This window comes from Pseudophryne corroboree, chromosome 4 (assembly GCF_028390025.1).
Source record: "Pseudophryne corroboree isolate aPseCor3 chromosome 4, aPseCor3.hap2, whole genome shotgun sequence".
Lineage (NCBI taxonomy): Eukaryota > Metazoa > Chordata > Amphibia > Anura > Myobatrachidae > Pseudophryne > Pseudophryne corroboree.
In genome coordinates this window covers 360572724-360810458 of record NC_086447.1, presented here as the reverse complement: position 1 = coordinate 360810458, position 237735 = coordinate 360572724, and the positions used below count along the sequence as shown (strand labels likewise).

The 237735-nt window shown below is 45.4% G+C and overlaps 1 protein-coding gene across 1 annotated transcript; it reads right to left on the bottom strand.

Annotated features, from left to right (window-relative positions):
- Nucleotides 1–24882: 24882 nt before the first annotated feature.
- ECEL1 (endothelin converting enzyme like 1) lies at nt 24883–217420 on the bottom strand. Its single transcript, XM_063916541.1, has 18 exons — nt 217184–217420; nt 199065–199989; nt 136833–136901; nt 133631–133741; nt 133376–133468; nt 122547–122671; nt 83305–83527; nt 79985–80083; nt 73146–73220; nt 59694–59797; nt 55012–55070; nt 52408–52459; nt 50321–50388; nt 43888–44012; nt 38716–38781; nt 37634–37729; nt 35802–35878; nt 24883–27762 (listed from the first exon to the last, which is right to left on the bottom strand). The coding sequence occupies exons 2-18, from the start codon at nt 199812–199814 to the stop codon at nt 27663–27665; spliced, it is 2292 nt and encodes a 763-aa protein (XP_063772611.1). The 5' UTR covers nt 199815–199989; nt 217184–217420; the 3' UTR covers nt 24883–27662.
- Nucleotides 217421–237735: the final 20315 nt, after the last annotated feature.

The window sequence follows — 237735 nt, the reverse complement described above, 5'->3', positions numbered from 1 at the left end:
GTTACCAACGGGTGTGGCAGTAAACTCCTTGGTCAGAGATGGAATGATAGACACAAGGAGAGTCTCCACAATCCTAATTCTCACTTGCAGTGCACAGGTTCAGCTTACTGCCACTAAACTGACCCCTGACACCTAGCACAGTGAGACAGGATTAGACAGGCAAGTCTTAGAATACAGCCGCAAACTTGCTAAGTTCACAGAGTAGTAACAGAACCCCAGCAAGCTAAACGACTGACTCCAGTCTTACTGCTAGGTCTGGATTGGCAGAGTGTAATACCAAATCCCCAGGCCTATTTGCAGTAAGCAACAAACAAATACAAAGCTACACAGTACTGGTTAACTTTCAGGAACTGACTAACCAACAAAGATTCAGCAGCATCTGCTTACCCTGAGAAGAGGCCTTATAAAGCAGGTGCTGTCCACGCCCCACTCAGACCTCACAGACTGTGAGCACAAAAACCAGCACCGGATCCCCTGCCGTGCACAGCAAAAGACCCGAACCGGAGTATCAGCTGCGCTCAGGTTACTCCGCTAGCACTTGTCTCCCGGTTGCCATGACGACGTGGCAGCACAGGGCAGGAGACCCTAACAGTACCCCCCCTCTGACGAGGGGTCAAAGAACCCCTACCACCGGGTTTATCGGGGAACTGCGAGAAGAAAGAGCGTATCAGTCTGGGGGCATGAAGATCACAACTGCGCACCCACAACCGCTCCTCCGGGCCATACCCCTTCCAGTGCACCAAAAATGACAGCCGACCCCGAACCACCTTGGAGTCAAGAATCCTTGCAACAACAAACTCCCTCTGGCCACGTATCAGAAGAGGGGAAGGTCTTCCACTGGAAGAAGGATTACTAATCGCCCGTTTTAAAAGGGAACAATGAAATGTTTTATTGATACCCAAAGAACGGGGCAGATCTAACTGAAATGCCACCGGATTGATAACCCTGGTGATCTTATAAGGGCCGATGAACCGGGGGCCTAACTTATGAGATGGCTGTCTCAACTTCAAATTCTTGGTAGACAACCAGACGAAGTCTCCTAATTTGAAGCTGCAGGGTCTTTTCCGCTTATCAAAAACCCTTTTGGTCACTAATGACACAGACACAAGGGCTTTCTTCACTTTCCGCCAAATACCTCTAAGGACCGAAACCACAGAGGAACCACCAGGCGTGGAGTCCAGGGGGTCAAAAGAATTGGCCTTAGGATGATGCCCATACACACAAAGGAAGGGAGAGATCCCTGTAGCAGAGTGAGCCGCGTTGTTATAGGCAAACTCCGCCATGGACAGATGAGCAACCCAGTCAGTCTGACACTTGGAGACATAACACCTGAGGAACTGCTCCAAGGACTGGTTCACCCTTTCAGTCTGCCCATTAGACTGCGGATGGTAGCCTGACGACAAGCTGACAGAAATCTGGAGATCGGAACAAAATGCCCTCCAGAATTTGGCCACAAACTGGGATCCGCGGTCAGAGACCACATCAAGTGGCAACCCGTGGAGACGCACAACATGCAGCATAAATAATTCAGACAGGCGTCTGGCCGATGGCAGCCCAACCAGTGGAACGAAGTGCGCCATCTTCGAAAACCTGTCAACGACAACCCAGATGGCTGTCATCCCCGAGGATTTGGGCAAGTCCACCACAAAATCCATTGAAATGTGGGTCCATGGCTTAGATGGGATAGAGAGTGGATGTAATGGGCCAACAGGAGTCTTATTTCGGGCACAGATGTCACATGCCCGAACCCACTGATCCACATCCTTAGCCACCGAGGGCCACCACACCGCCCTAGATAGCAACTCCCGAGTTCTGGCAATACCCGGGTGACCTGCCGACTTCTTGGCATGGAATTCCAGGAACACTCGCTGTCTTAACCTAGGAGGCACAAACAAAAGACCTACCGGAAGGTCTGGAGGAGCCTGCTCCTGTGCTCTAAGGACTAATGATAAGAGGTCCTGGGTAATGCCCACTTTAATACATGATGGGGAAACAATGGGCAACGGCTCCTCGGTGGTCTCCTGGATTGGAGCAAAACTCAGCGAGAGCGCATCAGCCTTGATGTTTTTTGACCCAGGGCGATATGTTATCAAAAAATTAAAGCGAGCAAAAAACAAAGCCCATCGTGCCTGCCTGGCATTGAGACGCTTTGCTGACTCTAAATATGCCAGATTCTTATGGTCAGTGAGAATTGAGACCACAAACTTAGCCCCCTCAAGCCAGTGTCTCCACTCCTCGAGTGCATCCTTAATAGCCAACAATTCCCGGTTACCCACGTCATAATTCATCTCGGCAGGCGAAAATTTACAGGAAAAGTAAGCACAGGGATGAAGGCGATTATCAGACACTCCCATCTGAGAAAGCACTGCCCCAATACCCATCTCAGAGGCATCCACCTCCACCACAAAAGGACGCTCTGGATCTGGGTGTCGCAGCACCTTGGCCGAAACAAATGCCCTTTTGAGACGGGCAAAAGCCGCTTTAGCCTCACAAGACCAGTGAGCAACATCCGCCCCTTTCTTAGTGAGTGCCACCAAGGGCGCCACTATAGACGAAAATCCAGCGATAAATCGTCTATAAAAATTCGCAAAGCCCAGGAAACGCTGAAGCGCCTTCAAACTAGTGGGCTGCACCCAATCCAGGACTGCCTGTACCTTGGAACCCTCCATTTGGAAACCTTCTGGGGAGATAATATATCCTAGAAATGCGATTTGCTGAACTTCAAATTCGCACTTCTCCAGCTTCGCCCCAAGCCGTTGGTCTCTGAGTTTCTGGAGGACTAAGCGTACATGCTTCCGATATTCCTATAGGGAATGGGAGAAGATTAGGATGTCATCTAAGTATACAACTAAGAATCTATCCAAATATTCCCTGAGCACATCATTCATGAAATCCTGGAAGACTGCCGGGGCATTACAGAGCCCAAAAGGCATCACCAAATATTCATAATGCCCTGAGTGGGTATTAAAGGCAGTCTTCCATTCATCCCCCTCTCTTATTCGGATTAGATTGTACGCACCGCGTAGGTCAATCTTAGAAAAAATGGTGGCAGTACGAAGCTGGTCAAACAAGACCGAAATGAGAGGCAGTGGGTATGAGTTTTTAATCGTGATACGGTTCAATTCCCTGAAGTCGATGCAGGGTCGCAACGAACCGTCCTTTTTACCCACGAAGAAGAACCCCGACCCAACTGGAGACTGTGAAGGTCTGATAAATCCCTTAGCCAAGTTCTCCTGAATGTACTCTGCCATAGCCTGAGTCTCAGGACGTGACAGGGAGTACAACCTGCTCTTGGGAAGCTTAGCATTTGGCAACAAATCAATGGCACAGTCATAGGGGCGATGGGGAGGTAGTACCTCTGCAACTTTTTTGGAGAACACGTCCGCAAAATCTGCATAACACCCTGGCAATCCTGGCAAACTTAGCTGCGAGAGCCTGACTGGAAGGCTCAAGCAACTCCTGAAACAATCAGTACCCCAACTAAGAATCTCCCCAGAGACCCAGTCAAATTGAGGATTGTGGGCCCTTAACCAGGGTAACCCCAACACCAATGGGGCAAAAGTACAGACAGTCACATAAAAGGACAATTTTTCAGAGTGTGTGGCTCCAATAAACAAAGAAATCTGGCTAGTGCAAGAGGTAATTTTACCTTGGGATAATGGTTTCCCGTTTAACCCACAAATCTCAATTTCCGATGCCAAGGGTACTAAGGGAACAGAGTGTTTCAGGGCGAATTGGCGGTCCATAAAAACCCCGTCGGCCCCACTGTCCACAAAGGCCTCAGTCTTGACAGTTTGACCGAGGATCTTCAAGGTCACCGGAATGATAAAAGTCTTCTTGGGAAATTCTGACTTCTGGCCTGACAGGATATTTCCCATCACCCTCAGGCCCTGAAGTTTTCCGGCTTTTCTGGGCATGATACTACCACATGACCTTTATTCCCACAGTACAAACACAACCCCTGCTGTCTCCTCCGCGTCTTCTCACGCGAGGAGAGGCGGGTAGCCCCAATCTGCATAGGCTCCTCGGAAAATTCCTCAGAGTCTGAGGTTCCCTTGGGAAGGAAGGAAATCTCAGTCTCCCTTTCAAGCCTACGCTCTCTCAGCCGTCTATCCACCCGGATGGATAACTGCATGAGCTGATCCAAGCTATCAGGCAAGGGATATTGTACCAGTTGGTCCTTTATCTGGTTAGAAAGACCTCTTCGGTACTGGTGTCTCAGGGCTGGGTCATTCCACTGGGTATCATGGGCCAACCTCCGAAACTCCGTACAGTAAACCTCAACTGGCCTTCGCCCTTGCTTAAGGATCGAAATCTGAGCCTCGGCTGAGGCCGTCTTGTCAGGGTCATCATACAACATGCCCAGTGCCGAAAAAAAAGCATCAACACTTTTAAGCGACGGACAGTCAGGCTGCAACCCATATGCCCAGACCTGTGGGTCTCCTTGTAGCAAGGAAATCACTATGCCCACCCGCTGAATCTCCGACCCAGAAGACTGAGGCCTAAGCCAGAAGTATAGCTTGCAGCTCTCCTTGAAACAAAAGAACTGCGAGCGATCTCCAGAAAAACGATCCGGGAGATTTACTTTCGGCTCCTTAACCCCTGCAGGTGCTGCTGCTGCGGGAGCTCCGCCAGCAGCCTGGGAGGTGTGCATTTTAATGGACAAATCATTAAATTGTCGAGTCAGGACCTGCACCTGATCGACCACCTGTTGCAACGTATTTTGAGGGGTATGCTCCATATTCCCACAAAATTTCAACAGGAGTATTAGGCTGCTGAATATGTTATGCACACCAGTGCCTGCAGGAAAGTACTGGTGTCAGAACTGTTATGCACTCCAGTGCCTGCAGGAATGCACTGGTGTCTGAACTGTTATGCAAAACAAATGGACTCACAGACAGACTGGGGAATATGACACAACGCACACAGAAGGTGATAGGTTAACAAAATACACACAAGGTGAACAGAGAAGCCCAGAGGCTAAGGAACTGGGTATCTCCCTTGTATTAGAACTGCTCAGATGGGAAAAGCAAGATGTTGTGTTTTAATACGTAGAGAACCCGAAATGCTGTTGCTAAGGGCAACAGCAAAACCCTAAAGGGTTACCAACGGGTGTGGCAGTAAACTCCTTGGTCAGAGATGGAATGATAGACACAAGGAGAGTCTCCACAATCCTAATTCTCACTTGCAGTGCACAGGTTCAGCTTACTGCCACTAAACTGACCCCTGACACCTAGCACAGTGAGACAGGATCAGACAGGCAAGTCTTAGAATACAGCCGCAAACTTGCTAAGTTCACAGAGTAGTAACAGAAACCCCAGCAAGCTAAACGACTGACTCCAGTCTTACTGCTAGGTCTGGATTGGCAGAGTGTAATACCAAATCCCCAGGCCTATTTGCAGTAAGCAACAAACAAATACAAAGCTACACAGTACTGGTTAACTTTCAGGAACTGACTAACCAACAAAGATTCAGCAGCATCTGCTTACCCTGAGAAGAGGCCTTATAAAGCAGGTGCTGTCCACGCCCCACTCAGACCTCACAGACTGTGAGCACAAAAACCAGCACCAGATCCCCTGCCGTGCACAGAGCCTATAACCACTGCACAGCAAAAGACCCGAACCGGAGTATCAGCTGCGCTCAGGTTACTCCGCTAGCACTTGTCTCCCGGTTGCCATGACGACGTGGCAGCACAGGGCAGGAGACCCTAACAGCAGCACAGTGATGGGCATTACTGGGCCGTGGCTAAGAAGTAGCCTGGAGTCATACTTGCCTACTTTTGAAAAAAGCATTTCAGGGACATTGTGACAGTAACTCCTATCAGTGCTGAGGTATACTTCTACATCTGAGAGGCGTGTCATAAAAATGACTTACATCCAAATGTAAATAAGCTCCAAAGTTAGTAAGATCTACTTGAAGAAACAGAGACGCCAGTGAGGCCACACACCCTTTTGTTAGGCCACATCCCCTTTTCATATGGCCACCCCTTCGGCTCGGGAAGATAGTGCAGAGTGCGCACACCTGGTGATGCCTCTGCTTCCAGGGACTGTTCATTAACAATGGAGACAGATTTTTTTTTTTTGAGAAATTGCAGAGGCTCCTCAAGTCCAAACGCAAATAGTTACATATGTATGCATACATAACTATATAGATATATACAGTATCTTGGGATCAATTTCACAGGAAAATCTGACTATATATTAATCACTAATAAGGCAGTTTATCTTGACTCATGAAGTTGCAGTATACATGTCAATCCAGTAGATGGTGCACCAAGCATCTTTTTGTGCTAATCCCTGTAGGAAAAACTGCAAATATTGTTTACAAACATATTTTGTGATCAATGTCTACAAAATAAAATATACATCACAATATTAGATGCCACTACTGTTTTTGTAAAATTAGTTCCATTGAGCAATAACACACATCCACGCGAGCAAAGTCACGGGGCAAGCGCTAGTATCTGATATCTGTATACATTAAAATAGTAGACAGAAAATAAGAGTTATTGTAAAACTCTACCTTTGTTAACTCTCTTTCTTTGAGGTCCATGGGATCCACAGGGTTAATGATGGGTATGAATGGTGGAGGCCAGGATTGGCACCGAACAGCATAGCTTTCAGATCCTCCCATAATGCAGTGGGGTACGTCTTCCCTCATACCCCTCCCCGGCACTTCAGTTAGGTAACAAGCCCAAAGCAGGAGCTGGAGAAAGAAAGATGGTACACACAGGAAACACACTCTCACTAGTAGGAGAAGGGAACTGGTGACCGAGAAGAGTAACACCTTGAAGCTATGTGAGTCAGGGAGGGTACCCTGTGGATCAGTGACGAGTGGTGGGGTGAGGTAGGTGAGGCATGGCCTTTCATGTCATACTTACGTTTGTATAAAGTATATGAAAAATACAAAGAACATGTTTGAAATATCTTCTTTGCATTATTCTAATCATTTTTATAGCCAAAACTCTGGAGTAAAAAGTCTATGGCAGGTGAGGCTTATCTTTTCCGCACATCTCTGATCAAAACTCACCAAATTCCCAGGCGTTTATACTGCTGCACCTGTGTATAATGCCCAGATGTACCCTTTGGCTCATATTTTGTGTGTAAATCTGGCTTTGGTGCTAGCTAGTGCCTCCTTAGCCTCTTAGCTCACCGCACGTCCCTGCTGTGGATCCCATGGAACTTGAAGAAAAAGAGTTAACAAAGGTAAGATTTTACCACAACTCATATTTTCTTCTTCAGGGTCCATGGTCTCCACAAGGTTGATGATGGGATGTCCCAAAGCAGTTGTAATAGGGAGGGAACGCTCCTAAGCTGAAAGGAGGACATTGCAGCAAAAGGATGCATCCTCAGAGGCAAATGTATCAAAGGCGTAGAACCTAAGAAATGCATGAGCAGAAGACCATGTAGCAGCCTTGTATAGTTGTTCAGCAGATGCACCACTGCGGGCTGCCCACGAAGGACCCACAGAGTGAGTAGAATGAGCAGAGACTGCACTAGGAACTGGAAGATCAGCCGGCGTGTAAGCCTGTGTGATGGTCATGAGGAGCCAACATGCCAATATTTGTTTATTGGCTTCCCACCTCCACTTGTGGAAACCATAGACAATGAATAAGGAATCCGTCTTTCTAATGGAACAAGTACGTGCAACGGATATTTTCAGAACACGGACCACATCCAGTGAAATTTCCTCTTGTGACAGATCTGGTCCTTGTAAGGCCGGTACCACAATTGGCTCATTTATATAAAACTTGGAGACCGCCTTAGGTAGGTATCCCTGTTTGGTCTGAAGGACTGCTCTGTCCTGATGGAAAATCAAAAAGGAGAAGATACAGGAGAGTGCCCCCAGGTCAGAAACTCTATGGACTGAAGCAATAGCCTAACTCTATGGGCAGAAGCAATAGAGGAAGAGTATTTGCCGTCAACCATTTGAGGTCAACTGTATCTAACGGTTCAAAGGGAGGATGAGGCCCGAAGAACCAAGTCTAGATCCCAAGGAACTGGAGGACAGAGGGAGATTGGAATCAAAGTACTCCCTGCATGAATGCACGGAAATCTAGTAGTGGAGCCAGTTTTCTCTGAAACCAAACTGACAGGGCAGAAATCTGCACCTTCAGAGAAGCCAGGTGTATAGGCCCATAGCGAGGCCTGCCTGCAGAAAGGCTAGGAGTCTAGTAACCTTAAAAATCAAAGGATTATAGTGATGATGAGCACACCACTGAAAGTAAGAGTGCTAGATATGGTAATAAATAAGAGCTAATGCCATTTTACAAGCACTCAGAAGGGTTTGAATGACCACCTCAGGAAACCATTTATACCTTAGGAGGGATAACTCAAGAGCCATGCCGTCAAAGACAGGCGAGCCAGGTCCGGTTGAAGACAGGGCCCTTGCAATAAAAGATCTGGTTGAAGAGGAAGTGGGGCTCGTCTATGGAGAGAGACTGGAGATCTGTGAACCAATGTTGCCTAGGCCATGCCGGAGCCACTAGGATGATCTTTCTACCTTCCCCGTTGAATTTGCATAGTACTCTGGGAAGAAGAGATACTGGAGGGAAGAGATAGGCCAGATGAAAGTTCCATAGAACTGTGAGAGCATCCATGAAGGTTGTGTCTGGATCTCATATTCTGGCCCCATACATGGGAACTTTGTGATGGTGTCTGGAGGCCATGAGGTCTATGTCCAGAAGACCCCAGTATTCCACTAGAATCTGGAAGATGTCTGGGTCTAGAGACCATTCTCCTGAGTGCATGTCCTGGCAACTGAGGAAGTCTGCTCCCCAGTTGAGGACTCTGAAATGAAGATCTCCGAGATTGCAGGAAAATGAATCTCTGCCCAGGCAAGAATCTGGGTTACTTCCTGCATGGCCACGGCACTGCAAGTGCCCCTTTCCGATTTACATAAGCCACAAATGTGGCATTGTCTGACTGTATTTTTCACAGGAGAACCCTGAAGAATGTCCTGAGCCTTGTGAAGGGTCCGGTAAACTGCTCTGAGTTCTAGTACGTTGATTGGAAGAATCAACTCCCCATCCGCAGAGAATGACATCCATTGTGAGAAGAACCCAGTGAGGAATCCAAAATGGGCAACCCTTGTCCAGATTGGTGGTGTGTAACCACCAGGCGAGGGACACTCTGACTTCCTGAGACAGAACCATTGTTTGAGACTTAATATGCTGGTAGATTCCCTTCCATCTTGCCAGCATGAAACGCTGGAGAGGACTGAAGTGGAATTGTCCATATTCCACTATGTCAAAGGTGGATACCAAGGAGCCTATATTCTGCATCACTGAGTGAATAGACACCCTACGACTTTGAAGCAGGTTGCAGATGCGTAATTGTAGTTCTGCAATCTAAGATGCCTCAGGTGAGCATCCAGCAAAGCTCCTAGATGGGGCATTCTCTAAGATGGAAAGAGAGAGGACTTGGCCCAGTTGATAAGCCAGCCATGACTCTGCAGAAAATTAGATTGTCACCTGATGATGATGGTGGTAGACCTATGGAGAGTGTGCTAGGAGCAGGCAGTATGGTAAACACCCTGTGTGCTGTGAAAAGGCCAAATGGTAGAGCCTGGAATTGGAAACGATGATAGAGATCAGCAAATCGGAGATACTGTTGATGACAGGGTGCTATCAGCACATGCAGGTATGCATACTGTATATCCAGGGAAACCATAAAATCCCAAGGACGCATAGCCAGGGTTATGAAACAAAGTGTTTCTATTCAAAATTTAGGTAATCTGAGGTACTTGTTTAGGAATTTCAGACTGAGTATGGGACGGTAACCTCCGAACCCGAAAGAGAGTAGAATAGAATCCCTGGTCCTGCTGACACAAGGAAACAGGAATAATTACTCTTGATTGCAGTAAGGATTGAATTACTGACTTAATTGCCTTCACCTTTGTACCGGTGAGTAAGTATTGTCTGGTGGGACACTTCAGGTAGGGGAGAACGTAACCTTGAGAGACCACTTCTTGAACTCAGGCATCTTTTGTTATCTGACGCCATGCGTGGGCGAACTGAAGAACTCGGCCTCACACCCTGGGGTCCCCCGGGGTGAACCTGCCCCGTCAGTCAAAGGGTTTGTTCTTGGATTTTGTAGTTGGATGTCTAGTCGCCCAGGTCTGTTTAGGCTTAGACTTTGAGCCCTTTGTGGCGTTAGACTGTGTAGGGAAATATTTATTTTTTTACATGTTCTGGATGCGGAAGGACCGAGAGGACTAAGCCTGAGGCCACGTAGAGGAAGCTGAAGACAGGCATACTGTTTTGGAATTTGCCAGATTATTGATAATTTTGTCCAATTCTAGCCCAAAAATAAATTCGCCTGTGTGCAGGAGTGCTTCTAAGGCTTTCTTAGCATCAAAATCAGCTTCCCAGGAACGCAGCCAAAGAAAGCGATGTCCTCCCACAGAAGCAGTTGAAGCTTTAGAGGATAGGAGAGCAGTATCTAAAGAAGCCTCTCCAATGTAATATGCAGCATCTCTGATGTTAGCTAACAGTGCCACTGTTCCGTGGTAGCACCAGATTGAAAACTGTTTTCAAGTGCCTCAGCCCAGTTTTTAATCGCTTTAGCTACCCAGGCCATAGCTGTTGCAGGTCTGGCTATGGCACCTGTTAGAGAATATACAGATTTAAGACGCACATCCATTTGTCTATCCAGCAGGTCCTTAAGGGAGGATGCAGTACAGCACCTTTTAGAGAATATACAGATTTAAGACACACATCCAATTGTCTATCCTGCAGGTCCTTAAGGAAGGATACAGCACAGTAGGTATTGGCATAGAACTTCTAATTAAATGTGTCACATGTGCATCCACTGTAGGTGGATTTTCCCATTTGGCAACAGATAAAAGGAGCTCAGTCTTTTAGGAACCATACATTTCTTTATAGGAGTTTTCCATTCCTCATCCATAGATTCAGAGAAATGATCAGAGTGTGGAAACTCAGCTACTACTACCTTCTGTCATTTATACAGAGGATCTTAAGTTTTAGGGGCCGGATCAGTATCTTCTAGTTGTTGTTTTGCCTACACTTCATCCTCCTCTGAGGGAGAGTCTGCGTCAGAACCCTCAGCCTGATCTACTGCCGTAGAAGACTCTTCTGAGTCAGAAAGTGGTGTGGACTAGGAGGATCAAAAATCACAAATCGGTACAGGAGGTTACCAATTGTGATAATCGGCGCTTAATTAGAATACTATTTATTTAAAAAGGAAATTGATTCAGCAGCTGAGTAAAACAACTTGCCAGGTTGCAACAATTGGAAACTAAAAGAGAAGGAAAGATACTCTGCGCTTGAAACAATATATCTAAAAATATATATATGTGCAGTCTGACATAGGAGAAAGATTGACTCAGTGAGACTTAGATATATTTTAAAACAATTTATATAGTGTCTCTTAGACTAAACATTTATAACATATAAGTCAACAAACAATTGATACATTCTCTCACACATATTAGACTGAATGAGAATTTACGATTGCGTACAACATGCAATAAAATTAATTGCTATCCCTTTCAAATGGTGATTATAGCAGTCCAAATACTGGCGTCCCAGTATGTTATTCTAATAAATTTTTAGCTCCCGCAATGAACTTTTCACAGTCTCAATTTATTTTTATATTTATGTATAACTGGAGAAAAGGTGCAGCCTTTACTCAATGCTCCCGTGCTGGCTCCTGTATGTATAAGCAGTCAGGGTCCTTTATAAGTATGGGATACACATGGAGCGGAGGTATACCATTCAGTCACTGTTTAAATAACGGCAGATGACTGTCACCTTTCCCAAAGTAACATTCGTTGGTTTAAACTGTAATTAGCGCTTGTTCATAGACGGTAAGTCTAGCCGCCGCCAGAGTGGCTCCTGGTAACAGGTGTTAGGCCCCACAGCGGGGGTCAGATGGAACTCACCCGACCAATAATGTAGAGGCGTGCGGCAAAGATGGATCCAACGTGCGGCAGGTAGTTGCGGCTAAGGCTGTCACGGCTGTACTAAGCCGGCTGTGCTGAGCCGTGGACTGTGTTCATGCGGCGGGTATCACCAAATGGAGAGCGTAACAGAGAGTGGGCGTCAACGCGTTTCGTCTCCTAGCAACCGGAGACTTCCTCAAGACGAGGAGGAAGTCTCCGGTTGCTAGGTGACGAAATTGTTGAATTATATGTTATAAATGTTTAGTCTAAGAGACACTAAATAAATTGTTTTAAAATATATCTAAGTCTCACTGAGTCAATCTTTCTCCTATGTCAGACTGCACATATATATATTTTTAAATATATTGTTTCCTTCTCTTTTGGACTGTGAGGATGGCACAGTGCATTTAATGGCCGTAAGTGTTGGTGTAGGCATTGCTACCTTGCCCTGTAACATATTCTAAAATGCAGTAGATGAAGCAGCCAGACTCAGCACTGAGTATGAAAATATATCCAACCATGAAGGATGGACAGATGAGGCTGCTTTAGGCTGATAAACAGGCTGTAATGTCTGTGGTAAGCCCTGTTATGGCTTTAATGTTTTGGCCTCTGCTAGTGAAGGTATGTGGCGGGACCCCCGCCAAAATCACCTAGCCAGAGCTGCTGTCACAGTGGAGCAGCAGCACTGGCATCTCATGGACTGCTTAGTGATGTCTGCTCATAGAAGTAGTGAAGGGCGCATGGCCTGGCTGGCTTATGGTGCGGATCCAGGATCCCTGACCTCCTGCTGTGGGGACCCTGATTTATATATTCCCCATCACTACTATTTGTCCTGCTCACCGCCATTGCTGCTGGGGCCCTCTCTGCTGTTGAGAGTGCCATTTGCGGGGTGGTGGGACCCGGTTTTCAGATCCCGGTAGTCGGGGCCTACCTCTCCTGGCGAAGCCGCAGCCTCAAGTGACAGGCTGCTCCTGGCCGGGCTGCGTAGATGGCGCAGTGCTCTGGATCCTCGGCCACATCCGGCCACGGCAGTGAGGACGGAGCTCCCGCCACCCCCATACCCTTGCCTGGTGCCTACCTGCCTGGTCTCACCTCCGGCCCCAGGCACACCACTAGCCACAGCCTCCCAGCTCCCAGGGGCCGGGGCCTGTACCTGGAATCGGATCCAGGCCGAACTTCCGATTTCGGTGTGGATGCCCTGAAATACCCCCAGCTGACCCTCAAGTCCCAATTACGCTGTCTGGCAGGCTTGGGGAACCCTCCAGGTAACCAGCTCTCCACCTACGCTCCCTGGGTTGTTTTACATGAAGAGATAGAGTCCTTGTACTGTGGCTGAAGGGGATATAGGCACAGGCAGCGGCCATCTTAGATACTGGCAAAGCTGAGCTCCTGCTGTCCAGTGGAAGTGTCTCACCTGCGGTCAGGATCTGAAGGGTGTGCTCCCTCCCTATAGCTCCAGATACCCCTTGCTTGGCACCTCTATTGTTCTGTGAGTATCCTGCTCTTATTTGATATGAGACTTATCATTATGTGTATGGAGGATGGGAAACAGTTCTGGTTATAACTCTGCTCTGCGATAACTTCATAAAGGCAGCTGCTCTCTGTGTATCCTCTCTACTGGACATCCCCAGCTGGGTATCTTGGTGTGGGGGATCATACCCTGGATCCTCACTTCTTGACACGATATTACTTCAGCTCAAATATAAAGGAAATGAGTGTATATAGTGAAGTACAGTTTTTAATAACACATATACAAACTCAAGATTAAAATGTTAAGGCATTTCCATAATATAAAATTTGAGCTGGGACAGTGGACACTTAAACAGACGCTACTTGAACTGTTGTTTGTACACGGTTCACATCACCTCCGGAAACTGTGACCATTTCTGATCCCCTGTGGATATATGCTTTATAAGAAATTTTTATATCATTATGGAAATGCCCTAATATTTTAATCTTGAGTTTGTATATGTGTTATTAAAACTGTACTTCACTATGGTGGTCATTCTGAGTTGTTCGCTAGCTGCTTTCGTTCACAGAGCAGTGATCAGGTAAAAAAAACCGTCATTTCTGCATATGCGTCGCAATGCGCACGCGCGACGTACTTTCACAATGGCCGATGCAGTTTTACACGAGGTCTAGCGAAGCATTTCAGTCGCACTGCTGGCCACAGAGTGATTGACAGGAAGAGGGCGTTTCTGGGTGTGTACTGACCGTTTTCAGGGGAAAAACGCAGGCGTGGCTGGGAGTACGCAGGGCATGTTCGTGACGTCAAAACAGTAACTGAACAGTCTGAAGTGATTGCAAGCTGAAGCTACTCTAAAACTGCACACATATTTTTGTAGCTGCTGTGCGATCCTTTCGTTTGCACTTCTGCTAAGCTAACATACAATCCCAGAGGGTCGGTGGCTTAGCGTTTGCATGGCTGCTAAAAACTGCCAGCGAGCGATCAACTTGGAATGAGGGCCAATATACACTCTTTTCCTTTATATTTGAGCTGAAGTAATATCGTGTCAAGAAGTGAGGATTTCTCCAGTATTAACATAAGCGCTGACAAGGTTCTCTTTCACTATTTTTCTATGCACTGTGGTTGGTGAAGGTGTGAGGGAACCTTCGTGTGGAACATAGAGCCAGGGTTGGCAGCTGTTTTGTGCACACTCGAAATTACCTACCTTGTTTACATACCCTGGATCCGTATCCGGTGATTTTGCTCTATACTTCGGGGACTTGGCTGGCCCAGTCCCGGGGTCTCTACAAAGTACAAATCCACTTTCTACCACACAGAACCCTTAGAGTTTGATCCTGACATCTTGCAGTTGCTCATCATTTTCTTATATAGTGTGATTATGATATAGCCAGCTTTTAGTGCTCTCCTAATGGGTCTCATGGAATAAGATCTTTCTTTCTTCCCTTATGGGTTGATGACTTTGTTATTCATGCAGTAATATAGAGCCACTGACCATCATATGGATACTCCTTTCCTCCCACTCAGCGCATCCCTTCATTACATAGGATTCCAGAGATTTTTTGATATGCCGACAAGACGTGGGGGTGAAACCCCCCGCCTACCGGTTTCTGTGCATTTCCCAAAGTCCTTCAATTCGAATTTGAAATCCTCAGCCTCAACTTCAGCAAACTCCCTGACTCCCTCGGCTTCCTCCAAAACTTCTGACCCGTCAACTCCAATTGATTTGGGGATGGATCTAAATCCACAGGCCCCCCTCACCACCCATTCTATGTTTAACATGTTTATTGCCTTCAGCACTGATATCCTTTCTGGGCTGGACTCCTCAATCCAGTCACTCAGGACTGACCTGGTTGGTATTGCGGGAAGCACGGAACATATGGAGAATAAGATGCAAGAACTAGTGACGTCCCACAATGACCTGCTCACCTCTCACTCTGAGTTGGAATCTGAGGTATCTTGGATGCTTGAAAAACTAGTAGATCTTGAAGACAGGTCTAGGAGAAACAACCTCAAGATCAGGGGCATTCCTGATTCTGTTTCGCCGGGGAAGTTGAGGAATTATGTAAATATTCTCTTCAAGAAACTTCTTCTGCAAGCTACAATCCAAGACCTCATTGTGGACCGCATTCACCGTTTACCAAAACCACGAGGAGGATTTGCTTCTAATTATCAGAGGGATACCTTGCTGAGGGTTAATTTCTTTCACATTAAGGAGGACATTCTCAAGGCCACCAGACAGGCAGAGGGATCCGGCTTGTTGGGAGGATTACAAATATACCCCGGTCTATCTCAATTCACCATGGCTAAGAATAGTTCCTTCCACCCGATTACAGTAGCTTTCCGGGACAATGATTACCAGTACCAATGGGGATTCCCAGTCAAACTTATCATCAGTTATGACTCATCGTCCTACGTAATATCTTCCCTCGATGCTGGTGTGAAACTACTAGTGGACTGTGACATAGTGGTCTCCTTACCGAAATCAGCTGTCTCCATCCCGACACTGGTAGAGTGAGGAACCACTGTCACTATGTTTTCTAGATGTATATTGTTATGTGTTGTCTTTGGGTTCCAGATCCGTTCCAGATTTCCCCTGCCAACTTCATATATTATGTGTTTTTCTTTTGAATGATGTTCTTTAATGAGTGCTCAGTTCTAGTTGTGATTGTTCGCTCAGTGTGCTCACTTTATGTTTTATGCTAGTATAATTACATATTACTGCATGAGTGACACCCGTCAGTGGCCACTCCCCCAACTTCTCCCTTTTTCTCTTTTCATTTTTTTTGTCCTTTCCCGGTCCCCCCCCCCTCCCTTATGGAGTCCACATGTATGTTTAAGCTGATACTGTCCAAAGTGTTCTGTCTTATTTTCCTCAATGGTTAAGTTTTATTCATTTAATTTTAATGGTCTTAATTCGCCTAATAAGAGGTGACTTGCTTTGAAGTCCTTTTATAAGGCACAGGCTAAAGTAGTTGGCCTTCAGGAGACACATTTCTCAGCCAAGGCGCCCCCCACCTTTTATAATGAGTGCTATCCCTCTAGTTACTTTGCTAATGGCCCTCATAAATGACACGGAGTAGCTATTCTATTTCACAACTCAGTCCACTTTGACCTTATTTCCCAAATTTCAGATAAAGATGGACACTATTTAATCTAAGTGGGGAAATTAGAAGATAAAGTCACGACCCTTGTCTCCTTATATGTTCCCAATACCAATCAGATTCACTTTTTACGGAAACTCTTTGAATCTCTCCAAAAGGTTCAAAAAGGCCATGTAATGATTATGGGAGACTTCAACCTGGTACTGGACAAAAGTTAGATAAATCATTCTCTCTTGCAAAGCCCCTTAGAGGACTATGTCCCCAGGCCAGTTTGAGCCGACTATTAAGTGAATTTGATTTATGGGATGTCTGGCGTATACAGTCTCCAATGGTTAAAGACTATACCTTCTTATCCCACGTGCATAATTCCTATTCCCACATAGACTTGATATTATTAGATAAGTGGTCAGTACAACACACGTCCAGATCTACCATTAGCCCCGTAGTATGGTCCGATCATGCAGCAGTGACTTGGATTTGGAATCTTAATTACTCTTCTACGTCTCCTAGACCTCGGAGACTCCCAGACTATATATTGACTTCCCCTGAGGCATCATCCGCCATGGGCACTGCTTTGGAGACCTATTTAGCCCCTAACTCTCCCCTTGACACATCTATCCCTACACACTGGTATGCCTTAAAAGCATTTCTCCATGGTGTAGCAATTCAAACAGATGCCCGACTTAAGAAACAGTACTTAACCCAGCAGGAGGATTTGGAATGACGCCTCCTCCAAGTGGAGTCCTTAAATAGAGCACAGCCTTCCTGTCTTTTGAAGCGTGAACTAGTATCCATTAGAAACCAACTCCACGCGTTGTTTTTGCAACGTATGAAACATGCTTACTCTAAACTACAACAAAAGTTTTACACACTGAGCAATAAATCAGGTAAATTTTTAGCTCGCAAGTTGATACTATGGCAGGTTAGGAACAAAATCAAATACATCGATACATCGGTAGGCCAGAAGCTTCTAAACCTGTCTGATATTGCGGAGGCATTTGCTCAATATTACGCACAACGATGCAATCTAAAATCTGACCCTGACACTGTGCAACGTATTCCCCCTCTTATAGCTTCCTTCCTGTCAGACCTTTCCCTCCCCAAGTTGTCTGCAGACACTTTAAACTCCCTTAACGTGCAATGGTCGGAGGAGGAAATAGTACTGGATATTAAATCCCTACCATCAGGGAAGGCCCCTGGTCCAGATGGATTCATTAATGCCTTTTATAAAAAAAAATTCCCCCGATCTTCTCTCGACCCTCACCTCTTTATACAACTATGCCACAGATTGTGGTTCTTTACCTGAAGAAATGCTGCAGGCACGAATCATCACAATTCCTAAGCAAGGTAAAGATCCCTCCCTATTCCAAAACTACAGACCCATTGCATTGCTCAACGACGGACCTACATTTTTTTCCAAGCTTATAGCGAATAGGCTATCACCTCTCATCCCTCATATTATCCATCCAGATCAGGAGGGATTCGTCAGAGGAAGGCAATCAACGGACAATACAAGAAGGGTTTTTGACCTTGCTGAACATATAACAAACAAGGGGGAGGAAGCTATTTTCCTTTCCTTAGATGCTGAAAAAGCATTTGACAGGCTGCACTGGGGGTTCCTCCGTGATAGTTTATTGAAAATTGGTATCACCGGTGCAATCTTGTCCTCTATATTGGCATGATATAGCTCCCCAACGGCTGTAGTATTCAGTAATGGTTTTCTATCTTCCCCCTTTAAAATTTCAAATGGCACTAGACAGAGATGCTCACTGTCACCCCTCATGTATGCCCTCGCCATAGAACCGCTTGCCCTGGCAATATACTCCAATCCTCATCTTTCCCAGGCATACAGGTTGGGTAATCTCTGCATAAGCTTGGCTTGTTTGCAGATGATGTGCTTTTGTTCATTACACACCCTGACACTGCGTTGCCGGCCCTACATGACATTATCAACCACTACAGCGCAGCATCCTTCTATAAACTCAACACGTCTAAAACAGAAGCTCTGCCATTTAATTTATCGCCAGAGAGGTTGTCTCTGTTTAAGAGACTTTAGAAATATAATTGGAAGAAGGACTATATTTTATATTTAGGTATTAATATCCCAAACTCCTTATCGCAAATTGCAGTCATTAATTACACCCCACTACTCTCACACATAGAAGCGCTTTTACAAAGGTGGTTAGGGTTGGAGGTGTCATGGTTAGGTAGACTAGCAATATTTAAAATGTCAGTGTTACCCAAATTGATGTATCTTTTTCGCTCGATACCTTATTTAGTCCCTCAGAAAGTCATTAGTCAAATACACTCTGTGATACTTAAGTATGTTTGGAACAAGAAGCCTCCCCGAATGGCGTACAGCCGATTAACTAGAGCACAGAAATTTGGAGGGCTTGAGGTGCCAGCCTTAAAGAAATACCAACTTGCTTTCCCTTGTAGCACAAATAAGTGACTGGTTGTTACACGCAGGCAGGAAGCAATGGGTAGATCTAGAGAAACAACTAGGTGCACATGCCCCGCTGACTGATCTTTTGTGGATTCCGGTCTCACACTGTAGATTCCTATAAGGCGTGGGATACAGTTGTGGTTTCTTCTAAAAATGTCTCTCTCCCTTCTCGTAAACTTTCAATATCTGCTCTCTTGGGCCTTATTCCAGATTTGAATCTTTCTAAGTGGATATCATGTGGTATTCAAACTGTTTCAGAATTGGTAGATGGTACAACAATTACTTTATTTTGTACTCTACAAGATCAGTATGGCCTCCTGGCTAGAGAAATGTTTTCCTACTATCGTATTGCCCATTGGATAACCAGCTCATTACGATCTTCAGGTCCAATGCTCTTGCCAACCCCCGCCATCTTAGCGAGAATCACTTCTAGCAATGCCAAGGGCTCTATACGATTCTGGTATGCTCTGGAGTGCGACTCCGGGAGGGGGACTAAAACACCTGCTCAGCTCCAATGGGAATTGGATCTTAATTGTTAATTTACCCAACAACAATGGGAGTTGATTTACCTTTCGTCACATACTATGTCCAAATGTACTAACCATATCGAAATGCACTTTGAACTGCTACATGGCCTTTATTTTACCCCCCGCTATACTGCATAGGATTTGGCCTACAGTGTCCAAATTATGTTGGAGAAACTGTACGGAGGTGGGCAACCTCTTTCATATTTTCTGGGCATGTTTTATGCTCTGCCAGCTCTGGCAGGATGTATTTATGCTTGCCTCCAAGGTTATCCACAACCCCCTTTCAGAGTCGCCTTCACTGGCCTTATTACATATTTACCCAAAGGCAGTGGCGGAACTAGCGAGCGGTGGGCCCATGTGCGACAAAATGCTTTGCCCCCCCCCCTTCCTCATCCACTCCAAGTCCACCCCATCACCCCTGGAGAGGAACTGGTGAGGGGGACCTGCTCAGAGCCAGAGAAATGAATACCTAGCAACAGTGCCGTAAGTAGACATTTTAGCACTGTGTGCAAAAAACGTAATCGGAGCCCCACCCCTACATGCAAAACAGGGGCGTGGCTTTGTGGGGAAGGGGTGTGGCCACAAAATAATACCAATTCATATAACTGTGCACAGTAGTCTCCATTATTCAAATTATGCCGCACAGTAGCGCCACTACACCAAGTAGAGCCCCTTTTACACCTTATGGCGGACAGATTCCCCTTTTTACACATCACGGCAGAGCGTCCCCTTTTTACACATTAAGGCAGACAGTGTCCCCTTTTTTACACATTAAGGCAGACAGCGTGCCCTTTTTACACATTACGGCAGACAGCGTCCCCCTTTTTACACATTACGGCAGACAGAGTCCCCTTTTTACACATTACGGCAGACAGCATGCCCATTTTACACATTACGGCAGATAGCGTGCCCTTTTTACACATTACAGCAGACAGCATACCCTTTTTTACACATTACGGCAGACAGCATGCCATTTTTTACACATACGGCAGACAGTGTGTCCTTTTTTACACATTACGACAGACAGTCCCCCTTTTTACACATTATGGCAGACAGCGTGCCCTTTTTTTCACAGTAAGGCAGACAGCGTGCCCTTTTTTGACATTAAGGCAGACAGCGTCCCCTTTTTACACATTACGGCAGACAGCATCCCCCTTTTTACACATTACGGCAGACAGCATCCCCTTTTTACACATTAAGGCAGACAGCGTCCCCTTTTTCACACATTATGGCAGACAGCGTCCCCCTTTTTACACATTACGGCAGACAGCGCACCCCTTTTTACACATTACGGCAGACAGCATCCCCTTTTTACACATTAAGGCAGACAGGAAAGAAAGAAAGAAAGAAAGAAAGAAAGAAAGAAAGAAAGAAAGAAAGAAAGAATTATACTTACTTTCTCCGCTGGCTCAGGCTCCTCGGTGCAGCTTCTGCAGAGATCCCGGGCAGGAAAGAAGGGGAAGGAGGGAGGTGGAGGAGGGAGCCGCAGCAGCGCTGTGTAATTGGTAGAGGTGCTGCTGCTGCTGTCCCTCTGCTTCACCATAGGCTGTTCTCCGCCGCTGTGAATGTTGGGATGCACTTCCCAGCATTCACAGCGGTGGAGGGCAGCCTATGCTGAAGCAGAGGGACAGCAGCAGCAGCGCCTCTACCAATTACACAGCGCTGCTGCGGCTCCCTCCCTCCTCCTCCCCCGTGCCGCTGCTCTCTTCTCCTCGGCGGGCGGCAGTGTGCTGCTGGTGGCGGTTGCCCGCAGCACACAGCGGCATGTAATGAGTCAGTTTGACTCATTACATGCTTTGGACCCCTGGACAGTGGCGGGCCCCAGTGCAAGGCACTGCCTCCACTGGCGGTAGTTCCGCCACTGCCCAAAGGACCTATCTAATATAGATCGATATGTTTTGGGCCACATTTTATTGCTACGAGGACGGCAATAGCACATGATTGGAAGAGTTCCTCTCCTCCTACGATCCTAAAAATTGTCCGGAAGGTCCACCATGCTTTTCAAATAGAAACCTTTGGCTTACCCTACTCCTTTACAGCTAATTCCCCATTAGTAAGCACGAGTATTAAGCTATCTACAATGTTATTTATACAGTGTTTAATATTTATATTTATTTTTGTAAACAGACATTCTTAAAATCCCGGGCAACTAGGGGTGCTAATGGTGTGTTACCCCCACAGTGTTTGTTCCCAGAGTGTAAGTCATATGTGTAGCAAGTTTGGTGTAACTTGTTCCAGGCATTCCAGAGTTATGCTGTCTGCTGAAAAACTCTTTGCTGCTGCCTCACCCCTAGGGGTGATAGGGATGTCTTACCCCAACAGTGTTTGTTCTCAGCTTGTAAGTCATATGTGTACCAAGTTTGTTGTAAATTGGTCCAGGCATTCGGGAGTTATGCTGTCTCCTGAAATACTCTGTGCATCTGTCTTACCCCTAGGGGTGCTAGGGGTGTCTAATCCCCACAGAGTTTGTTCCCAGATCGTAAGTCAGATGTGTACCAAGTCTGGTATAAATTGCTCCACACCTTCCACAGTTTTGCTGTCTGCTGACATACTCTGTGCTGCTGTCCCATACCTAGGGGTGCTAGTGGTGTCTTCCCCCCACAGTGTTTGTTCCCAGATTGTAAGGCATATGTGTACCAATTTTTGAGTGCATTGCTCCAGCAATTCCGGAGTTATGCTGTCTAATGATATACTCTGTGATGCTGTCTCCCCCCTAGGGCTGCTAGGGATTTCAAATTGTTTTAGTTGCCTCCGACATGTTTTAATATGCTCATATGTAAAATGTCATGATCTTCGCTTGTAAACTGTGGATTTATATAGAAAGACAGAAGGACAAATTTTTGCTTTTATAAAGTAGATTAAGATACAGTGTGGTAATTTTTTTAATAGCATATTACTTTGGAAGCATTATTTGTCCCAGGCTCACTTAGACTTCACAGCCATGGATACCTGAACTTATTGTTTTACAACTTAATAGCAGTCAAGGCTTGATGGGACCAGCAGTACCACATATTAAAGTACTAGTTTTTCTTATTTTTACATTGTTCCCCTAGCACTCACCACAGGGGTATTGAGATAAGGGGCAAATTTATTTTCCAGGCTCAATTCAATAGAGGATTCAGTCCCCTACACAACAGACTGGAGCTTTGTCCCCAGTGCCGTTTCTTGTGGCGGGCGACGCGTGTGGTTGTGTGGCGTTTAATATGGTGGAATTTATTTTTCCCCCCTGTGGTGGCCACAGGGGCTCCAGAATGATTTCACGCTGGGGGGGACCAAGTTAGAATTTTATTCTGGCGCCCCTGCTGCGGTGCCGGTCTCTCTCCTTCTACCCTCCCCTCCCCCCTGTCAGTGCGGGGGAGCGCTTATTTCTGCACCCCGTTGGCGGCGTCTACTTAAAAAGTAGTTTACTGTAGCAGGCAGGGTGCAGTGTCCCTTCTTTACTAGCTGGCTTTCTCTTCACTGATGTATTATTGGGAGGAAGCGTGGCATTCCGGGGCTACAGCCACACCTCCTCCCAGTAATACATCAGTGTGAAGAGACAGCCGGCCAGTAGAGAATGGACACCGCACCCTGCCTGCTACAGTAAGCTACTTTTGAAGTAGAAGCTGCTCATGGGGATGCGCAAGTAAGCGCTCCCCCGCGCCTCCTTCATGTTTGGGGGGGTCAAGCTGCCCCCTTACCCCCACTGTTCCGACGCCTCCGGGTGGCCGTGAACTGTTGGTGCAGAATGCAGGGTCAAAAATTGAGGTGTAAGGTAGCTTTTCAGGTGAGACCACGCCCATTTTTAACGAGATCATGCCCATTTTAGCAAGGCCACGCCCTCTTGCTGGGGGCATATTTTTCTTTTTTATATCTATAGGGGGGGTATTTTTTTTTATGTCAATGGGGGGGAGGGCACATTTTTAAATTTCGCACTGGGAGCCAAATTGACTAGAAACAGCCCTGTTAGTCCCATTATGACAGGGGAATTCCATGCTACAGTATTGCCTTTTATTAGGGCCATTGGGACACCCATGGGCCTCGGTACTGAGAGGGTGTGGCCAAATATGGATAGTGTGGCCACAACCCCTCCACAAAACAAACACAAAAGAACAAAGCAAAACGAGTGTTTGCCACACCAGTTTGTCAACTGTATATTGATAGAGTTGGGAGCCACGTTTAACTACATGACTTCATTTTGTGTTGTTCAATTGATGGAAAGAGACAAAGGCATATGAGAAGTTTTGCTACAAAGAAAGTTAGATTTCATTTAGGAATGTGCCTATGCAGCATGGTTTACTTAGACTAGATAAGAAATATGTAGAAGTGTGTAGACCAATTATAGTAAGCATGATTTACTTACGCTAAATAAGAAATATATATATCAGAATGTAGACCAATTATGTCCTGCAGGTGTTCAAGGCCACAGTGTATAGCTCTGTGAACAATAGACAATGATTCCTTGTTAATTACTTGTATATGCTGTCTGAAAATCTCTAGTTATTAATAATCTAGGCAATATTGCTTCCTACTGTCGTGAGATTCTAATGTATATGTAATGTTTGGAAACTATTGATGAATGTGTAGTATTAAATCAGATAACCAAATGAGAACCAATATAACCCTTACACACAAAATATAGAGTCAGAGTAGGGATGGCCATCAGTGTGTTCGCTCTCGACGGTTGCAATCGATGTTGAAGCTGTGCGTGGCCATCAATGGTAACCAACTATGGTATGGGAGACCATCGATGGTGTCACCCACCGATGGTCATCCCTGTTCTTTCAGTGACTGGCCTGTGGGCCAATAACAGTCTGCGGACGGGGCATAGCGGGTGTCCCGGCAACTTGTAAAAAAACAAATATTCGATTATGCATGGAGGGAATCCATCTGGTTCTCTCCCATCAATGGCAAAAGTATTCGACATCAACCACAAAGCCACATCTAAGAACAGGAACACAGGGCTACAATAGCATTCACAGACCAGCCCAATCACCAGAGAGATGAGCTCAGGACCTGGGCTGGGCACTGCATGAGACACAGCAGCCATTCTATTGGCTCCATTGCCTGCTATAATGGGACCAGACCAGTCTGGTGCTGATTTTTTTTATGCTGAAATACAGTACATCTAATTATTTGTCTCCTCGTATTAGATGTAACCAGCCCAGTCTATAGGAGAGAGCTATACTGGGCTTATTTTATTTATTTATTGTCAATTTTTGTAAACACAGCTTTCCAGTGTTTGGCATTAAAGTAGCAGTGTAGCCATAACTAGGATATTTGGTTAAGAAGCCTATAACTACGGTCTCAGTCCCTATGTAGCACTGGGTTGTATTACTTGGAGCTGATAAAGTTTTATACTTGCTGTAGTCTATAGAATTCCATTAGATGATGAGGTCAGGATGTGGAAAATATTCAAAAAGTACCAAGTTAAAAAAATAATAACTTTATTCATAATTCCAATGGACACAAAATGCGGGATTATACAATCATGCACCCTGGGCTGCAGATGCCATTGAGTCCCCTATAACTTTAAATTTTCAATTGTAATTACGCAGTACCTACCAATCACTTTATTGTACACAGCGTGACACCAACAGTACAGGATTCACAGATTGCTAGTTTTAGCTGCAGATATACAGTACACATGCATTCCAGTTTGGCCGTTTAAATAGGGAAGAGGACTTAGCCATGAAATCTTTCTTTCAGGTTCTTTTGTAATATAATGTCGTTAAACAATTTCCCATTCTGGTTTTATGTGCTCGCTCTAATATTTTCACACTGTTTTGCATAAGTAAATGAATAAGATTTACAGCAATGTCTCACAATATACTAAAAGGGATCTTGGTCTTATGGCTCACAAGTATAAAATTACCTTTATCGAGCACTGAATGAATGACTTTTGATCACTGTAACTGTTGGGAAAGTAATCTATATGCTCATACATGGACTACAATCACTTTGCTTCTCCTTCTGAACAGTAAATAATTTATAAATAATCTTAAATCTAATAATGTGAGGAGTTTATGAGAATTCCATGACAAATACAATGGAGTGCAAATAATCTTTGGTGATGATGATGATGATAAAGTAGCTTTCTGAGCACATCTGTACTGAAGACAAAGCAATCAGATATTTTGTACACATTGTGTACCCTGCACATTACAGATAAAAGCTAATTGCTTATTGGTTCCTACTGTATGATTTTGGTACAAATTTAGAATGTTGAGCAATCTCAACCCTCATATAGCCTAGAGTAGTTAATGGAAATATAAATGTTTTATTACAACTTAAGAAAAATAAAACATTTAACATTTTAACTTGTTTTTATTAGGTAAACAATGTAATGGGCTCTTTATACAGAAAATGAGATGTAATGGTGTAATGGAAAAATAATGATGTAGTGTAGAGGGAGTAAAGGGATGTAAATGATCTAAAGAAAGAGCCAGTGTACACAAGATGTGGCGGTTGGATGAGGAGACAATAGTTGGACACTGTAGGGCATGATTCAGGGATGGACTCAGTTCATATAGCAGCTGTAGGGCTGGTGTTTTCACGCTGCCGGGGCGGGGCCAGCCACTAGCCTCGGCATGCCCAGACAACAGTTCCGACATGCCCCTATTTTCTAAAACGCTAGCCATGCCCATCCCTTCCCCTCCCTCAAATGGCCGCAGCATGTTAATAAAAGGCACTGCAACCTTAGTTGCAGACACAGATCTGCACATGTGCATTACAGATCCTGCTCATATGCAGATCTACAACCATCAGAGATGTAAGCAAATCATAGGGTTGCCTACATCTCTGATTTTGGCCCATAGGCTGACATTTTACCCTAAAACGCAGGCAGGATTTGTGAGTAGTAAATATTTATATATCTGTTTGAGTCGCCACCTCCCACAAACTATCTGTCACACTCTGCGTCCTCATCCACACTATGAGCGCCATTGCAAGACCATAATGGCACATGTGCAGTGCGACTCGGACACAAAAACATTGCCTGACTGCACAATCATCGGCTATGAGTCCACCTCTCAATCAGGCCCATTGTCTCAATATAGTCTACACAAAAGTAATGGAATGAAACCAGTGATACTGATTACATAGTTATGTGCTGGAATGCGATGATTAATAACTCAAGTATATCATCATTAAATTCACCTAGTTTTAATTAAAAACGAATACTATTCTGGAGCATTTTCTCAGTGCTGTCCCGCCTCTGCCATGCAGAAATCACCGGAGGACATGACGACATGTATTTGGCACAAGTCACTTTCATCAAAGTAAAATGAAGGAAGATCGAAACAAAATAATCTGTTCTAGATTTGCCCATTAGCCAGATGATTCAAGGATGAGTGGCTTGCAGCCCAGATCATCCCAGTAGCTATTTTTTATTTAGAAATAGAAGACGTTACCCATATTTTGTGGCTATGAACAACACAATATTCTCTGTGTATATTTAAACTCAGTTACCCATTATCTGTGGGTGGGAAGAGCTCTGTTATCTCATCTTTGTCTATATGAAAAGGTTTGTTACCCTGAAGTCTCTGGGTGTAAATAACTCTAGTAACCATCTTTTGAGAATGCAAAAGGTGCTGTTGTCCATTCTCCGTGGGTATAAGGTGCTCAAAAACATCTCCTCTATAAATATGAAGGCTTCAGCAACCCATCCAACATGGATGAACAAGGGCTCAGTAATCTTTTGTGTGTCTAAAGGTCTTAATAAACACCTATTTCTTATCAATCAACTGATACAGTCAAGGGCCCATAAATCCATCTTATATTGCTGACAGTGGGCTTAATCACTCTACTGTGGAAGTAAGAGGCTCATGTAATCTGCTCAATAACCTACAATATCTTCTGTTGGTGTTAAAGACCCAATAACTCATTATTTGATTATTTTGAAGTCTGTGGCCCATTTTATGTGGTCCTTTGTCCCGATAAATCCTTTTCTGGATGATCAGCAGCCTCTGTAACGTGTCCATGGTGTGAGCGACTCTGGATCTTATTCATGAGGGTTGTAAAGATCTTTACAAGCCATATCCTGGGTGGGTGTCAAGAGCTCAGGAAACAACATTCTATTCAAGGACCCAGTAACCCATGCAACGTGGGTGTAAAAGGTCAGTTACCCAAGGTCCGTGGGTGTAGAAGGCACACGCAGACATTCTTCTCCTGATGTAGACGTACAGAGTATTTGTGCTGTGGTGTGGATGGAGCTAGCTCCAGCAATGCTCCCTATATCACCACACAGAACACTTCTGAGCTGGGTTCATAGGGGAATTCCTGGGGCAGTGAAATACTCTCCCAAACTCTTCAAACTGAGAGACACTACCCATAACCCTAAGAGAGGGGCAGAAACAAATATAAGAAAACAGGAAATATAATAGATAAAGCACAAGAAAAAGGAAATATAATAGTGTACAAGAAAACAGGAAATATAATAGATAGTGTACAAGAAAACAGAAAATATAATAGTATACAAGAAAACAGGAACTATAATAGATGGTGTACACGAAAACAGGAAATATAATAGTGTACAAGAAGACAGAAAATATAATAGTATACAAGAAAACAGGAAATATAATAGATAGTGTACAAGAAAACAGGAAATATAATAGTGTACAAGGCAAAACCAGGTAAATATTTGCCACTTTAAAAATACGGCCATTCCCGGATAAAATACCAGACCTCCGGCAACTCAGACCCTATTACATTTACCTCATGATGTGTAAATAATCTGAATTCAAAAATCACAGTGGAAGTAGAGGGGGAAGATAGTAATAAATTAGGTCTGATTTGTCCCCTACAACTGATATTTACTAAATTCACAACATGTGGAAATGTATCTAGTTCCTTAACCACTTAACTGACGATTATTTTCCCCAAAAACTGCTCAGAAAATAAGATTTTACTTACCGATAAATCTATTTCTCGGAGTCCGTAGTGGATGCTGGGGTTCCTGAAAGGACCATGGGGAATAGCGGCTCCGCAGGAGACAGGGCACAAAAAGTAAAGCTTTTCCAGATCAGGTGGTGTGCACTGGCTCCTTCCCCTATGACCCTCCTCCAGACTCCAGTTAGGTACTGTGCCCGGACGAGCGTACACAATAAGGGAGGATTTTGAATCCCGGGTAAGACTCATACCAGCCACACCAATCACACCGTACAACTTGTGATCTAAACCCAGTTAACAGTATGATAACAGCGGAGCCTCTGAAAGATGGCTTCCTTCAACAATAACCCGAATTAGTTAACAATAACTATGTACAATTATTGCAGATAATCCGCACTTGGGATGGGCGCCCAGCATCCACTACGGACTCCGAGAAATAGATTTATCGGTAAGTAAAATCTTATTTTCTCTATCGTCCTAGTGGATGCTGGGGTTCCTGAAAGGACCATGGGGATTATACCAAAGCTCCCAAACGGGCGGGAGAGTGCGGATGACTCTGCAGCACCGAATGAGAGAACTCCAGGTCCTCCTTAGCCAGAGTATCAAATTTGTAAAATTTTACAAACGTGTTCTCCCCTGACCACGTAGCTGCTCGGCAAAGTTGTAATGCCGAGACCCCTCGGTCAGCCGCCCAAGATGAGCCCACCTTCCTTGTGGAGTGGGCCTTTACAGATTTAGGCTGTGGCAGGCCTGCCACAGAATGTGCAAGTTGGATTGTGCTACAGATCCAACGAGCAATCGTCTGCTTAGACGCAGGAGCACCCATCTTGTTGGGTGCATACAATATAAACAACGAGTCAGATTTTCTGACTCCAGCTGTCCTTGCAATATATATTTTTAATGCTCTGACAACGTCCAGTAACTTGGAGTCCTCCAAGTCACTTGTTGCCGCAGGCACTACAATAGGCTGGTTCAGATGAAATGCTGACACCACCTTAGGGAGAAAATGCGGACGAGTCCGCAGTTCTGCCCTGTCCGAATGGAAAATCAGATATGGGCTTTTGTAAGATAAAGCTGCCAGTTCTGACACTCTCCTGGCCGAAGCCAGGGCTAGAAGCATGGTCACTTTCCATGTGAGATATTTCAAATCCACCTTCTTTAGTGGTTCAAACCAATGAGATTTTAGAAAGTCCAAAACCACATTGAGATCCCACGGTGCCACTGGAGGCACCACAGGAGGCTGTATATGTAGCACTCCCTTAACAAAGGTCTGGACTTCAGGGACTGAAGCCAATTCTTTTTGAAAGAAAATCGACAGGGCCGAAATTTGAACCTTAATAGATCCCAATTTGAGACCCATAGACAATCCTGATTGCAGGAAATGTAGGAATCGACCCAGTTGAAATTCCTCCGTCGGAGCACTCCGATCTTCGCACCACGCAACATATTTTCGCCAAATTCGGTGATAATGTTGCACGGTTACTTCCTTCCTTGCTTTAATCAAAGTAGGAATGACTTCTTCCGGCATGCCTTTTTCCTTTAGGATCCGGCGTTCAACCGCCATGCCGTCAAACGCAGCCGCGGTAAGTCTTGAAACAGACAGGGACCCTGCTGAAGCAAGTCCCTCCTTAGAGGTAGAGGCCACGGATCTTCCGTGATCATCTCTTGAAGTTCCGGGTACCAAGTCCTTCTTGGCCAATCCGGAACCACTAGTATCGTCCTTACGCCTCTTTGCCGTATAATTCTCAATACTTTTGGTATGAGAGGCAGAGGAGGAAACACATACACCGACTGGTACACCCAAGGCGTTACCAGCGCGTCCACAGCTATTGCCTGCGGATCTCTTGACCTGGCGCAATACCTGTCCAGTTTTTTGTTGAGGCGAGACGCCATCATGTCCACCATTGGTCTTTCCCAACGGGTTACCAGCAAGTGGAAGACTTCTGGATGAAGTCCCCACTCTCCCGGGTGAAGATCGTGTCTGCTGAGGAAGTCTGCTTCCCAGTTGTCCACTCCCGGGATGAACACTGCTGACAGTGCTATCACATGACTCTCTGCCCAGCGAAGAATCCTTGCAGCTTCTGCCATTGCACTCCTGCTTCTTGTGCCGCCCTGTCTGTTCACATGGGCGACTGCCGTGATGTTGTCCGACTGGATCAACACCGGTTTTCCCTGAAGCAGAGGTTCTGCCTGGCTTAGAGCATTGTATATTGCTCTTAGTTCCAGAATGTTTATGTGAAGAGACGTTTCCAGGCTCGTCCATACTCCCTGGAAGTTTCTTCCTTGTGTGACTGCTCCCCAGCCTCTCAGGCTGGCGTCCGTGGTCACCAGGATCCAATCCTGTATGCCGAATCTGCGGCCCTCCAATAGATGAGCACTCTGCAACCACCACAGAAGAGACACCCTTGTCCTTGGAGACAGGGTTATCCGCAGGTGCATCTGAAGATGCGACCCTGACCATTTGTCCAACAGATCCCTTTGGAAAATTCTTGCGTGGAATCTGCCGAATGGAATTGCTTCGTAAGAAGCCACCATTTTTCCCAGGACTCTTGTGCATTGATGTACAGACACCTTTCCTGGTTTTAGGAGGTTCCTGACAAGCTCGGATAACTCCTTGGCTTTTTCCTCCGGGAGAAAAACCTTTTTCTGAACCGTGTCCAGAATCATCCCTAGGAACAGCAGACGAGTTGTCGGCATTAACTGGGATTTTGGAATATTCAGAATCCACCCGTGCTGTTTTAGCACTTCTTGCGACAGTGCTAATCCCATCTCTAGCTGTTCTCTGGACCTTGCCCTTATTAGGAGATCGTCCAAGTATGGGATAATTAATATGCCTTTTCTTCGAAGAAGAATCATCATCTCGGCCATTACCTTTGTAAAGACCCGAGGTGCCGTGGACAATCCGAACGGCAGCGTCTGAAACTGATAGTGACAGTTTTGTACAACGAACCTGAGGTACCCCTGGTGTGAGGGGTAAATTGGAACGTGGAGATACGCATCCTTGATGTCCAAGGATACCATAAAGTCCCCCTCTTCCAGGTTCGCTATCACTGCTCTGAGTGACTCCATCTTGAACTTGAACTTCTTTATGTACAGGTTCAAGGACTTCAGATTTAGAATAGGCCTTACCGAGCCATCCGGCTTCGGTACCACAAAAAGAGTGGAATAATACCCCTTCCCTTGTTGTAGAAGAGGTACCTTGACTATCACCTGCTGAGAGTACAGCTTGTGAATGGCTTCCAAAACCGTCTCCCTTTCGGAGGGGGACGTTGGTAAAGCAGACTTCAGGAAACGGCGAGGTGGATCTGTCTCTAATTCCAACCTGTACCCCTGAGATATTATCTGCAGGATCCAGGGATCTACCTGCGAGTGAGCCCACTGCGCGCTGTAATTTTTGAGACGACCACCCACCGTCCCCGAGTCCGCTTGAGAAGCCCCAGCGTCATGCTGAGGCTTTTGTAGAAGCCGGGGAAGGCTTCTGTTCCTGGGAAGGAGCTGCCTGTTGCTGTCTCTTCCCTCGACCTCTGCCTCGTGGCAGATATGAATAGCCCTTTGCTCTCTTATTTTTAAAGGAACGAAAGGGCTGCGGTTGAAAAGTCGGTGCCTTTTTCTGTTGGGGAGTGACTTGAGGTAGAAAGGTGGATTTCCCGGCTGTAGCCGTGGCCACCAAATCTGATAGACCGACTCCAAATAACTCCTCCCCTTTATACGGCAAAACTTCCATATGTCGTTTTGAATCCGCATCGCCTGTCCACTGTCGCGTCCATAAAGCTCTTCTGGCCGAAATGGACATAGCACTTACCCGTGATGCCAGTGTGCAGATATCCCTCTGTGCATCACGCATATAAAGAAATGCATCCTTTATTTGTTCTAACGACAGTAAAATATTGTCCCTGTCCAGGGTATCAATATTTTCAATCAGGGACTCTGACCAAACTACCCCAGCACTGCACATCCAGGCAGTCGCTATAGCTGGTCGTAGTATAACACCTGTATGTGTGTATATACTTTTTTGGATATTTTCCATCCTCCTATCTGATGGATCTTTAAGTGCGGCCGTCTCAGGAGAGGGTAACGCCACTTGTTTAGATAAGCGTGTTAGCGCCTTGTCCACCCTAGGAGGTGTTTCCCAGCGCTCCCTAACCTCTGGCGGGAAAGGGTATAATGCCAATAATTTCTTTGAAATTATCAGCTTTTTATCAGGGGCAACCCACGCTTCATTACACACGTCATTTAATTCTTCTGATTCAGGAAAAACTATAGGTAGTTTTTTCACACCCCACATAATACCCTGTTTAGTGGTACCTGTAGTATCAGCTAAATGTAACGCCTCCTTCATTGCCAAAATCATATAACGTGTGGCCCTACTGGAAAATACGGTTGATTCGTCACCGTCACCACTGGAGTCAGTGCCTGTGTCTGGGTCTGTGTCGACCGACTGAGGCAAAGGGCGTTTCACAGCCCCTGACGGTGTTTGAGTCGCCTGGACAGGCACTAATTGATTGTCCGGCCGTCTCATGTCGTCAAACGACTGCTTTAGCGTGTTGACACTATCCCGTAGTTCCATAAATAAAGGCATCCATTCTGGTGTCGACTCCCTAGGGGGTGACATCCTCATATTTGGCAATTGCTCCGCCTCCACACCAATATCGCCCTCATACATGTCGACACACACGTACCGACACACAGCAGACACACAGGGAATGCTCCTAACGAAGACAGGACCCACTAGCCCTTTGGGGAGACAGAGGGAGAGTTTGCCAGCACACACCAAAAGCGCTATATATATAACAGGGATAGCCTTATAATAAGTGCTCCCTTATAGCTGCTTTATATATATCTAAATATCGCCATAATTTTGCCCCCCCTCTCTGTTTTACCCTGTTTCTGTAGTGCAGTGCAGGGGAGAGACCTGGGAGCCGTCCTGACCAGCGGAGCTGTGAGAGGAAATGGCGCCGTGTGCTGAGGAGATAGGCCCCGCCCCTTTTCCGGCGGGCTCGTCTCCCGCTATTTAGTGAATCCAGGCAGGGGTTAAATATCTCCATATAGCCTCTGGGGGCTATATGTGAGGTATTTTTAGCCTTTATATAGGTTACATTTGCCTCCCAGGGCGCCCCCCCCCAGCGCCCTGCACCCTCAGTGACTGCGTGTGAAGTGTGCTGAGAGGAAAATGGCGCACAGCTGCAGTGCTGTGCGCTACCTTTAGAAGACTGCAGGAGTCTTCAGCCGCCGATTCTGGACCTCTTCTGACTTCAGCATCTGCAAGGGGGCCGGCGGCGCGGCTCCGGTGACCATCCAGGCTGTACCTGTGATCGTCCCTCTGGAGCTGATGTCCAGTAGCCAAGAAGCCAATCCATCCTGCACGCAGGTGAGTTCACTTCTTCTCCCCTCAGTCCCTCGTTGCAGTGATCCTGTTGCCAGCAGGACTCACTGTAAAATAAAAAACCTAAGCTAAACTTTTTCTAAGCAGCTCTTTAGGAGAGCCACCTAGATTGCACCCTTCTCGGCCGGGCACAAAAATCTAACTGGAGTCTGGAGGAGGGTCATAGGGGGAGGAGCCAGTGCACACCACCTGATCTGGAAAAGCTTTACTTTTTGTGCCCTGTCTCCTGCGGAGCCGCTATTCCCCATGGTCCTTTCAGGAACCCCAGCATCCACTAGGACGATAGAGAAATTGACGTTTTTTTTATGAGTGAATTAGGTAAAGAACATGAATTTAACCCTATCCAAAAAGATTTTAGTTAAAAAAAGAAGAAAAACATTTTCTTTTTTAATAAAAAAAAAAAATCGGAACATCGATCGGGAACATCACGACCATCGGAATATTGTGACCATCACAACTTTAGTTTTTAGAGCCCAGACAGCTGCCAGGTACACATGACGGGGGACTTGGGAGCGATGATTTACACTTACAAGAGGATGCTTTTGTCTGCATCCGCTGGGGGTGGGTGGTCCTGCCGTGCTGACCGATCAGCAAAGATCGGCAGCACGGCAACACTGAGGACTGGGTGCTGGAAGGCAGAGGGACCTTACGGCCCCTCTGAGAGCAGCAGCGGAGGAAAGTTTCCATTCCCTGCTGCTGCTAACACAGTTTATCTGACTGGTCGCATCCTGTGCGACCAGGTCAGATAAAACACTTCCTGGCATGGTCGCATCTGATGCGACCATGCCAGGCAAGTGGTTAAATATAAATCAGCAATACATGGTTTGTGTCCTGATGAGCCATAGCTATATTGCTATGTGATAAATATGCAGCATTAACATTTCTGTGTCAACGTAAGGCTTCAATCACAGCAACTTTCTACAACTAAAGCTTGGCACACAATTTTACGATCATGCTGCTGATTGGGTTAACGCTCCCGCTCAGCAGAGCAGTGTGTACCCAGCTTGACCTCCTGTCAGCCTCTTGGCAGCCCCCAGCCCCGTACACACTGTGTTAAAATAGCCCAGTGTGTAAAATCTTCTATGGGATGGGGAGGTCTGCCCAACAAATATTAAGCAGTACATAAGATGCAACCTACCGTTCCTTGCTGTTGCAGGAGCGTTATAAGACTGTTATTGGCTAACACTTTTGCAACGGTGCAGCATACATAGAAGCATTAACCAAACTACACCAATGTACATCTCTTCGCTTATCTCAAAGATATACGTCTCTCATCCACACTCATTACTTGCTCCCAGATTGCAGGACTTTCTTTGGGCTGCACCCACTCTGGAATGCCCTACCACGCACAATAAGACCCTCCCCTAGTCTCCAAACCTTTAAGCGTTCCCTGAAAACTCACCTCTTCAGGCTAGCTTATCACATTCCAGAACTGCCCACATAACCTTCATAAGCTTTCCTACCCAAAGATATCCCCACTGAACTATAGTTGTCCACACACATCCACCACATATTTTCTCTTTCTTCACTTTCCCTTCCTTCTGACCCTGGTTCATCATTGCTGTGATGTGATATCAGGCAGCCCACCTTGAACCTTTGCAATCTGGTGGACAACTATACAATAAATAGCACCTTTCCTTGTGTATCAATATCAATTTCCCTACAGATTGTAAGCTTGCGAGCAGAACCCTCTTACCTCTGATTGTTATTACCCAGTTTTGTTTTATCATTGCGTCCAATTGTAAAGTGCAACAGAATTTGCTGCGCTATATAAGAAACTGTTAATAAATAAACAAATAATAAGCATAGAAAGTAGAAACATAGAATTTAATGGCAGATAAGAACCACGTGGCCCATCTTGCCTGCCCCTTTTTTATCCTCAACACTCTTTGAACCTTAATTCTTTGTAAGGATATTCAGATGTCTAAATAGAACATAAATAATTGATTTTGGTTTTTATAGGTGTGTACCCAGCTTAAGTGAAATGTTTACTACAATCAGTTAAATGATATGAAGCTTAAGATGACACACACAGTGGGATACCATAAGATGGAAGAAGTCAAATCAATCTTTACTGTAATTAGCATTTTTTTATTACGCATACCGGTAATGTTCAGGAGCATGTTTGTCAGTCAGGACCTGCAGGTATATAGACTGGGACCTTCTCTTTATACACCAGTTCTAAATAATGAGGGGAAAGAAACAGATTGGCATTTAAGTTGCTCAGTGATGTGTTTTGCATAATGGATTTTAAGAATGTGCTAACTTACTGTACATCAAATTTCAAATAAATATAAAGTTTCACCTCACAAATGGCAACAGTGATAGCACACCCCTGCTTTCCCACAGCCACAGTGATCTCATGACCAGCTTTCTTACAGCCACAGTGATGTCACGATCTGCTTTCCCACAGCCACAGTGATGTCACAACCTGCTTTCCCACAGCCACAGTGATGTCATGACCAGCTTTCTCACAGCCACAGTGATGTCACAACCTGCTTTCCCACAGCCACAGTGATGTCATCACCTGTTTTCTCACAGCCACAGTGATGTCACAACCTGCTTTCCTACAGCCACAGTGATGCCACGACCTGCTTTCCCACAGCCACAGTGATGTCACATCCCACTTTCTCACAGCTAAAGTGATGTCATGCCCCACTTCTCACAGCCACAATGATGTCACAGCCCACTTTCTCACAGCCACAGTTATGTTACGCCCCACTTTCTCACAACCACAGTGATGTCACGCCCCCTGCTTTCTCACAGCCGCAGTGATGTCTTGACCTGCTTTCCCACAGCCACAGTGATGTCACGACCTGCTTTCCCACAGCCACAGTGATGTCACGACCTGCTTTCCCACAGCCACAGTGATGTCACGCCCTGCTTTCCCACAGCCACAGTGATGTCACGCCCCGCTTTCTCGCAGCCAAAGTGATGTCATGCCCTGCTTTCCAACAGCGACAGTGATGTCACGATCTGCTTTCCCACAGCCACAGTAATGTCATGACCCACTTTTTCACAGCCACATTGATGTCACGACCTGCTTTCCCACAGCCACAGTAATGTTATGACCCGCTTTCTCACAGCCACAGTGATGTCTCGACCTGCTTTCCCACAGCCACAGTGATGTCATGACCCGCTTTCTTACAGCCACAGTGATGTCACGATCTGCTTTCCCACAGCCACAGTGATGTCACGACCTGCTTTCCCACAGCCACAGTGATGTCACACCCCACTTTCTCACAGCCAAAGTGATGCCACGACCTGCTTTCTCACAGCCACAGTGATGTCTCACCCCACTCTCTCACAGCCACAATGACGCCATGCCGTTTTCTCACAGCCACAGTGATATTGCACCCCGCTCTCTCACAGCCACAATGATGTCACACCCTTTTCCACCGCTACAGAGATTCATGACCTGCTTTCCCACAGCCACAGTGATGTCACGACCTGCTGTCCCACAGCCACAGTGATGTCACAACCTGCTTTTCCACAGCCACAGTGATGTCACGCCCCGCTTTCCCACAGCCACAGTGATGTCACAGCCTGCTTTCCCACAGCCACAGTGATGTCACGCCCCGCTTTCCCACAGCCAAAGTGATGTCACACCCTTCTTTCTCACAGATACAGTGATTTATGACCTGCTTTCCCACAGCCAAAGTGATATCATGCCCCACTTCTCACAACCACAGAGATGTCACAACCTGCTTTCTCACAGTCACAGAGATGTCACACCCCACTCTCTCACAGGCACAATGATGTCACATCCCGCCTTCTCACAGCCACAGTGATGTCACACCCCACTCTCTCACAGCCACAATGATGTCACGCCCTGCTTTCTCACAACCATAATGATATTACGTTACACTTTCTCGCAGGACAGTGATATCAAAAGGTTCTGTCTTCTGACAGGACAGAGCTGTTATTGTTTCTGACCTGTGCAAATGCAATGAAGAATAGCTGATCATGTGTGTATTTCAGACGAGGTAGTGGGCGTTCGGGGCCGTTTTCTCTCACCCACTTCTGGTATGCCTGGAAAGATACAGCACATGTCAGAACAAATCATATACACGGTTGAGTCACATTATTATGACCACCAGCTAATAGCCAGAGTAACCGCCGTGTGCAGCACGGACAGCAGGTAGACAGACTGAACTGTCATTGTAGACACTGGTAGCTCCCAGGTTCATTTTGATTGTGAGCTGCTCCACTGAAGCATGTCAGTCGGCCGTCACGCATCTTCGTAGCTGATGTTCACCTCTCACATCAGTGGAATGTGTTGCTCCGCAGTTTCTACGTCGGTTATTCGCAATTATGCCATTTGTCCAGTCAAATTACACCTTCACCACAGTAACACGCACCAGTTCAGAAACTGCTCTGTTTCAGAAATACTGCCACCCTTGGCACGAAAGCCAATAATCATCCCTTTCTTCAACTGAGATTATTCGATCCTTTTACCCATGACAGCAGCGAGTGATATGTGTGCAGACGGCCTATTGCACACCTTGTATACCCACCAAGCCAGCGCACGACATCCTTCCTAGGCTCATCCTTCCTAGGCTGTGGAGGGTGCAGGGTGCTGCGGGTCTAGCATGTATATAACCCAGTGTGTGAGGACCGGGTTAAAGCCTGCAGATGGCTGCAGCTGTACCCCGCCCCTGTAGCTGCTGATGGTGGCCCTATCTGAGTTCCATCTCTGGTTACTACATGCCGGCTGCTCCCATGCTGTTGCTGCCTGCAGCGGTGCCTCTCTTGCAGTGAAGGGCTGGTGCAGCATTATTAGGTGCTGCGGCCCCAGTTCTTTGTGCCAGATTCTCTGGGACACTCTGAACATCGGGGTCCGGTACAGCTGTCCCCTTTGACTTCCCCTGTTGCTGGGCCTGAATGTAGGAGGTATAATGGGACTCGACCGTGTCGTGTATGTATACAGCAATATCACAGGAGAATACACTTAGTGAGAAAGCAAGATCATGTAGGTAGATAAAACTGAAAAATAATTACACTGTGTGGTTACTTACATAATAAGCCAGCTTTAGGCCACCCATGTCTGCAATATTTTCTCCCAAAGTTAATCTTCCATTTACCTAAAACGAGAGTAGACAATGAGCTCTCCACAATAAGACTCTCCACTAGTCTCCAAACCTTTAAACGTTCCCTGAAAACTCATCTCTTCAGACAAGCCTACCAAATTCCTGACCCACACACATAACCTTCAATGCTTCCCTATCCAGTTACATTCCCTCTGCACAGTCCCCATAATCTCACATTTTGTCTTCCAACATTGCTGGGTGATCATATCATACAACCCACTAAGAAGCTAACAATCTGGGGAAACATTATGTAACAGGTAGCATCTATCCTTGTGTATCAATACCTATTTCCCTCTAGATTGTAAGCTTGCGAGCAGGGCTTTCCTACCGCTATGTCTGTCTTTGCCCTGTTTTGTTCTATAACTGTTGTTCTAATTGTAAAGCGCAACGGAATATGCTGCGCTATATAAGAAACTGCTAATAAATAAATAAATTAGATATATATCTATGTTTCTCCATCTAAATCTCAGAACCAGTTAGTGTAATGTATCTTGCATGAATTTGCTCTGCATTTGCTCAGAAAACGAGCGCACACAAATGAGCACACACAAACGAGCACACACAAATGAACACACACAAACACGAGAATGCAAAGTCAAATGCAAGTGTATCTACACTTACTGTACAACACTTACTGTACAACACTTACTGTACAACCAAATTGGCAAAATGGTGGTTTGACAGGACTTTCTCACTTAGGCAAGGATTAGTAACTGCACATTGAACAAATGGGGACCATGATTGACACACTGCTGGCATTTAGGGGAGGTGACAGGAAGCATTCTAAAAAACCTTTGGGTGGAGGGGGGTGAACAGACCCTAGTATCTGGGTGTGCTATAGCCAGTAGCTGCGTTCTGCCACACATTATTCCGCTGACTGAAACTACCCTGCCAGCTCATGCCGATGTGTTCATAAGTGCTCATATTAAAAATCATAAGGAGGAATTGTTAAAAGAATAATATTGGGTTCAGCCACCATAGATATGCCTAATATAGTCAGACTGCCTAATATTTCCCAATATTATGTGTTTAAACTGTATTGTACACTACTGCTCATCACATTATAAAAACATTATACAAGTATGCCTTCACATCCTCCACCAGGTCTCACATTCCATTCACTGCTAATGATGCCTACTGTTACTGAGTACTATATAACACAACACACTTATCTATTTGCTGGATAATATGCACTGTCTTACAAACAAGGCATGAATGTAAATGGAATAAGACTCACATAGAAAGCATTATTATTGTGTTTAGCCATTTAATGGAAAAGAAGCAAGTATGCTGGCATTATGAAACTTGCCTTGAATTAGATATAAAATGATACTTTCTTTTTGTGTCATCCTCTTATATTAGTAGTCTTTGTATCAATGCCTTTGCCATCACATTGTAAAATAATCATTTCTCTGCTACTGTATGCTACTTTACATTTCTATACAGCGCTATTCTACATTTTTATCAACTAAATGACTATTCATACAATTCCTGGAATATTGGTTTCTGCAGTTCCCATGCTTTGGCAGACACACCAATAATCTTTCTCTCTTTTTGACCAAGCATCACAAGCACACACAGGGCCTGCTTCTGAGTCAGACACATCTGCAGCCATGTCAGGATACGGCTGCGACAGCCTGCTCACTACCCTATGCTAATGTGAGTATGCGCCTGATTATGCAGATTATCCGCCCAATGTTTTCCTTCCACAGCTAGCATCATTAGTATTAGGACTTACACTCACCACATGCTTGCTGTAAAAGAACAGTCTGAAATGGTTTCTGTCCTCACGCCACAAACCAACATGGAAGTCTGCCTACATGCCCACGAGATGGGACTTGTCCTTTCGTCCATGTGGTAACCACCGTGTTATGCCCATTTAATACAAAGAACCCTGTCAATGGATGGATCAATCCATCTGCACTTTTAATTTCCGCCTGTGTGTATGCATGGTACATCACATGCACAGTCTGCGATTGCTTTCTCTGGTGCAGGCATATTGCAGATATCCACCATGGGTCCCTCCACATTTGGACTTGCATCTATCTCTGAACTAGGCCCACAGTCTGCAATTCAGGCTGCCAATTAAACAATTTCAGACCTAATCAATTTGAATCAGAACATTTCAGATGTTCATGAGGTATAATAAAATGTAGACAAGCAACGACCCTGATCTTAACATGAATTTGGTAATACCACAATTTTTCTAGCTGTGCCTCACATAAGCATCTACATTTTACATTGTATAATACAATGTAAAATATGTATAAAATCTATCTTACGGAATATGTAAAAGATAATAAATTATACAAATGTATAAAATAAAATGTAAAAAAAATGATGAAAATAAAAAAGTAATCTCCTTTGTTTCGGCGTACTCCACTGAAATCATTTATTTGACCTTATCATCTAGGCAGGTGACAAGTAATTTCAGACACTGTAGCTCAAACTGTACTGTATCATGGCATGGCAACTTTTATGTTACAGTGTGTTTTTTTTATATACAATCAATTTATCATCTAGCGACACTTGAAAAAAATAAGGTCCTTCTGTGAAGCCTGAATGCTTTAATGAATTCAAATAATTTTAAATCTACACATTAACATGGAAACACTACAGAATAATTATTAAGGCTATCTAGTTAAAACGAGATTTATGGTAAGAACTTACCGTTGTTAAATCTCTTTCTGCGAGGTACACTGGGCTCCACAGGGAATGACATTGGGGTATAGAGTAGGATCTTGATCCGAGGTACCAACAGGCTCAAAGCTTTGACCTTCTTCCCAAGATGCATAGCGCCGCCTCCTCTATAACCCCGCCTCCGTGCACAGGAGCTCAGTTATGTTAACCAGTCCAATGCAGAAGCAGGCAAAAGAGACGACAACTGTTAGTAGCCACATACACCACATTCTCACGACAGGAGAAGGTGTCAGCGGCTAATGCCATACCAGCCCAAAGAAGCTAAGTTCGTCAGGGTGGGTGCCCTGTGGAGCCCAGTGTACCTCGCAGAAAGAGATTCAACAGTGGTAAGTTCTTACCATAAATCTCGTTTTCTGCTGCGAGGTACACCGGGCGCCACAGGGAATGACATTGGGGATGTCCTAAAGCAGTTCCTTATGGGAGGGGAAGAATTGTACCGGGCACAAGAACCCGGCGTCCAAAGGAAGCATCTTGGGAGGTGGATGTATCGAAGGCATAGAACCTTATGAAAGTGTTCACTGAGGACCATGTAGCCGCCTTGCACAACTGTTCAAGGGTCGCACCACGGCGGGCCGCCCAAGAAGGTCCAACCGACCGAGTAGAATGGGCCTTTATGGTAGCAGGAGCTGGAAGGCCAGCCTATACATAAGCATGTGCAATCACCATTCTAATCCATCTGGCCAGGGTCTGCTTGTGAGCAGGCCAGCCACGTTTGTGAAAACCAAACAGAACAAAGAGAGAATCCGACTTCCTGATGGAGGCAGTTCTCTTCACATAGATACGGAGAGCCCGTACCACATCAAAAGACCGCTCTTTCTAAGACAATTCAGGAGAGGCCAAGGCTGGAACCACAATCTCCTGATTAAGGTGGAAAGAAGACACCACCTTAGGTAAATTCCCGGGACATGTTCTAAGAACCGCCCGGTCACGGTGACAAATCAGATATGGTGACCTACAAGACAAGGCACCCAAATCCGACACCCTTCTAGCAGAGGCAATATCCAGCAGAAACAATACCTTAAGAGAAAGCCACTTAAGGTCTACAGACTCAAGAGGCTCAAACGGAGATCCTTGCAACGCCTCCAACACCACCTCCTTCTTGCTTGAACTTCCTTATTACTCTGGGCAGGAGTGACACCGGGGGGAACACGTATTGCAGCTGAAAGTTCCATGGAATTGTCAGTGTGTCCACGAACTCTGCTTGAGGATCCCTTGTCCTTGCTCTGAAGACCGGAACCTTGTGACTGTCCACGAGGAGTTGAAACACTTCTGGATGGAGGCTCCACTCTCCAGCATGTACGTCCTGACGACTGAGAAAGTCCGCTTCCCAGTTTAGGACCCCCGGAATGAACACTGGCGATATGGCTGGCAGATGACGTTCCGCCCACTGAAGAAACCGTGATACTTCCCTTATTGCCATGCGGCTTTGAGTGCCGCCTTGATGATTGATGTACGCCACCATGGTGGCATTGTCCGATTGTACCTGAACAGGTCTGTTCTGTATTAAATGCTGGGCCAGGTTCAATGAGTTGAATACCGCCCGCAATTCCAGAATGTTTATCGGGAGGAGGGACTCCTCCTTGGTCCACCGACCCTGAAGGAAGTGTTGCTCCAACACCGCGCCCCAACCCCTCAGACTGGCATCCGTCGTCAGAAGGACCCAGTTGGAGATCCAGAAGGGACGACCCCTGCTCAATCGTTGGTCCTGAAGCCATCAGCTCAGTGACAGACGGACCTCCGGAGGCAAGGAGATCATTTGAGACCTGATCCGGTGAGGTAGGCCGTCTCACTTGGCAAGAATCAGTTTCTGTAGAGGGCAGGAATGGAATTGAGCGTAGCCCACCATGTCGAAAGCCGACACCATGAGACCTAGCACTTGCATTGCCGAATGTATCGACACTTGCGGACGAGATAGGAAGCATCGAATCCTGTCCTGAAGCTTCAGGACTTTCTCCAGAGACAAGAACAACCGCTGGTTATGAGTGTCCAACAACGTCCCCAGGTGCACCATGCTCTGAGCAGGGACCAGGGAAGATTTCTTCCAGTTGATAAGCCACTCGTGGGCTTGCAGAAACTAGATAGTTCTCAGGGCTGCTGGAGCAGCCCCTCCTGTTGTATGCCTGCTTACTGCATGGCACCAACTACAAAACTGATCTCCTGTGCACGGAGGTGGGGGTTATAGAGGAGGCGGCGCTATGCATCTTGGGAAGAAGGTCAAAGCTTTGAGCCTGTTGGTGCCTCGGATCAAGATCCTACTCTATACCCCACTGTAATTCCCTGTGGAGCCCAGTGTACCCCGCAGCAGAAATATATGTTATGCTTTGTATTAGCAGTGTTGAAATGGGATTGCCTTATTTTGTAGAAATGTAAAAAAATTATTGATGCAATTGTTCTTCTCACCCGTTGGTTGTACACAGTAAAGTTTTCGTATAGGTCAACAATGCATTCTGCTTTCTTTAGGAATTTGCTGTATGAGTCCTCAGTCCACCAGTGAATAAGATTCCCAAATGAGTCATACTGACCACCTGCATCATTCAATAAAATACAACAATAATGATTATCAAAAGTACAGACAAGGACATATGAAAGATGACAAATAGCTACATCTTTATGTGGACAATTTATCTTATGCTACTGTACAGTATAGCACTATATACTTCTTTGTTAACATTCATATAGTACCAGGATAAATTGTAGCACTTAAAATAAGAAAAAGTTTTTTCCACGAATGGAAAAAGATAGAGGCGCTGATATAGAAATATTGTTAATAAACACACAGTATAACAATGTATATAATTTTTCATTTATTTAAGCAATAAAAATGATTATTAAAGGCAGAGAAACGCGTAAACCTTTTTAAACCTTTTATTACAAGCCGGCAATTCATTTATTTCATCATACGAGGAGATGAATATGGTTTACATGTCCTGAAAGTAAACCGATATCCGAGGAGAGAGCGGCACTGGGAACAGCATTTGCCGTGCGGCTCACGTGCAGTGCGGAGCCCGACATTACAGCACAGAGGGAATGAGTTACGAGACGGCTGCAGGAGAGACGAGCGCTTGAAGCAGCGCCGGCAGCTAAGTCCGGGAGCGAGCGGCACTGGGAGCAACACTTGCCATGCGGCTCACGTGCAGCGTGGAGCCTGACACCATAGCACAGAGGGAGCGAGCTACGAGACGGCTGCAGGAGAGACGAGCGCTTGAAGCAGCGCCGGCAGCTTAGTCCGGGAGCGGTGCACAGCCCAACATAGAAAACGAGGTGAGCACTGCATTATACACCTCGCTCCAATGGAAATACTGCTGACAAGCTCCCTCATTATCAACTAAATAACTATCTTTTTAAGAAAAAGAAAAACTGTGCCCCTCCTATGTTACAGTGATTAAGAAATTGTCATACAGTAAATTTCACTGGGCAAGCCAATATTAATTCTGGGCATCTTAAAAAACAGCTTTGAATTAAATATACCCACTTGATTTCCAGATATGTCCGCACATAAAGGAACTGCTACCAGCGGACGGGAAGAGTGATTACAATTACAAAATTGGGCACACGCATTGGTGTAATAAATCATTAGCACCTGGATACGTGTTTATTCTAAAGGACACTCTGTACCGTAGCTCTGTTATAGATTTTTAGATACAGTAATTTATCTGTTTTTAAAGTGTTTATTTTCAGGATTGTACAAATAATGAAATATTTTTGATTATACTTACCGGCCGGTATCAATATAAATAATCATTTTTATTGCTTAAATAAATTAAAAAATTATATACATTGTTATACTGTGTGTTTATTAACAATATTTCTATATCAGCGCCTCTATCTTTTTTCCATTCGTGGAAAAAACTTTTTCAGTATTTTTTGCTATATTGTGGGAGGAGCATACCCACTATAGAGGCTGCAGATATTTAAATATTATTAGCTAGCGCTGGGTGATTTTCTTTAATACTTAAAATAAGAAACATGGTAATAAAACAAGACTGGATAATTTCAAAGCACAAAGATTTAAGAGGGTCTTGCTCACAAACAATTTACAGGCAAGTAGTACTTTAACACATGAGGTTAAAAGCCACAGATGCTTATTGGTCCAACCAGACTGCACTGAGACATACAGTAATAGTGGGGCTATAGGATCCAGTCACACAGTAATGGTGGCTTGGGGGTCAGTGATTGTTTCATTGTAGAAAGAGAACACATTTTAGCTTTACATTAATTATACGGATAAAGGGGTTTAGACTAAGTATTATTGAAATTCGATTGTCCAAACAGTTGAGTTTTAGGGAAAGCTTAAAACAGTGGTTGCAGCCTAAAAAAAGTCATGTATCCATATTGGGTGCAAATAACAAGTTTGGAGGAGAGTTAGAGATCTTGTGCAGAGTGAAGAAGACAATTACAAGTGAAGAGTTGTTTGTTACAGTAAGCTGTCCTATTTTGTAAATGGCCTTAACTCTAAGTACAGTAGCAATTTATATATCATTCTCTACAAAAAACCAATGTAAGAGGTGTCACAGTGGAGCATACTGTATGTGGAATAAGATCTCCTGCGGACAAAAAGTCTACCTGCTGAATTAAAGTAGACTGTAGCAGTGAACTTTTGGTTGGAAGGCCAGTAAAAAGGTTCTGCAAGAATCAATGCAGCAGATCATAAGTGCAAGGATTAAAGTTTTGCGGTGTCTTGTGTGAGAGATGCATGTTACAAGATGGTTTATAGACCAGGACAGTTCTGATTCAAATATGGCTTCAAGGCAGAAAGTTTGAGGAGTTAGGCGTGTTGTCATCAGTAATAATGTGAGCTTTATAGGTTCTGTGGCGTGGTGGGAAAACCATTAGCCAGGTTTTTGGAATGCAGTTTAGGGTTATATCGCAATGAGGGTCAACACAGATGCTGACATATCTGGAATGGATAGACACAGTATATTATGGTATCAAATGAGCTTATTAGTTTTCCAATAGAAGTGGTATAGACAGAAAAGTTCAGGGGCCAAAGACCAAACCTTGTGGTTCTCCAATTCACAGAAGAACTAGAAAAAAAACCATACACTAAAGAAGCCGTTTTATAAGTAAAATAAAAACCAGCATAAAATAATGACCTGAGCACCAAGCAAATGTAATGTATTTATATGAGAAGGGAGCCATTGATCTTGTTAAATATTGCAGAAAGGACCATGACAATAAGAAGCAGGTAGTTACATTTAGATTATACAGTGATCCAGTCACTGACCAACTTAGTCAGTGCAGACTCTGTGAACCAAATCCTGATAGAAAAGTGTCCAATGAGTAGTTTAAGGAAATTAAGCAAAAAAGGAAAGATAGTCAAACCTCTCAAGAAGCTGAGAGGGTCAAATGGCTTTAGAGATAGGATGTAATCTGAGAGAATTTCGGAAAGATTGTTTTCGAGAGTAGGAGTAAAACCAACAAAAACTGCTGAAAGCGCCTCGTAATAAATTGTTCTATATAAAAAAATTCCCCAATTGCAATGCGCTGCTGTGTAGGTACTGTGAATTTGCCTAATTGAAGGAAACTAGATTGAAAAAAGAACTCAGCTGCGCAATGAAATTGGAAACATGAACAAAAACTGACGTATGCTGAGATAAATTATAAAGAAAATTTAATATGACAATAAAAGAAATTTCATACAATAAAACATATGGTCTGGACTTAAACCTTATAAGGAAAATAGTAAAATACCCTGTACTGGATATCAGATAAAACAAGCACTTGTGGTGTGAGCAGTAACAATATGCAACATTTGTATCCAACAAGTAGAAACAGTATCGTATCCTGGATATGAATGGATTGTTAGAATGTGGAGTAATTCATAAGTTTTAAACTGGTTACTGCAGTCCCATGAATGTATTAATGGAGCTCCTTTATGTAGAAATGCTCCGATGTCAGATAAAGTCAAAATTACCTCTCCCGTGGGCTGGTTTCTAACCGAGTGTCCTCGGTTAGATTATCCTGCGTTGCCCACCACGTAGCTGTCACTGGGAGGGAGAGTGCAAAGCTTGCACCAGGCGGAGACCTACACGGAGACGCTGCTGGAGGTATAAAGGAGCCACTATGAAGACTGAGTTGCCAATGCTGCTCGGCAGGCCTCAATGTCAGCTGCGGCGTGCAGAGAATAATATGCCACTGTAGGGGCTGCATATCGGTCTCTCAGTATAGATGAAAGTGCTTGTCATGCAAAATGCTTGTTAGGCAGAGTGTAGATGTCCAGTAGCTAAAAAAGAATTGAGGAGTCCTCAATCTAGAAGTAAAACCAGCATGTTTATAACAGAAGGGTGATTGTACAGTTAGGGGAAAGTACAAATCTTAGTTAAGGTTAGGAGCCAGCAAATGTCAGCTTTGTGAAGGGATCGTGTGATAAGGTTGAATGGATAGGTGCCAAAGTAAGAGGAGAAGCGTTTGGGTGCCATCATCATTGGTGAGATCAAATGATGAGAAGATACCAAATGGAGCAGGTTACTGTTTGGGGAAGAGCATACCATTTCATAACTATTAAGAATCGGCACTGAATTTACAGTAGTTGTTCTGAGCCATCAGCTTCAAGAATGTTTGACAATTAGTATAGATATGTTGTGTGAACTTAGGTTAGTAGGCAGGAGGCTGGATAGTTTTAACTAGTTGACCAAACATAAACCAATCCAGTCACTTGGTCTGACTGGTGAACCACCACATATACTGTATGGCAAATGTAGTCATAGCTGCTACTGTACAGAGACTCACTGATTATTCTAGCTCCTGGTCTATAATGGCCACAAGGAACTACCTTGCCCTTGATGCCACCCTATGCAGATATGGATCAGCAGCTGACTGGTTTTCCCACCCAAACAGATCTTTCAATTTGAGAAAAGATATTGATTGGATAGAACTGCCGTCTTACTGTTACTGGCAAACGTGTATTATCTGCTTATATAACTTTAGACACCAACTGTCAACGTCATTATTTTAGTAATCCAGTTTAGACACAGTGATGAAAAATACATAATACTATAGTCTATACCATATGGGGCGCAAAATGGCTATACTGCACAACATACTCTATAGCTTCTCCAGGCACTTGATCTCCATGGACCACACACTTCGAGGCCAAACATCCAGCTGAAAGCACCCAAACTATGCCTAGGAGCAGGGCAACACCCCTCCCTAATAATAACATCCCACAATCCTTCTTCTCTTCTACTAGAATCTTTATTTCTAGCCTACAGTATCTCACTATGCTACTGCCAATTACGTTACGTCACACATTTCCTTTTCTCCTTCTCCAACATTTTGATATTTTAGAAGCCACTTTATACAAATATCTCTATCACCTAGAAATAATATAATGGTTTTAATGGTTTGGGTAAAAATTTAATTATTGTCATCTGTCTTTTGGTAATTATTGCTATAGTAGATGCCTTCATAATTGTACCAAGCTATCTGTACTACTTCCCGATCCCCCATTTCATCACCTTCCCATCTTTTCTATACTCCCATTCATGGCCTCCTCCGTAATATTACCCGCCCCCCCAAAATAAATAAATAAATAAATAATATATATCTATATCTATATCTATATCTATATATATATCACCAATACAATACCCCTTTCCGTGCTAATTATAAGAAATAGTAATAGTAATAGGCAGCCTAATACCCCTTGGACTCCCTGTTGGTGGGAATCATAGAGTGAAGTATGAGCAATCACTGTACCTTCGAAATTTTAAGAAGAACATTTTAATAAATTATGTTGAACTTTTAATTTTCTCTGTGTAATATCATACGAAGACCAAGGAGAGGGCTACTGATGCTGTGACCTTGATTGGAGTGCCCTACCACTATTGTATATATGTATATATATATATATATATATATATATGGTATCCGGATTCCAGGTCGACAACAAAAAGGTCGACACACCTTAGGTCAATGTCAATTGGTCGTCACACCTTAGGTCGACATGAACAAAAGGTCGACATGGACAAAAGGTCGACAGGAACAAGGTCGACATGGAAAAGGGTCGACATGAGTTTTTAATGTTTTTTTGGTGCCGTTTTCTTCGTAGAGTGACCCGGAACCCCAATTAGTGCACCGCGTCCCCTCGCATGGCTCGCTTCACTCTCCATGCTTCGGGCATGGTGCCTTCGCTCCACTCCAAAGGTTGACATGAGTTTTTCACAATTTTTTTATTTTTTGGAACCTTTTCATACTTAACGATCCACGTGGACTACGATTGGAACGGTAATCTGTACCGAGCGAAGCGAAGGCACCATGCCCGAAGCATGGCGAGCGAAGCGAGCCATGCGAGGGGACGCGGTGCACTAATTGGGGTTCCCGGTCACTCTACGAAGAAAACCTAAGGTGTGTCGACCTTTTTGATGTCAACCTGGAGTCCCAGACCCATATATATATATACATACATACGGTATATATACATAGTGGCCACGGTAAAACATTGGGTGTGAAAAGCACAATGTTTCAACAATTTTTTTCCTAATGAAACCTGTCTGTTTTCATGAGAAACAGCCCAGTTTCACTTGAAATTGTGTCGGTTTCCGGGGATTTGGTTTAGTCTGCCTGAGGCAGGTGAAACAAAATCTCTGATAAGCCGCGGCTTGAGCCAGTTTATTGGGGCTAATAGGATAGCCCCGGCGAGACCTTTACCGCGGCTAATAGGACACTGCCCAAATTGTGTATTCAAATCGAAAAAAGACTATACATATCTATTTAATTATATCTGTTTTTAATCTATGGTTATAATAGTCAAGTAAGTTTCATGCAGCAGTATTGACAAAGCAGCAGATTAACTCTATTATTTATCAAAACCCAACTGCAATAAAATAATTACCCCAATCATCATATCCATGTGTGAGTTCGTGTCCGATGATGGTCCCTATTCCTCCATAGTTTAAAGACCTGTAGATACATGAGTCTATTATGTAAAGAAAAGACATGCAGCATCAAATGTTCCCATATTGCTACACAACAGTACCTACCTTATGTCCTTAAAAAAAATAGTCACTGAAGTTTAACCAGTCATTCTCCATGTAGATAATGTCAGGATGAGCTGATCACAACCAGTTACACCGACTGCATGTTATGGAACACCCTCTCAAACTGGCGAGCAGGGTGTAAAAATATAGCCATAGACTCTTGCCTCTAGAACCAATGTCTTGATCATATTTCTCATATATTTATTTACTAGTAACTGGTAGTTGCCCTTTTGTGCCTTAAGCTGTTACATAACACATACTGTGGAAGGGGGTGTTCATTAGGCCATGACCCCTGGCATATGACATTTGGCGACATGGCCACATATCAAGTTCCGGTTTACCATCAACCCCACCCTTCCCAGCACTGTGGTATATCAGGCTCAGTGCATGCTCTGCAAAGCAGCAGTTGAAAAATCCCCCCCCCCCCCCACCCCCCAACATCTCCCTGCCCATAGAAGACCGCTGCCTGCATGCATGTTGTGGAGCGGTGGGACAGTACTAAAAAAGCGTGATTGTCCTGCTGCAATAGGGACGATTGGGGAGTATGCATAAAATGCAACTTTTATACAGTATATATTACCTCAACTTTGACCCGGGATTCAGTCCATCCCGAACCTCCAGTTTTACTTAACAAAAGTGGTCACATTCCATATATATGGTTTGGGTACAAGATCGCGGCAGTTGGGATGCTGGCGGTCATAATATCGACCCCCTGTATCCCGACTGTTTTAAATGCAGACAGGGGTGCAGAAGGCAGCTAAACCTAATCCAATGTGTGTGTCCTCACCTCCCCCTGGCTGTGGTATATCATATGAAGCAGAATAGTTGGCACTCTGGGTGAACAGAAGAAAGCAATACCAAAGAGGTTCAAGCCAACGTTGTCTTGATAAAAGGGAGGAAGGTCCCTGAAACATCGGCTTGAACCTCTTTGGTATTGCTGTCTTCTGTTCACCCGGAGTTCTGATACATATGTGTGTATATATATATATATATATACACACACACACACACACACACACACACACACACACACACACACACACACACAAGCAAGTACACAACCATTTGTTCAGTAATAGGGTTTGCAAATTTTCCACAAGGGTCTTGCAATCTGTTCATCTGTTCAGTATACACTGCTTCAGTAATAAAAGAGCGCTTGAGTATGTATATATATAAATGCAATTTGTCAGCGCTAGTACCTGTAAATATAAAAATGGTTAAGAGTAATGTATAGGCCGGGTCACTCTGCTCCGTCAAGCCTGCTCGCATGTATCTTCAGCACGGGCCAGAAACGGGTTGGCATGTGCTGAAGCATTCTGACGGAGGCCAGAGAGAAACATTGATGTCATCTGGACCGCGCCGAAAATACACGCGAGCAGGCTTGACGGAGCAGAGTTACCCAGCCGGAGGAAGACTCGGGAGAGACGTGCATCTATCCAGCAGTAGTAGGCAAAGCTAGTAAGTGCCTTACCACCGCATGTGCGATGCGGCTTCCATGGACGGCAGCATCGGGAATCCGGTAAATCCTGAACTCCTCCAGCAAAACCCTTCTGAAAACGGGGCTGTACTCGTACATTACTCTTAACCATTTTTATTTTTACAGGTACTAGTGCTGACACATTGCATTTATATATACATAGTCACGCGCTCTTTTATTTTAGATATATTTAGCCATTTTAAAAACTGAATTGCTACCATACCTATAGCGCAGTGTTTATTCTATACACTGCTTCAGTGTAACTGTACATTATGGGGGAGAGAGATAAAGTACCAGCCAATCAGCTCCTAACTGCCATGTTACATGCTGTGTTTTAAAACTGACAGGAACTGATTTGTTGTCTAGTTTATCACTCTCCAAGGCTTAGTACATCTTCCCCTACAGTACATCCCTTATTCAGTTGAACTATGCCGATTATAAAGCTTGAGGTTCCACAAGACTTACTGGGGAAAATCTGGATCATAGAGTGTGGGTTGCAGGATCCCAGCAGGAAACACTGTGGGTGAAAGAGTGTTAGAATCATTTACTATGACCATAATATTAAGTAGTCTGTATTAAAGTGCAAGGGCTGATACAGAGTGAGACCTTTGCCAGATTGTGGGTCTGATTTAGAGATGGACGTAGAACACATATACGGTAGCTGCTGTATCTTTGGAGGAAGCAGCAGTGTACAAATGCTAATGCTGCTTGAGATATCTGTAGGAAAAAGACGCCTCCTGCCAGCATATGCAATTCCAATTGCTGTGTCTGAAGAAACAGCATTGGATCACCATTGTGAGCATTGGTCACAATGTTGGCAGCAATGGTCATCTGAGTAAGCCGAAACTTACTCAGAATGACTGCTGGAACTGCTCAGCTGGGGCCTGAAAATATGCATTGAAAGAGGCAGACCCTGGCCTCGGCACTCCGGAAAACGGGGTTACACTCCCTTGTTTATGGGGATGCTGGCCAGCTCTGCCCACCCCCGACCCAAACGCTAACAGCTTGTCAATGACGGGTACTGCAGGCTTAAATGCATTGATCAATACATGAACTAAAACTCCACTGGTTATTGTTATGCAAAGAGCCGCATATTGCAATTTGTATTATTATTATTATTATTCAGTAATTTTTGTATAATGCACCGGCACTCGTTCTCTCTCCATATGTAGCACTACAGGTCTCAGCTGGTAGCAAGGGCGTAGCTACCATAGGTGCAGGCAGTGCAGCTGCTATGGGGTCCAGAGCTGAGAGGGGCCCTCATTCCCTGTCAAAGTTAAATGTGTTATATGCATTTTTCAGCATTGGGTGATACATAGGGGCCCTTACACACTTTAGCATTGGTGCTTATATTATATATAGTTATGCCCTGGACCTGCTTATTGTAATGTGGTATAAAATTAAATGGAAAACATTATAATGTTACATAATATGAAGCGGGGCATTGTAATGTGGCATAATATGAACTGGGGACACTGCATGTCATAATGTGAATTGGGGTACTGTGCTGCATAATGTGTACTGGTAGCCCTACAATATTACATCATATGATCTAGGGGCACTGTGATGGTTTGTAAAATAAAGTAGGGCACTACTATTGGGCATAACATTAACTAAGGCACTACTATGGTTCAGAAAATGAACTAGCGCACTATTTTGGGACACAAATTAACAAATCCTGCGCAGAGGTGTTTCTTTAGAAGCATTGATACAGGGCCCCCTTCAAAATGTTGCTATGGGGCCCACAAAGTTCTGGCTACGCTCCTGGCTGGCAGCACCTTCATTACTGGCAGTTAGGGTGCGCAGTCTAGGGCCCCCTTTTCCTAGATACTCTGTGTTGTGTATTTTTATACACTTGAAGGTTTGCAGACTACCTTCAGCCTAGATGAGCACCCATCCCCCACCTGTCACCAATTGATTTTAAATAGGGAACCTAGCATGTTATGACTGCACATTCAGAACCAGGCACCATGAAGGTAAGACCTATACATTTATATGTCAGTTGTGGGGTAAGTAATTGGGGCGCGGGTCCTCCTGAATGGCTTTGGCTACTCCAGGGCATCACCATTATACCTACCTTAGCACTCTCCAACACTTGTATTGTTTGTTTTTATATATGTAACAATTTCAACACACTTATTTTACACGAATACATGCAATATCTGCTCTTCCCTTTTTTCTCTAGTGTGATGCCTTGGAGTAGCTTTGGCTGGAGGTTTTTTTGGGGTGTCCCGCGCCCTAGACTTGAACCCCCGAGATTGTTAGGGACCTGCAGTATAGCGGGGTCCCGTGACAGGGGCTGCAGGCTTAAATGCATTTATCAATCCATGAACTAAAACTCCACTGGTTATTGCAAATTGTATTATTATTCAGTAATGTTTGTATAGTGCACCAGCACTCGTTCTCTCTCCGTGTGTAGCCTGTCAATCATGCTGTGGCTGAGGGGCTGAGGCCTTGTAATATGTACTGAAGCCTGGCAGTCAATGCCTGTTTCTTAAGCAAAACAACAGCACAGGAAGAGGAGGGGGCTTGTGTGCAGACTCCATGGCACCCACTCCTCACTGTGGAGCAGTAGCCTGTGGCATTTTGCCAGCCATGTTCTCAGTGACCAATCTCTACTGTGCATGTACAAATCACTGGGAAAATGGCTGTTGCGACAATTTCTAGGTGATTTCAGCTGCAGCTCCCACATGGGACTTAGAAGGGGGAAGTAATTAAACATTGGTGTCAGGGTATGCAGTATGGGCCCTCCTGAACCCAGGTGGGCCTGTATGCACCGCACACACAGCACTCAATACAGATATACCAGTGGCGCAAGAGTATGTTATGTATGCCAGGGGTACTGGGTGCATGTGCTACTGGTTCAGAACTGCATGTTTCTTGTAACAGTTTCCACTTTGCATATGAACACAATTTTCGCTTTCTTGTGACTGCATTTTACTTCTACAATTTGGGGCGCAATTATGTCCAACTCAGCTCAGCATCATCCCCATACGTATAAAGTATGCTGAAATATCTATTTTTTTAATTCTCAGTAAAGGCCAGCAGAGGGTGTCCTTTACTACTCACCCATTTGGTTCTTGTTAGGAAGGTAGTAGGCATTCAGTGCCTGAGGAGGAAGCAGCCACCTGTAAAGTACAATAGGTTTAACTTGGTACATGAAATTATATTTATTTATTTATTTATCTTTTTGGACTTCAAGTACAAATTAAATATTGAAAAAGGATATCTAGTTATAGTTAGTTCCCATGTCAATCAAGAAACCAAGAAGAGTAAAGAGTAGTTGTTATTGCAAAGCTATACCTGCTTAAATTTTTTGGAATCCAAGTAAAGAAAACCAAAAAAATAATAAAACACTCGGGGAAATACATTGCTATCAGGAAGTGAAGGTAATCCCTGCCCATGGGCCCTCATTCCGAGTTGTTCGCTCGCAAGGCGATTTTAGCAGAGTTACACACGCTAAGCCGCCGCCTACTGGGAGTGAATCTTAGCTTCTTAAAATTGCGAACGATGTATTCGCAATATTGCGATTACAAACTACTTAGCAGTTTCTGAGTAGCTTCAACCTTACTCGGCATCTGCGATCAGTTCAGTGCTTGTCGTTCCTGGTTTGACGTCACAAACACACCCAGCGTTCGCCCAGACACTCCTCCGTTTCTCCAGCCACTCCCGCGTTTTTTCCGGAAACGGTAGCGTTTTTATCCACACGCCCATAAAACGCCGTGTTTCCGCCCAGTAACACCCATTTCCTGTCAATCACACTACGATCGCCGGAGCGAAGAAAAAGCCGTGAGTAAAAATACTATCTTCATAGCAAAATTACTTGGCGCAGTCGCAGTGCGAACATTGCGCATGCGTACTAAGCAGAAAAACGCTGCGATGCGAAGAAAAATACCGAGCGAACGACTCGGAATGAGGGCCATGGTGTACACCTGCTCTAACACCAGAACATTGGGGCAGATGTATTAAGCCTGTATACGGCATAAGTAAGTGATAAACCAGTGATAAGTGCAAGGTGATATACGCACCAGCCAATCAGCTCCTAACTGTTAATTTACATATTGGAGCTGATTGGCTGGTGCGTTTATCACCTTGCACTTATGACTGGATTATCACTTCCTTATACCTTCTCCAGGTTAATACATCTGCCCCATTGTATCACATACTGTAGGCGGTAGGTATCTAGTGCTTGTAGTATGAAGGGAACTAAAATGACAGGTGAAATTGATACAGATTGGAAACTGTGAATGCAAAAACAGCTACTGTAGCTACAGGTCCCCCGTCACTGACAGACGAGGCGTTAGGAGAGAGCTGTCAGCACACACAGATTCTCTCTCTGTCAGTGGTTCAGATCTTTCCTACAATCTAATATAGTGGAGACATACTGTAAATGAGGGGCTGTAAACTGCACTGGAAGCAAGGAATATTATTACTCTTATCTTGTAGTATCATTATATATAGATAATATATTCTGCAGTGCTTTAACCACTTAACTGGTATAGTCACATGTGATGTGACCAGAGCCAGTTTGCGCTACTTGGTTCTGTCGCATCACATGCAATGTGCTGCCCCACAATGTGCTCTGCCCCCCACCCCCCCATCTCCATAGCCCCTGGCATCTGCTGCCCCCATTGTGCCCCTGACCCGACATCTCTGCCATGTGGTCGGCATTCTGAAGCGCATGCTCCTGAGAAGCACAGTGCAGGGAGGAGAACTTTGTTTCTCTCCCTGCACATTTTAGCTGATCTCTGCGTGTGCAGAGATTAGCTGCAGCAGAGGGGACTGATCATCTGTTGTGCTCTGCATAAGGAAGGGGGGTGGAGTATATGCAAATGGGGGTGGGGGTAAAACCCCCATGGGGACAAAAATAACCAGTTGGGGATGGAGGAGATGAAAAGTAGTATTTAAATTATGCTGGAGGGGGTTTAAATTAATAATAGAAAAAAATTACCCTGGTCACAGGGTATTGGGGGGAGGGGCTTTAAAGGGGGAGAGAGGGTATAAAATATGTTTTTGTTTATTATTGCTACTAAGGGGCTGAGGGGTCTACTTTTATTAGGATTTCAGACCAGCTGGGTGGGTTGGATTTCAGGCCAATGGGGGGGTTGGAATTTGTTTTATAAAGGGGGCCTATGGAAGTGGGGAGGATGGGTGGATGCAAAACACCCCCTAGATGGGTTTAAAAAAACAAACATTTTAATATATTAATAAAATACGTTTTAAACTTTAATAGTAATAAAAAGTAATTCATTTCTTGACAATTTCTGAGTGGTTTTGCAAGGAAAAAATGTGTGTTAAGTGGATATTAAATTACATTATTCCCTCCTTCAATGGTGCTTTTGCAGTCCTGTCTCTTAGAAATTACTCCAGCCAATTTTGGTAATTAGTATATTTAATTTACCACACATTATGATGTGTGGCGAACTCAGACAGATCCAAATCAAGTCTAGCTAAATCAGACTTGTCAACTCTCCCTGAAATAGCAGCAATCTCCTTGCCTCCTTGAAAAGTCTAGCAATCTCCCTGATTGCACCGTACCCCCATTATGTAACTATTATATGCTTGGGGGGAAAAACAGAAGCCAAAGATCTATACATTCAAATTGGGTCATTAGTGCCACATCCTTGCTTTGATTAGAAGGCACAATGATCCCTATGGTTACATGCATTTGCAAATATATGGCCAATAGTGATGCTGTCGAAATACCGGCAGTTGGGTCAGAATCTTATCACATCCCAGAGGTAAGTAAGGTGGTTGAGTTTAGTATTAGGCACTAGGGGGAGAATTAGGGTTAGGCTGCAGATGATGGGGTGGGGTGTTAGAGTTGGGTTGTGGGAGGGGAACATAAGGGTTAGGCTGCAGGAGGGGTGAGTTAGGGGTAGGGGTAAGATTAGGGGTAGGGAAAAAGTACTTACCGGGATGGGTTGGGATTCTGACCATTGGGATCCCGATGTCGGACTACTGACTGCCGGGATTCCGTACCCAATCGGGCCAATATACTGTATGCACCAAACTAGATAACTGCTTTAGGTATAAGTCAAGTTTATAACACACCTCTAGGATGCAGCAATACACGCTCACAACAGTTTTGCATTCACAATCTCCCTGAAATGCTTTTCCAAAAGTAGGCAAATATAAACTGGATTGCCATAGTTTTAATTAGGAAAGCAATTGATGTGACTATAAGGGGTCTATCCATGCAACAGTGAAAAGCTGAGCTTCATGAGGCACTTCAGAAAACAGGGCTTTTTATTTGCTTCCTAGTATTCCAGAGAGGGCATACCAAGGAGTCTAAGATTTTCCCAGTGGAGCCACTGATTAGTGTAAATATGGCTTCCTCATACACTAGTAAGGGGAAAACGATTCTGAGAAGAACAGAAACGCTATGTTTCCATTTTGCTTCTCGATTTTATTTTACCATCTGGAGATGGCGAAATGAGCAGAATCACACCTTGCTGGGTGGAGTGGAGCAGTGAAGTTCACCCCGCCCCTTATGTCTAACGTCAGACCTGTGATGTAGTAGGAGGCTGGAGTGCAAGGCACTGACGATGCATGTCTGTTGTGAAGAAGACTTACCAGTCTCCCGATACGACTTTACTGCACTACTCCCCGGAATCACAAGGGGGCTACTTATCAGAGGACATCGCCAGACAGGTACGTTTTTATGAATGGCTACAAAACATCGATATGATGCATTATATAGGGATATTTTCCTGTAGCCAGTTTCTGTTTTCCATGAATAGAGGCCTAATAATTTTATCAGCATCTGTGTCTCAGGCTGAAGGTGAGTACACATTTAGCAATAAATTAAACGCTGCAGCTCATTTTGACTTTTCCTGAGTGACGTTGTTTAATTTATCAATAAGTGTGTATGCCGCCGTCGAGCGATGCACGGCCCCGTGGGTCGTTAACGACCCTTGCTGTCGGCTGTGCATGCAGCTCAATTTGGACTGTTGTCCAAAAACTGGAACGGCCGTGGAGTGACGTTACTGAGCGATATCATTGTCATATAGCTCAGTGTGTATGCACTGCCGCTGACCGCCCCGACAGGGAAGGGAAACACACTAATGGGCCCTACAGACATGCCGATCCGCCACCGAGGTGCCCGACGGCCGATACGGCCGACGGGCGACCCGGCGGCGCGGGGGGGGGGCAGTGACGGGGGGAGTGAAGTTTCTTAACTCCCCCCGTCACGCGGCTCCATTGAAGTGCAGGCAAATATGAACGAGATCGTCCATATTGGCCTGCATGCACAGCCAACGGGGGACCAGCGATGAACGAGCGTTCATCGCTGGAGCCTCCACACTGAAAGATATGAACGAGATCATTCATATCTTTCAAACAAATCGGCATGTGTGTAGGGCCTATTAGCGATGTCGCTCATAGAGCACATCGCCTAGTGTGTACCCACCCCTGAATGACTGAAGCAGTTGCATGCTGTTTTGTCACTGCATTCACTAATGCACAGACCTATATGAGTATGGCCTTCTTGTTACATGTTTTAAAAACACATAGGGGCAGATGTATTAACCTGGAGAAGGCATAAGGAAGTGATAAACCAGTGATATGTGCAAGGTGATAAATGCACCAGCCAATCAGATCCTAACTGTTAATTTACATCTTGGAGCTGATTGGCTAGTGCCTTTATCACCTTGCACATATCACTGGTTTATCACTTCCTTGTGCCTTCTCCAGGTTAATACATCTGCCCCATAGTTCCTACTGTAACAAAGAATGATGTTTATACGTACGCTGATTTATCCACTTCTTGACGGATCTTCTTCACTGACTGTTTGATGCTGTATCTAATGCTGTTCAGAATATTCTTGAAATATGTCTTTTCATGAACCTCAAACTACAGGAAAAAGCCAAAGTGATAGGCATAGGAACAGAGAAGGGGGAAATAATCATGGAAAAAGCAGTGACAATAAGGGACATGGAGCTAATTAGATCAGAGAGAGAGACGAGAATGAAAAGCAGAAGAAATTGAAGAAATGAAACAATATGTCAACATAATTATACACAGGTGGGCTGTAAAATCGAAGTCCTTGGCGGCCTTTGACCGCTTTTTTCATCATTAATAGACAAGAAACATTTTAATCCTATAGAAAAATGTATATAGAATAATGTATATAAATGTAAATGATGTACTGCCCTTTACATCACTGTTTACTGACAATTTCATAGTGCAATTAGTTACTGGTTTTGTATGCAGTGATTCATAAGGTCACCATATGAATACAGTGATCATAAGGTTTATGTTCTGATTAATTAACAACATTTGTCATTAGCCACAAACAAAAACACTCATTAATGTAATATTAAGAAAGTTTTGTTTGAGCTCAGATATAAGGCACAAAACTGAAAAATAATTTACGTATCCACCGCAGATGATGACTGTATGGACTGAAACAAAGGACTACTGTATATACATCTTGCCAAATCTAACCAACGGCTTCAAAAAGTTTAAACATAATCGCCCTTTGAGCTAAAAATACTAACTTTATAAGGAGTAAAGGGAAGTTTACTTCTTATAAAGTGTTTTAAATGAATGTCTAATGCCAACATGACCTCACTCAAAGGTGAGCATATTTCCTCCAAGCAACGAGTTTGACCAAAGCCGAGAACACTATTGTTGCCTTTTTTGTTTTTTTATCACTGTAAACCTTTTATATCCGGGCGCAAAAGATTGTTCAATTCTATAATAACAATTCAAGCTTAATTATTGTTTTATACCACATTATGGATGACAGCGTGGGCAGCTAGGGAGAAATCAAAAGGATCAACTGTGTACAGACAAGCGATATTACACCTGAAACATGGTGAGTTTGATATCATGAAATTTACACTTAAATAGGTTAGGTTATTATAGTACACTACTCTCCTATCATGCTAATTATTACACTACTCTCCTGTAATGCTCTTTATTACACTACTCTCCTGTCATGCACTATGCGCATTATTACACTACTCTCCTGTCATGCGCATTATTACACTACTCTCCTGTCATGCTCATTATTATTACACTACTCTCCTGTCATGCTCATTATTACACTACTCTCCTGTCATGCTCATTATTACACTACTCTCCTGTCATGCACTATGCACATTATTACACTACTCTCCTGTCATGTGCATTATTACACTACTCTCCTGTCATGCGCATTATTATTACACTACTCTCCTGTCATGCGCATTATTATTACACTACTCTCCTGTCATGTGCATTATTACACTACTCTCCTGTCATGCGCATTATTATTACACTACTCTCCTGTCATGCGCATTATTATTACACTACTCTCCTGTCATGCTCATTATTACACTACTCTCCTGTCATGCGCATTATTACACTACTCTCCTGTCATGCGCATTATTATTACACTACTCTCCTGTCATGCTCATTATTACACTACTCTACTGTCATGCTTATTATTACACTACTCTCCTGTCATGCTCATTATTACACTACTCTCCTGTCATGCGCATTATTACACTACTCTCCTGTCATGCTCATTATTACACTACTCTCCTGTCATGCTCATTATTACACTACTCTCCTGTCATGCGCATTATTACACTACTCTCCTGTCATGCTCATTATTACACTACTCTCCTGTCATGCACTATGCACATTATTACACTACTCTCCTGTCATGTGCATTATTACACTACTCTCCTGTCATGCGCATTATTACACTACTCTCCTGTCATGCTCATTATTACACTACTCTCCTGTCATGCGCATTATTACACTACTCTCCTGTCATGCGCATTATTACACTACTCTCCTGTCATGCAGTGGCGTAAGTTCATCCCAGTCGCCCGGAGGCATGATAAATGTTGGTGCCCCCCTACATATACACACACACACACACACACACACATACCATATGTAGCTATCCGGCACTAAGGGTGAACAGTAGCAGCGTGCTCAGGTACCTTTCCCAATAGTAATATAGATATACATAGAAAGTGGACGCACTCCAAGTCAGTCATTACAATAAAACAGACACCAGCATACCATTATAGTACACCTACAGTGCTCCCTCACCCGCCAGCGGGTCTCGATGGAGATGCTTTGGCGCAGCGGTGTGCCGATATATATAAAAAAACACACAAACACCTCATTCACTTAAAAACACACACACACCTATTTCACTTAAACACACACACGCCGCTTTCACTTAAACACACACATGCCTCTCACTTACACACACACACATGCCTCTCACTTACACACAAATGCCTCTCACACACACATTCAGAAACTGACACCCCTCCATATATTTGTAAGGTAGCGTGTACCCAGACCAGGTGTGTGCTCTGTACATAGTCCTGTAGAAATGCTGAAATGCCCCTTTAATCCTTGCCTCTCACACACATGCCTCTCACTTACACACACACACACACACACACACACACACACACACACACACACATGCCGCACACACACATGCCTCTCACTTACACACACACACACACACACACACACACACACACACACACACACACACACACACACCTCTCACTTACACACCTCTCACTTACACACACACATACACATGCCTCTTTTACTTGAACACACAACTTTCTTTAAACACACACACACACACACACACACACACACACACACACACACACACACACACACACACACCTCACTTAAAAACATGCACACACAAAACACAGTGCTTCCAACATTTATTAAAGCTTGAGGCAAGTGCTGCCAGTGTCTACTTTTGGCTATCATCAGCCTGACAGAGGAGCAGAGAGCTTCCCTCGGCTGGCTTGCTTAACTGAAAGGGCCCAGGAGGAGCCGCGCTCTGGAGCTCCCCCTAGCTGCAGCCAGTGCCAGCTCTCTGTATATACAGGAGGCAGCTTCCGTGTCACTGACACAGCTCCTCCGTCTGTAAGAATCATTAAAAAAATTTTTTAGCAACGGCAGTGGCGGAACTAGAGAATGGTGGGCCCAGGTGCCACAATATGCATTGGGCCCCCCTCCCATATAATAAATAGGTGAAGCGCATCACCCAGAAAATTGAGTTTTGTCTCACTGAGAAGGGTGTCGCCATACAATAGTACTCTAAAGTCACGTTGCGCCACACAGTAGAGATCCTTATACATGGTACATCACATAGTAGTGATCCTTGTACACGGTACATCACACAATAGAAGCCTTATACATGTTATGTCACACAGTAGAGAGCCTTATACACGTTACGCCACACAGTAGAGAGCATTATACACGTTACGTCACACAGTAGAGATCCTTATACATGGTACATCACATAGTAGTGATCCTTGTACACGGTACATCACACAGTAGAAGCCTTATACATGTTATGTCACACAGTAGAGAGCATTATGCACGTTACGCCACACAGTAGAGAGCATTATACACGTTACGTCACACAGTAGAGAGGCTTATACACGGTACGTCACACAGTAGAGAGGCTTATACATGTTACGCCACACAGTAGAGATCCTTATACACGTTACGTCACACAGTAGAGAAGCTTATACACGTTACGCCACACAGTAGAGAGCATTATACACGTTACGTCACACAGTAGAGAGGCTTATACATGGTACGTCACACAGTAGAGAGCCTTATACATGTTACGCCACACAGTAGAGAGGCTTATACACGTTACGTCACACAGTAGAGAAGCTTATACACGTTACGCCACACAGTAGAGAGCATTATACACGTTACGTCACACAGTAGAGAGGCTTATACATGGTACGTCACACAGTAGAGAGCCTTATACATGTTACGCCACACAGTTGAGAGGCTTATACACGTTACGTCACACAGTAGAGAGGCTTATACACGGTACGTCAGACAGTAGAGAGCCTTATATATGTTACGCCACACAGTAGAGATCCTTATACACGTTACGTCACACAGTAGAGAAGCTTATACACGTTACGCCACACAGTAGAGAGCATTATACACGTTACGTCACACAGTAGAGAGGCTTATACATGGTATGTCCCACAGTAGAGCGCCTTATACATGTTACGCCACACAGTAGAGATCCTTATACACGTTACGTCACACAGTAGAGAAGCTTATACACGTTACGCCACACAGTAGAGAGCATTATACACGTTACGCCACACAGTAGAGATCCTTATACACGTTATGTCACACAGTAGAGATCCTTATACACGTTACGTCACACAGCAGAGAGCCTTATACACGTTACGCCACACAGTAGAGATCCTCATACACGTTATGTCACACAGTAGAGATCCTTATACACGTTACGTCACACAGCAGAGAGCCTTATACACGTTACGCCACACAGTAGAGATCCTCATACACGTTATGTCACACAGTAGAGATCCTTATACACGTTACGTCACACAGCAGAGAGCCTTATACACGTTACGCCACACAGTAGAGATCCTTATACACGTTACGTCACACAGTAGAGAGCCTTATACACATTACGTCACACAGTTGAGAGCCTTATACACGTTACGCCAGTGTCTACCTGATGTGCACACCAACATTAACTACGAGGAATGTGAGCTAGATAGAAACAGATGTAGCCAGCCTAATTTTTGCCGTGATGCGTTGGTATGGGCGTATGCATTGCGACAAGCTTCATTGAACGCTGTGCTGCGCTAAGTTGCAGCCGACGTTCTCTCTATAGCACATGCACATTTCATAGACATGGGAACACTAGTCGTGAGTGTGGCTACATCTGTAGATATGGATATACAGTATACTGTATATACACACATAGTAAACACACACACAGCAGAATACATATACACACACACATCCATAGCAAACACGTACAAACACACACACACACACTACTAAACACACATAGCAAAACACATATATACATACACAAACAAACACACACCCATAGCAAAAAAATACAGTATACATACACCAATAGCAAAATACATACACACCCCCATAGCAAAACCACACACATACACCCATAGCAAACACATACACCCATAGCAAAACACACAGCTAAATACATACACACAGCCAGCATTTGCATGTGTGTACAACATACTTTGCACCTCCTGGCTCCTGTAAGGCTCCTCACTGCGGCTGAGCCGATGTCTCCCAGTCCTCACTCTCCACACACACTGCTGCCGTGACTGTCCCTCCTCCCTCCCCCTTCTCCCAGCATTCAGCGGTGGCAGAGACCAGGAGTATAGAGTAAGAAGCAGCAGCGCGGTGCCGAGATGAAGGGTGATGAGCTCACCCTTCTCACTTGCTGGCGCTGTGCGCTCACGTCCGGCGGCTTCCTGCAGCGCAGCGACGGCAGCGTGTAATGAGTCAGTGTGACTCATTACACTGCTGCCGGCTGTGGGCCCCGCAAGTTCCGCCGCTGAGCAGCGGCGATCAGGCAGCGGGAGACAGTGGAGGAAATGTGCCCCCTGCAGGCCAGGAGCCCGGCGGCAGCCGACTCCACTGCCTCCCACAGTTCCGCCCCTGCTGTCATGCTCATTATTATTACACTACTCTCCTGTCATGCTCATTATTACACTACTCTCCTGTCATGCTCATTATTACACTACTCTCCTGTCATGTGCATTATTACACTACTCTCCTGTCATGCTCATTATTATTACACTACTCTCCTGTCATGCTCATTATTACACTACTCTCCTGTCATGCTCATTATTACACTACTCTCCTGTCATGCACTATGCACATTATTACACTACTCTCCTGTCATGTGCATTATTACACTACTCTCCTGTCATGCGCATTATTATTACACTACTCTCCTGTCATGCGCATTATTATTACACTACTCTCCTGTCATGTGCATTATTACACTACTCTCCTGTCATGCGCATTATTATTACACTACTCTCCTGTCATGCGCATTATTATTACACTACTCTCCTGTCATGCTCATTATTACACTACTCTCCTGTCATGCGCATTATTACACTACTCTCCTGTCATGCGCATTATTATTACACTACTCTCCTGTCATGCTCATTATTACACTACTCTACTGTCATGCTTATTATTACACTACTCTCCTGTCATGCTCATTATTACACTACTCTCCTGTCATGCGCATTATTACACTACTCTCCTGTCATGCTCATTATTACACTACTCTCCTGTCATGCTCATTATTACACTACTCTCCTGTCATGCGCATTATTACACTACTCTCCTGTCATGCTCATTATTACACTACTCTCCTGTCATGCACATTATTACACCACTCTCCTGTCATGCGCATTATTACACTACTCTCCTGTCATGCACATTATTACTCTACTCTCCTGTCATGCACATTATTACACTGCTCTCCTATCATGCTCATTATTACACTACTCTCCTGTCATGCGCATTATTACACTACTCTCCTGTCATGCGCATTATTGTTACACTACTCTCCTGTCATGCACCTTATTACACTACTCTCCTGTCATGCACATTATTACTCTACTCTCCTGTCATGCACATTATTACACTACTCTCCTGTCATGCACATTATTACACTACTCTTCTGTCATGTTCAGGATTACACTACTCTCCTATCATGCTAATTATTACTCTACTCTCCTGTCATGCTCAGGAGTACATTACTCTCCTGTCATGCTCAGGAGTACACTACTGTCCTGTCATGCTCATTATTACACTGCTCTCCTGTCATGCGCATTATTACACTACTCTCCTGTCATGCTCATTATTACACACCTGTCCTGTCATGCTCAGGAGTACACTACTCTCCTGTCCTGCTCAGGATTACAGTGCTCTCCTGTCATGCTCATTATTACACTACTCTCCTGTAATGCTCAGGAGTACACTACTGTCCTGTCATGCTCATTATTACACTACTCTCCTGTCATGCTCAGTATTACATAACTCTCCTGTAATGCTCAGGAGTACACTACTGTCCTGTCATGCGCATTATTATTACACTACTCTCCTGTCATGCTCAGGATTACAGTGCTCTCCTGTCATGCTCATTATTACACTACTCTCCTGTAATGCTCAGGAGTACACTACTCTCCTATCATGCTCATTATTACACTACTCTCCTGTCATGCTCATTATTACACTACTCTCCTGTCATGCGCATTATTACACTACTCTCCTGTCATGCTCATTATTACACTGCTCTCCTATCATGCTCAGGATTACACTACTCTTCTGTCATGCGCATTATCACTACTCTCCTGTCATGCTCAGGATTATACTGCTCTCCTGTCATGCTCATTATTACACTGCTCTCCTAGCATGCTCATACCTCCCAACATGACCCTCTCCAGGAGGGACAGAATGCTCTGCTTCTGGACTTCCCTCTTAATTTATGATTGCCATCACCTGTGCTGAAACACCTTTCTTATCCACTAACCTGTTCAAAACAGGTGCCGGCAATCATACATGAAGAGAAAAATCCAGAAGCAGAGCATTGTGTCCCTCCTGGAGAGGGTCATGTTGGGAGGTATGAATGCTCATTATTACACTACTCTCCTGGCATGCTCATTATTATACTGCTCTCCTGTCATGCACATTATTACACTACTCTCCTGGCATGCTCATTATTATACTGCTCTCCTGTCATGCACATTATTACACTACTCTCCAGTCATGCTCATTATTACACTGCTCTCCTGGCATGCTCAGGATTGCACTATTCTTCTGTCATGCTCATTATTACACTACTCTTCTCGCATGCTCATTACTACACTGCTCTCCTGTCATGCTCATTATTATACTACTCTCCTGGCATGCTCATTATTACACTACTCTCCTGTCATGCTCAGGATTACACTATTCTCCTGTCATGCTCATTATTACACTACTGTCCTGTCATGCTCAGGAGTATACTACTCTCCTCTCATACCAAGAAGTACAATATACTACTACCATGTCCAGGAATACAGTACTCTCCTGTTATAACTCAAATACATTACTGTTCAGTCCTGGACAAGACTATGTTACTCTTCTGTTCAATCTAGGTGCACAAAGCTCCCATTTTAAAATAGTCATATTTGTGAAAAAAGGGACATACTGGGCGAGATGCAGCAAGCTGAAAGATGTGGCTAAATCTCTGAAAATGCAGTTTCCAGAGATTTTGCCATGTACAGCATATGCACCAAGCCCCAGAAAGCAATACATTCTTGTGCTTGGATGTGGTGGGCAATTCCATCTTCAGATGGTGTTATCCTTTAGAAGCCTATGGGTTTCTTTCGGACTAGCCCTTCTGAGAAGGATCCAAATGGATCTCTCCCAGCACCCCCCGCTGCACTAGACGCATACAGAGACAGAATCACGGGTCATAACCCTGGAAGTCCACATATTGCAAAGGACAGCTTTTACCATAAGAGCTGCCCTTCATGATTTTCTTCATGCATACGGTGTTAGTAAATGCTGCCATGCATGCGGTGAGTGGGGATGTAGTTATCATCCCGGAGGTCTGGATCCCGGTGGTCAGCATACCGACGCCAGGATCCCGGCCGCCAGAATGCCGGCAGGGGACCCAGGACTATTCCAACTCATGGGAGTCCATGACACCAAAAGAGTGGGAATAGATCCTGTTTCGAGCACAGCAAGCCATCACGCCCGCAGCATGGCGAGCGCAGTGAGCTCGCAAGGGGTTTCATTTCGCTTGCCCCCTTGCTGACATTCTGGCGGCCTGGATCCTGGCGTCAGTATGCTGACCACCGGGATCCTGGCCGCTGGTCACGCAAACCCAACACGGTGAGTTGTGCAATGATTGCTGCATCCCGCAAATTATGTTGCATAAAGCATCTATACCAGGCGTAGCCAACCCTGGTCCTCGAGAGCTACCAACAGTTAACGTTTTACAGGTCTCCTCACAGAATCACAAGTGAATTAATTAGCTCCACCTGTGGATTTTTAAAATGTTTCAGTAAGTAATAAATACACCTGTGCAATTGGTAGGTGAGCTGGAAAATATGAACTGTTATAGGCACTAAACACTGGCCGATTTGTTTGAAAGATATGAACGATCTCGTTCATAAATGAACGAGAACTCGTACATATCTTTCAGGATGCAAAATTACCATGCTTAGCATCTCTGTACAGTATTTTGTATTTGAGTACTAAATAGCACGAACAGCTTGTAGTGTACTCTGCTGTAATGGCTAAAAGTGTGCACACTTCTATTGAATGTGAAGGTATATTAAAATAGATTTAAAAAAATAATAATAAAGTGAGTGTCAGAAAAAAAAATACACTCGCACATTGGGAATCAAACCCAGGACTCTCAGCATGGGAGGCTGAAGACTTCACTGCTTGCCCACGCCACTTCACGGAAGATACACAAACTCATGTATAAAAGTACTGTAAGCGATTCCTACCCATTAGTGTTTGTTTATGCCGTTAAAGGACTTGATGGTCATATTGTACAAAACATACAGTATACTGTACATACTTTAACGTCAATGAACTACATTATTCCTTTCACACATTAGTTGCGTCTGCATACACTATATTCATTTTTACTCTATTGCTTTGTCTACGGGACTTGGGTGCTCACATGCAGTAACACGTCAATTGACAATTGTTTTAATACATTCGTTTGCGTCTGTGTAAACTATATATTTATTTATTTTTAATTGACCCTCTCCATCTGACCATTGGTCTGTGTGTACATTAACATTACAGTCGTCACTGACCATTTGCCAGAGCTTGTACTGTAGATCATTCCGTTATTCGCTCTAAAGTACTGGATTAGTGGAGCATTAAGCAGCCAGTGGTGGTGTGCATTGCATGCTGAGTATGTAGTCGTACCTCAATGCGCCTTTCTGTGATTAAACTCAGCAACCTAAGCTATCGCCTAGGTGCGACTAAACCTCCGTTCAGACGGAGAAACAGCCAAGATAGCGGAGGCTCCATCTGTAGTTCTTTCTACAAACAACATTTTGTTAGTATCTTACACTGAGGCATCCCTCTTTGATGGCAGTGACTGAGAAGAAATGCACATAGACATGCACATCCCTGTATAGCAGAGAAGAGAGATTATTATATGGTTCACAACTGTCTCTTATTTCCAGGTAAAGTCCCAGCATTGATTGATTTTTCTCCAGAAAATCACCCCTGTTTATTCAACTGCACTCCAAATTTCCTACTATTCTACATACTGGATGGAATTACCATTACATATTACCTACTGTAGTTCCTGTAACTTAGATTGTACTGAATGGGATCCAGCCACGATACAGGCATTTGGAATCCCGGCAGTCGGAATCCCGATGCCAGAATCCCAACATGGATCACAATACTGGCGCCCAGATCCTGAAAATGAAGGACTGCTGGTACCGCACAAAAGTAAGCTATGGGAGGTTAGGTTTAGACTAGGGGGTTTACATTAAACTGCAGGAAAAAGATGGTTAGGGTTAGGGTGCGAAGAAGGAGGCTTAGGCACCACTGGGGAAGGTTAGTAGGGTTTGACTGTGGGGGAGGGAGGGTTAAGTTTAGGCTGTGGGGAGGGGGGGGTGGCTTAGGGTTAGGCACCACCGGGTAGAGTTACCTGGTAGTGTCAGGATCCTGACGGTCGGGGTGCCGCTGTCGGTATTTTGACTGCTGGCATCCACAGCACCGGGATCCCGATACCATTCCTACTGAACACAAGTATTTAAATAAAAAAAACAACAACTAATGTTAAAAAGATACTATGATGACTACAGGCGTGTATCAAATAGGCAGCAACATAGGCAGCATAGATGAACCTATCTTCTAATGCAGGGGTTCTCAAACTATATTGCTCTTGGACCCCAACACATGATAAAATTTATTACAGGATCCCAGCAAGTTACCACAGAATGGGCCCCACACATGCACAGTAACACTGTGGAGGCACAGAAGTGAAGTTGCCGCTAAGGCGATCACTTCATTTAATTACACAGTCGAGTGGCAGGGAATAAGTGAGAGGCAGTGGGTGACTGGGGATGTTAGTGGAGGCAGTGGGTGACAGGAAGAGGCAGTGGATGGCAGAGGCAAGGCAAAGGGTGGCAGGGAGGGCAGTGGGAGACTGGGGAGGTAGTGAATGACAGGGAGAGGCAGTGGCTGGGTGGGAGAGGCACAGGGTGGCAGTGGGAGAGCTTGAGGCAATGGCTGGCAGGGAGATGCAGAGGGTGACTAGGGAGAGGCAGTGGGTGATAGGGAGGCAGATGATGAAAGAGAGATGGCAGAGTTAGACAGAGGATAACAAGGGAAAGGCAGTTGGTGACTAGAGAGAGGTATTGGGTAAGAGGGAGAGGCAGAGGGTGATGGGGTGGCAGGGGGTGGGTGACAGGGTGAATGGCAGCGGGTGACTATGGAGAGGAAGTAGGTGACAAAGGGCAGTAGGGAGGTTGGCAGAGCGAGGCAGTGGGTGAGAGGGAGAGACAGAGTGTTTGGCAGAGGTTGGCAGGGAGAGGCATTGGTAGACTGTGGAGGCAGTGGATGATAGGGAGAGGCATACAGTGATAGGGGGTGGCAGAGGTTGACTAGGGAGAGTCAAAGGGTGACAGGGATGGCAGTGAGACAGAGGGTGGCAGAGGATGACTTGGTAGAGACCGTGGGTGACTAGGGAGAGGCAGAGGAAAGCACAGGATGGCAGGAGTAGGTAGAGGGTGACAGGGGGTGACAGAGAGATGCAGTAGATGGAAGAGGCAGTGGGTGACTAGGGAGAGGGTCACTAGAGAGATACAGAGGGTGAATAGGGAGAGGCAGAGTGTGACTAGGGAGAGGCAATGAGTGACAGAGGGTGGCAGAGGGTGACAGGGTGGCTTCCATAGGGTGACTAGGGAGAAGCAGTGGGTGACTAGGGAGAGGCAGAAGGAGGCATAGGGTAACAGGGTGGCAGGGGGATGCAGTGGGTTATGTGGATGGCAGCGGGGGGGGGGGGCAGGGAATTGGCATAGTGAGACAGAGAGTGACTTGGAAGAGGCAGAAGATGACTAAGGAGAGGTAGTAGCTGACTAGGGAGAGGCAAATGGTGACTAGTGAGAGGCAGTGGGTGGCAGTTGGTGACTAGGGATAGGCAGAGGAAGGCATAGGATTAATGTGATTCAGTGGTGGACAAGAGAATGGCACAGGGTGACAGGGGGAAGGCACAGGGTAATGGGGATGGCAGAGGGTGACTGGGGGTGTCAGAGGGTGACTGGGGGGAGGCAGTGGGTGTTTAATTACTGGGAAACCCCGGTAACCCCCCCCCCCCCCCATCCACAGACATATCTCATAAAGTCTGTGCTCAGTGCTTTCCTCCTTCCCCCTCATGCTTTCCTGCTGCTGCTTCACATAACTCCCCCTTGGTGCTGAGAGCTGGCTCCTCTGAGTCTGACTGCGGTTTGCTGCCGGCTACCTGTTTCATTGGTAAGTTTCTTACACCTCAGATGCCCCAGGATCCAGGTGCACACTCACTGACAGACATTTGCCCCTGTGGATATGCATGCACATGAGGAAGCCAGGACTGCAGCCTGCTGCAACAACAGCAGCAGAAGCTGCTGTGGGCGGGGTGGGCGAGGCAGAGCACTGGGGTGGGGCAGAGCTGCTTGATGACTCCTCAGATCTCTAAGCCAGTGATCTGTGGATTGTGAAGTAACAGACAATTCAACTGATTTTTCAGACTCCTCGGATCACTGGTTGAGAGATCAAAGGAGTCATCAGCATGACAGTCAGCAACATGGAGTCGCGAACCCATGCTGAGATGGTCGGGACCCACTTTGGGGTCATGACCCATCATTTGAGAACCGCTGTGCTAATGTGTTCACATCACACCACTGCTTTCCATGGAGCTGCTACACTAGTGTACTGTGGTGTTTGAATCCTTTTTGCTAAATGATCCTACTGTACTTACCAGTGACGTGCAGAGGGGAGAGGTATGTGAGGAAGAGCCTTTCTGTCATACTAACGTTTTTCTCTGATCAAACCTCATCCAATTTCCAGGAGTAAATACTGCTGCACCTGTGTATAATGCCCACATGAAGCCCGTGGCTCATATATTGTGTGTAAATCTGGCTCTGGTACTAGTTAGTGCCTCCTCAGCCATTTACCTCACCACACGTCCCTGGTACAGCAGGCAGATATCTCTCTTTGTGTAATATGAGGTTTCTATTATGGCAGGACAATATTATTGTTTCATTACGCCGTACAGTTTACATTGGATATATTAGCTTTTGCACTTCCTATCATTAGATCTCCAAACATGCCAACTGTATTATTATACAAGCAGTCTTACTTCATATTCTTTGTCCATGGATTCCGGCTTGAGCAGGAAGTCAGGATATCCAATCATAACCATCATGTGTTTCAGCTGTAGAGAGAAACCAACAAGATGTTGAAATATGGGGTTATGTCAAGTATGTTATATTCTATCTGCTGAGCCTCAGACATTAAGGACAATTGGCAAAAGCAATAATTTTGGTTTCCAAATTTTTGTTTGTTTTCTGTTCACATTTATTGTATGAAAATCCTACATTTTGCTTAGACATGCCTTGTTTGCCTGCACTATTCTTAATTGTCTTCAACGTGCATACACCACTGTCAGTAACATCCCTTTCACACTGACAATAGCCGCGTCGCACCCGGGAATGTGTACACGGGTGCTACCCAGGTGCGACCCGGCTTGAGACCCCTTCAGACTTGCGGCCCGACCCGGCATATTGCCGAGTTGGTGACGTCACTGCCGACGCTACCTGAGGTGGTGCTTGGAGATAATCATCTCCAAGCACCGCCTCCTCCTGTGCAGAGAACGGGTGCCAGGTCGCCTTGACCCGGCATACCCGTTCACACTGCACCGCATCCCGGGACGATTCTGGCTTCAATCCAGGTCGAGACCTGGGATGAAATTGTAGGACGCTCAACCCGGGATATTCTTTCAGGACCCTTTCACACTGAGCAAATTCCCGGGTTGACGCGCGTTCATGTGCAATAACCCGGGAAAGATTTGTCAGTGTGAAAGGGGCATGAGCTGTTCATTTCTCTTATACATCAGAGAGTTACAGTATAATGGTTCTGCTGAAGGTGAGCTTCTGACCTTAACTCAGGAGGTAATTGAGAGTTGATCGCAGCAGCAAATTTGTTAGCAGTTGTCCAAAACTATGTGCACTGCAGGGGGGCAGATATAACATGTGCAGAGAGAGTTAGATTTGGGTGGGGTGTGTTCAAACCGAAATCTAAATTGCAGTGTAAAAATAAAGCAGCCAGTATTTACCCTGCACAGAAACAAAATACCCCACCCAAATTGAACTCTCTCTGCAAATGTTATCTCCGCCCCAGTGCAGTGCACATGGGGGGTAATTCTGAGTTGATCGCAGCAGGAACTTTGTTAGCCGTTGGGCATAACCATGTGCACTGCAGGGGAGGCAGATATAACATGTGCAGAGAGAGTTAGATTTGGGTGGGTTATTTTGTTTCTGTGCAGGGTAAATACTGTCTGTTTTATTTTTACACTGTAATTTAGATTGCAGATTGAACACACCGCACCCAAATCTAACTCTCTCTGCACATGTTATATCTGCCACACCTGCAGTGCACATGGTTTTGCCCAACTGCTAACTAAGATCCTGCTGCGATCAACTCTGAATTACCCCTCAGACTTTAATCATTATCCCCAGTGTGACCCATTTATTAGCTATCATCCAACTTTTTTAAGGATGACAATTAATCCAACCAAATGAAAAGCTTTTATGCATTACCGTTCCAGTAGAGACTTGTCAGCAGTTACAAGAGGGTTGTACTCATAAATAGCAAGAATAATCAGGAATAAAAATTGCAAAATCCTGCAAGTTCTAGATGAACATAATTATCTAAACTATAAATCGGCATAAAGAGCTACTAACAAATATAACCCAATGAGAACAAGCTGCGATGGTACTGTGCACAGGGGGGAGTCGGGGAGGTATAATTGCTATTATAGTGCCCTTGCTGTCAAAGTTAACCTACTTCCAGTAGGTAAAGGGTAGTTTCTAAACATACATGAGCAAGGAGCAGGGTGGTTTTGGGTACCACAATTAATCAGTCTGACTTTAATATGTACAGCTGTATGCATTTTAAGATGTTTAAGATGCATAGGGGGTCATTCCGACCCGATCGCTCGCTGCAGTTTGTCGCAGCGATCGGGTCGGAACTGCGCATGCCCTGGCGCCGCAGTGCGCCGGCGCATGGCAGTCATTGTTGCCCAGCGATCGCCTCTGAGACAGAGGCAGTCGCTGGGCGGGAGGGGGCTGAACGGCGGCATTAAACCGCCGTTAAGGGGGAGCGGTCCGGCCAATGCAGGCGTGGCGGGACCATTGGGGGGGCGGGCCGCGGCGGCTGCATGACGTGCGGGAGCGACGACTAACTCCCAGCCAGCCGCAGGAGCTGCGCTGGCGGGGAGTTACTCCTCAAATACAAAGGCATCGCCGCTGTGCGATGCTTTTGTATTTGTGCAGGGGGGCCGGCACAGACATGCGGTGTGGGCTAGCCCTGTGCTGGGCGTCCCCCCGCATGTCTGAGTTTACGATCGTAGCTGTGCTAAATTTAGCACAACTACGATCAACTCGGAATGACCCCCTTAGTAAGCAAAATAATTTCCATGATTTCTGCAGGTTGCTCAAGGTACACAATTTACATCAGCTACTTTAATAACATACAACACACTGTACTGTATATGTTATACATTAATGGCGTACTACAGCCGGGATTCCCCATAGTCTGACTCAGACTGTGGGATAACCCCACTGCACAGATATAAGGGGGTCATTCATACCCGATTGCACGCTACCTTTTTTTTGCAACGCTGCGATCAGGTCAAAACTGCGCATGCGTATGCTCCTCAGTGTGCAGGCGCATCGCCCCCCGGCGACAGGGATCGCCAGACAGTGTCAGGTTTAACAAAGAAAGCGATTGCACTGGTGATCGCTAGAAGATTGACAGGAAGAGGGCATTTGTGGGTTTCTAGGTAGTGTCCGAAAAAACGCAGGCGTGCCCAGCCGTTGGGAGGGAGGATTCCTGATGTCAGCTCCTGGCCGGATCATCGCAGTGGCTGAGTACGTCCTGAGCTGTGCAGAGACTGCACAAACTTTTGTTTGTGCAGCTCTCTGCACAAGTGATCGCACCCCTGCACATCAACTACCCCCTCCCCCTGTAGGCAGCAACTACCTGATTGCAGCACTGCAAAAAAACACCTGCGTGCCGTGCGATCAGGTCTGAATCACCCCCTAAGTCCTTCCAATCATTTGTATCTTACCCAATGCAGCCTATTAAGTTTCATCCTGAGTGTGGCCAGTAGTAGATATTATATTAGTATGGCTAGCCTGGGGGTGATTGTGTGCAGCCAATGGCGGATACGTACAATAAAAAGAGTTGGAGTAAAGTTAATAATGATGGTAACTACTGTTGTTGTTGTTGTTGTTGTTATTATTATTTATTGCCCTTTGCTTACCTCATGGTTCGGGACTGTTTGTGCTTTGAAAATATGGTCTCTCAAACATTTCTTCAGGACAAGAAATGTAATCCTTGAAGTGTAAAAAGCACGTACAGTATATGCTGTGCATAACATGTTCTTTGTATTTCTGTCCGTCATGTATGTTGAAATACGTGTGCACTGTTGGTGGTGGTGTGGCAGAGTAATAGTACATACCAGTGGTTTTTCCAATTCACAAGGTAGCCCAGTAGTTAACCAGGGAGTGGTTTATTTAGCAGTATTCTGTATGTACACTCAGCCATACTCACAGTTATGTATGTGACCAGGGCCGCCATCAGGGGGTACTGCGAATACTGGCATCCCAGGCCCGAGCAGAAGGGGGGCCAGAGAGCAGACTGTGGACCAGCAGCCTGCCAAGCATTAAGACAGTGCTGCTGTGGCATTTTTCGAATTTCCCACTGTCAGCGAGCCAATGCGTTCACTTCTGATTGGCTGCCAGTCCGCAAATTGTGATTGGCTCGTGGACAGTAAGAATTTTGAAATGCCGCAGCGCTGGCTGCATTCTTGGCAAGCTCCCGAACCACAATTTGCTGCCAGGACCCCCTGTCTGCGGGGGGAAGGAAGTCCTAGGAGGCAGCGGGAGCATCAGCCTCCCACCATCATACGGACTGTCTTCATATCCAAGGTACGTGCATCAGGCCAGCATTCTGTGCCCTGTGCCTTCCCCACTAAAGTCCAGCCTTCTATTTAATGTGTGTGTCCCCACTCTCCAAGTCCAGCCTGCTCTGCCCTGTGTCCCTCCTCATTAAGAGCCAGTTTTCTCTGCCCTGTTCCCTCATCCAAGGTCCAGCCTCTCCTGCCCTGTGCCCCCCATTAAGAGTCAGCCTTCTCTGCGCTGTACCTTCATCCAAGGTCCACCCTCCCCTGCCCTGTGCCCTTCCATTAAGGTCCAGCCATCCTTGTTCTGTGTCCCCCACTAAGATCCAGCCTTCTCATTCCTGTGCCCCCCAACCAAGGTTCAGCCTCCCCTGCCCGGCACACCCTCTTAAGGACCAGCCTTCCCTGCCCTGTGCATCCCCCACCATGTCTACCATCACTGTGCCCCCAATAGGTTCAGACCTCCCAACCCTGCATCCCCTTTTGGTCCTGTCTTCCCTGTCCCATGACCTTCCAGTTTAGGTCTTCCCATATCTAGACATCACTCATATATTGCCCCCACCACTCACCTTTCCCCTGTGCCCTTCATAAACCACTTTTTATCTTGCCTTGCCCCTCATCCTGCCTCATCACTATATGTTTATTATGGATTCCCAACTCCCATATCCCAAACTTTAAAAAATGTTGATTAAAAAAAAAAAGTTTTACACACTAATTGATGCCCTATGCCCGCTGTAGCTCCACCCACCATTTTTTATTGGGGGTTGCCTATTTTGTCAGTCCTGCGCCCCACAGTTCGTGATGGCAGCCTTGCATGTGACAGACTCTCAGCATGAAGCAGAGATTGAGTAGAATATACAGACATCAGCCGGTGACCGTGGTGGCTGGTATGACATCAATGGGCAGCATAGTGCAGGCGCACAGACCCTGCATTAGCCTATAAGCTAGTAAATCAGGCTTCCGCGGCTGTCTGGAACTATAGCCACTTTGCTTGCGACTCAGAATGAGGCCCTAAACGTGTAGTCTTCACCACTCCTTGTAGGCCATAAGAATACTCTGTTACAGTGCATCCGGAAAGTATTTACAGTGCTTCACTTTTCCACATTTTGTTATGTTACAGCCTTATTCCAAAATGGAATAAATTATTTTTTCCCCTCAAAATTTTACACACAATGCCCCATAATGACAACATGAAAAAAGTTTTGAGATTTTTGCAAATTTATTAAAAATAAAAAACTAAGAAATCACATGTACATAAGTATTCACAGCTTTTGCCATGAAGCTCAAAATTGAGCTCAGGTGCATCCTGTTTCCACTGATCATCCTTGAGATGTTCCTACAGCTTGATTGGAGTCCACCTGTGGTAAATTCAGTTGATTGGCCATGATTTGGAAAGGCACACACCTGTCTATATAAGGTGCCACACTTGACAGTGCATGTCTGAGCACAAAACAAGCATGAAGTCAAAGGAATTGTCGGTAGACCGTCGAGACAGGCTTGTCTTGAGGCACAAATCTAGGGAAGGGTACAGAAAAATATCTGCTACTTTGAAGGTCCCAATGAGCACACTGGTCTCCATCATCTGTAAATAGAAGATCGGAACCACAGGACTCTCCTAGAGCTGGCCGGCTGTCTAAACTGAGCGATCGGGGGAGAAGGGCCCTAGTCAGGGAGGTGACCAAGAACCCGATGGTCACTCTGTCGGAGCTACATCATTCCTCTGTGGAGAGAGGAGAACCTTCCAGAAGGACAACCATCGCTGCAGCAATCCACCAATCAGGCCTGTATGGTAGGAGTGGCCAGACGGAAGCCACTCTTTAGTACAAAGCACATGGGAGCACACCTGGAGTTTGCCAAAATGCACCTGAAGGACTCTCAGACCATGAGATACAAAATTCTCTGGTCTGATGAGACAAAGATTGAACTATTTGGCGTGAATGCCAGGCGTCATGTTTCGAGGAAACCAGGCACCGCTCATCACCATGCCAATACCATCCCTACAGTGAAGCATGGTGGTGGCAGCATCATGCTGTGGGGATGTTTTTCAGCGGCAGGAACTGGGAGACTAGTCAGTATAGAGGGAAAGATGAATGCAACAATGTACAGAGACATCCTGGATGAAAACCTGCTTTAGAGCGCTCTTGACCTCAGACTTGGGCAATGGTTAATCTTTCAGCAGGACAACGACTCTAAGCGCACAGCCAAGATATCAATGAGTGGCTTCAGGACAACTCTGTGAATGTCCTTGAGTGGCCCAGCCAGAGCATACGACTGAACATCTCTGGAGAGATCTGAAAATGGCTGTGCACCGAGGCTTCCCATCCAACCTGATGTAGCTTGAGAGGTGCTTCAAAGAGGAATGGGTGAAACTGCCCAAATATAGGTGTGCCAAGCTTGTAGCATCATATTCAAAAAGACTTGAGGCTGTAATTGCTGCCTAAGGTGCATCAACAAAGTACCGAGCAAAGGCTGTGAATTCTTATGTACATGTGATTTCTTAGTGTTTTATTTTTAATACATTTGCAAAAATCTAAAAAAAAACTTTTTTCATGTTATCATTCTGTGGTATTGTGTGTAGAATTTTGAGGGGGGAAATTTATTTATTCCATTTTAGAATAAGGCTGTAACATAACAAAATATGGAAAAAGTGAAGTGCTGTGAATTCTTTCTGGATGCACTGTATACATAATCACTTATTATTGCATTTGGGAGCAGGATGAGATGTTTTGCTAAAGCTACTCAGCGTTCAGCAATTAATATCCCAATATGCACAATCCCAGTAATAAAAAAGAGCAGAATTTGGCTCCCCAGTCCCCAATGCCATTATGTTGCTGTAAGCAAAATACATCTAAAACATGCATAAGTGCGCAACAATAGGTCCATGATATTACAAAATGAAAACTAAGTATTGGCTGGACAACATTTCTCAAGTCTGTAAATGATGCAAATGAATTTTGACTGCAATCAATACACTATTTCCCAAACAAAAGTTGTTCTAATTGAGATCAGGTCACCTTTGCTCTTGCAGCTTCCTTGGTCTCTAAATCCATCCAGTCTAATTCATCCAACCTGTTGTTTAGTATGTGTTTAATGTCTTCAACAAGCTGCTGCACCTGCATAGCGAACACAGATACAGCCACTATTGAGAGAAGCCTGTTATTGTTACATATGCACCAGCTGTGCTGTACAGGAAAGGAATATCTACATGTCATAGTGTGATTTATTGCAGAGAACTGGTCGGGAGAATCTAGCCACCATGTCTGGGATCAAGAACATCCTTCTGTGCATTTAAGAAAAGGCAGGTTATTCGGGATCCGGTCTTTAGGTCCACTGTACTTAGGTCGACACTCATTAGGTCGACCACGATTGGTCGACATGGTCTATAGGTCGACATAGTCACTTGGTCGACATGTGCAAGGTGAACATGGAAAAAGGTCGACACGAGTTTTTCAATTTTTTAATTTTTTTGAACTTTTTTCATACTTTACGATCCACATGGACTACTACTGGGAATAGTAACCTGTGGCGGGTGCAGCGAGGCACCTTGCCCGAAGCATGGCTAGTGAAGCGTCACTTTACCCCGTCACTTTACAAAGAAAATGACACCAACATTTTTTTAAAACTCATGTCGACCTTTCCCCATGTCGACCTTGTTCATGTCGACCTAATGACCTTGTCGATCTATTTTAGGTACAACAATCACCTGTGCCTGGCGCTAAATCATAAAATATATACACTGCTCAAAAAAATAAAGGGAACACTAAAATAACACATCCTAGATCTGAATGAATGAAATATTCTTATTAAGTACTGTGTTCTTTACATAGTTGAATGTGCCGACAACAAAATCACACAAAAATTATCAATGGAAATCAAATTTATTAACCCATGGAGGTCTGGATTTGGAGTCACCCTCAAAATTAAAGTGGAAAAACACACTACAGGCTGATCCAACCTTGATGTAATGTCCTTAAAAACAAGTCAAAATGTGGCTCAGTAGTGTGTGTGGCCTCCACGTGCCTGTATGACCTCCCTACAACGTCTGGGCATGCTCCAAATGAGGTGGCGGATGGTCTCCTGAGGGATCTCCTCCCAGACCTGGACTAAAGAATCTGTCAACTCCTGGACAGTCTGTGGTGCAACGTATCGTTGGTGGATGGAACGAGACATGATGTCCCAGATGTGCTCAATTGGATTCAGGTCTGGGGATCGGGCGGGCCAGTCCATAGCATCAATGCCTTCGTCTTGCAGGAACTGCTGACACACTCCTGCCATATGAGGTCTAGCATTGTCTTGCATTAGGAGGAACCCAGGGCCAACCGCACCAGCATATGGTCTCACAAGGGGTCTGAGGAACTCCTCTCGGTACCTAATGGCAGTCAGGCTACCTCTGAAGAGCACATGGAGGGCTGTGCGGCCCCTCAAAGAAATGCCACCCCACACCATTACTGACCCACTGCCAAACCGGTCATGCTGGAGGATGTTGCAGGCAGCAGAACGTTCTCCTTGGCGTCTCCAGACTCTGTCACGTCTGTCACATGTGCTCAGTGAGAACCTGTTTCATCTGTGAAGAGCACAGGGCGCCAGTGGCGAATTTGCCAATCTTGGTGTTCTCTGGCAAATGCCAAATGTCCTGCACAGTGTTGGGCTGTAAGCACAACCCCCACCTGTGGATGTCGGGCCCTCATACCACCCTCATGGAGTCTGTTTCTGATCGTTTGAGTAGACACATGCACATTTGTGGCTTGCTGGAGGTCATTTTGCAGGGCTCTGGCAGTGCTCCTCCTGTTCCTCCTTGCACAAAGGCGGAGGTAGCGGTCCTGCTGCTGGGTTGTTGCCCTCCTACGGCCTCCTCCACGTCTCCTGATGTACTGGCTGTCTCCTGGTAGCGCCTCCATGCTCTGGACACTACGCTGACAGACACAGCAAACCTTCTTGCCACAGCTCGCATTGATCTGCCATCCTGGATGAGCTGCACTACCTGAGCCACTTGTGTGGGTTGTAGGGAGGTCATACAGGCACGTGGAGGCCACACACACTACTGAGCCTCATTATGACTTGTTTTAAGGACATTACATCAAAGTTGGATCAGCCTGTAGTGTGTTTTTCCACTTTAATTATAAGGGTGACTCCAAATCCAGACCTCCATGGGTTAATAAATTTGATTTTTATTGATAATTTTTGTGTGATTTTGTTGTCAGCACATTCAACTATGTAAAGAACAAAGTATTTAATAAGAACATTTCATTCATTCAGATCTAGGATGTGTTATTTTAGTGTTCCCTTTATTTTTTTGAGCAGTGTATATATAACAATAACAATACCTCTAATACTTCAGACACCAATTAGTCAAATATTTGTATATAGCAGCAGAGGAATAATTGGCTTGTGGATAAAGCCAATAAATCCACCTGAAGAAATCAAGTGTAAAACAAATAGAATAACTTTTTCTCCCTGCGCTATTTATTTAGAATGAAGCAATAGGACATGAATAAACTTGATACAGAAATCTATAATATGATGAGTTTTAATCTCTAATAACTAGTCTCATATATAAAAAACAGTAAAATGTATTCAAGACTACAAACACAATATACATTAAATGCAAAAGAGGTGGATCATATAATTAAAAACTATGTAACGTTATCCACAGTGGATTTCACTGTCTGCTGTGTTACAGAAACAATGTCCGAGTTCCTATAAAGAGCAATCCCGTATGCTTTTGTAGGTAATGTCCCGTAAACGAAACAAGCAATATTGTGCAATGGGAAAAAGATATTTTTTGATCTTTACCAATACAGGTATTTACGTGTGCTCCCAGCAAGGTAGTCAGTTCTGCAGATATGGGGGAGGTGTCCTTCGACCTCGGAGAATTGAATCTGGCACCGGGGCCCAGTACACCGCAGGTGCCTTTAGCCAAGCGAGCTCCCGTCTTACAGCCGCCGCATGTAGCGTCCTCCGCCTCCCTGGAATCAACCTCTCAATAAAGGTGCACATGCTCTCGCAATAGTTTACAGCAACAGGTAAAGGTCCACCGGGTCCTCAAAGGGCAACTTCCCTGACGCGTTTCGCTCCTAACTGGAACTTCCTCATAGCTCGCTTGACTAAAGGCACCTGCGGTGTGCCGAGCCGCGGTGCCAGATTCAATCCTCCGAGGTCAAAGGACACCTCTCCCATATCTGCAGAACGCAAAATGGCCAGGTACTGTACATTATTGTGAATCAGCATATAAACAAAACATTACAGGTTCTGTACTGATCTATACACCATTCTTTGCTTTACTGTATACAGTACGAAAATATGATATAATTAATTTATTCTGTGCTTCTCTTACCTTGGCTTTGCTGGATGATGAGAAATACTCTTCTACAAACAAAGCTCCCAGTGCCATCCCAAAGTGTTTATTGACTTGACTAAGGCACACTTTCCCCAGCTCCATCTGTTTTTCTGAGCCCTCCATCTCCTTAGACAATTCATGAAGGGCATCCCGGAAGGGTGTGGAGAGATGCTCACTCAGGACTACTGTTAGTCGCCATAGCATGTAATTGTGAAGGACACTGTGAGAAGCATTTGATATAATCATATTGGTATAATCACATTGCTCATACTGGCATAATAACATTGTATGATGTTCCATATAGACCATCTGAATTTAAGTGGCATAATAATAATAATAATAATAATAATAATAATAATTTTATTTATATAGCGCTCTTTCTCCAATAGGACTCAAGGCGCTTAACAGATACACAGCATAATATAGTACAGAAAAATAATGAAGTACATTTTTCATAAAATACAGAAGCATGAAGATACTAAAAGAGACACTATGGAAATGCTTGAGTAAACAGGAAAGTCTTGAGTCTACTTTTGAAGGATTCTATAGTTGGGGCCTCTCGCACTGTGCTGGGAAGTGAGTTCCATAGAGTCGGAGCCGCATGACTAAAAGCTCGACCCCCAGATGAATTACGGTAGATTCTAGGTACTGCTAAAAGTCCTTCATCTACAGATCGCAGTAATCGAGTGGGGCAGTATGGGATCAGAAGCTGTTTCAGGTACCTTGGGCCTTGGTCATGTAATGCTTTGAAACTCAGTAAGCCAATCTTGAAGAGGATTCGCCATCTTACAGGCAGCCAGTGAAGGGAGTAGAGGATGGGTGTTATGTGGCTGGAACGGGGCTTGCATACATACAACATTTTCATTATTATATAAAAACTATAAATTTCCCACCAAATATGAGGTGAAATAATTTCATAGACATAAACAATCCCAGAGAGAAAGGGGTAGTCACCATGTCATCCCCTGGCGGTATCCGGACTCTAGGTCGACACACATTAGGTCGACACCTGTTGGTCGACATTGAGTAGGTCGACACAGGAAATAGGTCCACACGACCATTAGGTACACATGAACAAGGTCGACATGGAAAAAGGTCGACATGAGTTTTTTAAAAATGTTTTCATTTTTTTTTTTACTTTTTCATACTTTACGATCCATTTGGACTACAATTGGGAACAGTAACCTTGCCTGAAGCGCGAGCCATGCGAGGAGATGCGGTACACAAATTGGGGTTCCCCGTCACTTTACGTAGAAAACGACACCAAAAAATATATAAAAAACTCAGGCTGACCTTTTTCCATGTCCACCTAATGGCTATGTCGACTCATTCTCTGTGTCGACCTAGTCACTGTCGACCAATAAGTGTTGACCTAATGTGTGTCAACCTAGACACTGTCGACCCTGAGTCCCATAGTCCCCCCCCCCCCACACACACCCCATCCTGGCTGCTACAGGGTTATAAGTACACAGATGAGATGTCAGGAACTGAGGAATTGCTGCTTACAGAGTTAAGCTGAGGAGTTTTGGACATATATTAAGTCAAGATTCTGTTTGCACAGCCCCTTAGAGATAGTCATTCAACAGATTTAATCCATAAATTGTTCTGAACAATGTACATCAGTAATCCTAGTAATTGAAATGGAACATGCATAATCTTCAGGTTCTTAATGAACTCATCCTCCAGGAGTCTCCTTTGTTCAGTGATACAGACAGTTCTGTATACAGTAGAGGAAGGTAGAAAGCAGGAGGTCTATGCACAGCGACAGTTTTGTTATAAGCATATCCTGAGTCATCATTTCCTATAATATCTTACAAAGAAAGCCTGCATTATATTATTTGCCTGTAGTGGGAATGATATATTCCTAATACATTATTGCACAGTGGAAAAAAACCTACTGTTTTATTTTCAGTTCTGTAAAATATACAGCAACCCCCTGCTTTTCATACATAAAGTAATGTCATATTCTAATATTGTTTTATACAGCTGAATTCTAAATGCATTTGCAGTGAGTAAAACCACATTGTGATGCATCTATGCGCGGGCAATAACTACGGAAACATAACGCATTGACATTCAGAACACTCCAAACTCTCACCAGATCAATGACCATTAGCTTAATGTCCCAACCATACAGTCCAGTCTGGGGGAGGCTGTGGTATGTCAGCTGTGAGTCAGCCCAAGGCTGTGTATGACATTAAAAGGAAGGAAGAAGAAATAGAAGAATAATGAATGAGAGGGCCTAGACGACAAAGCAAGAGATGCAGGTTACCAAAGAGAAGGCGAATGTAGAGTGAGAGAAAAATAAAAGATTGATGGCTGAGAATAAGAAACTGAAATAAAAAAAAAGGGAAATTATGGCTAGTAAAAATGTCACAATATGGTGTAATAAGGAAAACAAACAACAAATGTAAATTAAAAACACACAAAAAAAGAAGGACGGTAAATAAGAAAGTAACAAACTATAATGGGGGAAAAAGAAAACTAATAAAATACAGAATGAAAAGAGAGCACTTGGGTCTGTTTTCTAATTGACCTTCCTTTCACCTCTATAGAAACAATAACATTGTTCAGCTTGACCCTGCTGCATTCTTTCTTACCAAATGACCTAATGACTCCCTAAGGACAGATGCCAATAACGGCCCCATTTTTATATCAATGAATGTGTCAGGTGTCACCTCACTGACCGTTATATAAATGAATAGTGTTTTATTGATTTTGCCCAGTGACACCGCTGCACATTGCAGATCTCAAACCTTCAATATCACTTTCAATAACACAGAACTGTCCATCACATGAGCGTATCTCTCATGGGACACTAATCTTTCATATGAAGCTGGCAAAGCTCCCATCCCACCAGTGGCGGATCCAGGGGGGGGGGGGGGGCACTCGGGCCCGTGCCCCCCCTGTCATTTCTGGCCTCCGTCCCCGTTCTCCCCCTGCGCTCCCCCGGCGCCGCGCAGGGAGATGACGGGCGCCCGCTGAGATTGTGTTACCAGCGGGCGCTCGTCTCCCTGCACAGCGGCAGCCGGAGGCAGGAGCTCAGTACTGAGCTCCGGCTTCCGGCGCTGTCACTGTGCGCCGTGCGCTATGGGAGAGACGTCAGTCATGACGTCTCTCTCATAGTGCTGACTGAGGAGCGGACGCCCAGGGAGGAGGAGGAGTCGGACTGCAGCGGCGCTGGAACGGGGCTCGGTAAGTATGTTTTTTTCTTCCTTAATGCAGCGGGGGCATCTCCTGGGGGCAAACTACGGGGGACATTACTACTGGGGGGGCATTAACAAGGGGCATTACTACTGGGGGGGCAAACTACTGGGGGCATTATAACTGGGGGGCATCTACTGGGGGCATCACTACTGAGGGGTCATCTATTGGGGGCAGCTACTGGGGGACATTTTTACTGGGGGCCATCTACTGGGGGCATTACTACAGGGGGGTCATCTATTGGGGCAAACTCGTAGGGGGCATTATTACTGGGGGGTCATCTATTGGGGGCAGCTACTGGGGCATTATTACGGGGGGCATCTACTGGGGGCATTACTACTGGGGGGTCATCTATTGGGGGCAGCTACTGGGGGATATTTTTACTGGGGGGCATCTACTGGGGGCATTATTTCTGGGGGGCATCTACTGGGGGCATCTACTGGGGGCACTACTACTGGGAGGTCATCTATTGGGGGCAAACTCATAAGGGGCATTACTACTGGGGGCAAACTACTGGAGGACATTATTACTGGGGGGCATCTACTGGGGGCAAACTGCTGGGGGACATTATTACTGGGGGGCATCTACTGGGGGCAAACTACTGGGAGACATTATTACTGGGGGGTATCTACTGGGGGCAAACTGCTGGGGGACATTATTACTGGGTGGCATCTACTGGGGGCAAACTACTGGGGGACTATTACTGGGGGCCAACTACAAAGGTACCAACTACTGGCGGCGTAACTACAGGGGCATTACTACTGGCGGCTTAACTACAGGGGCATTACTACTTGGGGGCTAAACTACAGGGGGGGGCAAACTACTGGGGCTTAACTACAGGGGCCAAACTACTGGGGGATAACTACAGGGGCTAAACTACAACGGGGCAAACTACAGGGGGGCATTACTACTGGTGGCTAAACTACTGGGGGCATTACCACTGGGAGGCTAAACTAAAGGGGGGGGGGGGTAAACTACTGGGGTCATGACTGCAGGGGAATTACCACTGGGGGCATAATGACTGGGGGCATTACTACAGGCAACATTACTACTGGGGGCAATACGGGCATTGCAAAAGGGGCACCACTACTTGGGGGTCTATATAAGGGGCACTACCAGTACAGTGGACATTGCATAATGAGCGCTACAACTGTGGGCATTGTATAAGAAGCGCCACCTCACATGCACCGAAGCCGCACGCAAATGTACTTGCCCCTTCCATGGTGCCCCCCCTATCATTTTCTTCTGGATCTGCCCCTGCATCCCACCTTTTACCTGCAATAGGCTTTCCTTTTACATGTTCTTTAAATAATAATAGTAAAGAAACTTTACTTCTTATAAGTATTACAATTTGTTAGATAAGTGAATATTTGGCAAATCACTAGTGAATAGAACAATAAGAATCTGATTTCAAAAAATCAAAACTACAATGTTTTCACATTGCCAGCTCAGAACAACCATTTCCACATACAGATGTAACATAAGTCTGCAAACATATAAGCTCTTGTATCTGCAGACTGAGAAGGCTGAAATGTAGGCATTGACAATCAATTTTTAGAAACCATTGATGGTTGCCAGCTGATGGTAACTAGTTTTACCATAGATGGTAGGGACAGAGATGGTTTCCCATTATCAATGGTTGCCGTGGACCAGATATATATATATATATATATATATATATATATATATACAAAGCAGTCAGCGGCACTCACGGCTCCCAAGCAGCTTTGCTTTGTATATTTATGGACATCCACCTTGTGGTTGTCACCTGGAAGGCACCGGCCTAATTAACATTTATTCAATGGAATGGAGTGCTGCTGATTTATACAGTGTATATATATATATATATATATATATATATATATATATATATTTTTTTTTTTTAAATATCTGATGCTGCAGCTGGTGCACAGAGCTACAAGGCTGTCAGCCAGCCCAGAGGGCCTGCACCGCCCCTGGCTTACACATGCATACAGTACAACACAGTCATCCATCCCAGCTGGAAGACTCGCTGCTTCATGTGAGCCTGGTGTGGGCTGGCCTACTGACTGACAAATAAGTTCAGCCTGTCAAGTCAGGAAGGTGATACCACCATTATAATAAAAATATATAGTGATACCTCCAGTATAATAGAAAGATATATATTAGTAATGCCCCCAATTTAATAACAATAATAAGATTTTAAACCTACCGGTAAATCTATTTCTCCTAGTCCGTAGAGGATGCTGGGGACTCCGTAAGGACCATGGGGTATAGACGGGCTCCGCAGGAGGAGATAGGGCACCTAAAAAGAACTTTGACTATGGGTGTGCACTGGCTCCTCCCTCTATGCCCCTCCTCCAGACCTCAGTTAGAGAACTGTGCCCAGAGGAGATGGACAATACAAGGCAGGATTTAGCAATCCAAGGGCAAGATTCATACCAGCCCACACCAATCATAACCTGGAACATACATAACCAGTTAACAGTATGAACAAACGACAGTAATGGTCCAAGACCGATGTCAACTGTAACATAACCCTTATGTAAGCAACAACTATATACAAGTCTTGCAGAGTTTCCGAACTGGGACAGGCGCCCAGCATCCTCTACGGACTAGGAGAAATAGATTTACCGGTAGGTTTAAAATCTTATTTTCTCTTACGTCCTAGAGGATGCTGGGGACTCCATAAGGACCATGGGGTTTATACCAAAGCATCCAATCGGGCGGGAGAGTGCGTATGACTCTGCAACACCGACTGAGCAAACGCTAGGTCCTCATCAGCCAGAGTATCAAACTTGTAGAACTTAGCAAAAGTGTTTGACCCCGACCAAGTCGCCGCTCGGCAAAGCTGTAATGCCGAGACGCCTCGGGCAGCCGCCCAAGAAGAGCCCACCTTCCTAGTGGAATGGGCCTCAACCGAATTTGGTACCGGCAATCCAGCCGTAGAATGAGCCTACTGAATCGTATTACAGATCCAGCGAGCAATAGTCTGCTTTGAAGCAGGAGTGCCAATCTTATTGGCCGCATACAGGACAAACAAAGCCTCTGTTTTCCTAATTCTAGCCATCCTGGCTACATAAATCTTTAAGGCCCTGACTACGTCCAGGGATCTGGAATCCTCCAGGTCACCGGTAGCCACAGGCACCACAATAGGTTGATTCATATGGAACGAAGAAACCACTTTAGGCAAAAATTGCGGACGTGTCCTCAATTCAGCTCGATCCACATGAAAAATCAAGTAGGGGCTCTTGTGTGAGAGAGCCGCCAATTCTGACACTCGCCTTGCTGATGCTAAGGCCAACAACATGACCACCTTCCAAGTAAGAAATTTCAACTCAACCTTGTTAAGCGGTTCAAACCAGTGTGATTTTAGGAACTGCAACACCACGTTCAGGTCCCATGGTGCCACTGGAGGCACAAAAGGGGGCTGGATGTGCAGCACTCCCTTTACAAACGTCTGGACTTCTGGAAGAGAAGCCAATCCCCTCTGAAAGAAAATCGAGAGGGCCGAAATCTGTACCTTAACCGAGCCTAATTTCAGGCCCATATCCACTCCTGTCTGTAGGAAGTGGAGAAAATGACCCAGATGAAAATCTTCCGTAGGTGCATTCTTGGTCTCACACCAAGACACATACTTTCGCCAGATACGGTGATAATGTTTTATCGTCACCTCCTTCCTAGCCTTTATTAAAGTAGGGATGACCTCTTCCGGAATCCCCTTTTTTGCTAGGATTCAGCGTTCAACCGCCATGCCGTCAAACGTAACCGCGGTAAGTCTTGAAATACACAGGGCCCCTGCTGCAACAGGTCTTCCCTCAGAGGAAGAGGCCAGGGGTCTCCTGTGAGCATCTCTTGTAGATCCGAGTACCAGGCCCTTCGAGGCCAGTCTGGGACAACGAGTATCGTCTGTACTCTTCTTCGTCTTATGATCCTCAACACTTTCGTGATGAGAGGAAGAGGAGGAAACACGTAGACCGATTCGAACACCCACGGTGTTACCAGTGCGTCTACTGCTACTGCCTGAGGGTCCCGAGACCTTGCGCAATACCTCCGAAGTTTTTTGTTGAGGCGTGACGCCATCATGTCTATTTGAGGGGTTCCCCAAAGACGTGTTACGTCTGCAAAGACTTCTTGATGAAGTCCCCACTCTCCTGGATGGAGATCGTGTCTGCTGAGGAAGTCTGCTTCCCAGTTGTCCACTCCCGGAATGTAGACAGCCGACAGAGCGCTTACATGATTTTCTGCCCAGCGAAGAATCTTTGTGGCTTCCGCCATCGCGACTCTGCTTCTTGTCCCGCCTTGGCGGTTCACATGAGCCACTGCTGTGACATTGTCTGATTGAATCAGAACCGGTAGGTTTCGAAGAAAACTCTCCGCTTGTCGAAGGCCATTGTAAATGGCCCTGAGTTCCAATACATTGATGTGTAGACAGGACTCCTGGTCTGACCAAAGACCCTGAAAAGTCTTTCCCAGTGTGACCGCTCCCCATCCTCGGAGGCTCGCGTCCGTGGTAACCAGGATCCAGTCCTGAATCCCGAACCGGCGACCCTCCAGCAGGTGAGCACTTTGCAACCACCACAGGAGGGACCCTCTGGTTCCTGGGGACAGAGTTATTTTCCGATGTAAGTGCAGATGGGACCCTGACCACTTGTCCAGAAGGTCTCATTGAAAAGTCCTTGCATGGAACCTTCCGAAGGTAATGGCCTCGTAGGCCGCCACCATTTTCCCCAGAACTCGAGTGCATTGGTGAACTGACACCCTTTTCGGTTTTAGCAGGTCTCTGACCATGTTCTGGATGTCTTGGGCCTTCTCTATTGGGAGAAAGACCTTCATTTGTTCCGTATCCAGTATCATACCTAGGAACGGTAGTCGAGTTGTCGGAATCAACTGTGACTTTGGTAGATTTAGAATCCAATCGTGTTGGTGGAGCACTCTCAGAGAGAGCGCCACACTGTTCAGCAATTTCTCCCTTGATCTCGCTTTTATCAGGAGATCGTCCAAGTATGGGATAATTGTGACTCCATGCTTGCGCAGGACCACCATCATTTCCGCCATTATTTTGGTGAAAATCCTCGGGGCCGTGGAAAGTCCAAACGGCAACGTCTGAAATTGGTAATGACAATCCTGTACAGCGAATCTCAGGTATTCCTGATGGGGGGCATATATGGGGACATGAAGGTACGCATCCTTTATGTCCAGAGACACCATAAACTCCCCCTCCTCCATGTTGGCTATTATCGCTCTGAGTGATTCCATTTTGAATTTGAATCTTTTTATGTACAGGTTTAGGGATTTCAGATTTAAAATCGGTCTGACCGTACCGTCCGGTTTCGGGACCACAAATAGGGTTGAATAGTAACCTCTTCCCTGCTGGTGCAGGGGAACCTTGATTATCACTTGCTGTATACACAGCGTTTGAATTGCAGCTAACACTACATCCCTTTCCGATGTGGAAGCTGGTAGGGCCGATTTGAAAAATCGGCGCGGGGGCACATCCTCGAATTCCAATTTGTAACCCTGGGAAACTATTTCCAACACCCAGGGATTCAGGTCCGAACTGACCCAGGCCTGACTGAAAAGTCGAAGACGTGCCCCCACCGGTGCGGACTCCCTCAGGGGAGCCACAGCGTCATGCTGTGGGTTTTGGAGCAGCTGGGGAGGACTTTTGTTCCTGGGCACCTGCCGAAGCAGGTGCTCTCTTGCCTCTGCCCTTACCTCTGGCGAGGAAAGAGGATCCCCGACCTCTTTTGGACTTGTGCGACCGAAAGGACTGCATCTGATAGGGTGTTGCTTTCTTTTGCTGTTGGGGAATATATGGTAAAAAATTAGATTTACCTGCTGTAGCTGTGGAAACCAGGTCCGTCAGCCCATCCCCAAACAATACATCACCCTTATAGGGTAGTATTTCCATATGTTTTTTGGAATCCGCATCACCCGTCCATTGGCGAGTCCATAAGGATCTTCTCGCTGAGATAGACATGGCATTAGCCCTGGAAGCTAGCAATCCAATGTCCCTTTGAGCATCCCTCATAAATAAGACTGCGTCTTTTATATGGGCTAGAGTTAGGAATATAGTATCCTTATCCATAGTACCAAATTGATCTGTCAGCTCATCTGTCCAAGCTGCAATTGCGCTACACACCCATGCCGACGCAATCGTCGGTCTTAACACAGCACCCGTATGAGAATAAATACCCTTTAAATAAGAATTTACTTACCGATAATTCTATTTCTCATAGTCCGTAGTGGATGCTGGGGACTCCGAAAGGACCATGGGGAATAGCGGCTCCGCAGGAGACTGGGCACAAAAGTAAAAGCTTTAGGACTACCTGGTGTGCACTGGCTCCTCCCCCCATGACCCTCCTCCAAGCCTCAGTTAGGATACTGTGCCCGGACGAGCGTACACAATAAGGAAGGATTTTGAATCCCGGGTAAGACTCATACCAGCCACACCAATCACACCGTACAACTTGTGATCTGAACCCAGTTAACAGCATGATAACAGAGGAGCCTCTGAGAGATGGCTCACAACAATAATAACCCGATTTTTGTAACAATAACTATGTACAAGTATTGCAGACAATCCGCACTTGGGATGGGCGCCCAGCATCCACTACGGACTATGAGAAATAGAATTATCGGTAAGTAAATTCTTATTTTCTCTAACGTCCTAAGTGGATGCTGGGGACTCCGAAAGGACCATGGGGATTATACCAAAGCTCCCAAACGGGTGGGAGAGTGCGGATGACTCTGCAGCACCGAATGAGAGAACTCCAGGTCCTCCTCATCCAGGGTATCAAATTTGTAGAATTTAGCAAACGTGTTTGCCCCTGAGCAAGTAGCTGCTCGGCAAAGTTGTAAAGCCGAGACCCCTCGGGCAGCCGCCCAAGATGAGCCCACCTTACTTGTGGAATGGGCTTTTACAGATTTTGGCTGTGGCAAGCCTGCCACAGAATGTGCAAGCTGAATTGTACTACAAATCCAACGAGCAATAGTCTGCTTAGAAGCAGGAGCACCCAGCTTGTTGGGTGCATACAGGATAAACAGCGAGTCAGATTTTCTGACTCCAGCCGTCCTGGAAACATATATTTTCAGGGCCCTGACTACGTCCAGTAACTTGGAATCCTCCAAGTCCATAGTAGCCGCAGGTACCACAATAGGCTGGTTTAAGTGAAACGCTGAAACCACCTTAGGGAGAAATTGAGGACAAGTCCTCAATTCTGCCCTGTCCGTATGAAAAATTAGGTAAGGGCTTTTATAGGATAAAGCCGCCAATTCTGAGACACGCCTGGCTGAAGCCAGGGCTAACAGCATTACCACTTTCCATGTGAGATATTTTAAGTCCACAGTGGTGAGTGGTTCAAACCAATGTGATTTTAGGAACCCCAAAACTACATTGAGATCCCAAGGTGCCACTGGAGGCACAAAAGGAGGCTGTATATGCAGTACCCCCTTGACAAACGTCTGAACTTCAGGAACTGAAGCTAGTTCTTTCTGGAAGAATATCGACAGGGCCGAAATTTGAACCTTAATGGACCCTAATTTTAGGCCCATAGAAAGTCCTGTTTGCAGGAAATGCAGGAAACGACCCCGTTGAAATTCCTCTGTAGGGGCCTTCCTGGCCTCACACCACGCAACATATTTACGCCAAATACGGTGATAATGTTGCACAGTTACATCCTTCCTGGCTTTGATCAGGGTAGGGATGACTTCATCCGGAATGCCTTTTTCCTTCAGGATCCGGCGTTCAACCGCCATGCCGTCAAACGCAGCCGCGGTAAGTCTTGGTACAGACAGGGTCCCTGCTGGAGCAGGTCCTTTCTTAGAGGTAGAGGCCACGGGTCCTCCGTGAGCATCTCTTGAAGTTCCGGGTACCAAGTCCTTCTTGGCCAATCCGGAGCTACGAGTATAGTCCTTACTCCTCTCCTTCTTATGATTCTCAGTACCTTGGGTATGAGAGGCAGAGGGGGGAACACATAAACTGACTGGTACACCCACGGTGTTACCAGAGCGTCCACAGCTATTGCCTGAGGGTCCCTTGACCTGGCGCAATATCTGTCCAGTTTTTTGTTGAGGCGGGACGCCATCATGTCCACCTTTTGGTTTTTCCCAACGGTTCACAATCATGTGGAAGACTTCTGGGTGAAGTCCCCACTCCCCCGGGTGGAGGTCGTGTCTGCTGAGGAAGTCTGCTTCCCAGTTGTCCACTCCCGGAATGAACACTGCTGACAGTGCTATCACATGATTTTCCGCCCAGCGAAGAATCCTTGCAACTTCCGTCATTGCCCTCCTGCTTCTTGTGCCGCCCTGTCTGTTTACGTGGGCGACTGCCGTGATGTTGTCCGACTGGATCAACACCGGCTGACCCTGAAGCAGAGGCCTTGCCTGACTTAGGGCATTGTAAATGGCCCTTAGTTCCAGGATATTTATGTGAAGTGACGTTTCCATGCTTGACCACAAGCCCTGGAAATTTCTTCCCTGTGTGACTGCTCCCCAGCCTCTCAGGCTGGCATCCGTGGTCACCAGGACCCAGTCCTGAATGCCGAATCTGCGGCCCTCTAGAAGATGAGCACTCTGCAACCACCACAGGAGAGACACCCTTGTCCTTGGAGACAGGGTTATCCGCTGATGCATTTGAAGATGCGATCCGGACCATTTGTCCAGCAGATCCCACTGAAAAGTTCTTGCGTGGAATCTGCCGAATGGAATCGCTTCGTAAGAAGCCACCATTTTTCCCAGGACCCTTGTGCATTGATGCACTGACACTTGGCCTGGTTTTAGGAGGTTCCTGACTAGGTCGGATAACTCCCTGGCTTTCTCCTCCGGGAGAAACACCTTTTTCTGGACTGTGTCCAGAATCATCCCTAGGAACAGCAGACGTGTCGTCGGAATCAGCTGCGATTTTGGAATATTTAGAATCCACCCGTGCTGTTGTAGTACTACTTGAGATAGTGCTACTCCGACCTCTAACTGTTCTCTGGACCTTGCCCTTATCAGGAGATCGTCCAAGTAAGGGATAATTAAGACGCCTTTTCTTCGAAGAAGAATCATCATTTCGGCCATTACCTTGGTAAAGACCCGGGGTGCCGTGGACAATCCAAACGGCAGCGTCTGAAACTGATAGTGACAGTTCTGTACCACAAACCTGAGGTACCCTTGGTGAGAAGGGCAAATTGGGACATGGAGGTAAGCATCCTTGATGTCCAGAGACACCATATAGTCCCCTTCTTCCAGGTTCGCTATCACTGCTCTGAGTGACTCCATCTTGAATTTGAACCTTTGTATGTAAGTGTTCAAGGATTTCAGATTTAAAATAGGTCTCACCGAGCCGTCCGGCTTCGGTACCACAAACAGCGTGGAATAATACCCCTTTCCCTGTTGTAGGAGGGGTACCTTGAGTATCACCTGCTGGGAATACAGCTTGTGAATGGCTTCCAATACCGCCTCCCTGTCGGAGGGAGACGTTGGTAAGGCAGACTTCAGGAACCGGCGAGGGGGAGACGTCTCGAATTCCAATTTGTACCCCTGAGATACTACCTGCAGGATCCAGGGGTCCACTTGCGAGTGAGCCCACTGCGCGCTGAAATTCTTGAGACGGGCCCCCACCGTGCCTGAGTCCGCTTGTAAGGCCCCAGCGTCATGCTGAGGACTTGGCAGAAGCGGGGGAGGGCTTCTGTTCCTGGGAAGAGGCTGCCTGCTGCAGTCTTTTTCCCCTTCCTCTGCCCCGGGGCAGATATGAGTGGCCTTTTGCCCGCTTGCCCTTATGGGGACGAAAGGACTGAGCCTGAAAAGACGGTGTCTTTTTCTGCTGAGAGGCGACCTGGGGTAAAAAGGTGGATTTCCCAGCTGTTGCCAAGGCCACAAGGTCCGATAGACCGACCCCAAATAACTCCTCCCCTTTATACGGCAATACTTCCATATGCCGTTTGGAATCCGCATCACCTGACCACTGTCGCGTCCATAACCCTCTTCTGGCAGAAATGGACAGCGCACTTACTCTTGATGCCAGAGTGCAAATATCCCTCTGTGCATCTCGCATATATAGAAATGCATCCTTTAAATGCTCTATAGTCAATAATATATTGTCCCTGTCCAGGGTATCAATATTTTCAGTCAGGGAATCCGACCAAGCCACCCCAGCACTGCACATCCAGGCTGAGGCGATTGCTGGTCGCAGTATAATACCAGTATGTGTGTATATACTTTTTAGGATATTTTCCAGCTTCCTATCAGCTGGTTCCTTGAGGGCGGCCGTATCAGGAGACGGTAACGCCACTTGTTTTGATAAGCGTGTGAGCGCCTTATCTACCCTAGGGGGTGTTTCCCAACGCGCCCTAACCTCTGGCGGGAAAGGGTATAATGCCAATAATTTTTTAGAAATTAGCAGTTTTTTATCGGGGGAAACCCACGCTTCATCACAGACCTCATTTAATTCATCTAATTCAGGAAAAACTACAGGTAGTTTTTTCACACACCACATAATACCCTTTTTTGTGGTACTTGTAGTATCAGAAATGTTCAAAACCTCCTTCATTGCCGTGATCATGTAACGTGTGGCCCTACTGGAAAATACGTTTGTTCCTCACCGTCGACACTGGAGTCAGTGTCCGTGTCTGGGTCTGTGTCGACCATCTGAGGTAACGGGCGCTTTAGAGCCCCTGACGGTGTTTGAGACGCCTGTACAGGTAATAACTGATTTGCCGGCTGTCTCATGTCGTCAACAGTCTTTTGTAAAGTGCTGACACTATCACGTAATTCCTTCCATAAGACCATCCAGTCAGGTGTCGACTCCCTAGGGGGTGACATCACTATTACAGGCAATTGCTCCGCCTCCATACCATTTTCCTCCTCATACATGTCGACACAACGTACCGACACACAGCACACACACAGGGAATGCTCTGATAGAGGACAGGACCCCACTAGTCCTTTGGGGAGACAGAGGGAGAGTTTGCCAGCACACACCAGAGCGCTATATATATAAAGGGATAACCTTATATAAGTGTTTTTCCCTTATATAGCTGCTGTATAGATTTATCTGCCAATTTAGTGCCCCCCCTCTCTTGTTTTACCCTGTTTCTGTAGTGCAGGACTGCAGGGGAGAGTCAGGAAGCTTCCCTCCAACGGAGCTGTGAGGGAAAATGGCGCCAGTGTGCTGAGGAGATAGGCTCCGCCCCCTTCTCGGCGGCCTTTCTCCCGCTTTTTTAAGGAAAAATTGGCAGGGGTTAAATGCATCCATATAGCCCAGGAGCTATATGTGATGTATTTTTTGCCATCTAAGGTGTTTTTATTGCGTCTCAGGGCGCCCCCCCCCCCAGCGCCCTGCACCCTCAGTGACCGGAGTGTGAAGTGTGCTGAGAGCAATGGCGCACAGCTGCGGTGCTGTGCGCTACCTTATTGAAGACAGGACGTCTTCTGCCGACGATTTTCCGGACCTCTTCAGTCTTCTGGCTCTGTAAGGGGGCCGGCGGCGCGGCTCTGGGACCCATCCATGGCTGGGCCTGTGATCGTCCCTCTGGAGCTAATGTCCAGTAGCCTAAGAAGCCCAATCCACTCTGCACGCAGGTGAGTTCGCTTCTTCTCCCCTTAGTCCCTCGGTGCAGTGAACCTGTTGCCAGCAGGATTCACTGAAAATAAAAAACCTAAAACTAAACTTTTTCTTAGAAACTCAGGAGAGTCCTAGAATGCACCCTTCTCGGCCGGGCACAAAAATCTAACTGAGGCTTGGAGGAGGGTCATGGGGGGAGGAGCCAGTGCACACCAGGTAGTCCTAAAGCTTTTACTTTTGTGCCCAATCTCCTGCGGAGCCGCTATTCCCCATGGTCCTTTCGGAGTCCCCAGCATCCACTTAGGACGTTAGAGAAATGTAGTTTCTTGCCTGCGATCTGCAGGGTCCTTAAGGGCCGCTGTGTTAGGAGACGGTAGCACCCCTTTCTTGGACAAGCACGTCAGGGCCTTGTCCACAGTGGGGGGTGATTCACAAATCTCCCTGTCCTGCTTAGGGAAAGGGTATGCCATAAAAATTCTTTTGGGGATCTGCGGTCTCTTATCCGGAGTCTCCCAAGCTTTTCCAAAGAACTCATTTAATTCATGAGATGTGGGAAAATTAATAATCTGTTTCTTTTCCTTAAACATGTGTACCCTTGTGTCGGGGACCGAGGGTTCATTCACAATATGCAACACATCCCTTATTGCCACAAACATGCACTGAATGGTTTTAGTCACCCTAGGGTGCAATTTTACTTCGTCATAGTCGACACTGGAATCAGAATCCATGTCTGTAGTAGTGTCTTGTGTCAAGGGACGCTTTTGAGACCCCGACGGGCCCTGTGAGTCGGTCCAATCTGAGGATTGACCGCCTGATGTCCCCCCTAAACCAGCCTTATCAAGCCTTTTATGTAAAGATGTCACACTTGCATGCAACGTATGCCACATATCCATCCAATCTGGAGTCGGCACAACCAACGGGGACACACCACTCATTTGCTCCACCTCCTCCTTGGAGAAGCCTTCCGCCTCAGACATGTTGACACACACGTACCGACACCCCACACACAGGGAGTTACCTATAAGGGGACAAAACCCCAACCAGGCCATTAGGAGAGACAGAGAGATAGAGTATGCCAGCACACACCCAGCGCTTAAAAACACTGGAATATATGACCAGATAGCGCTGTTATATGTATATAGGCCCTCATTCCGAGTTGATCGGTCGCAAGGCGATTTTAGCAGAGTTACACACGCTAAGCCGCCGCCTACTGGGAGTGAATCTTAGCTTCTTAAAATTGCGAACGATGTATTCGCAATATTGCGATAACAAACTTCTTAGCAGTTTCAGAGTAGCTTCAGACTTACTCGGCATCTGCGATCAGTTCAGTGCTTGTCGTTCCTGGTTTGACGTCACAAACACACCCAGCGTTCGCCCAGACACTCCCCCGTTTCTCTGGCCACTCCTGCATTTTTTCCGGAAACGGTAGCGTTTTCATCCACACGCCCCTAAAACGCCGTGTTTCCGCCCAGTAACACCCATTTCCTGTCAATCACACTACGATCGCCGGAGCGATGAAAAAGCCGTGAGTAAAAATACTATCTTCATTGTAAAATTACTTGGCGCAGTCGCAGTGCGAATATTGCGCATGCGTACTAAGCGAATTTTCACTGCGATGCGATGAAAAATATCGAGCGAACGACTCGGAATGAGGGCCATAATTGTAATCTCCACTCACTGCGTCGCCAAAGTGCCCCCCTCCTCTTTTTTCCAGCCTGTGAAGCTTAGCAGGGGAGAGAACAGGGAGCCAGCGTTTCCTCATGCAGTCTCTGTGGAGAAAATGGCGCTGGTTAGTGCTGAGGATCAAGCCCCGCCCACCCGACGGCGGGCTTCGGTCCCATCAACTTTGTATAGAAAACTGGCGGGGGTTACCAGATTTACTGTGCCACAGCCTAATCCATGTTTATCCATTCCAAATATGAGGAATATTGCTGCCCAGGGCGCCACCCCCTGCGCCCTGCACCCTTCAGTGCCTGCTTGTGTGTGTGTGATTGGGAGCAATGGCGCGCAGCTTACCGCTGCGCGCTTACCTCATGAAGATCTGATGTCTTCTGCCGCCTGAAGTCTTCTTTGCCTTCTCATACTCACCCGGCTTCTATCTTCGGCATCTGTGAGGAGGACGGCGGCGCGGCTCCGGGACGAACCCCAGGTGAGACCTGTGTTCCGACTCCCTCTGAAGCTAATGGTGTCCAGTAGCCTTAGAAGCAGTGCCCAACTTGACAAGCCAGCTCTGCTTCTCTCTCCTCGGTCCCACGATGCAGGGAGTCTGTTGCCAACAGGACCCTGAAAATAAAAAAACCTAACAAAATTCTTTTTCCACAGAAAACTCTGGAGAGCTCTCTGCAGTGCACCCATTCTCCTCTGGGCACAAGATCTAACTGAGGTCTGGAGGAGGGGCATAGAGGGAGGAGCCAGTGCACACCCATAGTCAAAGTTCTTTTTAGGTGCCCTATCTCCTCCTGCAGAGCCCGTCTATACCCCATGGTCCTTACGGAGTCCCCAGCATCCTCTAGGACGTAAGAGAAATATAGTAATTCCTCCATTATAACAGGAAAATGCAGTCACTGTCGCATTCCCAGTAACCCTGACAAAGAGGAGCCGTCATGCTGCCAAGCACAATGGTCTTGTTGCTTTGTGGTACATTATAATTGTGGTAATGGCAAAGTGTGTGGCAGGTGGTACTGCATACCTGCTGCCAAATTCTTAAGGGTACTCCGTACCCAAGCGTACCCGCATACTTGCACCGCTGCCTCCAGCTCTGACTGCTACAATGTGTCTCGATCGATGCACATTTCTACTGAGCATGTGAGAACCATCGATGGGTAGAATCATTGATGGTGCACCATAGGATAGTATACTACCATCGATAGAGACCATGGCGATGGCCATCCTTAACAGTGAATATCACATATGTGACTGCCAGCTTTAGTCATGCCTTGGGAAAGAGGAATCACCTGTTTATGGCATGTGAGTAGTCACTATTGGGAGCTGGAGGCCCGGTGATGTGTGTCTAAAGACTGCTCTAGAGGTTGAAACTTGTACTGGCCCAGTGCATTCTCAGACGGGCAGATGAGGCACCTTCAGAGCAGGTGACATACGTTGCTGGGCCCTACTTGCCACCGAGTCCCATTAACAGGTTAAGCGGTTTTAATTATTAAGGGTTTCTTTTCCAAGACACGCTCAGCCTGATTAAGGTATTCGGCTACCTTGGACTAATTCTCTCATAGCACTCCCATCATAAATTACCATATTACAGTGGCTCCTCCCCTACCCACATTATAATATCTCTTCCTGTACCTCTAGTATCCTCCAACACACTGCTGCAAATGAGCTCTAGAAGTCACAACACGTGTGACAACAATTATGCAATTTAGCAGTCACCAAACTTCTCTTCAGTAGGGATATGCACCCAAAGTGGAGCTATTATGTAGTGTAGTGCCACTGGAGCAGAAGGCTTCATGAAGCTGGTGGCTTATACTGTACAGAATGTATGAAAAAATGTGTGTAACTGAGTCCTCTGCATTTTATTATTATGTAGGATGCATGCATGTCTCTTTATTACGTAGGATGCATGCATGTCTCTTTCGCTGGCCCATTGCAGCGTGCTGGGGAAATATGTGTCTTATTTTCTTGTCTAGATTAATTCCCCCTTACATACACATGTGATTGAGAGATTTAACTATTTGAAGCTTACCTTGTACTTTAGGGGTGTAGTATGGTATGCCGGCGGCCGGGCTCCCGGCGACGAGCATACCGGCGCCGGGAGCCCGACCGCCGTCATACCGACAGCGTGGTGAGCGCAAATGAGCCCCTTGTCGGCTCACTGTGCTCGCCATGCTGCGCTCGCCACGCTGCGGGCACGGTGGCGCGCTACGCGTGCCACGCTATTTTATTCTCCCTACAGGGGGGCCGTGGACCCCCACGAGGGAGAAAAAGTGTCGGTATGCCGGCTGTCGGGATTCCGGCGCCGGTATACTGTGCGCCGGGATGCAGACAGTCGGCATACTGAAGACCACCCGTACTTTAGGAAGTGGCATTGCGGCTGGGCAGATCTATGTAGTGTGTGGCTGCAAGGTATTGGATGTGTGGCTGCACACCAGGGCCAGACTGTTATCTGGCAAATGCCTAAAGGGCCGATGGGCTGGTCCTGTTACACAGTGAGCCAGGAACACCGCATGCAGTCTCCATGGAAATGGAGGCATGCCGTGAGTCCAGTCCACGCCCCCCTGACTCACGGCATGCCCCCGTGTGCCGTGCCACGCGTCCCCGTCCCTATCTCCATGGAAATAGAGGTGTGCCATGAGTCCACTCCCCCTGACTCATGGCACACCCTCTTGGGTAGTGTCTGCGTGCCCCTTTCGTGTGTGGGCACCAATTCTCTTTCTGGCACAGGGCACCAAAAAGCCTAGTTACGGCTCTGCCCTCCACTTTATCTCTCTCAGAGATTTGATACAAGAGGATAAATATCCCAGCATACCAACAACTTCCTCACTGGATGTTGACAATCACACATGCCCTGGATGTGGATCTTGAACAGTACAATAGGGCATAGTGACAAAGCAGGCATTACAAAAAAAATAAAAATAAAACTAAAATAACATAGCCAAAACAGGTTATCATTATCCTGAATCATAAGAACATGAATCATCTGATAAGTCTGGTGACCATTCAGGGGCGTAGCCAGAACTCTGTGGTCCCCATAGCAACATTTTGTAGGGGCCCCTGTCCCAATGCTTCTACAGAGACACCTGTCTGCAACATTATAATGCCCTCCAGTTCATTTTATATTATGTTACAATGAACAGATCCAGGGGCATAACTAGATATATTGTTGGTCCCAAGGCAAAAGTTTGTAAGGGTCCCTATTTACTACTCAGTGGTGAAAAATGTATATAACACATGTAACTGTGACAGGGAATGAGGGCCCCTGTCAGCACTGGGCCCCATAGCAGCTGCACTTCCTGCACCTATGGTATCTACGCCCTTGTGACCATTGCTCATCAGTTCTGCAGCTGGAGACCTATTTGACAGTGTAATGTCACAGTATACTGTAGGGGGAGATTTATCAAAGCTTGGTGAGAGATAAACTGGAGAGAGATACAAAAGTGCTAACCAATCAGCTTCTGTCAGTTTACAGGCAGCGTTTGACAGATAGGAGTTGGTTGGCTGGTACGTTATTCCAAATTACAGGAAACCTAGGCAGTACTTTATGTATAACCCAATCCGTGATGGGATATTTAGTAATATGTTATACTCAATACCAAAGCGCAATCATGGCTGTGCTAGCCGCATGTTGCCACATAAAATGTAAGGTACTATACTTTGCGGCCCAACACTATATGAAGTGACTTCAGAGATACTAGTTTTTGTTTCTCTTCCTCTAAGGTGAGATGGTAATTTGGATATGGGCTGCAGTCAATAATCATCTGTACAGAACAATACTAACAGAGAGCCAGCAGTATAGTACATACTGTATGTATGTTAGGATTTATACTTTGATGGGTACTCAGGGCATATGTTATTATGTTGTGTGGAGAATGGTTATTTGTGCAAAACGGCAGTGTGAGCCAACCCCACTATTTTATATTATCTTGCCTACCTATAATTCCGCATATGCTTTATCTCTAAGAGTATCATCTTTTCCACACCAAAATATGGTGTCTGTGCAGTGCAGAAATTAAAGGGAATTCAAAAAGCAACTGTAAAGTGCATTGGGGGGTATCCGCAAGTAATTGTATAATCGTAGGCTATCCTATTAGCCCTGATGCGGCAAACTCCTCCTCCCGACGCCAACACTTATCAAGGATTATGCTTCGGGTATCTCAGGCACATGAAGGATAATCCGCGATAAGTGACTGCCGGAGACACAAAAACACATGGAAACAAGTTGTGTCAGTATTGTCAATATTTATTTTTCACAAGAATATACAACTAAATTGTTTAAAAATCATACAATGTGATTTCCTGTTCTTTTTTTTTTTTTTTTTCAGATTCTGTCTCTCACAGTTGAAGTGTACCTATGATGGAAATTACAGACCTCTCTCATCTTTTTAAGTGGGTCAACTTGCACAATCGGTGGCTGTCCAAATACTTTTTTGCCCCACTGTATATTATATATTATATATATATATAATATATCTACATATGTTTATACATATAATATAAATAATAATATATATGTCATTATCTCAGTATGGGACCCAAAAATGTGGGATTTAGAATTTTGGATAAGGGATACTCAATCTGTATTATTATTAATATTATTATTAGCCATAGTTAATGTTCCTTGTTATTAGATTGCGTTTTGGCTTCTGTTGAGTAAAGTTCAGATATTGTAACCTTTGTAATGGGATTCCTGGGAGAAATGCTAATAAGTGTAAGCAACCTAGAATAAGGTTCATTTTAGAGCAAAGGAAAATATACATCTAACAGATGGATTAATGGATGGCTCAGGATTAATATCAGACAATATTATTTTACTAAAACAGCTGCAGGTGCCCGGAACAAACTTCCAAAAGGAAAACAACAGTGATGGAATTTAAACATGCATGGAATAATCAGACCTCTCCTGAGGAGGAATCATGAATAAATGAAATGAGCAGACTAGATGGCTTTATACGCCGTTGGCAATCTGTTTGTATGTTAGAAGGCTAACTTCAAATTAAATGCATTGAAGGCTATTGCCTCTCTTCCAGCACACCATAACTTATTTTGATACTGCGTCTGAGGATTTTGCAAGTCTTACTGTGAAAAAGCCAGAATCCATGTGTTGAAGCAATAAGAACTACAACAGCTGTCTATAGACAGAAATTATGGCCTTCCATCTTTGCCTGCATCTTTACTTCTGTAACGGCTATAAATCAGCCCGAATACAGGTAACACCAAATGGCAGAAATGTGTTACTGCTCTATAATACAGTTTCACCTGCAGGTGTAATCTTGTTGTATTAGCTGTGTTTTCCAATGTTGGATCTGAGCATGTATAGGTGGGGGGCACTGGACTGCACATCCTAATTCTGAACATAAGAGGTGCTACCATGCTGAGGCTTGTAGTGCCACACTGTGTGTTTTTAATTAGTATAGGACCCTTGCATTTGCAGACTACATATTGGAATAGGCACTATGAATGGTAAGTTCTGGATAGATTTATATACTAAGTAAGTATTAGGAATAGGTTCAGAGCGTGGGGCCCACTGGGTTGGTGTGATCAAGCTGATTTGGGGCATCATTACTGTAATACTTAATCTAACACTTTTTAGCACCTAAATTGGTTGTCACTAATGTAAAAAAAAATTCTAACACCCTAATTACTACTTCTCACCTAAGTAACACTTTTTTACATGTTTGCAGGGCAGTTGGGGGCAGTGATGCGGCATTGCGTGGGCATGGCGGTAAAAACGGGAGCGGGTGATGACACACGTGGCCAATGCAACATGGAAAATGGTGGCCAACTGACTGCTTTCACAGCCAGGCTGTGGAGGCAGGAAGTCTTCCCTTATTCAGTGATGCAATCACAATTAAATTGTGATTGCATCACTGGCCGCCACTAGCATGTTGGGCGGCCTTGCCCGGTGCTGCGCGCCCCCAGCTTGCGAGTGATAGCAGTTGCAGTTTTGCTATTTTAGTAAAATTGCGACTGAAGCTGAATGAGAGCCATAGTACTGAGGCGCTACTTCTTATTAATGTATCACCTTGTAACACTTAAAATGCTACTTCTTACTGGTGTGATGCATTGGGGTGGTTGGGTTGTGCTGGCCTAGGGGGTTTCCATGCTCTGGACTTGAACTTTAGGAATGTTAGGGACCAACCTGATGAGGTCACCTGGCTGTGGTAGGTGGGGCCATATTTTTGGGCCTCAGTTTGCATGTTACATTGTACAATACTTGAATAAAAAAGGTAGTCTGATTTTACAGGATTATTATGTTTTTCCTGAGAAAGATTACATTGACATCATCAGCACAGATTAAGTGCTATGTACATTGTATAAATTGTGTGGCAAATATTATTTCTCTGATTTGCCATCTAATATTGAGTTTCGTTAAATGCTTATTGTTATATTGCACAGAGTATAATGAATATTCTTTGTGCAAGTTATTTTAAGTGATGTTAGTTATAAAAACATATACCTATTTTGATAAATATTAAGCATAAACATAACTGGAAATTTATGGTACATCATTAAACTATTTATACAAACATAATCTTATGTAGGTCTATTTCTATTGTAAAGGGAAAAGTCGCAATTTACCTACTTTAACAAATTTTATGTAAAAAAAAAGGTTTAATACTGAGGTTTTTTAATTATTCATGGCATGTATTACTTTTAAAAAATATGTGCGAAACATTACTTCTCTGATTTACCAAGTAGAATTGAGTTTATTCTTATTATACTACAAAGAACTATTTTTCCTGTATTATATTTTCTCTATGTAATGTTAGTTACATGTGTGTACTTTTAGTTACAAGAATATCTTTTTAATAAATATTAAACACTGTTGAAACTCATATTTCATTTAAATAAATATACCAACATAATCATATTTAGTACTGTACTAAAGAAATATTATGCCATTTACAGAAACTATATAGAGAAGCAGAAAATTAAGTTATAACAAAGGCTCTTACTTTTAAACACTCATGACATGTAACGTTAGTTACAGCAAGTTGGACCAGAATTTTCTCTGACGTCCTAGTGGATGCTGGGTACTCCGTAAGGACCATGGGGTATAGACGGGCTCCGCAGGAGATTGGGCACTCTTAAAAGAAAGATTAGGTACTATATCTGGTGTGCACTGGCTCCTCCCTCTATGCCCCTCCTCCAGACCTCAGTTAGTATCTGTGCCAGGCCAGAGCTGGATGCACCCTAGGGGCTCTCCTGAGCTTCCTAGAAAAGAAAGTATTTGTTAGGTTTTTTATTTTCAGTGAGATCTGCTGGCAACAGACTCACTGCTACGTGGGACTGAGGGGAGAGAAGCGAACCTACCTGCTTGCAGCTAGCTTGGGCTTCTAAGGCTACTGGACACCATTAGCTCCAGAGGGATCGAACACAGGCCCAGTCCTCGGTCGTCCGGTCCCGGAGCCGCGCCGCCGTCACCCTTGCAGAGCCAGAAGAACGAAGAGAAGTTGAAAATCGGCGGCTGAAGACTCCGGTCTTCATTAAGGTAGCGCACAGCACTGCAGCTGTGCGCCATTGCTCCCTTAGCACACCACACACTCCGGTCACTGATGGGTGCAGGGCGCTGGGCGCTGGGGGGGCGCCCTGGGCAGCAATTAGATTACCTTACTTGGCGAAAAGCACATAATACAGTCTGATAAACTGTATATGTGCATTAACCCCGCCATTAAAGTACATAAAAGGACAGAAGCCCGCCGCTGAGGGGGCCGGGCCTTCTTCCTCGGCACACTGGCGCCATTTTCTCTTCACAGCTCAGCTGGAAGGAAGCTCCCCAGGCTCTCCCCTGCAGTATCCTGGTACACAAAGGGTAAAAAAGAGAGGGGGGGCACAAAAATTTAGGCGCAAAACTGTGTATATAAGCTGCTATAGGGGAAAAATCACTCAGTATAGTGTACATCCCTGTATTATATAGCGCTGTGGTGTGTGCTGGCATACTCTCTCTCTGTCTCTCCAAAGGGCCTGGTGGGGGAACTGTCTTCAAATAGAGCACCCCCTGTGTGTGTGGTGTGTCGGTACGCGTGTGTCGACATGTCTGAGGTAAAAGGCTCCTCCTAAGGAGGTGATAGAGCGGATATGTGTGTGGGAGGGTGTCTCCGTCGACAACGCCGACACCTGTTTGGATATGTGTAAGTGCTGAGGTAAAATTATTGCACAAAAGGTTAGGGAACAGAAAGGAAATCTACCCTGGTCTGTCCCTATGTCACAGAGTCCTTCAGAGTCTCTCTATGTTCACTATCCAAAATAACAAAGTATCGACACGGAATTTAACTCCACTGTCGACTACGATAATGCAAAGTTACAGCCAAGAGGGCTAAAAGATATTCAATATATGATTATTGGAATAAAAGATGATTTGCATATCACTGATGACTCATCTGTCCCTGACACGAGAGTACACATGTTAAGGGGAAGAATGCTGAGGTAAATTTCCCTCCTCTCATGAGGAAAAAGAGCGGGAATCTCCAGACAAGAGACGGCAGCTTCCCACAAGAGAATTCTCAGGCTGTATCCTTTCCCCACTAGGGCCAGGATGTGTTGAGAATCTTCCCCTTGGGTGTCCTGTTTGCACTAGCTATTCTCAGGGATCCTGCAGATAGTGTGCACATTCTAGTATACTACCCAGACCGGCGATTGTGTCGGCATGGGTTTATAGCGCTGTGGCAGCGTGGACAGGTACCTTATCAGCAGAGATTGAGACCCTAGTATGCATATAAATATTTTAAGATGCTGTCTTAAGTGATAGATATATAATTATAAAGCATGCCCAAAGGGACATGAGTATACTGGGTCCTAGAGACAAAAGCTATGTCGATTTCTGCTTGACGTGTCCTGTAGAATATACATTGGACAGATGATGCCGACTTAAGAGGCATATGGAAGGCTGAGTCTCCACAGCTATAGCTGGTAATTCTGATATTTTGCCTTATATTCCTGCATAGCCTAGGAAAGCACGACATTATTAAATGCAGCTTTTCGAATAAAGAAACAAGAAAGTCTGAGGTGCGTCCTTTCTTGTCAGAGCCGGGGGCAGAGGAAAGAAGCTGTACAACACAGCTAGTCCCCAGGAACAGAAGTCCTCCCCGGCCTCTACAAAAATCCACCGCATGTCGCTGGGGCTCCACAGGCGGAGCTAGGCCCGGTGGGGACACGCCTTCGTAAGTTCAGCCACAAGTGGGTTCACTCCCTGTTAGATCCCTGGGCAATAGAAATTGTATCGCAGGGATACAGGCTGGACTGTGAGAAGATGCCCCCTCACCGAGAACCCGGCGGGCTTCCCCCCAAGAGAGGGAGCCAGTGTTAACTGCAATTCGTAAATTGTATCTTCAACAGGTGGTGGTCAAGGGTCCCCTCCTTCAACAAGAGGGTGTTATTATTCGACCATGTTATAATCCCGAAACCAGACGGTTCGGTTAGACCCATATTGTATTAAAATTAGAGATGAGCGCCTGAAATTTTTCGGGTTTTGTGTTTTGGTTTTGGGTTCGGTTCCGCGGCCGTGTTTTGGGTTCGAACGCGTTTTGGCAAAACCTCACCGAATTTTTTTTGTCGGATTCGGGTGTGTTTTGGATTCGGGTGTTTTTTTCAAAAAACACTAAAAAACAGCTTAAATCATAGAATTTGGGGGTCATTTTGATCCCAAAGTATTATTAACCTCAAAAACCATAATTTACACTCATTTTCAGTCTATTCTGAATACCTCACACCTCACAATATTATTTTTAGTCCTAAAATTTGCACCGAGGTCGCTGTGTGAGTAAGATAAGCGACCCTAGTGGCCGACACAAACACCGGGCCCATCTAGGAGTGGCACTGCAGTGTCACGCAGGATGTCCCTTCCAAAAAACCCTCCCCAAACAGCACATGACGCAAAGAAAAAAAGAGGCGCAATGAGGTAGCTGTGTGAGTAAGATTAGCGACCCTAGTGGCCGACACAAACACCGGGCCCATCTAGGAGTGGCACTGCAGTGTCACGCAGGATGGCCCTTCCAAAAAACCCTCCCCAAACAGCACATGACGCAAAGAAAAAAAGAGGCGCAATGAGGTAGCTGTGTGAGTAAGATTAGCGACCCTAGTGGCCGACACAAACACCGGGCCCATCTAGGAGTGGCACTGCAGTGTCACGCAGGATGTCCCTTCCAAAAAACCCTCCCCAAACAGCACATGACGCAAAGAAAAAAAGAGGCGCAATGAGGTAGCTGTGTGAGTAAGATTAGCGACCCTAGTGGCCGACACAAACACCGGGCCCATCTAGGAGTGGCACTGCAGTGTCACGCAGGATGTCCCTTCCAAAAAACCCTCCCCAAACAGCACATGACGCAAAGAAAAAAAGAGGCGCAATGAGGTAGCTGACTGTGTGAGTAAGATTAGCGACCCTAGTGGCCGACACAAACACCGGGCCCATCTAGGAGTGGCACTGCAGTGTCACGCAGGATGTCCCTTCCAAAAAACCCTCCCCAATCAGCACATGATGCAAAGAAAAAGAAAAGAAAAAAGAGGTGCAAGATGGAATTGTCCTTGGGCCCTCCCACCCACCCTTATGTTGTATAAACAAAACAGGACATGCACACTTTAACCAACCCATCATTTCAGTGACAGGGTCTGCCACACGACTGTGACTGATATGACGGGTTGGTTTGGACCCCCCCCAAAAAAGAAGCAATTAATCTCTCCTTGCACAAACTGGCTCTACAGAGGCAAGATGTCCACCTCATCTTCACCCTCCGATATATCACCGTGTACATCCCCCTCCTCACAGATTATCAATTCGTCCCCACTGGAATCCACCATCTCAGCTCCCTGTGTACTTTGTGGAGGCAATTGCTGCTGGTCAATGTCTCCGCGGAGGAATTGATTATAATTCATTTTAATGAACATCATCTTCTCCACATTTTCTGGATGTAACCTCGTACGCCGATTGCTGACAAGGTGAGCGGCGGCACTAAACACTCTTTCGGAGTACACACTTGTGGGAGGGCAACTTAGGTAGAATAAAGCCAGTTTGTGCAAGGGCCTCCAAATTGCCTCTTTTTCCTGCCAGTATAAGTACGGACTGTGTGACGTGCCTACTTGGATGCGGTCACTCATATAATCCTCCACCATTCTATCAATGTTGAGAGAATCATATGCAGTGACAGTAGACGACATGTCCGTAATCGTTGTCAGGTCCTTCAGTCCGGACCAGATGTCAGCATCAGCAGTCGCTCCAGACTGCCCTGCATCACCGCCAGCGGGTGGGCTCGGAATTCTGAGCCTTTTCCTCGCACCCCCAGTTGCGGGAGAATGTGAAGGAGGAGATGTTGACAGGTCGCGTTCCGCTTGACTTGACAATTTTGTCACCAGCAGGTCTTTCAACCCCAGCAGACCTGTGTCTGCCGGAAAGAGAGATCCAAGGTAGGCTTTAAATCTAGGATCGAGCACGGTGGCCAAAATGTAGTGCTCTGATTTCAACAGATTGACCACCCGTGAATCCTTGTTAAGCGAATTAAGGGCTGCATCCACAAGTCCCACATGCCTAGCGGAATCGCTCCCTTTTAGCTCCTTCTTCAATGCCTCCAGCTTCTTCTGCAAAAGCCTGATGAGGGGAATGACCTGACTCAGGCTGGCAGTGTCTGAACTGACTTCACGTGTGGCAAGTTCAAAGGGCATCAGAACCTTGCACAACGTTGAAATCATTCTCCACTGCACTTGAGACAGGTGCATTCCACCTACTATATCGTGCTCAATTGTATAGGCTTGAATGGCCTTTTGCTGCTCCTCCAACCTCTGAAGCATATAGAGGGTTGAATTCCACCTCGTTACCACTTCTTGCTTCAGATGATGGCAGGGCAGGTTCAGTAGTTTTTGGTGGTGCTCCAGTCTTCTGTACGTGGTGCCTGTACGCCGAAAGTGTCCCGCAATTTTTCTGGCCACCGACAGCATCTCTTGCACGCCCCTGTCGTTTTTAAAAAAATTCTGCACCACCAAATTCAAGGTATGTGCAAAACATGGGACGTGCTGGAATTTGCCCATATTTAATGCACACACAATATTGCTGGCGTTGTCCGATGCCACAAATCCACAGGAGAGTCCAATTGGGGTAAGCCATTCCGCGATGATCTTCCTCAGTTGCCGTAAGAGGTTTTCAGCTGTGTGCGTATTCTGGAAAGCGGTGATACAAAGCGTAGCCTGCCTAGGAAAGAGTTGGCGTTTGCGAGATGCTGCTACTGGTGCCGCCGCTGCTGTTCTTGCGGCGGGAGTCCATACATCTACCCAGTGGGCTGTCACAGTCATATAGTCCTGACCCTGCCCTGCTCCACTTGTCCACATGTCCGTGGTTAAGTGGACATTGGGTACAACTGCATTTTTTAGGACACTGGTGAGTCTTTTTCTGACGTCCGTGTACATTCTCGGTATCGCCTGCCTAGAGAAGTGGAACCTAGATGGTATTTGGTAACGGGGGCACACTGCCTCAATAAATTGTCTAGTTCCCTGTGAACTAACGGCGGATACCGGACGCACGTCTAACACCAACATAGTTGTCAAGGACTCAGTTATCCGCTTTGCAGTAGGATGACTGCTGTGATATTTCATCTTCCTCGCAAAGGACTGTTGAACAGTCAATTGCTTACTGGAAGTAGTACAAGTGGGCTTACGACTTCCCCTCTGGGATGACCATCGACTCCCAGCGGCAACAACAGCAGCGCCAGCAGCAGTAGGCGTTACACGCAAGGATGCATCGGAGGAATCCCAGGCAGGAGAGGACTCGTCAGAATTGCCAGTGACATGGCCTGCAGGACTATTGGCATTCCTGGGGAAGGAGGAAATTGACACTGAGGGAGTTGGTGGGGTGGTTTGCGTGAGCTTGGTTACAAGAGGAAGGGATTTACTGGTCAGTGGACTGCTTCCGCTGTCACCCAAAGTTTTTGAACTTGTCACTGACTTATTATGAATGCGCTGCAGGTGATGTATAAGGGAGGATGTTCCGAGGTGGTTAACGTCCTTACCCCTACTTATTACAGCTTGACAAAGGGAACACACGGCTTGACACCTGTTGTCCGCATTTCTGGTGAAATACCTCCACACCGAAGAGCTGATTTTTTTGGTATTTTCACCTGGCATGTCAACGGCCATATTCCTCCCACGGACAACAGGTGTCTCCCCGGGTGCCTGACTTAAACAAACCACCTCACCATCAGAATCCTCCTGGTCAATTTCCTCCCCAGCGCCAGCAACACCCATATCCTCCTCATCCTGGTGTACTTCAACACTGACATCTTCAATCTGACTATCAGGAACTGGACTGCGGGTGCTCCTTCCAGCACTTGCAGGGGGCGTGCAAATGGTGGAAGGCGCATGCTCTTCACGTCCAGTGTTGGGAAGGTCAGGCATCGCAACCGACACAATTGGACTCTCCTTGTGGATTTGGGATTTCGAAGAATGCACAGTTCTTTGCTGTGCTGCTTTTGCCAGCTTGAGTCTTTTCATTTTTCTAGCGAGAGGCTGAGTGCTTCCATCCTCATGTGAAGCTGAACCACTAGCCATGAACATAGGCCAGGGCCTCAGCCGTTCCTTGCCACTCCGTGTGGTAAATGGCATATTGGCAAGTTTACGCTTCTCCTCCGACAATTTTATTTTAGGTTTTGGAGTCCTTTTTTTACTGATATTTGGTGTTTTGGATTTGACATGCTCTCTACTATGACATTGGGCATCGGCCTTGGCAGACGACGTTGCTGGCATTTCATCGTCTCGGCCATGACTAGTGGCAGCAGCTTCAGCACGAGGTGGAAGTGGATCTTGATCTTTCCCTAATTTTGGAACCTCAACATTTTTGTTCTCCATATTTTAATAGGCACAACTAAAAGGCACCTCAGGTAAACAATGGAGATGGATGGATTGGATACTAGTATACAATTATGGACGGGCTGCCGAGTGCCGACACAGAGGTAGCCACAGCCGTGAACTACCGCACTGTACTGTGTCTGCTGCTAATATATAGACTGGTTGATAAAGAGATAGTATACTCGTAACTAGTATGTATGTATAAAGAAAGAAAAAAAAACCACGGTTAGGTGGTATATACAATTATGGACGGGCTGCCGAGTGCCGACACAGAGGTAGCCACAGCCGTGAACTACCGCACTGTACTGTGTCTGCTGCTAATATATAGACTGGTTGATAAAGAGATAGTATACTCGTAACTAGTATGTATGTATAAAGAAAGAAAAAAAAACCACGGTTAGGTGGTATATACAATTAAGGACGGGCTGCCGAGTGCCGACACAGAGGTAGCCACAGCCGTGAACTACCGCACTGTACTGTGTCTGCTGCTAATATAGACTGGTTGATAAAGAGATAGTATACTCGTAACTAGTATGTATGTATAAAGAAAGAAAAAAAAACCACGGTTAGGTGGTATATACAATTATGGACGGGCTGCCGAGTGCCGACACAGAGGTAGCCACAGCCGTGAACTACCGCACTGTACTGTGTCTGCTGCTAATATATAGACTGGTTGATAAAGAGATAGTATACTCGTAACTAGTATGTATGTATAAAGAAAGAAAAAAAAACCACGGTTAGGTGGTATATACAATTATGGACGGGCTGCCGAGTGCCGACACAGAGGTAGCCACAGCCGTGAACTACCGCACTGTACTGTGTCTGCTGCTAATATATAGACTGGTTGATAAAGAGATAGTATACTCGTAACTAGTATGTATGTATAAAGAAAGAAAAAAAAACCACGGTTAGGTGGTATATACAATTATGGACGGGCTGCCGAGTGCCGACACAGAGGTAGCCACAGCCGTGAACTACCGCACTGTACTGTGTCTGCTGCTAATATATAGACTGGTTGATAAAGAGATAGTATACTCGTAACTAGTATGTATGTATAAAGAAAGAAAAAAAAACCACGGTTAGGTGGTATATACAATTATGGACGGGCTGCCGAGTGCCGACACAGAGGTAGCCACAGCCGTGAACTACCGCACTGTACTGTGTCTGCTGCTAATATATAGACTGGTTGATAAAGAGATAGTATACTCGTAACTAGTATGTATGTATAAAGAAAGAAAAAAAAAACACGGTTAGGTGGTATATACAATTATGGACGGGCTGCCGAGTGCCGACACAGAGGTAGCCACAGCCGTGAACTACCGCACTGTACTGTGTCTGCTGCTAATATATAGACTGGTTGATAAAGAGATAGTATACTCGTAACTAGTATGTATGTATAAAGAAAGAAAAAAAACCACGGTTAGGTGGTATATACAATTATGGACGGGCTGCCGAGTGCCGACACAGAGGTAGCCACAGCCGTGAACTACCGCACTGTACTGTGTCTGCTGCTAATATATAGACTGGTTGATAAAGAGATAGTATACTCGTAACTAGTATGTATGTATAAAGAAAGAAAAAAAAACCACGGTTAGGTGGTATATACAATTATGGACGGGCTGCCGAGTGCCGACACAGAGGTAGCCACAGCCGTGAACTACCGCACTGTACTGTGTCTGCTGCTAATATATAGACTGGTTGATAAAGAGATAGTATACTCGTAACTAGTATGTATGTATAAAGAAAGAAAAAAAAACCACGGTTAGGTGGTATATACAATTATGGACGGGCTGCCGAGTGCCGACACAGAGGTAGCCACAGCCGTGAACTACCGCACTGTACTGTGTCTGCTGCTAATATATAGACTGGTTGATAAAGAGATAGTATACTCGTAACTAGTATGTATGTATAAAGAAAGAAAAAAAAACCACGGTTAGGTGGTATATACAATTATGGACGGGCTGCCGAGTGCCGACACAGAGGTAGCCACAGCCGTGAACTACCGCACTGTACTGTGTCTGCTGCTAATATATACTGCTGCTAATATATAGACTGGTTGATAAAGAGATAGTATACTCGTAACTAGTATGTATGTATAAAGAAAGAAAAAAAAAACCACGGTTAGGTGGTATATACAATTATGGACGGGCTGCCGAGTGCCGACACAGAGGTAGCCACAGCCGTGAACTACCGCACTGTACTGTGTCTGCTGCTAATATATAGACTGGTTGATAAAGAGATAGTATACTCGTAACTAGTATGTATGTATAAAGAAAGAAAAAAAAACCACGGTTAGGTGGTATATACAATTATGGACGGGCTGCCGAGTGCCGACACAGAGGTAGCCACAGCCGTGAACTACCGCACTGTACTGTGTCTGCTGCTAATATAGACTGGTTGATAAAGAGATAGTATACTACTAATATTATATATACTGGTGGTCAGGTCACTGGTCACTAGTCACACTGGCAGTGGCACTCCTGCAGCAAAAGTGTGCACTGTTTAATTTTAATATAATATTATGTACTACTGGCTCCTGCTATAACCTATAACTGGCACTGCAGTAGTGCTCCCCAGTCTCCCCCACAATTATAAGCTGTGTGAGCTGAGCAGTCAGACAGATATATAATATATATATAGATGATGCAGCACACTGGCCTGAGCCTGAGCAGTGCACACAGATATGGTATGTGACTGACTGAGTCACTGTGTGTATCGCTTTTTTCAGGCAGAGAACGGATATATTAAATAAACTGCACTGTGTGTCTGGTGGTCACTCACTATATAATATATTATGTACTCCTGGCTCCTGCTATAACCTATAACTGGCACTGCAGTAGTGCTCCCCAGTCTCCCCCACAATTATAAGCTGTGTGAGCTGAGCAGTCAGACAGATATATATAATATTATTTATATATAGATAATAGATGATGCAGCACACTGGCCTGAGCCTGAGCAGTGCACACAGATATGGTATGTGACTGAGTCACTGTGTGCTGTGTATCGCTTTTTTCAGGCAGAGAACGGATTATAAATAAAACTGGTGGTCACTGGTCACTATCAGCAAAACTCTGCACTGTACTGAGTACTCCTAATGCTCCCCAAAATTAGTAAATCAAGTGTCTCTCTAATCTATTCTAAACGGAGAGGACGCCAGCCACGTCCTCTCCCTATCAATCTCAATGCACGTGTGAAAATGGCGGCGACGCGCGGCTCCTTATATAGAATCCGAGTCTCGCGATAGAATCCGAGCCTCGCGAGAATCCGACAGCGTCATGATGACGTTCGGGCGCGCTCGGGTTAACCGAGCAAGGCGGGAAGATCCGAGTCGCTCGGACCCGTGAAAAAAAACATGAAGTTCTGGCGGGTTCGGATTCAGAGAAACCGAACCCGCTCATCTCTAATTAAAATCCCTGAACATATACCTGAAAAGGTTCAGGTTCAAGATGGAATCGCTAAGAGCGGTCATTGCAAGCCTGAAATGAATCGGGACATAAGGAATGCATACCTTCGTGTCCCCATTTATCCACCTCATCAGGCGTACCTCAGAATTGCGGTACGAGATTGTCATTACCAATTTCACCAAGGTAATGGCGGATATGATGGTGCTCCTGCGGAAGCAAGGTGACACTATTATCACATACTTGGATGATCTCATAAAAGCGAGATCAAGAGAGCAGTTGCTGGACAGCGTATCACCTTCTCTGGAAGTGAAACGGCAACACGACTGGATTCTATATATTCCGAAGTCGCAGTTGGTTCCTACAGCTCATCTGCCTCGCCTAGGCATGATCCTAGACACAGACCAGAAGAGGGTTTATCTCCCGATAGAGAGAGCTCAGGAGCTCATGACACTGGTCAGGAATCCATTGAAAACCAAAACAGGTGTCAGTGCATCACTGCACTCGAGTCCTGGGAAGGATGATGGCATCATACGAGGCCATCCCCTTCGGCTGGTTCCATGCAAGGACAATGGAACTTACTGGACAAGTGGTCCGGATCACATCTTCAGATGCATCGGTTAATCACCCTATCCCCCAGGGCCAGGGTGTCTCTCCTGTGGTGGCTGCGGAGTGCTCACCTTCTCGAGGGCCGCAGATTCGGCATTCAGGACTGGGTCCTGGTAACCACGGATGCAAGCCTCCGAGGGTGGGGGGCAGTTACACAGGGAAGAAAATTCCAAGGTTTGTGGTCAAGCTAACAGACTTGCCTTCACATCAATATCCTGGAACTAAGGGCCATATACAACGCCCTAAGTCAAGCGGAGTTCCTGCTTCGCGACCAACCGGTTCTGATCCAGTCAGACCGCAGGGGCTCATGTTAACCGCCAGGGCGGCACAAGGAGCAGGGTGGCGAGGGTAGAAGCCACCAGAATTCTTCGCTGGGCGGAGAATCAAGTAAGCGCACTGTCAGCAGTGTTCATTCCGGGAGTGGACACGACCTCCACCCGGGAAAGTGGTGACTTCATCAGGAAGTCTTCACGCAGTTTTGCAAATTGATGGAAACTGCCTCAGGTGGACTACATGGCGTCCCACCTCAATAAAAAGATAAAAAAGGTTTTACGCTGGGTCAAGGGACTCTCAGGCGATAGCTGTGGTCGCACTAGTAACACCGTGGGTGTTCCAGTCGGTCTATATATTCCCTCCTCTTCCTCTCAGACCCAAGGGCTGAGAATTGTAATAAACGGAGGAGTGTGAACAATGTTCTTTGCTCCGGATTGGCCAAGAAGGACTCGGTACCCGGAACTGCAAGAAATGCTCTTAGAGGACCCATGGCCTCTGCCTCTCAGTCAGGACATGTTGCAACAGGGACCCTGCCTGATCCAAGACTTACCGCGGCTGCGTTGGACGGCATGGCGGTTGAACGCCGGATCCTAGCGGAAAAGGGCATTCCGGATGCAGTTATTCCTACGCTGATAAAGGCTAGCAAGACTTTTTCACTGTATATGGCGAAAATAGGTTGCTTGGTGTGTGGCGGGAAGGCCCTACAGAGGAATTCCAGGGGGGTCGATTCCTGCACTTCCTACAGTCAGGAGTGACTATGGGCCTAAAATTAGGATCCATAAAGGCCAAGATTTCGGCCCTATCCCTTTTTCTCTCAAAAAGAACTGGCTTCACTGCCTGAAGTTCGGACGTTGTTACAGGGGTGCTGCATATTCAGCCCCTTTTGTGCCTCCAGTGGCACCTTGGGATCTTAACGTGTGTTGGATTCCTAAAATCCCACTGGTTTGAGCCACTTAACACCGTGGAGCTAAAATATCTCACGTGGAAAGTGGTCATGCTTTTGGCCTTAGCTTGGACTAGGCGTGTGTCCGAATTGGCGGCTTTGTCATGTAAAAGCCCATATCTGATCTTCCATATGGAAAGGGCAGAATGGAGGACTCGTCCCCAATTTCTCCCTAAGGTGGTATCATCGTTTCATTTGAACCAACCTATTGTGGTGCCTGCGGCTACTAGGGACTTGGAGGATTCCAAGTTGCTGGACGTAGTCCGGGCCCTGAAACTTTTTGTTTCCAGGACGGCTAGAGTCAGAAAAACTGACTCGCTATTTATCCTGCATGCACCCAACAAGCTGGGTGCTCCTGCTTCAAAGCAGACTATTGCTCGCTGGATCTGTAGCACGATTCAGCTTGCACATTCTGCGGCTGGACTGCCGCATCCTAAATTAGTAAAAGCCCATTCCACGAGGAAGGTGGGCTCTTCTTGGGCGGCTGCCCGAGGGGTCTCGGCTTTACAACTTTGCCGAGCTGCTACTTGGTCGGGTTCAAACACTTTTGCAAAATTCTACAAGTTTAATACCCTGGCTGAGGAGGACCTTGAGTTTGCTCATTCGGTGCTGCAGAGTCATCCGCACTCTCCCGCCCGTTTGGGAGCTTTGGTATAATCCCCATGGTCCTTACGGAGTACCCAGCATCCACTAGGACGTCAGAGAAAATAAGAATTTACTCACCGGTAATTCTATTTCTCGTAGTCCGTAGTGGATGCTGGGAGCCCGTCCCAAGTGCGGACTCTCTGCAATACATGTATATAGTTATTGCTTAACTAAAGGGTTATTGTATGAGCCATCTGTTGAGAGAGGCTCAGTTATTGTTCATACTGTTAACTGGGTATAGTTATCACGAGTTGTACGGTGTGATTGGTGTGGCTGGTATGAGTCTTACCCTTGATTCCAAATCCTTTCCTAGTAATGTCAGCTCTTCCGGGCACAGTTTCCCTAACTGAGGTCTGGAGGAGGGGCATAGAGGGAGGAGCCAGTGCACACCAGATATAGTACCTAATCTTTCTTTTAGAGTGCCCAGTCTCCTGCGGAGCCCGTCTATACCCCATGGTCCTTACGGAGTACCCAGCATCCACTACGGACTACGAGAAATAGAATTACCGGTGAGTAAATTCTTATTTTTAATTCAATGTTTTTCAGCAATGAAAGTAAATGACACTTATAAAAGCACATTCAATTTCTCTTATCTTGTAATAGTATATTTTATCTATCTATTTGGAAATTATGCAGTATTGTTCACACAATAAACAGTAGATATGTAACATTAGCTACTTTGAAATGGCCCTATCTTAATACTAACATCCCCCTCCTGCAACTTAACCCTACCCCCCCCCCCCCCCCTCCCTGCCCAACCCCCTCCACCCCCAGCCTCACACTGTTGGTAGCATAGCAGGCCATACGCTATGCATATACAAGCACCTGCCTCCCATTGAGTGTACTGGGAGCCAGCAACAATGCGTACAGATGTGGCATGCCGCACTGTGTTCGCACTGCGGTCTCGCTACAGCGCGTTGCAAGGCTGTAGCGGGACACATTTGTACCTCCAGGATGTGGCGGCATTCTGACTGTCAGGATCCCGACTGACAGTATTTTGACTGCATCCCCTTAAAATGGATAATAATGAAACATACTAGTAAAATACAAAATTGTGTCATTTAAGTTTATTTTATGTTAATTATATGTCATGGATGAGGTGTAAGCCAGGAACAGTCAATCAGTGCTGTATAATTAGTATTTTTTTCAATTTAGTGTGACTTACTGTACTGTAACATTGTTGTATCTACAGCACACCATAGGTTTTTGGTGAGTGGCATAAATACTGATAAAAAATTGCAAAACATTTGGGCAGGATTCAGTAAACGAAACAGTGTATTGAGTGAAGCAAAGAGGAGAAAAGTTAGATCCCTATGTGTGTGAGGATCCAGTCCCAGTCCCGGTGGTTGGGCAGAGTTAGGCTGCATGGAGGGGTGGTTTTGTTCAGGGAGGAGAAAGGTTAGGTTTAGGCGGCGGGGCTGGGGGGTTTGGTTGAGGCACCACCGGGAGGCTTAGGGTTAGGCTGCTTTGGGGTTAGGATTAGGGGGCCATTCCCCTGTCGGGATTCTAATCATCGGTATGCCGTATTCTGACCGCCAGCATTTCAATCCTAACCCTATGTGTGTGTGTGTGTGTGTGTGTGTGTGTGTGTGTGTGTGTCTGTGTGTGTGTGTGTGTTAATGTGTGTAAAATAGTTTTCACCATGTTTATGTGGGCATCCTCATTATTTATTCTACTACCTGCACACCTCTCCACATTTCAGACTTGCCTGCAGTTGGATAATACTGCCACTGGTGTATGCATCAGAATAATACAGGCAACAGCATTAAAGATCCTGATGAGTGAGCTACAGTATTTGCTGAGCAGTTAGATCACGCTGTATTTGTCCAATGCAATATAAACAAATTCTGGCTCTGAAAGAGCCCATCCTGACAAAGGTGCTGGGTTCGGATCCAGTTAGGTACCGTACATGTAAGGCAGTGGTTCTCAAACTCGGTCCTCAGGACCCCACACAGTGCATGTTTTGCAGGTAACCCAGCAGGTGCACAGGTGTTAATTACTCACTGACACATTTTAAAAGGTCCACAGGTGGAGCTAATTATTTCACTTGCAATTCTGTGAGGAGACCTGCAAAACATGCACCGTGTGGGGTCCTGAGGACCGAGTTTGAGAACCTGTGATGTAAGGCCATGGGTGAATACCATAGAGCACAGGTTCTCAAACTCGCTCCTCAGGACCCCACACAGTGCATGTTTTGCAGGTAACCCAGCAGGTGCACAGGCGTATTAATTACTCACTGACACATTTTAAAAGGTCCACAGGTGGAGCTAATTATTTATTTCACTTGCGATTCTGTGAGGAGACCTGCAAATCATGCACTGTGTGGGGTCCTAAGGACCGAGTTTGAGAACCTGTGCCATAGAGGGATCCTTAGGATCTCTCTCTGAGAACACTGCAAACAGGTAGCCCATAAGATAGTCATCATAGTCATCATAGTCATCTATCTGCTGCAGTACACCTTATTAAATACATTTAACCAATTGCCTGGCATGGTTGCATCAGATGCGACCATGCCTGCAAGTGCTTTGATGCGACCAATCAGATAAACTGTGTTAGCAGTGGCAGGTAAGGTCCCTCTGCCTTTCAGCACCCAGTCCCCATTGCTGATCGGTCAGCACGACAGGATCCCCCAGCGGCTGCAGACAATAGCAGCCGCTGGTAAGTGTAAATCATCACCCCCAAGCCACCCCCAGACACTCCTGTGTATCTGGCAGCTGTCCGGGCTCTAAAAACGAAAGTCGAAATGGTTGCGATGTTACCAATGTTCCGATGGTCACGATGTTCCCGACCGATGTTTGAAAAAAAGAACTATTTAAAATAAAAATAAAATTCTTTTTTTTTAACTAAAATCATTTTGGATAGGGTTAAATTCATTTTCTTCACCTAATTCATTCATAAAAAAACCCTGACAATTTCTGAGTGGTTTTTGGGGAAAAAGAATCGTCAGTTAAGTGGTTAAAGCAAGTTAGTTTGCTATGTAGATCCCTAGGTTATTAAGTATAAAGATATACGTCAAGTAATTATAGAAATATTTGCAGTCTTAATGTATTACATTGCACTATTGCCCATTTTAGACTAGAACACGCTGATTTTAGAGTTGAAGTGCAAGTATGGTGCTGTCTATAAGGATGGATAACCTTACCTCGCTGGTGTAGTCCGTATCATATCAGATACTTTCTGCATATAATCTGTGGCCAACACTACAACTTCTTCATCTTCTGAAAAGTTTTCATGGAATATCCGGTCTAGTAGGCGTTTCCATTTCAACTAGTGTGAAGAATAAAAGAACAGATGTTCAAATCATTTTCTAAAGTTGCTAATCTTGACTGTAAATTCTGCATACATTTCCCATAATCTGTGAAAAGTTATATTAAAAATACAATGTTTAGAGACTGCTAAATAGTGACACTAAGTTTTTTATTTTTTAGTTAATTCAACCATATGGTATTTTACTTATAGCCTTATCATAGACCAAAATAGTTTATGTACTAACAGAGTGCAAAAGTATAAAGGTGAGTAATGTAAAGCTATTAATCAGTAATTAGCACTATTTCCTCTAGTAAAACATAGGCTATGAATGTATGTGGTTGCTGTGGGTTACTGTAAATTTACATACTGTAAGTAATTAACCCCCATGCAATATTAGTTGTACTTGATGTAAGTAACCTAGCTGTATAGTTTGACAATAAGAAGCTGATTGGTAGGTCCTTTATCGCTCTCCACTTTATCTCTCTCCAAGAAATGATAAATTTCCCCCCTAATATGAGAAACATCAATGGGATATACTGTATCCTACTGTAGTTATTTTAATTAACTGGAGTGGAGAAACTTCTTGTCAACATTAAATACAGGCTATATGTCTTCAGGGCAGCAGAGACCGTTGTTGCATTACAACAGTGAGCGCGCTCTATTAGCTTCTGGTCTACAGTACCTCACTCAGCTGTCAAATAATGGAAAGTGCAAATGAATGAATAACAATATGAAGTGCATTACTCCCAACTGTCCCTATTTAGGCTGGAGCTGACTGAGTTAAGGGTTCTGTCCCTTTGTCCATTCAGGCTGGAATGTTATGCACCAGGTGGGCATTGTCATAAATCACATGGGTACGACTGGCACTTCTGATGTGCTGTACCGCCCTCCATCCCCAGTGCACTGTGCATAGCTATAAAGGTCATAACAAAGTCAAAGCTCTCACCACATTAGTACCGCCCTTTTAAGTGAAACACTTTTCAGTTATGCACCTGAAATACTGCTTGGTTTCCCATAAGATGTGGCTTAATCACAAGAGTGCGGCATCGGGACTGACTTTAGTGCATGTAGCAACCCTGTGTGTGTTAATCATTTTATTACTATGAGTAAGCATGGGAAGTTCAAAAAGTCGACTGTCAACAGGTCGATATCAAATTATTGACATGCATTTAGTCGACACATTAAAAGGTCGACATTGGGTTTTTTTTATTCAACTTTTTCATACTTTACTATCCACATGGACTACAACTGGGAATAGTAACCTGTGTTCCAAGCGCTGTGGTAGCGAAGCAAGCCAACTTGGCCGTTCGCTAGCCATGCAAGGGGATGCAGTACACCAGTTGGGGTTCCATGTGCTGAAGAGGTCAAATTTGACACCAAAAAACTATCAAAAACTCATGTCGACCTTTTCACATGTCGACCATTACCATGTCGACCTTTTGATCCTGTCAACCTTTTTACCATGTTAACCTTGTGCATATTGACCATTTGGTGTCGACCTTTTGACTATCGACCCACTGGCCCATAACCACATGGAAATGCCCATTTCCACTGAAGTTCAACATACAGGTACAAACCAGAGCCTTGTAGACAGCCAGTTCTGAGCTGGTACAAAACTGAGGTCCTTTTATGGAGTGAAAATGATGTAGCTCCAAGCATCACTCTATTTTGTTAACAATCTAATTCCTACACTACAAAGGGCTCTAATCAGGACAACAAGTGTTTCCACATTTTTAACGTAACCCTGCTATTAAGCAAAGGGTTAACGGAGAAGATAACGCAATTATCTTCTCCGCTCATGCCCATCCCGCTGAATGTCGCACAGTAGGGATCAATCTATTGATATCTATAGTGGTTTAACGTTTTATTCCATTCAGTAAGCATCAACATGTTAAACTTCCCTATTAAATTTGACTTTATATAAATCCATTTCAAAATGGCGTCATATAAAGAAAGTCCATAAATCTGACAAAAAATGCAGGGATAGAGAAAAATGTTCCCACAGTCCCTGCAGGATCCAGAAACGAGTGGCAAATGTAACCCCAGCTCCAACCTCCCAAAAGCTTCTAAATTGGTTAAAATGTGTACAGTACATGCAGTAGGCTTTATATTGGTCTGTATACATTTATATTTTTGTGGTTTATATAAAACATTTATATATAAACTGTATATAGAAAGTTAGAAACCATATACATTTATACAGACTAACAAAACCTACAGTATATACACATTTTAATCAATTTAATCAATTTATCAATGTAAATAGGAGACTATTGTCGAGTGCATGACTGAGTATGCTCAGAACCAAAAATAGAAGGTTTTGTTTTAGGACTTCCGAAAACAAAGCCTTCTAGAACTTCTTAGGAAGAGCGTGTTACTGCAACCGCTGTACCTTTTGAAGTTTTTTGCTGAATAGCGGTGTTAAAAAAAAAAAAAAAGTGAAAAAAAAAATGGTGTCGATATTGCACGATAATAATCAAGGCAATATCAATATTTTTGCTGAATACGGACCAAATTAAAGAAGCATCTGATAGCCTGCTCCATACTTTACTAGGATCCCTTTCTCTTCTCCCCTATGCTGTGCACATTTAAGCGCAACACCCGGAGCACAGGTGGTGTAAAGATGCTTTGCAGTTTATATAAGTGAAATCCTCTGCAATATATAGTATTTTACTAAATAGCAAAAATGCTACAAATCGGATAAGTTCTTGTATAATGGGCTGTGAGTCAGCTTCAAGCCTCCAACTGTAGGGCACGCTACACATGAGTTAGGATCTTGATAAGCTAATTTGTGATTTTGTTTGGGTTAGAATGGTATTGTTTGGTGCAATTACTGACATTTGACAGTTATTGTATTTGACAATTGGTGGAATTACTGGCAGTTGACAGTTATTGTATATGACAGTTTTGCCAATTACATAGCTTGTTGTTTGTTTCAATGATTATGCATTGATTGAGCTTCTGTACTTGAAGAAGAATCTGTGCGATTATTGGGTATCATTCCACAATTAGCATTCATAGCAGGATATGTTTCAAATTGTACACCCTCTCTTCAGGTAGCCAATAATAGGATTTTAATTACCTACCGGTAAATCCTTTACTCGTAGTCCGTAGAGGATACTGGGGTCCATTTATTACCATGGGGTATAGACGGGTCCACTAGGCGCCATGGACACTTTAAGAATTTGATAGTGTGGGCTGGCTCCTCCCTCTATGCCCCTCCTACCAGACTCAGTGTAGAAACTGTGCCCGAGGAGACGGACATACTTCGAGAGAAGGAAATACACAGATAGTCGTGAGATTCACACCAGCTCACACATAACAAAAGGAAAGCCAAGCTAACCAACAAGAAACGATTCAGCAACGGCTGAACCAACAATACTTGGTATAGGAAACTGTGCCCGAGGAGATGGACATACTTCGAGAGAAGGATAGATAAGGAGAGTGGTGAGATTCCGAACCAGCACACACAACACAAGGAAAGCCAAGCTAACCAAACTTGAAACAGGAACAGCAACGGCTGAACCAACATTACTTAACCAAGTAACATTGCAGGAAGAATAAAGCACTGGGCGGGCGCCCAGTATCCTCTACAGACTACGAGAAAAGGATAGGTAATTAAAATCCTATTTCCTCTTACGTCCTAGAGGACACTGGGGTCCATTTAGTACCATGGGGATCTACCAAAACTCCCAAACTGGGTAGGAGAGTTCTGAGGTTCCTATGGAACTGATTGACCCAACTGAAGGTCCTCAGAGGCCAAAGTATCGAACTTGTAGAACTTAGTAAACGTGTTTGAACCAGACCAAGTAACTGCTCGGCAGAGCTGTAAAGCCGAGACACCCATGGCAGCCGCCCAGGAAGAACCCACCAACCTAGTAGAGTGGGCCTGTACAGATCTTGGACATGCCAAATCTGCCGTGGAATAAGCATGCTGGATAGTAAGCCTGATCCAGCTTGCAATAGACTGCTTTGAAGCAGGACACCCAATCTAATTGGGATCATAAAGAACAAACAGCGAGTCCGATTTTCTGTGACGAGCTGTTCTCTTCACATACACCTTCAAAGCCCTCACAACATCCAAAGACTTTGAAGTAGCAGAAGTGTCGGTGACAACCGGAACCACAATAGGTTGGTTGATGTGAAACGCAGACACCACTTTAGCAAGAAATTGCTGACGAGTTCCGAGTTCAGCTCTGTGCTTATAGAAAATTAAATAGGGACTTTTATGAGACAAAGCCCCCAATTCCGACACACTTCTTGCTGAAGCCAAGACCAACAGTGTAATGATCTTCCACGTAAGATAAGTAACGTCCACCTCCTGTAACGGTTCAAACTAGTCCGATTAGAGGAACTGCAGCATCACGTTCAGATCCCAAGGTGCCGTGGGAGGCACAAAGGGAGGGTGGATGTGCAGAACACCTTTCAAGAACGTCTAGACCTCAGGGAGAGAAGCCAATAGTTTCTGAAAGAAAATGGACAAGGCCGAATCTGGATTTTTAAGGAGCCCAGACGCAGGCCCACATCCACACCTGCCTGCAGAAAAAGCAGAAAACGTCCCAGATGAAATTCCACCGCAGAACAATTTCTGCTCTCACACCAAGAGATGTATTTCTTCCAAATACGATGGTAATGCTTAGACGCTACCCCCTTCCCAGTTCGGATCATAGTCAGGATTGATCTTCCTGTTGAGCCGGGAGGCCATCATGTCTACTCCCGTAATGAAGACCACTGACAATGCCACAGCATTTATTTCTGCCCAGAGGAGAATTCTTGACACCTCTGACATTGCTGCTCTGCTCTTCATTCCGGCCTGTCAGTTTATGTACGTCACTGCTGTTACATTGTCCGACTGGACCTGAATGGCCCGATCTTGAAGAAGATGTGAGGCCTGCAGAAGGGCGTTGTATACGGCCCTGAGTTCCAGAATGTTGATTGGAAGGACAACTTCCTGACTTGACCATCTTCCTTGAAACTGCACCCCCTGAGTGACTGCCCCCCAACCTCTGATGCTTGCATCTGTGGTTAACAGAATCCAGTTCTGAATTCCAAACCTCTGACCTTCGACGAGGCGAGAAGACTGTAGGCGCCACTGAAAGGAGATCCTGGCATTGGCGACAGACGGAACCTCTGGTGCATGTGAAGATGCGATCCAGACCATTTGTCCAACAGATCTATCTGGAAGGGTCTTGCGTGAAACCTTCCATATTGAAGAGCCTCGTAAGAGGCCACCATGTTTCCCAGAAGGCGAATGCACAGATGCACGACACCTGGGCTGGCTTCAGGATGTCCCGAACCATCGACTGGATCACCAATGCCTTTTCCAATGAAAGGAACAATGTCTGCGACTCCGTGTCCAGTACCATTCCCAGGAATGGGAGCCTCCTTGTTGCTCTAGGTGAGATTTCGGAAGGTTCGGAATCCACCCATGATCCTGGAGGAGTTTGGTTGAGAGACCAATGCTGTCCGGCAACCTTTACCTGGACAATGCTTTTGTCAGGAAATCGTCCAGGTACGGAATTATGTTCACTCCGTTTGCGGAGTAGAAACATCATCTCTGCCATCACTTGGTGAACACCCTCGGCGCCGTGGAGAGACCAAAGGGCAGGGTCTGGAACTGGTAGTAACAGCCCTGCGGTGCAAACCGTAGATAAGCCTGATGAGGCGGCCAGATCGGAATGTGAATTTACGCATCCCTGATATCCAGAGACACTAGGAATTCCCTCTCCTCCAGACCTGAGAATCCCGCTCTCAGAGACTCCAGCTTGTTGAGCTGATGAGGTGGAACTGGAACAATGACCAAAGTCTATACCAGTTTTTGGATGGCATACTATAAAGTTATACTTGCCTTTTGTGAAACTGGCAAGCCTGAATTGAAGAATATGTGAGGTGGGAGCTTTTGGAACTCCAGTCTGTAGCCCTGGGAAATAGGAACTATGACCTGTCATGAACTTTACCAGATCTGACTGAATAATTGTAGTCAGGCTCCCACCTGATAGCCTTCCAGGCATTGCGGTCCACCGTCATGCTGAAGCCTTTGAGGAATCAGAGCCTGGGCTCTGTTCCTGAGCACCTGCAGTTGCTGGCTTGCGTGTTTTACCTCTTGCGTCGTTGGAGGATGTAGAAGCATCTCTGGATTTGCACTTGAACTTGGGCGTCTGAAAGGACTGTAACTGAGAAGTTGAATAAGTCTTCTTGGTTGGGGGAGCTGCAGAAGGAAGATACGTAGACTTACCTGCAGTAGGTGTGGAGATCCTTTTGTCTAGTTCATCTCCAAAAAAGGACTCTCCTGTGAATGGTAGGCCTTCCACACCTTTCCTGGAGTCTGTGTCAGCAGTCCACTGGCATAGCCACAAGCCCCTGCATGCCGACACTGCCATAGCGGTGGTGCGTGTGTTAAGCACGCCTATTTCCTTTATTGCTTCCACCATAAAGTTCGCAGAGTCCTGTATATGCTGCAGGAGTAAGACAACATCCCCCCTAGATAAGGAATCTAACCCCTCAATTAGGTTACCTTACCATTTAGCAATGGCTTTAGTGATCCACACACATGCAATAGTGGGTCTTTGGGCCACCCCAGTAGCTGTGTACAATGATTTGAGTGCAGTCTCAATTTTACGATCAGCCATGTCTTTCAGGGAGGTGGTACCAGAAACAGGCAGTACAATTGTACGTGACATCCTAGAGACTGATGCGTCCACTTTCGGTGGATTTTCCCATTCTTTCCTATCCTCCAGAGGAAAAGGAAAAGATGAGAGCAACCTTTTAGGGATCTGAAACTTCTTATCAGGATTTACCCATGATTCTTCAAACAGGGTATTCAATTCCTTTGACACAGGAAAGGTAACTGAGGACTTCTTATTTACATTAAAATAAGATTTCCCACACTCCTCTGACACCTTATCAGGAATATGCAGAACATCTCTGATAGCTTCTTTAAGAGCCTCTATTCCCTGTGACAGAGCTGCATCTCCCCCCCCCCCCCCCTTCTGAGTCCACCTCTCCCTCCTCCATGTCTGACCTGTCAGCGTCAGAGTCAGACTGCAGGATGTGGGCCAGAGATCACTTTTGCAGACAAATGGGAGGGGACTGAGACGCTGTTTTCGGGACTGAGTCTCTATTCATAAACTCATCCACAGTCTGTTTTAAGTATTGCGTCTCTTTCTCATTGCAGGACATTTTTGTAGAAAGAGTTGAGATCATTCCCTTAAGTGAATTAACCCATTCCGGTGCAGCCCCCCTAGCCTGTGAACCCTGAGTACCCAGTAGTGAGCCCCCTGGTGAAGAGGAACACTCCACTGTACAAGAAACACATTCTTTGCCTGACATAATGTAATGTGACAACACACACACACACACACACACACACACACACACACACACACACACACACACACACACACACACACACAGGAAAAGGTTAAGCATAATTAACCCACAAAGAACACTTCAGGGAGACACAGAGTTGTTTGGGGCCAGCCCCCACCGCACCCTTATTGCTAATGCAAAGCGGGTCGCTGACTAAGTACCCTGATGCGGGACCTACAGTAGCGGATCTTGCTACGGGCACGCAGGATTTTTGGCCGTGGCACCGCCGCCATCCAAAGGGCACCGCTACTGGTGCCCCCGGTCCTCGTTAGATGCGGTGCGCGATGAAGTCATCACGCACACCACGGCATTGTGGGAGTGGCACATAGACACTAGGGGTCATGATTGACCTCTAGTGTCTATGCAGTGCTATGGGAGAGACGTCACGAAGCAGGCAGGCTGGTGCCAACCAGCCCTGCCAGAAAATAACAAACAGAAAATAAATGCAGAAAACTCTTCAGGAGCTTCCTTCAGCGTGACCGGCTCCTCCGGGCACATTTTCTAAACTGAGTCTGGTAGGAGGGGCATAGAGGGAGGAGCCAGCCCACACTATCAAATTCTTAGAGTGCCCATGGCTCCTAGTGGACCCGTCTATATCCCATGGTAGCAAATGGACCCCAGTATCCTCTAGGAATCTAATTATGGAACATGGTAACAGTAGTAGCATAGTGTCTAATGAATATAAACCGGTATGGCTCATGAAAATAAAGTGTATTGGAATATAAAAAAATAATAATAATTTATAACTCAGAGGTGTACATTGGAGAAACTACTTTCCTTAAAAAGATTGCAACTGCACCCAAAAGGCAAGGTGTCCCCATGCTGTTCTATTACTGAGCACCTACTGTCAGTTGTAGTCTGTAGCATGCAGTGGTGTAAGTTCGTAACAGGAGCCCAGAGGTGAGATAGTTGTTGGTGTGTCATCATCCCTGTTCGCGCTGACTCTGAACCAGTGCTCGAAGTGGGAATTTAGAGGTGGTGGTATGAAAATGGGAATATAATGGGGGGTTTTGGGTCTTGGGGCTGATCCAGGTTCCTAGAAGCTTTACTGTAGGTATTTTACAAATACAAGATTAATTTTAGATGCTGTTTAGCATAATGTAGTATACAGTATATAAAACATATATATTGTAAGCCTATTCGTCATGTTTTCATCTTTACTCAATGTCTAAAATGTTCGTACAGTAAATATCTCTAATATCTACCCTGTGTTTGTTTACCTCTCTGTTTTCCATGTGTCCTCTCTTCTTTCCCTTACCTGTTTCTTTTGTATGTCACTCTCCTCATGTGCCAATATCTTCATCCCAGGTAACTCCCCACAGGCTCTCTTTTGTGTCTCATCACATGGTTTCTTGTTCCTTTATTGATCCCCTGCACCTCTCACTCAATCCATCCATCCATGTCTGAAGCCCTTCTACACTCTCATGGCCTGCTTCCCTATCACCCACTGCATTACTTTGTCCCTGCTTCCCTCACTCAGCCCCTGTGCCTCTCACTTCTTCCATCCCTATCTCACCCCCTGATCCTCTCACTCACTGTTACTCTCTCATGGCCTGCTAACCTCTCACCCACTGTATATCTCACTCTGTGCTTCCATCACTCATCCCCTGCACCTCTCACTCTTTCCATCTCTATCTCACCCCCTGGTCTTCTCACCACCTACGTTAGTCACTCTGTGCTTCCATCACTCATCCCCTGCACCTCTCACTCTCTCCATCCCTCTCTCACTTCCCGGTCCTCTTACCACCTATATTCCTCACTCCCTGCTTCCATCACTCATCCCCTGCACCTCTCACTCTCTCCATCCTTCTCTCACCCCCTGGTCCTCTCACCACCTACATTACTCTCTGCTGCCATCACTCATCCCCTGCACCTCTCACTCTCTCCATCCTTCTCTCACCCCCTGGTCCTCTCACCACCTACATTACTCACTCTCTGCTGCCATCACTCATCCCCTGCACCTCTCACTCTCTCCATCCCTTTCTCACCCTCTGCTACTGTACACTCTGAACGGCTGGTTCCCTTTCACCCACTGCACCTCTTCTTATTCTCTCCATCCCTCTCTCACTCCATGTTCTGGAGACACGCTCTCTCTTTCTCTCCCTCCCTCTCTCTCTCCCCCATAGATGCAGCACAGCCGTCATCCTATCTGCCAACTATGAAGGTCCCCTGAATACAGAGGAGGGAACACAGATCAGGCTGGGGCAGAAGAGAGGTCCGGAGGCCAGAGCTGCACTCTGAGGCTGGAATGTAACTGTAAGCTGCTGACAGCCATCAGTCCTCGGCTCTGGTGCCCCACTTGTGTATTCTCCTACAGGCTACAGCACACTCTCATTGGTCTCCTCCCCTTCCTCTGCCTCTGGAATATGATTGAAAGCGACAGAGGGACCATATACCATATCAAAGTTGCGGTACGCCATACCGCCACATGCTGCCCCACTTCAATCACTGCTACGAACACCCCAATCTCAGCAGCACTCACACACACTTCCCCCAAACCACATTCACTACCAACACGCCAGCAGTACCCAGTGCACAGGTATGTCAAACAAAGTCACCCCACATCCCAGTACATAGATACATTGCACAAACAATGCTCCTGTATCCTAGTACACGGGTCCTGTATAGCACAAAGACAATGCCCCTCCAGGTATATCACAAAGCCAACTGCTGTGCTATGCAGTGCTTATGTGATGTATTTCTATGTGACACATACTGTTTACTCTTTTTTCTATGAAACAAAGTGTTGATGAAATAAAATAAAAAATATCATTAATAATTTCTACTGCTGGATTTGGGACAAAATAGTGACACAATTCAAAAAATGTTCTTTGTGTGTATATAGATCTATGTACATTTTTTTTCATGCACAGGCAATACAAAGGGGTGCGGGCTGCTCCCGGGTGCCACCCTCGGAGTGAAAGGATCCAGGCGCTGCAGTGTGACATTATCCTGCAACAATCTGCTCCTATCACTGAGAAGAAGCCGGCATTGCAGGCACAAATCTCTGGGGGCAGCCCTGTATCTCCGGGGATGCTGAACACGCCCTTGAAGTGATGTAACTGGAGGCAAGCTTTCCATTAGGCCATGCCTACTCCATGTTGGCAGCAGGGGACTTCCATGAGGTCATGCCCCTTTACCTGGCCACAAGAGCACACGTGCCATGACAAGGCTTAGTAAGCCAAGCTGCGGCTTAGTACGCCAGCCATATATTCCTTTAGTCGCGAGCACACTTGCCACACCTGGACTGCCGCAAATACGGCAAGCTGCAGGCTAGATGAGCGTGGCTACATCTGTATGTTCCACAAAAGAGAACTACACCATACGGTACACATCTACAAACACCATACTCACGTGTGGGGCAATTTGCTGCAGCTGTGCTATGGTGACCTTGTTGTATAGAGTGCTGATGTCACGTCTGATGTCATCAAATTCTGAGATAGTGATCTAAAAATGTTAGAAGGAAATGTATTTCTGAATTACAGGGAAGTCCATGGATTTCTCTAGGACAGCATTAAAAGCCAACAGGTAGAAAAATAAAACTGTACATTGCTTTGCAGTGGTTTGCGATTAATAGGGAAGCATACGGATTCTGTTACTGACACTTACATTGGCCAGGTCCTGCTCCAGGTGCAGAATTTCTTGAGCCTTTTTCTGCACATTTTCAACTCCAAGAAGGCCGAGGGTCTTCTGCATGAAGACTTCATAAGCAGCCAGTATCTATAGAGTGTAAAGAACAAGGTGTCAAAGTTTTTGTATTTCCATTGTTCCACTAGTACAAGTACTGTAGTATGGATATGTGACTGATATATACAGGGCCGGCTCTACCATTAGGCAGCTTTAGGTGGCTGCCTAGGGGCGCCGGCGACTGAAGGGCACCACTAAATTCATCTACCAAAAAAATGAAGGATGTCTCTGTATGCGGGTCAGTAATGAACTTTCAGATGAAGGTATGGAACACAATAAGGAGCATACAAATATGACGCCAGAATCCCGACAGCCAAGATCCAGAATGCATGCCAGGGAGGGTTAGGGTTAGGCTGCGGGGAGGGTTAGGATAAGTTAATTAATTTCAATCAGAATGTCCGTATTATGATGGTCGGGAAGCCGCTGTGGTATTCTGACTGGTGGCATCCCATACCCAACCCCAATTAAATATGCCTACCAGACCCCATATACAGTATTATACAGTATATAAAGAATAGACGGCACTCTAGGGCTTTTACAGTGAAAGTATATTGTGAACAAAGTCACAAAATTTTGTGACTGTTTACAATATATTTATCACTTTAAAAGTCCTTGAGTGCTGTCCCTTTTCTCTGTCTATGTATAATGATGCAATGCACCCCACTCCACTTAGTGGCCACCTGCATCTCTCCTCTGAGAGGTGGTGGTGGTGGGGTTTGTAGGTTAGGGGGTGTTAGGCTGAACCGTTGCATAGGGTGTAGAGAGGCCATGCACCGGCCCTGGATGTATACACAATGACAAATCTACACTGTAGCTGTATAAGTTGACTTTCATCATTTTATACAGATTTTTGTGGTTGTCGTTATCGTTTATGTATTAATATAAACTGAATTGGATTTATAATCTACTTTCACTTAAGTAGTATGCTACTACTGGCAACACAAGCTATTTATAAAGCACACAGGGGGCCAGATGTAGCCTTGAAAGGTGATCAATTGCACGGTGATAAATTACCAACCAATCAGCTTGTAACTGTCATTTTTCAAACCCAGCCTGTAACATGGCAGTTTGGAGCTGATTGGCTGGTACTTTATCACCGTGAAATGTATCACTTTTGAAGGCTTAGTTAGTACATCTCCGCCCTGGATGTACATCCAAATCATTTTGGCTTTGTCCCAGTTTGCTTGTTTAAGGGGCCCAGGCCAGCTGTGTGCACACACATAATAGCTTTAGGTACTTTTTTGGGGGCAAATGCGGCCACACCCCCATGATTTGGTAACTCCTCCTGCTGCATGCTGGGCATCATTACTTCTGTAACTCCTCTGGAGGAGATGCCTTTAAAGAAACCTATGTTTGCCAGCACAGCTTTCCAACCTGGCAGCTCTTCTGTTGTTGGCTAGGACAGAACTGAGATTCTCTCAGTTCCGACCTTCGTGTGCCAATAGCCGATAATGGCAAGTGTAGTCGTGTCCATCCAAAGTTCCCCCTCCTGTTATCAACAGGAGCAAACTTTGTGCTGGAACAGGAGTTGAAGTTAGTGGCTTCCTCTCATTTCATGCAGAACACGAGGAGAATGACTATTCATCTGCTGGTATGTGAAAGAAAATGGGCAGTACTACAGCATACTACTGTCAATTGCATAAATTTAAGTATATAAAAATTAAGAAAACATAATATCGAACCGTAAATAAGGTATCGTAAAAAATCCATGTTACATAGATAATGTAAATAATATACATATATTATGTATTTGCTAATACAATCTCTATATTACAGTATATGTTATTTTGTATTTGCAGTATAAAACATATTGCTACATTAGTGGGATTTTCATACTGTGTTATGTTTGGGCTACTCCAGGGCCTCACACCTTAACACTTATACTCACATTTTATATCACTATCTTTGTTTGTTTTTTATCTATGTATTTTTTTACATACTCTTTATTCTTATAACACTCTCTACTCTGAGTAACTACTTTTACATACCTGATATTCTGTAACACTTCACTAGTGTGATGCCCTGGGAGGCAGGCTTGGACTGGCCCACAGGGGTACAGGGGGAACCACCAGGTTTCAGACTATGCACTTGAATTATACATTATACATATGTTACCTTATACTGGACGGGTGTAGTATGGTATGCCGGCAGTCGGGCTCCCGGCGACCAGCATACCGGCGCCGGGAGCCCGACCGCCGGCATACCGACAGTGTGGCGAGCGCAAATGAACCCCTTGCGGGCTCGCTGCACTCGCCACGCTGCGGGCACGGTGGTGCGCTACGCGCACCATGCTATTTTATTCTCCCTCCAGGGGGGTCGTGGACCGCCACGAGGGAGAATAAGTGTCGGTATGCCGGCTGTCGGGATTCTGGCGCCGGTAAACTGTGCGCAGGGATCCCGACAGCCGGCATACTGAAGACCACCCTACTGGACTATGGTGTATTTTCTACAGTGCATTGCTGTTATTAATCTGTTATTAGTCTGGTACATTATCATGCATGCAGCAGCTGAATTTACTGTATATATTTATGAAGGGGCCTAGATATTGCACTCTCTAATGGTTAGTCAAACCAATGAGGTAGCAGGCCACACCCCCTCTTCAGACTGGCCACACCCCTAAACATGGGCCCCTACCACTACATACCCCCGGTGGGCCCTACATGCCCCAGTCCGATACTGCTGGGAGGGTCTTTGGCTGGGCTGGTTTGGGGGTGCCCTGTGCCCCAGGTGTGAACCCCAGAGTGTCAGGGACTTGCCCGACAGATGTGGCCTGGATGTGGTGGGCATTCCCACATCTTTGGCCAAATATATGCAAACCACCTCTTATGATAATTAATTGTAATAGATATTTAAATTTATTGTAGTGATTGCATAGTGCATCTGCACCCATTTCCTCTTTCTATAGTACTGTTAATCTCAGCAGACAGCACCTCACATTGCAAGCAACTGGTTTCGCACTGATCATAAAGCAACGAAACACAAAAATGTACCAATGTGATTATACATATAACAATAGCAGGTGTCATGGCATAAATGTAATGCCATATCCATTGCAGCAGTAATTACTTTCATTTACCTAACTATAGAAGAAAGTTAATGTGGAAGTTCCATATGTGTTTTCTACCTTTTCACTGTCTTCATCCTGCCCTAGGTACAGCGTTCTCTCTGGCAGAGTCAGGCCATCCTGATCGATCTGTAAAAGAAAAAGGCAAGGTGTGAGGTTGGAATGAGTTCTAAATAAATGAAAGATGTCCTTGCAGTATCGCGTCAAAAATACAGGTTTCAGTTTTGTAGCAAGTATTGATAGTCATCAAAATGTTAACATAACTATTTCAGAAGGTACAGCAGATGGGACAAAGCAATTTTCTTCAATTCTGTAGGAGATCAGTAAACGGAAATGGATGTTTTTGGTCAGTTCAGTATGTTATATGGAAAATGTATCTGTTCTATTGTTCTCCACATTTCTCTGATGTATTGTGTGTCATGGTCTTTTTTTATTACTAGATAAAGCATGCCAATTTTTGGTTATGATGTAACGATATACACTATTGTAAATGTAAACCCCAATCTGCAAAATCTTAATAAACTAGTAAATACGTTTGAATTGTCACAAATTCTCTTATAAATTTTATCTGTATAAATACTTTGTGGCTGAATTTTGTGCTGCTCATTTCCTTCTCCTGCTGCTATGTCTCATATTTCCCTGCTGGTGCCTAATTGACCCAGAATGCTTTGCTAGCAGCAGGGAGCCAGAAACAGCGGCAGTTTGAAAAAGAAATTACTGGCAGCAATAATAAAAAAAAAAAACCTTAAAAGGAAGCTAAAATATGAAAGTTAGTGTCCAGACAGAAAGTTTTATAGAAAAACCACAGGAAGGGAAAACTCTTGTTCAGAAAATGTTTGAGACAGCTATTATTTTCTGGGTTACATTTTAAGAGGCATGTAAAGCAATCTACATTACCATACTATAATGTCTTGAATACAGAACATATCGATTGTGCTTTTCAGGTAAAAAAAATCTAGAAATGAATGCTGTTATGGCAATACTATAATCCATATAACTAGCGTGTATTTATATTTTACTAAGATTTTGTTTACTTTGCATCCCTTTATCTCCTCTGCATTCTAAGTTCTTGTCCTTATGTTCTGCTTATTAGAAGTGCTGCAGTGCTTATTCCATTAACCCTATGCTAAATCTCATTCTAGCACTCTCTGCAAGGTTAGATGCAGAATTTCTATCAGGCCTTTCTAAATACTATATAGGAACAAAGCAATGAAAACCTGGCACAATGATCATAAAACAGACACTTTTTTGTAATGAAATTTAAAGACAACGAGACTAAAAGGGTTGGGTGCAATATGTCAGCACTCATAATGTCTACATTCATCATGTAGACAGTGAATAAATATCGACATGTTAGAATGTCTACATTTTGTCCTGGTGGACCAACGGTGAATTACCTTCTTCTGGTGGCTTCAGCGGCTCTAGCCTTGCTTCAGGTCACTTAAGGTTCAAGCCTTGGATCCGCTAGTGCTCTCTGCTATTCCTAACCCTAATCTCTACCCCTAACCCTCATCCAACAGCCTAACCCTAACCTCCCCCATCCCGCAGCCTTACCCTAACCTCCCCATCCGACAACCTAACCCTAACCTCCACCAGCAGCCTAACCCTAACCTACCCCATCCCACAGCCTAACCTTAACCTCCACCAGCAGCCTAACGCTAACCTCCCCCATCCCACAGCCTAACCTTAACCTCCACCAGCAGCTTAACCCTGGCTTCTTCATTGTATGTATGGCCGCTACGTGCACTTAAACATTTATGTTTTATACTATCAGCAGCCCATTTGGAGTTACAAAATAGCACTATACTGTACTTAATTATCCTATATTTGGAGCTCCAGGACAGTCATTTTGTGGACTCATTCACTGGTGGGCATATGGACTAAATTCAAGCAGTGGTAGCTATTGGTGCCATATATGGTTTATTAATTATGTTGTTTTTAGACAAATTTAATTAAACAATTTTTTAACAAGTACTATTGTATAGCGCTCTCTTATGATACTACGTATCTACATTTTTTCTTCTCTTGTTTGTGTAACAGCGAGTATTACAGAATACTCGTATGAGGGCAGCTTTAAAGGTATTATACTAATCATTTATCATATTGGTTAAACAGCTTTTTAAATCAGTTTAGTTAAACTTTTTATTTATTTATTTTTTATCGTGCGCCGAGAAATAACGTAATAATATTTTTTATTGGTTATTTATATTAACCCTAACCTCTACCAGCAGCCTAGCCCTAACCCTCAGCCATCCTGCAGCCTAACCCTAACCTCTGACATCATGCAGCCTAGCCCTAACCTCCACCAGCATCCCAACCCTTACCTCCCCCATCCTGCAGCCTTATCCTAACCTCCCCCATCCCCCATCCCACAACCTAACCCTAACCTCCACCAGCAGCCTAACCCTAACCTACCCCATCCCACAGCCTAACCCTAACCTACACCAGCAGCCTAACCTCCCCCATCCCACAGCCTAACCCTAGTGTCACGATCCGGGTATCTGGACGCCATTTCTTACCCATCAGATGCCTCCTAAGGCTGGCTCAGCGCTCCAGGACCGGATCCCATCTGTTATCCTGATGTGTACATTCCTGTATCCTCTCCTGTCACTCTGGGACGCTGTCACAGTAAACGCCATATTACACCTGGCATGGCGTCTCCCGCGGCCTCCGCCGCCGTCCCTGAACTTCTGCATGCAGAGTGTCTGAGTGGCGATTACGTCAGCCGCGGCCTCCGCTGTGTCCGCGTGGTTGGATGTGCATCTGTCAGCCTGGCGCCTCCTGTCTCCGGTGGCCGGCGCCGCCATTACTGTTTTCATTACCACATGGATTACAAACCAAACTTCCCTCCAAGTGTCTGCATGGGCGCAGCCATCTTGGATTCTGTCAGCTGATCATTTCCACCAATCTGTTGTCAGTATTGATAATCTGCATAATTGCCTAGCCAATCCCTTCCTTGCTGCAGGTATAAATACACTGTGCCTGAGCAAGGAAGGCGTCAGTGCTTTGGTTGTCAAACCTAGTTCCTGTTTGTCTCTCTCCTGTGATTGTCTTCCAGGTTCCAGCTCCTGTCTCAAGACTTCCACCATAGAGACCCGCACCAGCATTCCACCTGCGGTGTAGCCTGACTCTCCAATCCATTGTGGATTCATCTGTTTCCAGCTACAACATTACCTGCTTCCAGCTCAGCTTCCAGCAGAGTACAGCTTCCCTTAAAGGGCCGGTGTCCTTTCTACACTTTACCACTCTCCACCGGTATTATTATTTCTCCGCTCTCAAGTTCTACATTTCAGTTCATATTTCATCGCTCCCAAGTTCATTTATTATTTAACTGGTTCCAGCCAGTATCCACTCCGTGCTAACAACAGTCTGGTTCCAGCCAGTATCCACAGCAGCTGTTTTATCTTCAGCAACCCAGCTTTTCCTGGAACACCAGCTGGCACAATCCTGGGTTATCTCCATTGCTACAGTCGGGCCTGGTAAGGACTTTCCATCTAGAAGATCATAAGAACTATCTCACACTACCAGTGCCCTGTGGCTCCTGCCATCCTGTAGTACCCAGGAACTGTATTTATTCTTTGCTGACTTTTACGTTTTCTTTTACTGCTGCTGTGTTGCGGAGTTGTCATAATAAACATCATTGACTTTTATCCAAGTTGTCGTGGTCACGCCTTCGGGCAGTTATTATTCATGTCCAGGGGTCTGATACAACCTCCCAGGTTCCGGTACATCTCAGCCCCTACAACTGAGGCTGCCTCCCGTCAGCTCAGGCCCTCAGTTGTGACAGTAAGCACTGACCTAATGAATCCAGCCGGAGACCAGGATCAAGCGGCCAGGCCGATGCAAGAACTGGCAGCCCGACTAGAACATCAGGAGGCTGCACAGGGCCACATCATCCGCTGTCTCCAGGATCTCTCTACTCGGCTGGATGGGATTCAGACAACTCTCCGTGGATCAGGCGCGTCTGGTGCGTCAACCACAGTGACTCCAGCTATAACCCCACCCACCTTACCCATTTCTGCTCCACGTCTTCATCTTCCAACGCCAGCAAAATTTGACGGATCTCCAAGATTCTGCAGGGGATTTCTCAACCAGTGTGAGATTCAGTTTGAGCTACAACCTGGCAATTTTCCCAGTGACCGTACAAAAATTGCCTACATTATTTCTCTTCTCAGTGGCTCAGCCCTTGATTGGGCATCACCGTTATGGGAGAGGTCCGACACCCTGCTATCTTCCTACACTGCCTTCGTGTCAACATTCAGGCGCATCTTCGACGAGCCAGGCCGGGTAACCTCAGCTTCATCCGAGATTCTCCGTTTACGCCGGGGGTCACGTACTGTAGGACAATATCTGATACAGTTCCAGATCCTGGCATCCGAACTGGCATGGAACGACGAGGCCCTGTATGCTGCATTCTGGCATGGCTTATCTGAGCGTATTAAAGATGAGTTAGCTACCAGAGACTTACCTTCTAAGTTAGATGAGCTAATCTCACTCTGCACGAAAGTTGATTTACGTTTCAGAGAGAGAGCAACTGAGCGTGGAAGATCATTTGCTCCAAAATCTTCTGCTCCTCCTCCTCGTCAACTGTCACCATCTAAAGATGAGCCCATGCAACTTGGCCGTTCCCGTTTAACTCCTGCTGAGCGCCGAAGACGTCTCTCCGAGTCTCTCTGTCTCTATTGTGCAGCTCCGTCTCACACCATTAATGCCTGTCCCAAACGTCCGGGAAACTCCAGATCCTAGCTCGCCAAGGAGAGGGCCGGCTAGGAGTAATGATCTCCTCTCCATCTCCTCAAGATTGTAATCTCCCAGTCTCGCTTCAAGTTGCTCAACGTTATCGGAATGTCATTGCCCTCCTTGATTCCGGAGCGGCTGGGAACTTTATTACCGAAGCCTATGTTAAACGGTGGTCCCTACCCACCGAGAGACTTCCTTCGTCCATTTCTTTAACTGCCGTGGATGGCAGCAAAATTTTTGATGCAGTTATTTCTTTAAGGACTCTACCAATCCGTCTGAGAGTGGGAGTTCTTCATTCCGAACTTATTTCTTTTTTAGTGATTCCAAGAGCCACACATCCTGTGGTCCTGGGCCTTCCATGGCTCCGTCTTCACAATCCTACAATTGATTGGACGACTACGCAAATCCTGGCATGGGGTTCCTCCTGTGCTGAGACATGTTTGTTTAAAGTATTGCCTGTCTGTTCTTCCTCCCCCAGGTCGTCTGATGTTCCACCTCCTCCATATCAAGATTTCACGGATGTGTTCAGTAAAGCTTCTGCTGATATCCTTCCTCCTCATAGAGAATGGGACTGCCCGATTGATCTCGTTCCAGGGAAGGTTCCACCTCGAGGCCGAACTTATCCGTTGTCTCTGCCTGAGACGCATTCTATGGAGGAATATATTAAAGAGAACCTAGCAAAGGGGTTCATTCGACCTTCTTCTTCTCCAGCCGGCGCAGGCTTCTTTTTTGTAAAAAAGAAAGATGGTGGTCTGCGGCCGTGCATCGACTACAGAGGTTTGAACGACATTACCATCAAGAACCGTTATCCTTTACCCCTGATTACTGAGCTCTTTGACAGAGTTAGCGGAGCTACCATCTTTACAAAGCTGGACTTGAGAGGTGCATACAATCTCATCCGGATCCGTGAGGGTGACGAGTGGAAGACCGCCTTTAACACCCGTGACGGACATTATGAGTACCTCGTCATGCCCTTCGGATTGAGCAATGCTCCAGCTGTCTTCCAGCATTTTGTCAATGAGATCTTCAGAGACATTCTATACCGTCATGTCGTGGTCTATCTAGACGATATCCTCATTTTTGCCAACGATTTAGAGGAACATCGTTTTTGGGTTAAAGAGGTTCTGTCCCGTCTCCGTGTCAATCATCTCTATTGCAAATTAGAAAAATGCGTCTTTGAAGTCAAGTCCATTCCGTTTCTAGGGTACATTGTGTCCGGTTCCGGACTAGAGATGGATCCTGAGAAACTACAAGCAATCCAAAATTGACCGGTACCCTTAACCCTCAAAGGGGTCCAGAGGTTCTTAGGGTTCGCCAACTATTACCGAAAGTTTATACGAGACTTTTCCACCATTGTGGCGCCTATTACTGCTTTCACTAAGAAGGGTGCTAACCCGTCCAAGTGGTCTGAAGAAGCCATGCAAGCATTTCATCTTTTAAAACAAAGGTTCATCTCTGCGCCTGTTCTGAAACAGCCTGACATCGACTCTCCTTTCATCTTAGAGGTGGATGCCTCCTCCGTTGGAGTAGGAGCGGTGTTATCTCAGAGGGCTAAAGATGGCCATTTACACCCTTGCAGTTTCTTCTCCCGGAAGTTCTCCCCAGCTGAGCGCAACTATGCCATTGGCGACCAGGAGTTGCTAGCCATCAAGCTCGCTCTAGAAGAGTGGAGGTATCTGTTGGAGGGAGCTTCTCATTCAATCACCATACTTACAGACCACAAGAACCTTTTATATCTGAAAGGCGCACAATGTCTCAACCCTCGTCAGGCCAGATGGGCACTTTTCTTTTCCAGGTTCGACTTTAAACTCCAGTTCTGTCCGGGCTCTCAGAATCGCAAGGCCGATGCCCTTTCCCGCTCATGGGAGCAAGAAAATGAGTCAGAGTCTTCAGACAAGCATCCTATTATAAATCCGTTGGCATTCTCCATGGTAGGGATGGACTCTACGCCCCCATCAGGGAAAAGTTTTGTGAAACCGATGCTAAGGAAGAAGCTCATGCATTGGGCCCATGCTTCCCGTTTTGCCGGACATACAGGTATCCAAAAAACCCTGGAGTTTATCTCTAGGTCCTATTGGTGGCCAACTCTGAAAAAGGACGTCTTGGAGTTTATTGCATCTTGCCCAAAGTGTGCTCAACATAAGGTATCCCGCCAGTCGCCTGCGGGGCAACTGGTTCCACTATCTGTTCCCCGTCGACCTTGGACCCATTTGTCGATGGATTTTATTACAGATTTACCCATGTGCAACAAGTTCAATACCATCTGGGTGGTAGTTGACCGGTTCACCAAGATGGCACACTTCATTCCTCTCACAGGTCTTCCGTCAGCTTCCAAGTTGGCTCAAGTATTCATACAAGAGATCTTCCGACTCCACGGTCTTCCTGAAGAAATTATCTCAGATCGAGGAGTTCAATTCACAGCCAAATTCTGGCGAAGTTTATGTCAAGTCCTCCAAGTCAAGCTAAAGTTTTCCACGGCTTACCATCCTCAGACCAATGGTCAAACCGAGAGGGTGAATCAGGACTTGGAGGCCTTCCTCCGCATCTATGTGTCCTCCTCTCAAGATGACTGGGTTCAATTACTTCCCTGGGCCGAGTTCTGTCATAACAACCAGTATCATTCTTCATCTGCTTCAACACCATTCTTCACTAACTTTGGATTCCACCCTAAAGTCCCTGAGTTCCAACCGCTTCCAGCAACTTCTGTTCCCGCAGTGGATATCACCTTGCATCAGTTTGCCAATATCTGGAAGAGCGTACGATCAGCTCTGCTCAAGGCATCGTTCAGGTACAAGAAGTTTGCGGATAAGAAGTGTCGAGCAGTTCCTGCTCTCAAGGTGGGTGATCGGGTATGGTTATCCACGAAGAATTTGAGGTTAAGAGTTCCCAGTATGAAGTTTGCACCTCGCTATATCGGTCCTTTCAAGATTGAACAAGTCATCAATCCTGTTGCTTACAGACTCCAGTTGCCTCCCTTCTTAAAAATACCCAGGACATTCCATGTTTCCCTGTTGAAACCGCTGATCTTGAATCGGTTTCATTCCTCACTTCCTCCAACTCCGAAAGTCCAAACTCAACGAGGCGTTGAGTATGAAGTGGCCAAGATCCTGGACTCACGTCACCGTTACGGTCAACTACAATATCTTATTGACTGGAAGGGTTATGGTCCTGAGGAACGTTCGTGGACCAATGCTTCTGATGTCCATGCTCCTGCCTGGGTCCGGAGATTCCATTCCAAGTTTCCTCAAAAGCCAAAGAAGTGTCCTGGGGCCACTCCTAAAGGGGGGGTGCTGTCACGATCCGGGTATCTGGACGCCATTTCTTACCCATCAGATGCCTCCTAAGGCTGGCTCAGCGCTCCAGGACCGGATCCCATCTGTTATCCTGATGTGTACATTCCTGTATCCTCTCCTGTCACTCTGGGACGCTGTCACAGTAAACGCCATATTACACCTGGCATGGCGTCTCCCGCGGCCTCCGCCGCCGTCCCTGAACTTCTGCATGCAGAGTGTCTGAGTGGCGATTACGTCAGCCGCGGCCTCCGCTGTGTCCGCGTGGTTGGATGTGCATCTGTCAGCCTGGCGCCTCCTGTCTCCGGTGGCCGGCGCCGCCATTACTGTTTTCATTACCACATGGATTACAAACCAAACTTCCCTCCAAGTGTCTGCATGGGCGCAGCCATCTTGGATTCTGTCAGCTGATCATTTCCACCAATCTGTTGTCAGTATTGATAATCTGCATAATTGCCTAGCCAATCCCTTCCTTGCTGCAGGTATAAATACACTGTGCCTGAGCAAGGAAGGCGTCAGTGCTTTGGTTGTCAAACCTAGTTCCTGTTTGTCTCTCTCCTGTGATTGTCTTCCAGGTTCCAGCTCCTGTCTCAAGACTTCCACCATAGAGACCCGCACCAGCATTCCACCTGCGGTGTAGCCTGACTCTCCAATCCATTGTGGATTCATCTGTTTCCAGCTACAACATTACCTGCTTCCAGCTCAGCTTCCAGCAGAGTACAGCTTCCCTTAAAGGGCCGGTGTCCTTTCTACACTTTACCACTCTCCACCGGTATTATTATTTCTCCGCTCTCAAGTTCTACATTTCAGTTCATATTTCATCGCTCCCAAGTTCATTTATTATTTAACTGGTTCCAGCCAGTATCCACTCCGTGCTAACAACAGTCTGGTTCCAGACAGTATCCACAGCAGCTGTTTTATCTTCAGCAACCCAGCTTTTCCTGGAACACCAGCTGGCACAATCCTGGGTTATCTCCATTGCTACAGTCGGGCCTGGTAAGGACTTTCCATCTAGAAGATCATAAGAACTATCTCACACTACCAGTGCCCTGTGGCTCCTGCCATCCTGTAGTACCCAGGAACTGTATTTATTCTTTGCTGACTTTTACGTTTTCTTTTACTGCTGCTGTGTTGCGGAGTTGTCATAATGAACATCATTGACTTTTATCCAAGTTGTCGTGGTCACGCCTTCGGGCAGTTATTATTCATGTTACTTACATGTCCAGGGGTCTGATACAACCTCCCAGGTTCCGGTACATCTCAGCCCCTACAACTGAGGCTGCCTCCCGTCAGCTCAGGCCCTCAGTTGTGACACCTAGCCTCTACCAGCAGCCTAACCCTAACCCTCAGCCATCCTGCAGCCTAACCTCTGCCATCATGCAGCCTAGCCCTAACCTCCACCAGCAGCCTAACCCTAACCTCCCCCATCCTGCAGCCTAACCATAACCTCCACCAGCAGCCTAACCATAGCCTCCTCCATTCCACAGTCTAACCCTAACCTCTACCAACAGGCTAACCATAACCCTCAGCCATCCTGCAGCCTAACCCTAACCTCTCCAATCCCTCATCCTAACCCTAACCTCTACCAGAAGCCTAACCCTAAACCTCTCACCCGCTGTCTAATCCTAAAGTAAAAATTCTGAGAATGTCAACATTTGTGGAGAGTTTTCGGGGCGGCCACGTGATGTCACTGGTGGCCGATGCGATGCAAAACATGGCGTCAGGGTGTCTGCCTTTGCTGCTAGGCTGTGCAGTCTGGGGGCTACCCTTATTTTGCAGGGTCAGCAATGCGATCACAATTGAATTTCGATCGCATCGCTGGGCAGTCATTTGCATGCTTGGCAGCCCCCTTCATACAATCGTCAGCAGTTGCAGTTTTTCAAAATTAGCAAATCTACAACTGATGCTGAATAGGGTTCTATAAACGTCAAGTTTACAAGCACAAGCAACACTAATTACTAAATAAAATGTTGACATTCATAATGCTGACATAATGTCAACAGTCGACTTATTGGCATATTATTTTTAGCACATTTGAGCCCTAAACCTAATCCTACCCTAACCTTAATTCTAGACCTAACTCTAACCCCAGTGGGGAATTTCCCATCAGGAATGTGAGACACGTTACTAGGGGCAGTGGCGTAAGTTCGTCACAGTTGCCCAGAGGCAAGATAAATATTGGTGCCCCCCTATTTCCCATATTAAGATAAATATATGTATGTATGTATGTATATGTGTGTGTGTGTGTGTGTGTGTGTGTGTGTGTGTGTGTGTGTGTGTGTGTGTGTGTGTGTGTATATTAGTGATGTGCACCGGAAATTTTTCGGGTTTTGTGTTTTGGTTTTGGATTCGGTTCCGCGGCCGTATTTTGGATTCGGACGCGTTTTGGCAAAACCTCCCTGAATTTTTTTTGTCGGATTCTTGTATGTTTTGGATTTGGGTTTTTTTTTTTACAAAAAACCCTCAAAAACAGCTTAAATCATAGCATTAGGGGGTCATTTTGATCCCATAGTATTATTAACCTCAATAACCATAATTTCCACTCATTTCCAGTCTATTCTGAACACCTCACACCTCACAATATTATTTTTAGTCCTAAAATTTGCACCGAGGTCGCTGGATGACTAAGCTAAGCGACCCAAGTGGCCGACACAAACACCTGGCCCATCTAGGAGTGGCACTGCAGTGTCAGGCAGGATGGCCGATTTAAAAAATAGTCCCCAAACAGCACATGATGCAAAGAAAAAAAGAGGTGCACCAAGGTCGCTGGATGGCTAAGCTAAGCGACCCAAGTGGCCGACACAAAAACCTGGCCCACCTAGGAGTGGCACTGCAGTTTTCTAGCGAGAGGATGAGTGCTTCCATTCTCATGTGAATCTGAACCACTAGCCATGAACATAGACCAGGGCCTCAGCCGTTCCTTGCCACTTCGTGTCGTAAATGGCATATTGACAAGTTTACGCTTCTCATCAGATGCTTTTAATTTTGATTTTTGGGTCATATTACTGAACTTTTGTAGTATACTTGACGACACAGAGGTAGAGCAATGGACTACTGTACCGTACTGCAATATATATACTGTTGGTCAGCAAAATTCTGCACTGTCCTCCTACTATATAATACTGCGCACAACTAAAATGCAGCACAGGTATGGATGGATAGTATACTTGACGACACAGAGGTAGGTAGAGCAGTGGACTACTGTACTGTACTGCTATATATATACCGGTGGTCAGCAAAATTCTGCACTGTCCTACTATATAATACTGCGCACAACTAAAATGCAGCACAGGTATGGATGGATAGTATACTTGACGACACAGAGGTAGGTAGAGCAGTGGACTACTGTACCGTATTGCTATATATATACTGGTGGTCAGCAAAATTCTGCACTGTCCTCCTACTATATATACTGCGCACAACTAAAATGCAGCACAGGTATGGATGGATAGTATACTTGACGACACAGAGGTAGGTAGAGCAGTGGACTACTGTACCGTACTGCTATATAATACTGGTGGTCAGTAAAATTCTGCACTGTCCTCCTACTATATACTACAATGCAGCACAGATATGGAGTGCTTTTCAGGCAGAGAATGTAGATATTTTCAGCACACTGAGCACAGATATTTGCAAGCACACTGAGCACAGATATTTGCAGCACACTGAGCACAGATATTTGCAGCACACTGAACACAGAAACTGAGAGAACGCTGCACGTCCTCTCCCTATCATCTCCAATGCACGAGTGAAAATGGCGGCTACGCGCGGCTCCTTATATAGAATATGAATCTCGCGAGAATCCAACAGCGGGATGATGACGTTCGGGCGCACTCGGGTTAACCGAGCAAGGCGGGAAGATCCAAGTCTGCCTCGGAACCGTGTAAAATGGGTGAAGTTTGTGGGGGTTCGGATTCCGAGGAGCCGAACCCGCTCATCACTAATTGCCCTCTCAACTCAACTACTTCAGGATCACGGGTGGATCCTGAACCTTTCAAAGTCACATTTGGAGCCGACAAGGAGATTGACCTTCCTGGGGATGATTCCCGTCACGGAAGTGCAGAGGGTGTTTCTACCAATAGAGAAAGCGTTGGTGATCCAATCAATGGTCCGGGATGTCCTGAGCAGTGTCGGACTGGGGCATGTAGGACCCACCGGGGGAATGCCGTGGTAGGGACCCTTGTTTAGGGGTGTGGTCAGTCTGCAGAGGGGGTGTAGCCTACCACCTCATTGGTTTGACTAACCATTAGAGAGTGCAATGTCTGGGCCCCTTCATAAACATATACAGTAAATTCAGCAGCTGCATGCATGATAATGTACCATATTAATAACAGATTAATAACAGCAATGCACTGTCAAAAAAAGACCATAGTCCAGTATTAGATAACATATGTATAATGTATATGCACAGTCTGGAACCTGATCCTTAGAGTAGGAGGTGGGGCCCCAGGCAGTGGGGCCCACCGGTGGTTTCCCCTGTACCCCTGTGGGCCAGTCCAAGCCTGGTCTTGAGGCCAGCCCGGGTATTGGTTAATCAGTGCATTCGCCTTCTGGGAAAGATGGTAGCCTCCTACGAGGCTCTAAAGTATGAAAGATTCCATGCACAGTTCTTCCAGCTGGATCTCCTGGACAAGTGGTCGGGATCGCATCTCCACATGCACCAGTGGATATGCCTGTCATAAAAAGGCAGAATTTCACTCCTCTGGTGGCTCCAAACTTCTCACCTACTCTAGGGACGCAGGTTCGGGATTCAGAATTGAATTCTTCTAACCACGGATGCAAGTCTCAGAGGTTGGGGAGCAGTCACCTGGGGGGAAAACTTCCAAGGAAGGTGGTCAAGTCAGGAGTCTCTCCTTCCAATAAACGTTCTGGAACTGAGGACCATATACAACGGCCTTCTACAAGCGGCACATATTCTGAAATATCAAGCCATTCAAGTTCAATTGGACAACGTCACAGCGGTGTCCTACATAAACAGGCAGGGCGGAACAAAGAGCAGAGCTGCAATGTCAGAGGTAACAAGAATCCTCCTCTGGGCAGAAAGACACGCGGTGGCGTTGTCAGCGATTTTCATTCCGGGAGTGGACAACTGGGAAGTGGACTTCCTCAGCAGACACGATCTCCATCCAGGAGAATGGGGCCTCCACCCGGAGGTATTTGCAGAGGGAACAAGCCGATGGGGCATACCTCAGACAGACATGATGGCCTCTCGCCTCAACAAGAAGCTTCGGAGGTACTGTTCCAGGTCATGGGACCCGCAAGCAGTGGCGGTGGATGCTCTGGTAACTCTGTGGGTGTTCCAGTCCGTGTATGTGTTCCCTCCTTTTCCACTCATCCCATGGATTCTAAAACTAATAAAAAGAACGAGAGTTCAGGCGATCCTCATTGCTCCGGACTGGCCAAGACAGGCTTGGTACGCGGATCTTCTGGAATTACTGATGGAGGATCTGCGGCCTCTTCCTCTTCGCGAGGACCTTATACTACAGGGGCCATTCACCTATCAAGACTTACCGCGGCTACATTTGACGGCATGGATGTTGAACGCCAGATCTTAACTCGGAAGGGCATTCCAAACAAGGTAATTCCTACCCTGATCCAAGCTAGGAAGGGAGTAACATCTAAGCATTACCATTGGATTTTGAAGAAGTAAGTGTCTTGGTGTGAATCCAAGAAGTTTCCAACGGTGGAGTTTCAATTGGGACGTTTTCTCCTCTGTCTGCAAGCGGGTGTGGATGTGGGCCTATGCTTGTCTCAATTAAGGTCCAGATTTTGGCCTTGTCCATTTTCTTCCAGAAACAATTGGCTGCTCTCCCTGATGTTCAGACATACTTGAAAGGAGTTCTGCACATCCAGCCCCCCTTTGTGCCTCCTACGGCACCTTGGGATCTTAATGTGGTGCTGCAGTTCCTGCAATCGGATTGGTTCGGACCTTTACAGGGGGTAGAGGTAAAGTTTCTTACTTGGAAGGCGGTCACACTGTTGGCATTGGCATCTGCAAGACGTGTGTTGTAATTGGGGGCATTGTCGCACAAGAGCCCCTACTTGATTTTCCATGAGGATAGAGCTGAGCTCAGGACGCGTTAGCAATTTCTTCCAAAGGTTGTATCGGCTTTCCATATCAACCAACCTATTGTGGTGCCAGTGGCTACTGACACCTCTATTACCTCAAAGTCCTTGGATGTTGTGCGGGCTTTGAAGATATATGTGAAGAGAACGGCTCATCACAGGAAGTCGAATGCACTATTTGTCCTTTATGATCCCAACAAGATTGGGTGTCCTGCTTCTAAGCAGACAATTTTTCGCTGGATCAGGCTGCCCAGGTGTCTCGGCTCTTCAGCTTTGCCGAAAAGCTACTTGGTCAGGGTCGAACACGTTTGCTAAGTCCTACAAGTTCGATACTTTGGCCTCTGCAGACCTAAAGTTTGGTCAATCTGTTCTGCAGGAACCTCAGCACTCTCCATCCCGTACTGGGAGCTTTGGTAAATCCCCATGGTACTTTTTTGGACCCCAGCATCCTCTAGGATGTAAGAGAAAATAGGATTTTATATACCTACCGGTAAATCCTTTTCTCGTAGTCCGTAGAGGATGCTGTGCGCCCGCCCAGTGCTTCGTATTCCAGCATTGTTACTTGGTTAAGTATTGTTGGTTCAGCCATTGCTGAATCGTTTCTTGTTGGTTAGCTTGGCTTTCCTTTTGTTATGTGTGTGTTTTTCCTTCTCTCGAAGTATGTCCGTCAACTCGGGCACAGTTTCTAGACTGAGTCTGGTAGGAGGGGCATAGAGGGAGGGGCCAGCCCACACTATTAAACTCTTAAAGTGCCAGTGGCTCCTAGTGGACCCGTCTATACCCTATGGTACTAAATTGGACCCCAGCATCCTCTACGGACTACGAGAAAAGGATTTACCGGTAGGTATATAAAATCCTATATCATGTTACTGAAAGAACAGTCTCAGAATCCTGATGAATGTGATGAAGGGACAGTGATATCTGTAGAAGAATTAAATCATTTTTGTGGTTTGGTAGAAGAATGCTCCATAATAGTAAAAAAGCTCAGAATGGATACATAAGGACAGTATATGGTGCACCAAGGAATAGCTGTACACGAATGCAGGCATAGTGTATATTACTGGTGGTAAGTAAGGAACAGTTTGCTGTTCTTAGCTGGCAGGTGTTCATCTGGTAGAAATTAGAACTTCCTCCAGTTTGGGTTCTGAATGCCAGCACCGGGATTGTGTCCCCTGTCGGGGTGCCGACACCGCTGACATTATAATCAGTGTCAGGATTCTGGTGTCGTATTTAGACTGCTGAGATCCCAACTATCGGGATCCTCACCGGATCCCCTTCCGTATAACGGTGTCAGTTATAATGCTAGGTTGTCATTATTTATTTATTTTTATTTAAAAGGAGTACCCAGCATTTACTTTAAGGACACCACACACATGAACAATTTCTAAGTCAGCTGTAGTCATCAAATGGTCACCAGATGAATGGAACTGTTAGATATGTGCTACTAAGAATTATGTACTCGAGAATGTATACAATGTTCAAACCAAACCTTACTAAACTAATAATACACCAGAATTTAAGGCTCAGGCACAAAGACTGGCATTCTAAGGTCACAGCTTTTATTAATTCCAATAATATCAAATGGGTGGCCAAGAAAGCATTATGCTTCTAGCTAATAATAGAATTACTAAATGGAGACAGATATAAGCCCACAACACAAACCAAGTTGCAGAAGACCCATCCCCTTTTAAAAGGGATAATGCTAGTGGGCTCAACCAATGTTCCCATGTCTCCCCTCTGGGCAGAGACAGCTCACTCTGCAAAAGGGACAGTGCACCCATCTAACTCCTCTTCGCCTGTTACTGCTGGGGAGCAATGCTTTTCCCCGAGCTGCGCCACTTTCATGCATTTAATACTGTGTTGAAGGCAAAACAACATACTGTGTAACAGTGACAACTGCAGTCACACAAACAAATATTCAGGGCAGGGAGGGAGGGAACTCTCCAGATTGAAAGAGGCTGGATTTATTTACAGAGACACTACTTATACTAAACATCTAGGCCCTACTCAGATAGGACAAGGACCTATCCCCGGCCAGTGACGAATTTCCCATTAGGCATGTGAGGCACTTTTTTGAAGGCTGCAGATGGATGCTTGTGTTGGTACTGTCAGCCCAAAAAGTACCAGTAACTGCAAAATATATCCACTGTACTTTTATATGCCATCTTGAATGGACTGTAAATGTGTAAGACAAACACATACTGTCCCTGTAAGCTGTCCTACTTAGTAAATATGTATACATCATTAAAATGTCTTAGTTAATGGCTTTTTTTATTATTCAATAAATTGGCTATCATCAAGTGAGGGCTTATAACCAATCAATACAAGTAATACAATTAGGCAGGTGCAGGGCGGCCATTACTGTTGTGCCCAGGGGAGCCATCACCCCTAAATCCACCCGTGTCCCCATCCCTCGCCTGCTAATCACTTGTAAACAACAAACGCTAACTATCCCTAACAAAACTAAAGTTCTACCCAAACAGCTTGTCTTGTCAGTTCTTGCCCCTCCCGCTTTCTTTGTATGGTTCCAGCAGGGCAGACAGTGTATTTATAACCATTGCATTAGACCAACCAACATGACCCTTTCCACCAGGTACAAAATGCTTTGCTTCATTTATGATTGCTGTCATGTGTATTGAATTGACTGCAATCATAAATTAGGAAGGGGACATGTTGGAGGGTCTGTAGCAGAAGAAGCAGGTGTGTTTCCTACCTCAGTATGTTTCTGATTAGTTAGCTTGCAGAAACAGACATTATCAGGTGCATAGGCCATATGTTAGGTCTACTGTATGTACTATTTTGTATAGTAGGTCATTTGGGACTGCTGTGATTATAGAAACATAGAATTTGTTGGCAAATAACAACCCCTTGGCCCATCTAGTCTGCCCATGTACACGCACACACTTACACATTTGGGTTAATTTTGTCAGAAGCCAAAAAACTTTACAGTATATTTTTGTATTACTGGGTGGAATTCCACACAAGTATGGGTAGACTATACAAACGCCACACATTTAGGGCCGTTGTGGGAATCAAACCCATGACCTCAATGGAGTGAGGTAGTAATGCTAACCATTACACCATCCATACTGCCTGAATTATGTTAGTGTCACTTGTACTTATATGCATTTGTTACACATGTGTTAAGAACATTAGGGTGGAAGAAATATATACTACAGTATGTGTAATATTGACGCATAGGACTTTGTGGCACAGTGGCAGAGCCGGCCTTAGGTATAGGCAAACTAGGCAAATGCCTAGGGCATTTGGTATGCTTAGGGGCACCAGCAGTTTCTGCTGATTAAAATGATATGCGGCATGCCTATATTCTGTGTGTGACTGCGGCTGTATCTGCATACGTGCTACGTTGCAGTGTATTCCTGGAAATCACTGTAATGTAGCATTTCGTATGCAAATAGAGCCGCAGTCGCACACAGAATACAGGCATGCTGCATATCATTTTAATCAGAAGAAGCTGCTTGTGCATCCTAGCTACATAGTAATGCAAATAAGATGCATTGTCATAAAAAAGGCGCCCGACGTTAGCAGAGCTGCCAGCTGACTCATGCCAGGCATCTCCTTCAGAACTAGCGGCGGTGCTAGGGGGCACCAGCCAAAATCTTGCCTAGGGCATCATATTGGTTAGGGCCGGCTCTGCACAGTGGTAAATGTGTAGGGTTTTGTTACACAGTGGTACATGCATAGCCTCTCTCTCTCATCATTTCTCTCACGACTCTGGATCTCTTTCTTCTCTTCTATTTCTATTTCTCTGCCACTTGGCCTATGCGTATGAGGGAAGCCAGCCAAGACATTAGAACAAATTATACAGTATGAAAAAAGATAATCTATAAAGTGATTCTGAAGGTCGTTGTGACCTTTGGGGATGTTGCCAGAACCCCCCTCTGAATTGGCTCTTTTAGAATTTCCCCCTCCTTCCTTCTTCCTGTATCTTCAACAGCAACTCCTTCCTCTCTCAGTAGTTACATGCAGTGTCTCAAACCTGGCTTGCGTGCGCCTTTGTTTGACAACCACAAACTGACATTACAGTCCACTTTAATTTGAAGATACATTAGGAGACGTATAAGAACAGTTTCTATGCTATGAAACATCAAATGTGGGGAGGGGTCATCATGGTGCAGATGATGATATATGAAAGATGAAGCTGTTGGTCCCATTTACAGATATTATTTTAGATGGCTAAAGTTTGGTCATATAATAACCTATTGCAACATTTAAATGGTGCTCCTCAACACACATCACATTGATTTCTATGATCTCTAAATCTTCGTATTGCATTGAGAATGTTTCAACAAAGAATTCAATTATATAATCTACAGTATATAAACATGTAGAGATGAAATATAACATTTAGAATGGAATAGCTTGTAAAAGCTCCCTGACTTTTAGATATGACAGCTAGATTGTGAGTCACAGAACCCTTTTTACAAATGAGAGCATGTTTTAGCAGAAGATGCATGTATTTCTTGTCACTGCTAAATGTAAATGCTCCTGGTTTTACATACTGAATGTCTCTGCGTTTCATACAAAGCAGCTCCCAGCTGGGAAGTACTTCCCTTCTGCAAATTCCAGTAAGTCCTATACGTGACACTTACCATGATTGGGAGGGACAGAATCCTTAATCTCTTTCTGAGGACAGGGAGCCGACCTCACAAATTATATCGGCAATAGTTTAATACATCACAACCATGACTGTTATATTTGTCTAGGAATGAACTCTGCAATGTCTGTATTTTTATTAGAATTAACCCTTTTGCTGCTGATGATTTTCTCACCCATGAGCACTCGTCACATTGCAACAGTAATATTAATCTTTTCATTTTTAGATAGATAGATAGATAGATAGATAAAAAATGTATACTAGAGGTCTAGAGATTTCCACCATCAATGGAGATGGAGGACTGCCCATTTTCTGCTCTTATTCTGAGAAGGGTCTAGTGAATTGTAGACACTATGACAAAGTGTGAATTGAGCAGTGAGCAGCAGTAGTGTGTGAAGCTGCGGCTGCAGCTGTCCTCCTGTATTGACCTATATGCTACTATTTATCTTTATGTGCACTGGATGCTCCAGGCAGTGCCTGGTTCATCCCTGGACACTGCTGGCGGGCTGTTGTAGTCTTCTTCCTGTGCCGCAGTCGATATTGGTTTTTGGGGCACCTTACTGGCCAGAGTCAGAGAATGGGGGAATAGAGAACAGGGAGAAGGTAGGGAGACTCCTCATGCCATCCTGAGATGGCAATTTGAGAAGTGAAAATTTCTGTGCTTCTCTGAATGACTCTCCCCATACTAATGTATGGAGAAGCGATATCTAAACTTATCAGGTGCACCACTGGCGAAATAAGAGATTTCTCCACGGTAACCCCTACTCTGAATAGTACAAAGCAGTGAAAGCCCTGTTATCATTGATAAAGGGCTTTTCACTGCTACTTGATTAGACCTCTTTGATGATAGAGGAGCATTGCTGATAGACATATAAATAGATGGATAGATAGGGCATAAGGCCACAGGACATCGAAGGACCCCAATTATCTCTTTTTATGTATGTTTTTTTTTTAACAAAAGTAGAGGACGGGGTCACAAGCAGGAACTTGTCTATGCCCCATATGATCTTAATTAGCTCTGTTCATAGGCTCCAAAAATGCTATGTGTTTATCTAACAATAGAGAATTAGGGCCCTCATTTAGCTTCAGCTATCACTCGCATGCTGGGTTCGCCCCGCACAGGCAAGTCCGCCCAGCATGCTAATGGCAGTCAGTGATGCGATCGCAATTCAGTTGCGATTGCATCGCTGAATAAGGGAAGCAGCCCTGCCTGTGCAGTCTTGCTGTGAAGGCAGTTGGGCCACCGCCATTTTCCCTGTAGCAGTGGCCGCACGTGACGTCACAGACCCGCCCCCATTTCCGATGCCACGCCCCTGAAACACCGCATCGCCGCCCCCGACCACCCCACTAACGTCTCTGCCTGTCAGTCAGGTAGAGGCATACTCATTACTGAGATGCGATCACATCTCCTTGCATGCTGCTGATAGGCAGATTATGTTTTCCCTGACCCTATGTGGAGATAAGATTTGCTTTGCAATAGACACCTCTACAGTCACATCAGAATAATCGAAAAGATAGCTGATATTGTTACATATAATAATGTTCAACCTCCAAACCGTCTTTATTTGTATCTCTATAACATGACTATATAATGTATAATGGCCCTCATTCCGAGTTGATCGGTCGCAAGGCGAATTTAGCAGAGTTACACACGCTTAGTCTACGCCTACTGGGAGTGTATCTTAGCATCTTAAAAGTGCGAACGAAGTTTACGCAATATTGCGAACAAAAAAAACTTAGCAGTTTTAGAGTAGCTCCAGACTTACTCTGCCTGTGCGATCAGTTCAGTGCTTGTCGTTCCTGGTTTGACGTCACAAACACTCCCAGCGTTCGCCCAGACACTCCCCCGTTTCACCGGCCACTCCTGCGTTTTTTCCGGAAACGGTAGCGTTTTCAGCCACACGCCCATAAAACGCAGTGTTTCCGCCCAGTAACACCCATTTCCTGTCAATCACATTACGTTCGCCGGTGCGAACAAAAAGCCGTGAGTAAAAATCCTTTCTTCATAGCAGAATTACTTAGCGCAGTCGCAGTGCGAACATTGCGCATGCGCTCTAAGCTGATTTTCACTGCGATGCGAAAAAAAAGAACGAGCGAACGACTCGGAATGAGGGCCCATAAGTACAACCTCTACAAATGTCTGTGATATCAGATAACTTATTTGAGAACACCCTGTTCAGTATTGCTATACCAAATCATGGCACCTGATGATGTGTCATTAATTAGATTTGTGTTTAATAGATACCGCCCAAGATCTGCAGTATTATTATCTTAGTTAATCACTTGTTTGCAATCATTTCATTTGGAAACCATAGAATGTGAGATGCCAAATTGCCATTCAGCTCCAGCCAAGCAGATAACCTTGTTCCCCTGGCAGTCCTTGCTGCTGCTATACATTATTTTGGGGCAGAAGGCCAAGCCAGTGGCATTTTAATGCCGGTTTAATTGATAGGCAGAGGATCGCTTGTCCATATGGCACATCATCCCCGGCATGCTGTGCTAACCACCAGGAAAGCAGCCTCCTCTCAGATTTATGTCATTGCAGGATATAAGAGCCTGCTAACCCTAATACTTAGAGGGGGTACATCTTCACTATGTTGTGCATACATCTGCATATACTGTAACACCAATGTGATTGGCACATGTAGGCTATTTAATCACACTCTCATTGACTCTCTAAAAAAATATTTCTGCACCATATGTATAATGAAGGTATAAGAACTGGTTAATCCATTTAGAGGCATACAAGAGCAGTGATTAAATATCCAGTAATATCTATGTGCCTATGAAGTTATGAAATTGGTCAATGCTCAGTGCACATCTCAGCCTGAAGAAAGGTGTCCAGGGATTGTGGGTGGCCACATGTCCTCTGCATCTTTATGTTCCACTTATGCATCTCTGAACAGCTGTGAGTCTTCAATGTTCAGTTAATTTAGTGTACAGCTCATTTACTCCTAATTATCTTCAACCAGTGGCAAAAATGTCTTCTAGGGGCTATTGAGAGCAGATTATGCCAGAACTGGGCACCGGTATTGCTCCGGGGAATTTTAAAGTTTGTCTTTTTAATTTCTTTACAAAATATACATAAAGTGAAAGTAGCCGATGGAACGCACAGTATCAGGACTATAGAAAATAAACTTTACTCTTTTACGGACCTCACTAAAATACACAAAAAAAGTTCCCTTAATCGTGAATGAGTTCACTTGATCTTTTTATCCTTTGAAGATAAAATATATTCAGTATTCCCAAATGGACCCCTGAACAATAGATGAGAAAGTCAAAGTCCTTCAAAGCTGCACTAACATTTAGGTAAAATATTTTATTCATACCTCCCAACATGACCCTCTCCAGGAGGGACAAAATGTTCTGTTCCTGGACTTTCCTGTTAAATTTATGATTGTTCTCACCTGTGCTGAAACACCTTTCTTATCCAGTAACCTGTTCCACGCAGGTGATTGCTATCATACATTAATAGGAAAGTCCAGAAGAAGAGCATTTTGTCCCTCCTGGAGAGGGTCATGTTGGGAGGTATGTTTTACTAAGGGGCCCTCCTAATTTCCAGAGTCCATTAGAGTGCTACATGCAGCTATTTTCAGTGTTGCACTTCTAGTTCTCTATTGCAGAACGAATCAGCTAAGTTCACCACTTTTTTTTAATGGCAGTGGGGGAATATGCATAGGCAAATGCGCGTGGGTGGGGGTTTGGGGCTGGGGGGGGTTATGTTCATATACTACACTTTGTTTGGGGCAGACTACAGCTTGTTACATGCTCACTATGCATCCAACACAAGCCACAATCTCCAGGTTTAGCCATTGCTAAGAGAAAAGAACAGGAGTTTCAAGAAAAGCTGTTTAACTAATATGCAAAACTGTTGAACAGAGGGGAAACAGTCACTCCAGATACAGGGAGCCAAGGGAGGGGCACTACAATAAAATCCCTTACTAGGTTTTAGTTCAGTTTTAAGTTCACAGCTTCTTCATTTGTATTTTTTTTTTAAACTGCACTATTCTCTTCTCTTAAAAAACCCACACCCTTTGTCACGAGCCGCCACGGCCCGTGACTCCCACAGCCTCCGGTTGTTTCTGAGCGACCGGATGCCTGTGAACTTCTGCTAGGCACGGGGACGCCGGAAGTCTCCTGTATAAATTCAGGAGGCTGGTGTACGTGCAGCAGCGCGGCTGCAGTAAGTTTTAATTAAGGGGAGTATTGGCTGTTCTGTGCTTATGATTGGCTCTTTCTCCCTTTATATGTTTTGTTTGTCTCTGACTCCTTGCTGGTCATAGGTTCTGGTCGCAGCGGGAGCCTTTGGGGTATATGCAATTCCGGGCGAATTGCAGCAATTTTTTCGCCTGTTTTTAAATTCGACACAATTCGACCGTCGAATTCCGGCCGGCAGGTGCCGGAATTCGACATATTCAATAAAAAACGGATTCGACAGTCCCGCTGTCTAAAAAAAACGGACCAATTGACGGATTTTGAATCGACTTTTCAGATGGTACAAAAAACGGTAAAAAACCCGAAAAAAAATTGCGTGGGGTCCCCCCTCCTAAGCATATCCAGCCTCGGGCTCTTTGAGCCGGTCCTGGTTGCAAAAATACGGGAAAAAAATTACAGGGGATCCCCCGTATTTTAACAACCAGCACCGGGCTCTGCGCCTGGTCCTGGTGCAAAAAATACGGGGGACAAAAAGAGTAGGGGTCCCCCGTATTTTTTGTACCAGCACTGGGCTCCACTAGCTGGACAGATAATGCCACAGCCGGAAGACACTTTTATACCGCTCCCTGCGGTCGTGGCATTAAATACCCAACTAGTCACCCCTGGCCGGGGTACCCTGGAGGAGTGGGGACCCCTTCAATCAAGGGGTCCCCCCCCCAGCCACCCAAGGGCCAGGGGTGAAGCCCGAGGCTGTCCCCCCCATCCAAGGGCTGCGGATGGGGGGGCTGATAGCCATGTGTAAAAATGAACGAATATTGGTTTTTACAGAAGAACTACAAGTCCCAGCAAGCCTCCCCCGCAAGCTGGTACTTGGAGAACCACAAGTACCAGCATGCGCGGGGGGGGGGAAACGGGCCCACTGGTACCTGTAGTTCTTCTGCAAAAAAAATACTCGAATAACAACAGGACACGCACACCGTGAAAATACAACTTTATTTCACACATGCCGACACATACATACTTACCTATGTTGACACGCCGACTGCCACGTCTCCAAGGTCGAAGAATCCGGGGTACCTGAAAATAAAATTATATACTCACCTATATCCAGTGTCCTGTGATATTTGTAATCCACGTACTTGGCAAAACAAAAAAACGCATACCCGATCCACACGGACTGAAAGGGGTCCCATGTTTACACATGTGACCCCTTTCCCCGAATGCAGAGACCCCCCGTGACTGCTGTCACAGAAGGTCCCTTCATGCAATCAGGGAGCGCCACGTCGTGGCACTCTCCTGATTGGCTGTATGCGCGTCTGAGCTGTCAGACGCGCATCGCACAGCCCCCTCCATTATCTTCAATGGTGGGAACTTTGCGGTCAGCGGTGAGGTCACCCGCGGTCAGCGGCTGACCGCGGGTAACCCCACCGCTGACCGCAAAGTTCCCACCATTGAAACTAATGGAGGTGCTGTGCGATGTGCTGTCTGCCAGCTCAGACTCGCATAGGGAATCAGGAGAGTGCCACGACGTGGCGCTCCCTGATTGCCTGAAGGGACCTTCTGTGACAGCAGTCATGGGGGGGTCTCTGCATTCGGGGAAAGGGGTCCCATGTGTAAACATGGGACCCCTTTCAGTCCGTGTGGATCGGGTAAATGCGTTTTTTTTATTTTGCCAAGTACGTGGATTACAAATATCACTGGACACTGGATTTAGGTGAGTATAATTTTACTTTCAGGTACACCCCGTGGATTCTACTTGGACAAGTGGACCGAACGTCGTGTCAACATAGGTAAGTATGTGTGTGTGCCGACATGTATGTAATAAAGTTGTACTTTCAAGGTGTGCGTGTCCTGTTTTTATTTGGGTATTTTTTTTGCAGTAGAACTACGCGTACCAGTGGGCCCGTCCCCCCCCGCATGCTGGTACTTGTGGTTCTTTAAGTACCAGCTTGCGGGGAGGCTTGCTGGGACTTGTAGTTCTTCTGCAAAAAACAATATTCTTTCATTTTACTCAAGGCTATCAGCCCCCCATCCGCAGCCCTTGGATGGGGGGGACAGCCTCGGGCTTCACCCCTGGCCCTTGGGTGGCTGGGGGGGGACCCCTTGATTGAAGGGGTCCCCACTCCTCCAGGGTACCCCGGCCAGGGGTGACTAGTTGGGTATTTAATGCCACGGCCGCAGGGAGCGGTATAAAAGTGTCCCCCGGCTGTGGCATTATCTGTCCAGCTAGTGGAGCCCGATGCTGGTACAAAAAATACGGGGGACCCCTACTCTTTTTGTCCCCCGTATTTTTTGCACCAGGACCAGGTGCAGAGCCCGGTGCTGGTTGTTAAAATACGGGGGATCCCCAGTCATTTCCCCCCCCGTATTTTGGCAACCAGGACCGGCTCAAAGAGCCCGAGGCTGGTTATGCTTAGGAGGGGGGACCCCACGCAATTTTTTTTTCGGGTTTTTAACCCATTCCATAAAAAAAAAATATATATATTTTCAAAAATATATAAATAATACTTGTGCCTCCTAAATAGACAAATTTCAAAAGTCGAATTTGAAAAGTCCGTTTTTTTGACGAAAAGTACTGTATTGCATTGTCGATTTTTTTGGGGGGGCGAAAAAGTCCAGTTTTTCGACATTTTCGGGAATTCGACCGCAATTGCATATACCCCTTGGTCTCTCAATTCTAGTCACAGCTTTTGCAGGTATTGCATGCCTCGATTGGTACTTGTACTGATCCCTTGGTTGTTTTGTCTGATTCCTTTCATTAGTGTATTGTTTGCAGGAGCAAACGCAGGATTTATTCAGGGGGGTCTCCGTGGGTGTGTAGGTGTGTATCTATCTGTGAATGGGTATATATGTGTGTGTGTATATATATATATATATATATATATGTGTGTGTATATATATATATATATATATATACGGTGAAATACAGACGAATGGAATCCCGATATCCGCAGGTATTCCCACTCGGTTAGTTGCTCCACGCCACCAACCGAGTGGGAATCTAACCTGTGGCGAGCGAAGTGAGCAACCGTGCCCGCAGCGAGCCCACGAGGGTTCTCGCCACCTCGCTTCCGACAGACGAGATGCCACTGAGAACTGGCATCCCGTGTGCTGGTAAAACATACTGATATTTTATATATATATATATATATATATATATAAAATATACATAGATGTGTATATATATATATATATATACACACACACATAGACATATATATATATATATATATATACACCATACCCTCCAACATGACCCGCCTAGGTACAAAATGCTCTGTTTCTGGACTTCCCTCTTAATTTATGATTGCCATCACCTGTGAAGAAACAGCTTTCCTATCATTTAACTAGTTCAACACAGGTGATGGAAATCATAAATTAAGAGGGAAGTCCAGAAACAGAGCATTTTGTACCTAGTGGGGCGGGTCATGTTGGAGGGTCTGATATACACACACACACACACACGCCACACACATTCATACATAAACAAACGCACATGCATACATACACAAATACATACACATCCCTGTAAATACACACTCACACACGCACTTCATATACAGCACTGGTGGTATACATACCACCAGGGGCTCGGAGCAGTGGGAGGCACAAGCAGCCTATTCTGTGAGGTGGGAGAGAGCTGCTGCTGCTGAGCATGCGCAGCCAGCAGCTCTCCCTGAACTTTCTCTGCAGAGAGCTATGTAGCTCTCTGCTCCTGCAGTAGCTCCGTGGTCGCGGTCGCGTTTGCGATCGCGGCTTTTGCTGAGACGGAGACATTGCTGTCTCCTTCTCACAAATAAACATTTGGCTCATCAGGGGGGGTTTCCAGGTACTCGGAACCCCCCCCCCCCCCTCCTGCGTGCGCTACTGGTTTGTCTGTGTAATTTATGTACTCCCCTCACCTGAAAACTTTCCACAGTTTTGGAGAGTTATGTATTTAAGTGCCTATTGTTTGTCCTTCTTCTCTGCAGTATATCCTCACCCTGATTCATACTCAAAACTCACCAGGCATACTTCTCATACTTTTCTGATCTCCTCTCTTCCCGAAGTGTTGTCTTTTCTCTTGACTTGTTTTTCCTAGTCTTCATCTCTTAGTTTAGTTTTGTGTATTTCTCTCTGCTGGCATTGATTCGGGTCACTCAAAGTTAAGCTCGTACTACCACCAGTGCCTTAAGTCCTGGTGGCATCCCAGTACCACCGAGTCCCCGTCTGTTATGGAGGAAATCTGTTCTGAACAAGTGAACAGATTTCCCCCTCATGTTGCGGCTCCCCGGGAGTGATGTTGCAGTGTGACACTCTACGGCTCATACACCGGAACTAAAAGTGCTAGGAGGGGAACATCCTTCTCCTCCCCAAGCACAACCATGTGCAGAGATCAGCTGCAGCAGGGGGAACTGATGGTCAGTCCCCCTGACCCACGCTCTGTTGTACTATGCAATTATGTGAGTGGCTATAACAGGGGGTGCAGTAATGGAAAGGGGGGGGGGGGGTGTCAGCTTTTGCCAATGTGGCTGGGTAGGGGGGATATATTTAAAAATATATATTTAATAGAGGATATATTTAAAATAAAGACGTACATATATATTGACACATGGGGAGGTGGCACTAAAAGTGGGGGCCCAGTGACACTGGGGTTTAGGGTGAAAGCTCTGCTACAGGCATCTAGGGTGGAGGTTGATAATGCTGGGGACCTTTTGCAACTGGGGGAGCTATTTCTGAAGGGGGTGGGAATTCATCTTACATTGGGGGCCTATGAACATGGGGGGTGTAAGGGATGTAGTTATGTGACCGGCGGGTGTAAACGCCCCCCCCCACCCCCCCTTCCCGGTATATTTTTTTTAAAGTAAAATATTTACATATATTATTAAAAATACTTTTGACATTTCATTAAATAAAAATAAAACACAACAATTTCTGAGCGGTTTTGTGTAATCAAAATCATCAGTTAAGTGGTTAAACTATTACTGAGGAGGTGATGTGCTAAAGGCACACTGCAAGTTGCTGGGAGCTTTGCTGATTTGCACACATAGCTAACTGATGTATGAGGCACCTTGGGGTATATTTACTTACCAGTGGGTTGTCAATCATCAACAGCTTTGAGCAATAGATTTAAAACGACAATGGAAATAAATGTTAAATCACTCTTGCCTAGCACTTGTTTATATTGCAATATTAAGTCTATTGGTCAAAGTGTAGCTATGAAAACACCCTGGTTAGTAAAGTTAACCCATTGTGTCTCATAGTGTACCTTAGTGGTCACTATTTTGATAGCCTGAATATTGATTCAGCACACCAAATTAGGGATGGCCATCGCTACATCCCCATCGATGGTTTCCATAGATGGAGCAATTATCTGGAACCATCAATGGTTATAAAAATGCTATCATCTGCCATCGATGGTTCCTGGTAATCAATAGCCACGCATGCGCAGAAGAGGATTTGCTAGAGTGTCTCTGCGAGCAATGGTTACCTCTGCGCATGCGTGGCATAGCTTCCCGGTGGCTGGCTGCACACAGTCTCACACTCAGTGATAGACACAGTGGTCTGGGAGAGGGAGGACGGGGGCAGGGCTGGTGGGTGCTGACTGATAGCTAAGTATGAGTGACTATGCAGCCGCTCTGCCTTCCCTTCCCCGTCGTTACTGTATCCCGGCAGCACTAGACAGTAACAAGTGCTGTGGGCAGGAGCCAGGAGGTGAGGTCCATCTGGGCAAGGCAGCATGTATCTACTCCTGACTCCAGGGACAGTGCAGTGCACAGTAAAAATCCATCGCCATCGGCCCCACACACCACCATCAATGGAGGAACACTATCTGATGATCCACCATCGATGGTGAAAGTATTAGATACTAGTCAAAAACCATCAATGATTTTGAATCATCGATGGTCGATGGCCATCCCTGTACCGAATGGAAACCTCATGTATGTGCGACAGGCACACAGAAACATATGTGTTCACAGTTACTATGCATTTCCCAATAAGGCAATGATAGTAAACTATCAGATTGTAATGAGTTCCCTCACCATGTAGCCCACCTTACCTGATTCCTGTCTGTCTCCAAATGGTAATAATTCACTCAGTTTTCTGTGCTAAAATTGCACAAATACACAAATCTAAACAGGTTTTTCTAACTTCCACTAAGTATCAGTCATGTAAATTTGCACATTAGGAGTCATTTCTAGGTCCCTGATGGGTCTATCATTTGCTATGGAAATAAACTGCAATCGGCTGTAATGTCACTTCAGCTTGAAGAGGCAATTAGTGCTAAATATTCAGACAAACACATGCAACTATACAGTTCTTTCCAGAAGAGGAAGATATACAACACAGTCTTTGGAGGAAAGAGGGTTAATGTACTCCTTTTACACATGCCATACAGTCTTTATCCTCATTCACCCTATGGCTGTTTAACCTCTGCTTTGCCATTTTCTCATTCTATCAACATATCTGCAGTACTTGCCTATATATGAACTTTTTATTACAATTGCCATCAGCTTTGGGAATAATAAATTCTCAGTGACTCAGTCCTGACCTCCCTGGACATTTATGAGCAATGGAAATGTCACGAGTGGCTCTTACAGTAACATTTCAAATCCGATATTTAGTACATTTAAAGTTTTAGAGTTGGGCTGGGCAAAGCAGTTTTTCATCAGACGCTGACAGGTTCATTTTTAAAGAACTTTTATAGCTATAATGAATGTGAACCAGGACTGCATAGAAATTCCATTGTTAAAAGTTCCATACAGTACCCCCTCCTCTTTTCTGGAGTTCTCTACACCAACAGTCTCTCTAGACTCTATAACAAGGTTTCCAGGTGACTACAGGTTCTATTAATCTATTTCTTCTTATACCATGTTTTATTTACAGGACCTTCTTTAGATAAAAAAAATTCTTTACATAGGCCCTCATTCCGAGTTGTTTGCTCGCTAGCTGCTTTTAGCAGCAGTGCAAACGCTATGCCGCCGCCCTCTGGGAGTGTATTTTAGTTTAGCAAAAGTGCGAACGAAAGGATCGCAGAGCGGCTACAAAATAACTTTGGGGGTCATTCCGAGTTGTTCGCTCTGTAAAAATCTTCGCATTGCAGCGATTTTCCGCTTAATGCGCATGCGCAATGTCCGCACTGCGACTGCGCCAAGTAAATTTGCTATGCACTTAGGAATTTTACTCACGGCATTTTCATCGTTCTGGCGATCGTAATGTGATTGACAGGAAATGGGTGTTACTGGGCGGAAACAGGCCGTTTTATGGGCGTGTGGGAAAAAACGCTACCGTTTCCGGAAAAAACGCAGGAGTGGCCGGAGAAACGGGGGAGTGTCTGGGCGAACGCTGGGTGTGTTTGTGACGTCAAACCAGGAACGACAAGCAGTGAAATGATCGCAGATGCCGAGTAAGTCTGGAGCTACTCAGAAACTGCTACGAGGTGTGTAATCGCAATATTGCGAATACATCGTTCGCAATTTTAAGATGCTAAGATTCACTCCCAGTAGGCGGCGGCTTAGCATGAGCAAATCTGCTAAAATCCGCTTGCGAGCGAACAACTCGGAATGACCCCCTTTGTGCAGTGTCAGAGTAGCTTCAGACCTACTCAGCGTTAGCGATCACTTCAGACTTTTCAGTTCCTGTTTTGACGTCACGAACACGCCCTGCGTTCGGCCAGCCACGCCTGCGTTTCCCCAACCACACCTGCGTTTTTCCACACACTCCCTGAAAACGGTCAGTTGACACCCAGGAGCGCCCACTTCCAGTCAATCACTCTGCGGCCAGCAGTGCGACTGAAATGCTTCGCTAGACCTTGTATGAAACGAAATCGTTGATTGTAAAAGTACGACGCGCGTGCAAATTGCGGCGCATACGCATGCGCAGAAGTGCCTTTTTTTGCCTGATCGCTGCACTGCGACCGAAATCTGCTAGCGAACAACTTGGAAGGACCCCCATAGTTCCTTCCTCTCAAATGGAATTAAAGCTGTTTACATTTTTCTTCAGAGGGTGAACACAGTCAGTTGCTATTCTTAGTAATCATTCACATCAGTCTCTGTCCCATTGGGGCATATACTCAAGGGTCCAATTAACCTACAGTACCAGAATGTGTTTGGTCATAACTGCCTGACTGAGTAGCTCTGCTTGGCCGTACAGCAGATATATTATCACAATATTAGCTTTTAATAATGCATTTTTGGAGCTATACAATACCTATCTATACACATCCTATTGCACATCCTATACCAGCAATAGGATGTGTATAAATGGGTTCACTACGATATGCCGGCGGTCGGGCTCCCGGCGACCAGCATACCGGCGCCGGGAGCCCGACTGCCGGCTTACCGACAGTGTGGCGAGCGCAAATGAGCCCATTGCGGGCTCGCTGCGCTCGCCACGCTACGGGCACGGTGGCGCGCTACGCGCGCCACACTATTTTATTCTCCCTCCTGGGGGGTCGTTGACCCCCACGAGGGAGAATAAGTGTCGGTATGCCGGCTGTCGGGATCCCGGCGCCGGTATACTGTGCGCCGGGATCCCGTCAGTCGGCATACAGAAGACCACCCGTATAAATAGGTATTGTATAGATCCAAAAATGCATTATTAAAAAAGCTAATATTGTGATAATTATTATCACACTGCCTAAATCAGTGGCCTGATTTTGGAGCTACCATACTAACCATATCAACCTATACTCTCAGCGTAATATTTAGGAGCATTCCTACTTGGTGAAAGTTAAACCAGTGAGTAGGAGGTTCACATGGTATATATGAATTATCATGAAATGATTTATAGGATGTGTATTGAGATACCCAGTAGAATATTTTAAAGGCACCAAGGCACACAGGTCCTTTTAGCTGGGGTCTTATACTACAGTTACACCAATCCATACTCGTAGCCTCACATTAGAAGGAGCTTTCTTCTGAGGCATATACTAAGGAGAAGTGGGAGTAGTCACACTATAAAATATATACCACTATATTACACACACCCAGGGCTTCTACAGTAGGATGTGCTAATACAGATTAAATAAATATCTATAATATATTACCATACACGAAGACCGAGTGACAGTGCACTTAACCTTGTATATCAGTTCATTACTAACGACACGTGGACACGCTTTTTAAATATCTTTTCACAATCTTTATTTTTCTTCATTCACATACATGTTAGTCTTTGTCATTTTAACCTCTATGTTTCACTGAAGTCTGGGATCATACCTTGAATCAGGTTATATTTTAATTAAGAAATCAATAAAAGTTAACTTTTAATGTGATACATTTCTCTATCCCGCAGTGCGTCAACAACACAGATTCCTTCTCTTTTCTCCCAAAACGTAGTAGTCCCCTCATTTCTCCACAGCTCTTCTATGCCTCCTCTCTTAGAAAGGGCTATGTATTATGGGTATTGTAGTTTTTACTACATAAAAAATGGGAACGGAAGTTATGTGTAAAACTACAGTTCCCAACAGCACTCAGCAAGCATTGAACCTGCTGAGCAGCCTATTAGCAGCTGGCCAGTGTACGATGTAACCAATGTGAGGGTGAGACCCCAGGATCTGCTCACACTAATGAGGTGACTGAGCACTACCCGTTTCAGGGCCAGATTAGCAATGGGGCGGATGGAGCTGCAGCTTCAGGCTCCCATTGAAAATAGGCCCACAGGATCCCCTGCAATCCATTCTCTGTGGCCAAAGCTCCGCCCCAGTTGCGATTAGCTCTGACCCCTGGGTCTGTCTGCAGCTGTGCCCCCCTGATGGCCCAAAGTTCCTCTCCCCATGCATGGGAGGAGGGAGGAGGGATGAGTGCTCAGCATGGATGCACTGGAGCAGGTGCTGTGAGGAGCCTTACCATTGCTGTGTGAGGATTGAGTAGCTTTGCCACAAGAGCCAGCCTGCCCATTATCAAGGAGTGTTGTGACAACATAAGTTTCATGCTCTTTTGAGATATGGGGATCACTAAGGCTCTCTGTGGTATAAGATAAGGGGGTCACTGATGATCTCTGTAGTATATGGGGGTCACTGATGGTCTCTGTGGTATACGGGGGTCACTGATGCTTTTCGTGGTATACGGGGAGTCACTGATGGTCTCTGTGGTATATGGGGAGGGGTCACTGATGCTCTCTGTGGTATACGGGGGTCACTGATGCTTTCTGTGGTATACGGGGGGTCACTGATGCTCTCTGTGGTATACGCTGGTCACTCATCCTCTCTGTGGTATACAGGGGCCAATCATGCTCTCTGTGGAATACGGGGGGGGGAGGTAAATCATGCTCACTATGGTATATGGGTAACACTGATGCTCTCTGTGGTATAAGGGGATCACTGATGCTGTTTGCGGTATACGGGGGGTCACAGATGCTGTCTGCAGTACAGTGCATCTGGAAAGTATTCACAGCACTTCACATTTTCCACATTTTGTTATGTAACAGCCTTATTCCAAAATGGAATAAATTCATTTTTTCCCCTCAAAATTCTGCACACAATACCACATATTGACAACATGAAGAGAAGTTTTTTTGGAGCTTCTTGCAAAATTTATAAAAATAAAAAACTAAGAAATGTATTTTTTTTATTACCAGTTATTTATGTAGCGCACACATATCCCACAGTGCTTTACAGAGAATATTTGCCCATTCACATCAGTCCCTGCCCCAGTGGAGCTTACAATCTATATTCCCTATCACATGAACATGCACACACATTCACAATAGGGTTAATTTTTGTTGGGAACCAATTAACCTACCAGTATATTTTGGGATTGTGGGAGGAAACCGGAGTACCCGGAGGAAACCCACGCAAGTACGGGGAGAAAATACAAACTCCACACAGTTAGGGCCATGGTGGAAACTGAACCCATGACCTCAGTGTTGTGAGGCAGTTAATGCTAACCATTACACCATCGTACTTCCCAATCACATGTACATAAGTATTCAGTTCACAGCCTTTGCTCAATACTTTGTTGATGCACCTTTGGCAGCAATTACAGCCTCAAGTCTTTTTGAATATGATGCCACAAGCTTGGCACACCTATCTTTGGGCAGTTTCACCCATTCCTCTTTTCAGAACCACTCATGCTTCATCAGGTTGGATGTAAAGCGCACAGCCATTTTCAGATCTTTCCAGAAATGTTCAATCGGATTCAAGTCTGGGCTCTGGCTGGGTCAGAATCGGATTCAAGTTGTTCTGAAACCACTCCTTTGATATCTTGGCTGTGTGCTTAGGGTCGTTGTCCTGCTGAAAGATGAAACGTCGCCCCAGTCTGAGGTCAAGAGCGCTCTAAAGCAGGTTTTCATCCAGGATGTCTCTGTACATTGCTGCATTCAGCTTTCCCTCTATCCTGACTAGTCTCCCAGTTCCTGCCACTGAAAAATATCCCCACAGCATGATGCTGCCACCACCACGCTTCACTGGAGGGATGGTATTGGCCTGGTGATGAGCTGTGCCTGGTTTTCTCCAAACATGATGTCCGGCATTCACGCCAAAGAGTTCAATCTTTGTCTCATCAGACCAGAGAATTTTGTTTCTCATGGTCTGAAAGTCCTTCAGGTGCATTTTGGCAAACTCCAGGCGGGCTGCCATGTGCTTTTTACTAAGGAGTGGCTTCTGTCTACCATACAGGCCTGATTGGTGGATTGCTGCAGAGATGGTTGTCCTTCTGGAAGGTTCTCCTCTCTCAACAGAGGAATGCTGTAGCTCTGACAGAGTGACCATCGGGTTCTTGGTCACCTCCCTGACTAACGCCCGTCTCTCCTAATTGCTCAGTTTAGATGGCCGGCCAGCTCTAGGAAGAGTCCTGTTGGTTCCGAACTTCTTCCATTTACGGATGATTGAGGCCACTGTGCTCATTGGGACCTTCAAAGCAGCAAATATTTTTCTGTACCCTTCCCCAGATTTGTGCCTAGAGACAATACTGTCTCGGAGGTCTACAGACAATTCCTTTGACTTCATGCTTGGTTTGTGCTCAGGCATGCACTGTCAAGTGTGGGCAGAGCCGGCCTTAGGCATAGGCAAACTAGGCAAATGCCTAGGGCATTTGTTATGCTTAGGGGCACCAGCAGTTTCTGCTGATTAAAATGATATGGGGCAAGCCTATATTCTGTGTGTGACTGCGGCTGTATCTGCATACAAAATACTACATTGCAGTGTATTTACTGGAAATCACTGTAATTTAGCATTCTGTATGCAGATACAGCCGCAGTCGCACACAGAATATAGGCATGCTGCATATTATTTTAATCAGCAGAGGCTGCTTGTGCATCCTAGCCACATAGTAATGCAAATAAGATGCATTTTTTACAAACAAAAGGCGCCAGACGTTAGCAGAGCTGCCAGATGACTCATGCCATGCATCTCCTCCAGAACAAGTGGCGGTGCTAGGGGGCACCAGCCAAAATCTTGCCTAGGGCATCATATTGGTTAGGGCCGGCTCTGAGTGTGGGATCTTATATAGACTGGTGTGTGCCTTTCCAAGTCATATCTAATCAACTGAATTTACCATAGGTGGACTCCAATTAAGCTGTAGGAACATTTCAAGGATACTCAGTGGAAACAGGATGCACCTGAGCTCAATTTTAAGCTTTATGGTAAGGCTGTACCTTATGTACATGGGATTACTTTAGTTTTTTTTTTTAAATAAATTTGCAAAAATCACATGAAAACTTTTTTTACGTTGTCATTATGGAGTATTGTGTGTAGCATTTTGAGGGAAAAAATGAATGTATTCCATTTTGGAATAAGGCTGTAACATAACAAAATGTGGAAAAAGTGAAGCGCTGTGAATACTTTCCGGAAGCACTGTATATGGAGGTCACTGATGCTGTCTGAAGTATATGGGGGTCACTGATGCTTTCTGCGGTATACGAGGGTCACTGATGCTCTCTGCGGTATGCGGGGGGGTGTGTGACAGATGCTGTCTATAATACACAGGGTCACTGACAATATCTAGTTTATAAAGGTGAGTTCTTGCCCCTTGTTTTGACACACGCCTTAAGACCGCACAGAGACTCTGTTTTAGGGCTGGGGGCCCAAACTATATTGTCGCACCTGAGCCCATCAGTCACTAGTTCCGCCATTGACTAGACGGTATTGTTCCATATCTATGCATGATGCTTCATTTTATCTTGATGACAGGGATAGGATATAGCTGTAAAAATGCATATTGGTAAATAGAGACATGCAGAGAAATAAAATGATACATGCAGGGGATCAGTACGTAATCCCGCTGGACGGGATCCCGGCGGTCGAAATACAGACACTGGATTCCCGACCAGCACAATCCCGACAGGGGTGGCGAGCGGATCGCAGCCCCTTGCGGGCTCGGTGCCTCGCTACGTTCAGCACACTAATATGTTCTCCCTCTATGGGTGTCGTGGACACCCACGGAGGGAGAATATGTCGGGATTATGCCGGCCGGGATTCCGGTGTCGGTATTTCGACCGCCGGGATTCCGTCCGGGGGGATGTTGACACATCCCACATGCAGAATAGCTACAGTATACTTTTGTACTATACAGGCATGTCTGGCAAACTCACAAAATTTGCATACTTCTTTAGGACACTTGGGAGAGTAGACCAACCTCGCGATTACCCAGTGAAGTGAGCGATCCAGGGATTTGATAATGAATATATATTAAACATATATACAACTGTATAAATACTGTTGGATAGATTTTCTACTTTGTATGCCAATGATCCATGTTTTCCTCCTCTACACTTTGATAGTAGTGATGGGGGAGAGCAGGTGATGTTTTTTCTTTGTCATTACTTAAAACTACTTTTTTTTATTTGCTCCAAAAGAAAGCACTTCTGAATAAAGGGCCAAATTCAAGGTTGATTGCAAAAGCAAAATCGTCCTCTAATGGGCAAAGCCATATGCACTGCAGGGGGGGCAAATATAACATGTGCAGAGAGAGTTAGAATTGGGTGGGTTATATTGTTTCTGTGCAGGGTAAAATCTGTCGGGATACGGTCATTAGGTTGACAACACTTAGGTCGACAGTCATTAGGTCGACCACTATTGGTCGACATGCATTAGGTCAACATGGTCACTAGGTCGACATAAGTGTAGTCGACCTAATGACCCATACCCATACTGACTGCTTAATTTTTACACTGCAGTTTAGAATTTATTTTGAACACACCCCACCCAAATCTAACTCTCTCTGCACATGTTATATCTGCTCCCCCCTGCAGTGCACATGGTTTTGCCCATTAGAGGAAGATTTTGTTTTTGTGATCAACCTTGAATTAGGTGATAAAAAGAAAAGGTGCCAGTGCCCTAAAAATGGTAGTTCTAGCGTTGGTCTCTGGTATACCCTTCATTAGAGGTAATACCATAAAGAACTACAAATGAAAACAATTTCATAATTTGTTGGCGTGCTTTTTACACCTGATACAAATAAGCTTAAACATGTGGAGTGTGAAATCTTATTGGTCTAAAATGCAAATACAGTAGAATCTTCCTTTTACGGACAAGGAGCATGGCGCTGGATAATTGAAAAACACAGCGGGATTTTATAGACCAAAAAAACTGTCTGTGAAATGAAAGAGACTGTGGGGGTGATTCAGAGTTGATTGCAGCAGCAAATTTGTTTGCAATTGGTCAAAACCATGTGCACTTCAGGGCGGGGGGGGGGGGGGGGGGGGCAGATATAACATTTGCAGAGAGAGTTAGATTTGCTGTGGGTTATATTGTGTCTGTGCAGGGTAAATACTGGCTGCTTTATTTTTACACTGCAAGTTAGATTTCAGTTTGAACACACCCCACCCAAATCTATCTCTCTCCTGCACATGTTATATCTGCCCCCCCTGCAGTGCACATGGGGCTAATTCATTCCTGTTCGCTCGCTAGGGTTTTTTGCATAGTCGCCGCCCATAGGGGAGTGTATTTTCGCTTTGCAAGTGTACAAACGCATGTGTAGCAGAGCTGTACAAACAGATTGTCTGCAATCTCTGAGTAGCCCAGGACTTACTCAGCCGCTGCAAACACTTCAGCCTGTCCGGGACCGCCGGGATCGGAATTGATGTCAGGAACCCTCCCTGAAAACACTTGGATACGCCTGCGTTTTTCCTAACACTCGCAGAAAATGGTGAGTTGACACCCACAAATGCCTTCGTCCCGTTAATCTCCTTGCGAACGCCCATGCGAACGGATCCTTTGCACAAACCCATCGCTGACCGACGATCCGCTTTGTACCTGTGCAACGCACCTGCGCATTGCGGTGCATACGCATGCGCAGTTTAGACCTGAGCGCCCGCTGTATTAAAACACAGCCTAGCGATCAGGTCTGAATTAGGCCCGTGGTTTTGCCCAACTGCTAACAAATTTGCTGCTGCGATCAATTCTGAATTACCCCCTCCCCCCCGTGTACTGTAGTTTGCCACAAAATACTTGTACACTATTACTCGACTGGCACTGCTATTCCAAATATAGATAATATTGGTTAAGTGAAATGTTAGTATGAAACATACAGTACACTTACTGTGAATTACTATTTATTACATTTAAACTGTCTTCAAAAACCCTGACTGTAGTAAAACTTTGTATTTATTGAAATATTGCATTACTGCTTTAGGCCACAAGATGGCCATACTTTTCTTTTTCGGATTATACTCACCTGTCCGTGGTGAAGTCAGAGTTAAATATTTTGGCTTTGAATACTGAAATGGGACAGGGTATTTACTTTAGTACTGCACATGTACAGTATTTAACAAGAAGATAGAGAGGTGTAATCTATGAGTTTATCCTCAACATGATCAAAAACAGATCCAGAAAAGAGGATTTTGAAAGAGAAAAAGAACAGGGGAATTAGAGTGGAAATCGGGTCTATGCTCCCGGGGAATGGAATGCCAGAGGTTATATGACCGGCACCACCTTCCTGAAACAGAGACTCTCGACAGGGGTCAGGTAAGGATGTTACACTAACCCCATACCCTCTCTTCCCCGCAGCCTAACCCTCCCCAAACAGTCTAAATCTAACCACCCCCTACAGCTTACCAATGAGGGTTCGTGGTGCAGGTAATTGGGATTCCGGCATTTGGGATCCCGGCGCGGTATTCCAACTGCCGGGATGCCGAACGCCGGTATCCTGAACAGATCCCACTGGAAGCTATGATTTACTAATATTACACAGCAGTTTTTTTAATATGCATTAGTCTCTGCACCAGTTGAGCTTACAATCTAATGAACCCAAGTACCTAGTGCAATGATTACCACTGATCAAATGGCATATTTATGATGTCTTAGGGGTATAAATATGTCGATTATCGGTTGCAATTTGCTGCAATAAGATATTTTAGATCGCTAGGATGTATTAAAATACACCCGCAGGGACACGAGTTCCTGCGGAATGTTAGATTCCTTCTCTTCTTCTTTGGGAACCATTCTGAGCATGCATGGTCTATTGACTACGCATGGGTGAGTGGTGAGTGCAGAGGAGGTATCCTAGGGATCCCTCTTGGGTACTTTTCAGAATGTAGCCCATAGGAAATGGCATTAGCTACTGTGACTAAGCTCCGGAATGCTTGCATTCCAGTGTTTGGTAAGTTCAGAAAATCGGAGAGTGATAAATAGCACAGTGATAAAGAACCAACCAACCAGCTCCTAACTGCCATGTTACAGGCTGTGTTTGAAAAATGACAGTTAGGAATTGATTGGCTGGTACTTTATCACCATGCTATTTATCACTCTCCAAGGTCTCCAGGTCCTGCAGCTGCTGCTTGAGAGTGGTAGGAACCATACAGTATGACTACAGTACAATAAAATTACAGTTGTAAGGTGCACCTCTTAATGACAAGTTATGTATATTATACGAGTGCAGCAGTGACGTGCGGTGGCGGGAGGCAGGTGAGGCAGCGCCATTTCTGTCATACTAACGTTTGTCATACCAGAGTTTTGGCTGTAAAAAAGTATATGACAAATACAAACAATATGTTACAAATATCTTCTTTGTATTATTCTAATCATTTTTATAGTCAAAACTCTGAAGTAAAAAGTCCATGACAGGTGAGGTAGTGCCTCATCTGCCTACCTTTTGATCAGTACTCACCAAAGGAGGCTGGAGTGACATGGGGCAGAAGGCTAAAGTGACATGAGGCAGGAGGCTGGAGTGACATGGGGCAGGAGGCTAAAGTGACATGAGGCAGGATGCAGGAGAGACATGGGGCAGGAGGCTGCAGTGACATGAGGCAGAAGGAGGGAGAGACAGGGAGCAGGAAAGATTGGTCAGGATACTGGAAAAAAAGGAGACTGGAGTGACAGGGGTAGGAGGCTGAAGTGACAGAGAACAGGAGGCTGGAGTGACAGGTGTCTGATGAGAGGAGGCTGGAGTGACATGTGGCAGGATACTGAAGAGACTTGGGGCAGGAGGCTGCAGTGACATGAGGCACAAGGCTGGAGAGACAGAAAGCTGGAAAGTTGGGTCAGGATACTGGAAAGAAAGCAGACTGGAATGACAGGGGTAGGAGGCTGGAGTAACAGGCGTCTGGTGGGACGAGACAGGAGGCTGAAGAGACATGTGGCAGAGACTAGAGAGACACAGGAGGCTGGAAGGGACATGGGGCAGGAGGTGACCTGGACCACAAGTCTGTTTGAACCTCTGTTGTATGATGATTGATAACATTGGTTATATTCCTTCCTAACCAACAGGTGTCTTCTGGACCATGGATTCCCTACATGAATTGTGAATATGGACTTAAGACACTGTCTGTCTAGGGAGGATCAATTTCTTCAGAGGTTCCCCATTCCAGAGAATTTACCATATAGTTAAGGCATACTTACCGACTTTATGGCTGTCCTCTTCGGGAGAGAGCAGCCAGGTATGCTCAGCAGGGGGCGGGGCAGCGTAGTGATGAGCAGAGGGGGCGTGGTAGAGGCAGAACAGGGGCGGGGCAGAGGTGGGGGCTTGGCTGGTGTATCGCGTCATTTAAGCTACGCCCACCGCAGTGTAATGCCACTATTACCGGCACTGTACTGCAGGGGGCATGGCTATGATGATGCGATTCAACAAGAATTGCGTCATCGACTGCCCGAACCGCCCACTTTACTCGCTAAGTGCGCGGCCGGACAGGGGGGACCCCAGAAATCGGGAGACTTGCCTGCTCTTCCAGGGGGCTGGGAGGGTCACCCGATTTTCGGGAGCCTCCCGGCCATCCCGGGAGAGCAGTGGCGTCATGACGGGGGTGCGGGGGGTGCGGCGCGCACCCAGGTGTCACCCTTCAATGGGGTGACACCAAAAAGAGCTGCACCTCAATCCCATCCACGTCCGCACCCACACTCACTCCCAGGCACCAAGTAATTCACACACCCGCCTGGCCTGCTTGTGTTCACCGCGTGCGGCGCCGCCGGGTCCGTACTGCCGCAATCTCTATACGCCGGCACCGCAGGCCATTCTGGGAGGGAGAATGTGAGGAGACTTGAGTCGAGTGCACGGGGCCCACGTGGGGTGCGCCCGGCTCTCGTCTTTGCAGCTGGCGGCACTCTCATCCCTGCCTGCCACCGCCGGAGCGCACCGCCGGGCGCACACAGAAGATGAGCCAGGCGCTTGGTTCCTGTACCTGCCACCACTGGAGCTGGTAGGCTCTAAAATTAAATGAAAATCCCCAGTGTCTCCCCCTTCCACCCTGCGTCCTCTCCCACCCAGCATCTTTCAATTCCCACCCTGCATCCTCTCCCACCCTGCATCCTCTCCCACCCTGCGTCCTCTCCCACCCAGCATGTCTCTCTCCCACCCTGCATCCTCTCCCACCCTGCGTCCTCTCGCACCCAGAATCTCTCAATACCCAGCATGTCCCTCTCCCACCCTGCGTCCTCTCCCACCCAGCATCTCTCAATTCCCAGCATATCCCTCTCCCACCCTGCATCTCTCAATTCCCAGCATGTCCCTCTCCCGCCCTGCGTCCTCTCCCACCCTGCGTCCTCTCCCACCCAGAATCTCTCAATTCCCAGCATGTCCCTCTCCCACCCTGCGTCCTCTCCCACCCTGCATCTCTCAATTCCCAGCATGTCCCTCTTCCACCCTGCGTCCTTTCCCACCCTGCGTCCTCTCCCACCCTGCATCCTCTCCCGCCCTGCGTCCTCTCCCACCCTGCATCTCTCAATTCCCAGCATGTCCCTCTCCCACCCTGCGTCCTCTCCCGCCCTGTGTCCTCTCCCGCCCTGCGTCCTCTCTTATCCAGCATCTCTCAATTCCCAGCATGTCCCTCTTCCACCCTGCGTCCTCTCCCACCCAGCATCTCTCAATCCCCAGCATGTCCATCTCCTGCCCTGCGTCCTCTCCCGCCCTGCGTCCTATCCCACCTTGCATCCTCTCCCACCCTGCGTCCCAATCCCCACCCTGCGTCCTCTCCCACCCTGTGTCCTCTCCCACCCAGCATCTCTCAATTCCCAGCATGTCCCTCTCCCACCCTGCATCCTCTCCCACCCTGCATCCTCTCCCGCCCTGCGTCCTCTCCCACCCAGCATCTCTCAATTTCCAGCATATCCCTCTCCCACCCTGCGTCCTCTCCCACCCTGCATCTCTCAATTCCCAGCATGTCCCTCTCCCACCCTGCATCCTCTCCCACCCTGCGTCCTCTCCAACCCTGCGTCCTCTCCCACCCTGCATCTCTCAATTCCCAGCATGTCCCTCTTCCACCCTGCGTCCTCTCCCACCATGCGTCCTCTCCCACCCTGCGTCCCAATCCCCACCCTGCGTCCCAATCCCCACCCTGCGTCCCAATCTCCAGTATGTCCCTCTCCCACCCAGCGTCCTTTCCCACCCAGTGTCCCAATCTCCAGTATGTCCCTCTCCCACCCAGCGTCCCAATCTCCAGTATGTCCCTCTCCCACTCAGCGTCCCAATCCCCAGTATGTCCCTCTCCCACCCAGCGTCCCAATCTCCAGTATGTCCCTCTCCCACTCAGCGTCCCAATCTCCAGTATGTCCCTCTCCCACCCTGCGTCCTCTTCCACCCAGCATCTCTCAATTCCCAGCATGTCCCTCTTCCACCCTGCGTCCTCTCCCACCCTGCATCCTCTCCCGCCCTGCGTCCTCTCCCACCCAGCATCTCTCAATTCCCAGCATGTCCCTCTCCCACCCTGCGTCCTATCCCGCCCTGCGTCCTCTCCCGCCCTGCGTCCTCTCCCGCCCTGCGTCCTCTCCCACCGTGCATCCTCTCCCGCCCTGCGTCCCAATCCCCACCCAGCATCTCTCAATTCCCAGCATGTCCCTCTCCCACCCTGCGTCCTCTCCCCTCCTGCGTCCTCTCCCGTCCTGCATCCTCTCCCGCCCTGCGTCCTCTCCTGCACTGTGTCCTCTCCTGCCCTGCGTCCTCTCCCACCCAGCATCTCTCAATTCCCAGCATGTCCCTCTCCCACCCTGCGTCCTCTCCCGCCCTGCATCCTCTCCCACCCAGCATCTCTCAATCCCCAGCATGTTCCCCTCCCACCCTGCGTCCTCTCCCGCCTTGCATCCTCTCCCACCATGCATCCCAATCCCCACCATGCGTCCCAATCCCCACCCTGCGTCCCAATCCCCACCCTGCGTCCTCTCCCACCCTGCATCCTCTCCCACCCTGCGTCCTCTCCCACCCTGCGTCCCAATCCCCACCCTGCGTCCCAATCCCCACCCTGCGTCCCAATCCCCACCCTGCGTTCCAATCTCCAGTATGTCCCTCTCCCACCCAGCGTCCTTTCCCACCCAGTGTCCCAATCTCCAGTATGTCCCTCTCCCACCCAGCGTCCCAATCTCCAGTATGTCCCTCTCCCACCCAGCGTCCCAATCTCCAGTATGTCCCTCTCCCACCCAGCGTCCTTTCCCACCCAGTGTCCCAATCTCCAGTATGTCCCTCTCCCACCCAGCGTCCCAATCTCCAGTATGTCCCTCTCCCACCCAGCGTCCTTTCCCACCCAGTGTCCCAATCTCCAGTATGTCCCTCTCCCACCCAGCGTCCCAATCTCCAGTATGTCCCCTCCCACCCTGCGTCCTCTTCCACCCAGCATCTCCCCCGTCCTCCTCAGTCCTTCCTCCACCATGTGTCCTCTCTCTCATCCAGTGCCTTTTAAGGACATGCCCCTTCTGATTTCCTATACCCATTTTATCGGCGTGTGCCACAGTACACCCTCGAGTGGACACTGCCCCACTTTGACCACTGTGATATAATATATAAATAGACAGACGGAGCAATAATAACGGAGGCTCCATCTGTATAATGTTCATTTTGTTAGTAGTTTATGTCACTACTATTGCCACTACATTCAGTGATTTATGATTTACAAGTAAAACTAGTGCAAAAACATAACTAAGGATTCCGTGTGGTGTGATACAGTAGGAGGTCCATGGGGGGGTGACACCATGAGTTACCACACCGGGTGACACCAACCCTAGTGACGCCTCTGCGGGAGAGTAGGCAAGTATGAGTTACGGTGTATTTTTTTTAGTAAACACAAAAAACTGTACAGATTTTTTATTTAAGTGGGACAGCAAAGGGACTTTTTACCCTTGGCCTAGAACCAGCCCTGGCGACCGAGCATGTCACAGTACTCAGCTACATAACAGCTCCTCCTTTTCTTGCCTGGATGCAACACTGATGTCACACTGTAATATCATGCTGCCTGCCCTGGTGCATAGAGGAATGTATGGGGACAGTAGGCCAGATTGGGACTGAAAGGTACTGTAGTCTATGGATGCTGTGTGCATTCATTCACCATGTGTTGAAAGGCTGACTTCCCAAACTTGCCACCCCCACGCGGGACAATGCAACCGACAGGACAACAGTGCCCAAGAAGCAGGACTGTCCCACCAAAATCAAGACAGTTAGCAGGACTGTGAAGCAACTCATTTTTGAACACTTTTAACAGAAATGTATAGTTTTGTCATTTATCTATGTTGCTGTCACCAACCAGTGACCAGTATTATTGTTATATTCATAAAACAAAAACCAAAGGAAAGCTTACTGTAATCTCCTCCAGCCTGACTTAGAGCAGAAGCTGCACCATGTAAGCATATGATTTCCCCATGCAGCACCACAGGTACTAAACAGTGTGCTAAGATTTACCAGGAGCAGTTTTGGGCTCATCTGTCCTCCTATCATCTGCTGTCACTACAGACAGGAAGATGCCAGACTCTTTCCACCTCCCAGTGTGGCCCCCACATATTCCTCAGCCTGAGAGCCCCCCTCCATAGTATTGCCACATGATACCTTCATTTACATATGCTATATCTGCAAATTATTGTAGAACTGTCATGCACCAACAATGCGATAGTTACTCTTTTAATTTTAAACAACATTACACATTTCCTACATCAGAGGTGGCCAAAAGGTAGATCCTGATCTACCGGTAGCTCGGAGAGCATCCGCCAGTAGATCACGACAGACTTAACAGAAAATAACTGTAAGGAGCCTGCCACCGCTGTTTCTCTTCATAGTTCCCAGGGATGCAGTGTGCAGGTGCCTGGGCGCTAGTTGGATCCAGTTTGATCCAGCCGGCGGTGACGACGACTAGAGAAGCAGCCAGCGGGAAGCCATGCAGCGTGAAAGCGGAAGCCGTGACTGCGGGGAGAGGGAGGACTGAAGCTAGGAAGCGTGACAACTTGTCAGGTAAGTTATGCAAAGGGATGTTTTGTCACAAGGGGAGGGACGATCTGCAAAGGGGGGGGGGGGGATCTGCACAGAGCGTGGTATCTTCACAAAGGTTTTTTTTTTTTACACAAGGGGGGATCAGTGGCGGATCTAGACTTAACTTTTAGGGGGGGCGGTTTAAGAATTATGACTCCTCCCCTTAATCATAGCCCCTCCCACTTAGTAATGCCCTTCCCGTTCGCTTCTAAATTTCCTATTGTTGCCATTACTAATAAAATGTTGCCAGTTAGTGGAGAGAACCCTGCGCACCGGTGATACAGACTGGCGAATCGCCATTCCTTCCATCAGGGGTGGTAGAGGCTAAGACAGTAGGGCAATTTAAACATGCATGGGATAGACATAAGGATCTCCTTACAAAGAAATAAGGATCAGATAAGGTTAGAGATAAAAAAAATAATGTAAAAAAAAAAAAAAAAGGGGCAGACTAGATGGGCCAAGTGGTTCTTATCTGCCGACAAATTCTGTTTCTACAGCACACAGAAAGAGCCGAAATTCACATTATAGCACACTGTATGAGCTGAAATTCACATTGTAGCACACAGTATGATCCGAAATTCACATTATAGCACGCAGAATGAGCCAAAATTCACGTTATAGCACACAGTATGATCCAAAATTCACATTATAGCACACTGTATGAGCCGAAATTCACGTTATAGCACGCAGAATGAGCCAAAATTCACATTATAGCACGCAGAATGAGCCAAAATTCACGTTATAGCACGCAGAATGAGACGAAATTCACATCATAGCACACTGAATGAGCCGAAATGCACATCATAGCACACTGAATGAGCCGAAATGCACATCATAGCACACTGAATGAGCCAAAATTCACGTTATAGCACACTGAATGAGCCGAAATTCACATTATAGCACGCAGAATGAGCCAAAATTCACGTTATAGCACACTGAATGAGCCGAAATTTACATTATAGCACGCAGAATGAGCCAAAATTCACGTTATAGCACACTGAATGAGACGAAATTCACATTATAGCACGCAGAATGAGCCAAAATGCACATCATAGCACACTGAATGAGCCGAAATGCACATCATAGCACGCAGAATGAGCCGAAATGCACATTATAGCACACTGAATGAGCCAAAATTCACGTTATTGCACGCAGAATGAGCCAAAATTCACGTTATAGCACACTGAATGAGCCGAAATTCACATTATAGCATGCAGATTGAGCCAAAATTCACATTATAGCACAATGTATGAGCCGAAATTCACATTACAGTACACTGAATGAGCCAAAATAATGCAGGGACACATACACTTTAGTTAGGAGAAGAGGGGGGAGACATGGAACACAGGCACTTTAGCTAGGAGCGGAGGGGGGAGACATGGAACACAGAGGGGGCACACACACACACACACACACACACACACACACACACACACACACACACACACACACACTTACTTAAAGTTTGGAGGGTAGGAGACATGGCTGGCAGACAGTGACACCTGCTGCAGCCAGCAGCATGAGGAGTCAGATGGAGGCCGGGTGCCGCCGCGGCATTGGGAACGAGGTGGAGAGCGGGCAGCGCGGCGGGGGACGGGGAGAGAGAGAGAGCGTCCTGACGCGCGTACATGAAGGAGGGGGCGTGGTCAGAACAGAGGCCGCTCAGCCGCTGTATGCGCGTGAGGACGCTCTCTCTCTCTCCCCTTCCCCCGCCGTGCTGCACCGCTCTCCACCTCGTTCCCAACACCGCGGCGGGACCCGGCCTCCATCTCGGTGCCGGTATGTGTAGGGGGGGCGTTCGCCCTAATCGCCCCCCGCTAAATCCGCCACTGGGGGGGATCTGCAATGGGTGGAAGATCTGCACAGAGGGGATTATTGTACAGGGGGCTATTATGCAAGGGACTGGAAGGAGGGTATTTGCACAGAGGGGATTATTATACAGGGGGCTATTATGCAGGGGACTGGAAGGGGGGTATCTGCACAAAGGGGGATCTGCAAAAGGGGGGGATTAGCACAGAGGGGGGTTATTTGATGTTGTCATTCTTAATGCTATTTTTAAATATGTGCATTATTATTGGTGCTGTGATTTGGTGGCATCATTATTAATGCTATTTTTAAATGTGAGCGTTACTATTGGTGTTATTTGACACCGGTAGATCACCGGTAAGTAAGTGAACAAAAAGTACATCCCAGGTCCCAAAAGTCCGGCCACCCCTGTCCTACATCAACTGTTAATTTTGGGAACATAGAAAATAAATTAAAACTGTGATTAGAGACAAATGGACCTGATTCGGACACATCTCCGTATATACAGCCGGGAAGCGGTCACCATACCACTAGTCAGGATCTCAGACAACACAATGCCGACGCCAGAATCCCGACTAGCGGGGAAATACCAACACCGGAATCCCAGCGCCGCAGGCTTTCCTCCCTCTATGGGTGTCCACGACATCCATAGAGGGAAAATAGATCCTGTGGTGAGCGCAGTGAGCCACCGCGCCTGCTGCGTGGCGAGCGCAGCGAACCCACATGGGTCTTGCTAGCACTCACCCTGCTGCTGGTTCCCTCTGTCGGTAAACTGACGGTCAGTATCCCGGCCGCCGGTTTTACGTACTGATCCCATACAGCCATAATAGTGAGCTTTAGCAAACTGTGCATGCACAGAAGGGAATTTAAACATTTTTGGAAATATCTGTACAATTCTGAGTTGTATGAATTTGGTCCAGATCTCTGTTTTCTGAAATGGTAGGCAACTGGGTGGCAATGTTGCGGCTGCACGCAAAACAACTGTCTAGTGGGAGTATAGCTATACCTAATCTCATGTGCAGCAATATGAGCTGTGGTGGATCTTTTGCAGCCAGCATAGGGAAGATGTAATTGACCATACTACTGAAAAAAGGTGAGTTATGGTAGACTTACCATTGTTAACTCTCTTTCTGCGAGGTACATTGGGTTCCACAGGGAAACATCGGGGTGTAGAGTGGATCTTGATCCAGAAGCACCAACAGGCTAAAACTTTAGGATGTCCCAGGATGCATTAGGGCCTCTTCTTTAACCCCACCTCCAGGCACTGTGAGCTCAGTTTTGTTAACCAGTCCAATGTAGGAGCAGGTAAGTAAGAAGGTAGATGTTAGTCACATAGAACCACATACGACAGGAGAAGGGACAAGCGGCTAATGCCATACAAACCCATCGAAGCTAGGTGCGCCAGGGTGGGGGCCCTGTGGAACCCAATGTACCTTGCAGAAAGAGAGTCAACAATAGTAAGTCTACCATAACTCTTCTTTTCCGCAGCAGGTTACATTGGTTTCCACAGGGAAACATCGGAGATGTCCTAAAGCAGTTCCTCAAGGGAGGGAATGTGCCTTAGCGGATATGAGAACCTGGCATCCAAAGGAAGCATCCTGGGAGGCGAAAGTACCAAAGGCATAGAACCTAAGAAACGTGTTCACTGAGGACCATGTAGCCGCCTTGCACAATTGTTCCGCGGATGCACCACGGCAGACCACCCAAGAAGGTCCAGCAGACCGAGTAGAATGGGCATTAATAGCAACAGGAGCTGGGAGACCAGCCTGCGCATACGCCTGTGCAATCACCATTCTAATCCATCAGGCCAAGGTTTTCTTATTCGCAGGCCAGCCACGTTTGTGAAAACCAAACAAGACAAAAAGGGAATCTGACCTCCTGATAGAGGCAGTTCTCTTCACATAGATACGGAGAGCCCTAACCACATCCAAAGAACGTTCTTTGGGAGACAAATCCGAAGAGATAATGGGGGTAATTCCGAGTTGATCGCAGCAGGAATTTTTTAGCTGTTGGGCAAAACCATGTGCACTGCAGGGGGGGCAGATATAACATTCGCAGAGAGAGTTAGATTTGGGTGGGTTATTTTGTTTCTGTGTAAGGTAAATACTGGCTGCTTTATTTTTACACTGCAATTTAGATTGCAGATTGAACACACCACACCCAAATCTATCTCTCTCTGCACATGTTGTATCTGCCTCCCCTGCAGTGCACATGGTTTTGCCCAACTGCTAACAAAAATCCTGCTGCGATCAACTTGGAATTACCCCCTATGGCCGGATCCACAATCTCTTGGTTAAGGTGAAAAGATGACACCACCTTCTGTAAATAAACCCAGTCGAGTTTGTAGAACTGACCGGTCACGGTGAAATATCAGAAAGGGTGGACGACAAGACAAAGCACCTAAGTCCGACACCTGTCCTGCATAGGCAATAGCCAGCAAGAACAGGACCTTGGCCGTGAGCCATTTAAGGTCCACTGATTCAAGAGGTTCAAATGGAGACCCTTGCAGGGCATTTAGTACGACAGACAGATCCCATTGAGCCACAGGAGGGAATCCATATGACACGCTGAGTGAATGTATGAACGTCAGGTATAGACGCAATTTTTCTCTGAAACCACACCGACAAGGCAGATATGTGAACCTTGAGGGAAGCCAGACGAAGGCCTAAGTCCAGGCCTCGTTGCAGAAAAGCCAAAATTCTGGTAGTTCTAAATCTATATGCATCATAACTCTTTTCAGCACACCAGGTGAAGTAAGAATTCCAGAACCTGTAATAAATCCTGGCAGATGCCGGTTTGCGGGCTTTCAACATACAGGTAGTTTGGATGACCGCCTCAGAGAATCCTTTGGCCCTCAGGAGTGATGCTTCAAGAGCCACGCTGTCAACGCCAGTCTGGCCATGTCCAGATAAAGACAAGGGCCCTGCACAAGGAGGTCTGGTCTCTGAGGAAGTAGAAGGGGACGCTCTGTCGATAGACCCTGCTGGTCTGAGAACCAATGCCATCTGGCCCAGGCTGGAGCGACTATAAGTAGTATTCCTCCTTCTTGTTTGAACTTCCACAGGACCCTGGGCAGGAGTGACACTGGGGGGAGGGAGGGGAGGGAACACGTAGGGCAGCCAAAAGTTTCATGGAATTGCTAGTGCATCTACGAATGCTGCTTGAGGATCCCTGGTCCTTGACCTGAAGACCGGAACCTTGTGATTGTGTCGAGACGGCATCAGGTCTACATCTGGTAGGCCCCATTTGTCCACTAGGAGTTGAAAGACTTCTGGATGAAGACTCCACTCTCTGGCGTGCACGTTCTGGCGACTGAGGAAGCCCGCTTCCCAGTTTAGGACGACCAGAATGAACACTGCCGATATTGCTGGTAGATGGCGTTTTGCCCAACTAAGGATTTTTGACACTTCCATCATAGCCATGCGGCTTCGAGTGCCACCTTGATGATTTATGATTGCCACCATGGTGGCATTGTCTGACCATACTTGAACCAGCCTGTTCAGTACCAGAGGCAGGGTGAGAATCAATGCATTGAACAGTGCCCCCAACTCCAGAATGTTTATTGGGAGGAGTGATTCCTCCATGATCCATCGACCCTGAAAAGAATGTTGCTCCAACACCGCATCCCATCCCCTCAGACTGGCTTCCGTTGTCAGCAGGACCCAGTCGGGGATCCAGAAGGGATGGCCCCTGCTTAATTGCTGGTTCTGTAGCCACCAGGTCAGCAACAGACAAACCTCCAGAGTCAAAGTGATCATGTGAGATCTGATTCGATGAGGTAGGCAGTCCCACTTGGAAAGAATTAACCTCTGCAGAGGGCAGGAATGAAATTGAGCGCATTCTACCATGTTGAATACCGACACCATCAGGCCAAGAACTTGCATTGCCGAGTGTATCGACACTCTGGGGCGACAAAGGAAGCATCTTATCCTGTCCTGAAGCTTCAGGACTTTTTCTGGAGACATAAACAGTCACTGACTGTGTGTGTCCAGGAGTGCCCCCAGGTACACCATATTCTGAGCTGGGGCCAGCGAGGATTTTTTCCAATTCATGAGCCACCCGTGGGCTTGTAGGAAGCTTACCGTCAGTTGCAGATGACTGAGGAGGACATCGTGGGAGTTTGACAGGATCAGCAAGTCGTCCAGATATGGCAGGATCCTGACTCCCTGGCGACGGAGATGGGCCGTCATTACAGCCATGACCTTGGTGAAGATCCGAGGAGCTGTAGCCAGTCTAAATGGCAGAGCCTGGAACTGATAGTGGAGGTTCCCAATAGCAAACCGCAGATACTGCTGATGCCACATGGCAATAGGTATATGCAGGTATGCATCCTGTATATCCAGGGATACCACATAATCTCCGGGTTCCATAGCCAGTATAATTTAGCGCAGTGTTTTCATACATAACTTGGACACTCTCACAAACTTGTTCAGTGATTTGAGGTTTATATAGGCTGGAAAGACCCAATGGGTTTTGTAACTAGAAACAAGGTCGAGTAGTAACCTCTCCCTCTCTAGGCCAGAGGGACCGGCACTACCACTTCTGTATTCAGGAGAGAACTCACAACCTTTTGCAAAGCTTGCGCCTTTAACAGATCCAAAGGGATAACTGTAGTGCAAAACTGGCGAGGGGGACGTCTCTTGAAGGAGACAGCGTACCCATGAGAGACAACTTCTCATACCCATGTGTCTGAAGTGGGCATTAACCAGACCTGGGTGAACTGCAGAAGTCGGCCTCCCACCCTGGGGTCCCCCAGGGGGAGGTCCGCCCCGTCATGCGGCAGGCTTGTCTTGTTTAGAATCAGGCTGACGGGCCATCCAGGGCTGCTTTGTCTTGGGCTTAGTGGTTTTGGAAGCACGAGATTGTCTTGGGTCTGCCTGACCTTTTGCTTTCCCTTGAGGCCGAAAGGAACGAAAAGTGGTACCTTTAGACTTCCGTGCAAAAGGATTAGTATTTGGGAGAAAGGCAGTCGTAGCAGCCACCAATTCACACACAATTTTATTTAGGTCTTCCTCAAACAAAATGTCCCACTTAAAGGGGAGTACATCAAAGGTCTTTTTGGAGTCTAGGTCCACCTTCCATGACCTCAACCACAGAATACGGTGAGCCAGGACAGACATAGTCGACGCCGTGGCTGCCAACACACCCGCCTCAGAGGACGCCTCCTGAATGTAATAGGTGGCGGTGGTAATGTGAGACAGGTATTGTCTGGCATTGTCAGATATATCCTCGGGCAGCTCTTCCTCTAATGCCTGAACCCATGCTTCAATTCCTTTTGCATAGGCCACAATAGTGGGTCTATGTACAGCATCTGTACGGGAGTATCCGTTCACACACTTAAATGTCAGTTCCTTCAGTGAAGTGACAGTGGTGACAGGCAGAGTGGACGACACCTCTAGGCGGGTGACATCAGAAGCCACCGGCGGTAAATTTTCCCACTTGTTACATAACTCTGCAAGGAGAGGATAGCGAGCCAAGGCCCGTTTAGACAGAGGGAATTTCTTCCCTGGATTAGACCAGGGCTCCTGCCTGATGTCCACCAAATGGTCAGAATGGGGTAATACATTTTTAACCACCTTCTGCCGTTTAAACATATCAGTTTTCTAAGCCACAGTAGTGGAATCCTCATTATCAGTGATTTGTAGGATTTGCTTAATAGCAACCACAAGGGCAGGGACATCAATTTGCAATGCAAAATCCTCGTCAGAAATACCTGATGCAGTATCTGACAGGACAGTATGCTCCCCGTCCTCTTCAGATGAAACATCTCAGAGATTCGTGGATTGTGAGGAGGAAGAAGCCCGCTTAGATGACCTAGAAACACTAGAGTGAACTGGAGAAGATTTTTGACTGACCAAGGAATGATTTAATTGCTGCAACTGGTAAGACAAATTTTCCGCCCAAGGCTGATTAACCATAGGGACAATTTGTGGTTGTAATGGCACAGGTGGTCCCAAAGGGGGCGTAAAGCATTCCACCAGAGTACCAATAGGTTAGTGAACGCAGCCCAGGGTGGCTCCTGATTGGTTACAGGAGCTGCGGACTGACTGGGAGATGTATGATATATAGTACACAGACCATCATACACAGCTTCCCCCTCTGACGCATGCTCTGCATGATGCAGGAGCATCAGCAGACTTACTGCCCTTCTTGTTGGACACTGTACACCAGAGATTTTCAACCTTTTACAACTCGCGGCACACTGAACAAGATTGAAATATTGCCAAGGCACATTAAAATATCAGGGTGATGCATGGTGCAGTTGCGTGTCCAAGGATGTCATGTCACAGCTTCTCCATAGGTAACGCCTGAGCCACATCTGAGAAAGCCAGAAGAGCCCTACACTGCCCGGGCCCAAAATTAGAACTGGCTCTGCAACTACTAAACCCACCAGTATTGATCATTCCAGGGCCTCAGTAGCGGCAAAATACTGACGGGCATGGCTGTTGTTCTATGGCGGCACACCTGGAGACTGCTCAGGGCACAGTCCTAGACTGGAGGTAAATATCAGAATACTCATACAATATATCCTGTAATAGGTATACTTTTTCTGTGCTGTATACAGGCAGCTTTACAAGGGAGACCTTGCCCTGCAGTCCCAGAGACTAGCCGCAACTATGCTTATAAGATGGCGTCTCAGTCAGGGAGTGAGGGAGAGTGTGAGGTAGCTTCAGGACGGGAAAATCTGCAGTAGATGTCGTCCTGGACTGGGGAGAGGCTACAAGTCAAGCGCCAGCTACCCTATGCTGGACTTCCACCCCAGGTACTAGCGAGCCTTAATAAATGGGGTGTTAGTACACCTGATCTGTGCTCTATTGCCCTGGTGGTCTAGTGGGGTCCCTGCTCGGTGACAGTGTCCACGCCAGCGCCACGTCCCGTCTCCCTAGGTTCACGCATGGAATGCGATTTAATGGTGGGTCTCGCCTGGGGGACCCTCTTACCTCCTCCACGTAGCAGCCACGTGAACCGGGAGAGCAACTGTGACCGTGTGACTAAAGCTGGAGTGTCTCCGCTGCAAGTACCCGGGAACAGGCTGCGGGAGTATGCGACACCATTTGGGAGGTGATGGAGCTGCAGCACTGAAGTGTCACCATGACATACAACGCTGACAGCCCAGTTTTGAAGAAATTTTTCATCAGAAAAAGCTTTTTCAGGGCCTCCCAGTGCAACCCACCTGTTAAGTGACCTACTGCTGCAGACACCAACTGAAACTGAGCTCACAGTGCCTGAAGGCGGGGTTATATAGGAGGCTTCAATGCATCCTGGGACAGCCTAAAGCTTTAGCCTGTTGGTGCCTCTGAATCAAGATCCACTCTACACCCCGATGTTTCCCTGTGGAAACACTGGAAAGCAATGTAACCTGTTGCAGAAACAGGATGCTGGCAAATGCATGAGCTTAAGGTACTGTAATAAGACTGGATACCATGACTAGCTGCAAATGCAGTCACTTTCCATACTACTCAGAATCAGGTCCAATGTCATGCCACTGTCAAGCAACTCCGGGCTGCCAATTTGGTACTTCTGGCAATTCTCAGAAATGCCGATGGTCTGATGGGCTGGTCTGGCCACACAGAGAGACAGGCTGGCTGAGCAATGCAGCCCTCCAGTGCTCTACTTGGCTTCCCGACACATGCAGACTGGGGCTGGCTGAGCAGCTCTGCCTACATGGTGCTCTGCTCGGCCACCCAGCATACAGAGACATAAGTGCGCCCCGTTAGGCCACGCCCCATGAGCTGTTACCATGCCTTTTTTCACTTGCGGTGCATGTGTTCACACCAATGCCAAAGCTATAATACAGCCTCAGCCCGTCCCTGCTGTCAAGTACTAATAAAAGTCCTATAATGCCCTCCCATATCCACGGTAAAGTAACATTATTATGACCACCTCCTACATTTGATGTCAGCAGCGCGTAGCCCATGAAGTACGTCACGTGTCGTACGCTGGCTTGGTGGGTATATAAGGTGTGCGATAGGTCATCTGTACACATCACTCTTTGCTGTCATGGGTAAATGGGGCGATTTTCCGAGTTGCAGAAAGGGATGATTATCGGCTTTTGGTCCAAGGGTGGCAGTATTTATGAAACAGCGCAGTGTGTGAACTGTTCGTGTGCTGCTGTTCTGCAGGTGTATCGTGACTGGACAAATGGCACCATTGTGAATAACCGAACTGGAAACTGTGGAGCACCATGTGCCATTGATGTGAGAGGTGAACGTTGACTATGAAGGTGCGTGAGGGTCCGATTGACCTGCTACAGTGGAGCAGCTCACCATCAACATGAACCTGGGGGCTACCAGACGTGTGCCTAAAATGACAGTTCATGCTGTCCGTGCTGCACACGGTGGTTACTCTAGCTCAGAGGTTCTCAAACTCGGTCCTCGGGGGCACACACAGTGCATGTTTTGCAGGTAACCCAGCAGATGCACAGGTGTATTAATTACTCACTGACACATTTTAAAAGGTCCACAGGTGGAGCTAATTATTTCACTTGCGATTCTGTGAGGAGACCTGCAAAACATGCACTGTGTGTGCCCCCGAGGACCGAGTTTGAGAACCTCTGCTCTAGCTATTAGCTGGTGGTTATAATAATGTGACTCAACTGTGTATCTTCTACCCTGAATAAAAGCCTCCTCTTTAATGTACCTTCCATTTATTTATTTGTTTCTGGCATGAAAAAAAATGGCAAATTCTTCTCCCAAATTGGGCTGCATGGTTTACATCATATGTGTGTGAATACAGTTTTTTTAAACTTAAATGTTATATATACTTGTATGAGACGGCTGGGCTGTAGAACGGTACATTCTTGGCCTGTGCCAGCCCCCATTATCTCCACCCCCAGAACATGTGACATCATGATGCCATAAAGAGGAGGCTGGGAGTGCAAGCAGCTTGGCACTGGCTGATTGCCTCCCTAGGTTGCAGAGTGCCATTCAAGGTCCCCAACTGTGCCAGTAATGGTGCAGCTCTATCTGCCTTGATCCTTGGACGACGACAGCACTGGTTATGCACTACAGAGACAACACACAGCTATCTTCTCAGTTCTGGGGTCATTCAGCCCTATGAAAGCAATCATCAATCTGGCAGTGGAAGAAAGAGGTTATTCAGGTACTCACAGCTCTAGAAGACTGGGATACAATACAGTAACAATGGAAAACAATGGAAATGATGGCAGTGGCATGGCTACCTCCAGTTTCACAATCTAGCGACATGAGAAATAGTGAGAGGCAACAGATAGAACATTGCTCCACTCCTGAATCTCACGCTAAAATTACTATTGTAGCTACCTATAATAAAGAAATTGATGGAGAGTGGGGCTTTTATTAAACATTAATGAAGTATTCAAAACACACATGATCCACTCAGCATATGCTAGTAAAGTAATGCTACTATTGATTGGCAGGTGTTACAGCCAATCACACAGTTTCTTCCTAAGGAACAGGGCTGAATGCTGGATTGAAATTAATATTTCTACTTGAAAATTCCTCAGAAAATATTGTCAGTAATAGAAGCTGGTATAGAAGGATGGATACAGCAAGCAGTAGTTGTTGGCTGTACTCTGATTAATAAGGCCTACGAATAAAATATCATCAATTTTGTGTGGGTTTTTAATGCTAATATGTACATATCTCCCAACTGTTTTGGGTTAGGTGGGACAGACCTGATTTGAGGGGACTGTCATGCCGCCACGATCATCTGCACTTTGTCCTAGTTAAGGAACAGTTGGTAAGTATGTACACTGATGACCTTTTAGTGAAACACAGAATTGAAGTTTTTAGTGTCCTGTGCAAAGTAGGCTAGTACATGGACAGTATGATATTGGGTCTTAGCAATGATTCTAATGTTTTCAATTTCACCATATTAACTCACTCTTGTACTACCATTCCAGTGGGTTTCATTTTTATGGTGTTATTTGGTGCATTTATTGTGTTTAATGCCAATGAAACACATTGGGTAAGCTTACAGTGAGCTCAAAAGTCTAGCAGCAAATGCATTTTACAAACATGTAATAAGTGAATAGCCCAGTTGTTCCCAAACTTTTTAAAATCATGGCCCCCTAGAGTATCAGCTGTTTTTTCACAGCACCCCTAGGCCAAAAGTTTCTTATTGAGAAATTTAGAACAAAATATTACATTATGATTAAACTAATTGTGTTTATATGTCATCCCTAGGGTCAGTTGTGTGGTGAGGGGCAAATTTTGCATCTGTTTGTCCGCATAGTTTATGATTGACAGCCACCAGCACTGGTTCTGCCTATTATATTGACCATAAATAATTTTAATTGGTCCTGGACCACCAATCCAAGGCAGCCCTACAAAGTGTCCTGAGGCACCCCAGTTTGAGTACCACTGGTTTAGGAGATTGTTTTTCTTATATAAATGTTCCACAAATGGCACCATGTGCTTGATCTATTCCTGACCTGTTATGGTATAAACCCCATTATCTGGTAGCAAGTGATGCATTTTATAATAATTGCGCTTACAGGCTCTGCATCTATTAGAGTAGTACTGCCACATATTTGCCAAAGTTTATTGGGTGCATGAGTGTGCTGTTTTTTCAAAATAACTTTACAAATCACTTTTATAAAAAAAAAAAAAAATAACTTTTCTACTGGCACAACCCCACAACTACTTTGTTTCCCTGGTGTTGTTGTATTGCTAGTGTTTATTTCCCTGAAGGGTAAACATGCGTTACTTAGATCAATTAAACAGGCATGCGGCGCCCTTGGGTTTTAAGGGCCCTACACACCTAGCAACCCGCTGCCTGATCTGATGGCCGATACGGCAGATGGGCGACCCGGCGGCGCGGGGAGGTGACGGGGGGGGGGGGGGGGGGGGAGTGCAGTTTCTTCACTCCCCCCGTCACCCGGCTCCATAGCACTGCATGCTTGCTAATATGAACGAGATTGTCCATATTGGCCTGCATGTTTAAACAAGCCGGCACCAGCGATGAACGAATGCGGGGCCGCGCATCGTTCATCGCTGGTGCCTACACACTGAAAGATATGAATGGAATCTCGTTCATTAATGAACAAGATCGTTCATATCTTTCACTGGTATCGACCAGTGTGTAGGCAAACAATAAATAATCACCTGCGCTCCTCACTTACGATCAGGCTGCGGAAATCAGACGTGACTTACACCAATCACCAAAACACAATAACAACACAAAAGAGATTTCTGCGCACTGATCAAAGGTATAAGGCACTTTAAAATGAATAGAATAAATAACCCTTACGGGTAATGATGTTTAAAATAAATCAGGTAAAAAAGTCTCAATAAAGTCAATTGTCAAAAAAACTTAAGTTCGTCTTTGTGTTGATAATAAATCAGACTAAAAAATTAAACATGATGTCCCAATAAGATGGTCTTTTCAACAAAGTCAGACATAAAGTCTTTTATCTGGTCTCCTTCTTGGTCCTCCGATCGTTTAAAAACTTGAACGTGATAAAACTTAGATTCAGTCAGCACCACCGTGATTTAATTCTTTGTCTCTGTCCTTAAGCAATGGTACATGAAAGACAAACAACGGGGGATCATAGTGCAGACTTATAAAAAAGTTTATTTAAACACGTATACAGTAAGCTAACACCAGGTGTTTCCTGCGGCCCAGGACTCGGTGAAGGTAAAGCTTAATAGGGGAAGCTTCTTAATTACCCCTATATGCCATAAATTGTGCCTTCCACCGAAGGTCACTGAGGGTACGCATGCTAAGTCTTTTTTTTACTGTATACGTGTTTAAATAAACTTTTTTATAAGTCTGCACTATGATCCCCCGTTGTTTGTCTTTCATGTACCATTGCTTAAGGACAGAGACAAAGAATTAAATCACGGTGGTGCTGACTGAATCTAAGTTTTATCACGTTCAAGTTTTTAAACGATCGGAGGACCAAGAAGGAGACCAGATAAAAGACTTTATGTCTGACTTTGTTGAAAAGACCATCTTATTGGGACATCATGTTTAATTTTTTAGTCTGATTTATTATCAACACAAAGACGAACTTAAGTTTTTTTGACAATTGACTTTATTGAGACTTTTTTACCTGATTTATTTTAAACATCATTACCCGTAAGGGTTATTTATTCCATTCATTTTAAAGTGCCTTATACCTTTGATCAGTGCGCAGAAATCTCTTTTGTGTTGACCAGTGTGTAGGGCCCATACAGCCATACAGGTACAATAAGTACTACTATTGTACAGACATTTACTTCTTCTCCAATTTATTTTATTTAGTTTTCCAGTAGCCGCTAAAGAGTAGTAACAAAGCTGTAAAAATTATAAAAGAGAAAAGAATGCGGCTGGTCAGTTTGTGCCAAAATGCAGAATTGAGACCTTTATTTTACACTTCTAAAGAGGTTTCACTCCTTCTCTATCTGTTTGAGTCCGAAGACATACATTTTCCTGTTAAAATGACATTTTCAATAACCAGCATTTAGTAACAATAATTACAAATTATTACAAAAAACAAAAACATTAATATTATCATCATAGGAGAATTCCAGTAAATGTCATACCAAACTTATTATCCTGAAGCTGCTTCTCTGCTCCTAGTGTCTCCCATCAAATACTCTTCCCAGGAAAATCGGGAGGTGGGTTTTTTAATACCTCTTACTGAGAAGTGAAGTTTTTCTTAGCACATAGGTGGTCATTCCGAGTTGTTCGCTCTGTAATTTTCTTCGCATCGCAGCGATTTTCCGCTAATTGCGCATGCGCAATGTTCGCACTGCGACTGCGCCAAGTAAATTTGCTATGAAGATTGGTATTTTACTCACGGCATTACAAGGTTTTTTCTTCGTTCTGGTGATCGTAATGTGATTGACAGGAAGTGGGTGTTTCTGGGCGGAAACTGGCCGTTTTATGGGAGTGTGTGATAAAACGCTACCGTTTCTGGGAAAAACGCGAGAGTGGCTGGAGAAACGGGGGAGTGTCTGAGCGAACGCTGGGTGTGTTTGTGACGTCAAACCAGGAACGACAAGCACTGAACTGATCGCACTGGAAGAGTAAGTCTCGAGCTACTCAGAAACTGCACAGAAAAATCTTTTCGCAATATTGCGAATACTTCGTTCGCAATTCTGCTAAGCTAAGATACACTCCCAGAGGGCGGCGGCTTAGCGTGTGTACTGCTGCGAAAAGCGGCTAGCGAGCGAACAACTCGGAATGAGGGCCATAGGTACTAATTAACATCCTATAGCCACCATGAATTATAATATATATATATAATGAAATATTATTTAATACCCATTATATTAATGCTCACCTGTTACCTTGCGTATAGGCCAGTGGTTCCCAAACTTTTTTTTAAAATTACAGCACCCTAGAGTGTAAGAATTGTTTTCATGGCACCTCTAGGTCAAAAGTTTCTAATTGAGAAATTCAGAATAGAATATTAATTTAAGTAAACCGTGTTTATCCTTAGGTTAGGTTATTTGGTGAGGGACAAGATTTGCTTCTGTTTGTCCACATATTTTATGATTGGCAGCCACAAGCACTGGTTTTACCCATTACATTGACCATAAATAATTTTAATTGGCCCTGGACCACCAACCCAAGGAACCCCTGCATGTACCCTGAGGCACCCCAGGGTGCCACGGCACGCAGTTTGAGAACCAATGGTATAGGCTATAAAACCATCACTCTCCATGTAAACCTTCTACCTGTTGAAAGTGGATTGTGCTGTTGCACAGACTCTATGTTGCTACTCCTCCAGGGAAGCTTCATTCCCTGTACCCAGAGGGCCACTGATGCTACTACTGTGCATTTATGAAACCATCTTGAGACTGTTGGGAAGATGTATCACAGCTCAGAGAGATATAAAGTTTAGATAGATTAAAGGGTCTATTTACTAAGCCTTGGATGGAGATAAAGTGGATGGAGATAAGGTACCAGCCAATCAGCTCCTAACTGCCATGTCACAGGCTAGGTTTGAAAAGTGACAGTTAGAAGCTGGTTGGCTGGGACTTCCTCCTTCCCCTTTATCTCCATCCAAGGCTTATTAAATAGACGCCAAAGTACCAGCCAGTTAGCTCCTAACTGCCATGTTACAGGCTGTGTTTGAAAAATGATAGCTAGGAGCTGATTGATTTGCACTTTATCTCTCTCCACTTTATCTCTCTCCAAGCTTTGATAAATCTACCCCCTATATTAGAGCTTCACAGTGGTAGACAGTAGTTTGTAACTTACAGTAGCTCAAGTGAGACCTGAAATTACCTGCTGACATAACCGCTGTTCCAGCTTCCTGCACCGCTACCTGTTACCTACATACTGTACACTCACTGGCTGGCTGGTAAGCTCTATGACACCCTGCTCCGCTCCAACTACCAGTGAATACATCTGAACCTGCTTTATCTTCAAGTAAAACCACTCCACTAGTTAAGTAACTGGGCTGTCTGTAGTTGTAGGGCATCTGATACATCCTCAAGCCTGTACACACATATTTCCATCACTAACAAGTACAAAACGCTCTGCTCCCAAAGTCCCCATTTAATTTACTATTTCAGCTACCTGAAATGGATTAAATTAATTAATGAGAAGGGTTTTTAAAATCATTACTAATTCAGCAGTGATAATGAAACTGTAATAGTAAATTAAATGGGAGGTTTAAGGGCAGAGCAATTTGTAGTGGATGGAAGGATCACGTTAAACTTTTATTAGTCTGCATGTAATTTCCATGCAAGAGATCGGGGGTTAAAAATTCCATGGTGCCCTTGACTTATTTATTTATTATTTATTTATTAACAGTTTCTCATATAACGCAGCATATTTCGTTGCACTTTACAATGGAACAAAATTATTAGAACAAAACTGGGTAAAAACATAGCGGTAGGAAGGCTCCAAAAACAATAGCAGAGATCTAATAAATGTATAAAATGAATTAGAAAAATAAAGATACATTTACCTAAGCAAACAATTTACAATTTTTATATTGTACTAGCCAAAACAGACCAGTCAGTAAGAGTAGTAAAAAACCCAGTGCAATTTAGAAAATTGATTGGGGTTCTAATGTGACTTGGCCTGCAATGTGATAGTGTATGAAGAACAAATGGCTTACCCTGATGACGTATCTGGAAGAATTCTTGTCATCTAAGTTGACTGTCAATGAGAAGAAGACTGCAGTGCTGTAGACTCCTTGAGTTTTGAAGAGCAATTCATTAAAGTCCCACTTGGTTTTGGAGTATTCTGGCAAATCCCAGCCTCCACAGTCCTCAAGAACTTGACGCATTGGGAGGGCTCCCAAACGGTCAATCTCTCTCATGTTTAGGCAAGATCTGAAGAACTCTTTTACCTTCCTCTCAGAAGACCCTCTGTACTTCCTTCTCACTGGTTGTAGGAGAAGGTGCTGCAGCTTATCTTCATTCTGCTCCCCAATGGCTGCAATGGTGCCATAAATCAGCTTGTCCTCTGGTATACGGTGCCTCCTCAGCCAACCACCACAAGCGAATGAGTAGAAGTCGGTGCAAGGTGGTATTGTTGGATCTATGTTGTTGCTAATAAATTTGGAAGCCCTCATAAAAGCTTTTCTTTCCTGGCACTCTTCTAAGCACTGTCCATCCTGCTCCATAGCCAGATACTTCAACACCAACATACATCCTAAAATGACACACAAACCAGCTACAAAAACCAGCCCAGAGAGCAGGCAGGTCTCCCTCCTGCTCCATCGTGGGATTCCTTTTGGCTGCTTTTTGGAACTCACCTGGATGTTAAATCCATTGGAGAGTGTGCTGCTGCTATTATACTTGCTGACATACTTGACTTCCTGGAACTCATCATAGTGAGCTGTCAGAGAATAGGTTTTTTCCATGACTGTCAAACTGACATCCAAATACTGTGAAAGCTGAAGTTGGAGAGTAGAATGTGAGAAAGACAAGTCTCAATGTTTCTGCAGAGTGAGCTGAATTAATGTTGCTGCTCAGATTGAGGAATGAGAAAGCAGTTTTATTTCTTATTTTGTGTTCTCGAATCTCTGTTACAGGAACCTGCAAAACGACATAAGATTGTATCACACACTGTGACAATGGAAACTCTACTTTTGTTCTAATTCACAGGTCATCCATTGTGTCAGTCTAGCATACTTTACCAGATAGACATGTGCGCAGAATCCCATGGTTTGGTTCTAATTTATCATTGTGTTTTGGTTTTAGTTTTGGTGAAACTACCCTCAAGTGTTTTGGTTCAGTTAAAAATCGATAATCATTGATAAAATTTGATAAAAACAACCAAAAAAATACAGAATTTTTGTCAATTCTCAAAACCCCAAATTCTGACTTATACAGTAATTCAAATTATGAACTGCGGGAAGATCTGAACCAGGACTCGATTCAGAATGAATCTCCCCAGGAGATCCAGTCTGGATTTTGGGTCGTTTCGGGTACACAAAATTAGGGTAGATTCACATTTGTGGAAAAGTGAACCGCACATCTGTAATACCAGTTTAGTCCTTATGGCATTAGTGCTTAGGGTACCAATACCTGCATGACATACATACCTAGGGCAATGATGAGCCTTCACATGTGGCACTCACCTACTGTACAGCCAGTTATACGAGGGTGTATAATAAGAAAGTAAATCAATAAGTAAAAAAAACAAGAACTCTCATGTGTAATGTTCTCTATTTCATTCTAATTTCAAGAGCAGGCAGTCCACTGCTTCCTGCCACGGCCATTAGACTGCGCCTCATATCAGTCATACTGTCCCAACATCAGTTGTAAGATGGCGAGGCTGGTGGAAAATTGGTCAAACATTGAAGTGGGTAGAGTGATCAGGTATATTGGGGTGCTTTATAAATGGGACAAGTGTTTTTAGGCTTGCAGGTGGGAGTAATCAGTCTGTTTCCACTTTTTTAAACTCCCCTAAATTGACTCAAAAATATACTTATACCCATTTTTATGTACCCCAAATTTAATGAGAGCATTTATTTTGCTGAAAAAATAGCTTTTTTCAGCATTAAAAAAAATGCATATAACAACCATTTGATCCAATTTAATGACACCAATTAGTTATATTATGGGCACTAATAGACTTCTATAATGTTTTCCGATATTGGTTTGGTGTAAGGTCCCCCCATTCCCTTACCGCAGCCTAAACTTACCCCCCCCCCCGCAACCTCACTCCCGCGGTGTAGCCCTAACCCTCCCCAGGGGTGCCTAAACCTAACCCCACCCTCCCCGCAGCCTAAACCTAGCCCTCCCCTTTCCCACAGCCTAAACCTAATTTTATATATGTGTGTTTGTGTGACAAAGAATGTCCCAAGCACTGTGCATGTGTGTGTACAGTATGTACGCACATACACACATGCATGGTGCTTTTTATGGTACAGATTGAGTCTCCCATATCCAAAATACTCGGAAACAGAAGTATTTTAGATATCAGGATTTCCTTATTTTGGAATGTTTGCATACCATAATGAGATATTTTAAGGATGATACCGAAGTCTAAACGCAGAATACATACTATTTACCAGCGTCCGGGAGGGCGGCTGTCAAGATATATCTTCTATATTTGTTTGTATATTGTGGGGTTAATCTTACCCCTGTGTAATCTCAATTGTTCTAAACCTGTGTCAGCTGCTCCTTAGTAATTTATCAGCCAGTGTCAGGTGACTAGTGTACCTTTAAAAGCCATAAGATATGTGGCAGGTATACCTTAAACCTAGTGGGCATATTTGCAGTTATATTATGTGTGATACAGTTGCCAGGTTTTAATTTTTAAGACTTTGTGATAGTGTAGGACCTGCATGAAGGTGGGGTACCTTGGCGAGCGGTTTGCAGGCTTCCGTGCATTGGCCAATTCACTAACTAAACCCCCATCATTTATTTATTGATGTTGTGAGGACAAGTGAGCTTGCTATGGTGAGTGCTGAATTTTCTATTTGTATGTATTTGGGTAGGTGGCCATGGGCTGCATGCACCCCAACCTATGAGTGGTGAGTGCAGACACTGCACCCCGCTTCTGGGGTGGCGAGTGCTGTGGTTTTATATTTGTTTGCATACCATAATGATATCTTAAGGATGATACCGAAGTCTAAACGCAGAATACATTTATGTTTCATATACACCTTATACACGAAATACATACTATTTACCAGCGTCTGGGATGGCGGCTGTCAAGATACCGACAGCGGCATCCTGGCTGCCAGTATGCCAGCAGCAGTGCGAGAGCTACAATTGTAGGCTTGCTGCGCTCACCTCGTTGCTGGCACGGTTATATTCTCCCTCTATGAGTGTCATGGACACCCACAGATGATGAAAAGTCTGTGGCGCCGGTATTTCTCCGCCTGACGGGATTCTGACATTGGCATTGTGACTGCTGGGATCCCGACAGGTGGACTCATGATTGCATCCCTTATAAACATATCCTGATGGTAATTTAATATAATATTTTTAATAATTTTGTGCATTTGACAAAGTTTGTGTACATGAAACCATCAGAAAGCAAAGGTGTAGCTATCTCAGCTGCATTCAAAAATTCTTTATTTCAAAAAAGTGGATATGAGAGACTCAACCTGTACATTAAACAGATCTGACACGGACACAATCTTTTACAGACGTGCCCTAGGCCCCCGTAAAGCCTCAATCTGACTCTAACATCATAAGATTTTTGTTTTATTCAGTAGCAGTGAAGGTAAAATTATTATTATAAGTATTAGTATTATCCTTTATTTATTAAGGCTAGCCTTTGTTTAACTTCTGCATTAATGATTCTTGGCAGCCTTACAACCTGCTGTTGCCCATAGCTTTTTCCTCCTTGGACTACTGTCAGTAAATACTCACCATGGCTGACTTGCGCACACCACAAGCCTTGCCATTTCAGAAATGCTCTCAGTTATACCCCTTTCATACCAAAAATGCAGGGACTTACCCGGGAATACAGTCCTGGGATCATGCAGGGACATTCCCGGGTTGGGCCCCGCTTACACCAGCATTTGGAGCCAGGACGTCCTGGGTCGGCACCTTTCATACTGAACCCGGGATGGCCCAGCATTTTATGAGAATGTCATTAGAAATGGCCTTTTTTAGGCACACAAAGATGAGGTCATTACAGAGAGGGAGGGAGAGAGTAAGGGAGGGCAGGTTAATTGTGCACGTACTGTGCCCCCTCCTCTTCTCTGACCGATCAGTAATGTTATTCCAGTCACATCACACTTCTCCTGCAAAGGCAAGAGGACTGCAGCCGGGAGCATGTGTCTGCCTGGCAGCGCAACAATACTGACGCACTCCATTTGTGATAGAAATTGCATTTCTGCTACGCCCCCTGCTGATCCATCCCACCGACACCCACCACCAGCCAACCACAGCCACACACATGCCAGGTAGGGCAGTTACAGACAGCGCAGCACATACACACGTCTGCTGGTGCCTGCTGAAAAATCACAACATCAGAGAGGGCTGCCCTGCATAGCCAATCAGCAGCAGCAGAGGCAACCCGGGAAGGAGGGACAGGTCCCTGCACCATTCACACTGTCCAGGATCCTGGGAAGGTCCCGGGAACAACCCTGGTACACAGCAGGGTTGAAATGCCAGGGCATGGTTCCCAGGATTTTGTCCTGGGACCCTTTCATACCCGGGTTGTTGCTGGGGTCAACCCGGGAAAATAGGCTGGTGGGAAAGGGGTATTACCTAGCCATAATGATTTGACCCTTATCAAAGTTCCTGACTAGGGGTACCTAAAGACAGCATTCCATCTAATATATCATGGACATTGACATGTGCCATTGGCCAAGATTTATCAAGCCTTGGAGAGTGATAAATTGCACGGTGATAAAGTACCAACCAATCAGCTCCTAGCTGTCATTTTTCAAACACAGCCTGTAATATGCCAGTTAGGATCTGATTGGCTGGTACTTTATCACTGTGTACTTTATCACTCTCAAAGGCTTGATAAATCTAGGCCTTTTTGCTAGGAGAGAGTCAATGTAATTCACTTCCATGGGAGTGATCATCGTAGTTTGATTCATTGATGTATATTACTGTATGTATAGCATAACTTTCTTTTGCAGAATAACATTTTCAATTTAAGGGGCTCATTTATTAACAAGTGATAAAACTTGTGAATGAAAAAACTTGTTGCGTATGATAAATGGTCTCCAGCCAATTATCTCCTTTCATGTGTTCAGCTCCTGTCATGTGTTTGAAAAATGACAGTTGGAAGCTGATTGGCTGGAACATGATTTATCATATACAAGTTTTATCATTTACAATGAGTTTTATAACTTGTTGATAAATGGGCCCCTATGTTTTACACTGATCTTAAAGTGCACTTATTTGCTAGTCACTGTATTGAATAATAATGCAGCCTGTCAATTGATTAATGAGTCTATTTTTTAATTAACACATTGTGGGGGTTTATTTATCATAGACATAAGCATAAACATTATTTCCAGCCTTTTGGATGAATGTCAGTCAGCTGCCCTTGCAAAATCTTATTGTTAAATTCCAGAGAGAAAAGATTTTTTGTTATCACTGTATTTCGCAGGAAATTAGTAGACTTTTTCCAGTTCAGTTTCGCCATAGACCAAGCAAAGCATACTGGACATTTCCATATTTTGTTTTGCAGTTGTACTGTGTGACAAAGGGGGTAATTCCAAGTTGATCGCAGCAGGAAATTTTTTAGCAGTTGGGCAAAACCATGTGCACTGCAGGGGAGGCAGATATAACATCTGCAGAGAGAGTTAGATTTGGGTGGGTTATTTTGTTTCTGTGCAGGGTAAATACTGGCTGCTTTATTTTTACACTGCAATTTAGATTGCAGATTGAACTCACCACACCCAAATCTATCTCTCTCTGCACATGTTATATCTGCCTCCCCTGCAGTGCACATGGTTTTGCCCAACTGCTAAAAAATTTCCTGCTGCGATCAACTTGGAATTACCCCCAATGTTTTATGACTGTCTCCTAGTGTGTCTCATATTAAACAGCTAATAATGGAGGAATACATGGAACATTGGGGATTTTATCTATGCAATAATCTAAGGTACATACAGTATTTAAAACACACAAAACCTTATAAGTGTATCATAAATAACTAATGTCAGTAGGAGCCAGTTAGAGTTAGGGAAGAAGGGGCGGTTTGAAAGATGACATTTTTCATACAGAGACCTGGGGGAAATAGAACACTTAAAAAAAAAATCAATGTTACATATAGTCCAATGAAAGTACAGGGATTAATGAAGCACGTCCCCCTCTCACTGACCAGAATTCTAATTGTCAAAGAGCTGAATCTGATCCTGCACTAGATTTAACCGTTGTGCCCTTAAAATTTGCAGGGTAAACATTAGCAGACTTTGGGTATGTGTAGAACTACTGCTCCTATGTGGCTGTAGGTATTCTCATAATGGAGAGATATAGAAAGGGGTAAACACATACTGTATTTCAATTATCACTGCCAGATTTCCCATGCCTGTGCTAAGGTATGATTCACGGGTGGTATTCATGTGACCGGCGGTCGGGAGACCGACAGTCACATGACCTCCACCGACATTCTGCCCCCTCACTATCCCGATGGTCGGCATGCCGACCAACAGGGACTATTTCCACTCGTGGGTGTCCACGACACCCATAGAGTGGGAATAGAAACCGTGGCGACTGCAGGTCGCCACCGAGCCCGCAAGGGGCTTGCTGCACTCACCCCTCCCCGCCTGGATCCTGGCGTCGGTATGCTGCTGGGATCCCGCTACACCCATGAATCACCACTGAGGCAGGCATTTGTCTGGCTCATCTTTCCCTTTTAACTTGCTTGGTATCAACTAATACCCCTTTCAGATTAAAAAGCCAGGTCGTATCCGGGATTTTGTACACATGTCCAGCCCGGCTGAGACCCCTTCCAGACAGGTGGCTAGACCCGACTTATTTCCATGTCGGCAACGTCACTGCACACAGGTGCAGTGCCGGCACTTGTACATGAGATCATCTCTAAGCGCCGGCTCTTTCTATGCTGTAAACGGGTCCCGGGTTGGATCGAGGCGGGTTACCTGCTTACGTTGAGCCTTACCCAGGTTTATGTCCAATAGTCAAAGTCCAGCTTGATTCAGGCAAAACCTGGTGAGGAAATCCCGAAGCAGACATATATCTCTCTCTGGAAGTGGGTCATGTTGGCACTTCTGATAATAGCATACTGCTTGCAGTCATACCTGCCAGTCAGAGTACAGACACCGGAATCCTGACACTGCTTGGAATACCGACGCTGGGATCCCAAACGAATGTCTGTTGGGACTGCAGAAAAGTAATCCGCAGTGAGGGGTTAGGTTCAGGCTGTGGGGTAAGGGTTAGGGGTAGACTGTGGGGGTATAGGGTTAGGCACCACCGGGGAAGGTTAGGCACCACCGGGGAGGGGGGACTAGGTTTAGGTGCCACCAGGGAGGGTTAGGGTCGGCTGCAGGCAAGGAAGATTAGGGGTACCATACTTACCTAGTGGGTGTCGGGATCCTGAGCGTCGGGATGTCGCTGTCGTTATTCTGACTGTCAGCATCCCAAGCGTTGGGATCCCGATACCATCCCGTGCCAGCTATATGGGTGCTTAAGAACCTCCAATTTTTGTACTGCCTCTACCCATGACCATGTCTATGCATTTCATTCAAATAGGGGGATCTTATGCTTGTATGACAAGAGGGAGTTCACGGAGATCCTGATCTCTGTTCTGTAATCTCTTTGGCAGGAGCTGAGGACAGAGAGGGCAATTCAGAGATGGACGCAGCCACACGTCTGTACGCAGCAGCCATGACCATCTGATCTGTGCACGCGCACCAGCCGCATCCTGGAGGGTTGTGTTTCACGATTGTGGCGGCCAAAATAGGGGCGTGTCGTAAGCATTTTCTGGGCAGCTGCGTGACGTCACACGCAGTCGCTGCTATAAAAAAAATGGCGGTGTACTGCCTACCAGCGCAGGCAGTGGTCGTCCTTAAATCGATGCATCCACAATTAAATTGCGGACGTGTAGTGAGGTGGCGCCACACGTGCTGGGCGGCCTTGCCCTGTGCTGGGAGGAGATGGACACAGATGTTGCTATGGATGCAACGATTGGTGTCCATCTCTGAATAGCCCCCAGAGTGCACTTACTCCATATTAGATGTGAAGAATTACGGGGAAGGCACTTTTGTGTTCTCCTTTCATGGGAAACACGTGTTCCTGGTGCTATGAGCTAATCCTAATGCATACAGATATAAGGCTTAATAAAGCAATGCATCATATTAGGCGGCTGTAATGGTTTAATGTACTGAATTCATTTTGCATATCCTGCGACCACAAAGGTCTTTTCATTAACTCTTTACATGACTGTATGCTAATGCCTGCTGTGGTGAATTAAAATAAGAGTTGGGAAAATGATCAGTGACCTAGCTGCCGGTAGATATATATACTGTATAAGAAATAATATATGATGCTGTAAGGAGCCACAGTTTAGTGACTATAATAAGCCCCATAGGTGTTTCCAGTATAGTGAGGGTTAGAGAAACATTTTAACAGATTACTCTCTATGTGGTCTACTTAAAGGTTTAACCCAATAGCTTCCATGTATAATACTCAGAGTGGTCGATCAGAATAACGTGAGGTCATGTATGACTGATCTCATATCATTGATTCCTCCCCCACAGCCTCGGCATTTTCCCATAGCTTCCACATTCGGTCACAGGCAGGCTGGCAGAGCTGACTGGAACTGTGCATATCTCTGATTTATTTCCGTAATAATACTCTCACATCATTTCACTTTATGCTGTTCCTGTTCCTCCTATAAATATGTAACGTTCCCGGGCACTCGCACCGAAATAGAATAACCTCATGGCCCTTCCCAGGCAGACAGAGCTGCGGACGGCTGCCAGAATATCAATGGGTACATAGAGGTCTCCCAGGCACTGCAGGGTTAATCAAAATTAACCTTAACCCTATAAGGTCTGCAATAAGACAGCTCATACTTGTCCAAGAGATACTGTACAACCTCTTGTTTGTATATAAAGATATTAGAACAAGGGGTGTGCTACCAGCATGTAACAAACCAACAAGCACACTTATTTTATGGGACATGTTGCATCGTGTTGTATTACAGTATATGGTGATTGAGATGCAGAAATAATGACTTGACAAACCCACTCAAAATATATGCTGTACTTATTGTAAATTGGAGATATCAATGTAATATTTACAAATGTCTAGAGTGATATAACTGAATATAAGGCGAGCTCAGGGAGGACAGAAACCTCCCGTGGAGCACATTTATATTGAATTCAGTGTGGCTTGGTGTGGTATAAAAAGACAGATTTGTAGTTGCTACAAATGAAATAAAAGTAGATTATCAGCACAGTCATCTTCTTGCATTTTTTCAGCTATTTTACTACCTATACTGTACTCACCCTAGTATTGTAGGTACATTTTGGAAATGGACATTTTAATTTTTGCCCATGCACAACTGAAAAATAAAGGTCTTTTCATTGGATTAGAAGAAAATCAATAAAAACAAAGAGAAAGCACAAGTGACACATATATCACATGTAATGGGAAATTTCAAGCTGAGATTTGCTGGCAATAAATGAATGCACATAATACATATTAGCAAAGTGCTTGTCCTTATCACATGGGCAGTCCTCTGTTTTTTATATTTTAATAGACAGTGTATATAGACTTGTATGCTATGTATCGGAAAATACTAATATAAAAATCCAGAACAAAATATGGCGAAATACACACTTCTACCAGCCAGAAAGCCTTCAGATGAATACAAAGATATACAGAATTTTGATTATTAAAGGAATGGATAAGTCGCCCTTACATTTATTTACAAGAATTAGATGGTAAAGGATTATATATCAAAATAATAGCATGTCTTTTATGGGAAAGATTTATGATGGCACGGACATGTATATGGCATGCTGGTAATGTTTCATATACTGTATTTTGTGGCAGTTAATTCTGAAAAAATCATTTTTTTTTAAACTTTTGTACAGAAGATCTTGTGGCTGACTGTAATATTAAGAGAATACAATGGCTACTAGATATTCCTTGGGTAGGAATAATTTCATTAATTCAATGAAATGCAGAAAGAAGATTCTATCATTTTCGGTTTCTGACTGTATTGAAGTTGGTTCACAGTCTATGCAAGCTAGAATAAAATGAGGGACATACTATAGAGAGTTCATAATCTTTTTTTAATGCTTGTATAGTATAACAGTGTGGTAATAAGAAGAATGCATTATATTACAGCTGTGTCTATCAAATGTGCAAACATAATGGCCAATGGCTTCTGAATAGTGTCAGTTCTCGTAATGGGAAAATACACCAGCATGCCAGTGGCGAATTTCCCATCAGGCATGTGAGGCGCATGCATAGTGGCGACACTTGCTTGGGGGCGGCACTTGATGCTTGTGTTGGTACTGTCAGCCCAAAAAGTACCAGTAACTGCAAAATATGTCCACTGTACAATATGCCTTCTTGAATGGCGTGTAAACGGGTAGTGCATGCACATACTGCCCCTGTAGGCTGTCCTACTTAGTTAATATGTGCACATACTGTAATCAAAAATAAAAAAAAATTATTAGTTAGTGGCTTTTTCTTTATTATTCTATTAAATTGGCTATCATCAAATGAGGGCTTTTAACCAATCAATAAAAGTAATAAAATTAGACAGACGGAGGGCAGATGCAACTGTTGTGCCTAGGGGCGCTCTCACCCCTAAATCCGCCCCTGCTGCATACACCTACATAAAGTATCAACAGTACATAGCAAACTGGAAGAGAAATACCTATGTTTTGAATCAGTTTCCATCTTGTTTTCCTCTATACTGAATGTCTCAATAAAGGCTATGTTTAAATTAAAAGGCGGAAAAACCCTCATAAATAAAAATGAACTGCACATTTCAGCTGTCAAAGACAAAAAAAGAAAACTGAGTAGCAAAAATAAACACCTGTGTGCTCAGGTCTTGGTGCAGCAGCAGTCTGAGAGTAGCGACTTCTGAACTGTGTATCTGGGGGGAGCCACTCAATCCCGGCTGTCGGGATCCCAACTGCAGGGATACGACAACTATTCTCTATCTTGGGGTGTGCACGACACCCCTGGAGGGAGAATAAATAGCGTGGCGAATGTAGCGCTACACCGTGCCCTCAGCGTGGCGAGCACAACAAGCCCGCAAGGGGCTCTTTTGCGATCACCCCACTGCCGGCATTCCGGCGGTCGGAATCCTGGTGCCGGTATGCTGGGCACCGAGATCCCAACCACCGGCATATCATAGTACACCCGTATCTGGGTATACCAGCCTAAGGAGTCTGGCGCTTAGCTGCTCTTTCTGTATACACACTACCTGCTTTATATGATGTCTATAGTTCCTATCTAATGTAGTGTGACTAGAAACTGGAGTTTACATGTACAGGAAGAAGAAACTGATAAATGCATGATAACTGTGCTTGATATTCCACAGTATTTCCAAAAGCTCATCCTTGTACACCACCAAAAGCTCATGTTTCAGGATTTCTTTAATCATGCACAGGATACTTATGTCTACATGGTTGGGTCAGTAATTATCAGAACTGATCCCCATGTCATAAATCTTTAAAACATGAGCTGTTGAGAGGATCGGATTTGGGGAACACTGATGAAAAAGTGCAAGTTGGCCATGGCCTTTAGGAGAAATGGAATGCATGATTGCCTTAAAGCAATGGTTTCTAAACTTTCTTGAATCATGGGGGCAAATGTATGAAAAACGTTCTAAGGAACATTATATGCCTGCTGTCGTATCACTACATTATCGTGGTGATACCAGGGCCGGCCCTAGCCAATATGATGCCCTTGGCAAGATTTTGGCTGGTGCCCCCTAGCACCACCACTGGTTGCACCTCTTTCCCAGCACCATCACCCCTCACCCATAGCAGTCCTTATTTTGGTGTTTGCACCCCCTATATTTTAAATAGGAACAGTTCGCACATTTGGCGCACACCCCAAAAAGGGTGTGTTTTTGCTGGCAAGGGGCATGGCCACACAATAGTACCCCCAATTCCAATTACGCCTCACAGTAGTGCAACTTTATTCACATTTGATCATGCAATAGTGTCCATAATTCATATTACATCCCACAGTAGTATTACTTTACCTTATAAACATTACTCCTCACAGTGGAGCCCCTTACTCACATAACATCACATTGAATTGCTCCTTATTCACATTACACCACACCCTATTGCTCTTTATTCATATTAGATGACACAGTAGTGCCCTTTCTATATGCAACACCACATAGTAGAGCACCCTATACACATAATGCCACACATTAGTAATGCATTTATACACATAATTCCACACAGTAATGCCCCTTACACATTATTAATGTCCTTATAAACATAATGTGCCTTACACATTATGACAACCTTTATTAATGCCCTTTTACACATAATGTCCCTTACATATATGCCGCACATTATTAATGCCCTTATACACATAATGACACACATAGTGCCCCTACACATTTGCTGCACATTATTAGTGCCCCTATACACATAATGACACACATACAGTAGTACCCTGTTACACATATGCCACACATTATTAATGCCCTTATACACATAATGACACATAGTGCCCCTTACACATGTGTTGCACATTATTAATGCATTTTTACATGACACACATAATGCTCCTTACACATATTCTGAACACTACTGCACAACCAACCCACTCACATGCACACAGCACTCACACTTCCACTAACACTGTGACCTCTGCCTCTGCTTGGATACAGATGTGTCCTCATAAATCTTGCCTCAATGCTAACGTCGGGCACCTTTTTTTATGAAAATGCATCTTATTTGCATTGCTATGTGGCTAGGGTGCACAAGCAGATTCTGCTGATTAAAATGATATGCAGCATGTCTATATACTGTGTGAGAGTGTGGCTATATCTGCATATGAAATGCTATACAGAATATAGGCATGCCGCATATCATTTTAATCAGCAGAAGCTGCAGATGCCCCTAGGCATATCAAATGCCCTAGGCAATTGCCTAGTTTGCCTATAGCTATGGCCGGCTCTGGGTGATACGTCCTGTCCCACCGCCACAATGTATGAGGCCTCCGCTGATGTGGGAGGGCGCTATGTCACCTGTCCCGTGATACATGTCCTCCCACATCGGCCAGACTGTTTTTGCCGCAAGCTGTAGTAGCGCGCATGCACCGTCACCTCAGCTCCCAGTGAGCCCTGCGGAGTGAGGCGGTGCATGTGCAGTTAGGCTGCGAGGACACTAGGCGGTGCCGTGTTTTGAGGAGATGTGTGGGGGTGATGTCAGAGGCCGCAGGGGAGATGTGACGGCGGCGAACAATAAAGTTATTTTAAAGGACAAAAAAAAAAACTGTAAAACACGGCCAATGCCAGCCCCGACCTGGCGAAGAGACACAAGGGACATAACAATCGGTACCGCGATGTCCCAGCCGTCATACATCGGGAGTGCATCGGCTAGACATAGGCACAGAGCCGCCTACAAACGGGCAGCAGGCGTAAAGTGCAATCATTGGAATTCCACTGTGAGCCGCTTAATACATTCCGATGATGCGGTAAGAGCAGCAGTTAGCGTGCGCTATGTGCAAAAAGCACATAGCGCACGTTCTTACATTTGCCCCATGGTGCCTCAAAGTATCACCTTTTTTTTACTGCATCCCTGGACTAAAAGTTTCTTGCTGATAAATTAAAAATGTAAATAAATAAATGAAGTAAATTGTGCTTACCTGTTATCCTTAGGTTTTAGTTCTGTGGTTCTGTGGTGGTGGACAGGGTTGTGCTTCTGATTGTCCAAATGTTTATAATTGGCAACCACCAGCTCTGGTTTTGCCTAGCACATTGACCATAAATAATATTATTTGGTGTTAGACCACCAACCCGAGGCATCCTTGCAAGTGCCTCGCATCACCCAGTTTGGGAACCATTGCCTTGAAGCATGACTATCACCTATTTCCAGTGGAGTCAGCCATTTTGTGGACTGCATATTCACAAGACTGTTGCATATCCGTATAAGAGGTACAGGTTATATCATTCCTCAGTTATGTCACAAGTTCGTATTAAATTTATAGCATACCTCCCAACTGTACTAATTTCAGGGAGACAATTGGGATTGCATTGTCTTAATCGGCAAGCTGTTGGGAGCACATTTGTCTATTACTGCGCTGTATAGCAGGGCAGCAGTGAATGGATGGAGCGCAGGGGACAAGGGACAGCCTGGACTTTTAGCACATAGACAGTATCCTGCATTAGTCTGAATGTATTCTGCAATAGTGTGTTATCATTCTGTTCCAACAGACTTAGGGTCCATCATAACAATGAGACATAAGCACTTGCTAAAGGGGTTATGTCCTCCTTCCAGTATTTAACAAAAAGATGTAAGTTTCGCTTATGGCTGTCTGTCACTGTACTACTACTTACACCATCTATAGATGGCGCTAGCAATATATTCCCCATTGCAGGCACCAGAAACAGCTTTTCCGGCTTTAGGGAAGCCTTCCAGGCACAGCTGAGGAAACTGCTGGGTGAAAGTGTCACATGTGCATTATGTCACACAGCAGCCACTTGCAGGCAGAGCGGAAGATGTCACTCAGGAGGGGGATGTCAGTGAACTTCGCCAGATGGGTAAGAAATTCTAAATACTAATGGCATGTTAATATCACTGTGATACTAAACAAAATATACCGCTGGTAATAAGCATAGTTATTAAATGGAGCCCTTAGTTTGAACCAGCTTTTTTGAAACTATTTACAAGTTGTCCACAGCTCCTAAACTATATGTGCACAACCTCCAAGATCATGGAAGAGTCACTCTGTAGGGGTCACAATCGGTGTGCTTCTATCTGCATATGAGCACATTTTATCAGATACAGTTCAGTTAATAAATTGCTGTATGACCATTATCATCTGCTTTTGATGTTTTCTATTTCACATTGTTTTAATAAATTTGATATTGAGTGCTGTTCATTTTGCGTATAATATTTTTAGTCTGACTAACTCTTCCCCTCTCACTTCTTTCACTCTTTTTAATTATAGCAATCCCCTTCTACTTTTTCAAGTTTTAACCTTTTTGGGTGAATTACCTTCTCCCTATAGAACAGATGTGGGTCCCCAGATTCTCCCAATTTGGATGTCATATTGGCGCCAACTGAGAAACATTGTTCTTTTGATTCATTTTTAGCGCTTATCACACCCCAGAGGTGTGGCCACGCACTCTCCATAACCTTTTAGAACACTTCACTGCCCCAGTTAGAAAATTATACCTCAGTGATCTTCCATTAAATAACTGTCCATATTGCAGAGTCCATATCTAGTATCTATAATTATTGTCCTTTATTTATATTGCAACCTCATATTATGCAGTCCATCCGTCCATGCCCCACTAGAGTCTAAGGGGGACATTTACTAAGCAGTGATAAAAGTGGAGAAGTGAGCCAGTGGAGAAGTTGCCCATGGCCACCAATCAGCTGCTCTGTGTACTTTTATATTATGCAAATTATAAATGTTACGTCAGTGCTGATTGGTTGCCATTAATAACTTCTCCAGTGCCTCACTTCTCCACTTTTATCACTGCTTAGTAAATGTCCCCCTAAATTCACTACCACACATAAACACACAACACACACACACACACACACACACACACACACACACACACACACACACACACACACACACACACACACCTATTACATCTCGGAACATGAAGGCTCAGTACCTTTACATAATGCCTGGATTCAGAAAAGTAATAACTTTATTCAAGACTCTACAATACTTTAATTCCTCGCTAGAAACAGTAAAATACACATTTACCATGCTGACAGCAAAACCATTATCTCTTGTGAGGAATGGTAGCAATTTATATTGTAGAAATTTATACACACACACCCTCTAAAACGCACTGCACATACTGATGTCATTTTCTGTATTGTAGACTACAGAAATCAAATTATTAGGTAAGGCTCATCCTATATGGAATAAATTCATTACAGTGATATGTATGAGTACTACTTTGATACATAAAATCTACAATTGTGTATCTGTATGCATTCTGTTTTCATTATTACCCTACCTGCAGCACTAAGTGCAGGACTTAGATTTATACATATTTCTTTTGCTTTGTTTCCTTTTCCCGATAAGAGCCAGTGCACAGTGCACCTGCTGGTGATAGGATATGTGCTAGGACCTCAGTTTCTGGGTGTCTGCAATAAAACTACAAGGGGCATGCACTATGTAAGAACAAAGTTACAGCACACCATATTCTTTAACATGGAAACATAAATTAATATGTACAAAAAAACTTAGGGGTCTATTTGCTAAGCCTTGGATGGAGATAAAGTACCAGCCAATCAGCTCCTAACTGCCATGCCACAGGCTATGTTTGAAAAATGATAGTTAGGACTTGATTGGCTGGTACTTTATCTCCATCCACTTTATCTCCATCAAAGGCTTAGGGGGTAATTCCAAGTTGATCGCAGCAGGAATTTAGTTAGCAATTGGGCAAAACCATGTGCACTGCAGGGGAGGCAGATTTAACATGTGTAGAGAGAGCTAGATTTGGGTGGGTTATTTTATTTCTGTGCAGGGTAAATACTGGTTGCTTTATTTTTACACTGCAAATTAGATTGGTGATTGAACACACCCCACCCAAATCTAACTCTCTCTGCACATGTTAAATCTGCCTCCCCTGCAGTGCACATGGTTTTGCCCAATTGCTAACTAAATTCCTGCTGCGATCAACTTGGAATTACCCCCTTAGTAAATAGACCCGTTAGTCCAGTTAAGACTGGCCAGGCACTTTAGACTTTTTGAGACGTTCTGATTATCGGTATGACGATCTGGCCAATTCAAACTATTTGTAAGTACCTCTGTACATTCAATGATGTATTGTCACTGTGAACAGTACACTGAATGAAAGCAAAGATTCTCACATGTTTGAAACTCAAAACCAGGGAATACAATCGTTTTATGGCGCTTTTCAGAGTTGGACGATTATCATTCACACACTGAGAGCTAGATGCATCATCGCTTGAAGAGTGATAAAATGGAAAGTGAAAAACTACCAGCCAACCAGCTCCTGTCATTTTTCAAACAGGGTCTGTGACATGGCAGTAAGGAGCCGATAGGCTGGTTCCCTTTTTTTCTTCAATTTATCACTCTCTAAGTGATGATGCATCTAGTCCTGACTCATAATTGCTTACAACAATTGTACATCAGCCAGATTGGTTGGAAATATCTTTCAGTGGAGAGCCTATTTTCATCCTTGCATTGCATAAAGCACAACAATGCCAAGACGTGTACATTGACATGTCTGAAACTATTGGGGTCCCAAAGTTTCAGCTATAACTATAACATTGCATAGCTATCTGCTAGACTTCCAACTATGTGAGTGAACAGTGTGTGTCACTGTTCTGCATTCCTGCTGATAAAAGTTTTCTTATTTCAGATGCAGACTTAAATCCCTGTGGTGTTAAGTGTAAAGCGAGCTGACCATTGTCTCTTTATTTCTCTCATGCCCTTATAATATCTTTCTGCAAATCTCATTAGAGAGTGGGGATTGCTGCAGCTGAGAGAATATAATGATGATGACCTCCAGTTTGTGGACCTTTGGGTTATTAAACTAATTTGAGGAATGTTTCTAATTAAGTGAGGCTGCCTGTTTATATTGTATTTATTTTAATGTTTTCGTTTTGCACTTACAGAGTTTGTTTAAACACAGTAATGTCTCTGTGATCAGAAGCATGTCTCTTCTGTTTGCCCATTACAGACACAAATGACACTTTAAAATGGGTAGGTGGTGTGTTGTAATTGCAAGACCTTCTAATGTGACATTTTTGAACTATATATATATATATATATATATATAGTGTGTGTGTATGTGTGTGTGAGAGAGAGAGAGAGAGAGAGAGAGAGAGATTACATGTATCATCAATATTAGCCTTTCTCTTTATTCATTATTATATGGTGCAGAATATAGCATTATATGAAATTACAAAGCTTCTCACCCACAAGCGTATTTACGTCATCTGTGTGAGTATGTGTATGTGTATTGTGAGAACACACTCTAATACTTGCTAAACTACAGAGAAGTTGATTCCATAAATGTATTGAAAGAAACCTGCCCTGAAGTCCAGATTTCCTGAAATGGTAAACTAAGACGTAATATTAGACCCAACATCCATTATCCCAATCACAATTAAAAGTGAACACTTACCTTGGCACAGGTGACAGGAGCGAGCAGTTCTAGCTTAGCAGCTGATGCTGATGCTGGGCTCAGTCTGTGGAAGGCACTAGTGTTCCATGCAGACTCCACTCTGTATGGGCAGCAGCGCTTAACACCCTGCTGTACCTGTCACTACACAGCCTCTGAGAGCTGTGCTGCAGCATATAGGAGCCTGGGGATCATAGTAGAGATGTGGAGGGGAGGGGGACACAGGCATGGGGGTGGGACAATGTCTGCCTATAACTCTCTCTGTTCCTGCAGTGTACAAGCACTAAAACATATTATTCTTATTATTCCCATTATGCTAATCACTGGTTGTGGGCTCCTACCAGCCTTACATCATATCCCAGCCCTGGGAAATGACTTATGTTTAAGGAAAGGCATCATTTCAGATGGAGGAGGGTGTTAATGCATTCTGGTAGCATCTGATCTCACTTGGGCTGAATTGGTTAATGGTACTCTATTAATGATAGTCCCATAGCTGTCAGACCACAGAGCCTCTACATTTTTGCAGATACTTATCTTTTTGTCCTTTTGAAGTGTTACGTTCATAATGTTACCATGGTTTTAGGATCTAATAAAAAAACAACAACATACTGTATATCAACTGGTTAGTTTCCTAAATGATAAGTTCAGGAAGACTTCTTCCTAATACCAAAGCATTTACTGCACAATGCACAATAAATAAAAACTTTCTACTGTACACTGTACATCTATGAATTATATATATATATTATCACGAAAAAGAATGCCGCGCCACTTATGAGATTATTACTCCAATTACAAGTCTGATAACACTCCTAATTTTCTGGGCGTCAGCTGTCCCTTAAATAAGCAGTAATGGTAAATTACTGCAAATAGACAAATGGGAATACCGAATAAGGGTTCAAGCGACCAATGGTGTTCTATTTCTGAGTGCACCAATTTTATCAACACACTAAAAGATATATATACTTAAATAAGAATATTTTATTCATACAGAACACTATAAAAACAGCAAGATTAAAAATAAAGCAAAAATAAATATAAATATAAAAACCTATATATAGGATAGAGGAATGCAGAGTAAAGTGCAAATTGTCTAGTGCATATATAGCTCAAATTAAGCAAATCAAGGTAAAGCTTAGGAATCTTAACTGGTTTAGCAGGAGGTCACTGAGGAGAAGCACTACAGTAGGGGACGACAGCCTTCAATGTATGGCCAGTGACAGTAGTCATGGTGGTCTTCAGTATGCCGACTGACGGGATCCCGGCGCACAGTATACCGGTGCCGGGATCCCGACAGCCGACATACCGACACTTATTCTCCCTCGTGGGGGTCCACGACCCCCCTGGAGGGAGAATAAATCGTGCGCCACCGTGCCCGTAGCGTGGTGAGCGCAGCGAGCCCGCAAGGGGCTCATTTGTGCTTGCCACACTGTCGGTAAGCCGGCGGTCGGGCTCCCGGCGCCGGTATGCTGGTCGCCGGGAGCCCGACCGCCGGCATATCGTAGTGAACCCGTATTCAACAGTAGGACACTAATCTTCTATTGTACAGATGTGTCCACTTACATCTTTGCTTTTTTACAAATTTGGCACAACATGAAAAACACGGTTAAGCTGTTTTGCACGAGTAGCGAGTGGATGAATTTTAAAAAAATTGTTTGCCATAGTAGAATATATATAAAGTAACATACTAAAGAAGCAAATTAAGAAAAATCACAAGGCATGGCAAAATCTGTGAGTCTATGGCATGCAAAACTGTGCCATACATGGCGGGATATAGCAAAGATGTATGTGGACACATCTGTATGTATTCAAGAAGCACACTCCTAACGCCTGGTTGCTGATTTGTCCACAATACTTTATGGTGATAAGACACATTCTATCACATGATTATTGTGTATAATTATATTACTGATACCTCCTGCCTGGATGTTGCTTGCTCCTATCTGTTTTCCTAATGCCCAGAACCTGTCTCTTACTTGCTTGGCTGCTGCTGTGAGGAGAGATGGGTGACCTTGGAGTATGGCCACCTGGGTTTACTTCACTCAGGAGACTTATAGGTTTCATTTTCCAAACACACTGAAAGGTTTTTCACTCCCGTGATGACTGTGAATGGAAGGAAAAGTGAACAAAGCTTTTCTTCATGAAAGATTAGCTAACTGCACACAAATAGAGTCATAATAGTTTTCTACACATGGTATATTTCATGACACCAAAATCTGAAAGGAAAATGACTCCTTGGCTATTCCATTGTCCACAGATAAGGATTCTTTGTCCTAAGCCTTGGAGAGAGATAAAGTGGAGAAAGATAAAGTAGCATTCAATCAGCTCCTACCTGCCATGTTACAGGCTGTATTTGAAAAATGACAGTTAGGAGCTGATTGTCTGATACTTTATCTCTGTCCACTTTATCTCTCTCCAAGGCTTAGTAAATAGACCCTTTTATTATTTAAGTGGACCTTCAGGTGACAGTCAGGATAGCATGTGGCTCCAAACATAAATTACTCTATTTTAATTTTAAATGTCTTCAAATCAGAAAAACAGAACGTTACTTGTTGATTCTTCTAAATCATGTTAGTTTCTTAGTTGTATAATTTGTGGACATTAATTGATAATAAAGTCAAATTTATTATCACTATATTTAAGTTGAATGGATTCATACTGTACAAGGGTACCCTATGGTGGGTATAGTTCTTTTGACTGATCGGTTTGATCATAACACAAATGAACCTATGTGAGTGTTCAACTTTCATTACAGTAGTTTTCCCACTCCAGGAAGTTGGATGGCTAGTATAAGCAACGTCTACTGAAATTACTATATAACTTTTATCTTTCCAGATTCGTTCAGAGATCTTACCTTCTGTATTTTTACCTTCTATAGTAGGTCTTCTGTGTTGTTAAGTGTTACGTATAGATACAATACAAAGTACTCAGCTGTCTGTATATATGTTCTATGTGCTGTATGCTGTTCTGATACACTTGATTTACACACTACAGGAACTTTGGGGCAGATGTATTAACCTGGAGACGGCATAAGTAAGTGATAAACCAGTGATAAGTGCAAGGTGATAAACGCACCAGTCAATCAGATCCAATATGTAAATTAACAGTTAGGAGCTGATTGGCTGGTGCATTTATAACCTTGCACTTATCACTGGTTTATCACTTCCTTATACCTTCTCCAGGTTAATACATCTGCCCCAAAGTCCAATGTGACCACGCATGTGGCTGACCAAATTGGACTTGGGGGAGATGTACTAAGCACTGAAAAGAGTGGAGAAGTGAGCCAGTGGAGAAGTTGCTCATGACAACCAATCAGCTGCTCTGTATAATCTTATAGTATGCAAATTATAAAAGTTACTTCAGTGCTGATTGGTTGCCAAGGGCAACTTCTCCACTGGCTCACGTCTCCACTTTTTTCACTGCTTAGTATATCTCCCCCAATATCTGGCTGCATGTCACTAAGGTCATGTGGTCAGATAATTTCCTGAGTCATATAGGCCAATTTAGTAACTGCACAAAAGGCAATATTGGTTATATTTGAACCATGTTTAAAAACTTACCAGTTAATGAGCCTGTTAATTCAGAAAATTTACAATCCTGTTAATTTAGATAACATTTGAATTTCAGGGACACCTGCTATGCAATATTGAGCCATTTCCCAATATCTTCTACGCAATTACCCTGTTTCGCCTGCTCTCTGTTTGAACCAACAGTAGCAGATGCTCAGTGTGCTGCAAAGTGACATTACAGAGAATAACAGTGTTTTGCTGCTGACCTTCTCTAAAAGTAGTACCTTTTTATATGTGCTAATAACTGTATATTGCTCAGTATTCAGTCAGTCTATACATTTGTCAGCCCTATTACAAATCAACGAAAACAACTTTAAATTATTACAATATCAGAGACGATGCAAGAATGTCTTAGATAATATAGGCTTTACTTAATACCCCTTCATCCAACTCTTCTAGCAGTGTCTGTGGCAGACTTGCTCACTGCCCTGAAGTTATGTCTGTTTTGTGTCCATCCCAGGACAGGTCTCTTCTCTCTCCGATGAGGCTGTGTTCAGGTTACATAAGCAGCTCTCTCTTCCCCCAAGCCGTATTCACACAGTGTAGATCTTTCACACGAAGCATCAAGTTTAGTTCTGTATATTCCCAATACACACATGAATGTAAACGGCTCTATAATCCATGGCCATGTTAAACTGCATTGCAGAGGAATATAAACATAAATATCACTGTATGCTCCTGTCACCAGTGGGTGAGCACATTCCAGATTTATCACTCATCAATTACTATGAGCGTTCACTGCACCTCCTTTATAAATCTGGAGAGTATTAATATGTCTGCTGGGAAGCAAGCACAGGGCACAGATGAGGGCATTGGAACTAAATGAGGGAAGATTGGAGGGTAATTGAAGGGGCACCTGATGCTGAAATGTCTTTTATTCTCTCAATCATGCAGAACTGTTAACATTATATGGATGGCTTGCATTGTTTAAAGTTATAATAGGCTAATCATAAAGCCAGAATTCCTACAGTAATAAAACTATTGCATATTTGTAGCCCTTTGATATTCATAAAGTAAGTCTCATAATTTTGCTCTTGAGAATCTTTTGCACATATTGTCATTGCTATTGGGCAGGTAGTGTACTGAAATATGCTGATAATTAACTGTTATGATTTATATATTAAATTTTGCAGTGTTATCAAGACAGTGGTCTGTGTTTGGCATCAGCATGAAATACGACGTCAGGAGTCTTCTTATGGTTGTAGGGAACGGCAGGGGTGTATCTACCCATTGGCCAGGATGGCACTCGCCAGGGGCGCCAGGCAAGGAGGGGGCGCCGCCTGGCTTTGCCACCCGCGGCCAAAGGGTAGAAAAGTAGTACTGTCAGACTGTACCTGGTCAGAGTGTGTTACTGCCGCCGCGGCCCCGGTGTCCGTCAGCACCACACTGCACTAGTGATCAGACTAGTATCCAGCAGCACCGCACTTTGTGATCAGACTCAAAGTAAACTACAGCTCCCAGCAGCCCTTGTTGCTGGAAGCTCCTGGCAGCAAGGGCTGCTGGGAACTGTCATTTATTTTGAGTCTGATCACTAGTACAGTGCGGTGCTAAAGGACACCGGGGCCGCGTCGGCAGTAACAGACCCTGACCAGTTACACAGCAATTGTTACATAGCACGGTGCTATAGATCTATTTGTTGTTGAAGAAAATAAAAACGTGCCAGTGTTTGGGAGAAGGTACTGTAGTACCTGGAAAACTACACGATTTTCATACATGTTAGATGTAAGTAAGTAGTAAGTAAGCGAAAACTTTAACTTGTTGAGTGTAATACAGAAAATACAAATCTTACCTATTTCAAGGCCAGGTTCAAGGAAATGTATATCAGTTAATTTTATAATTGATAATTTTATCTTGGAAGTGATGGCACCCTGATGTTTTTTCTAACAGGAAGTACTTCTACCATCCATGTAATGGTGTTTGGTTAATGGCTGGGTCCATTTGAGGCTCATCTCACAGCATCTCATTAGCATTTTATTCAGGATGCAGTCAAGATGCCAGTGTTTGGCATCCCGGCGGTCGGAAAGCTGACGCCAGCATCCCGAAACTGCTCGGAATGCTGATGCTGGCATCCCAACATAGATAGCGATGCAGTATGCCAAAATCCGGATCAAGTTGGTGCCAAAGTCTTCACTGGCTAGCCACATGGGAGGGTTAGGGTTAGGCTGCGAGGGTGGGAGAGTTAGGGTTAGGCTGCGATGGTTAGATTTAGGCTGCAGGGAGGGAGATTATGAAGGATGGGTTAGGGTTAGGCACCACTGAAGAGGCTGGGGTGGGGGCGGGTAAGGGTCAGGCTGTGGGACAGTTGGGTTAGGGGGGAGGGATGGTGTAACATGAATACAAGACACTACTGTGCAGTGTAATGTGAATAAGTGATACTACTGTGTGGCATTTCAATTGGAAGTACTATTGTGACCAAACCCTTCCCCCACAAGACCATGCCCCATTTCTAATACTCACACCTTATTTCAAATGTGTGTAGGGGGTGTGTGTGGGGGGGGGGAAGGGGGCAGCCCCTTACTTTGCCAGGGGTGCTCGGACCCCTAGATACACCCATGGGGAACGGTGCCTTTTTGTAACACCTTTGGATAGAACTCAGACACCTATAGTATCAGACAGTTGTAAATATTAAAATGTGGCATTTGCCACATGTACTGTAGTCCTGTACTTAATTAGTCCTGTACTTAATTAGTCCTGTGTGATGTTAGTGTATTAGAATGCTTAATATTTGTAGACACTCCCTTACTGATCTGTGTAAGCCTGAATCTTCAGTGATGGTCCCTAGGACCATGGGGATGCTGGGAAGTGGGTGGTCCAGTGTGCAGTATTCTTGGAGTTGGTGATGGAATAAACAGCACAGCAGTGAACTCACATGTCTCTGTGTCCTGATGACTGGATTTACAAACATATGAACAAAACATGGTGTCAGAAGAAGTTTAACTTGGACTGCTAGTGCTCTTAGAGTGTGAAAGAATCCTGCAGAAGTCTGTAAGGCTGTGATACCCGGTGTCTGCAAAGCCTACCGTGTACTCCTCTCTTCAAACAGTGAGTAACCATGGATAAACTGGCTCCTCCAACCGGCATGCTGATGTCTGGTAACTTGTCTGAAAACTGGAAAAGATTTAAGCAAAGGTTTAATATATATCTTGCTGCATGTGGAGCTGATATAGAGGCTGACAAAACGAAGGCATCCATTTTCCTCCATGTGATAGGAGAGGATGTGCTGGACATTTATAATAGTTTTCAGTTTGCTGAGGGGCAGAATATGGTGCTATCTTCTATAATGCAAAAGTTTGAAGACTACTTTGTGCCAAGGAAAAATGTGACATATGAAAGATTTTTCACAAAGTTTTTCACATGTGATCAGAAGTCTGGAGATGGATTTGATCAGTATGTTACAGAGCTGCAATCACTCAGTAAAACCTGTGAGTTTGGTGATTTAAAGGATTCACTGATTAGAGATCGTATTGTCTGTGGAATACCTGATAATGGACTCAGAGAGAGATTGCTGAGAGAGCAAGACCTAACACTAGACAAGGCAGTGACTATGTGTAGATCTGCAGAAAAAAACTTCTAGCGATCACATATGCATGTGAGCGATTTCATCAGTTTGTGTATGGTCAAACATTTACCCGTGGAAACTGACCACAAGCCATTGGTAGCTATCATGACTAAATCATTACATGACTGTCCCATGAGAATTCAACGAATGCTTATCAGACTACAGAAATATGATGTACACTTGCTGTACTGTCCCGGCAAATACATGTACATTGCTGATACACTTTCTCGTGCTGTGGACAAAAGTGAAGGTTCCAAAAGTCTGATGGATGAAGAGATAGAAGCCTATGTTAATTTGATCATAGCTTCTCTACCAGTGTCTCTTGCAAGACAAGAACAGATTAGGAAAGAAACTGAGACAGATGACACAATGAAAGTGTTGAAAGATATCATTCTGAAAGGTTGGCCAGCAGAAAAACATGCGTGCCCGCTGTCTATCCATGATTATTGGATGTACCGCAGTGACCTTACAGTTGTCGATGGTATTATTTACAAAGGCAATAGGTTTGTCATACCTGCACGATTAAGAAAAACTATGCTGTGCAAGATACATGAAGGCCACTTAGGAGAAGAAAAATGTAAGCGGAGAGCGCGTGAAGTTATGTATTGGCCAAGAATGAACCAAGACATAGCACAGACTACAGCTACATGTGAATTATGTCTTATGTATAGACCGAAACAACAAGTCGAGCCACTGAGTCCTCACGCAGTGCCAGAGAGACCGTACCAGAAAGTTGGCGCAGATTTGTTTGATTGTAATGGGAAAACGTACATTGTTGTGACTGATTATTACTCTAACTACCCTGAGGTGAAGACACTACATACAACTACTAGTAAAGCCGTAATCAATTGCATGAAGTCAATCTTTGCAAGGCATGGTGTTCCTATGGAAGTGTTCACTAACAATGGTCCTCAGTTTTCCAGTGCTGAATTTAGACAATTTGCTGATGAGTGGGAATTTGTCCATACTACGTCAAGTCCCCACTATTCACGCTCAAATGGGTTGGTGGAAAGTTCAGTAAAAACTGTAAAGAGTCTCATGAAAAAAGCTCAAGAAGGTAAAGAAGATTTCTACAAAAGTCTTTTAATCTACCGCAGTACACCTTTACAGTATGGACTTTCTCCTGCACAAATGCAGATGGGAAGGAGGATTAGAGCAAATCTCCCAATACATGATGAACTGCTTAATACACATAACTCAGCGTTGGTCAGACTGAGTAAGGAACGTCAACAGGCGAAACAGAAACTGTTCCATGACAGGCGAGCAAAGAGCTTATCTGATCTAAAATCGAGTGACCAAGTCCGTCTCAGAGATCACGAGAAAGGTGCAGAAAAAAATGGGTTACCACACCAATTCACGGGCGCTTCACAGGGTTTGGTCTGGTAGTTAGACTCTTGCAAAGGATCTAGTGTTGTGTATACCTAGACAGAGAATACATACATAGTGTAACACTGTTTAAAAATATGTGATAGGAATTGGTGTTCTAGCGTGAACCCGTACCAGATAGATTGGTCTACATGAAGTAGACAAAATCACTTGTCTTAGACTCAAAAACGTCAGATCACAGCCAGAAAATCTCCCCTTCTGATCTTCATCAAATGGGGTCTCCCTCCACATGAACTCAAAGCAATGTCATATGTAATGAAAGAGGATCCAATAGTGTAATAACGTAAAAACAATTTAATGCAATATTAAAATGGGACAGGTGGACTCTCACCGATTTTGTAGGTCTAACAAGTAGACAAAAGTGCATGCAAAACAATCAGGCGTCCCCAGAAAGTAAAGTTGCCAGCAAGGGAGTCCTCCACATGTACCCAGGATACCGTTCACCAACGCGTTTCGATAACAGCTTGTTATCTTCCTCCTCGAGGAAGATAACAAGCTGTTATCGAAACGCGTTGGTGAACGGTATCCTGGGTACATGTGGAGGACTCCCTTGCTGGCAACTTTACTTTCTGGGGACGCCTGATTGTTTTGCATGCACTTTTGTCTACTTGTTAGACCTACAAAATCGGTGACAGTCCACCTGTCCCATTTTAATATTGCATTAAATTGTTTTTACGTTATTACACTATTGGATCTTCTTTCATTACATATGACATTGCTTTGAGTTCATGTGGAGGGAGACCCCATTTGATGAAGATCAGAAGGGGAGATTTTCTGGCTGTGATCTGACGTTTTTGAGTCTAAGACAAGTGATTTTGTCTACTTCATGTAGACCAATCTATCTGGTACGGGTTCACGCTAGAACACCAATTCCTATCACATATTTTTAAACAGTGTTACACTATGTATGTATTCTCTGTCTAGGTATACACAACACTAGATCCTTTGCAAGAGTCTAACTACCAGACCAAACCCTGTGAAGCGCCCGTGAATTGGTGTGGTAACCCATTTTTTTCTGCACATTTCTATAGTGTGGGTGACACTATTTACCACTATATCCAGGCTGCTTATCTTTTTGGCGCATGAGTGTAGGATCAAAACCATTGTTTAAATCACGAGAAAGGTATTTGGGTGCAGAAAGGTATTGTGCAAGCACAAGTAGCACCAAGATCTTATACTATACGTACAGAGCGTGGAACGGAAGTAAGAAGAAATCGGGTGGATTTAAGATCTCAACCTAACCATAATGAAGACAACATGACTGAAGAATACCCTTCATCTGACATGTATGATGATCCTGATAATGGTGAACCAACCACGATTCTAGAAAGGTCCAACATGGTCGATGAAACACAGAATGTGTATGAAAGGCCCAAAAGGGAAATACGCAGACCTGAGAGACTCATTGAAACGTGTTAAATGATGTTCTTAATATGACGTTGTTATTTGTTGCATTGAAGCGTATAGAGCTCATCTTTAAAGAAAAGAGAATGTGATGTTAGTGTATTAGAATGCTTAATATTTGTAGACACTCCCTTACTAATCTGTGTAAGCCTGAATCTTCAGTGATGGTCCCTAGGCCAGGGGGATGCTGGGAAGTGGGTGGTCCAGTGTGCAATGTGCTTGGAGTTGGTGATGGAATAAACAGCACAGCAGTGAACTCACATGTCTCTGTGTCCTGATGACTGGATTTACAAACATATGAACAAAACATCCTGTACTTAATGTAAGTTACTTTATGTGCATTATTTGAATTGTTTTGTGAAATACACTAATAACAATAGGACTACTGTATTATGTTTTCATTTGGGATGATATAAACAACAAAGATTGGAACTACCTGTAACAGAGTCTAACGCCTCAGTAGTCTTCACCAGGAACCTCTGCATGGAGATTTGTACTTCGCTGCTGTTACTGCTATTGTGGCTGATGCCAGAGAAGATCCCTATGTACTGTTGTTTTCAATGTGTGTTGGTACCACTGTTACCAATAAACATGCAAGCCTGGTTAAGGACATCTACTGTATGTGGACTAATCTCCATTTCACATTCCTCTGTACACTCTGTTGAAACGAATTCAATAAATTTGCCGGCTGTCGAGATCCCGGCGGTCAGGATATGTACGCCGGAATCCCGACAGCCAACCATGCCGACAGCTCAGGGTCTATTCCCACTTATGGGTGTCCACAAGTGGGAATAGCCCCTGAGCTAGAAAAGAATGTTGGAATTCACAGTATAAGAACTAATACTCTGAGAGGCCTGGTCTCAGCTGAAGTGTTAAATAAGCTGGTGTGAGTGTCACAGCCAGATACTTTAGCAATAAGCAACCCAGTGGTAGGAATCAGTTATTATAATATATGAGCAATAAGAGTAGAGTACCATGTATTGCTCATTTGTTTAGAAGATGTATAAGAACTCCCTTGGTTCTGCAATACAGATCTGGCAGAGTTAAAACACCAATCATTTACAAATCAAAACTGGGTTGGCATTCTCGCATGAATGTTCCGCACCTTCGGCAACTTGGACCGTGCTATATTTACCCCTAAGAATCAAAATGCAAGCCAGGTCATTACACAGATAATCAGTCCACTCAGAATCCATTCCAAATATAAAAAGGGTCAGTACACAAGCAATCATCAATCAGATAGGAGATAGGTCCAGGGCAGTCTTAAGGCAGTGCCACACTGGACAAAGGGGGTCATTCCGAGTTGTTCGCTCGTTGCCGATTTTCGCAACGGAGCGATTAAGGCGAAAAATGTGCATGCGCATGGTACGCAGTGCGCATACGCTAAGTATTTTAGCACAAAACTTAGTAGTTTTACTCACGTCCGACCGAAGAATTTCCATTGTTGAAGTGATCGGAGTGTGATTGACAGGAAGTGGGTGTTTCTGGGCGGAAACTGGACGTTTTCTGGGAGTGTGCGGAAAAACGCAGGTGTGCCAGGATAAAACGCGGGAGTGTCTGGCCGAACGCAGGGTGTGTTTGTGACGTCAAACCAGGAACGAAACGGCCTGAGCTGATCGCAGTGTAGGAGTAAGTCTCGAGCTACTCAGAAACTGCTAAGAATTTTCTATTCGCAATTCTGCTAATCTTTCGTTCACAATTCTGCTAAGCTAAGATACACTCCCAGAGGGCGGCGGCCTAGCGTGTGCAATGCTGCTAAAATCTGCTAGCGAGCGAACATCTCGGAATGACCCCCAATATTTTAAACTATATCGCTCATTTTCACCCTTCTCAGCAACTAAAGAGCCCTACACACTGGGCGATGTTACTGAAAGATATGAACGATCTCGTTCATTAACGAACAAGATACCGTTCATATCTTTCAGTGTGGAGGCACCAGCGATGAACGATGTGCAGCCCCGTGCTCGTTCATCGCTGGTGCCCCGTCGCCAGTGCCAGATTAAGGTCCACATAGGCCTGGAGCTGAAATTTATAAAGGACCTATTGTGTGCCGCCACCGGGCGTGTGATCGCCGCACAGAAGTTCTCCCTGTGTGTCCAGGGTGGTGTGGTGGCATACTACATCACTGCACTACAGTACCTCCCCATATTACATATCTTCACTATACTACATCTCTGCACTATATCACTCCTACATCTCTGCACAACATGCCTGCACTATATCACTTCGCTACCCCCCCACCCTACATCCCAGCACTATACATACCCAAACTACCTCCCAACACTACACCTCTATACTATATTCCTGAACCACCTCCCTATACTACATCTCATCACTATGCTACCACTCCACACTACATCTCTGCACCATATCACTGCACTACCACCCCACACTACATCACTCTGCTACATCCTCACACTACATCTCTGCACCATCTCACTGCACTACCATCTCACACTATATTGCTACGCTACCGTCCCACGCCTCATCTCTGCACCATATCACTGCACTACCAAACCACACTACATCACTACGCTACCTCCTCACACTACATCTCCGCACTACAGTATATCACTGCACTACTTACCCATACTACACCTCCGCACTATATCACTGCACTTACCACCCCACACTACATCACTACGCTACCACCCCACACTACACCTCAACACTATACTACACTACCTCCCCACACTACATCACTATGCTACCTTCCCACACTACATCTCAGCACTATGGAGTCTATTTACTAAGCCTGGGATGGAGATAAAGTCGACGGAGATAACGTCTCAGCTAATCGTCTCCTAACTGCCATTTCACAGGTTGGGTTTGAAAAATTACAGTTAGTAGCTGATTGGCTGTTACTTTATCTCCATCCAAGGCTTAGTAAATAGACCCCTATATCTCAGCACTAACTCTCCACACTACATCACTACACTCTCTCCCTCACACTGCATAATTGCACTACTTCACCACAATACATCACTATACACAACACTCCACTGCCTCCCCACAAAATTGTTATTTTTATCTTTGCTCTGGTCTTTGCGTGCAGAGCAGCTCTGGAGGAGAAGTTTACAGTGATGCAGTCCAGGTAGCATAAGGGGTAAGAAGGGGTGGGCCCCTGAGGATGGGGATGGGAGGGACTACTTTGGGTGTCTGCTTACTCACTACAGTGCATCAGCCCATGGGTGGCTGACTTTTAAGCCCCATACACACTAAACAATATTACATACCAATGAACGATATTGGTGAATGATTTCCCTTCAGCTTCCAAACATACTTGATAAAAGACATTGTGCATACACACTGAATGATTTTTCAAACGATATGAACGATGAACGATATTGCTAGCATCGTCTGGGACACTAATGGTGGCTAATTTAAATAATGGGCTGGCATTACAGAGTGGCTATTATGATGAATATCGTTCATATGGTCCATCGCTCATCGTTCACCGCTTACACACTGAACGGTATACACTTTTACGTGAAAGATATAGGCAAAATTGAGCTGCAAGTTCAGAAGACTGAAACCCTAGCTGATGAAGGGCGGGGGCGCGCATCGTTCATTGGATACACACTGGACTATATTGTGAACGATATCGCTCATAAAGCTCACAAGGACTGATATAGTTCACAATATCTTCTAGTGTGTATGGGCCTTTAGGCATGTGCACATGCCTATTCTCAATCCCCAATCTATACCAGCCTCCTGGGGGCCCCGGGCCACTGATGACTGTCACTCTGTGCCCATGTAAAGTGACTGATCAATCAGCCTTTTTGTTGAGCAGCTCCCAAAATTTCCCCAACAATAAAAACAGTGCTCTGTACCTGCTGGATACTGTGTTGGGTACAGTGCGGAATATTGGGACACACAGTTAAATATTGAGTCATTTACAGTGTGGGTCACACAGTGTGGGTCAGGTACAGTGCAGGACGGATACAGTGCAGGTTAGGGAGCGGGTCGGATACATTGCAGTAAGCAGAGCCGGCGCTTCCATTAGGCAGCTGCCTATTGGCGTCAGCACATGAAGGACGGCTCTGCGTGCACCAAAATAAAAAAAAAGTAGTGAGGCACCCGCTCTCTAGTCACTTGCAGGAGCTGTCCCTTCTCCCCCTGCTGCGTCGCTCGCCCCCTTTCCCCATGAACAGGCGTGGCACCTTCACTCAGGGCAGAAGGGGCTTCCCCCAACACTGGCGACCCATCCCCAGCACATCCTGACTGGCGGCGGCGATGTGGGCTGATTATCCTGTGGATCTGCACGCTGCTGTCTCCCTGCACGGTGCTTGTAGTAGAGGCACTGCGGACATGTTGCCCGAACAAGAGCACCTCTACCTGCTCTACCAAGCCCTGACGCCGGCACCAGGAAACAGACCAAGGTGAGTGAGCGGGAGACGGGAGAGCAGAAGGGGAGAGAGGAGGAGGCAGGCTGTTCCACTAGGAGGCTTCCCCTGTGTCCGGCTCCTACCTCTCTCTGTCCTGACAGAGGCCCACGTTTTAGAGATCCCCAGTTTGCTATCACCGCTGATACGCCTGACACTGGCTCCTGACCCTGTGCGTTAAAACTGTGGAGTGCGGATTGCACCCAGTGACTTTGTGCTGCCCTGTGCAAGGTGTCCATCGACGTCCCAAGTCACTGTGTGACTGTGTGTCCCATAATTATAGGTACCGCCAGCCTAACCCTCTCCTCCACTTCTACAGCCTTTCTCCAACCTCCCCCCATTGCCTACCCTAACCTCCCCTCCCGCAGCCTAACCCTAACCCTCTCCTCCCCGCAACCTAACCCTAACCGCCCCTCCCTGCAGCCTAACCCTAACCTCCCCTCCCTGCAGCCTAACCCTAACCTCCCCTCCCCGCAGCCTAACCCTAACCTCCCCTCCCTGCAGCCTAACCCTAACCCTCCCCTTCCTGCAGCCTAACCCTAACCTCCCCTCCCTGCAGCCTAACCCTAACCTCCCCTCCCTGCAGCCTAACCCTAACCTCCCCTCCCCGCAGCCTAACCCTAACCTCCCCTCCCCGCAGCCTAACCCTTATCTCCCCTCCCATAGCCTAACCCTAACCTCCCCTCCCTGCAGCCTAACCTCCCCTCCCCACAGTCTAACCCTAATCTCCCCTACCTGCAGCCTAACCATAACCTCCCCTTCCTGCAGCCTAACCCTAACCTCACCGCAGCCTAGCCCTATCCCCCCCCCCGCATTCTAACCCTAACCTCCCCTCACCGCAGCCTAACCCTAACCTCCCCCCCCGCATTCTAACCCTAACCTCCTCTCACCGCAGCCTAACCCTAACCTCCCCTCCCCGCAACCTAACCCTAACGTCCCCTCCCTGCAGCCTAACTCTAACCTCCCCAAGTGCTTGTCCCTAACCTCTTTCCCTGCAGCCTAACCCTAACCTCCCCTCCCATAGCCTAAATGGCCCAGTCCAGCATTAGGTAGAGGAAGAAGATCGCCACGCAGAAAGCACTGCCGAGCACCGTGATCTGCCGGCTCAGCTTCACGAACCTTGTCAGCACCAGCACAGATCTGCTGACACCGCAGCCCGGGTCACACTGACAAGCTCTCCCCGAACGTGCACATAGTAACACCTGATATAAATTGTAAAGCGGCGCAGTGTGCGATGGTGAGCAGGTAGGGGAGGCTGTAGGTCTCAGGCGGTGATTGGATGAGATCTCTGCTAGCGGTGACAGACACCGAGAAATGTTACTGGCTGCACAGCATATCCTGCAGCACCTGCACATTTTTAAAAACAGGGTCACAAAATGCCTGTAGTGCATGTTTTGTGATTACTGAATCTCTCACATCACATGCTTGCCTTCCTTTCTAATCTCTTACATAGAGTATTTATCTTTATTTACTTACTTCTTTTCTAACATACCTTAATCACTTACTTTACTGTCTGTCTGTCTGTACATTACTCTTCTTTACCTGTACTCATGTCTTACCTACATTCCTTCTTTATTCTCCCTCCCTTGCTACTTCTCTCTCCTTACCTTTTCCTGCCACAGTATTGCATGTGACAACAAGACTGCAGCAGTGCTGGCCCCACCCCTTTCACGATGTCATGAAGTGGGCGGGGCTTGCAGGACGAGGAGGAAGTGCTGCATAGCCCTAAGCCCAGCCACTGGGAGAATGGAGAACCAGCACGGGCTGCAGCATCAGTGGTACAGGCTGTGCTGGGTGCTGTTACCAAACGCTGCCTGATCGGAGCTAAGCTCCGATCGCGGCAGCAATCCAATGAAGAGGTGAGTGCAGGCCACTGTGGGGACAAAGCAATGCAGACAGTGTTTCTTTCCTGTAAACACTGGCTGCTTTGCAGGGAAGCCTGTGGGCCTATTTTCAATGGGGGGCCTGGAGCTGCAGCTCCATCCGCCCCATTGTTAATCCGGCCCTGCCTGTCGCCTGTGCATGCAGGCCAATATGGCCTAATTCAAGGTTGATTGCAAAACAACATTTTCCTCTAAAGGGCAAAACCATGTGCAGTGCAGGTGGGGCAGATATAACACGTGCACGGAGAGTTAGATTTGGGTGGGGTGTGTTCAAACTGAAATTTAAATTGCAGTGTAAAAATAAAGCAGCCAGTATTTACCCTGCACAGAAACAAAATAACCCACCCAAATCTAACTCTCTCTGCACGTTATATCTGCCCCACCTGCACTGCACATGGGGGGTCATTCCGAGTTGTTCGCTCGTTGCCGAATTTCGCAACGGAGCGATTAAGGCAAAAATGTGCATGCGCATGGTTCGCAGTGCGCATGCGGTTAGTATTTTAACACAAAACTTAGTAGATTTACTCACGTCCGAATGAAGATTTTTCATCGTTGAAGTGATCGGATTGTGATTGACAGGAAGTGGGTATTTCTGGGCGGAAACTGGACTTTTTCTGGGAGTGTGCGGAAAAACGCAGGCGTGCCAGGGAAAAACGCGGGAGTGTCTGGAGAAACGGGGGAGTGGCTGGCCGAACGCTGGGCGTGTGTGTGACGTCAAACCAGGAACGAAACTTCCTGAGCTGATCACAATTTGTGAGTAAGTCTCGAGCTACTCAGAAACTGCTAAGAAATTTCTATTCGCAATTCTGCTAATCTTTCGTTCGCTATTCTGCTAAGCTAAGATACACTCCCAGAGGGCGGCGGCTTAGCGTGTGCAATGCTGCTAAAAGCTGCTAGCGAGCGAACAACTCGGAATCACCCCCATGGTTTTGCCATTAGAGGAAAATGTTGTTTTGCAATCAACCTTGAAGTAGGCCCTTAGTCAGCTAGATATACTGTAAGCGATAATGGGGTTCAGAAGACCATTAACTTTAACCAACCCCCCCTCCCTCCCAATACTTTAGTTACTTAATTTGTTGCTATTACAAATTGGTCTTACTTATACCAAGTCTATAAATGCCCACTGATTTGTTTATGCACATAGGGCCTGATTCGTAATTGAAAGCAAGGTAGAAAAAGCATGTAAGTGTGCATCTCAAACAAACCCCTTTGCAATGCGAAGGGAGGAAATACATTTATATTTTTTCTGTGCAGGGTACACCTTAGACAGCTTTATATTTACACTGCAATTTAGATGGGGCAGGTGACCATCATCTTGTTTACCATCATCTTGTTTATAACAGTATATTACAATAAATTATTCATCCTGCGTCTTCATTTAAATAAGATGACGGAAAACAAAAAGATATTCATGTTTATTGGTCACCTCCTGCTACTGTAATATTACTTTGTTCTTGCTCCTTGGTACTGTAGGATAATTTTACTGTTATTATAATGCCCTCTCACCCCCACCCCCCAGCACTCAGCCGGCCGCTGTTTCTAATCTAACCCCCCCCCCCCCCCCCTTACCCCCCAGCACTCACCTGGCAGCTGCCCCACACCCAAAGCTGCCCGACCCCCACCCCAACCCCAAGGACAGTACAGTTACCCATCCGCTGTCTGCCTTGCTTACTGGCCTCTTCCCTCGATGCCCGGTAATCAGCATGCAAATTGTGCGGGAGCTGGGGAAGGCGGAGCTATGCCAGGACAGTCGCTGGGTGCTTTTGCATAGAGACAGCACATCACGGTGGGTCTGACTTGAATGAGCTTCTGCCGCAGTTTTATATAACTCAGGCTGATGTTGGGGGGGGGGGGGGGGCTGAGTGGAGCACTAGGCCCGGCTGAGCAGTCCACTTGTGACTCCTTTGACTGTGTATGACTACACGGTATATGCTTTCCTCCCATGTGGAGGAGACATTTCCCTGTTCCCCTGCTGTGATTGTGAAGCAGGGACGTGCAGTCAGGGGAGACAGTGCCTCCCCTGTGATTAATTATTAAAATAATAAAAAGAAGATACTTATGACACATATTCTGTGTCATAAGTATCTTCTTTATTTTATTCTAACAATTTTAGGTCCTTAAAGTACTTTGGGAGGCACTCTGCCCCCATCCTCCTTCGCCGGCTCCCGCTCCCTCACAGAAAGCAGCGGTGGCCCTGCGGAGCGTGCGGCTCTCCCCCCGTCCTCCCCCGCCGGCTCCGTCCTCCTGCTCACCTGACAGCCAGCAGCGGTGGGCCTGCAGTATATGCGGCTCTCCCCCGTCCTTCTCCACCAGCTCCGTCCCCCAGCAGCAGGTTAGTTTGTGTGACTCTCTCTCTCTCTCTCTCTCTCTCTCTCTCTCCCCTCCCTCCCTCTCCTGTGGATGTGTAAGTATAATGTTCATTTTTACAGGTCCCCCTACCCTTTTGGATTCTACTGGACAAGTGGATGTGATCGGCGTGGGATGTAGGTAAGTAATCTCTCTCCCATTTTTGCAGGTACCCCTATTGGATTCTACTGCACAAGTGGACGTCGCCGGCGTGGTATGTAGGTAAGTATGTGTGAGTGTATGAGTGTGTAAGTGTGTTTTAATTAGTGATGAGCGGGTTCGGTTTCTCGGAAACCGAGCCCCCCCGAACTTCACGCTTTTTACACGGGTCCGAGGCAGACTCGGATCTTCCCGCCTTGCTCGGCTAACCCGAGCGCGCCCGAACGTCATCATCCCGCTGTCGGATTCTCGCGAGGCTCGTATTCTATCGCGAGACTCGGATTCTATATAAGGAGCCGCGCGTCGCCGCCATTTTCACACGTGCATTGAGATTGATAGGGAGAGGACGTGGCTGGCGTCCTCTCCGTTTAGAATAGAAATAGATAGTGAGAGTGAAACACTTGATTTACTGGAGCTTAGGAGTACTCAGAGAGTGCAGAGTTTACTAGTGACTGACCAGTGACCACCAGTGCAGTTTTATTATTATTTAATATAATCCGTTCTCTGCCTGAAAAAAAACGATACACAGTGACACAGTATACCATATCTGTGCTCAGCCTCAGTGTGCTGCATCATCTATGTATATCTGACTGTGCTGAGTGCTCACTGCTCACACAGCTTAATTGTGGGGGAGACTGGGGAGCAGTTATAGCAGGAGTACATATATTTAACAATGCACACTTTTGTTGCCAGAGTGCCACTGCCAGTGTGACTGACCAGTGACCACCAGTATATTGTGATTGTCTGCCTGAAAAAGTTAAACACTTGTCGTGTGGTGTTTTTATTCTATAAATGCATTCTGCTGACAGTGTCCAGCAGGTCCGTCATTATATAATATATACCTGTCCTGCAGTAGTGATATATATATTTTTTATATCATTATCATCCAGTCTATACTAGCAGCAGACGCAGTACGGTAGTCCACGGCTGTAGCTACCTCTGTGTCGGCAGTCGCTCGTCCATAATTGTATACCTACCTGTGGTGGTTTTTTTTTTTTCTATCTTCTTCATACTAGTAGTTAACTTTAGGAGTCTGCAGTGCTGACAGTGTCCAGCAGGTCCGTCATTATATAATATATACCTGTCCGGCTGCAGTAGTGATATATATATATTTTTTATATCATTATCATCCAGTCTATATTAGCAGCAGACGCAGTACGGTAGTCCACGGCTGTAGCTACCTCTGTGTCGGCAGTCGCTTGTCCATCCATAATTGTATACCACCTACCTGTGGTGTTTTTTTTCTTTCTATCTTCTTGATACTAGTAGCTTACTTTAGGAGTCTGCAGTGCTGACAGTGTCCAGCAGGTCCGTCATTATATAATATATACCTGTCCGGCTGCAGTAGTGATATATATATATTTTTTATATCATTATCATCCAGTCTATATTAGCAGCAGACGCAGTACGGTAGTCCACGGCTGTTGCTACCTCTGTGTCGGCAGTCGCTCGTCCATCCATAAGTATACTAGTATCCATCCATCTCCATTGTTTACCTGAGGTGCCTTTTAGTTGTGCCTATTAAAATATGGAGAACAAAAATGTTGAGGTTCCAAAAATAGGGAAAGATCAAGATCGACTTCCACCTCGTGCTGAAGCTGCTGCCACTAGTCATGGCCGAGACGATGAAATGCCATCAAAGTCGTCTGCCAAGGCCGATGCCCAATGTCATAGTACAGAGCATGTAAAATCCAAAACACCAAATATCAGTAAAAAAAGGACTCAAAAATCTAAAATAAAATTGTCGGAGGAGAAGCGTAAACTTGCCAATATGCCATTTACCACACGGAGTGGCAAGGAACGGCTGAGGCCCTGGCCTATGTTCATGGCTAGTGGTTCAGCTTCACATGAGGATGGAAGCACT

What these genes read in the sequence shown, in the direction of transcription:
- ECEL1 (XM_063916541.1), bottom strand. Translation starts at nt 199,814, where the DNA reads ATGGAAAAAACCTATTCTCTGACAGCTCACTATGATGAGTTCCAGGAA. An exon ending in AGGATGAAGACAGTGAAAAG is followed by an intron (nt 133,742 to 136,832) that starts GTAGAAAACACA and finishes TACACTCTATAG; the next exon opens with ATACTGGCTGCTTATGAAGT. An exon ending in TCTTCATTGCATTTGCACAG is followed by an intron (nt 35,879 to 37,633) that starts GTCAGAAACAAT and finishes CTCATTATTTAG; the next exon opens with AACTGGTGTATAAAGAGAAG.